Source organism: Bos taurus, chromosome 26, assembly GCF_002263795.3.
Source record: "Bos taurus isolate L1 Dominette 01449 registration number 42190680 breed Hereford chromosome 26, ARS-UCD2.0, whole genome shotgun sequence".
Taxonomy (NCBI): Eukaryota; Metazoa; Chordata; class Mammalia; order Artiodactyla; family Bovidae; genus Bos; species Bos taurus.
In genome coordinates, this window is record NC_037353.1 from 33,907,916 (window position 1) to 34,196,273 (window position 288,358).

General features: G+C 45.5%; 3 protein-coding genes across 9 annotated transcripts; 2 read left to right on the forward strand and 1 right to left on the reverse strand.

Moving 5' to 3' along the window:
* The first annotated feature begins 118,899 nt into the window (after nucleotides 1–118,899).
* On the forward strand, nucleotides 118,900–154,359 carry HABP2 (hyaluronan binding protein 2). The gene is made up of 13 exons (NM_001014868.1): nucleotides 118,900–119,054; nucleotides 133,418–133,454; nucleotides 139,658–139,768; nucleotides 141,233–141,340; nucleotides 142,753–142,869; nucleotides 143,905–144,024; nucleotides 144,532–144,703; nucleotides 145,893–145,990; nucleotides 147,896–148,151; nucleotides 148,546–148,688; nucleotides 149,528–149,662; nucleotides 150,646–150,791; nucleotides 153,046–154,359. The coding sequence occupies exons 1-13, from the start codon at nucleotides 118,986–118,988 to the stop codon at nucleotides 153,208–153,210; spliced, it is 1,677 nt and encodes a 558-aa protein (NP_001014868.1). The 5' UTR covers nucleotides 118,900–118,985; the 3' UTR covers nucleotides 153,211–154,359.
* NRAP (nebulin related anchoring protein) lies at nucleotides 153,638–229,013 on the reverse strand. Of its 7 annotated transcripts, none has more exons than XM_005225745.4 (42): nucleotides 228,779–229,013; nucleotides 228,391–228,485; nucleotides 227,742–227,829; nucleotides 223,418–223,522; nucleotides 221,994–222,098; nucleotides 220,084–220,188; nucleotides 219,281–219,385; nucleotides 218,005–218,112; nucleotides 217,606–217,710; nucleotides 213,099–213,206; nucleotides 211,989–212,105; nucleotides 209,216–209,320; nucleotides 207,656–207,763; nucleotides 205,984–206,088; nucleotides 201,393–201,491; nucleotides 199,729–199,833; nucleotides 198,610–198,717; nucleotides 198,244–198,345; nucleotides 196,638–196,835; nucleotides 195,945–196,049; nucleotides 193,195–193,293; nucleotides 191,787–191,891; nucleotides 190,129–190,236; nucleotides 188,119–188,430; nucleotides 186,908–187,012; nucleotides 183,801–183,899; nucleotides 181,479–181,583; nucleotides 180,274–180,381; nucleotides 179,612–179,725; nucleotides 177,738–177,935; nucleotides 175,689–175,793; nucleotides 174,341–174,439; nucleotides 172,089–172,193; nucleotides 171,637–171,744; nucleotides 170,458–170,769; nucleotides 163,484–163,588; nucleotides 162,597–162,695; nucleotides 161,249–161,353; nucleotides 157,575–157,682; nucleotides 155,500–155,811; nucleotides 154,419–154,550; nucleotides 153,638–153,884 (listed from the first exon to the last, which is right to left on the reverse strand). In XM_005225745.4, exons 1-42 carry the CDS (start codon nucleotides 228,848–228,850, stop codon nucleotides 153,780–153,782), a joined length of 5,196 nt encoding a protein of 1,731 aa, XP_005225802.2. In that variant the 5' UTR covers nucleotides 228,851–229,013; the 3' UTR covers nucleotides 153,638–153,779.
* A 9,922-nt stretch (nucleotides 229,014–238,935) lies between these two features.
* CASP7 (caspase 7) lies at nucleotides 238,936–280,335 on the forward strand. The gene is made up of 7 exons (XM_002698509.6): nucleotides 238,936–239,025; nucleotides 245,855–245,964; nucleotides 271,403–271,539; nucleotides 272,143–272,271; nucleotides 275,037–275,212; nucleotides 275,765–275,894; nucleotides 278,513–280,335. The coding sequence occupies exons 2-7, from the start codon at nucleotides 245,855–245,857 to the stop codon at nucleotides 278,734–278,736; spliced, it is 906 nt and encodes a 301-aa protein (XP_002698555.1). The 5' UTR covers nucleotides 238,936–239,025; the 3' UTR covers nucleotides 278,737–280,335.
* Nucleotides 280,336–288,358: the final 8,023 nt, after the last annotated feature.

Sequence of the window (288,358 nt, forward strand, 5' to 3'; positions counted from 1 at the left end):
GAGTGACTGAGCATGCACACATGCCTGTTCTGTATGGAGAATCTTCCAGACTTGTTTTCTCCTTACAACGATCTGTGAGGCAAGTTTGCTGTTCTCCCCATTTACAGATGGAGAAACTAAGGCATCGGAGAAGTAAACACGTTGCCCACTTGAGAGAGAAGAGATGAGCCACTCACTGAGTACCAGAGCCGACTCAGCTCCACTGTGCTGTCTGCCCCAGAGGGAAAAAGTGTGGATAGACTAACCGACTATCCCAGGGTGCCCAGGATTGCAGGACTTACATTGCTAAAACCAGGAAAGTCTCAGACAAACTGGGCTGAGTTCACCCTGGTATGGGAGTTAGACTCCAACTCTGAGCAACCTCCTTGGGTGTTATGGCCAGAGTATTTTTGTTTTTGTTGTTGTTGTTGTCTTCAGAAAAGCAGGAACTGGTGTCTGTAGCTCTGTCTCTGTAAGGTGAGCCAGCAAGGTGGTCTAGGGAAGGCAAGTCCATTTCTTGCCTGCCCCTCCTCAAAATAGCATCCTGATACATGACCATGAAGAAGGAAAGAGTAATGATGACGCATGCTCCTGTTGTTTAACAAGACACCAATAGTCCCCTGGAACGATCTGGGCAAAGACAGGAGGAAATCATCTTAAATTCCAGTTCCAGAAAGTCTGTAAGTAAATTATGATTTTTGTTGATTATTTATTCGCCATCAGGTCACTTTCAAGGCCCAGAGGAACTCCTTCTGCTTACCATTGGATCTGTGTGAGGCAGAAAAAAGAATTTCTAAGCAGGGGCATCATTCCCTTTTCTGGGACCTATTTTATAAGCGGAGACCTCTTGCTTATGAATAATGCTACATTCAATCTTCTGACTCCTGGAGGAGTAAAGTCAATCTAGGATTCCATCCAATAATAATACTGCCTACAACAAACAAAGCTGTGCATTAGTAAACAGTTTTCACCATGTGTTACTTGACTTGAAGTCCTAGCAACCCCGTGAAACAAGGGAGATAAGATGAATTCCATGTTTCATGGTTCAAGATAGGGGGCAGGTGGTATATGGAAGAGCCTACATTTAAAGACAGAAGAAACTGAGGCACCTTGCTAGTACGGTATCAGAAAGTATAATTATTTTAATACAAAATAAGTCAAGGGATATACAAAAAGTAAATATATCTTTCTATTTCCCAAACTGATCTCAGTGTTTGGCACGCAGTAGGTAATCAATTACACTCCCTGAGACAGAGGTGGCAAGGAGAAGGTTTGATTCCAGTGTTAACCAGACTGAAGTTTGCATCTTAGCTCATTCGCCTACCTGTGAAACTCCAGGTAAGTCACTTAATCTCTCTGGGCCAACAGGAACCTTCCAGGCAGAAGGGCAGGGAAATATACCCTCACAGCTGTTGTGAGAACTTGTGATTGTAGCTGAGGAGGGCTTGGCACACAGGAAGTGCTCCATAAGAGACAGTTTTAGTTGTTTTCAGGCCCCAGGATTCTGGGCCCTTCTTTATGCCCAGGCTGGTGATGGAAATGGATGGGCTCTAATGTCTGGAGGCAGGCACTGGACCAGATGCTTCCTGACCCCCTGCCATATTTAACTCAACTGTCCTACCAAAATGAGAGGGAACGCTCTCAATTCATGCAACACAATTTCAGTGCCGTAGGTGACCCCTTCTGTACATGGCTGGGGCCGAGCTACAGGTGATAATTAGCTCTCAGAAAGCGGAAGGACATTAACTCCAGTGACTTGACTCTGTTCCAATTGCGATAATTAAATAAAGTGCCCACAGGTGGATCCCGTTAATGAGGCATCCACTGGGTTGCGGCGGAGCCATCCAGGCAGCTGGTGTGGAGCTGGGGCGTGGGCTTAGCACAGCTGACTGAGCCGTGGGCATTCACAGAAGCATGAAGCGTCTCCGCTTCTCCCTTCTCAGTTGGTTCCTCCCGTCCCTCCGCCAGGCCATTTGAGTGTCTTTAGGAGTGCTCTTCTGGGGGTCAGTGTGCTTTGGGCTCTTCCACGAGCTTAATCTTAACCTTGAACAAGTATCTTCGGTCTCCCTAGTTCAGTTTCCTGAATTGTAAAAAGAAGGCAATAGTGCAAAAAATGGAAAGAGAAGCTTGGGGACAAGTGAGTTCAGTCTCACCATCACACTCCCCTAGTTTCTGCTACCCTCTGCTTGGCCGCCTTTTCTCCTTCAATAGGCTGTTACCTCTTTCTTCTTCAGCTTTCAGCAACCCCAGATTCGCAGCCTGTCCCTGAAGAGATAGGAGGTAGAGGAGGCTGTTTCCAATTTCCATTGTTGTTTTGTTTTGTTTTGTTTTTTTTCACCCTAGGAAGGACCTGATTGGTCCAGCTTAAGTTACAAATTCACTCTGTGGACCAATCACTGTGGCTGGGAAAAGACAAGCCCTCCCCTTAGTCCAGAGGCAGATTATTGATCTATTACCAGAAGCCTCCTACTTGAATCTTTCACAGGGACAAAAGTGTCACACATGTTGACTCTTCTCTCCACTAAGAAGAAGCAAATTGTGTTCCTGAGGAGTGTGTGTGTGTGTGTGTGTGTGTGTCGGTCCTTTGGAGTGGGAATACAGCTGACCCTTGAAGAACACAGGTTTGAATTGTGTGGGTTCACTTATATGTGGGTTTTTTCAATTAACATATTGGAAAAAATTTTGGAGACTTGTGACAATTTGAAAAAATTCACAGATAAACCATGTAGCCTAGGAATATTGAAAAAAATTAAGAGAAAGCTAGATATTTCATGAACACATAAAATTTATGTAGATATATAAAATATGTGTGAATTGACTGTTTATATTGTTGGAAGGCTTCAGGTCAACAATAGGCTATTAGTTATTAAGTTTTGGGACAGTCAAAGTCATGCATGGATTTTCAATAGCATGAAGAGTGGGGGAAGGTCAGGGTCCATACCCCTTGTGTCATTAAAGAGTCAACTGTATATTTCTTCATAGAATGTTGTGAACAGCAATTGTTCTTCCATATCAGTCTAAGAGGTTAACTGGATGACTAGGCAAGTTGCTTACTCTCTCGAGTTTCCTCATCTGGAAAAATGGGGAATAATAATAGTACTAGCTCCGGGAGTTGGTGATGGACAGGGAGGCCTAGCATGCTGTAGTCCATAGGGTCGCAAAGAGTTGGACACGACTGAGCTGAACTAAACTGAACTGAATTCATGGGTTGTTGAAGTAACTGAATAATTCAGGCAGACTCAGTCCTTAGCACACTGTCTGGGCATCAGTAAGAGTTCAGTGAGCAGAAACCATTGCTATTATAAAGTGAAATACTACATACTTGTTTTTTTTAAACACTGATTTGTAAAAAAAAAAAAAAACTTGTTTATTTATTCATTTGTTTTGGATTTTTTTTTTTTTTGGCTGTTCCATGTGGCATGTGGGATTTTAGTTCCCCAGCCAGGGATTGAATCTGTACCCCACTGCAGTGGGAGCGCAGGGTCTTAACCGTTGGACATCCAGGGAAGTTCCTACATGCATGTGTTTAAAAAAAAAATAGTGGAGAACCTCACTTCTAACAAAAGGGACAAACAACATTCCAGATGAAAATATTTGTTTCCTCTGTCTCAAGAACTGGTGGGTGTGGAAAGGCAGGTTTCATTAAAGAATGGTGAGCAGTGTCTGAAATGAGCATTGGACACTTTCAAGGACCTAACACCATGAATGTGCTCCCTTGGCTGATTCTGCTGGTCACTTCCTTTTTCCTTTTCTGTCACTGCTGCTAAGTCACTTCAGTTGTGTCCGACTCTGTGTGACCCGGTGGGTGGCAGCCCACCAGGCTCCCCCGTCCCTGGGACTCTCCAGGCAAGAACACTGTAGTGGGTTGCCATTTCCTTCTCCAACTAATAAGACTCATTTGCTTTTTAGTGGCGGTTGATAGCTTTACAGGGAAAGAGAGGGCTCAAACTTGGGACTGAGAGAGAAGAGACAAGGAGAGAGAAATAGAAATCAAAGTTATCTTTATGTGCCTGGGAAAGAGTGACACAAGACAGAGAGGAAGAATAGAATAGAATAATTAGGGACTTCCCTGGAGGTCCAGAGGCTAAGGCTCTGAGCTCCCAGTGCAGGGGGCCTGGGTTCAAATCCCTGGTCAGGGAACTAGATCCCATATGCCACAGTGAAAAATCCTACATGCTGCCAGGAAGAACAAAGATCCTGTGTGCTGCACCTAAGACCCAGGGCAGCCAAATAAACAAACAAATCAATCAATAAATATTTTTTAAAAAGAGAATAGAATAACTGTTAGAATAGTTACCTAGTAGTAACTAATAGAATAGTTGCTTCTTGGTCCGGTACAATAGACAAGGAGCTGGCTGAGATGCAGTCAAGAGAGTTCCATGCAGCGGAAAACAGCAGAGCAGGGGCATCGTTTGCTTTGAGAAGATGTGTGGAGGGACACATGTGGGGTTTCTGGTGCTGACTCCCAAACGATGTGAGAGGAAGGGCAGTTTCATTGGCTCTTGAAGATATCAGTGGGAAGCAGTGGCCATGTGTAACTGAGTCTCTGTGCTGTGTGCTAGAGCTCCCTTCTTTGATCTGATGGATGCCCTGTCCTGTAATCTGCTCTGCTGCCGCCTTGTCCACCATAGTGCTTGGTACTATGCTGAGCCCAGTAGGAAATCTATGGACATCAGAGGCAATGGGTATTTGCAAATCAAAGTTGTTCCTAACCCTTCTCTCTGTGGATAAATCAAGGTGCACCTAATACTGATGCTTCAGAACATCGTAGAGGAGAAAAGAAGGGAAAGGGAATTCCCTCTGAGTGCTTTCATTCATTCACTCACTCATTCATTCAGCAAATATTTTCTGAGGGTCTGCAGTCCATAAGGCTGTGGTGAATGCAGGGGACACATCCATGAACAAGACAAGCAAAACCCCTCCTCCTAGAGTCTACATTCTGTTGAAGAAGAGAGAGGAGGGATCACCAACTACATATAATGTGTGGTAAGTGGTACCAATGAAAATATAGGAGCATAGGTGAGAGGGCTGAGAGCGCCTGATGGAACAAGAGGACGTTAACATCTCGGTCCTTGTTTCAAAATTAAGATCCACATTCTTTTCAGAACCTCAATTATTTTTACAAACATAGAGGAATTACAAAAAACCTGGAAAATGTAAAAAGCGTAAAGATACAAAAATCTCCCATAAACCACTGTTAAAACCACACTTATTTTATGCCTCCTTGGGATCAGATTGCATATCGTTTTGGAACCTGCCTTTTCACTTCAAATTACATGTTGAATTTCTCCTCCAGTTGTAAAAATTTAATTTAAAACATCATTTTAAGTAACTGCATCATATGCCATTTATATAGATGTGCCATAAATTATTTAATCATTCCCTATTGTTGAACATTTGGTTTGTTTCCACTCTTACAAATAGGTTTCAATGACTCTCCTTGTTCTTAAATCTTTAAGAGTCTGTTGGTTTCTTAGAATAGTTTCCTAGCCAGTCAGTCTACAAATTTCATGGAGTGATTATTATGTGCCAAGTAGATTTCCTCTTGCTTTCCTAGCTGGATCCTTTGGGTGCTGTTAGGAGTACTTGACTATGCTACCCTTTATTTTGTTCACCTGACAAGGTGGGCCTATTTACCACCGTCTTCTGTTGATCTCAATTGTACCTCTGGGTCCAGGGCATGAGGGAGTCCCTATATTAATTACTGTTTGGTCGCCTCTCAGTATGAAGTCTGGTTTTCCCCTTGATTTTTCCTCTCCTGTGACCCAGACTTTTTGGGACTGTGTGCTGTGCTGTCATACCTTAACTTTATGTATCTCGCCTATCCTTATGTGACTGGGGACTGTGGCAGGAAGTGGCCCCAGAAACTGGACCAGGGTCTGTCCTTGAGTGTGTATGTGAATGGGGGGTGGGAGACAGCAGGCAGTCCCAAAGTGCTATTGTAGGAAGATAGAAGATGGAAGTCCAGGTAGAGACAGCAGAAACTGGCCTGACTGCCTTCTGACCATGTCTTCAGATGGACTGAAATGGGACTTGAGTTTTCAGGGCATGTCATTAACCTGTTTCACTGACTCTTCCTGATCTGTGTACTTGAAAACCTCTGATAAGTGTCACAGATACTGTAGTAGAATGACTGCATGACCTCCCTTTGACTTGTAACTTTGCAGTCCCTTCCTGCTCAGATTCTAGCTTAGCAGTGACACTGGCTTGGCCAGTGGGAAGCCAATGGGACGCAAGTGGGAGTTCGAAAGTGCAGGCTTATTTCCACCAGCTCTCTCGTCACAACTCCGACACTGGCAGAGGAATACAGCCAGGCAAGGCTGTTGGAGGACTGTAAGAGCTATGAGGACCTAAGGCGAACCAAGACCAGCCAGTCCTCTGCCAGTCTATCCACTGATCACAGGCACATGAGCAAGTCCAGCCAAGATAACTGATTGAGGCCTGAGTTGCCTCAAATCAACCAAATTGACACGGAGAATTGTGAGAAAAACAAATAAATAAATAAAGCATATATTTAAGTTTTGGGGATTGTTTGTTAGTCAGCGATAACTGACAAAGACATTAATATTGAAGAGTAGAGGAAAAGAGGGCAGTGGAGTTGAAGAAGACAGGAATAAGGCACAGTAACAGATCAAAACACTCAGAAAAACTGCAGCCCTGAATTCACAGTAAGCACTGCTGTACAGCAGGAATTCCACCCTGTGGTTGCCCTTTGACCTCCAGTGTTTAGCTTGGCTACCCCTTCGCCGTATGCATACTCTCTCCCAGGTCTCCTGTTTTAGCAGTCCTAGGAACCAGAGTTGAGAACTCTTGGGAAGCAGGCGTCTCCAGAGACCAGCTTGTGCAATTCTGAGGAAGGTTCTGGAACTGCACAAACACCAGGAGAGAGCCCTGCAGTCCCTACTTGGGAACATTGGGGGCCTGCCCAGCAAGCAGCCTGGCTTCCTTTTCCCCTCGTCTACACGTCTGTCTTCATCCTGCCCACGTGGCTGACCTCCCGAGCTCAGGCTCCACTGGCCATCTCTCACCTGAAGCAGCCTGCAAGAGCATGTCCCAGTATGATCCCAGTACAGCCCTCCAAAGCCAGCAGCACCAGCTTGGGAGGAGGGGCAGGGGTCATTGAGCTGGACCAATCCTCCTCTAGCACAAACCACCCCCCTTCCTACCCTATTTGCCTCTCATTTCACGGGTGTGCACAGGGTTGCAAGAGGCACTCCTCGTAGAGTTTGTAACACAGAGATACAGCTCATTCGGTGCAAATAAATGACCATCCTCTCTGCTTTCCTTTTCTTTCAAACTAGAGAAATGCAAGTCGCCCTCCACTCTTCCCTCGATATTACATGGTGGTTTCAATCTCATTATTATTGCATTATATGTAGCACATCTGTTACTGGTCAGGAGCCAACTATTTAATTCTATTAGATACATCTATACGGCGAAGTGATAATCTACACCAGGTTTGTGGAACAAGCACTTAATACTTGGCAGCAAGCAGCCAGAGGCTTGATGCGCAAGTAAGAGGGTGTAGGAGGCCCGTTGTAGCCGAGGGTAGCAGGCGGCCAGAAAGCGCTGCGGCATCGTTCCCCAGGCCAGCATTCCAATGTGGGAAAGAAGTCCGTCAGTGGCTTGTTCCAACATCTGCAAGATATTGATGGAGAACGAGGGAGGTGAGGAGGGGAGGGAGAGGGGAAACGTTTACCTAACCAAATGCTAACTCTTCCAAGGGGATTCATGTCAGCGCAGACTAAATGATGTGAGGGTTTCAGCCACATGTGGTTGTATTTACCCCCCAAGAAATGGACACAGATTCGTGTCTTGTTCAGTAACTGCAGCGCCTTAGACGTGCCTTCTGCAGTTGCCCCTGAGTTCCTACTCGGGTTTCCTGGCTTCATCTCTGCACATCAGGGAATGGGCTTGCTCTCAGCACTGGGGCTCACAAACGGGTGCTGTGTGTGGGAATCTGGCTGGGGCTCTGACCTCCTGGAAATGCTGGCTGGATAGCACCCCTCTCTCCCAAATACCCCATCTTGCCCAGGAGCAGTCCACAGCCTGAGTGCTGCCTTGCTCCCAAGCTGGCCACCTTTTGTCAGCAGCGTCTCCTGTGTTTTCACCTAGAGGGCTGGAGGAAAGAAGAAAGAATGATGATAGGATCTATGTCTGATTTCCCCTCCATCCAGGGGGAAGGATCACTTTTAAATCTCAAAAGTGATGAAGGGAAATGGGGAGGGGTGGATCAAGAAGAAAGCAAGTCTCTTATTACATTGATTTTAACTAAGATGTCATCAATTTTAAGAAGCCCCGTTATTTTATATACCACTAAGAAAAATACTGATTCCTCAGCTATGATACACAGTCAATTAAAGACACACCCAAATTTCAGAGATGTTAAATTGTAGGGAGGAAAATGTGCAACTGTGGATGCTCAACCCCAGGGCTCCCCCAATACTGGCCACTAATGAGCTGTGGGACAGCGGGCAAATTATTTAGCCTCTCTGTACCTCAATTTCCTCATCTGTGAAATGGGCATAGTTATAGCTCCTGCCTCATACAGTTGTTGCAAGGATTAAATATTACTGTATGTAAGTGCTTAAAGGAGACGCTGTGTGTTTACTTATTGTGTGACCTTGAACGTCTTGTTTCCTTAGCTACAAAATGCAGGTAGCAATCCAATGATATTTTGCTTCCCCAGTGGCACAGCCATAATCTGCCTGCAATGCAGGAGATCTGAATTTGATCACAAAGATCCCCTGGAACAGGGCATGGCAACCCACTCCAGTATTCTTGCCTGGAGAATCCCATGGACAGAGAAGCCTAGCAGGCTACAGTCCATAGGGTTGCAAAGAGGTGGACACGACTGAAGCAACTTAGCATGCACGCATCCTATTGCATTTACATCCCTTTAATGTGGATCAGTGCTTAGACCTGCACTAACCAGGTCACTGAGAAGGCAATGGCACCCCACTCCAGTACTCCTGCCTGGAAAATCCCATGGACAGAGGAGCCTGGTGGGCTACAGTCTATGGAATCGCTGAGGGTTGGACACGACTCAGTGACTTCACTTTCACTTTTCACTTTCATGCATTGGAGAAGGAAATGGCAACCCACTCTAGTGTTCTTGCCTGGAGAATCCCAGGAACGGGGGAGCCTGGTGGGCTGCCGTCTATGGGGTCACACAGAGTCGGACACGACTGAAGTGACTTAGCAGTAGCAGCAGCAACCAGGTCACCAGGAAGACAGGTGGATAAAAGAGTTGTTTAAAGTAAAAATTCCATTACGGTGAGTAGACTAATGTGCCAGCAAGATGGCCTCTCCCTCCCCAGTCCTCCCAACTATCTAGGGTACACTTATGGGCACTGCCTTATTGAACCCACTCACCTACCAGGCTGCCTTCCTTTCCAACAGCTCAGGGGAAAGACATGATTTGTCACTGGCCACCAGTCTTTGCTTTTGACATAAACTGCAATTTATATCCCAAATATGGTCAATGTATGCCCTTTGTCCCTGGGGTGTTTTAAGAATCATTCATCAAGCAATTTCATATTTAATCGCGTGGTTAATTTTCTCCATGGCCCTGTAAGGAAGAGAGGGTAAGTGTTACAATTCCCATTTACTCAATGAAAAGGCTGAGGGCTAGAGAAATAAAATGACCACCCAAAGTCACATAAAGCTGGTTCTCTCAGAAATATGTTAGAAGCTTATGCTCCCATGGTGGGTTGAACTCATATTCAGTGCCTCTTCGTGCAACGGCCCCTCTCTGCAGGAGGATTACACATTCCTGCCTCAACTTCACACTGGGCCAGGTGACTTCCCTGGGCCAGTGAAAGGTGAGCTCTGTCCAAGAAGAAGCTCTAAGAGCTCTGAGTGACCTGCCATATGTCTCTTCCTTCTGCCATAAAGTTGTCCAAGTTCAGCCACAGGCTGCTTCATCACCTGCCCGGGTCCCCTGGAGCATTCAGCATGGAGCAGAGAGGCAGTGAGCTCAGAGTGGACACACAGCCTGAACGAGAAGCAAACCTTCATGGCTGCAAGCCATAGACATCATGGGGTTGTATGTTCCCCCAAACCTAGCCTCTTTTAACTGATGAAGTGTATTTTCTATTTTTAAAAATGTTTTATTGGAGTGTAGTTGATTTACAGTATTGTGTTAGTTTCTTACTTTTAAAAAATTTTATAATTGGAGTATAGTTGATTTTAAAATGTTGTGCTAGTTTCTGCTGTACAGCGAAGTGAATCAGCTATGCATGTACAGGCATCCACGCTTTCTTAGGTTCTTTTCCAATGTAGGTGATTACACAGTATTGAGTAGAGTTCCCCATGCTATACAGCAGCTCCTTGTTATATACTTTATGTATGGTACTGCATATATGTCAATCCCAATCTCCCAGTTGATTCCTTCTCCCTTTCCCCCCATGACTGTAAGGTTGTTTTCTTCATCTGTGACTCTATTTGTTTTGATTTTTTAGATTCTACATATAAGCAATGTCATCTGATATTTGACTTTCTCTGTCTGACTTATTTCATTCAGTACGACAATCTCTAGGTCCATCCAGTTGCCATAAGTGGCCTTATTTCCTTCTTCTCATGGCTGAGTAATGTGACTTCCATTGCATACATGTACCCTCTGTGCACAAGACCTAAACCTCCTGCCCTGCATGAAACATTTGCTCTCCTAGAAGATAATTGAAGTGGCCTGCTATCGGTGGTCTCTGCTTCCTATTTTAGCACACAGCTCTCTTTTTCATATTAGCCCTGATTAGCCCACTCTGAGTACAAAATCAAATAATTCCAATCATGGACTAGAGCAGTATACTTTTTTCCACCAATTAAAAATAAAAAAAATAATAAAAAAAACGGTTACAGTTTTCCAAGGAAGAATTTTCTGGAGGATTTTGGGTTTACCAATGGTCAAAACGTAATCAGAAATAAGTCCTAGGTGAGCAAAGGAAATCAGAAGTTGAGACACTTAGTAATAAAGTAATGAATGATTTTCTAGAGTGATTGGATTTGCTGAAGTAAATAGAGCTCCTTCTGGCTACACAGTCGAGCATATTGCTTCCTGGGGATGCCACTTTGTTGGTTAAACTTCTGATCCATTTCATCACTTGGCGGTAACACCTCAGTGAGCACCCCAGGAAGTGGCACTTGGGATCTTGGCAGGCCTGGAGGCACTTGGTTGGGTTCATCTCTCCAGATACCAACACCAGTTCTCTTTATGAATCAGTCCACCTAAGTCAGGCAGCATATTCAGTCTTAACTAGCCAGAAGGTGTGGTCTTCTGTGGAACTGTGCTACCCTAGACCTCCCGTGGGGGAGCCCAACCTTAAACCGATCTCGCCATGTCTGGCCCTGGCCATGTCCGGTGCAGGCCGTGCCCATGGGACACATTTCTGTCTGCCTTCCTGGTTTTCTGTTCCGGTTTTCCCACCACTCTGAATTTGTTGCTCTGATTATCAGCCTTGTATCTTGGGCTCTGATGACCCTCCACTCCCAGATTTTGGCTGAGGTCCTCCTTCAGATGGTGTGGACTTTGTGCCTTGGGAACATGTTCCACTCCCCACATGCTCCACCGTGACACTGACTCCTTCGAATCTGGGTTCACTTGGCCAGTTTGTATAATACAGAAAGGGATCCTGGGTTGCCCTTCTGAAAGGCAGTCAGCAACCTCCCAGCCAGGTCAGTTTCCAGGCATCTGGACAGCTAAGGACCCTGAATACCTCACCTAAAACTCTCTCCCCCAAGATTCAACCACGATCTCTCATCTCCTTGGAGAATGGGGCATGCAGGCTCCTTTCTGAAGCTCAAATGCATATGGCAGGCTGAGTGCCTAGTTTTGAAGTGCCTGGGGACCTGCAGATAAATGATGGCACTCGGAAGCTGGGGCTCATGTTACTGCTGAGCTGCCCACAACTGGCTTTCTTCGCTCTGAGCGTCTTGGCAGCAGTGTCTTTTCCAGCTGTACGCCTCTTGCTTAATGGGGAGCTGGTCCAGAGCTCTGGAGCGAAGGCCATGAGATCCAAATCCCATTCCAAGCGAGTGAGTGACAAGCAGCTAATTTCCAAAGCTGTGCAGCGGATATTTTTTTCTTCCTTCAACCCTCTGGGAGAGAAAATGATGCAAATGAAATACCCCAAGGGGAAGTAGCTTGTTGTAACTTATGATTAATCTTGAAAAACCACATGAGTTAAGCATTCCAGTCCTGGAGCTAACCTAAAACCAGGAACATGATCCTTCTTACTCACATGCGCTCACCCTCCCTCCCCTTTCCCTCTGTAGCTCCCAGAAATCTTAGGTGCTTTTGCACAATTCAGATCCCCTGTCACTTGAGCCAGCAGAGGGTACCTTTGCTGGGACCAGCTAAGAAAAAGGCAGCCTTGGAATCTGTTTTAGGGGAAACTCCTCTCATCGGAGCAATAGCCTAGGACATCTTTACAGCATTTGATGGCATTGTTCTTCATGATAGCCCAATGTTGGGGCTATCTTACCTTATCTTTTCTTAAATCCAATACAATGCTTCTGGAAGCATGTTGGGCTGTGACTGGCCCATGATAATGGTGAATGGTGTCTGGGGGCAAAACATGGCTCCCACATGCTGCTCTACAAAAGCAAGGCATCTAGGTGCACTCAAAACGATGCTCTGGTAGGTGTCTGCCTCTCACTGTGAAAAGTCATTTTTACCCCTTAGGCTTCTGTTCTTCATCTCAAAAGTGGGACTAACATTATTTCCCTTCCAAGATTGCTTGGGGAAATAAAGTCATTGTGGCAATAACATGATCTCTTTGTACTTCAGCTTCCTCTCTTAGGGTTGTCATGAAAATTAAAGAAGCTTATGTAGGTAAAGTGCTTAAGATAATGCCTGGCACACAGTAAGTGCTGAATAAATATTAGCTGTTATTTTTATTGGCTTTGAATGAAGCCTCGCTAAGGATGGTGAAAAGGAGAAAGTGTGGCACCAAAAAAACATGAGTTACCTCCCTGCTGTTGACAGCTCTTAAGGTGTTTCTCCTGAGCAATTGGCAAGAGATTCTTTATCCCAAGACAACTAGCACCTGCCCTCACACATTTAGGTTGCCCAAGAGTAAGGTGGCAGTTTGGACAGAGCTGTTTTGAGATGGGACATTTCAATGTGACCTTTTTGCTATTGATCCATCATAATGCAGAAAACATCCTTTTTTCCTTAATATATATATTTTATTGAAGTATAATTGGCTTACAACATTTCAGGTACACAGCAAAGTGATTCAGTTATACATACACACATATATTATCTTTCATATTATTTTCCATTATAAGTTATTATAAGATATTGACTAGAGTTCCCTGTGCTATACACTAAATCTTCATTGCTTATTGTGTATCTATTTTTTAAAATTAGAAATCTAGCATTCTATTTATACTAAGTCAAACAAATGAAATCACATTTCATAATTTTTTTAGCTAAACAAAAATTCACAAGTTTTCTAAAATATATATATTATACATATTATTTTTGTATATATGTGTATACAAAGGCTTTTCTACTACGTTTGATAAAGACTTAAGAAAGAACATCAAAGAAAAAAAAGAGAGGGAGAAATTGGAGAACATAAACTAAGTGAAATGGGAGCACTGAATATAAAATAGAAAATGTGAAACAAAGTAGATAAAAGTAAAAGATCATTATATAGTCCAATTGTTTCTAAACATGGCTGCTCATTAGAAACATACCTGGAGCTTTAGAGAAAAAAAGCAATACCTGGTCATCTGTATTTTTTAAAAAAGTCCAAGATAATTCTGGTATGTATCTGGATTTTAAAAAGTGAGTACACGTTTTTCTATTGATGATATAGAATTCAATTATTTTCTGTTGACCAATCATGATACAATGGTATTAAGTAATAGTTACATAATCACAGTAGTAAGAGATGTTTATCAGTTTTCACAATCAACAGCCAGACAAAATACAAAAGATGCTTACAATTGCAAGCCACAGTGGAAACATGATTAACCTAACTATATAAAATAACTATGTACAGTCTGAGGGGTTAAGTAGAGTGATGTGGTAAGTGGAAATGCATACATGCACATATTTTCATCCGCCCACCCTATGCCTTTTGGTTGGTGCCTTTAATCCATTTACATTTAAGGTAATTATCGCTATGTATGATCCTATGACCATTTTCTTAATTGTTTTGGGAGAAAATGGATTTAAAAAAAAAATTAAAAGTAATGAGGACAACTGACCTTGAGCCTTCCTCTCTCCCTGAACCCAATCTTGTCCTTAAAACTGACCTCTTGGAGTCAAAGAGGAAGTGTTGCTGTGTACACATTCCTTGTTAACTACATCTTTTATTTATTTATTTTTAATTGAAATTTTAAGCATTTATTTTCTAGGCTTCATCAGAATATCCTGGGTCAAAACGTGATGTCAGATGTCTATGTTCTCCCGCAGACTACCTAGTTTTCTTAGTGCGGCTATTCCCACAGGGTCACTGGCCCACCTGGCTCTGTGAGGGGTAAACCAAGGGCAGTCAGCCTTGGACCAGTTTCATCCTGAGGAGAAGGAGGCAGCATCATTGGCCACCGAGTTGGGAGAGGCTGAGTTGGGGTACGGGAGTGTCCAGGATCAGAGGCATTGACATCACCTGGTACCCTTTCCAGCTTCCTTCCCAGCTCTGGTTTTAATTAGCTGCTTCCGGATTTAAGCTCCCAAATGTTCTGCCTCCATCCCGTCTAATCCTGCAATCTGATGGGCCCTTATTTATGCGCATCAATACTGTTTACAAACATGAAAGCCGCCCAGCAGTGTTTGAACTTTAGGCATTGCCATTGGTTATCAATAAGGAAAGGCAACCCTGCAGGGGGTGCGTCGATATCACCAGGTCAATACTGCACGTGCAGGCGAGATCCAGGCCTTGCTGCACTGTCTGGGGGAGGAGGCTTGGGATGGCAGAGGCTCTTCCGGCTTTGCTTTCTTAGTATGACCGTCTCCTTTCCCTTTCTGAGTCACCCGGTGATCTCCTATGGGGCAGATCTGTTTACCTAAGAAGCTTCCTGTTGCAGCAGAGAGAAGAAAGCTAGCATTTTGGAAGAATATTCTTTTCCCAGTGGACACATTGGCCCACTATTCTCTTGGGGTACTGGGACCAGGGGTCAGTTTTCTGGCAGACTCTCCCACAGTTAAAAGCCATATGAGTTGGGACAAATCAGAAGCTCTCTTGACCTCACTTTTTAAATCTAGAAAATATTAGTCTCAAAAGTCAAATGTGATAACCTGCACAGAAGTGTTTTTGTAAGCTGAGATGGGTCAAATGTCTTATAGCCTGGTTTACAGAGGTGGGTTCAAACTCCAGTGCTGCCACTTACTGGCTGGATGTCCCCCAGCAGTTTATAGGAACTCTCTAATCCTCAATTTACTCGTGATAAATGGGCTTAATAGTGATACTGACCTGGAAGGCTGTTTCAGGAGTAAACGGGATTAAACATTAAAAAGTGTGTATAGTCTGGTACCTAGACCTAAGAAACACATAATACATATAAACTGTTGCTCCATTATGTTGGTTATTTTTACTAAATAATAATTATCAATTTAATTAATAATAATTATTATCATTATTACGATTTCCAGGTCTGCCACTTCTTAGCTGAGTGAGCTTATAACACTTACATTCCTTCTTGAGCCCCGGTTTTCTCAGTTATTAAATCTGAATCACAAAACTATTCTCTTTTAATATTTAAGATTCTCTGAAAATATTCTGTAACCCTTAGACCAGCATATTTTAGGTGCTCAGTGCAGATTAGTTCTCCTCCCTGGCGTTTATTTCCCCTTTCCTTCTGTGGAGAGATATAACCCTTATTTCTTTTTGCATCGTCCTTTGCAAATCTGGAAGAGGCATCCTTGGCCATTTAATTTCAAAGCAATCACCCAAGTTGAGAAAGGCAACTCTCCAGAAGCTGGCATCAGGATGTGAGAACGTGGTTGACATCTCTTAAGTCGTGCCTCTGGTGAGCAGTGTCCTCGAGCCCCTGTGGTTTTTTGTTTTATTGGCACCTAAATATCTCGTCGATAAACAACAAGGACTTACTGTATAGCATAAGGAACTAGATTCAATACCTTGTAATAACCTACAATGGAAAATAAACTGAAAAAGAATGTATATACATATATATGCGTTACTGAATCACTTTGCTATATACCTGAAACATTATAAATCAACTGTACTTCAATCTTAAAAATTAATTAAAAGCATTGTTGTTTAGTCATGCCTGACTCTTTGTGACCCCATGGACTGTAGCACATCAGGCTTTCCTGTCCTTCACCACCTCCTGGAGCTTGCTCAGACTCATGTCCACTGAGTCGGTGATGCCGTCAAATCATCTTGTCATCCCCTTCTCCTCCTGCCTTCTATCTTTCCCAGCATCAGGGTCTTTTCTAATGAGTCAGCTCTTCACATCATGTGGCCAAAGTATTGAAGTTTCAGCTTCAGCATCAGTCCTTCCAATGAATAGTCAGGGTTGATTTCCTTTAGGATTGACTGGTTTGATCTCCTTGCAGTCCAAGGGATTCTCAAGAGTCTTCCCCAGCACCACAATTTGAAAGCATCCATTGTTTGGCACTCAGCCTTCTTTCTGGCCCAAATCTCACATCCATACATGACTATTGGAAAAACCATAGCTTTGACTATACACCTTTGTTAGCAGAGTAATGTCTCTGCTTTTTAATATGCTGTCTAGGTTTGTCATAAATTTTCTTCCAAGGAGCAAGCGTCTTTTAATTTATTTAAAATAAGTAAATAAAATATTTCTTGAAACTTCAAGTATCAAAATAAAGGGAAAAAAATCTCCTCCTCTCTCTGTCACTACACACACACACACACCCCTGTGTGTATGTATATATATATATATATATATATATATATATATATATATATATGTTACGTGTCTGACTCTTTGGGATCCCATGGACTATACAGTCTATGGAATTCTCCAGGCCAGAATACTGAAGTGGGTAGCCTTTCCCTTCTCCAGGGGATCTTCCTAACCCAGGGATCGAACCCAGGTCTCCCAAATTGCAGACAGATTCTTTACCAGCTGAGTCAGAAGGGAAGCTCAAGAATAATGGAGTGGGTAGCCTATCCCTTTTCCAGCGGATCTTCCTGACCCAGGAATTGAACCAGGATCTCCTGCATTGTAGGCAGATTCTTTACCAACTGAGCTATCAGGGAAGCCAATATATTATGGAACATATATATTAATATATACATTATAGAGCATGTATATATATGCACATATATATTTGTATGTATGTTCCATAATGTAACCTGTAGGGAGCAGCTTGTTTAACTCCCGACTTCCTTTCTAACAAGTTCCCACATGGGACTTCAACTTTCAAGGGCACGAGTTCTACAGCCTCAGTCCTGTGCGATGAGCAATGCTGTGTTTCTGTGACCTCTGCCATCAGCGTCCGGCCAAGCCACATGTACACACTTAACATCTGTTGATGCACTGAGCAGCCCCAGGTTTTTACTGAGTTTGTTAACTTGCTGGCTGGTTTGGCATCATGACCTCCCCCAACCACAGTGATTCTTCTAAACAAACAATTAAAATTCTCCCTTCTAGTGGGTGACCGACTCATCCTGGTTTGCCTGGGCTGTTCCTCCTCTGAGTCCTGAAAGACCCATGTCCCAGAACCTCCTCTGTCCTGGGCACTCCTCGGCCACATTTTATCACCCTATGTTTTAGGGTAGTCAAATGATCTTCCCTTTCATCTGGTGATAAGACAGAAGAAGAAAGTGAAGTGGAAGTGTTAGATGCTCAGTCATATCTGATTCTTTGCGATCCTCTGGACTTTAGCCCACCAGGCTCCTCTGTCCATGGAATTCTCCAGGCAAGAATTCTGGAATGGGTAGCCATGCCCTTCTCCAGGGGATCTTTCCAAGCCAGGGATAGAACCTGGACCTCCTGCATTGCAGGCATATTCTTTACAATCTAAGTCATGTGAGAAGCTTGTGGTAAGCAAAGCAAATGAAGTGAAAGATACTGATGGTAAGTTCCTGGTGTTGCCATGTTTATGCGGATGTTAGGCTTTGAAAGGATAGAGTGAGAGAGGAAACCAAGTGTGGTTGCTGGTGTTTCCTGGGTGTGCAGTGCTCACAGCTCTCACCCCTTCTCTCCTTTACTCCCCACAGCAGCCCTAGGAGACGGGCACTCTTATTATGTGCATTTCAGAGTTGAAAACATGCGTCTCAAAGATGAAGCGGCTAGGCTAAGGTCGCTCAAGTAGCAAGTATCAAAGTCAGGATGTGGAATTTGATCATCCCTTTCAGCTGATGAAAGTCCTGCACGGCCCTGACCAGGGTGCTCCATGGTCAACTGATCTCCTGTCCTCCCAGCAAAATCAAGCTCACCAAACGTCCCCATAGATTTTTACCATGATTTTCTGAAAACCCTTCAGAGATGCTTTGCTCAGGATGAATGGAGAGAGTCAATGCTGTTGTAATGCTGGCACATACACACACACACACACACACACACACACTCGCGCGCACGCACACACACGCACACATGCACACACAAGCTCTTGCTAGTAAAAATGCAGAAACTCATGTGTAAAACATGCAGCTTTTTTTTCAAATGTTGAACTTTTCTTGCACACGTCTCAGTGATTGTCCACCTGAAGTGGGTGAGGCAGTCTACAATCCCATGACCTTAGAAGGAAGTCGGAGAGGAGTTTAAAAAGGTGCTGGGGCTTTGGAGGGAGAGCCTTGCAGAAGGCAGAGGCTCTGTGTTGGGTGTGGCTCCTCCCTCTCAAGTCTTCAGGTAAGCTAGAGCCTTTCTGATCTGAGGACTTGGGAACATCAAGGGGCCAAAAACTGGCTTGGAGCCATCCTGAGGCATCACCCCCTGGGAGCAGATGCACAGGGCAAAGGCTGGGAACTAGAAGAAACTGGGAGGAGTGCTCTGAACTTAGAGTCAGACGTGACTGGGGTACTGAACACACACACACACTCTGGACTTGGGGCTGAGCCTGGAGGGCAGACTGTGGAATGGGGCAAGCGTTAAGGAGCTTCCCTGGTGGCTCAGTGAAGAATCTGTTGCAACATAGGAGACCCAGGTTCAATCCCTGGGTCAGGAAGATCCCCTAGGGAAGGGAATGACTACCCGCTCCAGTATTCCTGCCTGGAGAATTCCATGAACAGAGGAGCCTGGAAACTGGCTTGGTGCCATCCTGAGGGATCACCCCCAGGAGCAGATGCACAGGATGTAACAGGGCGAAGGCTGGGAACTGGAAGAAACTGGGAGGAGTGCTCTGGACTTGGCAGCTGAAATTGGAGGGCAGATTGTAGGATGGGGAATGTGAGTCAAATGCACCTGAATCCGCCAGGGAAGATGCTCCAAGCAGTGTCTGGGTCAAACACATTCTTCAAGTCCTCAAGCTCCTGGCCACATGCTTTCCCAGGCTCTGCCAATCCAAGAATGAGGCTGAGAGTGCAGTCCTGGGCAGCTTCTCCCCATCCAGATATCTTTGCCAGAACCTCAGGGGCTGGAAGACTCTTATTCTGCCACAAAGGTTCTTTGAGTTCCTCCCCTTTCCCTCCCCAGCTCCCTGTGCCTTCAGCCCTGTTTCTCCTCCTCCCCCCACCAGCCAAAGGATGCTGGACTAGCTTATCAGATATTTGGGGTCTGCCAGCTCCCAGGAGTAGTGTGAACTGGAGTCAGGAAGCCGGAACTTTCAACTTCCTTTAATGTTCTCCCCTAATTGGATGCAAAAAAACAAAGACAATGCCAGGAATTTGTGGGCGAGAGTAGAGAGCTACTTCTCTCGCCTTCAGCGCTAAATTTCTCAGGTCCTCCATGAGTTACAAGGCACTTTATTTACCTTTAAAGATATTCCTGAACGGGACAGGATAGATTGCTCTGCATCTGGAGCCTGTTCTAGAAAATTCTGGGAAAGTTTTCTTAAACATCGACAAGTCTGCTGGGTCTGGTAGACCCTTGCAGTCTCTTTCCCCAAACAGGAGACAACATGTCCCTTCTGCAGACACCATCTTCACAAGGTAATGCGTTAGGCTAGAAATCTGGACTCTTTCTCCCCTTTGCCTGTCTTTTTTTTTTTTTTCTTGCTAATTGGCAGAAAATTAATGAACGAAATACTGATTGAGCAGATGCTCCTCATGGAAAGAGGCAGAATTGGAGTTTTCCTTGCTCTCTTTTAAAATTGTTTTGAGCACATCAAGAAAGTAGTAACATGTGGCAGGTCAAAAATTAAGGGAAGGTAACAGTACAGATTGTAAAGAATACAAAGGAATCGTGTGTGTGTGTGTGTGTGTGTGTGTGTGTATGTGTGTTTTCTCTTTTGTTTTAACTTCCTTGCATCTTTTTTTTCTTAAGTTCATATTCGGCTGTAGCTCATAATTAGCAGCTAGGCCTCTGGGACCTAATTAACCAATTCAATTAACAAAAAAAGCACACAAGTCACCCTGACATTTGTCAGCCATTAGGAGGGATGTCAGACTGACAGTTTCAGCTGAAACATTAATGGTGATTAGCTCATTTGCGACTCATTTTACTCCACTCTTTTCCTAGAGAAGTTGCCTCTAAACTACACTGCCCAGAGCAGTAGGCCAGTGGCTTGACCTTCAAAGGTCACCAGAAGGCTCCCTCTTAGCTCTCCCTCTGAGTCAAGGGGCCCCATCCCAATCAGACTAAGACATGTCTATACTGCCCCCAACTTTTTGTTTAGTCTCTTTGGATGAGCCCAGTATTCTTGGCTCTTTGTTCAGGCGGTGAGAATTCAGCAAAGGCTTCTTTATTAGGGATGAAGCTTTTAAAATCTTATTGCCATTATTATTGGGGACCTACTGGTTCCCATGTTTACTTCCTGTGCTCAGCAGGGTGGCCATGGCAGTTTTTTCATTTAGAAACTGCCTTTTTTCTTGGAGTTGATTAACTCCACTATCTTATGTGATGCAAACAGGTATTTTTATACAGTACCATGACTATCTCTGCTTCTGATCTCCCTTAATTTAGCTCCATTTTCCCAGAAGCCTTGATTTAATAGTAAGCAAGGAAGCTTATGGGGCTCCCTGGTGGTTCAGCCATAAAGAATCTGCCTGCAATGCAGGAGCCTCAGGAGATGTGGGTTTGATCCCTGGGTAGGGAAGATCCCCTGGAGGAGGGCACGGCAACCCACTCTGGTATTCTTGCCTGGAGAATTCCACGGACGGAGGAGCCTGGTGGGCTACAGTCCACATTGCCGCAAAGAGTCAGACACGACTGAAGCAACTTAGCACTCAGCACGCAAGGAAACTTATGTAAATACGAAGCTCGAGTACATGGATGGCAGATACAGGAAACGGTGGTGAGGTCATGATAAAACAGAGACTGGGTGGCTTGTCTGCCAGTGTATTTCTCCTTCCTTTAGTCAGTCTCCTAGAAAGTTTCCAAGGGTTTGTTTTGCCTGCCTAGTGATTGTTCTCAGCTGCATGAAAGAGAAATTTCAAGAAATGGGACTTAAGTGAACAAGGATTTATTGTTCTCACTGGACCAGAAGTCCTGAGCAAGACCCAATACAGCTGCTTCAGTGCCTCCTCAATCCTTCTCTTCACCTCTATTCTTCCGTGTCATTCCCAACTTGTCCTCATGTTTACAAGAAGGCTCCCACACTTCCAGCCATTGTGACTGCTTTCCAGAAAAGAAGGAAAGGATAGGGAAAAAGGGAAAAACTTTGTGAAGTCTGTCTGTTTTTTAATCAAGAAAAAAAATTAGCTTTCCAGGAAGCCCCATCCAACGGACGTCCACTTTTGATTGACCAGAACAATGTAAATTGGCCACTCCAACCTCAAGGGACACTGAGAAATTGAGATTTTCTCAGTTGAATACTGCTGCTCCAAAGAAACTTGAGATTCTGTTTGTAAGGAAGAAAGGGAGGATAGATATACAGAAACTAGCAATATTTGTCTCACCCATTTATTGAATGCCCACCGAAGTTAAGTGAAAGTCACTGAATCATGTCCAACTCTTTGACTCCTGGACTGTAGCCCACCAGGCTCCTCTGTCCATGGAATTCTCCAATCAAGAATACTGGAGTGTGTAGCCTTTTACTTCCCTAGGGGATCGTCCCAATCCAGGGATTGAACCTAGGTCTCCTGCAGTGCAGGCAGATTCTCTACCATCTGAGCCACCAGGCAAGCCCAAATGCCCACTAGGGGAATGTGCTTTTTTTTATGGGAGCCCTGCAGGAAGGTGATGATATACCCCCGTTTGACAGAGGAGACAGAGGATGCTCAGAGAGGTTAAGCAGTTTGCCTAAGTTCACACAGCTGGTAAACAGTAGAGCAATGACTCAGATTCAGATGTGCTGGATCCAAAGTCTGTGAGGGTTTTTCTTTTTCCCACCAGCACCACCATGCAGTAGCCATGAGCCAAAGATTCAGTCTGCAGCCGCATAGCAGGAATCCCTAGTGATTCAGATTTTGCCCAAATTGAAAAATTGGGGCTGGGAAACTCAGAGGATGTTCTTGCCCTTCCAGCCTGCCTCTGTTGTTTGCCTGGTTCCAAGTCACATGCTAATAACCACACATATGGGTTTCATTTCTCCCGGAGCTTGCCCAGGTAAGCCCCCAAAGCCACCTTGCTTTTCACCCTCTGCCCTTTCCTGCCAGCCCCGCTAACCCTGGCTCACACACAAAGTTGACACATTCAAACTGGAGATATCCTAGGCTGTGCAATTAAGCTGGAGGTAAAAACAGACCCTATTTCACAAGGGGACTCCCTACCATTTTGCAATGAGACTTCGTTAATTGCAGGCCCCTATTGATTCATTACCATGGAGCAGCCTGGACTGCTCAAAGGTAGCATAACCTTTCTCAGCCGGGGGAGCTGGACATTCTTTGCGGGTAATCTACAGGGCCAACAACAAATATCTGGAATCGGGACTATTCAGGCATGAACAATATAGCAGCTCCTCATTGTCACATCCATTGTTCCCACACAAAGAGCAGCGGGCAGGTTCAATCTATTTTAGCTGAGGAGGCTACATAGAAATCCTTGCTACCGAGCATTTGATACTGATCACAGTCACATCAGGGAACAGCAGCTGAAAGGAGAAAGTCATTTTTATTGCTGAACTTGGGAGGTGACAATCTCTCCTCTGCTCTGGCTCCCCAGGACTGAGGCCTCTGAGTGGGAGTGAGGATTTTGTTTTGTTTTGTTTTTAAGCCACTCAATGAGAGTGACTTTCTAAAGGAGGGGCGATGCTACCAAAAGAAAAAAAAAAAAAAAAGTCTTACACCATGTCGCATTCAGGCAACAGATGTGAACTCTGGATTCATTCAACATTTAAAAACCTGTTCCCCGAGGAATCAAGTCTGTGGGCGTGAATTATAACCAAGGGTGCAGGAACTCAAAAGTTGGTGGGGCTTAAATGGAACAGCAGGTCGAGTGTAGGAAAACAGGGCCTTGATTCCATCCTGGATTTGCCTCTCTCTGGCCAAGCAGTATAAATGCCACTAGCCTGGTTCACCCTCCTTCTGCAAGGGTAAGCCCACTGGTGATCCTTTTGAGATTTCTATAATGTCCAACCTGTGAGGGCTGTGTGGCAATGGAGAAGAGGTTCAGCTGGATTAGATTCAGTGGGGATCGAAGACATTAATGAGCCCCATCCTCGTATTACAGCAGCAGAGGTAGGACCAGGGAGGGGTGTGGCTTGCCCCGCTGGCCAGTGCTGGGATTAGAAACCAGCCCACTGCAGTTTTCTGAGTAAGAAACACAGTGCTGTATTGAGTCAGGGGCCTCAAGCAATCAGAATGGATGCCAGCCATAAAAAAGCACTCAGGCCCAACCAGTGCATCTTAGAGTCCCCCGTCAGGACTGCTCAAGACCTCGGGAACCCATCATGGCACACCCAGGATGGAGCCTGCAAAGGGACCTCTGGCTGTAAAGCAGAGAGGTGGGAGCACCTGTCAGTTACCCGTTTACCAGCTGGTGCCGCTGGAAACAGATGTGGGGAGAGTAGGTGATACCATTGGTTGCTTGGAATTGTTTATTCCACAAATATTTAGAAAGATGTGTGAAAATAAGCGAAGACTAACCAAATGAGAAAAACAAAGACTATTCAGAGCTTGCTATAGAGAGGGTGTCAGCCACCATCACTTGTGTTTTGACAGAGGCTCCAAAGCTGGCAGAGGGTTGGATGAGCTTTAAAATGGGAAAATAAGGAAGCTTCACATGTGCCCTGGTTGGAGGCTGTTAGCCTGGGGGTGCTGAAGGCAGATAAATAGAAGGCGGGGCATCCTATCCTATGTGATGAGTGAAGCATGCATATTTGGCTTTCTCTGGTTGGTCCTGAGTTGGAAACAGAGTCAAAAATGAGGGAAGCCATCAGTTACTAATCAAATCCTGATTATCTAAGGCAGACTGTCACAGAAGTTATTGTTTAGCTTCCAGGATTATCACTGGAGATAGCAATCTGGCTTCCCGCAAGTCTGATTCATTGCAGGCTGGCTTCCTGGGCTGTTTGTCCTAGACGAACGGGTGCTGCAGATTGTGGGTCAAAGCTCCATTTTCATGTCTGGTCTGGCTGTTGTCTGTCTGTATGTTCAGTCTCCCAGGAGTATAACGCCCTACCTTGGGGACAGACTTCCTAAACTCTCAGGTTGCCTCTGGCTTGGCTCAATCCTCTCTCCCCCACTTTTCTTTTTCCTTGGGAAAATAAAAGTCACTACCAATTCACTTTGGTGTGCCTTCTTTCCAACTGCAAAACACTCCTCATGGATTTCAGTTTGAGTGCCTCTGAAATTTCAAGTTGGAACTGGCTGCTTCCTGTAAGGAATGCCAAGTTGACTCCTCAGCCATCTTACATGACAAGATAACTCTGGGAGTCTCACATTGCCTCCTTCTCCCCACCCCCCACCCCCCTGCTTCCCACCCCATCAAGCAGAATCACAGTCAAGTTCAAGGAATATGCTATTTTGTTTTCCACTTTGTGCTTCCCTTCTTACGGTCTTGGATCTAATGCTATGTGCTAATATTGCCCACTATGTGGTAATGCATGTATATGTGTGTAGTTTTAAAAAATCATTGTGAATTCATGTAACATATATTAACTTGTATGAAATGTACCCTGTGGACTCTAAGAGTAAGAACACACAATGTGCGATTTAAAAAAGGGCACCAGAGAAGGGTATGGAGAAAAGGAAACCCTCCTACACTGTTGATAGGAATGTAAAGTGGTACAGCCATTGTGGAGAACAGTATGGAGGTTCCTTTAAAAATTAGAAATAGACTTACCATGTGATCCAGAAAGCCCACTCCTGGAAACCTATCTGGAGAAAACTCTAATTCAGAAAGACACGTGCACCCCAATGTTTATGGCAGCACTATTTGCAATAGCCAAGGCATGGAAGCAACCTAAATGATGGCCATTGACAGATGAGTGGATAAAGAAGATGTGGTATACATAAATACATATATGTATATATATATACACATGGAGTATTAACGAGCCATAAAAAAGAATGAATAATGCAATTTGCAACAACATGGATGGATCTAGAGATTATCATACTAAATGAAGTCAGATAGGGAAAGACAAATATCTTATAGTATGACGTCTATGTGGAAGTAAAAAAAATGATACAGATGAACTTATTTACAAAACAGATTCACAGACTTTAAAAACAAACTTATGGTTACCAAAGGGGAAAGGTGGGAGGGGAGGGATAAATTAGGATTTTAGGATTAACACACACTTTTATATATAAAATAGATAAATAACTAGGTCCTACTGGGAACTATATTCAATATCTTGTAATAACCTATAATGCAAAAGAATCTGAAAAATAATATATATATGTATACATAACTGAATCATTTTGGTGCACACCAAAAACTAACACAGCATTGTAAATCAACTAGCCTTCAATAAAAAATTAATTTATTTAAAAAAGTACACCAGACACTTATACAAGAGCAAAAATAGCAATGTCCTTAGAAGATGATATAAAAGTTGGTAGAGGTTGTTTAGTTTGAGACAGCAGATTTTTAAAATAAACTTTTTATTTTAATATAATTGTAGACCTACATGCAGTTGTAAAAAAAATATTAATATAGAGAAATTTCATGTATTCTTTACCTGGTTTCCTCCCATGGTAACATCTTGTAAAATTATAGTACAAAGTCACATCTAAGATATTGAGATGGATGTATTTAGAGATCTTATTCAAATTTCTCCAGTTTCACTTATGCTCTAGTATGTGTGTATATTTAGTTCCATGCATTTAAAAATTTTTTTTCATTTAGTAAAATACACATCATATAAAATTTACCAACTTAACAATTTTTAAGTGCACTGCTGCTGCTGCTGCTGCTGCTAAGTCACTTCAGTCGTGTCCGACTCTGTGCGACCCCATGGACTGCAGTGCAGCAGGCTCCTCCATCCATGGGATTTTTCACTCCTACTGGAGTGGGGTGCCATTGCCTTCTCCGTTTTAAGTGCACATCTCAGTGTAAAACGTGTTGATGTTGTCATGCAATCCATCTCCAGAACTCTTCATCCTGCAAAACGGAAACTCTGCACAAGGTTCTATTCAATTTCATCACATGTGTGTTTCCATAACCACAACCACAGTCAAGATACAGAACATTTCTACCGCCCCAAGGATCTCTCTTTTGCCCTTTTATAACCACATCCATTCACCTCCCTCTTGCCCTCTACCCCTCATGCAAATCTCTAGCAACCACTAATGTATTCTCTACTTCTATAATTTTGTCGTTTCAAAAACTTTATATAAATGGAACCATGTAGTATATGACCTTTGGGGATTGACTTTCTTAACTCCACATAATTCCCTGGAGATTCAATCCAAGCTGTTGTGTTTATTAATAGTCCCTTTTTCTTGCTGAGTAGTACTCCATGGTATGAATGTACCACAATTTAAACAAACTGTTCACTCATTCAAAGGCATCTGGTCTGTTTCCAGGTTTGGGGTTTAATAAATAAGCCCCTTTCACATGGAGGTTTTTTTGTGAATGTAGGTTTTCATTTTTTCTGGGACAAATGCCCAAGAGTACAACTGCTGGGTCATGTGGTGATTGCATGAATAGTTGTATAAAAAACTTTCAACTATTTCCCAAAGTGGAGGTACCCTTTTATATTCCAGCAATGGATATATATTATATATATATCCATATATATATATATATATATAATATATCCAGCAATGGATAAATGATCCAGTTTCTCTACATCCTCTCCAGCTTTTGATGTTGTCATTTTTTAAATTTTAGCCATTCTGGTAGGTCTATAGTGATGTCTCATTGTAGTTTTAATTTGCATTTCCCTAATGGAAAATATTAAATATTTTCTTCATGTGTTTTTATTTGCCATCTGGATAACCTCTTTGGTGAAATGTCTGTTCATCTTTTTTGCCCATTTTATAATTGGATTATGTAGTTTTTTGCAGTTGTGATTTGAGATTTTTTAAAATATATTCTAGAAAATAGTCTTTTGTCAGATAAGGCTTTAAGCTTGCTCATATCCTCCATTTTTATCAGATTGACACAATAATAAATGTTCTTTGAATGTACAAATTAACTTGTCTGTTCAAAGTTGTAGAATCAGTTACTTCCGGGATAGTTTTCCTTAACTATGTTTCCAGAAATGACAGATGGCAATAAGTATTTGAGACAAACAGGATCCTGTGACCAAATGTGGTTTGATCCTGAAGATCCTCAGTGCATGTTAGCACTCTGAGCAAAGCAGAGTCAAGGCTCTGAGAAGGTCTGCAAAAGAATAAAAAGCCCACTTCACTTCTGCTAACTCAGTACTTTCCATACATTTCTGACCATGAGATCCTTTATTTCATGGAGCCAAATATTCAGCATCTCACTGAGCCAGTGTTCCTCGGAGGAGGGTTCAGGAATTTGGCCAAGAGCTTGAATCAGTGCAGCAAAGAATGGTAGAAGATTCTGGATGAACAAGGAGACAGAGATGGGAAATCACGGGGCACGTGGCAGCGAGGGCTACAGGCACTTTGGCATTGCCAGAGTGTGAAGTACAAAGTGGAGAGAGAAGAGTGAAGAAGCATCAGTGCAAGGAAGGACCAGTCCTGGAGCCTTGTCTGCCAGGCTGGGGAGCTTGCATTTAACTGAGTGGATGCACAGGAGCTCTGACTCTCGGAACAGTAGGGTGATGTGGTCAGATTTGAGGCCTAGGCGGATTGTGCTGGTGGTAGGGTTGGAAGGGGACAAACAAGATGAGCCTTTAGGAGTCTGCCTTGGTGTTGCCGTAAGAGAGATGTCTTATGAACAGTGTCTGATGAACAAGTGTGCATCAGAGTAGATAAACTGCCATCCAGTACATCCCAGCCACAACCAAAGCCTTGAGAAAATACTACCAAATTGGTCTGAAAACCTTCTCAGCACAGAGCTTGGTGGCATCAAGAGCAAGAGAGACCCACTGAGAAGCAGCAGCAGGGCAAATGGTGTCATGAAGCAGGTGGATGAGACAGAGCAGCTAGGGTGGTCTCATTTCTCTTTGCTTCTCACTACTTTGCAGTTTCTTTTTTTCCCTCTTTTTGGCTGTTCCACGTGGTTTGTGGGGCCTTAGTTCCCCAACCAGGTATTGAACACATATCCCCTACAATGGAAGCACAGAGTCTCAACCACTGGACTGCCAAGTAAGTTCCTACTCTGCAGTTTCTGACACAAACTGGGGGCTCAGTAAATGTTCTTTGACTGAGTAAACAAGTTGACTTGTTTGTTCAAGGTTGTTTACCACCTTCAACAAGTTTACCAGCTGTTCATAGAGACTCTCACAGCAAGAACGGCTAAAATGAGATGCCCTTGGTTCTTCAGGTAACAAAAGTTCCATTAAGTCCCAGGCTCAGATGATCACTTCATTTGTTAAACACTGAGAGTGAGTTAGGGGGCCTGGGACTTTGGGGAGGTGTTGTTAGGAGCAGAGTAGAAGTTCCAAGTTGGACCCTATGCTCTCCACCCCTCCCACCCAAAAAGCCTGTGTTGTCCCAAAGCATTTGTCCTGAATGATCAATCCTGAGTGTATTTCAGGGGAAATTTAATCCATATGGTTTTGATTCATTTACACTTAACTCATCAAGAACACTCTTTTTCCCCCCTGAAAGAGTTTGTTGCCATTTGGGAAGCATTTTCAGATGTGATAAAAAGCCTTTAAAACAATTCCAGTGAAAAGGTTAGGAGTTGATCATGAGTCTGATACGTGAGGAGGCTGAGGGCCTAGTCTGGGCTTTCTTCACTCTAGTGCAGAGAAGGACTATGTTGGTCACATTTTTTTCCTTGATCTTGGAAACACAGTAGATTAGAAAAAGGTGGAAAGCTTGGGAGAGAAGACCCAAGCTGGAAGCAGTGTAGAGCATGGAGACGAAGTCCTGAACCCCAGCCTTTAGACTGACCCACAGGAGATGGGCTCTTCTAATCTAGCCATCTCTCCATATCTAGTTCTTTTAGCCTCACTCACCTTGACTGTGACAAATGGCTCCAAACCCTGGACCAGTAGATGGTTGCTGTGGACAAGCTTTTGGAGGGCGATAATTCTGATCCTCCCATCTACAGATGAGAAGCCAAAGACCAGAGAAGCAAGTGTTATGTGTTGATAAGGTCATGTGTTATGGTTTGCAACAGAGTAGAGTCTAAAACTGGGTATCCTAAATCCTACTCTGCATTTTCTCTTCATTACTGCAGACATGACCCTGCCCTAAAATGTAACCAGCTGCTTAACACTCTCCTCTCTCTGTGTTCTCCTTAACATCTGTTGAGATTTACTACGGATCCGCTCACTTGAAAAGCACTTTGTGTACCACGTTAGGAAATGTGACCTTGGGCAAGTGACTCAACCTCTCTTAGCTCAAGAGTTCATAAACATGGTGGTCAAGGGTGGAAGCCCTGAGCCCTTCTGCCCAGGTCCAAACCCCAGCTCTGCCACTTACTAGTTGGCTGATCTTGAGCTAGTTATTGACCTTGAACAATTTCTGCCCCTGAGTTCCTCTCTCACAGAACTGCTGTAAGGATGGATATTCTTACTATTTCAGATAGTCCTCCATGATGATCCAGTGATGTAGCTACTCTCATTAACACCACATTGCAGGTGAGGGGAGTGAGGCTTATGACAGTTATGACAGTCGCCCAAGATAATTGGCAGAGCTAGAATTCAAACTCAGACCTTTCTGCCTCCAGAGAAGCAGGGATTTATTAGATAATGTTGTAGCGTGTATTTGTTTATTTTGTTTGTTTTCTCTGTGACATAATGTAGGCATATCACATCTTTTACATCTTTAATATCACAAAACAATCACAATTGCTATTAAGTGTCAAACTCCAGTGAAATTTTCATTGTGTTCTCAGCATCCAACTCACTGGTATATTTTGGAAATGTTCCATCAGACAGGATGTTTCAGGTCTCAGAGACGATAACTCAACTCGAACTCGCAAAAGCTCCGAAAGAAGTGTATTAACTCGCTAACTGGAAAAGACCATCGCTGAATCCAGGCACTCAGAAGATGTCACAGGAATCTCAGTCTCATCTCTTCCCTCTGCTTTCCTGAAGGCTGGCTTCATCTCAGGTGGCAGTAACATAGCCACCAGCAGAACCAGGCTGATGGGCAATCAGCCTAACAACTCCTGAGAAAAAGAGTGTGCTGTCCCCAGATTCCAGCGAAACTGGAGGACTGACTCTCTTTTGGTCTGGCTGAAGACACACATCCATCTAGGGAACAATCACTTCTCCAGGGCATAAAGCATGGGGATTGGTCAGCTGTGGTCACGTGCACACCCCCCAGAAGTGGTGAAAGGAGTCAGTCCCATTCAAACCAGAAGACTGGACAGAGGGAAGGGGTGGCCCCCACAGGAAAACCCAGGATGTTATTCTGAGAAGAAGGGGAATGGATGCTGGGCCGGGATAAAGACCTGCTCTTCACTTTTGTTTTTTGTTGTTTGGCTGCTAAGCCGTGACTCTTTCGTGACCCCGTGGACTGGTAGCCTGCCAGGCTCCTCTGTCCATGGGATTTTCCAGGCAACAATACTGGAGTGGGTTGCCGTTTTCTTCTCCAGGAGAATTTCTGATCTAGGGATCGAAGCCGTCTCCTGTATTGGCAGGCGGATTCTTTACTGCTGAGCTACCAGGGAAGCCCCTATAGCTTGACAAAACGAGTGTTGAGAAATGAAAAAGCTGTTGTGTGACAGCGTGTCCGTTGTGACACCTCATCAGACCCAGACCCTCGATCACCAAACATTCTGGTGGCAACACTTGAAATTTCCTGTGTCTGAGAAGCACTTGCATCATTATTCTGCCCGGATGTCCTGAAAACCAAGGTGGCAAGAAGAGTCAGCAGTAGCACCTGTGTGTGGGCTGAGCTGCCATCCGTCCTCTGGCCTGCGTTCACCGTCCCTGGTCCTGCGGGTTGCTCGATGTCACTGCCATCCCAGTTAGGTGGAGGGCAGTATTTAGAGACATTGCTGTTTCCCTTCTCCCATGGGAACCTAAAAAATAGCCTTTTCCTCGGGGGTCTGAACAGGGTTGACTCCACCCGGGGTTGTCTTGAGACCATGAGACCTTCTTCCTGGACGTCAGACGAGACACATACTGTCAGAACAGCTCTGTTCTCAGAACGACCCATCCACAGATAGCAATCTGCCCACCTAAGGCTGCTCACCCAGGGGCATCTGCAGGTGGGCTGGAAGGAAGCTCATAGCATCACACAAGCTGGTGGAGTCACCATTTAATCATTTTCTAGCAGGCCGTGTTTGTCCACATGGGAGCCGATGGATGGCTCATTTGGACCGAATTGGCCCCTTGGCCCAATTCAACTAGCATTTAAGTGGCTCTTGTCAACAAGCTAAGTGGTGACTTTCTAGAGATTCCATTAAAGCTCTCAGACAGCCTTCAGGATCTGCAGTCAGGCTGACCCTGTGTGAGTCCAGCTCCAGTACATGCTTGAAATATGACTTTGGCCTCCATGTCCTAATCTATAAAATAGGGATGCTGAAATAGGTGTCTATCTTCTAGGGCTGCCTGAGCAGGACATGAGGTGACATATCATGGCCAGTAGCTGTCACTCTGGGTCACTCCACAAAGGGCGTGGTCTTTCCTCCTCCCACCTCAGCCAGTTTTGCCAATCTGACTGGCCAGCAGCTTGGACAGATCTTTCTCTGCTGCATACAGATGGGCACCAACCTGATCCTGAAAGCTGGGCATGGGCACACTGCCAGGCCATCAGCATCAGCTTTCTCAACAGCCCCTTCAGGTGGTGTGAAGAGGAGGCAGTTACCAGATGAAAAGGGGCCATTAATTAGCCAAACACACGCCTTAATGGGCACCCTGGGGCTATACATGTGACTCCGAAATGCAGATTTAAATCTTTACATGTAGCTTTGATATCATGCCTTCTACATCTAATAATAATAACAGGTACCAGGTACCAAGCTAAATACTTACCCTGTTTCCACACCTCATTTAATCCTCACAACAGTTGCATGATGATGTCAGCATTATTATTTCTTTTTACAGATGAGGAAACTGAAACTTGGAGAGGTTAAGTCAAAGATGCCACCATCTGCTGCGTGTGTGAAGAGTACGCATGAAAAGCACACCCTGCTGGTGAGGGCTGCACGGCAGAAGTAAGAGCCCTCATTTGGCATTTACCATGTGCCAGACAGTCACATGCATTAATTCTTTAATCCTCACCACCACCTCATGCAAAATCTCAGGAACTATACAGAGCCTTCCAGAGTCCCTGCCAGAATACTCTGCACTTTGCCTGCAGAGCAGCTTTTATAATTGTGATTAATTAACTCCCCCCAGACAGTAAAGAATCTGCCTGCAATGCAGGAGACCTGGGTTCAGTCCCTGGGTTGGGAAGATCCCCTGGAGGAGGGCATGGCAACCCACTCCAGTATTCTTGCCTGGAGAATCCCATATACAGAGTCCATGGGGTCATAAAGAGTTGGACATGACTGAATGACAAATACACACACACACACACACACACACACACACAATCCTCGCCCTGCAACTAGATGCAAGTTCTATGGTGGTAGAACGGTCATTCTTGTATCCTCAGGACACAATAGAACACTTGGCTCATAGTAGGTGCCGAATATATATTTATTGAAAAGTGCCTCATTGAATGAATGAATGAATGAATAAAGAATCAGACAAATACCAGGAAGGATCTTAGTAGCAAAAAGCTGTCCACTCTTTCACCCCAATTGATTGCTGCCAGCATCCAGTCTGGTGGGGGCGGGGTGGGAATCCAAAAGCTGGCACGGATGCCAGGCCGTGCTGAAAAAAATCCCCCAGAGCATATAAACTGAGGCTTAGAAGGAGGGTGAGGGGGATGTATTTTCTCAAGTGCTGCAAAGTTCCTTGACCTCCGCACAACATCTGGCCAAATAAGCATTTAGTTTTTCAGACAAACTAAGACAAACCAGCCAACATCCAAAGTGGCCACTGGCCAACAGGCACTTGGGTTCAACGCTGATTTTGTTGAAACAGCTGAATGCTCACCACGGAGCTCCAGCCCTTCTGCCCTGCCCCTCTTCTCTCCCGTCTCTGGCTGAGGACTGAGCAGCCCAGGCCGGGACTCTTAATCCTCCTGAACACGAGGGAGGTTGCGCTCCTGACCAGGCGCCAAGGCACCCCAGCGCCCTGAGAGGCGGCCCCTGGGTGGGTCTGAAACATTCAGAAATGCTGCCATCTTGTGGCACCTTCAGGCCAGAGCAAGATGCTCTCGGGCCAGCTTCAACAACCAGCTCCTGGAAGGCACCTCAAAGTTCACGTTTCCATCTTGACCTTCCTCCCCCTGCTCCGGGGTGGTGACCAAGTCGTGTTTGCCTATCATTTGGGGATTTGGAGTTTTGCCTTCGGAAATGAGCACAACCAGAATGCACTTTAGAACTCCTAGGAGCTTTTTCAAATTCTTTTCTTAGGAGCGGACACTACCCCTAGAGTTGGTAAGGAGAGACCCCCGTGTGTCCCGCTTTCCCCTGGGCTCGGCTCAGGGTTCAGGTCATGGAGGGTGGCTGTGTCTGAAGCAGCTTCATCTACCAGAGCTGCTTTATGACTCTGTCCAGGATCCTCGTCCATGGTGGGCATGGGTACTTAGGCTCAGCTTCTGAAAGCTGGTTGGAGTTTCCACAGAAAGATTCAGCCTGAATCTGAAAGGTCTTGTTGATCAGCGACCCTGGCAAGAGCCCCCGCGGACTCCAGGTGGAAAAGCTTCTTGCTGATTCCAAGAGGATGCTGTTGAGACAGCGGATCCCACCCCCAACCTTCTGGCCTCCTGAAAGGGAGAAGCACAGCCTTGACTGGGTGCTTTGAGGCTGATTCCTAGAAGATGTTACTCCAAACAAGGGTCACATAGATTGTGCACGTTTGCATCACAAAAAGCATGAAGCAGCTTGTGCCTCCAACTTGCTCTGGGTGGATTATCCGCTTCAGGGCCAGCCTTGGGCAAAGCTGTCAAGGGGAAAATAATGATCTTTGCCACCTCCCCACTCTCCTGGAAGTTTTCAGATCTGTCGAGAGCAAGCCTCTGAGGGAAGCGGGTGGGACACAGGACAGATAAATTTTGATGGAAAGGAGTTCTGGGTGCAAGGTCAAGAATGCTCCCCAAGACGAGTGGGGAGTGGTAATAGAGGCTGCTGAGCGCTGAGTTGAGGGGTTAGCATCAAAGGGCAGTAAGGGGCTGTGAAATTGACAGCAGAGTCCTTTCTGCAGAGCTAAGTTGAAACAGGCAAGTGCATACTAAATCGCTTCAGTCATGTCAGACTCTGCGACGCTATGGGCTATAGCCCACCAGGCTTCTCTGTCTGTGGGATTCCCCAGGCCAGAATACTGGAGTGGGTAGCCACTTCCTCCTCCAGGGGATCTTCCCGACCCAGGGACTGAACCTGCGTCCCTTATATCTTCTGCTTTGCAGGTGGGTTCTTTTCCACTAGTGCCACCTGGTAAGCCTTCAACTGGCATGTTCAGTTCAGTTCAGTCTCTCAGTCGTGTCCAACTCTTTGCGACCCCATGAACTGCACACCAGGCCTCCCTGTCCATCACCGACTCCCGGAGTTCACTCAAACTCACATCCATCGAGTTGGTGATGCCATCCAGCCATCTCATCCTCTGTCGTCCCCTTCTCCTCCTGCCCCCAATCCCTCCCAGCATCAGAGTCTTTTCCAATGAGTCAGCACTTCGCATCAGGTGGCCAAAGTACTGGAGTTTCAGCTTTAGCATCATTCCTTCCAAAGAACACCCAGGGCTGATCTCCTTCAGAATGGACTGGTTGGATCTCCTTGCAGTCCAAGGGACTCTCAAGAGTCCTCTCCAACACCACAGTTCAAAAGCATCAATTCTTCGGCGCTCAGCTTTCTTTACAGTCCAACTCTCACATCCATACATGACCACTGGGAAAACTGGCATGTAGGGCCTGGCTAAAAAGCTACAGGCCACTTCCTGAGTGCAAGGGGATGTGGAATTTGTCTTGCAGAAAGGTGGGTGGGAAGGGGGCTTGCTGGTGCTTGCTGGCTGCTCAGAAACAGGGCAGAGGCACACATTTGTATGTTATAGTTTAGCTGACTTCCCTCTCCCTGTGTGCTGGTCAGGCCTGGACTGTTTTGGATAGTAAAAAGTGACTCTGTCCCCATTTTACTGATGAAAGCATCGAGGCTCATGGAGAGTTCAGTGGTGTGGCCAAACGTTAGGGCAGTAAGAGGCATCTTTGGAGGCAGGCTGTATTCATCTTTTGTGATGCTATAAAAGTACCACTAACTTGGTGACTGAAAACAACACAAATTTAGTATTTTACAAGGGTCAGACATGGGTTTCACTGGGCTCAAATCGAGGTGTCAGCAGGACTTCCTTCCTCCTGGTCGGTCAAGGGTAAAATCCACTTCTTAGCCCATTCCAGCTTCCAGAGGCCACTGCCTGCCTTGGCTCATGGTCCCCTCCTCCACCTTCAAAGGCAGCAGCATTAAATCTTGCTGACCCTTCTGTCGGGCGCACCTCTCTCTGTCCACTGCCAGGAAAGGGTCTTCAGTTTTAAGGACTAGTGGCACCCACCCAGATAATCTAGGCTAACCTCCCCATCTCAAGGTCCTCCACCTTAATCCCATCGGCAGTGTCTCCTTTGCCCTGTCAGGTAAGGTGTTCACAGGCTTGGGGGGATGAGAGGCCATTATTCTGCCCACCTCATGGTGATCTCCATTCTCCGGTGGCTCATTCAGAGCCCTGGGTCAGACACCAGGCTGTGCGTCCCCTCTTTCCCTCCACCCACTTCCTGCCTCCCATTAAACATGGAGAGTGACTTCACCTCGGGCTACATCTGCTTCCAAACTGCTTGCACAGTTCTCACCCAAACCCACCATTTGATTCAGAAATTACATGCAGGACTAATTGTTGCTTGAGGCTACTTGTGAAGTGGGGATAGTTTATAACAAAAAACCCCAGCACAAGGCTTCGAGCTATGACATGAACTGTTTCGGGAGGGGACAAAACACACACACACACACACAAACACACACACACAGACACACACTATTTGAACCCAATCCTGCACCTCTCTCCCAGAACCCACGAAAGCTTGGTGAGGGGACAATGAAGACACATCTTTAAAATATTTTTCTAAATCCAATGACTAAATGGAAGCAAAAGGCAAAGCAAAGAAAGCTACTGACTTGGTCTGGAACATGATTATTTTTTCACTTGTCAAGCAAGTTTGAAGAAAAAAATCAGCCAGAACAAAGAAGTGAGGAAGAAGCTGACCAACTTGTTTAAAGATATGTTGGCTTTGAAAAAGAGGACTTTTTAAATTAGAAATGTTTGCTGTTGATTTTCCAAATGATCCATCCAGGGTTAATCCCCAGTTGAATGTGGCCCAGTGCCTATCTGGTTTACCTTAGTTGCCAGGTAAAGTCAAAGCTTGAATACAAATATCTTTCCTCAAAGAATTCTTTACCTCTCCTTGTGTATGACTTGTAATCTTCCTAATTTTATTTGTAAGTGTTTTGTGTCTACCTTTATATGTTCTTCTTTCACTAGCAGCCACTTGACAGAGTTTGGTCCAGTTCAAGTCGTGTATAATATACAACGATAGGGGAGTCTCAGCTGGAGTTTGAACTGCTTTCCTCCAAAGATGTAAGCATGTGGGAACCAGTCCCAGGGATCTGAGGACCCCCTAGCAGGAATCTATCCATCTGAAAGATAGGGGCCCTCCTGGGAAAGGACTCATCCTAGAGGGTGGGAGAACCGACAGTACTGGAAAAGATGGGGATTGGTACTCCAAGTGCTGGTTGTCACTCAGGTTAACCTCCAACTCACTCATCAAAGTGGACCTGGGTCCTCAGAGAAGCCTGTGACAGAGGAAGTGAGTGGAAGCTCAGCAGCACATGATGGTAAATGGACAGAGGCTGCTGTGCCCTTGCCTGACCCCAGCCCTGCAGGTGCCATGGAGACCAGAGGAAGGTGGATGAAACTGCAAAATGAGAGGGAAGACATGTGGAATCAACCTCTAAGCAGAAAGAAGATGATGGGTCTCCAGGTTGAAGAGCAGGAACCTCCAAAATAAAACAGGGTCAGCTTCCTGGATGTGGGAGAGCCTTTAAGGTTTGCCCTTTTCTCTTTTTCACATGGTCCCAGGCAGACCACAGGTCTTTATCTCCTCTGGGAGGTACAGCAGTGCCCACCAGCAGCTGCTGGAGGAAGCAGGTCAGCATCAAGGCAGACTCCAGACTAGCCAGGGTTGTCTGCCATCCTACTCAGCGGAGGCTCAGCTCCAGCTGAAAATACAGTCTTAGTCCTCTGCCCCTGCCCTGTTCTGTGTTCCTCCTTCTCCTGGGAGCTCTCTGCTAAGACATCTCTTGAAAAAAATCGCTGTTTCAGGCTCTGCTTCTAGAAAACTTGACTTAAGACAGTATGGTAAATGGAAATGGATAAATAAAGTGGCAAAAATTTGCCTTAGTATAATAGTAACTGTGCATGCTTGCATGCCAAGTCACTTCAGTCCTGTCTGACTCTTTGTGACTCTATGGACTGTAGCCCGCCAGGCTCCTCTATCCATGGGATTCTCCAGGCAAGAATACTGGAGTGGGTTGCCATGCCCGCCTCCAGGGGATCTTCCTGACCCAAGGATCGAACCTGAGTCTCTTATGTCTCTTGCACAGGCCGGTAGGTTCTTTACCACTAGCGCCACCTGGGAAACCCAATAGTAACTGTAAATAGGTTAAATTCACTGATTAAAAAAAAACAAAAATGATTCCAGATTGGATCAAAAGTAAAAACCAAAAACATAAATAAATAAGAAACAAGGTCCAGAAATACACACAATTAGTAAACTCACATTAATAGATGTTTGTAGAATAATGTATTTAATACAGAATATACATCATTTTTTGAGTTCACATAGAACATGCACAAAAACTTAGCTATTGACTTAGCCATTAAAGAAACCTCAATAAATGCTAAAGAATTAGCATCAGACAATGTTTTCTTGTTGTCAGGAAAAGAAGAAACCAATACCAAACTATTAGCTTTAAAAATTACATTCACTGTGTAACTAAAAAGTGTACTATTTAATTACTCTTGGGTTGAAGAGAAAATTGTGAGGGAAGTTCTTAAGTACTTAAAGCCAAATGCAAACACTGTATACCATAATTTGTGCAACAGATGAAAGAAGGAACATATGGCTTTAAATACATTTGTCCAGGAAAAAAAAAAGCAAACCTGAAAACAAATCATCTAAGCTTTGAGATCTAAACTTTCATATGTTTTCAACAGCAAAACAGAAACTTCAAAAAGGCATGATGGAAAGAAATAATAAAAATAGGCTAGAAATTAATAAAACAGAGAACAGAAAAGCATTGACAAGACTAACAAGACCAGAAGTTAGCATTTTGAAAAGATTAATGAGATGAGACAAACATCTGGTAAAACTGATTTTTTAACTGAAATTTTGGTTGAGAGAATTGTAAATTTACATACAATCATAAGAAATAATATAGAGAAATTTCATGTACTTTTCCCCCCAAAGGTAACATTTTACAAAACCACAGTGCAAGGCACAACCAGGTTATTGACAATAATACAGTATACTGATTTTATTTAGAATTTTACAGTTTTACTTACTCATATTTGTATGTATGCATGTGTGTGTTCTTCAGATCAGATCAGATCAGTCGCTCAGTCGTGTCTGACTCTTTGCGACCCCACGAGTCGCAGCATGCCAGGCCTCCCTGTCCATCACCAACTCCCGGAGTTCACTCAGACTCACGTCCATCGAGTCAGTGATGCCATCCAGCCATCTCATCCTCTGTTGTCCCCTTCTCCTCCTGCCCCCAATCCCTCCCAGCATCAGAGTCTTTTCCAATGAGTCAACTCTTCGCAAGAGGTGGCCAAAGTACTGGAGTTTCAGCTTCAGCATCATTCCTTCCAAAGAAATCCCAGGGCTGAGCTCCTTCAGAATGGACTGGTTGGATCTCCTTGCAGTCCAAGGGACTCTCAAGAGTCTTCTCCAACACCACAGTTCAAAAGCATCAATTCTTCAGCGCTCAGCCTTCTTCACAGTCCAATTCTCACATCCATACATGACCACAGGAAAAACCATAGCCTTTACTAGGCGGACCTTTGTTGGCAAAGTAATGTCTCTGCTTTTGAATATGCTATCTAGGTTGGTCATAACTTTCCTTCCAAGGAGTAAGTGTCTTTTAATTTCATGGCTGCAGTCACCATCTGCAGTGATTTTGGAGCCCCCCAAAATAAAGTCTGACACTGTTTCCACTGTTTCCCCATCTATTTCCCATGAAGTGGTGGGACCGGATGCCATGATCTTCATTTTCTGAATGTTGAGCTTTAAGCCAACTTTTTCACTCTCCACTTTCACTTTCATCAAGAGGCTTTTTAGTTCCTCTTCACTTTCTGCCATAAGGGTGGTGTCATCTGCATATCTGAGGTTATTGATATTTCTCCCGGCAATCTTGATTCCAGCTTGTGCTTCTTCCAGCCCAGCGTTTCTCATGAGATACCTATGCTGCTGCTGCTGCTAAGTTGCTTCAGTCGTGTCCGACTCTGTGAGACCCCATAGACGGCAGCCTACCAGGCTCCTTCGTCCCTGGGATTCTCCAGGCAAGAGTACTGGAGTGGGTTGCCTTTTCCTTCTCCAATGCATGAAAGTGAAAGGTGAAAGTGAAGTCGCTCAGTCGTGTCCGACTCTTAGCGACCCCATGGGCTGCAGCCCACCAGGCTCCTCCATCCATGGGATTTTCCAGGCAAGAGTACTGGAGTGGGGTGCCATTGCCTTCTCTGGAGATACCTATAGATGCAGTGAAAAATCAGAGGATAACAATAAAATATATGAGAACAGCTATATGCCAAAAGACTGGAAAACTGAGTAAAATGGATAAATTGTCAGGAAAAAAAAAAAGCCAAAACTAGGGTAAGACAAATAGAAATATTGAATAGAAATAGCTCATAAAGGAATACAGTTGATTCTTGAACAACATGGGTTCAAACAGTGCAAGTCCACAAATTGGTGGATTATTTTCACTAAATGTGTACTGTAGTACTACATCACTGACCCACGGTTATGTACATGGATGGAACCACAATATGGATGACCAACTGTAAAGTTATTTGTGGATTTTTGACTCCACAAAGGGTTGGCACCCCTAAACCTTATGTTGCTCAAGTATCAACCGTAGACATGGTGATAAACTATGTTTCCACTGTAAACTGCAATATCAATTTTAGAAGAAAGTTCTATTAAATCATCAAAGTAAGGGATAATCCTACCTCACACAAGGTGTTTCAGAAATCAGGAGGGACAGGTATCTAACACATTTTATGAGAGGAGTATGCTAGAAAAATATCACAATTAGAGCCAAATTCAATAACATAGTTAAAAATAAATAATGACAAAGTATAGCTTAACTCCAGACAATAGAGTAATGAAATTCACCATATTTCATGTACTAAAGAAAGATTACATGGTTATCTCAGTATATTCAGAATATGATTTTCATAAGGTTCAGCATCTAATTATGATTTTTTTAACTCAGAGGAAAGGTACTTTAAAAAAGCTTTCCTTAAATTGATAAATGCTCAATACATACACAGGAGCAAAATCTAAACTCAATGAAAAAAATTCAGGTAAGTTTCCTTAGATTCATAAGATTGTTAATGAGATAAATATATGCTCTATGCTTTTAAACAATATACTATAGGATGTTCTGTCTAATACAACAACAAGAAAATTAGACAGAACGTGGAAATTGAAATTTTTTAAAAAATTATACTTATTTGTAAATGATCATTTTCACAGTGAATCCAACAGAATCAATAGAGGAAAAAAAAAAAAACTCTTAAGACTCATAAGCGCCTGGCAAGATTGCTAGATACAAGAGTATTTATATACCTCAATGAAAAAAATTTATCTCTGACTTCTGCTTGAAAGTCGCTCAGTTGTGTCTGACTCCTTGCGACTCTGGGTAGCCTTTCCCGTCTCCAAGGGGATCTTCCTAACCTAGGGATTGAACCCAGCTCTCCAGCATTGCAGGCAGATTCTTTACCAGCTGAGCCACAAGGGAAGCCCAAGAATACTGAGTGGGTAGCCTATCCCTTCTCTAGCAGATCCTCCCAACCCAGGAATCAAAATGGGTCTCCTGCACTGCAGGTCAGGGAAGCCCCTGACTTCTGTGTATGGTCCACGTATGTTGAAGGCCTGGGACAGGACTTACCATCCTTCCGTAAATAACTAGAAAATAGGTTAAAATATATGAAACAGCTGTTTTCAGGTATTGAACAACAGGCAACACAGGACTGTGAACTTTCAAAAAAGGCAAACAAATGAGGCAAATCTTTCAATCCCTGACCTGCCTGGAAGAATATTCTGGAATACAGGCCAAAGAGGGCACTTCTCAAGTTGACCTGAGTGACAGCCGGCACTTGGAGTACCAACCCCCATCTTGAGGGCACTTCCTCAAGCAGTTCATGGCTGCCTCACTGAGCTGGGAAGAAAGAGGTCAGAGTTTGATGTGGCTGAGGAGACTGGAACTTGTGGCCAGAGAACCAGAGAGGAAGGAGGTCAGAGAAAGAACTCCAATGCATAAAAAGGAATGAAATAATGCCATTCGCAGTGACATGGATGGGCCTAGAAATTGTCATACAGAATGAAGTAAATCAGAAAGAGAAAGATAAATAATCATATATCATCACTTCTATGTGGAATCTAAAAGTAATGGTACGGATGAATTTATTTGCAAAGAGAAACAAGAGTCACAAATGTAGAAAACAAACCTGGTTAAGGGGGGAAGGGGGTGGAATGAATTGAGAGACTGAGACTGACATGTATCCCTATTAAAATAGATAACTAATGAGAACCTACTGTATGTGTGTGCTGAGTGGCTCAGTCATGCCCGACTCTTGCTCCTCTGTCCATGGGATTCTCTAGGCAAGAATACTGGAATGGGTTGCTGTTCCCTTCTCGAGGGGATCTTCCCAACCCAGGGATTGAACCTGGGTCTCCTGCATTGCAGGCAGATTCTTTACTGTTTGAGCCACCAGGGAAGCTCTTAAATCAGTTTTTAAAATAAATTAGTAATTAAAAACTTTCCCACAAGAAAAATCCTGGCTCAGATGTCTTTACTGGTAAAGTCTATCAAACATTTAAGGAAGAAACAACATCAATCTTAATTCTTTTTATTTCAGAAAATAGACCAAGAGGGAACACTTCATAACTCATAAAGTTGGCATTACCTGAATATCAGAACAAGACAAAAAAGTAAAAGAAATTAAAAGAAAAAAGTTACAGAGTTAATAGTTTTCATAAAATACCTGCAAAAATCATTAACAAGGTTTAGTAAATCTAAACCAATAATGTATACAATGGAGAATACATTGTGTCCAAGCAGGGTTTGTCTCAGAGATGCAAAAAAAAGAAAAAAGAAAAAACCAACAAACACAATTCACCTTATTGGTCGAATAGAGGAGAAACCTTAGACGGTCATCTTAGTAGATACAGAAAAGACATTTGATAAAATTCACCTTATTGGTCGAATAGAGGAGAAACCTTAGACGGTCATCTTAGTAGATACAGAAAAGACATTTGATAAAATTCAGTATCCATCTAAGATAATAACTCTCAACTAATTAGGAATAAGGAAGAACTTTCTCAAACTGACAAAATTATCTGTAAGAAATACCTAGAGCTAACATCATACTTTAGGGTGAAAAGCAAAACTTCTTTCTCAAGGTTGGAAACAAGCAAAGATGTCTGTTCTCACCGTGTCTGTTCAGTATTGAACTGGTGGTCCCAGGCAGTGCAATAATATAGGGAAGAAACTTTTAAATTGAAGGGATGAAGATTGGAAAAGAAGAAGTGAAACGATCTTTATTGAGAGAATTTATCTGATTGTCTATGCAGAAAATTCCAAGAGTCTACAAACATGAAACTAGAACTAATATACTAATTTAACAGTATTTCATGATACAAGGTCAATAGACAAAAATTAATTTATTTCCATGTACAACTAAAGAAAACTTAGGAAGTAAAATTCTTAAAAAGCCAATTCTAACCTATAGAGATAGAAAGAGAATCAGTGGTTGCCTTGGGTGACTAGAGAGTATAAGGATTGATTACAAAGGAGCAAGAGGAGACTTTGTCAGGTGACAGAAATGTTCTATATTTTGATTGTGGAGGGGATTACATCAGTGTACACACTAGTTAAAACTCATTAAAGCCTATAGTCAAAGTGGGTATGTCTTATTGTCTGTAAATTTTTGTGCAAGTAAAGTTGAGGATTTAAAAAGTTAAAATAAAAAAATCATTGGGGTTCCATTATATCAGAGATAATCTACTAGAAAAATGTAATAGAACGCATGTCACGATTCATAACAGTCTACTATCACCCTCTATTACCAGGAGTATCTAGAGATCCACCTAAAAATACTCAAGATCTTTACAGAGAAAACAATTTAAATAAAATAATACTGAATAGAGACAAAGAACATATTTATACATAGAGCAACTTAAATGTTAGTCCTCTCCACATCAATTCCTAAAATTCTATTCAATAAAATGTTACCTTTTTTTTTTGACCTTTATAAATCTTCTGAAATTAAGACAAATAAAGCTATACAAATAGCTAAGATAATTTTGAAAAATAAAAAGAAAGAAAATTTTGCTCTTTTAGATATCAAGACATTCCATGAAGACATGGTACTATAGATTATGGGGTATTCGTGTAAGAACAGACAAACGGATGAATAGAATAAAGAAGAAAACTCAGAAAGAGACTGATGATATATGATAAACAGGCACAAGGATTCAGTAGAGGAAAAAAGGTGAATTATTTAATAGATTCTGTTGGGGTAACTGGCTCACTGGATGAACATAAATAAAGTTGGACTCTAATTCAAACCACATTCAAAAATAAACTCAAAAAAGACCTCCATGTGAAAGGAAAATGCTGTGTATTCAATAGAAGAATATATAAAAGAATATCTTTTTGACCTTAGGGTGGTAACGCTTTCTTCAATAAGACAGCAAAAGCATAAACCACATGGCAAAAATCGGTGAACTTGACTACATCAAAATTTAAAATATCTGTTCAAACACGGCCACTGGAGCCATAATTAACTGATGGGTGACAGACCGGGAAGAAATCATGAATACTGTCTAAAACTAACAAAGGAATAGACTCCAGAATACGACACTGGAAACTCACAAGAGAAAGACAGAAAATATAATGGGGTGATATGGGCCGCTCTTAGAAGGTAAAGTTAAATGGCCAACAAATTTATGGAGAACTCTTCAACCTCATCAGTAATAAGACAGATGCAAATTAAAAAGCAGTGAGATGCCAGCTGGCAACAATTAGAAAAGTCAGAAGAAAAGACAAAACCTTAGTGAGGATAAGGGGAAACAGGAACCTTCCAATCAGCTCAATTCTCTACAAATACAAGGACCATAATATCTGCAATGGGGCTTCCCTGGTGGCTCAGTGGTAAAGAATCTGCCTGATAATTCAGGAGACGCAGCTTTAATCCCTGGGTTGGGAAGATTCCCTGGATAGAAGAAAATGGCAACCCACTCCAGTGTTCTTGCATGGGAAATCCACGGACAGAGGAGCTTGGTGTGCTGCAGTCTATGGGGTCACAAAGAGTCGGACACGACTGAGCGACTAAGTAACAATATCTCCAGGGGGTTCTAGGTTGCTAGCGAGGTGCTTGGACAGGGAATGGCACGCAGCCATTTCAAGTTATGCAAGGTGAGCTGTCAGTGAGCTACCAGGGGTGGCTTGGGTGAACATCAACAGAAGAAACCAGGGTGCCGTTCAGGCTCCGACACTTGTCCAGACCAGATGGGAAAATTCAGGAGAGAGCTAGAGAATACAGCATCTTTCTACTCAGAAATGTACAAGATAGGGTGGGAGAAATAGAGGTCAGTTACAGGAGACTGCAACATTAATACCCGCCCCAGCCTCTCATTCTTCCGAGGAGGGAAGGAAGATAGCAGATACGAGTGAGGTCTTTGGGTCTGGCTCCTCTGGTGCTTTGAACATTCTCTGGGACCCTGTGTGGGGACTCTCCCTGCCTCAGAATCCTTATCCACACGGTGGGAGGGCACCCTGCCCCCGCCTACATCACAGGCCAGGTTACATAAATACGAAGGCCTGTAATTTCAAAACGCAAGTGGTGGGCTGAACCACTAGGAAGAGTGTGCTGAGCTGCTTTGAGGTTTGACCTATTTCTTTTTCACCAGGAGCTTTTTTGGAAGCTCTCTTTGTTAAGGTTTTTCCTTCCTTCTTCCTTTCTTCCCTCTGACTTTGACGTCAGCACAGAAGCGAGCGTGGGCAGAAATTGGGCGTTCAAGGACACTGAGGGCAAGGAGTCCATTCCTGACCCCTCCTCCCCCCAGGCCCCGGTCTCTGCAAGAGTCCCCTTAAGTCCCAGGATGAGGGACAACGTTCTTCATCCTCTGTTCCCTGGAGATCCCACTTTCTGGCCCCTCTGTTCAGCAGCTCAGGACTGCATTCCCAAGGTTAGTCTAGCACCATCTAGGCTCAAGGCTTAGCACACTTCTATCACTCCCATCCGCTGTTGTTCAGTCACTAAGTCGTGTCTGACTCTTGGCAACCCCACGGACTGCAGCACGTCAAGCCTTCCTGTCCTTCACCATCTCCTGGAGTTTGCTCAATCTCATGTCCACTGAGTCGGTGATGCCATCCAATCATCTCCTCCTCTCTTGCCCCCTTCTCCTCCTATCTTCAATCTTTCCTAGCATCAGGGTCTTTTCCAATGAGTCAGCTCTTTGCATCAGGTGGCCAAAGTATTGGAAGCAACCCCTAACCCACCAAAAAAAGAAATCTGGGTCTAAAAATTGTGCTTCCAACAGAACATTCAGGAGGCAGGATAGACTTGTCTATGGGATGAGGCTTGGCCGCCAGCTTCACATCTGAAATTTTCCTTACCTGGCCAACATTGAGAGCTTCCTGGTGGCTCAGATGGTAAAGAATCTGCCTGCAACACGGAAAACCCAGGTTTGATCCCTGGATGAGGAAGACTCCCTGGAGAAGGGAATGGCAACCCACTCCAGCATTCTTGCCTGGAGAATTCCATGGACAGAGGAGCCTGGCAGGCTATACTCCAAGGGGTCGAAAAGAGTCGGACACGACCGAGCGACTAACACACACGGGCTGACACTGGTCTGTGTATTTGCCATTAGCACTAAAATCAAGTAAGTAAAACTTTGAACCAGCCAGGAGTATCCTATTAAGCTTTATTGGTCATTTATGCCTCAGTGTGAATCATATACTCAGAGCCTTTCCCGAGGTAGAGTGTGAAAACATTCCAGAAGCCAGACACATAAGACAGAGACCTCCAGTGGGGAAGAAGACATAGGCAGGACAGACGAAGGTGCCACAGATAAACTGATGCACTCCCCCAGCTCTGGTTGTGACTAGCTTGCCAAGGCCTACCCAAGCTCCTGCCCCATCCCACCCTGCCCTTAGGATGCTGGCCTGTGTCCTGGTCCCCTCTCTTCCCAGACTGGTACCAGCTGTCAGACCCACTAGCATCTCCTGACCCTGCCTCTGGCTCACTCCTCTTTCACCTTCTCTCTCTACAGATCTCTCCATCCCTCATCATTTTTTTTTCACTCATTTTTCACCTTCTCGTTTGTGTCTTGCACTTTCTCTCACATTATATCTTATTTATTTTCCTTTTTGCCTTGCTTTTCACCTTCTCTCTTTTACTTTCATTCTTATATTTCCCTTTCATTTTCTCTAATTCCTTTTGCACTGTAGTGCTCAGCCTGCCCTTGCAGAGCATGGTGTCTCCTTCCAAGGCCCTGAGTCCTTTTTTTTTCCTTTAAGTCATATTACATATTGATGGATTGATTGATTTGGCTGTGCCAGGTCCTGGTTGTGGCACATGGGAGCTTCTATCTTCATTGCAGGGTGAGGGATCTTCAGTTGCAGCATGTGGGATCTAGTTGCCTGACTAGGTATCCATCCTGGGCCCACTGCATTGGGAGTGTGGAGTCATGGTCACTGGACCAGTAGAGAAGTCTCCCTTTTTTGATAGACTTCACTAGAACAGAAATTTTTGTTCGTGTACACGCCATACATCTGATGAGAATCCACACCTTTTTTCCTTTTTTCTCTCTCCTTTCTTTATTCCTTTCCCCACGTCCACTCTTTCCCGGTCTCTCATCTGTGCCTGCCCCCTCCTCTTTCTTCCTCTCTCCTCCCTTTCTCTCCTTCTCTTCCCCCATCCTCTTCCTTTCAGCTGCGTGAACATCTCAATTGTACCATGTCGGCAGATCCTTGCCGGTCTGATATTTTATACTAGGTGCATCTGCTTTAACTATTCCACTTAAAAATTAAACCCATCTGCCCCAAACTGAAAACAGCCTCTCCCCCACCAGGGACAATAAATATTGATGACTCGAGGCCTGATTGGCTTTAAGATGTTTGATGACAACTGGTATCAGTTACAGAACTTACATCATTTAATAAAAAAATGAAAAGCCCTAGCAGGGATGCTGCATGTCAACAGACATTATTAAATGTCAAAAGAAATACATTTCCTTCAAGAACCTGAAATCTAAACAATGTGAGGGTGCATTGTTGGGTGGGGGATGTGCAGTTAGGAAATATTGTTTCTTTTTGTGTCCACCCTAATTCGTGCCAGTTGATTTTTTTCTAGAATTCTACTGCAGCCACCACTACAAAGCGTTTCACAAGAAATCCCCCTCTCATTCATGATTTGGAAAGCTAAGTCCATTTGAAGACTCTCTCCTCTGAGATGCTCCAGAGAAAACTGAATATACTGAAGGGCACCAGAGCTGGAAGCTGAGGATGAAGTGAGAACACTTGTGTCTCTCTGTATTTTTATTGTCAGTACAAAATAAGGACTGGCCAGCTCTCAAGTTGAAAACACATAAACCAAGGCCTGGTATGTATGCCTACTGTGCTTCTATTTATACCCTGATAAGTTAAATGTAAATAGCGTTATTAAAGAGTTGACTGCCGACATTTCTATTTGGGGTGCATTCAGTCAGTAGAAAAACAGAAGGGTGGAAACATTTACTGCTATTTTAAATGTCTTTATATGCTTTATGGAGCTGGATTCTGGCTACCTGAGATACTTCCGGAGACTCGTTTGGGTATATTTAGAAAGATCATAAATTCTTGTGGTCTTGAGGGTGGTTTGGTGAATTAAGTCCTTGTAGGCTTTTGTAATTGAAAAGGTTAACACGGCTCCTTCAGATTCCTACCTGACCTCCCTTTCACCTCTGGGAGCTTATGCTATGGGAGAATCAGACTCCCTTTTAATCACCACAGTTGTTGTGGTCTTCCAAAGAAGGTTCTGGAAGAAGAGAACAGAACTGCCATGGGACATGGGACTGCAAGGGTTTATGCCACTCGATCACACATTTGTAAAACAGGATTATTATTCACCTCCATCTGACAGGGTCATCCTGTTTGTGGAAGTGATTTGAAAAAGATAAAGGGATGAGACCGATCTCTTTTGAAGATCACTAGACTTTAGTAGGCTGCAGACCATGGGATCACTAATAGTAGGACACGACTGAGCAACTTCACTTTCACTTTTCACTTTCTTGCATTGGAGAAGGAAATGGCAACCCACTCTAGTGTTCTTGCCTGGAGAATCCCAGAGATACGGGAGCCTGGTGGGCTGCCGTCTATGGGGTCGCACAGAGTCGGACACGATTGAAGCGACTTAGCAGCAGCAACAGCAGACTTTGGACGCTGAATAGTTGGGGAAGTCATGTGCCCTCTCACAGCCTCAGTTTTATCACCTGTGAAATGGATATGCTGATACCTACCTCTTAGGCCTTTAGTGAAAATCAGACACAATATGTGTGAAACTGCCGAGTAAATAATGAAGTACTTTCGTTTATAATTATTTTGCAAAACTGACGGTGCCTAAGATGGGCTGCTGGGAGCTGAGGATGGACATATTAATAGAAGTTGTCTGAGGAGCAGTTTTGACCTTGAGGTCAAAGGTCAGAGCTGCTGACCTTTCGCCTCAGCAGCTCTGGCTTTGGAACCTGTACCCTCCTCCTTCACTGACCTTCCCCTACTCCCACCCTCCCCTGGTTGTGGGAGGAAGTGTCAAGGAAAGATAGGAAAGAGCAACTGGGTCTAAATTGTCCAAGCTAAGGAGGGAGGGCTGCACTCAATATGCCAGCAAATTTGAAAAACTTAAAGTGGCCACAGGACTGTAAAAGGTCCATTTTCATTCCAATCCCAAAGAAAAACAATGCCAAAGAATGCTCAAACTACTGCACAATTTTACTCATCTCACACACTAGTAAAGTAATGCTCAAAATTCTCCAAGCCAGGCTTCAGCGATACATGAACCGTGAACTTCCAGATGTTCAAGCTGGTTTTAGAAAAGGCAGAGGAATCAGAGATCAAATTGCCAACATTCTCTGGATTGTTGAAAAAGCAAGAGAGTTCCAGAAAAAACATCTATTTCTGCTTTATTGACTATGCCAAAGCCTTTGACTGTGTGGATCACAATAAACTGTGGAAAATTCTGAAAGAGATGGGAATACCACAGCACCTGACCTGCCTTTTGAGAAACCTGTATGCAGGTCAGAAAGCAATGGTTAGAACTAGACATGGAACAACAGACTGGTTCCAAATAGGAAAAGGAGTACGTCAAGGCTGTATATTGTCACCCTGCTTATTTAACTTCTATGCAGAGTACATCATGAGAAATGCTGTGCTGGAAGAAGCACAAGCTGGAATCAAGATCGTCAGGAGAAATATCAGTAACCTCAGATATGCAGATGACACCACCCTTATGGCAGAAAGTGAAGAAGAACTAAAAAGCCTCTTGATGAAAGTGAAAGAGGAGAGTGAAAAAGTTGGATTAAAGCTCAACATTCAGAAAACGAAGATCATGGCATCTGGTCCCATCACTTCGTGGCAAATAGATGGGGAAACAGTGGAAACAGTGGCTGACTTTATTTTTGGTGGCTCCAAAATCACTGCAGATGGTGACTGCAGCCATGAAATTAAAAGACGCTTATTCCTTGGAAGGAATGTTATGACCAACCTAGACAGCATATTAAAAAGCAGAGACATTACTTTGTCAACAAAAGTCTGTCTAGTCAAGGCTATGGTTTTTCCAGTAGTCACATATGGATGTGAGAGTTGGACTGTGAAGAAAGCTAAGTGCCGAAGAATTGATGCTTTTGAACTGTGGTATTGGAGAAGACTCTTGAGAGTCCCTTGGACTGGAAGGAGATCCAACCAGTCCATCCTAAAGGAGATCAGTCCTGGGTGTTCATTGGAAGGACTGATGCTGAAGCTGAAACTCCAATACTTGGGCCACCTGATGTGAAGAGCTGACTCATTTGAGAAGACACTGATGCTGAGAAAGATTGAGGGCAGGAGGAGAAGGGGATGACAGAGGGTGAGATGGTTGGATGGCATCACCAACTCAATGGACATGAGTTTGGATAAACTCCGGGAGTTGGGGATGGACAGGGAGGCCTGGCATGCTGTGGTTCATGGGGTCGCAAAGAGTCGGACACAGCTGAGCGACTGAACTGAAGGAGGGTGGGGACTGGGGCCTCTGGTGAGTGGGTGGTTAGCTTTTACTGGCTGAGTCATCCAAAGCCAATGGACAGAAGAGAATGGGACCAAAAGGAGAAAATGATACTGAGTCTGGATAAAACAGGGATATGGAGGCTGGAACGAGTTGCAAGACCTTGGATGAGAATGGCGAGCAAAACACAAGGTATGTCATATTTTTACAGACATTGCCATTGTACTCACATTTACAAGATGTGCTCTGTCTGCTTTTTGTGCAGGTAAGGATAGAGTGCTTTGAAGGTCCCACGTCTAGGTTCAGAAAGGCTTTCTGCCATCCAGCCCATCACCCGTGTGATCTGAGATGGGAGGTGGGGGCGGACACTGACAGGACTGTCTGAGAAATGACTTTCTTGTGATTTGTTCAGCTATTCCTTGCCTCAGCCAAACCAGAAAAACCACTGAGCCTGAGGTATTTGGCCTGGGTTATGGTGTTCTGGATCCTCTAAGGGCAAATGACTATAAAATGAAAATGGTTCCCTTAAAAGTTCACTTAGTACTTGGAGTGTGTGTGTGTGTGTGTTCACTTAGTACTTGGAGTGTGTGTGTGTGTGTGTGTGTGTGTGTAGGGAAGTGTGTCCAACAAGGCTCTCACTTTTTCCAAATGAACTTCCCCAACCTAATTAAGAGCAAGTGCAAACAGATGGGAAGGGTGAATTTCATAACAGAAACGGGCTCTTCACGACTGACCGCCAGCAAATTAAAAAAAAAAAAGTGACTCTCTCCCTACTCTGCTCTCTTTGGAAGTTGTCCCTTTAAATGAGGTAGACAAGCTGGAGTTGTTTTCCTCCAAGGAATTTAAGAAAATCAACATGTTTTCCTTTCCCGGTTGCATCTGTGGTTCAATTGCTTAAAATATTTCACTCCTTAAAGTAACCTCGGTTTGTTACGGTGGTGGATTTGTTTTTTTATCCCCCACCCCCACTTTTTTTTTTTTTTTTTTGCTTTGTTTTGTTTTAAGGTGGAGAAGACCAGCTCCAGGAAAAGAAAAGAAAAAAAAAAAGACAACTTCTAGTTGTCAGAATCGGAATGCATATCAGTTATGCTGGGAGACAATGAAAACATCAAAAAGCACATACAAGCCATAAAAAATTCAGGTCCTCTGAAGCAATGTGGGACACACTTGGTTGCGCGCCTCATTTGCATGTCAGTACCCACAATGCTCTGCGAGCTCCCAGATCTTTCCGAGCAGCCCCAGTGTCTGAGCTCTAGGGAACAAAGTGAAAGGTTCGTGTGTGCTGGTAGGTGAGAGAGGTACTTTGGTGTCTGCGGGGGAAACGCCAGGCGGGTGCGGGGCTGTGGCAATGAGCTGCCAGCCCTTTAGGGCTTAATCATAGGCTAGAGACCCCGTACCTCGCCTTTCTGTGGTTTTGGGTTTTGTTTCTGTTGTTTGTTGTATTTTTGCTTTTTGCCTTCTTCTTCTTCCCTTTCCCCAGATGTGCGGCAGTGGTGAAGGCGTACAGGGCAGGAAGAGGAGGACGTCAACCTTTAGAAGTCCTGGCTGGCTGGGTTGTTACAGCACTTGCCTGGAATTAGAGATTTTTGTGCAGAGTCTGTTTTCTGACTTGAGTCCTTGCCCTAAGATGCATTGGCTGTTTTTTTTTTTTTTTTTTTTTTACATTCGGGTTCTTGTGGACAGTCCTTGCTTGGTCGATGCAAAAGACAGTGGGGCCACTGTGACCTGCGGGGGGGGACAGGGGTTTCCCCTCTGCCCTGCCAACAGGGGACCCTCTGACCTCACTCTTTCCACTTACTCCTGGTGCTCTTCCCTTCAAACTTTGCTCCCCAAGCAATCTACCAGAGCCATTGTCTGGATATTCCAAGTTCCAGGGGGTGGCTTGGGAATACAGGCTTCAAACTAAAAGCTGGACGAGGAGGAGGAAATAGTTTGGCTCCTGTCTAGCACCCCCACCCCCACCCCCAGCCTCCTGGGCGGTCTTGGGTGCCATCACTTAGCATCTTTCATTTCTCCCTTCCTTCTCCAAGCTGTCCGGTCCCCAGGAGCTACAGAGGATCGTGACTCTCATTCCACCTGTGATTTTAAAATGGCCAAGCATTCCGGGACATGACAAAATACATAAAAAAATAAAAGTAAAGCTCAATCTTTGAGGCTTCTACCTGGAAGGTTTTTGTCTGGGTTTCTACTTTGATTTTGTAGCTTTGCTTTTCTCAGTGCTGCAAAGGAGTTCTTAGGCTAGATTAATTTAGCAGTGGGACGATCTGGGCAGAAGAGCCAACGTGGATACATGTGGGCTGTCAACCCAGCCCCCAAAACCCCCGCGCTTCAGAGATGAGATAAAAGTCAGCCCCCACCCAGAATTCAGAAGCCGGCTGCCCTGCAAGCCAGATCCAGCCGACAGATTTGTTTTCTTCAGTCTGTACACAGTGTTGTAAAGTGCGTTGAATCAGTTGCCAAGCATTTGAAAATCAGGATCTTTTATAGCATCTCTTAAAACATCTGAAGATCTGGCCACTCTCGGCCTATATTTCTTCACAGCAACCACCGGGCAGGGCTGCATAGACAGCGCCCCCTGGGAGACACTCTCTTCTCCTGCAGGGCCTGTGGTCTGGTTCACCACAGGGCCCTCCAGCCCTTTGGTCTTAAGCCACCCACTCCACTGACATATGTTCCTGTCTGAATTTTGCAGACTCTTGCCTGCTAGGTCCCAGCCAGAATCCCTGAGTTTTTCTGCTTTATTACCAATAGCCCTGGCATAGGGATGACCCAGCCCTCAGCTTGGACAGTTTCTCACACTGGGAATAAAGGGGAGACGGGACCAAGGGCCTCATCTCACAAACCCTCCCAGCTTTTCCATTCCCAGCCCCCCAGATGTGCTCTCCTTTCACAAATGTGCTTTTCACCTGCACAGTCCCAGGAATCCTCTCTGGCCTCCTGAGCCGCCTCTTGCTATGCATATTTTCCTTCATTTCTGATGCCTGAAGTAGTCTTGGGTGAGGGGTGGGTTGCAAGGTTAGGATTTTTAAAAATTCCTTCTCTGATTTGTTGTGTCTAATTTGGGCTGCAAATGGTTTTTGGTGTCAACGACTAACCACTGTTTGGTCTGCACAGCCATCTCTGTTGAACTTGGATGACGGCAAAAGCCCAGTTTCCCCAAATAAAGTCTAAATACATTTACACATTTATTCCCACATGCGTCTTTATGTTTCTGCCTGTCTCACCACACCTCAGACACGCCATGGATGGGAGCGTCCTGGGAAGAAAATGGGCAGGTAATTTGACCCTTTACTGTAAACTTCACAAAAGGAAAAAAAAAAAAAAATGCAATGGAGAGGGAGAAAGAAAGATGCTTCAGAGCAAGGATGTTAGAATGAGAGCTTAGACTGCAGTGGGGTTGTTTCCTTATGACCTCAGGGACAAAAAATATCCCTAGAGAGAAGAATGGGAAATAAAGAAGAGAGTTGAGAAAAATAAGGGAGGCGGTCACTTTAAAAAATTAGCTAATCCCCCCCAAAAAATCTAATTGAGATTCTTCACCAATATTATAACCTTGGTTGGTTTGGTTTAGTCGCTAAGTCGTGTCTGACTCTTTCAACCCCATGGACTGTAGCCTGCCAGGCTCCTCTGTCTATGGAATTCTCCCGGCAAGAATACTGAAGTGGGTTGCCATTTCCTTCTCCAGGGGATCTTCCCAACCCAGGGATCAAACCTGGGTTTCCTGCACTGCAGGCAGATTCTTTACCAACTGAGCTATGAAGGAAGCCCCATTATAACCTTAATTACATTTAATGTTTTCAGTGTTCAAAAAACGAAGATCATGGCATGAAGTGATCCCATCACTTAATGGCAAATAGATGGGGGAAAAGTGGAAACAGTGACAGACTTTATTTTCTTGGGCTCCAAAATCACTGCGGATGGTGATTGCAGCCATGAAATTAAAAGACCCTTGCTCCTTGAAAGAAAAGTTGTGACAAACCTAGACAGTGTATTAAAAAGCAGAGACATCACTTTGCTGATAAAGGTCCATCTAGTCAGACTATGGTTTTTCCAGTAGTCATGTACACATATGAGAGTTGGACTATAAAGAAGGCTGAGTGCGGAAGAATTGAAGGTTTCAAATTGTGGTACTGGAAAAGATTCTTGAGAGTCCCTTGGACAGCAAGGAGATCAAGCCAGTTAATCCTAAAGGAAATCAACCCTGAATATTCACTGAAAGGTCTGATGCTGAAACTCCAATACTTTGGCCACCTGATGTGAAGAGCCAACTCATTGGAAAAGACCCTGATGCTAGGAAAGATTGAGGGCATGAGAAGAAGGGGTCAACAGAGGATGAGATAGTTGGATGGCATCACTGACTCAATGGACAAGAGTTTGAGCAAACTCCAGGAAATAGTGAAGGAGAGGGAAGCCTGGCGTGCTGCAGTTCATGGGGATCGCCAAGAGTCAGACACAACTGAGTGACTGAACAGCAATAGTGTTTAATGTTTACTAAGTTATGAGACATTTCTAACAACAGGTGATGCCAGGTTTTACTAACACTGATGATGACAGTTATTGTTGATTGAAAGTTCACTCTGTTCTAGGAACAGGGCTTTTGTACGTTGACTTCTTTAATCTTTGTAACAAGTCTGTAAGGTCAATGTGTTGTTCCCGTTTGACAGGTGAGAAAACTGACACTGTGTGATTAAGTAATTTGTCCACAGTCCCAGAGGTGGAAAGGAATGGAGTTGGTATGCAGACCACACTGCCCTCCAACATAATCTGGGCTTGGACAGCAAGAACTGATGCCCCCCTACCCACCCCCACTACCTTACCAGATGACCAGAGTAAGGATCTGAAAGAGGGCCTGCCTCAGTCAAGATGGGCTTGGGAATTGGCACATTGGAGAGCCTGAGAAGGCTGGAGAGAAACAAATGCTGTATTTGCCCCAAAATTCCATTGCTAAAAATGACCCCCAGGGATATATCATGGGGGAGGGCGGGTGCTCACTGGCTCCCCTTCAATGAAACCCTTGATCTTCAGAGATGATCCTACTTTAGACCAGTTGATAGGATGGGGCTACTGCCTGGCAGATTTGATGGTTTCTTCACCCTGAATACATGTGATTGGGTGGAGGACGCAAAGGATATTCCTTGCCTGGTGGGGCTGGGGCCCAGCTGAACTGACAAGGCCATATCCGAAACAAAGTCAGGCTAGAGAGGCAGAGTTGGAATTGAGAGGAAGTCCCATCTTCCTCTGCACTGTATCTGAGGAGAATGGTGAGGATGAAATGGAGATCTGAGCCTCAGGGCACATGGTTGGAGAGAGACGAGCATCGTTAGTGAACCCTGAGTCGGAACAGGGCCACTCTTTATACAGTGACGGTCAGATGCAGGCAGTTGCTGAAACAAGCTGGGCTGGGCTGAAGGCTCAACCTTTATATAGCCCTGCCCCGGACGTTGGGTTCCTAAGGGGAAGGAGTTGGGCCAGAGACTGTGGGAGGAAGATATCAAAATGAACAAAGCAGGTTCTCTGCCTTCCAGCAGCTTACACAATTCCTTTCGTGCAAGGCAACTCTGACAATGACTCAAAGTTCAGTGGGCGAGAACAGCTAATTCTAATGGGGAAGTGGGGAACTGTGCTCCTAGCATCAGGGACCACGCATGCTTACCTTTCCGTTCCCCCATGTGGACCATGGAGTTGGGCTGACAGTGGGCATTAAGTAAATGCCTCAGTCAATGATTGAATTTTTCTAGGGGCTCTTGAAAAAACTTGTGGAAAAGGTAGAAATTGAATGTATGTTGTATGTGTTAAAATTAGAATTCTTCCTAGAAACTGATAACTGAATTAATAGTTGTCATACATAACTATGGCTTCCCTGGCAGCTCAGATGGTAAACAATCTGCCTGCAATGCTGGAGAACTGGGTTTGATCCCTGGGTTGGGAAGATCCCCTGGAGAAGGGAATGGCATCCCACTCCAGTATTCTTGCCTGGAGAATCCCATGGACAGAGGAGCATGACAGGCTACAGTCCACAGGGTTGCAAAGAGTCAGGCATGACTGAGTGATTAACACACTCAATAAATAATTAGATTTATTTTTCTGTCATGCAACATGAAGTGTAGAGCCTGCGAATCCCATGGGAGCTTCATGGTCATCAGGCAGCCAATTTCCTTCAGTCTTTCTACTCTTCCATCTTAAGATGATGAATTCCATTTCCAATTGCCTCATGGTATCAAGATGACTGCTGAAACTCCACTTTTTACATCCATATTCCAGGTAGAAAGAGAAAAAGGAAAAGGACAGCTTTCTCAGAAGACTCGTTTGACTTCCACTAACATTTCATTGACCATTTATAATTGCAAAGGAGATGAGGAAGCGTGTTCTTTAATCTGGGTACATTGCCAATCTGGGTAAAATCTTGTTTCTGATAGAAAGGAAGAAGGGGTGAATGATAGTGGGTAAACAAGAGCAGACTCTGTCTTGCAAGATTCAGCCTTCTTTATGGGGAAGGAAAGGAATTCACCAAGGTAACTTTTGTCTCACTCTGGCGCTGTGAGATGCACAGCTTTGAGACATTCTTTGTTGTGGCCTGATGATGTGGCGAGTACAACGTGTGGGTGCCCGGGGCACATAATTAGTTCCTTTGCTATTCAAATCCCACTGCCAAGGGCTTGGCTAATTGCATTGACTTCTCCATTATTTTCAGTGGTTTAAAGTGCCTCTAAGAATGCTCAGCTTCTATTTCTTAATGAAGCTTCTGGTGAAAAATGGAATCTGACAGGTATGTGGACAGAAATGCTCTGCAGTGGCTGGCAGAGCCAGATGTGTTCACCAGGCAGGTAGATGGACAGATAGGCAGGTAAAGGCTTCTGTAAACACTGTTACCCAACAGCAAGCTGACCGCCTCTCACTGACTTACAACAGCCTCTTACAGCATGTTTAATGACAGAACACTTGAGTTTCTCACTTTTTTAAGGCTATGAAAATTATAGCTACTGTATAAGACAAGCGCCAAATTTCCACTTACGTGTTTGTTCAGCTTTCTTTGCTTATCCCCCAAACTCAAACCAAAGAGATGTTCTTGGTTTTCCCAAGATGGCAACCCAATAGCCAACCCTGTGTTCTCAGATAAGGAGGGCTCCCTTGACACAGAGAGTGTAATGAGGCTGGGATACATTCCAGTTTTCTTTAGCCCAGGGCTGGAGAAGCTGGATGGAGCTTTCTCAAGAGGAGCGGCAGGAATGTGAATGGAAACCCTTGAATTCTCCTGCCCATCATTAGCCTTGAAGGATTCCTGGAGGGGTGGGCCACCTCCCAGAGAAAGCTCAACTTCTATAGGCATTAGGCAGGGATTAGTCCTTGAAGGAGAGGCTGAGGTTATCCAAAACCCCACATCTCACCAATATTCCCATTCCCATGAAGAAAGACTCATAGAAAGGAAAGAATAAATTCTTCATATCATTCAAGATGGTAATTATGTACTAATTATATACCTTCCTTTCTAGTTTTACCCTAAATTTTATACAGAGAATATATCTGATATATATTTATACAGAGAATATATCTTTCTTGCTGTCTGTTCTAGTTCCCTGCCTGAAACATAAGTCCTGCTCAATGAGTATTAGTTTAATGACTGTAGAGATGTGTGCTAAGTCGCTTCAGTCGTGTCCAACTCTTTGTGAGTCTCTGGCCTGTAGTCTGCCAGGCTCCACTGTCCATGGAATTCTCCAGGCAAGAATGCTGGAGTGGGTTGCTATGCCCTTTTCCAGGGACATGCCCTCCTCCCAACCCAGGGATCACACCTGCATCTCCTGTGACTACTGCACTGAGGGAGATTCTTAACTAGTGAGTCACCGGGGAAGCCCCAGTTATAGAGCTGAAAGTGGAGAAAAAAGTGGCTTAGTTGTGTCTGACTCTTTGTGACCCCATGGACTATACAGCCCAAGGAATTCTCCAGGCCAGAATACTGGAGTGAGTAGCCTTTTCTTCTCCAGGGAATCTTCCCAACCCAAGGATCGAACTCAGGTCTCCCACATTGCAGGTGGATTCTTTACAAGCTGAGCCACAGGGAAGCCCAATTATAGAGATAACATTACCTAGTTCTTTCTGAAATAATGTCTGGTTTGGCTTCTTTCATCTCTCTCTCTCTTTTTTTTTTTTTTTTTGCCAGGCTTTTGACATATTTTCTCCCAGGCATTTTATTTGTGTGTTTTTTAGCGATTGAGATTATATTATGTATACAGTCAGCCCTCTGTATCTATTGGTTATGCATCTATGCATGATTCAACCAACTGCAAGTCTAAAATATATATATTTTCAATCCAGAAAGTTCCAAAAAGCAAAACTTGAATTTGCTGCATGCTGCCAACATTTACATAGCATTTATATTGTGGTTTATGACCACTTATATAGTATTTATATTAGGTGTTATAAGTAATCTAGGGATGATTTAAAGTATACAGGAAGATTTGTGTAAGTTGTATGCAAATGCCAGGGCATTTTATAAAAGGGACTTGAGCATCTGCAGATTTTTGTATCCATGGGGCATTCTGGAACTACATACACAATTATGTATAATATAATACATAGAATAGTGTTATTGTTGTTCAGTTGCTAAGATGTGTCCAACTCTTTGCAGCTCCAGTGTGATATAATAAATATACAATTGTGTGTGATGCTTTGTCAAGTAGTTTGCAGCATAAGCTTATATGCTTATGCTTTCCACCTGTAAAGAATCCACCTGCAATGCAGGAGACCCAGGTTCAATCTCTGGATCTGGAAGATCTCCTGGAGGAATAAATGGCAACCCATTCCAGTATTCTTGCCTGGGAAATTCCCTGGACAAAGGAACCTGGTGGGCTATGGTCCATGGGGTCGCAAAGAGTCCGAAACAACTAAAGCAACTTAGCGCGCACACACGTGTTTGTATGAGCTAAACTGCTATAAAAAAAAGAGACTTTCATATACAGACTTTAATATATATGTAAATATATTTTTAATATATTTACATATATATATATTTACACTTTAAAACAAGATTTATTCATCTCTCATTTAACAATCTAAAGATAGGGTATCATGGGTAGATAGTTCTGTTCTACAAGGTCATCCGTGGAACAAACTGGATGGGCAGCTCTTTCTTCTTGAACACACAGTCTCCATATCCCAGTCCCAGGTGGCTTCTCCAGTTTTCATCATTTCCAGGCCAGGGAGAAGAGGAAAGAGAGAATGGAGGGCAAGCAACTTCCTCACAAAAACTTGATCCAGCAGATGCACCCTTCATATGGGCTTACATTTCATTGGCCAAAACAGAACATAACTATAACTAGCTGCAAAGGAAGCTGGAAATTGTAGTCTCTAGTTGAACGGTTATGTATAGAAGCGATGTTTTCCACTACCCAAAGGACATGAATCTTTAGGGTTTACAAATGAGAAGCTGGAATGCCTGGAAGCTCCTGAAATTATATTATTCTTAAAGGTCTTCCAACTTTCTTCATAGTTTTTACTCATTACTGTGGATATCTAAAAATAGTAGCTTGCTAAATAAGAAATACTGATTCAGTGAATTTACAAACAACTGTGTGTGCATGCCTGCTCAGTTCCTTCAGTTGTGTCCAGCTCTTTGTGACCCTGTGGGCTGTAGCCCGCCAGGCTCCTCTGTCCTTGGGGATTCTCCAGGCAAGAATACTCGGGGGTTGCATGCACTCCTCCAGAGGATCTTCCCAACCCAGAGACTGAACCCGCATCTTTACATCTTCTGCATTGGCAGGCGTGTTCTTTACCACTAGCACCACGTGGGAAGCCCTACAAGCAATTATAGCCTGTCATAAAAAATTAAACATTGGAAAATACCAGTGAACTCTATCGGGTAATATTTAAATAATGTAGCAATTAAATTTCCAGCAGTTAAAGCCCTATATAGAATCATATGTCAATACTGCCCCTTTAAGGGCTTATTTTGCCCCCCAAACTTGTTATTTCTGAGAGCATCACTAACAAGATATGTATATAAAGTGCATATGCACATAAAATAATATTTATTTATTATATAATAACCTTTAGTATATATTATACTTTGCAAGAATGACTTGCCATTAGTAGCAGTCATGGCCATGTATACATTTAAAATGTCTTAGGGTGTTCTATTATTTTTTTAGTTTATTTATTTTTTGGCTGTGCTGAGTCTTTGGTGCTGTGCAGGGTCTTCTCTAGCTGCAGTGAGCGAGGGCTCCTCACTAGTTGCGATGCCCGGGCTTCTCACTGTGGCGGCTTCTCTTGCTGCAGAGCATGGGCTCTAAGGCACACAGGCTTCAGTAGCTGTGGCACATGGGCTCAGTACTCGTGATTCCCAGGCTCTAGAGCACAGGCTCAAAAATTGTGGTCACAGGTTTGGTTGCTCCATGACATGTTGGACCTTCCGCAATCATGGATTGAACCCAAGTCTCCTGCATTGGCAGGTGAACTCTTTACCACTGAGCCACCAGGGACACCCCATATATACATTTAAAACAGAACAAGAACTGCCAGTGTGACTGACTGATTACATCATAGGCAGTTCTCTCCTACGTGTTCCCGTTCTGGTTCCCAGAAATGTCAGTCCTAACTTGTTCGAGTTTCTGCTCTTGCTTTTGTCATAACACAGGAGGATTCAGACAAATGTCTCTTTGTTGATTATTAAGCTTCAGTTCTTGCAGGAGGATTACTGTATTTTTTCACGTTATCCCAATTTCTTTACTAATTTTTTTTTTCAGAATTTGGAAAAACATAAAAAATTCCCAAGAAATACTGGAAAGTCATTCTCACGTGAAACATTAGTCAGAGTGATGTGATTTGGATTGGGGAAGTTCTATTACTAAGAGATAGGTGACACTAAATTCTGGGAGATATGTCTACTTAGGATCAACTGCATAACTTCTAGGCTCAGTGCAAAGTGAAAATGTGGGCCCTCTTTGTCCAAAATTTATGAAGAATTTCAAGATGGTGGCCATGGAAAATTAAACAAGTGTGGGGCCCTTATAAACATAGGTCCCTGTTTAACTGCATATGTCCCACACCAGTGAGGCTGGTTCTGTCTCTGCTGCATAATGTTATTTTAAAATCTTTGTTGATATCATTTTAAATGGCTGCATAATATTCCATTGTATAGATTTGCCATTAATTGATATAACCATTTCTACGTGTTTGGAAATTCTGGTGGCTTTTGACTGAGCAATCTTTTCCACTGGTTTCACTTTTCATTCTATTCTTGGAATTGGTTTGGTTTCAAAATATGTATGGAAACACTGGGTTTTCTCCCCAAGATACAGAGCTTCAGCTTTGACATCCCTTAGGAGCTGTAGACCACTATTGAGGCATGGCCTGTTTACCTACAGGGTCAAGTGTGAGCCAAGGTCAGACAGGCAGAAACCAGGACCGGATGGGAACTCTGGACAGCGAGGCAGTGTGACTATGAGCAATACCAGCAGGCAAGTCAAGCCAAGGCTAAGCAGAAAGACATCAGCAGGGGCAGAATGGCAGATAAGACGAACATGCGCCTGTCTCCAGAGATAGGGCTAGGGTTCAGCTCCCCTGGCGGTGTCACTCAGGCAAGGGCAGCTGTTGTTCTTGGCTTGAGGTTACCTGGTTCTGGGGCCTTCCCTGGTGGCTCAGATGATAAAGAATCTGCCTGCAATGTGGGAGACCTGGGTTCGATCCCTGGGTTGGGAAGATCTGCTGGAGAAGGAAATGACAACCTACTCCAGTGGTCTTGCCTGGAGACTCCCATGGACAGAGGAGCCTGGTGGGCTACGGTCCATGGGATTGCAAACAGTTGGACATTCCTGAGCAACTAACACACATACCTGGTTCCTCCCTAGTTCTATTTATTTATTTATTTATTTTTGGCTGCACATGCAGCATGCAGGATCTTAGTTCCAGACGCAGGATAGAATTCGTACCCCCTGCAGTGAATGCACAGAATCTTAAGCACTGGACCACAGTGAAGTCCTCTTTTCTCTAGTTCTTTAATCAGCAAATCCTTGAGCCAATCTCCTGAACTTGAAAAACCTCTCTCTATATTGGATGATGATCCCTCTGATAAACCCTGGGCAGGTTGGACCCTGATGTTAGGGGCTGGGAGAGGAGTGGGTGGGCTGGATGACCACCTCTATGGGACTCCAGAATTTTCTGCAGGCCTCTCTGTGTGATCGTCAGCAGAAGACATTTTGTTAGAGCAAATAAACATGTCCCTGTTGCCTGACACATTTAGCAGGAATCCATCAACATGATAGAGTAAGAAGAGTGTAGAGTGGGGAGAAGCACAGGTATAGTTTCTCTGGGGCCAGAGACATCTCTGACACTTATTTATAACCTAAATGATTTTAGGCAACACACTGAGCCTTTTGTGCCTCTGTTTCCCCATCTGTAAAGTGGTACCAATGACCCATTTTAGAGGTCAACCCACATTTTCTGTAGAGGGCAACACAGCAAATATTTTAGACTTTTTAAGGCATAGGGTTTTTGTCACAACTGCTGTCCTCTGTCCTTGTAGAGCAAAAGCAGCCACAGATGATACATTAATGAATGGCGCTGGCTATAGTCCAATATGGGCTTCCCTGGTGGCTCAGTTGGCAAAGAATCTGCCTGTAATGCAGGAGACCTCGGTTCAATCCCTGGGTCAGGGAGATCTCCTGGAGAAGGAAATGGGAACTCCCTCCAGTATTCTTGCCTGGGAAATCCCATGGACAGAGGAGCCTGGCAGGCTACACTCCATGGGGTCACAGAGTCAGACACGACTGAGCATATGACCCATAGTACAATATGTTTGTATTTACAAAAACAGGTGACTGAGGGACTTCCCTGGTGGTTCCGTGACTGGGACTTGAACTCCCAATGCAGGGGGCCTGGGTTCAATCCCTGGTCGGAGAACTGGATCCCACATGCCACAGATAAGACTCAGTGCAGCCAAATAAATAAGTAAAAGTAAATATTAAGGAAAAAAAAATAGGTGACTGACCATTGTTTGCCAACCCTTGACCCATTTTGTAAGGTAGTCAGGGGAAGTAAATGAGACATTTTGTATAAAATCCTTACTATAGGAGCCCCCATATTGAGAGTTATTCTCACTCAGAGCAGGCACGGCCAGAGAGGAGAGGGCTGGACAGCCATGCACTGTCCCTCAAGCTACAAGGACCGACTGGCCCTTCATTTGTTAACAAGACACCCAAAGGGTCCACTTTTTCTTCATAGGAGCTGAAGTGCTGAAAGGAAGAATCTTGACATGCTTTTAAACAGACAGAAGGGCACACTTCTCTCCACTCTTTGTAATGATTTTTGAAAGGGAATGCTTTCCAAGATGAACTGACAGACACGTGGCTGCAACCACGAGAAGAGTCTTTGAGAATTCTCTAGCTCTTCTTTTTCACACTCTATGTCCTAAAAATGCCATGTGTCCTCCCCAATGCTACGAGCTTGCTCCTCCAAGAGGACTGCTTGGGGAGAATTCTCTGGAGCCTGAGACCCCTGGGTGAGCTGCAAAAGGTTGGAGATCGCTCAGAACAATCAAGTCTCTGAGACTGAAACATAAATTGACTGCTGCAAGGTTTTTTCATCATGGAATCTCCAGACGAGGATGTTAAGATGAAGACTGTGAATCTACTCTAGGGTGGGACCTAGGAACCTGTCATTAAACAATAATTTAAATACTACTAATCATTTTAATAAAAGGTCCCCAGGTGATGCTGCTGCTCAGCCAAGCATCTGCTTAGCTCTTGGCCAGCCTCCCGGCTTGTTGAACTCCCCTGTGATTTTCCCAAACCTGCTCTCCAAAACCCCAAGCCCCACAGCTGCCCGACTTGCCTCCTCTTTCCTTTATCCACTCACTACTAGCCAGGAGGCAGAGGGCTCATAAGGCACGTTAATACCTGCAGCGATGGCCCCGCGCTCCAAGAAGGAAATGATTTCACACTGGCTCGGCCGCTCGGGATGCTGGAGCCTGCGTGCTCAGCCCCTGGACTCGGGAGACCCTCCGGCCGGCAGGATTTCAGGGTTTCCAAGTCAACGCCGAAGGCTCAGACACTGGGAAAGTTATTGATTTTTCTTGTGTTAAGAACTCAAGTGTATTTGTTCAGTGTCTTTCAGAACACAACCTTGTCTGATTTTCTTTTTTGCTTTGTTTTGGTTTTTGTTCATTTGCTCTGAGAAGAACAAACTAAACTAACTAAAGCAAAGTCTCGGTGTGTTATTGTTCGGTCGCTCCTGGAATCAAGTTGGTCACATCCCTCTAGCAAATACAGTGATTATGCAACAGATATGAATGAGCACCTACTGTGTGAGTGGGTGGGCACTGGAGGGCTTTGAGAGAACCACAAGATCTGGCAGGCTGACTGTCTTTCTCCTAGGGTCCATAGTCCTCCTCTGAGCGGCCTTTCAGTCCTGATCTCAGTTCTATACTAAGAAACCAGTCCCAGAAAAAAGTATTTTCAGGGAACTTGGACTAAATGCTCTGTAAATCAGGTTTGTTATCTGGCCTTGATGCTTTACTTCCTGTACCCAATTCTTGCCTTATTCCCAGTGAGCAGATCTTTTATATACATACATACATACATATATATATAATTTTACCTATGTATTTAACTTTTGGCTGTGCTGGGTCTTCACTGCTGCATGCAGGCGTTCTCTAGTTGCAGCGAGCAGGGGCTATCTCTGGTTGCACTTCGAGGGCTTCTCATCGTGCTGGCTTCTCTTATTGCAGAGCACAGGTTCTAGGACACTCAGCCTTCAGTAGCTGAGGCACATGGGCTTAGTAGTTGAGCCTCCTGGAGATTCATAAAGATACATGATGCACTTCAAGACCAGGAAGTAAAAAGGCCTAGAGTAAAAAATCCTGTTGAACACCACTGAACTGGCCTTTCCTAAACTTATTTTAAAGATAGTAACGATAACCCTGTATGCGAGACAGCAAAAGAGACACAGATGTGTAGAACAGTCTTTTGGACTCTGTGGGAGAGGGCGAGGGTGGGATGATTTGGGAGAATGGCATTGAAACATGTATATTATCATATGTGAAATGAGTCACCAGTCCAGGTTCAATGCAGGATACAGGATGCTTGGGGCTGGTGCACTGGGATGACCCAGAGGGATGGTATGGGGAGGGAGGTGGGAGGGAGGTTCAGGATGGGGGACGCATGTACACCCGTGGTGGATTCATGTCAAAGCATGGCAAAACCAATACAATATTGTAAAGTAAAAAAAAAAAAAAAAAAATCATCTTTTGGGGCAAAAATAAATAACTAAATACAAAAAAATTTAAAAATAAATAAATAAATTTTACTTTATTTGTTTTTAAAATAAATATGTTTTAATTTGGGTAAACAAAGCCCCAAGGGACAGTCCTGTTGGAATAGAGTTCCCTGGATTTGCGCATCACTGCAGCCTGGATTTGAAGCCAAATCCAGCATTAATGAGAAGCTTAAGAACTAAAATATTTCCATCTCCTAGAAATAACTTAGAGTTAAAGGGTTTGGGGGAGTCTAGGGAGGGGATTTCCAAGATATTTAACTCTTTTAAATTGCATGGAAAATATTTCAAGATGAACTTTGCCAATTGCAACTATTCCAATACATGAAATTACATTGAATATACTCATATGTCTGCTCCTTTAAGCCTAGCTTACTGTACATTTTCAAAGCATTTGACGAGAACACTTTGTATTTAGGTCATATCTTTCAGCTCCAAGTCTCACGAATCTATCAGAGAGATGATTGGCAAGAAAATTCCCCACCATGGAGGTCCCCTCCCTCTAGCGAGATGGTGAGTTTCTAACAGTAGCAGGAAATTTGGCAATGCTGAAGTCCCCAGCAAACTGTTGAAGACGGCGTCAAAGCTAATCAGTGTTCAGAGGAACCCGTGTGGACAGTGTGGCTGTGGACTTCGTATTTCCATGAGTTAATTGAAGAAAAGTAAAAGGAGTAGACAACGGCACCCCACCTCAGTACTCTTGCCAGGAAAATCCCATGGATGGAGGGGCCTGGTGGGCTGCAGTCCATGGGGTCACTAGGAGTCGGACACGACTGAACGACTTCACTTTATTTTTTCACTTTCATGTGTTGGAGAAGGAAATGGCAACCCACTCCAGTGTTCTTGCCTGGAGAATCCCAGGGACGGGGGAGCCTGGTGGGCTGCCGTCTATGGGGTCGCACAGAGTCGGACATGACTGAAGCGACTTAGCAGCAGCAAAAGGAGCAGATATCCTTGTTCTCTTTGCGATGCCCTTGAACTTCTCATTTTATCAGGAAATGCTTGCTACCTTCAAGCCCCAGTCATGCCTGAGAAGGCACCCCAAATTACAAATTACTGCGTATTAGATGCTGGTTCCAGCTGCAGCAGGAAACCAGAAATGTTAGACACACACAAAAGTTGGGCATAGGGAGAAGGTGAGAAGGGCCAGCTTTGAGTTCTCTTCTGCTTGGCAGGTCAATTTTTTCCCTCTTCTTTTCAAATAAAGTTTATTATTTTCTCCCTTATGAGAAGAAGACATTCTTATTATAGAAAATTTGGTGAAAAGAGAAATGCAAGAAGCAAAGAAACCCTCATCACTCGAAGAAAATCACTATTAACAATCAGGTGTATTTGCCTCCAGTCTTTTTTCTATGCATTTTAAAAAACAGAATTAAGGTCAAGCTGTATATACAATCCTGATTCCAGAATATTAGTGTATAACTCAGACATGCACTCATGTTTTTTCCAAATCCTATTTAAACAAATGAGACCATACCCTTCTGAAGAGTAAGGACAGGGTCTGTCTTTCTCATCGTAGTGACCCTAGGACCTAGTGCAGAGCCTGGCAGACAGTAATATTCCTGAACAAAACAACAGTGAGGAGTATTTCATGGAGTGGGTATACCAGAACTCATTGAACCCTCCCACTAATGCTCTAACGTAAACATTAAAGTCTCCTTTACTGTTTCACCACTATAGATAATGCTGCAATTCTGGTATGTTTATTTTTTTCTATACGAAGATTATTATCCATAGCAGATACTGTCAGCATTCCACCCTTAGGGCTTTCCCAGAGGTACCTGAAGACTCTCCCAGGTCCATCTGCTGGCTTCCTGTATCACTTACCTGAACTTATTCTCTGACCATGGGAGTATGCTTATCCTAGCCTTGATGTCCCTAAGTGACTGTCAACCAGTGGGGTTGGGAATTTCAGCTTCCTTGCTCATCCAGGTGACCAAAGAAGGGTGTGTTATACACAGTCTGTCAGATGATTCCCATAGGGTTGAGCCCCAGCTACCCACAGTGGCCAGCTTATTAACATTATCTTTCCTCCTGTGAAAATAGAGTCAGGAAGCCAGAAGGTGGAGCTCTCATGTGGTACCACTCAATGTCAATTACAGGAATTGTCAATTACAGATCCCAACAGGAAAAGATGTGCGTTGCATCTCTTCCAAGACGTTGGCTACCCCAACAACTCAGTCAATGAGAAACCATCATCACCTTGAACTCCTGCTTTTCTCCAACAGACTTTCCCTCAAAACACCCCCCCCCAACTTCCTATTTTTTCTCTATAAAACAGCATTCTTCTCCTTTGTTCGTTGGACTTGCCTATGGCTTTTGGGTTAGCTTGTGTGGGTGTGTGCTTAGTCACTCAGTCATATCCGCCAGGCTCCTCTGTCCATGGGATAGCTTTTCTTGTCTCATATTGCAATTGCTCTGCTATTCCTGAACAGACCCTCTTTTACTGGTAAAACAACATTTTAAGGTAAACCTTTTCATACCTGTTTCCCACAATCCTCACTCCTTTACCATGCTTCCTGGGGTCACCTCCCAAGGAAACCACCCACTTGCACCAAATCCTTGTCTCAGGCTCTGCTGCTAGAAGACACCAAGCTAAGTCATAGCTTTGGATGGAATCTCGGCAGCAGAATTACTGAGTCAAACCAGATAACTTCTTTAAAGATCCAGGATACATATTGATGGGCAAGTCATTTCCATGTAGGGATTTTCAATCACTTTTAACCATCCTTGATTTTATTTTAAGAATTTTGACCCCAAACTGGATGTTAAAGAAAAAGAGGAAAAGAAGTTAAAGCACACTCCTGCCAGGCTGGCACTATACGATCATCAAGCAGCTTCATTTCAGCTTGTTCTTCTGTTCACTTTTCTCTGTTGCTTGCCTTGCTTCATTTTCTTCTGTATTCCTGGACCGAGGCCAGTGGTTACAGAATTTTCTCTTTTGTCTCTACAGATAGAAAGGGAAAGGGAATTGAAGGCAGCAGGAGAAAGGATGAGTGAGATATTTCTTTGGAATATTTTCACCTTGGTTTTCTGGGACAACCAGAGGTTGGTATTTTCAGGGGAAATGAAAAGAAACAGACGGTGTTCTAAGAGGTTTTTGCTGTTATTAAACTCCTGCAATGTATGAGAAGTGTGCACAGTTGTGTTCCAAAATAAAACTGCATGTTTAAGGATTGTCATAGTGACCCAGAAAGCATAGCTTCTCCAGGGAATCAGAGGAATGAAGCTTCCTACCAGCTTTACTGCTGAGGCCATGACTGTACACGGAAGGAGAACGGAGGCTGTTCTCTGAAAATGAAGGACAAATCATTCTCTTTTGCCTAAGATTGACTGATGTTCCAAGAAAGCACAGTCAACCTTGGCTGGATGGACTCTGGAGATAGAAAACTGGAGTGTTAGCACTTGTCAGCACTCACCGTTGGTGTCCAGGTGATCAGCTCCTTTCTGCCAGGTTTTTGCACATGATGTGCAGTGGAGTTTTTTGTTTTCCTGTTTTTTCTTTTTTACAGAATAAAGAGAAGGATGTCTTGGTCAATGTCAGTTTAAAGGCATTTATTAAATCGGACATGTCTTCCCTTCAACCAGAAAATATCAGACACCTTCTGATTGTCCTCATCCATTTTCAAAATTCCCCAAACAAGCTTTGCTGCCCTCTGGAGAATTCTAGCTTACTCATAAATCTATGTGGGGGAAAAGAGAATCACATGGTACCTGCAAACTTGATGCCCGACTGCCCGCAAGAGCATCTCTAGCAAAGCTCCAAGTTTGACTGATGAGGGAATACCTGGTGTTGAGGTGGAGGACCCTGAGTGGCAGAGACTTTCCTGTGTGTGTGCATGTATGCATGCTAACTTGCTTCAGTCATGTCTCTTTCAATCTTATGGACTACAATCTGCCAGGCTCCTCTGTCCATAGGATTCTTCAGGCATGAATACTGGAGTGGGTTGCCATGCTCTCCTCCAGGGAATCTTCCTGACCCAGGGATCGAACCCACGTGTCTTATGTCTCTTACACTGGCAAATGGGTTCTTTACCACCAGTGCCACCTGGGAAGCCTGGAGACACTTCTATGCTTATTAAACCAAATTTCCTTTTCCTTCTGGACACACAGCTAGACAACATGTCTCGACCTCCCTGACATTTCGGCAGGACCATATGATTGGCAGAGTGATATATATATGACACTTTCAGGTCTGACTCGGGCCCTTGTACCCTTCTTCACCCTCCATTTTTCTGCCATTCTTGCAACTGGATGTGCAGGGCTCCACAGCCCCCAGAGGATGGGGGAATATCAGAACTGTAGAAGCTTACCCCCAGAGTCTTGCTTGGAGGTGACCTGCCCAGGAGAACAGTTGATCAGGGACAACAACAGGGGACATAATGTGAGTGGGAAATCATCTTTCATTATGTCAACCTAACGACCAACTCGATGGACATGAGTTTGAGTGAACTCTGGGAGTTGGTGATAGACAGGGAGGCCTGGCATGCTGTGATTCATGGGGTCGCAAAGAGTCGGACACAACCGAGCAACCGAACTGAACTGAACTGAATGGAGCTGTTTGTTATGACAGTTAATCTACCCTGACTAATACATCTTGCACATATTGATTGCCTCTTGGCATGCGTGCTAGATCACTTAGATGGTAGAATCAGTTATGCCTCTTGTTCTGCCAAGCCTCACCCCGGCTCATCACAGGAAGCAGTGTTTATCACGAAACAGTTACAAGAAGGGATGAATAGCATGTGGTCAACACCCGTTTTGAATACCATCGGAGCACAAAAGCTCAGCAGAGGTGGGAGGGATGCCAGGTGATGAGGCATGAAAAGAGCAGAGATGTGCAACTGACGAATGTATAACTCACAGCACCAAACTGAGCATCAGCTGGCTTCTGCCTAGCATTGCACTTAGGGAGCATCAGTCTGGCACCCAAAAGCGACTGAGAAGTAGTTCAAATCTACATTATAGTTCCTTAATAAACAACATCACATTTGCAAAGCAAAACTTCTTAAAATTCTTTTTATGCATCTCTCCATAATTAGTTCACACATGTACAGCAGCTGCTTCCCATCCTCAATGCCAAGCATCCTATATGCCAAGCTCATTCCCCTAAAATCTCTCTCTAAACCCATACCAAGCTGTCCCTCTCACCTTCCCCATCTCCCTCTCCCTCTTCAGAGCCACTCTTTGTCTCCCCACTCTCTAGCTCTCTAAACTGAGCCAGGCTTTTGCCATTACTGGCCTGAACATTTCCTGTTACAGCTCAGAGGCTCAATTGATGAGTGGATCATAGACCCAGGAAGGCTCATAAACAAAAACAAAGTTCTTAGAGGTGGCCTCGGGAAAGTGACTGTGAATATCTATGCTGTTGTTCAGTCGCTAAGTTGTGTCCGACTCTTTGCAACCCCATGGCTTCCCTGTCCTTCACCATCTCCTGGAGTTTGCTCAAACTCATGTCCATTGAGTCAGTGACACCATCCAACCATTTCATCCTGTCATCCCCTTCTCCTCCTGCCCTCAATCTTTCCCAGCTTCAGGGTCTTTTCAATGAGTCGGCTCTTCGCATCAGGTGGCCAAAGTATCAGAGCTTCAACTTCAGCATCAGTCCTTCCAGTGAATATTCAGGGTTGATTTCCTTTAGGAATGACTGGCTTGATCTCCTCGAAGTTCAAGGGACTCTCAAGATTCCTCTCAAGTGAATATCTATGTATTATTATTACTACTACAAACAGATGGTCACTCTACTACTTATGAGTTAGGTGACCTTGAGTGAATTCTTTGCATCTCTGAGCCACAATTTTCTCCCCTGGGAAACAGGGCTTGTAGAACTTCACAGGATCCTCTAGGAAATGAATGCGACGTAGCATGTGAAAACAGCTAATGCCCAGCCGGCAGCGAGCCGTGCGGTTTGTCCTGTCCTCCCTGAAGCTGTTGTTCCTCTATTCTCTATGAGGAGCATCAGAGGTGTGGGTCCAGCCCAATGGCACAAAGGAGGGTAAACTGAGGCTCCAGCATCCTTGGTATTGGGTGCTGATGCCAGCTGCTCTGGATCTCACTCCGGAGTTTCCTGGTCAACTTTCAAGTGACCTTGAAGGAAAAACTGCTTTTCTCCATGCCTCCAGCTGAGTGTTCCCACCACAAGGGAAATGTGCCCACCCTCTGTCCCCCAGGGCAGGTTGTGAAGGTTAATGAATTGGTATTTGTGAAGTGCTTTGAGATCCGTGGATGAAAGGCCCTATGAAGTCAAAAGCACTTGGATGATTATTAAATTGCCTTGCCTGAGGTCAGACAGCAGAGGACTAGGGGAGCCGGGAAGGAAAGCCTGTTCCCTTTCTTCCACTCCCCTGCTAGAACAACGAAGACCGCAACCCGTTCTTATTAAGATGGGCCTGTCCCTCTGTGGGTGGATGTCCTCGGGCCTTCACATCCTGTCTCCTTTCTTCCCGGCACCCTGGTTAGGACCAGACACAGGCCCTTTACCAGCCCCAGCCCCGCTCATCGGAATGCTGCCCAGCTCCCCAGCTCGTGGGGAGAGCTCTGGGTTGCAGGGTTTTAAAATATCAGGGAAGTTGTTGTGTGAGGGCCCAAGAGTTGACCCCTTGAGAAAGAAGGGACAGCCTTTCCCTGCCAGCTGGGTACCCAAACTCAGGAGGATCTCTTCCTTGGCTGAAGTGAGGGGCCACATTCCACACCTCCAGCAATTTCCTATGCCCCATTTTCTTTTCTTTTTTCCCCCCTTTTCCATCCACCTGCTAGCAGTTGCAGTTATTTGTTTTACAAACATCCCCTCCATTCCTTTGTCTTTTCCGTCCCGGTGCTGGCAGCTGTGTAGACACCTCATTGCAATTCAGACACCTGTCACTTCTGGATGTCATTGTGGCTGTTGCCATGCTGATTAGTTAAGATGAAGAAAAAAAATACAGCGCCATATAAATAAAAAATTAGAGACTGTCACGTTGTGTAAAAAGGGCCCACCTTCCAACACTAGATCTCAGCAAAGCCTCATTTCTTTTTGTCCTGGGTAACCCAGCTAAAGGGAATGCTTATCATGTCTTGTTTTAGTGATTAAGTGGTTAATGATTTAATGAACTAAGAAAAAAAAAATCTCATTTGTTGCTTCCCTCGGACTTGGAAAAAATTTCAAAGAGCTGATTTTCTGTGTACCTCAGTCCGATATTGCTACCTGCTGGGATACGAACACAGTCTCTAAATAAATTGCTAGTGGCCTTAGGCGGGTGGAAGAGTCTCTCTTTGATCCTGCTCGAGCGGATGAAGTCAAATGTTCAATCAATCAATCACATTCATAACTTGCAGCTACAATCGGGCTGACAACAGCCTATTATTTATTTTTAAAATCATATATTTCATTATTGCAAAACACACAGGCTCTCACGAGGGGGAAGAGACTAAATTATTGATAAGCCCTATAGATGACGGAGTTTGTTGCTTCTGACATGCTTGTCACTAACTATTGTCAGGAAGAATTTACTAAGATGTAGAGTCGAGAAAGTTGGCCAGGAATATATGTCGCGCCAAAGCGGAGACGGGGAAGGAAACTCTAATGGCTTCTCTCTCTCTTATTGAATTCTTGTAGGTAAAAGGCAGCTGAAGGCAGAACAGGTTTCTATTGTAAAGCAAGACTTGAAAAGCCCCCAATTTGATTGCTACAGAGCAGGAGATTTGGTTCTCAAAATAGCCATGCGTCTGGGAAATGAATTTTTGCTGGTGTCTGTGCATTCCTGGAAATAACAATCGTAACTCTCCAGAATTCCCACATGGACCCGGGCCAGGCATATTTATTCAGTATTGTGTGTCAGGGACCAGGGATGGGGGTTGATGTGCAGATGCAGACTGGAAAAGAAGGCATGATGGAGGATGGCTTTGGGCTCCGATGGTGGAAGAAGAGGGGGCGGCCTCCCCACTGCCTCCCTGTCCTGCTCCCTGAGTGGCGGGGCATTAGCGGTGGAGGTGCCCTGTCTACGGACCTGCGGTCGGACTTCTCTAACGGGCTTGAAGAAGGAAGGGCAGTCAGCAAAACGCTGACCGCTCCTTTCTGTGCGCGTCCTTTTCTGTTGTCACTGGATGTGGAGGCCGTGGCAAGCCGGGATCCCTGGTGAGGTTTGGAGTCACCACCGACCCCCTCCTCTGAAGGTGTCCCAGTGTTGTCACCTGGCAGTCATCTCCACAATAAGTCAGTCCTGGATTTGCTGGAAGAAAGAGCCCCTGGACTGTGGGAACAGAAGATGTTTATTAAGGAAAGCTCAGTGTTCACGTGTATAGATCAAATCCTATTAGAACGAGTACCATTACATTTGAACAAAAACAGCTGTGGAACTGAAGCCTTCTCATACACACCCACCTTGGTTTGATACCCCCTGGAACACAAGTACACTGTAAGTGAAATGCAAGTTCCTGCAGAGGTCCAGTTGAGATCAGACATGTCCTTCTAATTTATTCACTAATTCCAAGATGATCTTCCCCTGGCAGGATGGGGAGAGACGTACTACGTATGTGCCCTAAAACCAACATTTTTCTCAAGGCAGAAGTGCCCTTCCTGACCAACTCATCCAATGTATCCCTTCCCTCTTACACAGATGAGAAAATGGAGAGAAATTGGAATCAGAGAGCCAGTTAGTGGCAGATGGGGAACAAGACCTCCAACCCCTTCCCTAAGTGAATTATTAACAGAACTTAAGTCAGAAAAGATGTGTCTCTTCCGAGTAGAGTGCCCAGCCCACTACATTATGCCACTTTCTAGTGTTCGTTTGGTTTTACGATACTGAACTCCATTTACAACCCAAATAGCTCGAAAACTCACTGGACCACCTGTTTCCACAATGCTAACCCCTGACAATGAGTAGAAAGGCAATATAGGAGAAAGACTTGGAAGTAATTTCTGAATCCGTCAGAAGATGCTGGATCGGTCTTCTACCAGTTGGGAGCCCCTCTCCCAGGCTGGAACTGCCCCTTCCTTGCGAGTCACTTGGCTGACACGGCCCCCTCTGGGGCACAGATTCCTGCCCATGATGTGAGAAGTGGTCTCCATGTGCTTTAAGTCAACTTCTAGCTCCAAAATTCAGCATAAAATTCTACATAAAATCCTCTGCAGTAGCATTTTCCTTTCTTTTTTGGAACATTTTGGAGCCTAAGTTAGCACACATGGAAACTGAGTTGAGCAAAGCAATCACTGCACCAGAACAAACCATTCCTTATCATCTTCCCAATATGGGCCAAATAACTCCACTCGAAACAGGAACACCTGGCTTCACTGAACTTAGATGAGTCATGGGATCCCTCTCTACTACAGTTTTCCTATCTGTAAAAGGGGGATATTGGCTCTTTTTCTACCCACCCAGTGGGGGCAGATTGCAATGAGGATCTCAATCCATCACCCGAGTGAAAGGATGGAAAAAAGAAGCTTAAAGTGCACTCCAGTGTTGGCTGCTGCTGCTGCTGCTGCTGCTAAGTCGCTTCAGTTGTGTCCGACTCTGTGCGACTCCAGATGTTGGGCAGTAGTATAATTTGCATGCGTGCTCATTCGCTCAGTGATGTCCAAGTCTTTGCAATCCCATGGACTGTAAGCTGTCAGGCTCCTCTGTCCATGGATTTTCCAGGCAAGAATACTGGAGTGGGTTGCCATTTCCTACTCCAAGGGGTCTTCCTGACCCAGGGATCAAACCCACATCTCTTGTGTCTCCTGCATGGGGAGGCAAATTCTTTACCACCACGCCACCTAGTATGATTCGGCAATGGGAATTTACTAGAGATGAGAGAGCTTGCTGCAAATATAAGATTACATTTTTAATTACCTTCAGATGCTGACCTATGTAAATAAGCCTGTTTGCTTCTTTGGGAGGGAATAGGAGAGGAGGATGGGGTGGGACTCATTAACTTTCCTGGCAATGCTTTTTTGCAGCAGTTTCAAGGAAAGTCTTTAGGAGGGGGAGAAACCAGCTTTATGCAAGGCTGGCATGGGTGAGTGATGCAGAGGAGCCTGCCTCTTCTTTTCTATTTTCATTCTTTCCTGTTTTCTGAGTTGTGAGGTGCATTTGTCCACTAACAGCACCCTGGCAACTGTCCTTTGACAAAGTCCCTAAGCATTCTGGTCACTTCCTGTGTGTGACTCTTTTTAAGCCCATTGGCTGCACACTTTGGTGAGAGTTGTCACTGCAAGGAGAGCTGGAGAACCTGCATGGTGCTGGGTTGTGGGATGCCACACAGATGGCTTTTTTTCCCTGGCAAGATAAGACTATATTAAGTATGATTTTATGAATAGTCTCCCTTCTAGCCTTGGCCCCCTTGAGGGCGCCCATGATTGGTCAGTTGTATGATTACAATGGGCACTAATTATACCCGGAAGCTAAGGAATAGCAGGCATAATTTACAAAGCCCTTGGTGATAAGGGTTTGGGATAAACACAATGAGATAAAAAACGACTTTATCCTTCCTAAAGGACAAAGGAATTACTTCTTGAAAAATGAGTGGCTTAGAAAAACCATTAAGTAGAGGAACAGAAATAAAACAGAAATGCTTCCAACTTTTCACGGGTTAGGGAAACACAGGCAAATTTGAATTAACCCTGTGTGGACCATGGTGGAATCAGTAGATGGCAGTCACTAACTCATCTGGATGGATGCTGGGAGAACTAGGATTTCAGGGTGATTGATTCAAAGTGAAGGGAATCTTTCAAGTGTGGAAGTTGAATGAGGTCCTCTTTCTAGACCCCAAATATCTTCTAGCCCTCAAGAAAGAGCCCCCACCTATGCCCTGATACAAAGGCTTGTTAAAAGCCTGTTTTGTTTTGTTTTTAAGTGACTCAGCAGCTGTGCCCCAAGACTTTGAATGTGTCTTCAGCCTTCTCTCTCATACTGCTGTACCAGGAACATTCAACAGAGTCAGGAAGGCTGTATAATATGTGCCACACATGGGCACACAGAGACAACACAAACCCAGAAGGAACCTTCTGGAAGGAGGGAGATGGGAGCAGGAGGAAGACACATCAGGGAGGGAGAGTTGCTTGTTTTCAATGGACAGCTCGCTCTAGAATCTGCTCTCAAGATTGGCTTGCTTCCTCATGATTTCAGAATGACCAGGGAATCAGGCAATGGCACCCCACTCCAGTACTCTTGCCTGGAAAATCCCATGGACGGAGGAGCCTGGTAGGCTGCAGTCCATGGGGTCGCTGGGAGTCGGACACAACTGAATGACTTCACTTTCACTTTTCACTTTTATGCTTTGGAGAAGGAAATGGCAACCCACTCCAGTGTTCTTGCTTGGAGAATCCCAGGGACGGTGAAGCCTGGTGGGCTGCCGTCTATGGGGTCTCACAGAGTCGGACACAACTGAAGCAACTTAGCAGCAGCAGCAGCAGGGAATCAGGTGAATCTGGGGTAGCCCAGCTGCTGCTCTGCTCTTTCTCTTTGGAGCATCTGGCACATAGACCAGGACCTGCCCGGCCTTAGTCTATGATAGACCCTCCATGCACCCAAGGGGTTTCATGTCCAGGTGGTAAATGATTTTGTGGCAGCCAGGTTCATTGAGTCTGGTCCTGTTTCTAGACCCCAAATATCTTCTAGCCTCATGAAAGAGACCCCACCTACACCATGATACAAGTTCAAGTTAATGATCTTAGACTTGTCCGCAAGACTCTCTGTGGTCCAGTCTTCATTGATCTCACCTTCTACCACTCTACCTCTTGCTCACTCTGATCCATACACACGGCTTTCCTGTCATTCCTCAAACAGGACTAGCTCCTACCCCAAGACCTTCCCACTCATTCTTCCCTCTACCTGAAGCAATCTCCCCCCAGATATCTCCGTGGCTCCCACTCACTTGTGTCACAAGTCTCTACTCAGAGGTACTTACTGGGTCCCTGAATACCCTGTATAAAGTAGCGACAAGTTCCTCTCCCCCAGCCTCACTCCCTTCCCTTAAGAGATTTGTCTACAAAGCATACATTGCCATGTGACTCATATATTCTTGTTTCCTTGTTTACTGTCTATCCCTTCACCCTACCTTAACAAAGAAGCTCCATGAGACAGGAGATGTGGATTCATTCACACTGCAGCCTCAAAACTTAGCATAATGATAGGTGCTAAAAAAAAAAATGTTGAATAAAATTTCAGTTCAAACCCTCATATAGACCAGGTGGCCCAAATCTCCTCTCAAGCCACATTGTAAGGTAGATCCTCTTGGGACATGTATAAGAGTACCAGCCCCTTCTTTGCTACTAAAAGGCCACACATATGGCCCATGGATATTACTGAAGGACATGATTAAGTATTAAAAGTAGAAGATGCAGGTGATATAGTCATTGCCCACTATCAACTGGCTGAGAGTAACCTTCAGAGTTTCCATTTATGTGTTATTTTCATTTTTGATCTAGCCTAGCAGAAAGTGGTTTCTAGGTTTTTGGCAGAATATCAATAATTTCCCTGGATTCCACTCTCCCAAGTTGTCAGAGAAGAAGGGATATTGTTTGACAGAAAGAGACTTGAATAGGCAGCCTCAGTCACTGTCTTCCCCTTGAAATTTAAACCACAGCAGCACCTACAGTGAGTCTCTTGTAGATGGTATATAGTTGGACCATGTTCTTTTTAATCCATTCCACCTATTCCTGCCATTTGAATAGAGTTTAATTCATTTTCTTTTAATGTAATTACTTATAAGGAAGGGCTTACTCATTTCATTTTGCTTTTCTACACGTCATATCTTTTTTTCCTTTTTTTGGCTTCAATTTCACCATTACTACTTTCTTTTGTGTTAAATAGATATTTTATAGGGTACTACTTTAATTCCCTTATTGCTTTTGTCATATATTTTTATTTTCTTAGTGGTTGATCTGGATGTTATAATTAACATCTTAATTTATAACAATCTAGTTCAGATTGATACCAACTTAGTTTCAATAGTGTTCAAAAACTGCTCCTATAAGACTGTCCCCTCTTCATGTGGTTATTGTCACAAATTACACCTTTATACTTTGTGTGCCCATGAACTTAGATTTATAATTACTGTTTTAGGAAGATGTCTTTTAAAGCATGTAGGAAAAAGGAAACAAACCAAAAAGAGACTAATGCTGTGTTTAATATTTATCTATGTAGTTACCTTTAACAATGTCCTTTATTTCTTTAGGTGAATTTGAGTTATTTCTGAAAGACATTTAAGCCTGAAAGACTCCCTTCAGCATTTCTTGTAAGGAAGATCAACCAGCTACTAATTCTCTCCATTTTTGTTCCTCTGGGAATGTCTTAATTTCTCCTTTATATTTGAAGAATAGTTTTGTAAGATATAGAAGTCTTGGTTGGTGTTTTTATCATTTCAACATTTTGAATATGTCATCCCACTGCTTTCTGGCCTCCATGGTTTCTGAAGAGAAATTAGCTATTAATCTAATTGAGGATCACTGACAGCATATTAAAAAGCAGAGACATTACTTGTCAACATAGGTCCATCTAGTCAAGGCTGTGGTTTTTCCAGTAGTCATGTATGGATGTGAGAGTTGGACTATAAAGAAAGCTGAGCACTGAAGAATTGATACTTTTGAACTGTGGTGTTGGAGAAGATTCTTGAGAGTCCCTTGGACTGCAAGGAGATCCAGCCAGTCCATCCTAAAGGAGATCAGTCCTGGGTGTTCATTGGAAGGACTGATGTTGAAGCTGAAACTCCAATACTTTGGTACCTGATGTAAAGAGCTGACTCATTTGAAAAGACCCTGATGCTGGGAGGGATTGAGGGCAGGAGGAGAAGGGGATGACAGAGGATGAGATGGTTGGATGGCATCACCAAATCAATGGAAGTGGGTTTGGGTGAACTCTGGGAGTTGGTGATGGACAGGGAGGCCTGGTGTGCTGCGGTTCATGGGGTCGCAAAGAGTTGGACACGACTGAGCGACTGAACTGAACTGTACAGGGCAAGTCACATCTCTTTTGCCACTTTCAAGAAAGCTTTTTTGGTCTTAAATTATACAGAGTTTGATTTTACTTTATGTCTGTGTGAATCTTTTTTATATTTATCCTTCTTGGAGTTTATTGAGCTTCTTGGGTGAGTAGATTAAAGTTTTCATCAACATTTTGAGTTTTGTTATTTCTTCAAATATTCCACATACCTCCCTTTCTCTCTCTTCATTCCTGAAACTCCCATTATACATATGTTGGTATTCTTCATGGTGTCCTGTAGGTCTCTTCAGTTCAGTTCAGTCACTCAGTCGTGTCCTCTTAGGCTGTTAATTTTCCTTCCTTATTTTTTCTTTCTGCACCTCATATTGGATAGTTAATCCATTTTCAAATTTGCTGATTCTTTCTTCTGTCTGCTTAACTGTGCTAGTGAGCCCACCTAGTGAATTTTTTTTTTTTTTTAGCCCATCAGATAAAGACACACACACACATCTTCCAGAATCCTTCTGATATAAATATAACACAATGATAACACATGACTCACTTCCCCGGTGGCTCAGCAGTAAAGAGCCTGCCTGCCAATGCAGGAAGTGTGGGTTCGATTCCTGGGTCAGGAAGATCCCCTGGAGAAGGAAATGGTAGCCCACTCCAGTATTCTTGCCTGGGAGATCCCATGGAGAGAGGAGCCTGCCTGGCTACAGTCCAAGAGTTCACAAAGAGTTGGACACGTCTTAGCAACTAAAACAAGTGAATTATTAATTTCTAATATTGTAATTTTCAACTTGAGAATTTCCACTTGATTCCCTTTTATAATTTCGATCTCTTAATTGATATTCTCTATTTGGTGATGCATCATTCTCATGATTTTCTTTAGCTTTCTTAACATATTTAAAATATTTGATATGGAGTCTTGGTCTAGTAAACCAAACATCTAGGTTTTCCCAGGGAGTTTCTATTGATTGTTTTTCTTTCTGTGCATGAACCATACATTTTGTTTCTTTGCATGCCTCATAATTTTTTTTGTTGAAAACCGGACATTGAACATTTTAACATGGCAATTCTGGAAATTAGATTATCTTCCTTCCCACAGTTTATGGATTTCTACATGTTGTAGTTGTTTAATGACTTTTCTTAACTAATTTTGTAAAGTCTGTATTCTTTGTCAACTGTGATCACTGAAGTCTCTATTTCATTGGCTTAGTAATCAGCCAGAGGGTAGAAAGAGATGTCTTCAGATGTCTAGAACAACAAAACAACTCTCAGTCTTTGTAGATGAGTTCTGATATCCACTGGGGGAAGCCTTCAACACTCAGGTAAGCAGCTGACAACTCTGCCTTAACCTTTTCTTCCTATTTGTGCAACAACTTAAGGTCAGCCAACTATAAGACCTTAGTGACTTCTCGGTTCTTTCCTGAGCATGCGTCCACCACTTGGTATGCCTGCGGCCTGCAACATGCTCAAGAAAACGCCAGAGCTTTTCAAAGCCCTTATTTCTCAAAGTATCTTACCCTCCAGCTTTTTCTCTCCAATTTTTGGTTAGTGTGTTGTTTGCCCCAGCTGTTGTACACTGTCCAGCCAGTAGGAACTAGCACGTGTCCTTAAATATCTTTCACAAATGCCCTTTGGATAACCATCTCAGCACTGGGAGAGTTCTGAGTTAGGCAAGATAATGGCAATACTCCTCCAGGAAGCTTGACAGATCAAAACAACCAACCACAATTCTATTTATTGTTTCATGCTTTTGATTAATTTCCAGAATTCAAAAAAAAAGTTGACTCTGAGGAAGTTTTTGCCAGTTTATTCATCCCTTCTAAGGAGGAATGAACTATTGGAGTTCTTAACTTATGTCAGTCTGACAAATATTTTTTAAGTACCAACTTTGTGCTCCACATTGTGCCAGGTCCTGGGGATGCAGAAATGCTTAATTTCAGAGGTCATGAATTGCATCCCCAAGGAAAAGACATTTAATGTGGGATGAAGAAGGAAAATTAGAGTGATCTAGGAAAAGAAGTAAGGGAGGTATTCAGGAAGAAGGATCAGGAGGGGTGCAAAGGCCCTGAAACAGGATGAAATCTGGGAGTGGGGGATGGGAAGCAGGCCAGTGCACTGGGCATGCAGAAGGAGGGCAGGCGAAGGTACCAGATGTGATTGGAAAGGGACAAAGCAGGGACGATGTCATCCAGCATCTGTGATAGAGATCTGGACCTTATCTTAAAAGTAACAGAAGTTGTCATAATGATCAAGCCAGTGGGGGAGGGGCTTCCACACTTATTCTCTAAGACTCAAGAATGTAACCTTTCCCCTCTAAATAATGTCAACTTGATCTAGCACAGAGATCTTTCTCACCACCAAGAAATAAAAACCTCATACTGGATATTCTTAATGTCTGTGATTTAAAACAGTCTGAGATGAACTCTTTGGGATGAATTTTTGCCTTTTCAGAACGTAACCTCAATTTTGTTCTAGACTTTCCTTACCCATTCTTCAGCCCTCCTCTGGGAGGCAGAGTCATCATTCATTGTTGTCATTTGTTTTTGTTGTTGTTGTTGTTTGTTTGTGGTGGGAGAACTTCTGTTCCCTCCTGGCATTGTGGGAGAGGTGTGTCCTGTGGGCTTCTCCTCCCTGTGACACCCCAGGTCTTCACCAAGCTCTCCAGAGATGTGTCCCATCCCATGGCCCCTCGTGGCTGGTATCTGTTGGGATGAGACTGGGCTGGGCCCTGCTCTTGCACAACTCACAGTAGCTTTCTGCCAAAGTCCTTTTACCCTGAAGCTTCCATTGCCTTCCATCCCCTGCTTGTGTGACCAGGTGTTCGTGCACCTCTTCAGAAATAAAGACAGCACAGGCATTCCAAGCCAGTGGAAGAGGTAGCTTACTTTGACACACCCATCCTCTCACCCATACCCAGGAAACCACTTGGTCCCTGTTTATCCAGAATTTGTTCAGTTTTACAGCTGAAAGTTCCATACCTAGAAAACCTTTCAGTCTCAGACAAGTGAAGTCCATTGGTCACCCAATGCCCATTCCCCCTGGTGGCCAGTGGCTAGAAGTCAGGGGACCAAGGCAATGAAGACAGAAAAGAACCTATATTGATTCAGATAATAAGTGAAGTGGCCCCACCCCTAGACAGCCACAAAGCTCCAGTGTTCATTCCACTCTGGTAAGACTACAAAACAACCTCTTTGCTTGTATATTTGAAGAGGTTATTCGCCACATAAATGGATTTGATAAAACAAGTAAATAAGTAGGACATGTGCTTTAAAGTGCAAGGATTAAGTAGCTAAGCCTTATGCTAAAGTCAGAAGAGAAACAAGAATCTTAGGTCATGTATCGGAGTTTACGCAAACATCATCTAATTCTTATTTATTTGGTTAACACTTTGGGGCAGGAGAAGAAAGTCAAATGTTATAGTTTCAGCATCAAAAACATATGTAAAACAGTTCTTACTCTTGATGGAAACTGCCCCTTTAGAAGGAGCGTGGAAGAATGTCTTTGTGTTTCTGAGTTTTCACGTTCTTGACTTACCAGATCAAGGACAGATGTGAATGTATTTTTCAACTTCATAACCAACAGGGAGTATTGCAACTTAAAGCAGCTGGGGGAGAAAGCCATGTATAATACAATGTTCTTTCTGGAAACTGACTTAGTCAGGTAGTTACCTTGATTCACTGGGAGAAATATGATTTGGGGGATCAAGGGGGATCCTGGTGTTAAGGGAAGTCCCTATTGCTCCCTCAGGGAAAAGGTCCCTTTTCAAAAGGATGTCCAGCTCTCTTTCTGTCCAAGCTCCAAACATGTTAGGGATACCATTTGGGGCCAGGGGCCAGTGACCTTCATACTAGATGCCAAATTCTACAGTAAGTGCTTTACCTGTGTTATCTTATTTGATTTCTAGAATAATCTTTTGCGGAAGATGTTGCAGGTCCTCAGGCCCTTAGCCAAAAATTCTCGGGGTCTGTTGTGTTCAAAATTAAGCCTTTTCCTCTCAGATTTTAGAAAAAGAATAATACGGTATACGGTCCATGATGCCCCCATAGGATCAGCAGTACCACACTTTGATCAAACACATGCCTATTTTCACCTTTGGTGGGACAAGTAAGTTACACATTACTTCTTATTAATGCAGGTCAGACTTCACCACTCACTGAGTTTTTGTGCCAAAAATTTAGGGGAAAAAGGTGAGGCTTTCTGTTTTCAGAGGTTTGGGGATTTCAGAAAGACAAGAAGGCAATTTGACCTGTACGCTAAGACCCACGTGACAGATAAGGAAAAGTTCATTCTCTGTATCTCAGTCTCTTCTAATTTTAAGCTACCGTTTCTCCATTGACTCCTTCTCAGTCTTCAGAATTTGAGGTCAGCCAGTTCTTGCCTTTCCAGCCCCCTTGGCAGGACTTCCCTTGTGGCTCAGCTGGTAAGGAATCTGCCTGCAATGTGGGAGACCTGGGTTCGATCCCTGGGTTGGGAAGCTCCCCTGGAGAAAAGAAAGGTTACCCACTCCGTGTTCTGGCCTGGAGAATTCCATGAACTGTATAGTCCATGGGGTTGCAAAGAGTTGGACAAAACTGAGCAACTTTCACTTTCACAGCCAGGCCTGCTTCCAGGACCATAGGCTGGCTGCTCTAGCTGAGTGTTGAGCACCCTGCTGGGTTCCTCAACTGCTCGGGGACTTGGCATCAGCCTTCTTTCATATAAACCCACTTCTTCCTCCTTGTATCCTAAAGAAGGAACATCAGTGGGCAAACAAAAAGCAAAAATACAGCTCTTTTTTTGTTTTTAAATAAGACAACTAGGACTCCCCTCTCTGGGATCCTCATGGCTTGGGAGCTGTTAATGTGGCTCTAGAACATTCCATGTCTCTTGAACAGTGTTTCCAGGGCAGTAGGGAAGGGTCTCTGTCCACCCACACACGGGGAGCATAGCTCAACATGTGGTAATCCCTTGCCCACGGTGGTCTCAGGAGAAAGAAACCAAAGGCTCTCAGAGAGGCAGGCGGGCATCTCCCGACTCTGAGGTGTGCGTGGTACCCACAGGGGAGATGCACGTGTGGGCAAGGCCCAGATGAACACTATTGGCAAAGCTCAGGTGACAAGACTGAGCTGAGTCCACCCACCTGTGTGGGGAGTGGGTGTCCCTCCTTTGCAGGAGCATCCCTGCGGATCTCTGCCCCTCCCTCCTGCCTGATTTCTGGCCAAGGGGAAGCAAGGGGTCCAAAGCCAACAGACCAAAGCCAGGAGGAGTTGGGCTTGTGATGGACCAATGGACGGACGACCAGCTCCTGTGCAAGCCCCGAGGATAGAGTATAGGCTTGGTGGGTCCTCAATTGCAGCTCTGTGGGCTGCAAAAAGCTGGATAACTGCCAAACTTGACTTCCGCCCCTTCAGGCAGACTGTGAATGCCTCTCAAGACAGGAATCAGCCCCACTATCCAGAGAGCCAGCGGAGGAGAGCAGGGGACGGAACCAAGGATTGCGGTCTCGCCACAGCAGGAAGCAAAGTTTTGCCCAAGAGCAGAAGCTCTGCAGTGCACTGGGCTCCCCTGCCGACCCAGCTAATGTTCTAACTTTCAAAGAACAGGTAGGAGTCTGACAGGCTCACCAAAAATAGAGAAAAAGAAAGCTTCTCCGAGAACTTTTAAAATCGTATTTTTTTTTCCCTCTCCATTTCTGAAGGGACTTGAGCCCACGTTCTTGCCTGGGGAGAAGCTGTTCCTGGGAGGGGAGGAAGCGGGGAGGGAGAAGCAGGGAGTGAAGCGGGAAGGTGTCCAGGGGCGCTCACCGGGGCGGGGCACTGGGGAGATACCCCTAAGGGTGGAGGGAGTTCTGGCGGGGACACTATAAACAAGAGACAATACAGCAAATGCAGCCCCATCTGGCTTCCATTCACAGGATGATGGCTTCGCGCCAGGCACTGTGCTGAGAGTTGGATGTGGGGACCATCGCCCTCTGTCATCAATTCTAAAACAAACATCCATTGCATATTTTTGTATCACCACAATTTGGATGTGTCTGAGTGTTCATGCCATCTCAGTATTGACTCAGAGTTTAATTGGCAACACTTTTAGAAATCTTTCTGCAGTGGTACATAAGATCATGGAGCATTTTATAACTGAGGGCATCTTACACGTGCACAAGTCAGGTATTAGCCCATCTCACAGACAAGACAACTGAGGCCCGGAGAAATTAGGAGACATGCCAAGGAGGCCACACAGCCACTCTTTGGACTTGAAACAGGCTCTGCCTGGCTTTCAGTTGCTGACTTCCAGTGGGGCAGGAGCTGAAGTCCCAGCCCTGCAGAGAGCAGAATGTTCCCTCCCCAGGCAAGTCTGAGGATGGGGAAGGGTCATTGCAAAATCTGGCCCACTCTGTTGGGTGCTAGGATGGGAGTGGGTGAGAGAACAGAAAGGCACAGGACTGGCTGGTCTCAGGTCTGTGGGGTACCTCCCACAGCTTTTTTTTTTTTTTTTTGCACCCAGGGTTCTGTTTTTTTCCCTCCTCATCCCTTAAACATCAGCTGATTTTCCCAATCTGCCTTTGAGTTCCCTGCATTTTAACTCAGAGTAACCAAATTGTTGAAGGATATTTGCATGGGGTCTTTGTCCTTTGAATCAAGAGTGACTCATTCTTTCAGAGAAGCAGTGGGGAAGTGGAAAGAGGCTGAACTTTGAAGTCAGGTGCACCGGGATTGGAATCCTGGCTTTTGCTGCTTTTTTTAGCAAGTTGGAAAGTTCCTTAGACTCTCTGAGCCTCAGTCTTCATCTGCAAATGTGAGTAATAATGACAAATACGTGGAAATACTGTTGTGAGGATTTCATGTATGGAAAGTACCTGAAGTGTGGTAGGAGCTCAGTAAATTCAAGTTACTCCTTTATTATTATTAGTTATAATATTGTTATGGTGATGATGGTGATGAGGAAAGACACACAGGACCTTTCTCTCCATTGCCTCACAACTTTTACATTCTCCCCAGGCCCTGGCACCCTCTGTACCTGGCACCCAGGCTTTCTAGTTTCTAGGTTGCTAAGTCACTTCAGTCATGTCCAACTCTGTGTGACCCCATAGATGGCAGCCCACCAGGCTCCCCCATCCCTGGGATTCTCCAGGCAAGAACACTGGAGTGGGTTGCTATTTCCTCCTCCAATGCATGAAAGTGAAAAGTGAAAGTGAAGTCGCTCAGTTGTGTTCGACTCCTAGCAACCCCATGGACTGCAGCCTACCAGGCTCCTCCGCCCATGGGATTTTCCGGGCAAGAGTACTGGAGTGGGGTGGCATTGCATAGTTTCTGGGCTGAGGTCCCCTTTTCTTGACATAGGTACAGCCCTGACACTGTGATTGACACAATCCCTGCTCTCACCCAGCCCTGCCCTCTCTTGGGATCCCCTTGAGAAGGAACAACTCTGGGTTGTGGGGGCCATGACTGCCCCCTGGCATCAGCTCCCCCATCACCCTCCCTCCAGCATCCATTTTAGCCCCTCTGCTCCCAGCTTCCCTGGACTAAGGGTCAGCACTGGTGGAGACAACTGTTCAGCCTCCCCCGACAGTCTCTGGGCGTGCTTTCCTCACTGCGGCGCCCCATGCTGGGAGGGAAGGCACCCATCTTCCCCAGGAGAATCCCTGAGCAGATTAAGCTATGGCCCTTGCCCAGGTGTTCCCGACACCCTGACATGCCCAGTCACTGCCTTCACGATGCTCAGGCATCCTGGGGTCCAGAGCCCAGACCCTCACTTGGGACTGCAGCTCACATTTACCTCTGCGACTGCTCAGCATAAGCCTGTGAGCAAAGGACTCTGATTCTCATTTCTCAGATAAAGAAATGGAGTCCCAGAAAGGCTGAGCCTCAAGTCCAAGCTCACATAGCCATGGTGTGGACATGACCTAGATTTGAGCTCAGGGCTAACCTCAGAGACCTCATGACCTCCTACCCCACCTTATACCCAGAGGCTCAGATCAACTGCCAGGGCAGCTGTTATTTGACACAGAATCTGCCTAAAGCAGGAGAAAAGGGGGAGGGGTTGAAACACCATTTTGGAAAAAGAGCTCATGAAGGAAGAGCAGATTGGGAAATCCAGCTGCTCGGGGCCTGGACTGTGGCCGCTTCTCCATGCTGAGACCCGGGCCCTCAGCCGTCTCTAAGTGTGGGTGGGAAGTGCACCAAGGGGTCCCCACCTTGTCCCTGTGGGTTTGTTCCAGAGGAAGATCCGTGAAGCCTTTGCTAGGAGCTCCCACAACCGTGCTCAGGAAGAATATAAGCATCGGAACTTTCTAGAAAAGATGGCTCCCACTGCTACCCTTTAGCTGGGGCTTGTAGCTCCACTCCTGTCTGTGTTTACAAACCTGACCAAAAGAGACGGGAAAATCTCAGGAATCTTCATATAAAGATAACCATCAAATTCCAACCCCTGGAAAGTAGTAAAAAAAATTCACTTCCAGGCCAGGGACTTGAGCAGGTCCCATTCTCCTGTTCCCTTTGCCTGAGATGCCCTCTCCCCAGGCTTCTCTATATGGGGGAATCCTAGACTTCCTTTAAGGCCCAACGCCCATGTCACCTCCTGAGATGCCATTCACCCCAGGCCCTTCCAGGAAGACGTGAGTGTCTCCTCTGAGGTTGCAGGTGCCTTTTAGGAGCCTGCAGGAGAATTCTCAGTTTACTTCTCTGTCATCCTCAGCAGCACCACAGTACTTGGAATACAGTAGGTGCTCAATAAATGCAGGTGGCACGAATACATTCATGAATACAAACCCATTTAGCTTAGTTTCTGTTGGAAACTGCAGAGAACCCGTAAGTTAGCTCTTCTCATCAGCTGTGCAGTACATCTCAGCTGAAGATTTATGACAGTGGCCGTAATATCAGCAGAAGAAACAATTGCGACCACGGTCTCCACTTGCTTCTGAGGCCTGGATGGAATCTGGTGCGATTTGGTCCTGGTAGCCTTGTCTTTACTGCCCTCTTGTGGCCAAAATGTTGCTGTCACATCTGAAAAAGATTGCACTGCAGCCACACAGAGGGAGATATTTTTGTTTCCTCTAACACTGTGTTTTTTGGATTCCAAGAAGGCAATGGCACCCGACTCCAGTACTGTTGCCTGAAAATCCCATGGATGGAGGAGCCTGGTAGGCTGCAGTCCATGGGGTCGCTAAGAGTCGGACACGACTGAGCGGCTTCACTTTCACTTTCCACTTTCATGCATTGGAGAAGGAAATGGCAACCCACTCCAGTGTTCTTGCCTGGAGAATCCCATGGACGGAGAAGCCTGGTAGGCTGCAGTCCATGGGTTCACAAAGAGTCGGACACGACTGAAGTGACGCAGCAGCAGCAGCAGAGCCTTTTTGATCCAGTCACACATACCCTGTATGTGTCTGTGATCCTCCTTCCAATGGCTTGAAAATGTGTTAAGATAATGCTAGATAGATAACTAACAGGGCTTGTGAAAGTGAAAAGTGAAAGTCGCTCAGTCGTGTCCAACTCTTTGGGACCCTATGGGGTATACAGTCCATGGCATTCTCCAGGCCAGAATACTGGAGTGGGTAGCCTTTCCCTTCTCCAGGGGATCTTCCCAACCCAGGGACTGAACCAAGGTCTCCTGCATTGCAGGTGGATTTTTTACCAGCTGAGCCACAAGGGAAGCCCAAGAATACTGGAGTGGGTAGCCTATAATACCTTCTCCAGCGGATTTTCCCGACCTAGGAATTGAACCAGGGTCTCCTGCATTGCAGAGGATTCTTTACCAACTGAGCTATCAGGGAAGCACTTCCAATGGGCTTGATTGGCCTTAAAGTGAGCATCAGAGACTCCAAGTGTCCACCAGCTCTGGTTTAGCACTGTGTCAAGTAACTGGCTGTTGAAGGAAAGGAAATGACACAGCGTGTGTGGCAGATTTCTGCCCTCAAAGACCTGGCAGTCTATTCATAATACCTTCACCAAAGGTGAGTAGTTCAGGGTGACACTATGGAACACTGTACACTCATAAAAAATCATAAAAATACCTGTCAACCTACCAGTCAAGCTTCGAGACCAGACAGCCCTGGGTGTATATGCTGGTCCCACCACTTACTGCCTAGGTGACCTGGAACAAGTTACTTCACCACTTTAGACATTTCCTAGTCTACAAAATGGGCCAATAAGAGTTCCTCCTTCACAGAGTCAAGATGATTAATTGAGACGATGTGCGGCAAGACCTCAGCATGGGGCCTGGCACAGAGTGATCCCCGTAAGTGTTAGCCATTATTGTTATAGATAAGATTTGTAATTGTCTCGTGCAGATAGAGAACAGGGTGGGATGTAATAAAGAGTCGGATAAATATACTCCTAATCATAGCCTTCTCAAGGGCACATCTCCTTACTGTTTTTAATTCCCAGAGCCCTTTGTAATAAGGTGTTTATTAATACGATAGTGCATTGATTGCAAGATGACGAATAGGGTTGCCTTGACACAAGGCTGCATGGAATCGGCAGGGTATCATCTGGCTCTAGCCAGAGTCTGTGTGTGCCAAGTTGCTTCAGTCGTGTCCGACTCTTTGGGACCCCATGGACTACAGCCTACCAGGCTCCTCTGTCCATAGGATTCTCCACGCAAGAATACTGGAGTAATGGTTTGTCATGCCCTCCTCCAGGGGATCTTCCCAACCCAGGGATCAAACCTGTGTCTCCTGTGTCTCCTGCATTGTAGGTAGATTCTTTACTGCTGGTCCACCATGAAAGCCTAGCCAGAGTCCACTGGTTTCCATTTCTCCCTTCTTTCCTGTGGCAGACATCACTAATCGATCATTTGGGCTTTCACACTCATGGCAGACAGTGCTAATCAATCATAGTGCATGCAGGCACGCGTGTGCGCGCGCACACACACACATATACCCACTCTCGCTCTCTCTCTCACACACACACACATAGAACATCTATATGACCTCAGAGTTCTCATTACAGAGCTCTAGGCAGTTACAACAATTAAGCTGAGTGGGAAATGGAGTCTAACGGACTTTTCCAGGACTTGACAGACGTAGAGAGGGAGGGGAAGGGCATCTTCGCCAGAGAGCGTGAAGTGAGCTAAATTATGAGTGAGAAGATAGATCTGATAGGAAAGAGGGGCACAGAGGGTCTGCTCCCTGGGACTCTGAGCAGACTGCCACAGTTGGCAAAGGGACTCTCAGAAGGTTGCTGGGCAAGTGTATGTGATCACGTCCCTTGGAGGCAAGGCCTCTCTGGCAGCTCATGCCAGGCAGATTGTGAATGGGCCTGGGTCCTGAGAGGAGGTGAGGAAGTCTGGAACTCAGGACAAGGTGCTGATGGAGACAAAGGCCCGGGATGCTGGGAAGGCAGCCTTTGTGGGCTTGGTGACTTCTGCTACATCAGGAATGAAGGAAGTGGTGCCAGCAAAGCTGCTTCACTGACCTTGAATTCTGCAGGCTGGGAGAACAATGACACCTCCAGCAGGAGTAGGGGTGGGCACAGAGGAGAGGATGTGCTTTGTTTGGGGTGAGGGGTGGAGTTGGAGGGGCCTTCAGGACTGCCAGTGGCAATTTCCTGTGGGCAACTGGAAATGAGAGATGGGAACCAGAGCGGCAGATATTAGAAAGGAAGAGAGGAAAAGGTTAATGCTTTACAGGTCCAGCCTCGTTTTTACTCAAAGCAGTTTGGGCAGAAAATGAAAGCATTCATTCAGGAAGAAGATAAACTGGGTAAAGGTCATGGCTTAATTAAGAGGGATTTGTAGCAATCCGGTTTATTCCAAAAGATACTGCGTATCTGGGTCAAGTGTCCTTTTCACAATATCACCTAAAATGAGGAGGAATAAAGTGTTCTTTGGTAATACGGAACAGTAAGTCTCATACACAGGACCCTGAATGTCCCCGTTGCTAAGAAAGAAAGTATATATTTAACTGAAATACTCCAGTAATCAGAAGAGAGGTCAGAGGGACAATTCCTTTATTAGGAGACTCCGTTTCCTAATGTGAAATAAAGTCACTTGGGCTCAAAGGTCAAACAGACCTGGAATTGAACCTCAGCCTCACCACTTCCTAGCTGTGTGACCTTGGACAAGATACTTAACCTCTCTGAACCTTGGCTCCCTCCTCTATAAGATGGAGATGATAATAGAGGACCTAGTTCATAGTGCTGTTGTGATAATCAAATGAAATGATGTGTATGAAGATTTGGTCCAGTGCTTGACATGTAATAAGCACGGAATGTACGAGAATTATCTTTTTAGCTTATCACCTAACTTTTCTCAGGAACTGATTTTAAACAAGCAGCTATTCTTTTTGCTTCTGATATGATTCCCGGGAAGTCCTCCAAGGGGACAAAGACACCCCACGCTAATAGGAACCAGGAGGGTGTATTTCTTCATCCATTGCATTGTCCAGGAAGTGACACAGTGGGAGAGGCTTCGGGAAGTCTGTAGGAGTTCCACAGTTCACAAGTCATGTTCCCTGGGCTTGTGCCCCAGTGGGGTCCTGAGGGCTCTTCTATCTGCTCTCATTTCCACCCATGTCTGCACAGCACAGGTGTTCCTGAGGGGTCAGCTGGACTTGTGCTATGGCCCCTGACCCATGGGTGGGGATGCCCTACCAACCCCAAAGGAATGTCCTTGACCCTAGGCCAGTAAGCGAAGACAGAGTCCTTACTTGACCCCGGGCCTGTCCCTGAGGAGACCTTGGAGAATTCCTACCACTGATGGCCAGCAGCAGACTAAAACTCTGTGAGGTTCTGAAAAGTCCTAGTTCACAGGTGGGAATGTAAGGTAGAAAGGCAATTTGTTGTTGGAGGGTTAAATTCACAGTAAAATAATGCTACCTGACATTTACTGAGCAACTAATGTTACTGGAAGCTGAACCACGTGCTAGTAATAACTCGCTCCATGCTCACTATGGCATCTCCGTTGTAGAGATGGATCACTGAGGCCCAGACACATTAACAAACTCCTCTGAGGGCTTGCAGTTACTGAGTGGCAGAAGAATGATTTGAACCCAGGAATCCCGACTTCAGAGCCTGTACTCGTAACCACTGTGTTATATCAAAAGCTGTGTCCCAGGCGGGGCTTCACACTGGATGGAGGGGAAGGGCCCAGTCTTCTGCGGAAAGACTCTGCCGGCGTAGAAATTGCCCAGAAGTGCAGCTTGCCCAGGCCTGAGCCCACCTCGGTGGAATGTTCTGCCCGGTGCCAGTCTGCAGGACAAAGAGTCTTTCCATCAGATGTTCCCGATAGTGAGTCACCCTCAGGAAGCTGCTGGACTCCTCTCAGGCTCCTTTCCCTTTTTTTTCTTTGTTCCTTTCCCAGGCCTAAATAGGACACATTTTCTCCACCTCCTATATTTACTCATATGATCGTCTCAATTTTTAAAGCATGCTCAGTCCCTTCAGTCATGTCCGACTCCTCACGACTCCCTAGACTGTAGCCGCCAGGCTCCTCTGTCATGGGATTCTCCAGGCAAGAATGCTGTAGTGGGTTGCCAGGCCCTCCTCCAGGGAAACTTCCCAACTCTCCTGTGTCTCCTGCGTTGCAGGCAGTTTCTTTACCCACTGAGCCACCTGGGAAGCCCAATTTTTAATAGGAAAGCTTAAAGTTCCCTGTGATATCATCCTCCTCCCAACTCATGGGCATCTGGGAAGGCAGCAGGGAGTGTGGTAGCCAAAGGGTATGGTAAATGACTCCTTGTTGAAAGTGTAACCCGGGGGCTTTACCTGTGTTCCCATCTCTGCATCTGCTCTCAGGAAGCATGGAGGAGGGGAGGCAAGGCTGGAGTGAGGGGAAGGGAATGATGCTCTCAGACTCTCAGCTTCAGTAGGAACAAAAGGGTTCCTTCCTGGCTAGGGGACACCCTAAGAATAGTATTTGTAACAATATTCTCTTGCAGCCACTGGTATAAAGGTATGATTGTGATTTAGGGTCTTGGGTCAAACTGCAGGGGGAAATGCTAGACACAGAAATGTGGAAAGGTGTCTCAGGTCACATCCTGCTGTGAACTACGCATACAAAGCCCAAATGGACACAGCTCCCAGGGAAGCTCTGGAAGACAGCAGAGGTCAGGTCCTGGGCTCGAGGCCCATACAGCTCTGGACTGCTGTTTGGAAGCTCACAGAACCACGGGATCTCTCCCTGCTGCCCACACTGGGATGACATTGGCCAGGTGACCCCCCTGAGGGCTTGGGAGGAGGAAAGTGGCAGCAGGCACCACTCAGGTCCCCCCACCAAGGGAACTGCTGATGACCCTGAACCCCGAGTTCAACCAGCCCCCCTTCTCTGCTCATCCCTGGGAAGTTCTGGGCTGATGTGCTGGGTGGGACTTGCCTAGGCTGAAAGTGTAGCTCCATCGCTTCTTAGCACCTCATTCCCACCATCAGCCAACGTACGCAAACCACACTGGATCATGGAAGCGGGGCACCAGGCCCTGCCTGCATCTGCTTTGAGTGGGCAGGCAGCACCTCATGGAGGCCCAGATTGGAGGCAGATCCGTCTCAGTAGGGTGGACCAATCATTTGTCAGCATCCGCTCATGTTCTCCTCCAAACAACCTGGCCAGGGGGGGATACCCATATCCCCACTGTCCAACTGATGCCTGGAGGAGTGAAGAGTTACCAAAGGTCCCAAAGCCAGTGTGTGGCTTTTTCATGAAATCCCACAGCAGATATTTGAATCCAGGTCGGTCTAATCCCAAGCCAAGCTCTTAGCCCCATGCAGAGTTGAGCCCAGGCGGACACTTGGTATATGCATCTTGCTTGATTATTTCTGATTTCCATTTATCCCCATGTCACACCTGTAAGAGAGGACACCATCTGAGAAGTCATTAATCATAGCTCAACAGCCTTCTTTAACATCATGTGGGCTCTGAGTTCACGTTGGTGACCAATATGGGCACAGACTCTGTCCTCTTTCAGTTAATGGGTTTCTGAGCATCTGGGGTGGCCAGGCCCTATTGGAGAAGCCGGGACTTCAGCAGTTGATCTAGCGGATAAGGTCCCGTCCTCAAGAAGCATGAGTTCTGATGAGGAAGATGGGCAGCACGTACAGAATGGGGAGGGGTACCATGGGGAGAATAAGTCAGAATGAGGAATAAGAACTCAGAGTGTGATGGGAGTGGGATGCTCTTCAAGGTGAAAGGTCAGGGAGAAGGTGTCTCCAAGTGAGTGACATTTGAGCAGAGACCCAAATAGGGGAGGAAATGAGCCATGTGGATACTGGGGAGGGGGAGGTGCAAAGAGCATTTCAGGCAGGAGAAAGGGCAAACATACAGTCCCTAACAAGGGAACAGCTGGGGCACACGAGGACCAGCAAGCGTGGGGTGAGCAGGGGAAGAAATGTTGGGTGAGGCAGGATAGGTGGATGAGGAAGGAGCTGGGGTCCCAGTGGACTCTGAGTGAGATTGGAAGCCATTCTCTGTTCTGGTGACATAGCAGCCACTCCATCCCTCCTAGAATAGACCAGTGGTTCTCAACTGGGGGCAATTTGTCCTCCATCCTGGGATGTTTTGTCTAGAGACGTTTTTTGTGCTAATGGAATCTAGTGGGCAGAGGGCAGGGAGAATGCCGAACATCCTAAACTACACAAGACAGCCCCCTCCGTCCCAGCCTAGGATGATCTGACCTATGACATCAACAGTGCTGAGGCTGGGAAAGCCAGGTAGACCCAGGAATGGGCAATATTATCTTAGGAAGAGGACAGGGACCCACAAATGCGGCATCTGAGTGCCCCCTCCTGCACAACCCCCACACACAGTCACTCCCCTGCATCACTGTCGGTATTTCCTTCTCAGCTCCAAGAACCACTTCTGGGTGGGGGACACACTCCAGGCTACTTCCTGTTGCTTGGTGCCTGCTGTGTGTCTGCCCCCAGGAAGATGAATTTTCTGTGCTCAGGGTCATCTGCCCAAGGACGCAGCCCTGCCGTTTTGTGTGCATCCTGCATTCTGAAGTGCAATTTATTAGACCTAATCCTCGTCTCTTTGGGTAAATTCCGGGAGCTGGTGATGGACAGGGAGGCCTGGCATGCTGCAATTCATGGGGTCACAAAGAGTCAGATACGACTGAGTGACTGAACTGAACTGAACTGAATCCCCATCTGGGATGACAGTATATCTTCCCGGTAGAAAATGCTGGGGAGAAGGATATGCCCCATTATTATTTCATTAGGACACCACTGGGTCTTCCAGGAGTCCCTGAGTAAATATCATGCTTCTCAGGTGAATTAGACAAGACAGCCAGGGACCCTGAGAACTCAGGACAATAACCAGAGATTTCCATGCATGCATCTCTTCTTATGACTAAATTCCTCCTTTCCACCTCTTGCCAATTTTGTCCTTCCACAGCGAGGGAATAGAAAAAGATTTTAAAGGAAGCATCAAACATGAACTGTTCTCTCAACAATGTGAGTAGAAGATTCAAACGCTAGTGTCAGCAGCAAAGGTTTCTACCTCAAAACTGGCGATTGCGGTTTGCCTCTAAAATCAGCACTGATGGAGCAGCTAAGGCAGACAATCTCTTTGCTCCTTCAGCTCAGCCGGTCTACTCACATAGGGTGAGGAGAAAGGCATGGAATTAGCAAGACAGTTCAGCCTCTGCTCCCCCCAGGAACAGTCAGCACGCTCTCAATCACTTGACTTTGCCCTTAATTTTCTGCTCCCCCTTCCCATGGGTGGGTCAGCTCTAACATGCTCTAGATGGTAGATTTTAAGGTCGAGTGCTGTGTGTATTCAGTCACTCAGTCATTTCTGACTATCTGCAACTTCATGGACTGTAACTCGCCAGGCTACTGCCCATGGAATTCTCCAAGCAAGAATACTGGAGCGGGTTGCCATTTCGTTCTCCAGGGGATCTTCCTGACCCAGGGATTGAAACTGCGTCTCTTGTGTTTCCCACATTGGCAGGTGGATTCTTACCACTGCACTAGGTGGGAAGCCCAGGTTTTAGGATCGTTTTAAGGTCACTGGATTCTAATTCCCCAACTTGATAAGGTAAATTCTGTGTTCATTTTGAGTGTTTGTTTCAGCTCAGAGATACCTTCTTCTGGGACGTTTCTTTCCTGTCATATTGCATGAAGTCTCCAACTGACTTGATTTAGGAATGACCCATGGACCTTTTGGAGAAGGCAATGGCAACCCACTCCAGTACTCTTACCTGGAAAATTCCATGGATGGAGGAGTCTGGTAGGCTGCGGTCCATGGGGTCGTGAAGAGTCGGACACAACTGAGCAACTTCACCTTCAGTTTTCACTTTCGAGTTTCTCCACTTCTCACTGGAGAAGGAAATGGCAACCCACTCCAGTGTTCTTGCCTGGAGAATCCCAGGGACGGGGAAGCCTGGTGGGCTGCCGTCTATGGGGCCACACAGAGTTGGACACGACTGACGCGACTTAGCAGCAGCAGCAGCAGCAGCACAAACCTTTCTTCTTCTATTAGTAATACCATGAAGGACTCACACCTTGCTCAAATCACCAATCATCATCCATTTTGCAGCTTCACTCATGGCTATGGGAAGCAGCTGGACCGGGAATGCACAGCAAAAGGACTGTGGTTTCAGAACTGTGGGTTTGATCCTAACACTACAGCTTAGTAACTGAGATACTCTGGGTAAGTCATTTCCCTTCTCCAAGCCTCAGTCTTCTCATCTGTCAAATGGGAATCATTGTGCTTATACCATTGCATTGTGGTGAGTGACAAAACGATCCATGTGAAAGCAGTTTTCACACAGCAAGGGGCCACTTGGATGTTAGGGTTCTACTCTGATATGCCGTTTTGCTGTGAACTGATAAAACAAGAAGCAGAAGGATGATATGAAGGGAACTAACTCCTCCTCCCACGTAAAGGGCCAAGGGGGGGCCCTCTGCATCGCTGCCTCCATAGCAGGTTCAAGGTTCCATGTTTGAACTTTTCCTATGGCCAGTCTTTCCCCAGAAAGAAGATATCCCACAGCATAAGACAATAGGAGGGAGAGCCCATGCCTTCCCTTTTCACTCCACATCCGGCCACATAGTCACGGAGGAAAGTTCACACAATAAGTTTCGAAGTCAGTTCTGTTTAGCTCATCAATAGTTGCTTCCCAAGAATGATTCCAAGCCTGAGAAGCACTTTAAGCCTTTTTAAGCTCCAAAGATTAGGATGAAACAGGGAGGGGGGTGGGAGGGGGACAGATAAACAACAGCGTGGAGAGCATTCTCCATGCAGAGAAGGAGATTCCGTACTTGGGTGAGATTAATCCCCAAACTGAAACCTGCCCTGCAATTCTTTGTGAGAAAGGAGAGCAGAGATAAGAGAGAGCCCCCCTGGCAAAGCCCAGCATTGAGCCGTTTGTGGAAACAAGACCGTCCTTTCCCGCAGCCAGAGGACAGTGAGATGCGCCCACAGGGGACAAATAGAGGATGGCGTTTCCTTTGGACCGTTGGGGCAGCGCAGGAGGAAGAGGAAAAAGAGCAGCCTCCCTGAGTGTGGTGCTTGAATGCTCTGTTGCACTAACAAGGTGTCTTTCCTTCCCAGCCTGGGGGCCACCGACCTGCCTGATTGCACACCATTCAAAGCACAAGCACTGGGTTCTGCCAAGACCCGGGGGCAGGGCGGGCTGGCTTTGAGCAGAAGGACACTCACAGAGGATCTTAACACGCGCACGAGCAAGCCGCCTCTTGCAGTGTGCCTGGCTTCCGATCCCAAGACCCTGGCCATTTCAGTTCCAAAGAAATCCAAGCCCTGCTTGAAGGCTGAAGGTTGCCATCAGAGGGGCTAACAGGATGAAGCGTCTGAAGGGGAGTCCCAACAGCGTGGATGGCATCTGACCCGAAAGGAAGGAGTGGTGCCCTGGGACCTGCAAGAGAAAGCTGAGTGCTTCCAAGGGAACAGCACACATTTGGAGGCATGGCTGACTTAAAATAACAGTCACAAGAGTTCACAGTCATTCCCAGATAGGCTGAACTGTCACGTCTGCAGGTAGGAGCCTGCCAACCCCGGTTCTCAGGAGCATGAATGGGACATGACCAGCTCACAGACGGCCCTGCAGAGCGAGGCTGAGGGGGAGAAGGGTTCCAAGTATGGCACAGGTGACCTGGCCCCAAATCAAGAAAGAATAGGAGGAGAATCACAGTCAGAGCGGAGGGAGATGGCTCTTGGCTACAAGAAAAACAGCAGTTTTCCCCTTACCCCTTTCTGTGTGAGGCTTTGAGGACTGCCAAGTGGGATTCAGACCCACCCAGGAGCCCCACACAGACGCTGGGAGATGGGAACCTGGTCTGCAGGTCTGGGCAGGGCTGTAGGAAGGAGAGAACCAGTGTCACCTCAAGGGCCATTCGGGGAAGGTACCCTGAGATGTTCCCCTGTCCTTTCTCCTCCAGGAACCGGGCACACAAGGAAGGACGTCTGCTGATGGGGGTTTAGGAGTCTCAGGGCAGGTCCATTCAGACCCGGTTCAGGGTCCTGGGCTTCTTGTAATTAACTCCCTTCCCAGAGCCTTATGGTGAGGAAGGGCTTGCACCCCTGTCCCCGATCTGAGATTTGCCCAGGAGTACTAGGAGAGAGTGGGATGGGAGGAGGTGTGGAACACACATAAGAGGCAATGATCTGTGCAGCTAGCCTGGGAACCGGGAGAAGTACACTGATGGAGAGTTATACAGGCTTAACTCGGTTTCCAGCACATTCCATCTGACCTAGTTCCCCTTCCCCTCTGCAATTTTACCTGTCTTTATCTTTTGAAAAACTAAATATATGAATATTTTAGAAAGTATAAAATATTTTTAAATGTTTATCAAAGCCACTGAAACACACACAAACGTTTTTTAATTTTAAAAAAGTGTATCATGTCATGTATCAGACTGACTTGGATACAACTAAAAAAAAATAGCACTCAATGGCTTATGAAATACAACCTTCCTCTCTCAAGCTCAGAGGCAACTTCTTTTTAATTTTAAAAATTTTCTTCTGCTTTTAGTTCTTCTGATGACCTTCTCCAGATGCTCTGCTTCCACCACCACCACTTCTTGTTTTATGGATTATGAATCTGTTGATCTCCTACTCAGATAGATGAGGGTTGGGTTTTTTTCTCTCAGGACACACTCATCCCTCCCTCTTCCTTTTCTCCAAACTAAATGAAAATTCTTGTTTCCTGTATTTGTCACATTTATCTAAATAATACATTGGTTTAAACTGTCTAAATGTACATTGTTTAAAAATATGTACTATTTACATGGAGCTTCTCTGGTGGATCAGTGGTAAAGAAACTGCCTGCCAAGCAGGAGACCTGGGTTCAGTCTCGGGGTCAGGAAGATCCCCAGGAGAAGGAAATGGCAACCTACTCTAGTGTTTTGCCTGGAAAATCCCATGGACAGAGGAATCTGGTGGGATACAGTCCATGGGATAACAAACGTTTTGGACACGACTTAGGGACTAAATAACAGCAACTATTAATATTTAGACACACATGTCTATGTCTGTATTTGCTTCAGGGTCTTTCTTTTCTGTTTCATTGATTCCTTTGCTGTGTCTTCATCTACATGATCTCAAAATAGTTGGTTGGCTGGGTGGAATTGTCACAGTTTTGTTGGGTTTACTTCCACAGGGAAGTTAAAAAGAGAGAGTGACGTGTGTGGGGAGCTGGTGGACCCAGGTCTAAAAACTGGCCCAGATAAAATGAAAGGATCAAGGTCTACCTCTGCTTTTGCTGACACACATCTGCCAGAGGAAGCCAGGGAGGCACAGTAGTGCAGACCTCTTCTTGCCCATGTGGACCCTCTTTCAGGATCTTCCCTCTTCGACAGCCAGCTCCTAAGAGTCGGCCTTTCATCCCCATTCCCTCCGGGAATAGTCACCTACAGGCTAGTCGGGAAGTCCCCCTTCGCTTCAGGAAGCAGCTCTCTGCTTCCTGCCCTCTTCAGTCATGGATTCAACCAGTATTCACTGAGCAACCACCTCTGCTTGGACACTCTGGACAAAGATGCGTAAAAGACACACAATGCCCCTGGACTTTGGGACAGGGGCTTAAGAGGCCAATAAATAGACAAACCGCATACTGTGAAAGTACCGTAAAGCGGGCATCCCCACCCTCCAGGATAAAATGCCTGAGGATCTGAGGTGAAGCTGATGCAGTACTAATAGAAATAAAGTGCAAAATAAATGTAATGGGTTTGAATCACTCTGAAATCATTCCCCTCACCACCACCCCTCCCAGTCCGTGGAAAAATTATCTTCCACAAAACTGGTCCCTGGTGCTAAAAATGCTGAGGACTGCTGCCCTAAAGGATGTTGAGATTGAAACTCATGGACCTTTTCTTCTCTAAAGAGAAATGCCACCAGGCATCTAAGCTGAGCCAGAGCATACAAAGGAGCCAGGTTCATAAACAGCAGCCTGAAGGGGGGCCCCAAGAAAAGGAAAGTGAATATGCAAAGGCCCTGTGGCAGTGATGAGGAGCAGGGTGTGATCAAGGAACTGAGAGGAGGCCCTTCCGCTGGAGCTTTGTGAGCAAAGAGGAGAATGGTCTGAGATGGGGTTTCCAGAAGGCTCAGGCTGGCCATGTAGGACCTGGTTAGACAAGTGAGGACTGGATTGTAATCTAAGTGCATGAGGAAGGCGTGAAGATTTCAGCAGAGAAGCAATGTGGTCCCATTTTTGTACCTTGCAATATCCTTTCTGGAGAGTGGACTGGAGGTATCAATGGGTTTCTCTTCATCAACCATTGGCACGGACACCCCGTCTTTCTTGGGGCAAGGAGTCCATATGGCCTTCAAATGTTTTCATCTGTGGCCAGCAAGTGATTCAAGGATATAGGAGGAAGGAGGATGCTTGACAGAAGAGCCATTCAAACCAAGGTGTCTGCTTGGCCACATTTACTATGGCGGCTCTCACATCACAGATCAACAAAAGGTGTGCCAGTCTTGAGTGGCATTGCCCCAGAGGGAGTGGAGTCCTCTGGGTGGGAGGGGCAGCAGCCTGACTGCCTTCTTTCCCCAGGATTTCAAACTGGGAATCGGAAGACTTGAATTGCAGCCAAATGCATTTCAGTCCTCTATTAACATTTTTTTTTTTTTTATCACCTGAACTTTCCCGGGCTCCCTGGCTCCACAGCAGGGGTCCCCATGTGATTTCTGCCAGGATCCACCCCCACTTTCAGGGAACGGGGTTTGAGGCGCTGCCCCTCCACTTTTCAAAGCCTTTCCCCTGGTCATCAGAGAGTGTCTGGTCGGGGCTGGGCTCTGTGAAATCGGGGACTTTCTCCCCCGCCCCCTCTCCCTGCCTCTCTCCCTCCCTCCACCCCTCCACTTTTTCCTCTCCTTTATATTGAGTTATCTGTTCAGAGCAAAGCCATCTCCGGGAGCTGCCTGGATGGGATCTTGTCACCCATCAAAGCTGCAGAGCCTTTCTTGGGCCCAGCTAGTGGTGTCTGTCAAAACTTTAACAGCTGCAGCTTTTCGAGGCCGCTCTCCCCTCCTTGGAGTTATAGTGCAGGAAGTGTTTCTTGTCAAGGCCCAGTGTGGGCTGCTGTCAGCCTGCTGGCCTGGCAGTTAGGGTCATGGTTTGCTAATGAAGTAAGACTTGAGCCAGCCCTCAGTTGGCTCATTCCTTGGTGAGCAAAGGCTCTAAAGTCAAACTATGTTAGTTTACATCCTGGTGACACTGGTGACCAGTGGTGAGATGGATGGCAGGCAGTTTAACCTGAAACTCAGTATTCTCATCTGTAAAATGGGACTAATGATGGTAGCCTCCTCTTCGCAGGGGCCCTGAGAGGATGAAATAAGATTAAAATATATGTAAAGCACTTAGCATGGCAAATAGATGGGGAAAAAATGGAAACAGTGGCAGATTTCATTTTCTTGGGCTCCAAAATCAGTGTGGATGGTGACTGCAGCTGTGAAATGCTCCTTGGAAGAAAAGCTATGACAAACCTAGATGTATTAGCATATTAAAAGCAGAGACATGACTGCCGACAAAGGTCTGCAAAGTCAAAGCTATGGTTTTTCCAGTAGTCAAGTACGGATGTGAGAGTTGGACCATAAAGAAGGCTGAGCTCCAAAGAATTAATGCTTTTGAACTGTAGTGTTAGAGAAAACTCTTGAGAGTCCCTTGGACTGCAAGGAGATCGAACCGGTGAATTCTACAGGAAATCAGTCCTGAATATCCATTGGAAGGACTGATGCTGAAGCTGAAACTCCAATACCTTGGCCACCTGATGTGAAGAGCTCACTCAGTGGAAAAGATCCCAATGCTGGGAAAGATTGAGGGCAGGAGGAGAAGCGGGTGACAGAGGATGAGATGGTTGGATGGCATCACCAACTCAATGGACATGAATTTGAGCAAACCCCAGGAGATAGTGAAGGACAGGGAAGCCTGATGTGCTGCAGTCCATGGGGTCACAAAAAGTCATACACGACTTGGAGACTGAACAATAACAACAACCCACCTTTACCTCCCCACCTCCAACCACCACCCTGTGGCCAAACCTGCCCAGAAGCCAGAGGGCAAGAGAGCTATCAATGTAGTCACCTTCCTGGACACTGAAGCAGGGGAGCCCCAAGGAACGGGCGTGAGAACAGGCGCATCCGCAGGCAGTGTGCACTGGGCGTGTCTCCACACTTGGGGTGCGTGCAGTCTGGGCTGCAAGCTTGTAAATATAACACCTCAAGGAGTCACAGCAAGACCCTTTATATAACCTACCCTAGTTCATCTTCCCCAAACCCTGTAAGGTAAGAAGCTGAGGCTCCTAGGGCTTGATGAATTTAACATCATTCAAGTCCTAACAAGTGAATTCAGAACGGCAGGTGGGTCAGTCTCACCCAGAACCAGAGCACCCAACCACCGCACCATCCAGCCCTGAAAAAGTCAGCTTGAGCTCCCCCTTCCATCAAGAGCAGGGTTGCATTGAGAAGTGGTTGAAGGGGCCCATGTCAGGAACAAAGGTCTGTTCCTTCAGGAAATGCCCCAGGGCAGCCTCTCCCCCATGCCTGGTTTCATTATTTCATCTCTGTGTACTTTACCACTTAAAACTGCTTCCTCAGCAGCACTCCATCAGGTAGCACAAGAAAAGTATGAAGAATCAATTACCCCCCCAAATAAATAAATAAATGGTGGCTCTGGGGAAGACAAAATATTGAATCCTGTTCAGATAAATGCAGCATAAATTGGTTTCTGACAACAAATCCAAATAATTGCCCTCCTTCTCCCCCACCCCTCCCCAAGGCTCCAGGCAAGTCTGAGCAGGTCCTGGGCAAAACAGTGAGTGAGTGGGAAGGACCGCAGCCATTCCATCAACCCGAAGAGAAGACCCCCAGCTGGGCCTGTTCTTCCTCAGCATCAAAGACCAGGGTCTGAGATGGAGTCAGCAAGCTTTGAGCAAGCCAGCCATCGAGACAGCAAAACATGTTCACTTTTGTTTTCCGTTTTTGTGGACAGAAAGGGGATGGGAGGGGAAGGATGAGCTCTTGTGATTTTTATAATGAAACAGCTGGGCCAGTACTAGCAGGAAGTCCAGACTCTGCCCACCTTGAGCCCTCCCACTACAGAATTGTGTAATCTTCCCGGAAGCTTACTCAATCCAAATTAGGAATCAGCACAGGATCCAAAAACCAGGAGGAGAAGAAGCTGGGAGCGGGAGACAAAGGTCAAGAGCTGGCCTGTAGGTGTGCTTTAATGGGACACAGACAACCAGGACCAACACAGGTTTAAAAAAATTACTGAAATGTCAATGCATGGCAAAAACCACTACAACATTGTAAAGTAATTAGCCTCCAATTAAAATAAATAAATAAATTTTAAAAAATCATTGAAATGGTTGTCAACATTTAGAAATCAGAAGAACTCAGGATTTCTGGCTTCTCTTGAAACTCTCTGGCCACACCAGGCCCACAGTCCTGCTGCCCTAGGATGCTGACCCTGGGTGGGGCTCCCCCTGTTCCCCTAGTCTCCACCAACCATTTTGCTTCCCACCTTGAAACTAATATCCATCGCCATCCTCAGGCTGTTTTCCTTACACACCCTCCATTCCATTCATTTCCGATTTCCTGCCTGGCCTCTGCAGGCATCTACATTAGTAGCCCCAGACTCGTCCTGTTACTGCCGTTCCTTGCCTCTGTCCTTGCCACTTGCCAGCTGTTCCTGAAGGGCCACACAGAGCCCTGGACCTGCCAAAGTCTCTTCCCACTCTGATTCTCCTGGAAGCCTCCATGCAGACAAGTCATCTACTCTCATTCCTTGAAAACGTGTTGCCCTCCTGCCTCCTTACCTTGGGTATCCATACTTCCCTACTTTTCCTTTAGCAACTAAATGTTAGCCTCACTATCAGTTTTCTATTGCTGCCATAACAGTTTGTGGCTTAAACACACAAATTTATTCCTTGGTTCTTCTGTAGGCCAGATACCCAACATGGGTCGCCAAGGGCTACCTTTAAGCTATCCGCAGGGCTATGTTCCTTGCTGATTACTACTTTCTTTGCTAGCTGTCAGCTGAGGGTCATTTCTCAGCTTCTAGAGGCCACCCGTATTCTTGACACATGGCCTTTCTCTCCCTCCTCCCCTTTTTTAAAAAGATTTTTTTTATGTGGACCATTTTAAAACTTTTTGATTTTGCTATAGTATTGCTTCTGTTTCATGTTTTGGTTTTCTGGCCACAAGGCATATGAGATCTTAGCTCCCTGACCAGGAATCTGTCAACCTATACCCCCTGCACTGGAAGGCAAAGTCTTAACCACTGGACCACGAAGGAAGTCCCTACTTTCTCCATCTTAGACATCTGATCTCTCTTACAACTTTGGGCATTTTTTTTTCTTTTTTGGCCCATCCCTGCAGCGTGCAGGATTTTAGTTTCCCAACCAGGGATTGAACCTGGGTCACAGCAGTTAGAGCCCGACTCATAACCACTAGGCAACCACGGGACTCTTCACACTTTGAATCTCTCCTTTTTCTTCTGCTTCATCCCTCTGACCTAGCAAAGAAATGTTCTCTGCTTTTTAGGACTCATGTCTTTAAGAAATTGGGTAAACCCAGATAATCCAAAATAATCTCAGCACCTCAAGGTCCAAACCCTTACACATATCTGCAAAGAGCCTTTTGACATACAAGGTAACATATTCACAAATTCTGTGGGATTAGGGCATGGACATCTTTGGGGGGGGGGGCATTATTTTGTCTATCTTTCTATTCTATTCTATTTATTTATCTTAGAAGCCAAATTTAAGTCTTACATGCTCTAAAAAGTCCTTCTTAACAATTTCTCTTCTAAACTACTGTGCTGTGTGACTTTGAGGGAGTCACTTTATCTTTCTATTTCTCATTTCCATTGGATCCATGATATGCTGGTAAATTTTTACTAGCTGACTCTTGAGTGTGGGGGAGAAGCCCTGACTTATAGCATTTGCCAACTTCTGTGATCTATTTCTACATGGCTGATTTTAAGCTACCAATGTGATGTTACTGAATGCAGAATTGGAAAGAGATGTTGACAGCCGACTCTTGAGAGCCAGTGTGAGTCAGCTTCCAGGATTCCACTGCTTGAGTGTAAAATGAAGAATTGACTAGTTGATCAAAATGTCATTGACGAGTCAATAATTTCTTAGAATAGGGAAAACTTTTGATAGCTTTGTGCAAGTATTTCCCTCCGTGGGGCCGGTGCCATTTCCAGTGTAAATGTTTTAAAGATAGAAGAACATATCAGAGAAGTGATTTTATTAGAAAGGGCTGGGGAAAAACCACCTAGAAGGAGGCCCAGAGACCTCTGGTATCTGTTGGCCTCAATGTGATCACAAAACCCCAAATCCAATCAGAAAATGAATTTGTTTTTAGAAAATGTATGATTTTTTTCTATAAACAAATTCATATTTATTATTATTGTTTTGTGATTTCTGTGAGCACATATTGCCAAGTGAAGGATTCAGCTGACCAGCCTCAGAAAAGAACCATTAGAATGTTATACAAATAACTTTAATAATTTTCTCTTGTAATATGTGCATTCATTTATGATTGTTAAATTTCTTGCTCTAAGGTAGCCTGAGAAATAATAGCTGCATTTATCGAGCACTTACTGTACAAAGAGCTTCCGTATATTATCTAACCCCTTATTGGTCCCAACTGGTTGAATAACCAAACAATATCAGATCACTGGGTGATAAAAAGAAGTTATTGGGATCCAAAACCCAACCCCCAGCTCCACTGTTCATGCAGGGGAATATCAGCCCTCTAGAGGGACTCAGCAGAGATCTCCGTGGGAGCCAGTGGGAGGGTTCAGGCTGGAGCCAAAACCAGCAGGAGCACGCGTACTGACAGTGGAGCCCGGTTTCCATGGGCCTGTTGACACAAGGTTCTTGTATTCACTTGCTGTTGCTTCCGATTACTCAGGGATGTAACAGACTCAGACTGGATCTGGGGCCCTAGCATCTCCAAGAGCACCACTGCCTCTTTCTAAGCCTGCCTTCATCTCTCTTTTCCCTTTCTTGTCCCTGTTCCTAAATCCTTGTGAGCTCCCATGCCCTTAAAGTGACAAAAACACATTAACTTAATTCAGAAAACAATTATTGAGCAACTGCTGTATGCCATACACTGGAAATGCAAAAGTGAGAGAATCACAGGCTCAGCTCCAGTGTCCCCAAGAGTAACGTGTGCTCATGCTCAGTCGCATCTGACTCTGCGACCCCAAGGACTGCCATCCTCCAGACTGTGTCCATGGACTCCCAGGCAAGGATACTGGAGTGGGTTGCCATTTCCTCCTCTGGGGGGGATCTTCCTGATTCAGGAATGGAACTGTGTCTCCTGCGTCTCCTGCATTGGGATTCTTTAACACTGACCCACCTGGGAAGCCCTAAGAGTAACACACCAGGGTCTTAAGGTCATAAACTTCAAGATGCCACAGGAATCCTCAGGGTAGCAGCGGATTCCAATTTATAGGGGAAGACAGCTTCCCCTAGGAGGTCTGTCAAGCCGAGATTTAAAAGAGAAAAGGGTACAGTTTTCCAGGCACCAGAGGTGTGGATACTCTTCTGGCCAGGGAATCACAATTGTAAATAAATGAAGACACGGGCGCTTCTGAGGCTGGAGCTTAGGATGCGTGTTTAGGATGGATATGAGGGAAGGGGGATGGTAGTTGGGAATAGAACCAGTAAGGCCAGGAGAAAGCCAGTCGCCAGAGGTCAGTTTAGCAGGGCGTCCTGTGTCACGTGACTCATCCTGGACTTTGTCCTGCAGCCAGTTAGGCACCATTGATGAGTTCTAAGCAGGTTAGTGACACAACCAGATCAGCATTTTAGAAGATGGCTCTCTGGCTCCATGAAGTGTGGATTTGAGGGTTGGGCTGAGAAATCCAGTTCGGCTCAGCTGGTAAAGGATCCGCCCACAATGTGGGAGACCGACATTCAATCCCTGGGTTGGGAAGATCCCCTGGAGAAGGGAAAGGCTACCCACTCCAGCATCCTGGCCTGGAGAATTCCATGGACTGTATAGTTCATGTGGTCGCAAAGAGTCAGACACAACTGAGTGACTTTCACTTTCACACTGAATTAAAAAAAAAGAAAGAAAATGTGCTTCGGAAAGATGTCAATGTCAGGCAGGGTCTAGAAGATATACATTTTGGAGAAGTGTTCAGAGATCTGCCTTCCCCTAAAGAGAAAAGGATTTTCAAAATATAACTGCACCCTCTATTCAGAATACTGGCAAGTCTATACAGAAAAGAACACCCATATATCAAGATCCCACCTCTCTTTCAGGTTGTCTGTTATGTTGAAGGGTAGAGAAACCTTCCAACATACAAAATGTATGCAGAATTTTATTCAAAAATGTCTAATAAATCAAAGATGCACTTAGAGTAAGAAGCATTACACAGCCCAGGTGACAGCTCTTTGTGAGGCTGGAGAGTCAAGGGGCATACTGTTTCTGTAGAACTGGTTGATGGAATGGGAGAGATTGGGGGAAAAAACACACTCTCTGCCATAGATAACCACTGAGCAGAGGAGATTTAAAATGAAAGAGGATACATCGAAGCCTCACTGAAAGACTAAAGAAAGGAAAGAAGCACAAATAGATCAGTTGTTGTGTGAAGACCTTGAGGTGTTTAATACATAATGGGTTGCATTGTGTTTGGAGGTTATACAGTTGTACTGCATCTCAGTGGTTTTGCATTTTTCCAAACCTTATAGATCACAGGAGCCAGAACTACCAACAGCCAAAGACCAGGGATCCCTCTGGCAAGAGGGAAGGAGCTCTGGATTTGGAGTCCATGGTGAGCCCTTGCTGAAAGAGAGGCTTCTGGCACCTGATCTAGCATGGCTGCCCACTGTCTCTTCATTCATCCATTCAGCCAACGAATAAATATTAACACTCCATACCAGACTGTGGGCCAGAGGATAAATTAGGGCAGTAAACACAACAGATGCATGGTCTTCTGGAGAATACTGTGTGTCTGAGATGAATGGAGAATACTGTGTGTCTGAGAAGAACCCACAATGAGGCCAGATCAAACAGTATCTATCTCAATAAGAATGTTGGCTTTCATTCTAAGTGCAAAAAGAAAATATCCAAGAGTTTTAAGCAGGGGCATGATGTAATCTGGATTAGGCTTTTCTACAACGGTGGTGCATATGTGCTCAGTCGGGTCCAACTTTTATGACCCCATGGACTGTATCCCACCAGGCTCTTCTGTCCGCTGAATTTTCCAGGCAAGAATGCTTGAGTGGGTTGCCATTTCCTACTCCAGGCGATCTTCCCAACCCAGGAATCAAACCCTAGTCTAGCATCTCCTGCAGTGGTGGCAGATTCTTTACCACTGTGCCGCCTGGGAATCCGTTTTCTACAAGACATACTATTATATGGTGGAAAATGAATTTAAGAGGAAGCAGGAGTGAAAACAGAGAAAGCAGTAAAGGGGCTTTTGCAAGAGATTAGGCAGGAGATTACACATGCTTAGACTAGGGTGGGTGGTGCTAGAAGGCTTTGAGATGCATTCTGGAGGTAGAAACATGCTGACCTTTTGGGATTGAGGAAGGAGAGGAAGAGACAAATGTTGATTTCCAACTTGAAAAGTCATGTGTACACTGATGCCATTTTCTAAAATGGAGAGGATTGGAAAAAGCTGTTGATTCTTCCTGTCCTCCAACTGGCATTTCTTGGGCACCTACTATCTGCTAGAGACTCAACACCTGCTTCTGAGAAAAAGAAGCAAATCTATGTCATGGGTTCATCCAGACTCTTGGTTTGGCCTGATAGACAGAGGCCCTTCATGGGTGATGCTGACGGACCACGTGGAATTCGAATCATCAGAGAGACCATGAGTTTCCCCATCCCATTTACTTAACTCCCACTTGTGTTCATCAGATCATAAGGTTTATAAAAGACAAAAAATTTGACCTGGAATTGGTCTTGGGAATTTTTAAAAATTTTTCTTATAAAATTGATTTAAGTATCATGAAAATCATGCCAAATGATCAGGGCTTTCAATTTCCTTTGGCCAACGGGGAGCTTAGCTATAAATTTGTAACTTGGCTTGCTTAATAACTATGTAGAGTTTATGGTTCCTATAATAGCATTCTGGTTTTCTCCTTGATATTGATTAGCTCAACTAAACATCTGTCACTGTCTATCCCACGGATCTGGATCAGTCTGCCCATGTTTGTGGCTCCAGCCATCTCTGACTAGACCAAGTGTTGACTAGGGAACTTCATTCAGAACTTGACTGGGCCATTCAGGTTTCCTGAATTGGATATTTGGATTAAGGGATGTGAGGTAAATTCCCATTTAGTGGTTGAAGTGGGTGTTCTAGAGGGTACCACCAGATCCCCAGTTCCCAAATGAAGCCCCCTTTCTCTCAGAGGCCAGATATTGGCTGCCAGGGGCTCTCAGCTGAGTTCTTCTCCGAGAGTTACTCTTAACCAGGGTTGCCTTGCCCAAGCTCAGCCCTATCTCCCAGGGTTAGCCCCCATTCCATGACAAGATGGTCCCAGTACAAAGTCCCAGTCCCCTTGGCTCATGGCAGGACAACACTGGAGACCATCTCAGCTCTAGAACATTTCATGAAATGGGTCTCTGTTGTGAGTGCCTTACAGCCCAACCTTTCCCTCTGCCTCCCTCCCTCCTCATGGGTGTTGGTCGTAAGAGTACTTCCCAACAAATTCCCTGCCCACAAATCTCAACATCTCTGTTTCCCAGGAAACTCAACCTAAAACAAATGGCTGATATTGCTGGTGGCAACAGTGACATCCCTAAGAATAAGTAATTGTAAGGAAGACGTGGACATGGAAATTGGTGAGGCAATGGGCAACCTTTACTTTTAGACTTGCTGTTTTCGTCAGTAAGTTCCAATGTGGCTCGGGGTTAAGGGCAAAACCACCACCCCGAGAGTCTCCAGTCCATGCAGTAGAGCAGGAAGAGCTTCAGACCTGGCTCTGCCTCAAGCTCTGTGACCTTGGGCAATGTGTTTAACCTCTCTGAATCTCTCAAGTTTCTTTATTTGCAAAATGGACCAAATCACCTTGCAGGGTAGTTACACAGACTGTATGAGCTCAAGATAGTAAAAGTACCTGTAACCCAGAAACTGCTCCATAAATGCTGGTTTCTTTTCACAAACAAGGTGGGCGGCACCCTAGTATCTTTCAGGCCAGAGAATGGAGTGTGTATGTGGTATCAACAAGTTTACAATGATCTGAACATACTAGACCATGCTAGGGGGCGTGAGGCAGACTAGGGGAAGGTTACTGCCCCATGACAAGTTAACAAGCCATCCCCCTTCCCCCCAAAAGAGAGTGCCCCTGGAAGTGAATGAGTCAGGCAGATGTCTTTGGGAACAACGAGAAGGAGCAGTGACATGTCCCTGCAGGATGTTGTCTATGATTAGAGATGACCTGAAGAATTTAGCCAAAGATCAGCCATGTGACTCTGAGTGGGGATAGTCCTGGGAATGTAACTCCATAAAGCTGGCACCTGGTCTGTCACCTGGCACATAGTAGGTGCTCAATAAATTCTTATAGAAGGAATGACAAATGATCTTTAGTCCTCCCATCCCACAAAGAAGTTCTGATGATTCCGGGATTTGGGAAGAATAATTTCTGAGTAAACACTGACTTCCCTTGTAGTCCAGTTGGTAAAAATTCTGCCTTCGATGAAGGAGACCCGGGTTCAATTCCTGGGTTGGAAAGATTCCCTGGAGAAGGAAATGGCAACCCACTCCAGTATTCTTGCCTGGAGAATCCCATGGACAGAGGAGCCTGGCAGGCTACAGTCAATGGGGTTGCAAGAGTTGAACATGACTTAGTGACTAAACCACCACCACCAAACACTGAGAACAGCAGTGTCATCAGCCCGGGGTCCCCTCCCACATTTACCAAAGTGTCTCCATTGTTTGCCGGGGCCCCTCCAGTTGTGCAGTGCTCTGGCTACATCTTCAGGACTCTCTCCTAGAGTTGTAGTCCACAAACTATGGTGCTGTTTTTTGTAAATACAGTTTTATTGAAACATAGTCTTGCTGTTGGTATTAGTACTGTCATCCCTCAGTGTCTGGGGAGGATTGGTTTTAGGACCCTCTGTGGATAACAAAATCCATAGATGGTCAGTTCAGTTCAGTTCAGTCACTCAGTCGTGTCCGACTCTTTGCAACCCCATGAATCACACCATGCCAGGCCTCCCTGTCCATCACCAACTCCCAGAGTTCACTCAGACTCACGTCCATCGAGTCAGTGATGCCATCCAGCCATCTCATCCTCTGTCATCCCTTTCTCCTCCTGCCCCCAATCCCTCCCAGCATCAGAGTCTTTTCCAATGAGTCAACTCTTCGCATGAGGTGGCCAAAGTACTGGAGTTTCAGCTTTAGCATCATTCCTTCCAAAGAAATCCCAGGGCTGATCTCCTTCAGAATGGACTGGTTGGATCTCCTTGCAGTCCAAGGGACTCTCAAGAGTCTTCTCCAACACCACAGTTCAAAAGCATCAATTCTTCAGCGCTCAGCCTTCTTCACAGTCCAATTCTCACATCCATACACGACCACAGGAAAACCCATAGCCTTGACTAGACGGACCTTTGTTGGCAAAGTAATGTCTCTGCTTTTGAATATACTATCTAGGTTGGTCATAACTTTCCTTCCAAGGAGTAAGCATCTTTTAATTTCATAGCTGCAATCACCATCTGCAGTGATTTTGGAGCCCCCCAAAATAAAGTCTGACACTGTTTCCCCATCTATTTCCCATGAAGTGATGGGACCAGATGCCATGATCTTCGTTTTCTGAATGTTGAGCTTTAATCCAACTTTTTCACTCTCCTCTTTCACTTTCATCAAGAGGCTTTTTAGTTCCTCTTCACTTTCTGCCATAAGGGTGGTGTCATCTGCATATCTGAGGTTATTGAGATTTCTCCTGGCAATCTTGATTCCAGCTTGTGCTTCTTCCATCCCAGCGTTTCTCATGATGTACTCTGCATATAAGTTAAATAAGCAGCGTGACAATATACAGCCTTGACGTACTCTTTTTCCCATTTGGAACCAATCTGTTGTTCCATGTCCAGTTCTAACTATTGCTTCCTGACCTGCATACAAATTTCTCAAGAGGCAGGTCAGGTGGTCTGGTATTCCCATCTCTTGAAGAATTTTCCACAGTTTATTGTGATCCACACAGTCAAAGGCTTTGACATAGTCAATAAAGCAGAAATAGATGTTTTTCTGGAACTCTCTTGCTTTTTCCATGATCCAGCGGATGTTGGCAATTTGGTCTCTGGTTCCTCTGCCTTTTCTAAAACCAGCTTGCACATCTGGAAGTTCACGGTTCACGTATTGCTGAAGCCTGGCTTGGAGAATTTTGAGCATGACTTTACTAGTGTGTGAGATGAGTGCAATTGAGTATCCTATAAAAAATGGTGTAGTACTTACATAAAACCTACACGTATCCTCCTGTATACTCTAAATCATCTCTAGATTGTTTATAATATCTAATATAAATGTTGTTATTCAGTTTGACTTTTCATGACCTGTGGACTGCAGCACACCAGGCTTCCCTGTCCTTCACCGTCTCCTAGAGTTTTCCCAAATTCATATTCATTGAATCAGTAATGCCATCCAACCATTTCAGTGGTTAATACAAAGAATATGCTATATAATTAGTTGTCAGTCAGTCAGTTCAGTCGCTTAGTCGTGTCCAGCTATTTGCAACCCCACGGACTGCAGCATGCCAGGCTTACCTGTCCATCACCAACTCTCGGAACTTGTGCAAACTAAATAATTGTAGATGCTATGTAAATATTGATCATTGCTAGCAAGCAGCAAATTCAAATTTTGCTTTTTGGAATTGTCTAGAATATTTTTTAAAAATATTTTTGATCTGTGGTTGGTGGAATCTGTGGATATGGAACTGTGGATGTGGAGTGCTGGATGTGTTAGCTGCAGCTGCTTCTGTGTAAAAATGGCAGAACTGAAGATTCACAACATAAACTGGAAGTCTAGAAAAACACTAAGATTTTTACTATCTAGCACTTTTAGAAGTTTTTTGACCCCTGTTCTAGAGAGAACAGTAAGACAAGAGTCACCCCAAGGATACAGTCATTCTGTCCCTGGGTTGGGGATTAGATTCCCTGAACACAGGTCCTTTCATCTCTGAGGGTCTGGGGGCTCAGCAAGTAGCATCCTATGAAAAGACTTCTGATACTAAAGCCAGTGTGTTTTGCAAAGTCTGCTCTATGCCAGGTGCTGCTGCTACTGCTGCTAAGTCGCTTCAGTCGTGTCCGACTCTGTGCGACCCCATAGACGTCAGCCCACCAGGCTCCCCCATCCCTGGGATTCTCCAGGCAAGAATTCTGGAGTGGGTTGCCATTTCCTCCTCCAATGCATGAAAGTGAAAAGTCAAAGTGAAGTCTCTCAATCGTGTCCAACTCTTAGTGACCCCATGGACTGCAGCCCACCAGGCTCCTCTGTCCATGGGATTTTCCAGGCAAGAGCACTGGAGTGGGGTGCCATTGCCTTCTCTGGCTCTATGCCAGACACTGCATTTAATGCCTTACCTTTATTCTCTCATGTATATTTCATGGTGATCCCATGAGGGAGGAACCACGGCATCTCTATTTCACAGATGAGGAAACTGAGACTCGGAGAGAGTAAATGATTGGCCCACTGTCCAAAGCAGAGACGTGGCTGAGCCAGAGCTCACGTCAATTTCAAGTCTGGGCTGCTGCTCTTTACCCCCGATGCCCACTACCTCCCCATACTGAAGGCCTAGCCGGAAGAGCTGTTACTTGTAAATAATAAAGATGAAGCAGGTTAGTCCAGGCCCAACAGATGTCATGTAACCCAGTCCATCAAAGGCTGGGTCTCCAGCAAGGGCATTTTATGAGGGATACTTCCCTTAGGGTGGAAGAATCAGCCTGCTAGAGAACCAGAGTCCCAAGGCCTCCCGGGGCAGGACAGACATTCTCACCAGCAACACGTAACCCTACACGTGAGAAAACAGCACCCAGAGCGCTAGAGAATAGATTGACTTGATCACATCTGAAACCTCCGCCGGGATGAGACGTGAAGTCTCATGTGTTTGGACTTAAAAAACAGAGATCCCAGATAGGTTTGATTCAACTCCCCCGATAAAGCCATATCACATGATAAACTAGTCCTTTTGTCCCACCAAATTAAAAGGATTAAGCATCTTTTAGAGAATTCTCTCTTTCAGGGCTACAAGCAGAAGTTTATTCGGTTTCACACTGTTGTGATAACAAAACTTTAGGGAACTGAGACAATATGTGGGAGGCCTGCGGTTATTACACAAAGAGCACAATTGTTCACTTTTTGCTTGAGATAAAAGGAAGAGTACATGTCAGGGAAATGAATCCAGATTCTGTTTATAAAGGTGAACAACAGACTCACCAGGTCACTTCCTGTTGACACAGGAAGAGAAGCTTCTGGTTTGTTTTCTGGGAATCTCTCCACAAAGTCAGAAGGTCGCTAGTTCACATGAGGCTGTGGAGGTTAAAAGAAAAGCGTATGTCACGTGGGTGATTCAGTGATTTGACTTGTCTGAAATTTCCATTTCTGCCTTTCACAGTCTGAGCTGATACTACAAAGGCTCCAGCTCTGAGTCTGGAAAGCAGCAACCTCTTTGTGCACACTGCCTCTTTGACCCTTGCTCCATGACCAGATAACCAGTAACGCTGTCTACACCCCACTTAGCCACTGTCTCTACCATCGCCACCTCACAGTCTATGGAAGACTCCCACTCACAAAGATTTCTGTCTGATCACCTTGTTTCATTCTTTTCTAGACTTATTCTTTTCTTCCACTTATTAAAATTAACTTGCTTACCCTTTCACGGTCTGCCTAACTCTCCCTTAACCAGCAAGAAACTTCCTTAAGAGCAAAGTTCATGTCCGACTCTTCTGTCCCAGTGTGGCCAACCGCTTGCTCACAGCAGATCATCACTAGGTAACCAATGAATATTCATGTAGTGTCCATGAATAAACTGAAGGATGTTTACAAGTGTACCAATGCTTTGGCTTTTTTTTTCATACCCAGTTTTCCTTTTCACATTGAGTTGGCTATGCTATCTATGGTGCCTGGGTTAAAAAGTGTCCAGCTGTCACTTAACCACTGTAAGAAAGTGGTTATTCCTTTCCTCATTCATTCATGGTGTATCTACTGAATGCCTATCACGAGCCAGGCAAGTGCCAGGCATCCCCACCAAGAATCCAATAATGAATAAAACAGAGTGCCTACCACACGAGTTTTCAGTCCAGTGGGGGCCGTAGGGAAACAAATATTAATGGAAGAGTAATATAAGTATGTAATTGCAGCTTTGATAAGTGTTGTGAAAGAAAAACTCATGTAGGGCTTTTGAGGAAATAATGTTTGGGACAGCCCTGGTGGCACAGTAGATAAGAATCCTCCTGGCAGTGCAGGGGACACAGGTTTGATCCCTGATTCAGGAGGATTCCACTGCAGAGCAACAAAGCCCGTGTGCCACTGAGCTTTGAGTGACTGAGCCCCCATGCTGCAAATACTGAAGCCCTAAGTGTCTAGAATCTGTGCTCCGCAACAAGAGAAGCCACCACAATAGAAGCCGGCACACCATTACAAAGAGTAGCCCCTGCTCACTGCAACTAGAGAAAACTCGCGTAAATCAATGAAGACCCAGGACAGCCAAAAATAAATAAGTAAAATGAGGTAGAAAAAAATAATAAAAATTTTTTAAAAGAAGAAATGTTTGGGCTGAAATTGGAAAGTTGGATTAACTAGATGGGTACCTAAATGAATCTGCTAAAGAGTGATCAGCATTAGAGTCAGGATGAGAGTTAGGAGTGGAATAAGGCTGGGGCTTCTCCAGTGGCTTAGCAGTAAAGAATCTGCCTGCAATGCAGCAGACTCAGGAGACACGGTTCAATCCGTGGGTCAGGAAGATCACCTGGAATAGGAAACGGCAGCCCACTCCAGTATTCTTGCCTGGAAATTTCATGGGCAAAGGAGCCTAGCGGGCTACAGCCCGTAGGATCAAAGAGTCGGACACAACTGAGTAAGCAAGGGAGATTGGGGACTAATAAGGGAAGATTAAAGATCTTTCCCAGGAAACTGTGCTTATCTTATAGGGATTCGATGAATGTTGACCAGGAATGAATTGCTGTCTGCCTAAAACAGAGTGGAGAAAAAATAAGTGAACAGAAGACAAATTATGGTTTGTCTTTTTTTTGTAATTTGCTCTTTTTTGATGGTTTACTCTTCAAGGACCGTCTTTCTGTTGGTTTGCTCTTTTTCGATGGTTTGTTCTTCAAGGACCACCTCTCTGGCGACTGGGGCACTGACTTTGGTCTTCTCCTGGGCTACTACGTGTGGGGCCCTCCATGACCAGCAACCCAGCTTCTGAAGGTGGAAGCAGCCACACAGGTGTCTAAGTGCATGTCCAAGTAGGGATGGCACATGGGCGAACAGGTGAGCCAGCTGAGCACCTGCCTTGGTCATCAGCAGGATTTTAGACCCTGGATTTAGGGCTCAGATGAGAGGATTCCTGGAGCCCTTGCAGAGGTTATTGTGGGCAGCTAGGTGTTTGTAGAAGCTCACAACGATCCTACTAAAGAGATCAATTGTATCCATGAGCACCCACGCTTCATAGGCAACTGTTGCTTTTATAGCGCTACCTGCAATCAGTGTAGGTAAAAAAGACTGTAAGAAACAATTGGCCCCAGATATGAGCACCGTGGGCACTTTTCCCCCTCTCTTGATCAAAGAAAGACTCTAATGAAAGGGAAAAAAAATAATTAAAAAGTTAAAGCCTTATGTAATGAAATTTAAAAGAAAACTTTGAAGCCAACAAGCAATCGTGGGCAATGCTTCAAAGGGCCTAGAATCAATGTTTGTCAATAGCAGTTTTGCATCCTTTAATTTATCTTTCATGAATATAAAGCGTGATGTTATTAGGAGCCTATCCATGCCTTAATTCTGTTAGCGATTTGATGAATCAGATCTCTATTAACATTCTGATCGAGTCAGCAATGTCAGAGGCCTGTGGCAGGAGCCTCACTCTGGCCAGGCTTTTATCCTGCAACCGAGATGCTAGTGAACTGTGGGGCCTTCTGCACTGAACTCTTGGCAATCCCGCCCCCACCCCCAGGAGCCAGGGGCACTTTATCTCTGCTGCTTTCTTTGGAGACTTTCTCTCCAGAAAAGAAACCAACCCCATGACTCAGCCCAGCCCCAAAGTTACCATTTGTTTAATCAAGATAGTTGGTTTGCAAAACATTAAACATTAAACAGTATTTGATGCCTAGTTAATAATTTGCATCCTCTTCATTTGTTCCTGAATCCTGGGAGACTGACATTCCCCCCTCCCCCCAAAAGGCAGAGACAACAAAAGAAATTGTATTTAGAGCAAAACAAGAGTTCTTAAACTACAAAGATGTTTGCCAGAATGTCTGATCTCCATGTTCTGCTGTTAATGGTTCTGGCGGGAAAGACAGCCTTCGGGGTAAGTGTTCTTTTCAAATATCTGGTGTTGAGAGGCTCTGAGGTTATTAGGAAGACCAAACCCACTGGGCCAGGAGCAATGAGAAACTTTAGTTGTGAAAGACTGGTGTTGCCAGGTCGAATATGTCCTGATTTCGAGCTCTAAAGCAGGTCTTTCATGTTGGTTGCTGTTAAGTGGCCAGTTCCATGAAGCCATGCAATTGACTTGAGTCATCTTGGAGCAGTCTCCATGAACAACTTCCAACTAAGGGAATCAGAGCCAAAAAATCCACTAAGGCAGCATGTTTTGTCTGATATGAACCCAGAGATCCCTTTGGGAAGCCACTGAAAGCTACCAACTCTTTCTCTGTACATGCTGACACGCATACCCAGTTCTCCAGCTTCTTTGGGGACAATAGGGTAAGAATCCCCCTACTTTGACCCTAGAGGAGAATCTTGCTGGCAACAGCTTTACTTAGGTGGATCGAATTTGGAGAGAAGCTTCGCAAGCAGGACTTTTTCTTGCATCAACCTGTGATTGTGGCTGTAGTTAACGGGGCACAGAGGTGAGCAGGGGCCCAGGAGGTCGTGGTAAGTGGAGAAGGAAAGTTACATCAGGGGCTCTCACATGGGGAACTCAAGACATTAGGGAGCAGATGAGGTGTGGTGGTGTCTGCTCCTGTTTCGTGCCCTTGTAGTCCAAGACTGTTAGCTGGGTCTCTGTGGGCATATAAGGGGGGTCCTCACCAGACCTCACACCTCTCAAGCTCCATGCTGGAGGTGGTCTGAGGTGGGAGTGTGGGCTTGGAAGCCAGGGTTTGAATCTCAGCTTCGCCACATTCTGGGTGTGGATCCTTGTGCAAATAACATCATCTCTGTGAACCTCAGTTTCCTCTACTGCAAATCAACTGATAATCTCCCCCAGATTTGGGAAGGGTCGTGACTGATTAAGCAGGGCAATGCATGCTCACATTCAATAAATGTGAGCTCTTTTCCCTTGAAATTTCCAAAGTGAACACGAGTTCTTTATAAAAATCAAAGAAGGCTCACCTTTGTTAGGGTGGAGGGGGGTGGTGAGTAACGTACAAGAAACAAATGAGAACTGAAATAACAGTCATCATATTAAATACCTTCGCATTTTATTTCCAGTTTCACTCCATAGAGCTAATCTGCAGGAAGCAGATTAGATTCTAGGCTTTCTGATTAGCATGCCTTAAAAACAGCAGCTTCTCCTCCCCTTTTCGTAAACTGTACACAGACACCTACCTTAGTACCATATTAAGCTGCCAATGACTCATCTTGGAAAGAATTTTCTTTCCCAATGATAACTTGTGTATGTGTGTGTGTGTGTGTGGTGTGGCTGCAATGATCAGTCGTTATCAAACCCTCTACATCACTGATTGCTGTTGAATGTCTGAGGCTAAGACCCTACAGAAATAGCACAGGTCTAGAAAAAAGCGATGGAAATTATTAGACTCACAAAGAGTCCAGGGAAAGTACCACTCAGAAGAAATTAAATCCTAAAATTTGCAGACAAGGAAGAGAGTGGATGCAGTCTGTTTGAAGTTCAGCAAAAGATAACAGTCTCCCCAAATTCTTATTTTGCAAGCCCTAGTGAATTTTTAGGGTTAGCAATGAAATTGTAAGTCAATAATGGATAAAAGAGAAAATATGAGAACTAGCCTTTAGGCAACGAGCTTAGTCAATTCCAAAGAGAGGATTCAGGGCTTTGGAATGTTTTCTTACTCCAGATGCATGCCAGACAGGTGACTGGGAGAGTGGCTTGCATTCCATAGGTCAATACACAGAGACACAGGGGAAAGTGGCCAACTCACTCAGATGTTTAGAGAGCTTGAGACATCACCAGGAAGGAAGGAACCACATAGCCAGATGGACAGGGTGGCTTCTCCTGCCCCAACGTAGGTAGTAATAACAAACTGCCATTTAATGAGAAATCCTGTGTGCTGTGCGCTGTGCTCTTGAGGCATTGGCTTTTGAGTTCTCCAAAGAAAGAACAAAATAATGCCATTTGCAGCAACATGGACAGACCTAGAGATTGTCATATTGAGTGAAATAAGCCAAACAGAGAAGGCTAAATAGCATGTCACAGCTTTTATAAACGGAATCTAAAAAGAAATGATACAAATAAACTTTTTTACCAAACAGCAATAGGCTCACAGACTTAGAATATGAATTTATGGTTGCCAGGGGGAAGAATGGGGAGAAGGGATAGTTACGGAGTTTGGGATGGACATGTACACACCGCTATATTTAAAATGGATAACCAAGTCCCTGCTGTATAGCACAGGGAACTCTGCTCAATGATATGTGGCAGACTGGACGGGAGGGGAATGTGGGGGGGATGGGTACATGTACATGCTTGGCTGAGTCTCTTGGCTGTCCACCTGAAACTATCACAGCATTGTTAATCAGCTATACTCCAACACAAAGTAAAAAGTTTAAAAAGAAAAGAAAGAAGTACCGTTATTGCTTCCACTTTGCCGAGCAGGAAATTGAGGAACGTGTTCTCAAACTAGGAGGTGGCAGAGCTGAGTCTCAGAGTATGGCTGGTTTCCATCTGTCTGGATAAGGTCTCTTGCCTGGGGCCCTGGCTGAGGATGAGATTTCTTTGGTCCATACAGCCTCCAGTATTCTTGCCTGGAGAATTCCTTGGACAGAGGAGCCTGGTGGGCTACAGTCCAAGAGGTCACAAAGAGTCAGACACAACTGAGTAACTAATTTTAGGGGGGCTTCCCTGGTGATTCGGATGGTAAAGAATCTGCCTGCAATGCAGGAGACCTGGGTTCATCCCCTGGGTCAGGAAGATCCCCTGGAGAAGGGAATGGCAATCCACTCCGGTATTCTTGCATGGGAAATCCCATAGACAGAGGAACATGGCGAGGCTACAGTCCATGAGGTCGCAAAAGAGTCAGACACAAAACACACACACACACACACACACACACACACACACACAAAGAGCCAGACACGACTTGGCGACTAAACAACAACATATGGCCTTAGGGGTATGATCCTTCCTATAGGGGTAGGGGGCTTTTAGACCAGGGGCCCGTTGCTGGGTCAAGCATCAGGCACAGATTCCTTGTGCCTCTGAAAGTTTAAACAAAAGCAGTCACAGGTCTCCCATTGCTGCCCACTGGAGAGATGCCCGGAAATCTGCCTATGCATTCAGATTATACCACAAACATTATGATGACTTCTCTGTGGGCTCATCTGTAACTTAGGTTTATATTCAGGTATCATGATCCCAAAAAAGCGTGGTCAAATATTGCCATAGATTCCAGGGAATCCTTCATAGTGCCTTCCTGGTCTGGTCTAGATTTGTTTTTTCCTTACCTGTCAGTGTTGAACACCTGTCCCCAGCACAGGGGCTTCCCTGGTGGCTCAGTGGTGCAGAATGCCTGCCAATGCAGGACAATCAAGTTCGATCCCTGGGTCGGGAAGATTGCCTGGAGTAGGAAATGGCAACCCACTCCAGTATTCTTGCCTGGGAAATTCCGTGGACAGAGGAGCCTGGCGGGCTACAGTCCACGGGGGTGCAAAAGAGTTGGACACAACTTAGCGACTAAACAACAAAATCCCCAGGACACCTCATATTGTTATTCCCATTTTCTGAAGGAGAAGCCAGCCCAGAGATGGTGACCTAACTTCCCAGCCAGAATTGAGGCGCAGCTCTGTGACTCCTCACCCATCACGGGAGGTTTGCTTGACTATGTGCCCTGTCCCTAGGGCTTTGACGTCTTTTCCTGCTGCGGTTCTGAGGGTGACTTGGGGTGCTCCTGGGCTCAGCTGTAATGCACTTTGACTTCTTCCAGGGTCAGAAGCTAGAGGACGAGGCTTGTCAGGCTTGCCCTGTTTATCTCAGCTCATCCTCAGCAGGGGGCCTTGCAATTAAAATGCGTGTTTGCTCCCATTTCTTAGCTTTTTAAACCCTATAGAATTTAAACTCAAGAACTCTAGGGCTCCAGAATCCTCCTAGGTGGAGAGTCACAAAAATATCTGCACAGACAAGAGGTTGCAAATCTGTGGCTTGGGATGCATGTTGCTCACAGCCCGTGTTTTGTTTGTCAGGTAAAAGTTCAACCTGAAGACTGTTTTCATTTCCTTTCAATTGCTGGTGACATTTGAGAATCAGAACACCTCATATAATAATACAGACCCCAGCTTTTCCTGAAAATCAGACATTCTAGTAACACAGGCTTCCATTCTTATATAACACCGAGGGGACAAGGAACTACTGCTTCTGGTATTAGAAACTGAAGACCCCAGGCCCCCCAGGTCCCAGCATGCTCTACTTTTGACACTGTCTCTGTTCGATGGGTGTACATTACCTGTCCAGTTCCACCTTGGAAAGAGAGAGACAAACAAGGAAAGAAACACAGAGAGCATGCTTGTCTGATTATTGTTCAGAAACACTGTGGATGCCGAAATATTAGAGTCAGTTTCGGGTGGTCAAGTTACAGGGCTCCTTGTCTGATTAATTCAAGAATCCATAACCGCATGGCCCCCAGGACCAAACAAGGGCTTTGACGAGAAGACACAAACCGCCCTTTTCAAAGCCTCAGTGCTCCAGAATGTCAGGGTCTCTTTCAGGCATAGGAGACATCCCTCCTTCATGCTGTGTAACCTATTCAAAGTCTTATGGAAAAGATAAGTACTGATTTGCACTGCATGTACCTATAGATATTAAAAAAACCTGATCCTAAGCACAAGTCCAACTCATTAGCTTTGGTAGTGTATGCTGTTATTTAGGGAAATCAGGTTGCAGGAAATCGTATGTGTGTGTAGGCACAGATATATTTATATTTTCAATTCATTAGAGTTTCCTAAATGCAAAAGCAATTCTGCTGTCACAGAGAAAGAAACAGCATGGCAGAATATTCGGCAGCCGGGATTTTAAATAAAACATGCTTTTTCTTCATAATTAATATAACAAGGTTTCCTGGCTTAGGACTTGGCAAAGATCCCAGGAAAAATGGGGGGAGGGGGTTGGTGTGACGTGCTTGTGACCCAACGAACAAATTCCAGGAAGAGTTTGTGCTGCTGAGTGAGCTCTCCTCAATCACTTCATAATTTGAAAATAAAAAAAATTTTTAACATATTGACAACAATGGCTAATAATCACTGTAGCAAGTATTTATTAAGCTTATTAAGTCTTTGCTATATGTCAGAGATTGTGTGCTTTATATTTTATATATAAATATATTTATATTTATTACCTCATGTATAGCTTCCCCACAGCTCCATGAGGTAAGGACTGCTGTCATCCTCATTTAACAGATAACAAACTAAGCTTTAAAGAAATTAAATAATCTGCACAGATGGCTGCCCCGTGAGGTTACAGAGCTGGGATTCAAACCCAGGATGGCTTGATGCTGGTCCCAAATTCATAACCTCTGTGTTAGAGGTTGCTGTGACAGGCACTACCCTGAAACGACTGAGACCTTCAATGTGGAATGGAACGTGTCCAGAGGGACAGTGGCCTCAGATTCCAGCTTCAGGCAGGAGGAAAAGTCAGTCCCACCTGGAAGCTTCTCCAACAATCCCTGAAGCTTTTCTTTCCAACACGAGAGGGATCAAGTCTTGCTAGATGGCTAGCCCGTTAGCTCAGGGCTTTCAAAACTTTAGTCATGAATGAATCCATCTTCAGAAATTTTGCCAAAGCCCAGACTAGTTTCTTAATACTTTCTGTCAACCTAAATAGATTTATTTTGAAAGGAAACTGTCACTACTATAAATTGGAAAATCAAAGAAAAGGAAACAATGATATTGAATTCCAACTGGCTGCAGCTGTCATTCTAAAACTCCACGTGGAACTCTGCTTTCTTCTTGGTAGGAGGGAAGATTAGGAAGAGTGGCTCAGATGGTAAAGAATCTACCTGCAATGAGATAGACCTGGGTTTGATCCCTGGGTTGGGAAGATCCCCTGGAGAAGGAAATGGCAACCCACTCCAGTATTCTTGCCTGGAGAATTCCATGGACAGAGGAGCCTGGTGGGCTACAGTCCAGGATCTCACAAAGAGGCAGACATGACTGAGCAACTAATACTTCACTTTGGAGGAGAAGGACTTACCAGCACCACCCCAGTCTGTCTTTGTTATGGGATTGGGAGAGCTTACAGTAAAACTGAGAAGGAAATGGCTTTCTCACGCTGTGTTTTGACGTGATGTCTCCCCTGGCCAGGCACCACCCGAATCAACTTGGATACCAGCAGCAGTTCACATGCCACACCAGGGAAAACACAGACGTAAAGACAGCTTTGGGGATGGAACTGGTTCCCATTTGTGGGAAGTTAGTTTCCTGGGAAAGTGAAAAAAGTGAGAGAGACAGTTGCTCAGTTGCGACTGACTCTTTATGACCCGGTGGACTATAACCTGCCCGCCAAGTTCTTCTGTCCATGGAATTCTCCAGGCAAGATTACTGGAGTGGGTTGCCATTCCCTTCCCAGGGGATCTTCCCAACCCAGGGATCAAAAACAGTTCTGCATTGCAGGTGGATTCTTTATCATCTGAGTCACCAGGGAAGTCCACCTCCCTGGGAAGCCCCGGGCTTTTCCTGAGAACTGACTGGCGGAGGAGGGGAATATTGGGGCTTGTGCCCATGTGGTGGGCCTCAGACACAAGGCCAACCCACTCTTTTGTTCATTCATTTGCCATTTCAGTGGGCTCCCAAGAGCATGATCGCATCCAGAAATGTGTTTTTCTCCAACCTCCTCATACTGGATGGTCTCATGCCTGATCCTTTGGCTCCCTCCCTGCAAGCTCCTGCGATAACCCATTTGCACCAGTATCTCTCACCAAGTGCTTATGTGAAGAGCAACCGATTGCAAATGCTGTGCAGTCCAGTCCGCAGCTAACTGAGCAGAGGTGGTGTAGGTGGCCCTGGGTCGGGCACAGGTGACTGCCTCAGAGTGAAGGGATCCAGCCTTGACTTCCTCCCCAGCCCAATCCCCTCATGTCCTTACAGGAGTGCGTCATCCCACTGGGCCTGAGCTTCCTCCTTTGCATGTAAAGGGTCTGGGCCAGCTCCCCTTCACCTCCTGGCTCATCACTGTGGTCCTATAAACAGCTTTGCCCAGTGTCCCAAGAAGGAGACCACCCAGAGGGACCACTGGATGCTGCTTCTCCTTTGGCCTCGAATTTTCCCATTAGAACCTTCCCTCCTTCCCTCCAGCTCCAGATGAAAGCAAAGCCACAGTGAAGCCACTGCTAGGATAGCAGTGCGCATGTGCAATGGATGGATAGTTCATGTGCTAAAGCAAGGATGAGATTTCCTTTGACCACAAAGGATGGAGCGGCACCACTTCACACCTATCAGGATGCCTAGAACCCTTTGAAAATGAAAAATAACAAGTATTGGTGAGGATGTGAAAAAATCAGAGCTCTCATTTATTGCTGGTGGAAATAAATGGTGCAGCCACTGTGGAAGAGCATGGTGGTTTCTTAAAAAGTTAAACATAGAATTACAACGTGATCTAGCAACTCCACTTCTAATATCAACCCCAAAGAATGGAAATTAGGGACTCAAACAGCTACGTGTACACCAATGTTCGTAGCAGCCTTATTCATATAGGCAAAGGATATCACAACCCAACTGTCCATCAGCAGATGAATGGATAAACCATGATATGCCATGGAATACTATTTAGCTATAAAAAGGAAAAAATTTTGATATATGCTACAACATGGATGAACCTTGAAAACATGAATAGTGGTGACATAAAGCCAGTCATAGAAAGACACGTATTGTATGATTCTACTTACATGCTGCTGCTAAGTCGCTTCAGTCATGTCTGACTCTGTGCGACCCCATAGACAGCAGCCGACCAAGCTCCCCCGTCCCTGGGATTCTCCAGGCAAGAACACTGGAGTGGGTTGCCATTTCCTTCTCCAATGCATGAAAGTGAAAAGTGAAAGTGAAGTCGCTGAGTTGTGTCCGAATCCTAGCAACCCCATGGACTGCAGCCTACCAGGGTCCTCCATCCATGGGATTTTCCAGGCAAGAGTACTGGAGTGGGGTGCCATTGCCTACTTATAGGAGGTGCCTAGACTAGGTAAATTCATAATGACGAAGTACAATAAAGGTTACTGAGGGCTTGGAGGAGGAAGGAAGAGAGTTATTTTTAAATTTTTTATTTATTCACTTATTTTTTGGCTGTGCTGGGTCTTCGTTGCTGTGCACGGGGTTTCTCTAGTCGTGGCGACTGGGGGCTTCTCTGGCTGTAGTACTTGGGCTTCTCGTTGTGGTGGCTTCTCTTGCTGCAGAACACAGACTATAGCTGCAAAGGCTTCAATAGTTGTGGCTCCTGGGCCCATTTATGCCAAAGCATGTGGAATCTTTCCAGACCAGGGCTGGAACCGGTGTCCCATGTATTTCAAGGTGGATTCTTCAGCACTGGACCATCAGGGGAGCCCGAGAGTTATTATTTAATGGATACAGAGTTTATATGTTAGGAATGATGAAAAAGTTTTGGCTATAGATAGTGGTGATGGTTACATAATACTGTGAATGTAATTAATGCCACTTAATGGTATACTTAAAAATGGTTAAAATGAAACAATGGTATGGTGCATATATTTTACAATTTTTTAAAAATGGCTGAGGCTTTGCATAATTGTTCATCTCAGGACATAGCTTATGTTTGCGGCAGGGGCCAGAGCAGATGGATGGTATGAAGGAAGCAGCAGCTGGAATGGTGACTGGAATACTGGCAACCCCTGTCCTCTGTCACCTCCACCTCTTACCCCAACACTGAGCGCTTGGTCCAGCAGTGGGGACAGGCCCTGCTGAGTTGTGCACTCCTGCTCGTGGCTCGCTTTCCAGCCCTGCAGCTTCACATGGCCACAATGCAGTTCTCTCCAGCTGCCTTTAGGAGCAATGCAAATCCTTCCCTGGTGTGTAGTGACATCTGGTCTACCACCAGGGCTTGGAAGAACATCCAAAGAGAAAGAGATGGCTGGGGTATGAGCTCCAATCTTACCTACCAGGTGAAAGGTTGTTCTGCTATTGGCTCATTCTAAGCCAAGGTTCTAGCCCCAGAGGTCAGGTCTAGCCCCAGCTCTTTGCTCTACTGCTTCCCAGTCCTTTGAGAACATATTGTGTTGTTCTTGCTGTTCAGTCGTTCAGTTGAGTCTGACTTTGCGACACCATGGAGCAGCACACCAGGCCTCCTGTCCCTCCCCATCTCCCGGAGTTTGCCCTAGTTCATGTTCACTGCACCAGTGATGCTGTCCAGCCATCTCATCCTCTGACACCCTCTTCTCCTTCTGCCCCTGATCTTTCCCAGCATAGGGTCTTCTCAGTGAGTTGGCTCTTTGCATCAGATGACCAAAATACTGGAGCTTCAGCTTCAGCATCAGTCCTTCCAGTGAATGTTCAGGGTTGATCTCCCTTAAGATTGACTGGTTTGATCTCCTTGCTATCTAAGGGACTCTCAGGAGTCTTCTCCAGCAGCACAGTTCAAAAACATCAATTCTTTAGCATTCTGCCTTCTGAGAAAATGTCCTAATAGTTAATTCCTAGAGACCATCAACACAGACTTTTAGTCTCTGCTTTTTTGTTTTGTTTTCTAGAAGGTTTAGAATTGTCAAAAGTAGAGGAAGAGCCTGTGTTGAAATAATCACTAGATTAAAGATAGGACAGAAGAGATTAGACCACAATGCCCTCCACCCCCAAGAAGATTATGCTGTAAGTCACAGGATCCCTCTCTCTGTGCCCCCCTCCCCCCAGCCGCCTTCCCCCCAAAACTATCCTTAGCCTAGAAGACACCATATTATGCTCACTGGTGACTGGGTAAGGGGGTGAGATGTTAACATTGCTAGTAATTTGCTTCTAACTCAGTTTAGCTCAGTTCAGTTCAGTCGCTCAGTCGTATCTCTTTGTGACCCCGTGGACTGCAGCACACCAGGCTTCCCTGTCCATCACCAACACCCGGAGCTTGCTCAAATTCATGTCCATTGAGTCAGTGATGCCATTCAACCATCTCATCCTCTGTCATCCCCTTCTCCTCCTGCCTTCAATCTTTCCCAGCATCTGGGTCTTTTCCAATGACTCAGTTCTTCACATTAGGTGGCCAAAATATTGGAGTTTAAGCTTCAGCATCAGTCCTTCCAACTGGGGAAGGCCAAAGTCCTGAGGCATGGATCCATCGTGAAAGCCTGATTAGAGATGGACCAGCAGTTGGATCTCAAGGGGTCTCACTGAATCTACTGCAAAACGTCTACCTTCCCACGTGCCAGAAGTAGCTATTCCTAGCCCTCTCAGAGGAGCTGGGCAGTTTGTGAGCACTCAGCCATGGTGAAACTGGGGATACACATGACGGAAGAAGCAGGCAGTAGCTTGTGCGCCTTTCGATCTGGGTGGAGATGTTTGCTGAAACATGTTTGTCACAGTGAACTGGCTGAGGCTCCAGCTGACTTTTGTCCCTACCCTGGATGCCCCTGGAGCCTAGCGGCCCTTTCTGTGTCTGCCAGGCCTGAGCTAGTCTGGGTAGGACCTGCAAAAACTTTCCAAAGACAGGGGCCCAATCTCTTCACCAGAGAGTGCCCTGCCTCTCTTAGGATTGGGTGGCTCTCCTACTTCCTTCATTATCATGCTTGCATGCGGTGGGTCCCTCATCCCTCACACAATGGTTCTGGCATAAGACTGGCTCCATTCTACTCTGGCTCCAGCATTTACTAGCTGAGTTACTTTCGGTAATTTAACGTCTGCAATGGACATAATTATAGTACTCCAATTATCAAAGATTATGTGCAATAAAAGGGACAAAATGCACATAAAACATTTAGCACAGTCCTTGGCAACTGTCAGGTATTAATAAATGTGAACTGAGATCATAGTTGTCCCCCTCCTTCTCCCCATTCTCCTTGTTTTGCACTAGTGATCTTCCTCTTTGGATTTACAAGCCCCAGGAATAAGAATTCTTATCCTTTCCCTGTCTCTCTCTGTAGGAACAGAATGGATTATAGGGATGAAAGTAGGTAGATGCTGTCTATTCACAATCCCCATGCCCTGCCATCACCCAGGTGAGCCACAGGATCCAGGTGTATGGCGCAAACAACTGGCGATTCTTGTGGCCTTTCTGGTTTGGTCCAGCCTGGTGGTGTGACTGCCAGTATCCACGTTTCCACCACAGCCTCTTTTCTGTGGGTGGATCCAGTGATTCACGAAATAAGTGGGCCTGCTTCGGACCCCTGGGACCCCTTGACATCAGCCCAGGGTGCACAGCTGGGAGGCAGCTGTTTCAGACTCCCAGAGCCCGAGGGATCTGAAGGGCCCCCAGCTTGGGAAGGTCCTGCTTTCTTTTTGTTTAGTTTCCATTTGAGCTCCAGCTCCGGTTCCAACCCCTGCGAAGGGCACGTCTGCCACCTGCTGGCCACGAGCAGTGCAGCACCCAGCTGTCCCTCAGGCTCCAGTTTCCAGTTAAAATGTGGGGCTCTGGCCTGGCATAAGTCCTGCAGGCCTGGATGAAGGCCGGTAGAGAGGGACAGGCCCTGGCCTCCAGACAGCTTCATGGAGGGATGAAGAGACAGACAAAGGACTGGATCAAGGCTGAGCTGACTGGCTGTGACGAGGATAAGATTGAAGGAGGGGGTAACATTTGTTCCAGGGTCCCCTCATTCCTCTTCTCTGGCACCTACCTGGCACCCAAGCCCGGAGGTATCAACGTCAGACACTCTCCAGGGCCAGAAACACCCTGAGCCCTGAGCCTGCCATTCCTCTGCCGACCTGCCCTCACCTCTCCAAAACAGGCGCACTCCGGGCAGCAAATGACCTCTGTTTCTGCATCCTTTCTCCTCCCCAGCTTTTTATTTTATAATTTGTCAAACCTCTAGAAAAGTGGAAAGAATAATACAGTGAATATTTTTCACCCAGACAGATGCAACACTGATCATTTGCCATGTTGCTTTCTGCCCTGATTTTATGTACACACGTTTGCTTTGGCTGGTTGGTTGGTTAGTTGTTTGCTTTGCTGGATCCTTCGCAACTAAATTGCAGCCATCCCACTCCCTGCTTCAGGACCTTCTTAGAACAAAGGCATTTTCTATAAAACCACACTTCCATTATCACACTCAAGAAACTCAACATTGACACAATAATACTGTCTAACCTAGGTCTATATTCAAATTTCCAGATAGTCCCAATGATATTCTTCAGGGCTTTTTTTTTTTTTAAATCTAGGATCCAATCAAGGATCCTTCGCTGCATTTGGTTGTCAGGTCTCTCTAGTCTCATTAACAGGGAACAATCTTCCCATCTTTTTCATCTTTTATGACACTGACAGGCTTGCAGAGTTGAGGCTAGCTGTTTTGCAGAAAGCCCACGCTTTCTGTCTGTCATGTTCTTCATGAGCAGATTCAGGATAAGCATTTTTGTCTAGACTGTTGTGCCCTTCGTACACCATGTCGAATGCATTCTTTCTTCTTACCATTTTACCCAAAAATGACTGAAGGCGCTACAGTGAAACAGAAAACTGAAGCTTCTGCTGGAGGTGGAGGAAGCAAATATACGAAACTGCCTAGACTGGGTACCAGGAAAATACATCATACTGACAGCAGCTTCCTGGCCACTGAGAACCAAAGGGAAGCCTGTCAGAAGACGGAGCTCCTGTTTCCTAAGACAGAGGTCAGCAAACCTTCCTTGTAAAGTTCCAGACAGGAAATATTTGGGACAATACTGTTTCTGTCACAACTGTCCTACCATTATAGCATGGAAAGAGTTAAAGTCAGTATACAAGCAGGTGGGAGGGGCCATGTTCCAATAAAACTTTATTGGCAAAAACACAATCTGGCTTCAGCTTCAGAGCTTTTTTTTTTTTTTTTTTTGCTGATCTCTGATTTAACTGAAAGGAAATATTCCACCTATTAAATAAATAACACTTTCTCTTTTTTTTGATGTACTGCATTTTAAAAACAAAGGGGACAACAGAGGATGAGATGGTTGGATGGCATCACGGACTTGATGGACATGAGTTTGAGCAAGCTCTGGGAGCTGGTGATGGACAGGGAAGCCTGGCGTGTTGCAGCCCATGGGGTCACAAAGAGTCGGACATGACTGAGCGACTGAACTGACTGACTGACATCATTTTAAAAACAACGCAAACACTATTCCTACCATTATCTATTTTTTCAGCAAACCTATGTTGAGGCACGCCATATGCCAAACACTGCTGGATAATGGCTAAATACATCAGTGGTGAAACAGAAGGAGCCTTGATTTTCTAGAGAATCAGAGTTTGATGTGAGCAACAGATAACATGCAAATAAACACATATAAAATTATAAGCAGTAATGGGCACCATGGAGGAAATGAATGGGTGCAGAGACAAAACCACTGGGGTGTGTCATACTGATGGGGGAGGCAGGAAAGATGCAGAGAGGATGACATTCAAGCTGACATGGAGGCAAGGGAGGAATGGTGGGGCAAGCTATCTAGGCGGAAGGAACAAGTGCAAAAGCCCCAAGGAGGGAAGAGCTCGGCTGGTGCCATTTTGAACCCAGGTCTAGTTGGAGCATCAGGAGAGAAACAACATTTGGAGAAAAGGGTCTGGGATGAGGTTCATAGGTCATGGCAGGTGTTCCTATTTTGTTCCAAGAACAATGAGGAGCAACTGGAGAGTTTAAACATCTGTCCATCTCCAACCTTAAAGAGCTGTTGTGTGACAGTCGCTCAGTTGTGTCCAACTCTTTACAACCCCATGGACTGTAGCCCACCAGGCTCCTCTGTCCTTGGGGTTTCCCAGGCAGGAATACTGGAGTGGGTCGCCATTCCCTTCTACAGGGAATCTTTCCAACCCAGGGACTGAATCTAGGTCTGCTGCATTGCAGGCAGATTCTTTACCCTCTGAGCCACCAGAGAAGTCTAAGGCAATCACCTAGACATGGGCATAAATGTGAATCCTCTCACAGCTGTGTGACCTCTGAAACTCAATTTCCTCACCTGTGAAGGTGCTAATGCAACCTCTTCATAGGGTTGTTGTAAGAGTTAAATGCAGCAGTGTATAGTCAGGCAGAGGAGACACACAATACATGGTGATCGCTGTAACTAAGAAAACGGTCAGTACCTGGGCAGCCAGGTTTCACCCTGGGAACAGGTAAGTGCAAGCACTCTGCATCCATACTGAGGAGAAGAGGGATGTTTCGGGTGCTCAACCAGCACAGGAAGAGTGGGGAGCGTGGTCAAATAGGCCCTACCACTCTCTCCAGTCCACACTCCCATGCCCCCAGCCATCAGAAAGTACCTAGTGCTGCTATGCCCTGGCTATGACCCCAAAACAGCCCCTTTCAGCTCACGGGAGCTCAGGAAAGAGCCCAACCAGCTCAGAGAACTCAACCTTGCTCCTCTCTCTGTCATTTTCTCTTTCAGCTCTCCCTGCTGTCTTTTCTCACAGAGCCGGACCCAGGTGAGTGTGCAGACTGCCCTGGGGCTGCTCACCCCACAGGCTGGTTCTGGGATGGAGAAAAGGGATGTGAGTGTGCGTGTGCCCCCAGGGGTCCAATGTTTCGGAAGTGGCTTGGACCCCTTTGAGGATTTCCCCAAAGAAATATACTCCTGGGTGTTTATGTGTCCACAAACAGTGTTTCACACAATTTTGAGTTGACTGATGTTGCCTCAGGACTCCAAGAGAAAAACTGCTGAAGTGGTTAAACCCCTTCATTTCTCAGAGAAGGAAACAGGCTCAGAGAGGGGAAGTAACCTGCCCCAGGTCACACAGCCTACTAATGCTGAGATGAGACACTTTGCCTTGGCAAAGGGAGGATGTCTTGAGCAATGGCTCCAGGGATGCAGCCCTGGGCTACCCTACTCTCTCCACTCCATCAGTGGCAGGCCGGCATCTCTCTGTGGAAAGGGTGGTGCCATGTAGGCAGGCTCCAGGCTGGCCCATCCCTGCTGATGGCCTCCCACCAGCAGCCCCACTGGGATGCTCCTCCACCGGCTTTGTTTCCTCAGTGTTCTTTCACACAAGCTCTTCTCTCACAGACACACCTGCCACCTCTCACCTTCTCCCCATCCTGTTTCCTCTGTCTGGTACCCTGGGCTGAGCACAGCTGCTCCTTCCTGCATCTGGTCCCCTGTGGGTCTCTGTCTCCAGGTCCGAGTCTCTTTTTGCTGCTCTGAGACCCAAGGGAGTTAACTCCACTCACTACTTCACTTGGGGGGTAGAACGCATCCCCCACTGGTAGTGCCCCATGTTGGTCACCTGCAGAGGACACGAGCCAGGCACAAGGAGACTACAGTCATGTCTCAGCTTTGGATCAAGGGTCTCTTTGGAGCAAAGATGGCACTGGGTCAAATTCAGCTTGACAGTCAATATTCTCTGGCAGCAAAGCCCTACATGGGCAGACAGACTTGTGCCAGCTCAAGGCAAGCGACCTTATCCCACCCCATGTGCTTAGGGAACATTTGTGAAACTGGTAAGAAATATACATGAGTGTGGCATGCTGGGGTTTGAAAGGATCGGGGTCTTTGCTCAAAGCACAAGAGAGTGTTGAATTCAACAACATGTAATTCCTTGGAAGGATCGTATTTCAGGGAGGGCTCCCTTGGATGGCCAGACCAGCAGTGTCCACATGTGGAATCCAGGGAAGGTCCAAAGTCCAGAGATGGGACAAGCTGCCCCCACCCCAGCCTTCTGCACAAAACTTCTCAGGCACCACTGAATGGGCTGCTGTAGTCTGGGTGTCCAGGAGACACAGCTGCAGAACTGTGTGGTCACACAGAAGAAGAAACAGGACGTTGAAGTCTCAAGGGACCTCACTCTCCATGTATTTGAAGAGCAGCCCCACCCTTAGTCCATGAGGTAGCCTTTGTGGGAATTAAGAGGGATATCTACCTCAACACACTTTACTGCCACCTGCCAGAAAGTTGCAAAAGACATCTACAATGACTCTAAGTTTACGATGCCCTGGATTGTGCAGTGAACAGCGTAAAGAACGTGGACTATATGCAGTGGTTCTGCTGAACAGACGTCACAGAAAAGGGACTTTGCGTCCACAAAGCTCTCAGTTTTAATTAAACAGATTGGAAACTATAGTGTCAGATTTAATCTGCAAATAGTAGATCATCAGAGTTCTCAAAAAAAATCTCAGTGGGCTTTGGGGCTCTTGGAAAATAGTGTGTTCTCCATCCCTGGTGGTATTCAAGCACAGGCTGAAAAACCACTTAATGGACATGAGTTTGAGCAAACTCCAGGAGACAGGGAAGGAAAGGGAAGCCTGGCGTGCTGCAGTCCACGGGCTCTCAAAGAGTCGGCCACGACTTAGCAACTAAACAACAGCAATAGGGAGTGGAAAGAGTGGAATTTAACATGCTGAGCTTCTGGACTTTATAAGAACTCTGCCAATGGCTTCTGAGAGTTCAGTGAGTAGAAGAAGGGACCTTGGAGCAGGCCACCCACAGTTTTCCGAGTCCCTCTCAAGGTGTTCGGTCAGCCTGTGGCTGTGGAATGAGGTGAGATGTCGTGACTGGGTCTGTCTGCAAAGAACAGGTTAGGTTCTAAAGACTCCTCTGTTTGTGTCTGATTTAATTTCATCTGAGGGTTATACTTTGATGGAATTTTGTCAGATTCCCCGCCGTCTTTAGACAATGGTGGGGCCAGAGATACACTGTGCTCATGTCCACGGGCAAGCTGCTGCTGTGGTTGATCCTGCTGGAGTCAGTGCGTGGTGACGGCCTGGCTGGCACAGATGGGGCCAGGACACAGTCCCCAACGGGTGGCAGAGGAGGTGGCCATCAAACAACACAGACTCTGCTCATCTCCCCAAAGCAGGTGACACAACAGCCCACAAGCCTATGGAAATGCCTCTTCAAAGCCGGCTAGACTGGGCCCAGCAACACAGGCTGAGCGCATCCATCAGCTGTCCTGCCGCCTGCCAGCAAGGGTCTCTGCTGGGCTTGCCCTGTCAGCCGATTGGAAGCGTCAAATGCAGGCTGACAGGGCTGGGGTTTGGGGGCGGCCCTCGGAGGAATGGTTTGTGCCGCAGTGATGGATGGTGCCAACAGGGACAGCGTTCCAGGGATTTCTACTCCGTTCCACACATCTGGCGAGCTCTTTAACCCAAACAGCTGCAGAGCCCCATCCCAGGAACTCTGGAGTTTTTCTGTAGGGACCACGATAATCCCAGTCCAGGGACCTGGAGCACGTGCCAAAGGAGATTTCCCAATGCATGTTACTTCCTAGAAGCTAAAACCCATGGACTTTTAGGAAACACAAACCCACAAGAGGCTCCCGGGCTCATAAAAAGCAAACTAGACTGGAGTCAGGTAGACTGGGGTTCTGATATCATCTCCTTCTGCCCTAACTTTTCCTTTTCTGTGAAATAGAAATAAGAAGACCTATGCCATTAGGGTTTTGTTTTGTTAAGGTTAAACAGATTGTGTGAAATCACATTTATTTAGTATAGTCACCAATACATAGAAAATAGTGAGTGTGTAATAACCTCTTATTTGGATTATTGGAGTTAAGATACTCTTACCATTCTTCCTGATAAATTCTAAAAGCAGACTCTGATAATTAGACAAATCCACAAGGGTTTCTTTTTATACCTGATATGAAATACTTCTGACAGCTGCCCCATTCTTCCCTCAAAGCTTTCTCCTTTTCTGTAGACTAGAGAAAGTTTCTGATAATCTGTATTTGAACCTGGAGTGATTTTTTAAAATCTGCCAATGGAACCAAATTTCATGTCGGGCTGCATGCAATCCCTCTCTCCCCAGGTAAGCCCTTGGACAAATGTCTATACTGCTGTCAAGCTCATCAGGCACTGTCTTCACCAAATATCTATGACCCAAGTCTCACAGTTTCTCTCCTGAATTCTCTGTTTACTCTAAACCAGACAGACACCATCTTTGCTGGCAGAGCCGTGTGCCCACCGTGTGTCGGCTGATCAGAAGGAAGGGAGGCTTGGCCCCCGAGGGAAAGCTTGATCTATCAAATACATATGTCAGGGGCTAATAGGGCTCTGTGTTGGGCACTGTGGAGCGAAAGAGAAGAACCGACATGGCTCTTACTCTTAAGAAGCCAACTATGCAGTTGGAGGAAACAAATCAGATAGACCATGTTAAATACGAAGTACAAGAGCTATGCCCTCTGAGATTGAGCCATGCAACCTAAAATTCTGCAATCAGCTGAGCCATTGAGGAGTTCTAGTATCTAGAATTTGTATCCCACCAGCAACTGAATATTAATCAAGCTATGTGGGTCTGTTTGTTATTACTACATGATATAGTCGGCCCTTGAACAATGTGAGGGTCAGGGATGCTGACCCCAATATAGTAAAAAATCTACTTTGTGTCCCCCAACCCCTGCCCCCAGCTTAACTTCCCTGGTGGCTCAGCAGTAAAGAATCTGCCTGCAATACTGGAGACGTGGGCTTGATCCCTGGGTCATAAAGACCCCCTGGAGAAGGAAATGGCAACCCACTCCAGTATTCTTGCTTGGGAAATCCCATGGACAGAGGAGCCTGGCTGCTACAGTCCCTGGGGTCACAAAGAGTCGGATCCGAGTGAGCACACACACACACACTGCCTTGCTTAGCAGGACGATAATCAATATCTACGTGTTTCATTCCCTCCTTAGCTTCACTGAGGGGTGAGGAGGCCTTGTAAATAGAGCTGGATTCAAGTCAAAGCCCTCCAGCACACATTTCATCCATCCCTCATCATCTGGAAAAATGATACCATTCCATCTATCTATAAAAACCTCCCCTCATTTCCAAATATCTGCAATGGTCTAACCAAGATCAGCCAGTCTGACCCTCAACTTGTGGGAGTGATGGGAGAAATTACAGGAACAATTCGAAGGCGCTGATCTCTAAACACCTGTTGGAAAACAAAAATCAATTCTCCAAAGAAAAAAGAAAGAAAGAAATGGGGCCATCATCTCATTACCAAACCCATTGTCTCTGAAAAATGTCAGTTTGAAATCTTTCATGTCAAATTCAGAAAAACATTTTTTTCCCTTCACACTCTCCCTCTCTTTCTCTACTTTATCAAGCTAGCTGGAAAGAAACTTGATTTGCCCCAGGAAGACAATGGCCTTATCTTCAACCTAGATCCTCTTGCCTGGGAAGGTGGCCTCCTCTGGGAGCATTTTCATAGTGGGGAAAAGCGGCTCGAGCGAAATAATGAGGAAGCAAAGGGAGTCTTGACTTGACAGTGTGATAAATGAGGTGAAACTTTGGCAAGGAACCAGAGTTGGCGTATTCAAAAAGGAAATAAAAAGATAGTTCCATTTTAATGGGAAATATAAAACAGCCATTGTGCAAAAGTCGATTTTTCAAAGGCTAGAGCGATAAAGACTATCAGGGAATGACTGAGAGACCAGTAAGATAATGTGATTGATAATCAGGCTTAGGTAAAGTGGCATCCTCCGAGCCATCAGCTGGCTCTGTGGGAGTGCCCTTTCAAGTCGGCTATCTGCATTTGCCCCTACGTCATTATCATATGCATCTCCGGAGGGCTTTCTTGCGGCTTCAGCTTGCCGGCTTGCCACACTCCTGCCAGCTGGCGAGAGCAAAGTCAACCCTACTTCTCCTAAATCCCAAACTTCTCTCTGTCAGTCGCAGAGCTACCAACATCTTCCAAAGCCCCGGACAACAAAGAGCTTGGGTCCAGCCTTACACACACCTGTTTTCCCCAGTGGACTGGTCTAGTGTGAGATTTACCACCATGGCCAAGGCCACACACGGCCCTTTCTCTCAGTGGGCAGGATCTGTGAACCTTCTCAAGGTTGTTCTTGGGTGATTCCTAATTAACAGGCTGGATGTGCAGTGGGAATGACTGGACCCCTTTGACAAGGGTAAGTGTGAATTCTCTGAGGCAGTGTGAGAGGCCTGCTGAAGAAGTGGAGAGTGTGCACTTTAGGGGTTGTGCGGAGATAAGCTGCCTTTGTTCATAAGCTACATCTATTAGTGTGTGGTTTAAAGTAGAGATAATAACACACTTCCTAGATTTTCAGGAGAATGAAATGGGATGGTTCATGTAAAATGCTTAGTACCGAGCCTGGTACATAGTAAAGACTCAGTAAATATTAACGGTTATGATGACTCTATAGAAATAACTTGGGAGCAGTTTGATGCTGTGACCGAAAGGGAGGTGACAAATTTCTTTGACTTGATTGAGCTGAAGTGACTGGTAAAGTCCCACTGAGAAATTTCATTCATAGAACCACCCAACAAGGCATCCAAGTGCCCCTGGATCTGACCCTGGGCAGATCTGTATAGCAACTTGGAGGATTCCTAGACCCCAGTCATCTTCCTGTTACAGGTGAGGAAACTGAGGCACCGAGAACACAGTTGGCTTGTGTCCCAGGTCATGGTTAGCGAAAAGCCAGAACTTGACATCTTCTTCCCATTTCCAATCACGTACTCTTGACCTTGCCAAGTGCCAGTACTGGATCACTGGGTCATAACAACCCCCTCAAATGAAAATTCACAATGCTTGACCCCTTCTATACACCCTATTAGTGTCAGGAGCTGAAAAGACACAGGAAGCCTCTTTTAGGACCTAGAAATCTTCAGAAAATGGGGTTTTCAGTGAAATAAAATGGTGGCTTCTGTAAGTCTAACAATTAGGGTTTCTTCTGTCCTGTTCCCATGTCTGTAGATTGGACTCCTGACCAGTATGAGTACAGCCAAGAGTATAATAACCAGGAAGAGAACGCCAGCAGTACCACTGCCTATTCTGACAACCCTGACTGGTACTACGAAGAGGATGGTGGGTACCAAAGCTGTTTGGGGGCCCTCCCGAAAGGAGAGCAGCCCACCCAGCAGGGAGTTTACATATGACCACATGCAAGGGCTCACCACCTCCTCGCTGAATGGGATCATAAAATAGGTTTTGGAAAAAGTTATTTAGAGTGGCTTTTTGGTTTTGTTTTTTTTTTTTTCAGTTAGAATCATATACTGTGAAAACTGGAGAGGTTGTTTGAGACCATCTCTTCCATCCTCAAATGACAGGGGAAGCAAGTGAGGCCGAGGGGAGCTGACTTAGCCAAGATCACACAGCAAGTTAGTGCATCGTCATTCAGGTCTCCCGACCCTGTGGGTTAGTCATGTTCAAAGTCATTCCCAGAGCTTTCATGACATGCGGGTCCTAATTATGCAGAAGAATTTCGGTTAGCGTCAGGCAGCAGACTGTAGCTAATGCACAGCTGGCATTGGGACTTCCCCTTCAGCTGCGCTGTGTCTTCCTTTCTCTTTCCGCTCTTTGGAAGCTTTGCACGGTTGTTAGGTTGTGCGTGTGCATGCGTGTATTCACACGTGTGCTTCGGCCACCTTTGTTTTTGTTTCCGTGGCTTCCTAACCCACGCAAAGGGACAGAAAGGAAAATGAGAAGCGGGGCCTAAGCACAGGCACGTGACTAAACCAGGAGAAGGAATGGAAAGCACTTAGCAGCTGGAATAAAAGCTGTGTAACTGCGAAGTGGCCTGGAAGGCAGGGCCAAGATCCGGGGCATCAGGGGAACATCAGAAGGGATCATCAAAACAAGAGCCAGGCCCAGGGATCCTAGTTCCTGAACCAAAGAACAATGTGTGTGAACAGAAGGATAAAGAATTCCCCAAGGGAAGATCCATTCAGACAGCCATGAAAAGCCAAAGGCACAGATGAAATATGACAAAATCTAACTGAACAAGTAGTTGAAGAAAGACGAAGGCCACTGGGTCGTTTCCTCCTCGCCGTCAATTCTTCTGTCCCCCTCTTGCTTTGGTCTTCTTTCCTGATGTTCAGAAGGCTGGTGTTTCATTAGGGGTGGGTTTTCGTTCCCCACTCCTGACCTCCACCCCTGGGCACTGGGAGTAGGGGAGGTCTTCAGGCTTGTGAAATGCCTTCAGCATCAGAGACAGACCCCGTGGCACTCCCAGCGAGACTGGGAGGAGAGAGACAGTGATGATGGGAAAGGGGAGTTACTCCAGGAGAAAGGCCCCATCCAAAGCCAGGCCGAGGGAGACAGGCACGATTCCTTCTCGCCTCTCCTCTTACTAACCCGAATCCCTCCCTCTGCCCTTGTGATGGCAGTGTTCCTGGATCTTTAAGGGCAAAGCATGTTTCCCCCTTTCCCTGATAACTGGCTCTGTAGTTCCTCTTTTATTTGGGGGCAGGAGGCAGAAATCCCATGAGCGAAGGGGGGTGTCTCGCCTGCTTTTCATTGCAAACCTTGACTTCTGCTCATGTGCTTTAGACCCATGCCTGTCCAACCCCTGTACACATGGTGGGGACTGCCTCGTCAGTGGGGCCACCTTCACGTGCCGCTGTCCGGACCCTTTCTCTGGAAACAGGTGTCAGAATGGTGAGTGTACCTTCACCAGATCCACTCTTTCCTCCAAGTTGAATAACAGGCACTTTCTAGGGGGTTAATGAAGGCTCTCAGAAATCCCATGGAAAGGCTGAAAACCACACATATTATATTATGCATAAAGGATTCCTCAGCCCGGTCAAGGCAACATCTTCCTGAGTCCTCATCCCCATGTGTTAGATTGGACTAATATGTCCATTCCACAGATGAGAACACTGAGGAGATAAAAACTGGATCCTGATCAGGGCTTGTTATTACTGTTGTTGAGAGTGTTTAGACCAACTTCAACAGAACAGTGTTCTCAAATAGGGGAGCAGGAAGGTGCTCAGGGCACATAAGGCCCAATCCTGTTAGAGAAAGGGAGACCAGAGTACACAGAGGACTTGTACATGGTCACACATCCTAGTTGGGAGAAGAGCAGGAATTAGAGATCTGGGGCCTGATTCCAGCAGGGGCCTGATTCTCTCTTCCTGCCATCCTCACTCATGAAGACTCTGATAAAAGCTGTGTCTGCCTTTAGTGACCTCTTGTGGGCATAGCATGAGGTGATAAGGTATTGGGAATAGAATTCTTTTGGGCCAATTATACCCTTAGAGAAAACCTGGATTCTGTCCTATCTAGTGACCATATAACTGGGGTGGGGGAGACAGTGAGGGTTTTGAGGTTGACTTCTTTCCTCTGTGCCCTTTTCAATTATTCCTACCATTTTCTTAAAAAAATATTCATTTATTTATTTGGTTGTGCTGGGTCTTAGTTGGGGCACGTGAGATCTTTGGTTGTGGCATTCAAACTCTTAACTGTAGCATGTGGGATCTAGTTCCCCACCCAGGAATCAAACCCAGGCCCCCTGTACTGGAAGCATGGAATCTTAGCCCCTAGGCCACCAGGGAAGTCCGTCCTATCATTTTCAACACTACAAAGTCTAAATAAATGCTTCAGGATGGTTTGGGAAATCAGGCACAAGCACAGTATCTGAGCTTATCCTCCACTTCTTGGAAGAGTGACAAAATTGTAAATGGAACATAAAATCAGCTATAAAGTGGAGAAGCTCAAATTGCAGATCCATTTGGATTTTTTGAAGTTTTAAAATTATCAAAGTGCTCATAAAGATAGAATAATAAAGGCTATGAGCACTAGGAACTCTTAAGGAACTGGGAAGCAATCATCCATGACCCAAGGATGAGGGAAATTTTCTTGGGGTAGGGGGGAGTGTGAGGGACGGGGAGGGGGGGGTGGTGGCATGGTGTTTCAGAACCATGGACAAGGGCACATGCTCTACCAGTCACCATCACCACCTCTCCCAGGACCACCTCCTAAATATTGTACTGTGCAAGTACCTTTCAATGTAAAATGTGCCCCAAATAACATCCTGTACTTGGCAAAACTTCTCTATTGGTCTCCCACAGTGCAAAACAAGTGCAAAAACAACCCCTGTGGCCGGGGAGACTGTCTCATTACTCAGAGTCCTCCTTACCACCGCTGTGCCTGCAAACACCCTTACAGGGGTTCAGACTGCTCCAGAGGTAAGTTCTGGAAGCCTATTCTATGCTAAGCTCTCTCTACCCTGACTTATGCCTAGGATGTCAGTATCCTACTGTGTGAAGTCCAGATACCAACCCAAAGTTTTGATGGCCCTTTTAACTAAGACTTTTTAATATTCACTATCCCTGGAGAGTCCAGTGGGAATTGACCAGTCTGTGTGCCTTCCCATAAAAAAAATCATCTTGAAACCCGCTGCTAGGAAGTAAGCCCCAGTCTATTCCTGCTGCTGCTGCTAAGTCACTTCAGTTGTGTCTGACTCTGTGCGACCCCATAGACGACAGCCCACCAGGCTCCCCCATCCCTGGGATTCTCTAGGCAAGAACACTGGAGTGGGTTGCCATTTCCTCCTCCAATGCATGGAAGTGAAAAGTGAAAGTGAAGTCGCTCAGTTCGTGTCTGACTCGTAGTTCGTGTCCGACTCGTAGTGATCCCATCGACTGCAACCTACCAGGCTCCTCCATCCATGGGATTTTCCGGGCAAGAGTACTGGAGTGGGGTGCCATTGCCTTCTCCGAGTCTGTTCCTAGAATGGGTCATGTATATTTATCCACTGCTGCGAGTCAGGCATTGTCCCAGGAGACTTACATTCTCTCTCACATTCTCCCAAAAACACTACAAGAAAGAGTTTTACAGATGAAGAAATTGAAGTTCAGAGAGGTTAGCTAACTTGCTCATGGTTACACAGCTATCAAGGGGCAGAGCTAAGTTTCAGTCTAGCTCAGACTGGCCCCAAATTCCTGCTCAGTCCATGCATCTTGCTGTTCTTCACTGAATGACGTGTCTACTTATATACTCACTTTTGCTGGCCTCTGTCATACTGTCTCACCCACGTTTGTTTACATCCTTAGGGTGTGTGTGTATGTTTACTAGCATGCCAGTGGGTCTCTTTCCCCTTTGGTGACCCACCTTCTGTGAAAGGATGGACACCAGAAAGGTGCCACCAACATCTCATCAGCTCAGATGTAGCTGCAACTCCTCCTAAAGAGTCTTCCTGGACCCACTCCCTGTGTTCACAGTGGTTCCTGTGTGCAGGCCAAATCCCTGCCAAAACGGTGGCACCTGCTCCCGGCAGAGGCGGAGGTCCAAGTTCACCTGTGCCTGTCCTGACCAGTTCAAGGGGAAGCTCTGTGAAATAGGTATGGGTCTCTACCACCACTTCTCCAGAATCTCAGAGCCACACAGGAGGCCTCTGGAATCCTTTATCTGTTGGGGACTTGGCAGAACAGGATTCAAGTCAAGATTCCCAAGCACTGCTATTGCCTCAGCCTTCCAACCAAAGGGCATAGGGTGTGTCCTGCTCCATGTAAAGGATGTAATCAACGGGGATATATGTAGGCAAGTCAAATACATCTGGGCATCCTCGGTCCTCAATGCACCTACCTCAATGCCCCTCGGTGCACCAGTTCTTGTTTGAGCCAAAATTAAAGAATTCAGTTCCCATCCCCAAGCCCCATGAGATTGTGTTTTTAAACTGGGTTGAAGGTGGAACATTTGCAAGCCACCTTCTTTCTGGGACCTGTGGTGGAATCTCAGGGTGATCTGTATCTAGGCCAGTCCTCTCACACCTGATACAGCTGACAAGTCCTTTCCGGGTGCGGCACGCGTTGGCCTCAGCTCTCACATCCTTGCCTGCTCTCTCCGAGGTCCTGATGACTGCTACGTTGACGACGGCTACTCTTACCGAGGGAGAGTGAGTAAGACCATCCACCAGCACACATGCCTTTACTGGAACTCCCACCTCCTCTTGCAGGAGAAGTACAACATGTTTATGGAGGACGCTGAGGCCCACGGGATTGGGGAGCACAATTTCTGCAGGTAAAACTCACCTACGTCTCTGCTCAGCCTTGGCTACTTGTCAGGGTGAGGATTTGCTTGTCCCTTCACCTTGCTCCTAGTTTTCCCGAGTCAGCTTAGAGATTTTGAAATGGAATACTGAAACTCATCAGCTTACTATCAATAGGAAGATTTTCCAACTCAGTATAGGTTAGGTTATGCTGCTGTAACGAACAACCCCAAGCCCCAGTGGCTTGAAAACATCAGTGTTTATTTCTCACTCACACTGCATGTGTCATGTAGATTGGGTAACTCCACAAAGTTACTCAAATATCCAGGGAGGGCAAGGAGAGCCTGGAATATGGAGGATGAGATTTTTACCTCCTCAACCTAGAAGTGACACATCATTTCAGCACACGTATTTCATTGACCAGAAATAGTCACATGGTCCCACACAAACTTCAAGGGAGAAACGGAACATCAGAGGAGGAAACGAAAGGTTTGGTGAGCCTTACAGTCTCTGCCACAAGGATGTGCAGGCTTTCCCAGAAAAGAATAATGTTATTTCCATCCCTGGTGATGACTAGTTACCTTCTTCCCCATCTGCTGCCTCCAGACCATTCTGTTGCCTTCCTCCCTCTGCTCATTGTCTGACCAAGGCCAAGGACATTCTATACGGTCTCCATATAGAAACGGGGATTTTGTGTATGGCTTTCAACTGGTTCCATTAAGCAGAAGGATTTCCCTTGTACAACACACAAGTTCCCTTCCACTTTCGTTGATCTTGAGCTGTTCCTTCCATGGGATTGTCTGCAGGGTAGCCTCTCTCAGAGAATTCTCAGGCTCAAAATTTGAAACTTTGGGCAAAGGAGCCCTTCTCTTGCCCTGTTTCTGTATTTATTTCATGTTCCTAACAAAGAAGGGTCTTTAATAGGGATCTCATTTATTTTCCTGCAAAACAATTTGTGTCTTGTGGATCTGGCATAAAGTTTGTGAACTACTTTCTGGTTATTGAGATTCCCCTCCAGAAGTTAACTTGGTCCCAGAGCTATAACCACGCTTATATGCCAAGATTTGCTAACCTGTTGGAGGAATGGAATGGAAGTTAGCTCTGGGTATGGGGGGGCAGAGGGTGTAAGAACTTGATATTCTTTTACCCAAAGGTCCTTTAATGAAGTCCAGTGGGTTCACCAAGCCTCAACCCCGGCTTACTTTGTTGTTTGTTTTTTAGAAACCCAGATGGAGACAAAAAGCCCTGGTGTTTCATTAAAGTAAACAATGTGAAGGTGAAATGGGAGTACTGTGATGTCCCTGCCTGCTCTGCCCTAGGTAAGACTGTGGCTATCTGGAGGTCTGGGAGTGGGGAGGTTGTAGATCCACAGAAGTTCCTGGAACTCTCTCTCTCCCCGACCCTTACTCTCCCTCCACACCTGCTTCACCATTTGCCAACCTGGTGGCAACCCAGCTCCCCGACCCTCTGCTCCCAGGTCGAGCAGACCTGGACAGCTTTGCAAACTCAGGCCTCCTGGCTCCCAGTCAGTGCACTCAGCAAATACTGGCTGCTTGCGTGCCGTATGCCAGGCCTTCAGCGTACAGTGGGGATCAAACATTGGCTGAGCCTCCACAGCCTCTCAGGATACAACATGGACTGAGTTCCAGCTTCACGGTCTTTCTAAAAGTCTGCCTTGGTCCACTTCTCTACCCACATCTGAAGCTATGCACCCTCCTGCCCTGATCAGTGGAATTGCTTCCCTGAACAGTTTCATTTTTGTGCCTTTGCTCTGTCCCACGTTCGCTCTTGTCCATATCTAACCATTCTTTGAGAATCACCCCAAGTAATCACTCCTCCTGGCTCAAATGGTAAAGAATCCACCTGCAGTGCAGGAGAGCTGCATTCAGTCCCTTGGTCAGGAAGATCCCCTGGAGAAGGGAGTGGCTACCCACTCTAGAATTCTTGCCTGGAGAATTCCATGAACCGAGGATCTTGGTTGGCTATAGTCTGTGGGGTCACAAAGAGTCAGACATGACTGAGCAACTGTGACTTTCAATCACTCCTCCAGAAAGTCCTCCATGACTTACCAAGTGAAGCGCTACCTTTCACTCCTTACAAACCTCATGAAATGGACTGGGCACCACCCTACAACTCTTATTGCTCTTTCCTTTGATTGACAATAATCTGTGCAAATGTCTCATCTACCCAACTCTGTCATCTGGGTATCTTCCCCTAGGCACCAAAAAAGCCTTCAAAAATCTATGTGTGCATTAACATAGTTAAATACATAACTGGAGGTCAGTAAAGAATCTGCCTGCAATGCATGAGACCTGTGTTTGATTCCTGGGTCTGGAAGATCCCCTGGAGAAGGAAATGGCAACCCACTCCAGTATTCTTGCCTGGAAAATCCCATGGACAGGGGAACTTGGTGGGCTACAGTCCAAGGAGTTGGACACAACTTAGCAACTAAACTACCAGAGATGGATTTCTAACTGATACTTATTTGCATGTTTTGTTGAAATCCTCTTGCTATACAGTGTTAATGTAAGTTACAGGTATGTACTAGAAGGATTCACAATTTCTAAATGTTGAACTATATTTATAGTTATTTTAAATATGGACTATATTCCACCCGTTGTACAACAAAATAACCCCCTGTAGTTTATTGTATAGCTAATAGTTTGTCCCTTTTAATCCCTGTCTTGCCTCTCCTTCCTGTCTCCCCACTGCTAAGCACTAGTTCATACTCTATATCCGAGTCTGCTTCTTTTTTGTTATATTCTCTAATTCGTTGTATTTTTTAGATTCCATATATAAATCATACACATTTCTATGTGTTTGTATGCACATCAAAATAAGAAGGAAAAAGCAGTATCTTCATCATTAATTCTATAGACTTGCTTTGTGTTAATCAATGTGCTCAACAAATTTTTAAGGGTATGTATAAGCATGCAGGTGTTCTTTTTTTTTCACTATACCGAGTGGACTTGTGGGATCTTCCGTCCTCGACCAGGGATTGAATCTGGGCCTTTAGCAGTGAGAGCACGGAGTCTTAACCACTGGACCATCAGGGAATTCTGCCAACAAATGTTAATTGCACGTGCTCATCCTGTATGCACCAGTACGGTCTCTTAGCTCTGGACAGTAGCTCGGCTTCTAAGGCAGAGCCATATCTCTGATAAGGTCCTTCTGAGACCCCAGAGGGAGGGTGGAAGTGTGATTTATTTCTCTGTGTTTTACAGACGTTGCCAACCCAGAGGGAAGACCCACTGAGCCCTTGACCAAGTTTCCTGAGTTTGGGTCCTGCGGGAGGACGGAGATAGCAGAGAAGAAGGTCAAGAGGATCTTTGGAGGCTTTAAGAGCACGGCCGGCAAGCACCCGTGGCAGGCATCCCTGCAGACCTCCCTACGACTGACCGTCTCCACGCCCCAGGGCCACTACTGTGGGGGGGCGCTGATCCACCCGTGCTGGGTGCTGACTGCTGCCCACTGCACTGAGTAAGCGCCTGCTGCGAGCAGAGGCCAGGGTGGCCAGAATCCCCAGGGGGTGCTGTCCCCTTCCCATCTGATCAGCATCTTGACAACTCTGGCAGGACTAGGGGGTCTGACCTAGCTCCAAGGGCAAAAGTGTGTCTCCTTAAAACCAGACAACAGAAGAAAGCTCCCGTGTGTAGAATGCTTACCACATGCATTACATGTGTTATGACAGTCAAGCCTCAAAACTGACTGCTGAATGACCGGCAGGAGAGCTCTGTGAGCAAGACCATGATTACAGATGAGGATGCCACCGGGCGAGAAGTCAGGTCATCTGTGAAGGTCACAGCTCACGGGTGTGGCTCCAGCCTCTCAAATTCCAGGACTAGTTCCTGATCATTATACTTTCCTCTTACAGGATAAAAACCAAATATCTGAAAGTGGTACTTGGAGACCAGGACCTGACGAAGACGGAATTCCATGAGCAGAGCTTTGGGGTGCAGAAGATTTTCAAGTACAGCCACTATATTGAAATAGACGACATTCCCTACAACGATATTGGCAAGTCTCTTCTCTTCTATTGTGGCTTTCCCGCTTCTCTTGTCCTGGGTGGATTTCTCTACTGACAGAAAGTTGAGGCTTGGTTTTGGAAGGTGCTCTGCGCAGGTCTTTCATAGACCCTGTAAGGTAGAGCATTTCTTCCAGGGCGTTTTAGTTCTGAAAGGTCTATGTTAGTGTTGCAGATAAATGTGCACAAACTTTTAAACTGAGGGGAAGGAACATCCGATGCAAAGAACGGTGTGCTGTGCAGAGCTCAGTCTTGAATCCCTACTCCCCCACTTCCTAACAGGTTTCACCCTTCTAAGTCTCAATTCCCTCTTCTGTGAAACAGGGACACTGATGTCCAGCTGTTCACTTCCCTGTGTGCTAAGTGACATGATGTACATATGTCCCATGTACATCTGGCACCTGGTAGGCAATGATGTACTTATGCTTCTTGCTCCTTAGTTCTGTATTTCTTCATTCACACACTTCTCACTCTCCCTTCTCAACACTGTGCACGCATGCTAAGTTGCTTCAGTCGTGTCCGACTCTGTGCGACCCTTTGGACGGGAGCCGACTAGGCTCTTCTGTCCTCAACATCTTTCCCCCCACTTAAAGCCTGTTTTTCCAAAATGGTATTCAAAATGATTTCAAACTCAGTTATTGTTCCTTAGCATTACTCTCAGCCTGAAGTGTTATGACTCCTCCCCAGGTGAAGGTTAAAAGCATGAAATGATGACAGAAGAATTTGGGGTATTGGGAGTAGGGTTTTCCTACAACCACCTTCCAATCGAGCTGAAGCTGATGCTTCTTTGACAGAGAGATTTTCATCACCCATTTCCCCTCTCTCTACCTAGCCTTGCTCAAGCTAAAGCCAGTGGATGGTCATTGTGCCCTGGAATCCAAATATGTGAAAACTGTCTGTTTGCCCGATGGTCCCTTTCTCTCTGGGACTGAGTGCTATATCTCCGGCTGGGGTGTCACAGAAACAGGTGAGTCTGGTCATGCATTCTCCTGCCACTCAGGTGACTTACATCCACCAGACAAGAAAGGGTCACATTCAACTGCCCTCCAGGACTAGAAATCAGAGTTACATTCAAAATGACTTATCAAAAGAAAGAGATTGCCCCAGCTTTCTGTGTATGTGCTCAGTCATGTCAGACTCTTTGCAACCCCACGGACAGTAGCCTACCAGGCTTCAATGTCTGTGGGATTTTCCAGGCAAGAACACTGGAGTGGGTTGCCATTTCCCACTCCAGGGTATCTTCCTGACCATCTTTCTAGCTCTAGTTAAATCTCATCACCTTCACAGTCTCCTCTGATCTCCATATCTGTCCTTGGCCCTAGCCCCTAGCTCCTTGACTTTCACCAGGTATTGATCTTGCATCCATGGAGAATTTCCTCCTTTCCTAAGTAGATATAGTACTGACAAGATTATATTGTTATTGTTCAGTAACTAAGTCGTGTCCAGCTCTTTGCGACCCCATGGACTGCAGCATGTCAGGCTTCCCTGTCCTTCACTATCTCCCAGAGTTTGTTCAAATTCATGTCCATTGAGCAGATGATGCTATCCAACCGTCTCATCCTCTGCTGCCCTCTTTTCCTTTTGCCTTCCTCCTTTCCCAGCATCAGAGTCTTTTCCAATGAGTTGGCTGTTCCCATCAGGTGGCCAAAGTACTGGAATTTCAGCTTCAGCATCAGTCCTTCCAATGCATGTGCCCTGTAATATGGAAATTCAGGAGTAGTATCTTAAGTGTCTCTCAAATACTCAAAATAGATTTCCCTCCCTTCCAATCTTGTTCTTAATAATGGAAGGCAAAGATCATTTCAAGTAGGCTTCTCTCCCCATCTCCTAGAAAAACCCCTACTACCTGAACTTGGGGCAGGTGGGCCCTCTTCTGACCACTGCTGATTTCTGGTGGGGCAGATTCCACCCTGGTCTCTACAGTGGCAACATCTTTTCTCTGCCCCTCAGGAGAAGGGTCCCGCCACCTCCTGGATGCCAAGGTCAAGCTGATCAGTAACACAATATGCAACTCCCGCCAACTCTATGACCACTCGATCGATGACAACATGATTTGTGCAGGAAACCTCCAGAAGCCTGGACAAGACTCCTGCCAGGTCAGAGACTCCACGTGGCATTTGGAGAAAGCAGGGCCTCATACAGGGGCACAGAGGGCACTTAGAGCCCCGGGCAGGGAGGAGGGGCAGAGACCCACTTGCCATTCGGTCAAGGTGGGCACATCTGTCCTCTGAGGGCTCAGCATCAATACCTAGCAGTCACTCTGCTCGCTGTTGTTGAATTTGATTCTGACCAGTCTGGTGAAGGATGTCACTGTCACCATTGTACAGATGCTTAGAGAAATTATCTTGGTCCACAGCTCCTGGGTGGAAAGTGCAGAGCAAGAACTTGCTCCTCTGTGTTAAAATGTGAAGAGGGTGTTTCTGCCCTCAGTGCTGGGCAGCTTGTCTGCAAATCCCAATAAGCAGGGGACATTTGCAAAGACCAGTGGTTAGAAAGAGAAAGATGAGGGGCCAGAGAATTCACAATATTGAGTCACCATTAGGATTTAAATGTGTGTGTGTGAAGGGGGAAGGAGATTTACCCCTAATACACTAACTGGCTGAGTGGCTCCCCTGTGGCCAGAGCCAATTTAGATCCTGCCTGACACCCACCCCCAGACAGGACTTTGGGGGGCAAGCATGGGCACCCTCAAACCTGAGCTCCTCCCTACAAAGAAACTCAACAGTGATCTGCAGCCTCGAGCCTACTTTGGGATGGGAAATCATGGTCACTCTCAGGGTCTGTGGCTCTCCTGTGACCCTCTGTCCTTTTCCAAGGAGCCGCAGGTATCTACCTACTTAAAGGAAGGGTATGAGCAGATGGGAGTGATTTTCCCTGAGTCCCTAGAAGATGGATAAGGAAACATATTGCAGGATTTTAAAAAGACAGTCAAAGGTTTGAAACCTGCTTCTGTCCTTTACTTTGTGACCTGTCAGTCACTGAATGGCTTAGTCAGCCTGGGCTTCTATATAAGTGACCTAGACTGGGTGGCTAAACAACAGACGTTTCTCACAGTCCTGGAGGCTGGAAGACTGAGATCAGGGTGCCAGCATGGTTCCAGTGGGACCCTCTCTGACTGCCAACTTCTCATCGTGTCCTCATGTGGCAGAAAGAGAGAGAGCTCTCTAGGTCCCTTCTGCATGCGTGCTTGGTCACTCAGTTGTGTCTGACTCTTTGCAACCCCAAGGACTGTAGCCCATCAGGCTTTTCTGTCCATGGGATGTCTCAAGCAAGAATACTGGAGTCGGTTGCCATTTCCTTCTCCAGGGGATCTTCCTGACCCAGGGATCAAATCTGGGCTTCCTGCGTTGCAAGTGGACTCTATACCAACTGAGCCACAAGGTTTCGACAAGGGCACTAATCCTGTGCATGGTCCCCACCCTCCCAACCTAATTACCTCCCCAAAGCCCTATCTTCTGATAAAACATTAGGCTTTAACACAGGAATTTGAGCAGGGCAGGGAGGACACATTCAATCTGCTGCCCTCAAATAATTAGCCAACATTAAGTGTCTAATCTATAAAATGGAACTAGGGTATCCATAAAATTGGGAGATTGTGGCTAAGATTGAAAGAAATAATTCATTAAATATCCTACCAGGTGTGTAAGTGGGAGCACATACGTGTGTGTGTATGTGTGTGTGTGAGCTGTCCTTCTCATTCCTGCCCTCCTCACCATCTTCCTCCTCTCCACTCTAATTGGGGGTTTAATGTGAACCATGCACTGTCCCATAAGCCTTACAAACCTTAGTCCTCACAAGAACCCTCGGGTGGGTTCTGTGGCCACCTATGGTTTACAGTGTGAGAATGGAGGCTCCACAGGCCAGCAGATGGACAGCCTGGCTTGGAGACTGGTAAATCTAAGCCCATAGACCATGCTGAACATCATGGCCATGCTGCCTCTGAACCCCATCCTTCCTGACCAGTGTGTGCCCTGCAGGCCCTGGAAGGTGCTCTATCCAAACAGGGCATCCCTCCAGCCCCTGCTAGATCCCAGGATGGAATGAGAAGTCGAGAGCCCCTTAGTAATACCTGCATCACTGAGTCACGGTGGGTTAGGAAGTCAGGGTATGACCTGGGCCTGGCCGCATGGCTTCTCTGCCAAGCCCTCTCTGACTTAGGACACAGGTTGGTATCTGCTTCTCTCCCTTCGGAGCACTGCATCATATGAGGCATAGGAAGAACCTTGTTGCCACTTTCCCCAGGGCTGGCCAACAATCCCACCCCTCACCCCCCAGCATCCCCTCACGGAAGGCAGGGGTGTCTGAGTGTATACTGAACCACAGAGTGGACCCTTGCATCTTTTCCCATAGGGCGACTCCGGAGGCCCTCTGACCTGTGAGAAGGACGGCACCTCCTACATCTATGGGATCGTGAGCTGGGGCCTGGAGTGTGGGAAGAGGCCAGGCGTCTACACCCAAGTGACCAAATTCCTAACGTGGATCAAAGCCACCATGGAGAAGGAGGCTAGCTTCTGAGGTGTCTTGTGAGGCTCACAGCCCGTCCTGTGAACACCCAGACAAGGCGAGGCCCTGTGGGCAGCAATGGACGCCCCCGGAGCCTCTGAGTACACAGGCTCTCAGCAGAGACCACTGCTGCCCAGCCCAGGGTACCAGGGACCGGCATGGCCCCCGCTTCCTCAGGCTCCCTCCTGGGAAACCCAGAAATGAGAGAATCAAGCTGAAGTGCATGACGTTTGCTTCCCTTCCAACAACCGTAGCTTCTAGAAAATCAGTGTTCACAGCCTGCCTTCACTTGGGACACTGGCAAGTGAGAGCCTTCAGACGGCTCAGCATCGGTGGGGGTCACCTTTACGTCTTTGCTCCTCAGACACTCGAGGTGCACGACAGGGCGCGCCACCCACTGCTAGGTGCTAGAGGACCAAACACAACATTCTCCACCCACTTTCAGGGAGCTGTTATTTTAATAAGGGAGGGCTAGGGCAGGGGCGCCGTTTTCACAGCTGGCTCCGACTGAAGCCATGTCTCTGGCGTGCAGATCTCCTCTCCAGCTTCTCTCCCAAGAACCAAGGGTGGACGCTGCCCACTCAGAACAGTGGGGCCTTCCTCCTTTTGACGTGCAGAATCTCGGTGGCATCTGGGTTTACAAACCCGCTCTGATCATCTCTGGGCTCCACAGCCTCCGGCCCCCCCTGCAGAAACCAAACACACCTCCCTGAGTGAAGCGGAAGCTCCCACAAGACAAGCTGTCTAAAAAGCTCGCCCTCTCCTTCCTTTCTCCCTCTTCCATCCTCCCCAAGAAAAAGGAACCTCACGGCAAGAAAAAGAAAGCAGCAGAGCCCATCTCTCATTTAGACGGGGCGCCTTTCTTCTGAACAAAGTAGGGTTCAAAACCCAGACTGTGGTAGACAGTGCAGCTCTGACCCCTTCCGCGCATGTAACGAGCAAGCAGTCAGCACAGCCTGGCCTGTGTGGCCAGGATTGATGTAGCCCTGGCACGCTCGCCTCCGAAGAACTAATGGCTGTGACTTCAGAGAAAACCCCGCAGGAAGTTAACCCAGGTGTCATCCGCCTGGTCATCTCAGACCCATGAAATTAGGCACCTTGCCTGAGCTGCATTGCACGCATCTTTAGAGCCAGCTAACCTTTGGCCAAAAATAAAGTTTGAAAAGAAACAATTGAGTTCGCCTTTCCCCCGTGGCCTTGCCTGCCAGCCCGCTACTTACGTAAGCCCCTTGGAGACCCAGGCCCCTCGCGTTGGCCAATTCTGCAGCCCGCCGAGCCATTTCCACTTTGTAGGAGCCAGGAGGTGTCCAGCCAATACCTCTGGTCAGGTTCAAGTCTGATTTGTACTTGACCTTGGGGGAACGAGGGAGGCAAGAGGAATAGGTCAGCAGGGCCTAGAGTGGAGAGGCTTAGAAAGGCTGCCCTGGGGACTATGTTGTTAGTGAAAGCAGGACGTGGGAGCCAAGCCGCCTTACGCAGGAGCTCCTTGGCACTGCGGATGCGCTGTGCTGGGGGTCAGGCCAGCATAGCGCTGTCCTCTGCACTGCTCTACTCAAGGGGGCTGCAGTGAGGGTTCAAGGCCGAGCTCCTATCTAGACCTGCTCTGTAACCTTAAGGAAGTCATTTCCCATTTAGGGGCTTCAGTCGCCTCTCAGAGATAAAGGGCCCAGGCTGCTGACTACTAAGATCCCTTGGAAAGAGCGTGTACGTGCTAAGTCGCTTCAGTTATGTCTGACTCTTTGCCGGACTGTAGCCCATCAGGCTTCTCTGTCCATGGGATTTCCCAGGCAAGAATACTAGAGTGGGTTGCCATGCCCTTCTCCAGGGAATCTTCCTGACCCAGTGATCGAACCTGTGTCTCTCACATCTCCTGTACAGGCAAGCAGGTTCTTTACCACTGGCGCCACCTGGAAAGCCCTGGGAAGACTAAGGCACAACAATCAATACCTTGGGCTCTCACATTAAGCCATATGGGGCTCAGATTCCAGACCTGCTACTGATTGCCATGGGATCCTGAGTAAGTGACTTCATGGCTCTAAGCCTCCGGTTCCCATCTGTAAACCAGCTGGCTGTGAGAGCCACGAGGCACGGCATGGAAAGCATTTGGCACGGAGCCTGGCCCACAGGAAGGACTCGATACACTGGGATTCTTGTGATTTCTTCTGGCACTATCATCTCAGGTCTCCTAGGTTCTATCGCAGCCCAGCTCCTCCCTGAGGGTAACACGGGACGTGGGATTATGGACACCTCTGATGAAGAGAACCAGAGGCAGGGCCTAGGCCTGAGGGGAGGGCAGCTCACATCGCTCTGCAGCCGGTGGGCCTTCTGCGCGTGTTTCAGGCCCAGCTGCTCCGGGTCGCAGGTGGGCTGGGGCAGGGGCTGCCTGTAGTGCACGTCGCTGGCCAGCTGCTGGCTCCTCTTGGCCTGGAGGAAGCCGGGCTGGTCTGGGCGGCTGTGGAACTGGGACCGACTCTTGGCGAAGTCCTTCTTGTACTCGTTGTCACTCTGGAGTCTGCCGACGCTGAGGAAATGCTTCGTCCTCGGGTCGTCGTTGATGCTGCGGTACCCTATCTGCAGGCCCCGGTCCCGTAGGAAGGCCTCTTTGTACCGGAACTGCAGGGCAGAGGAGCAGAGAGGTGGTCATGGGCGCCCCCCTTCCCTCCAGGGCCGGCCCTCGGGATTCTCAGCAGGAAGTTCAGCAGTGGGTCAAGGGCACCGCTTTGGATTCAAGTAGGCCTGGGATCCGGGTTTCCCTCTGTTTCCTTTAGCTGTGTGGCCTCGGGTCAGTTACTGAGTCTCTCTGAGCTTTGGTCTCCCCACTTGGTAAAATGGGTGTGAAAATGGGTGCGGGAACCTCCACCCCACGGGATCTTGAGAGGATTCAGCGAGAGGGGCTGAGCTTCATGTCCTGCACAGGCTCACGTCCACCCAGCGGCAGGTGACGGTATTGCTGTGGTAACAGTTAATCCAACAGTTAAGGAGTGCACCCATTCTATCAGCAGCCACTCATCCTTTGATTCTTTCCAGCTTTCAGGGACCCAACTCAGTGCTCCTCAAACCATATATAGTGAAAAACGGGACTGAGTCACTTTCTTTTTTAAAATTTCCAATCCATCGAAGTCCAATATGTAGTCCTTCTGCCTGTGATTGCATGTGTGTGAAATCACTTCAGTCGTGTCTGACTCTGTGTGACCCCATGGACTGTAGCCGCCAGGCTCCTCTGTCCATGGGATTCCCCAGGCAAAAATACTGGAGTGGGTTGCCGTGCCCTCCTCCAGAGGATCTTCCCCACCCAGGGATCAAACCGCATCTCTTATGTCTCCTGCATTGGCACTCGGGTTCTTTACCGCTAGCGCCACCTGGGAAGCCTGTGATTAGTATGTAAAAAGTACCAGGTGCATTTGATAAACCCAAACTGGCCTCTATTCTGCTCAGCCAGAGGAGTCCACCCATCTCAGGCTTGGAGGCCAGAATATCTCATTGCTAAGTGTTGCTAAATGCTTGGTTTCTATACTTGTTTCACTTTGAACCAGTGACAAGTTGTTCATGAATGATCATATATCTAGTTAGTAATGTCTTCCTATCTAGTTAGTGATGTCTTCCTCTTCGATAATAACAGCTGCCATGCTTTGTCCCCTTGCTCTGTACATGACACTGAACCATTTTGGTTACATTCCTACATCAATCCCGGGCTTCCCTGCTGGCTCAGCTGGTAGAGAATCCGCCTGCAATGCATGAGACCGCGGTTCTATCCCTGGGTTGGGAAGACCCCTGGAAAAGGGAAAAGCTATCCACTCCAGTATTCTGGCCTGGAGAATTCCATGGACTGTATAGTTCATGGAGTGGCAAAGAGTTGGATACGACTGAGCAACTTTCACTCTCTCTACATCAATCCTGTCACCAATAGAGACAAATATTAGATCTCTATTTCATAGGAGAAATTTTAGTTCAGAGGATTTAAGCAACTTGCTCAAGACCACAGAGCCAACTCCTAAGCAACTGAGGCAGGATCTGAACTCAAGTCAATCTAGGCGGGAAACCCAATCTCTTTCTATTCCATAGTGCACTTCAGCTTTGAAAAAAAAGGTCCCTTTATTGAAGGTCAACAAATCAGTCCTCTGCTAACTGATTTCTAGTTTCTGTCCACATGCATCAACATTTAAGAACGCCTCTCTTGAAGGAGAGGAAATAGGAATAAAACCTTCCCTAATTCCAAATTTCTGGCTGAGATGCTAGAAATTGAGGCCAACTTTTATTCCTTTCACTTGAAATACTTTCTCAGCTTTGGTTCCCAGTGGTCTGCCTTTCAACAGAACTGGGGAAACCAGAGTGACACCTATCAGAGACAGAGGCAGGGAGGGAACGTGAGGTCTTACATCACTGGCGATTTCCCTCGATGCCCGTGCCGTCTGGAATGGGATGGCATCCAGCCTGAAGTCGTAGCCGCCAGCCCGGGTCTGCTCCCAGGAGTGTCTGTAGACTTTCTAGTTGGGGAAACAAAGAAATGAGCGAGAGGCGAATGGGCAACTCCATGCCTCCATGTCTGCTAGTTCTCAGAGGGAGTGATTCCTATACAGGTACCCTCTGTCTTGCTGGCGCCCAGATGGCAGAGCCCATGGCCCCACGGCCACCCTGAGGACCTCCTCAGCTCTGGCCATGAAGGGCTTTGGCTCTAAACGCCCAGCCAAAGCCTGAGCATCAGGCCCTGCTCTTGTGGGTCTCGGGGTCTCGCTGATTTGCTACACCCTGTGGGTACCAGATGCCCCTGTCCTCCTCCTTCCTGTCTTTGCTTTCACTCCAGCACCTCAAGTTTGCAGCTTCCAGCTGCCAGAATGCAAAGTTAAAGAACCCTGTTTCTCCCCACATGCTGTTGGTCCTATTCCTTGGGTCCTGGTACCCTCATGTTCACGGGCTCCCCTCAATTCCTGGGGGCCCCTGGGCCACCTTGATGCCACGTCACATTATCCCTGTGAAGCGTGCTGCAGCCCCCATGCCCTCCTGGAGTCTGCACCGAGAGGAGAGCCTTCACCTGAATTAAATTGATCGTCAGGAACCTGACCGAGTTCCTGACCCCTGCATTTCACATCGTCCTCTTTTATTTCTCCGCCTTTCAAGTTGTTCTTGCACACCCTCCGGGAGTCTGTAATCACATCCTCTTAGTCCTCAGGTAGACCCACATCACCTACGGAGGCATCAAAACCGCCCGTGCCTTCATGTAGCTCATATTATTTTTTTTTTCAAGATAAGGGAATGGCTCCATGAAAGGAGTCATCTGGAGATCCCAGCGGAAGGCTGTCCTTTATTCTGTCGCAGAGAAGGGAGACAGCAGGTGAGGCGCATCGCCAGCAGATGACAAAGTGACAGCCCCAGACCGTTTCGGTCGCTCACGCATCTCAGAGCCACGGCAGGTCAGGGGGCCCTTAAGAACCTTACTTTTGTCACTTGGGAATAGAGGTCAAGGCTGAGACTCTGTTCTACAGGGGATTGGGGGGATTAAGCGGAGGAAGAGTGGCAGAGAAAAAAGCAGAGTGCCCTCATGCCACCCCACAACCGAGCCTGGAACTAGAGGGGACCACAGAAAGCTTGAGCCAAGCGTGGTGGAGCTCATTGTTTGTTAAGTCCTGCTGCTCATCATCACCTTTACCTTCATCACTTCTTCCAGTCCCAACATTACAAACCAGAAGCCAAATGCCTACTCTGTTGATGTACCTAGAAATAGAGAACTAATCATCGCTAAGGTCATCACCTCATTAGCAGATCACAAACAGGATCAGATTTCCTGGGTCGTCGTTGAGTTTAGCGGGGAAGGACTGAGAGGTATGTAGAAGGTGCGGCGGAATTCAGATCATGACAGACAACCAGCCCCTCTAGCACTGCGTTTCCTTGTTTTGATGGTCGTACAAATTAATTAGACTAGGAAGCAGAGTCAAAACCCTTATCATTCCTTGGAAAGGGGTCTGTCAGCGCCTTCCTAGTGAGATTCTCCACCAGATCTGGGCTAGGAAACAACACCAATCTTTTCACAGCATCGAACTCCAAGGTCACCCTGCTTTGGTGTCAAGGCACCCCAGCCTCCGAGTCTCTGTAACTGGGGGTCAACTCAAGTGTAAGTATGGTGCAGGCGCTCAGTCCTGGCCACCTCTTTGCCACCCAATGGACTGTTGCCCCCCAGGCTCCTCTGTCCATGGGATTCTCCAGGCAAGAATACTGGAGCGGTTGCCATTTCCTCCTCCAGGAGATCGTCCCAACCCAGGGATTGAACCCTCCCGGTCTCTTACGTCTCCTGCATTGGCAGGCGGATTCTTTACCACCGCACCGCATGGGAGTCAACTCAAGGGCAGGCCCAGATTGGGGTTCTGCCCGAGGCGCTGGCTCCCTGTCTCCCCACCCCGCTTCTCTCTGTATACTATTTGCTTGATTGTCATTGCTTCCTCCCTGAGTTTTTTTTTTTTTTTTTTTTTAATTCTGTTGAGGTTTTTGCCTTGCCACTGGGAGTCTTTAGATTCCGCAGGCTCTTTGATTTGGAACCCTGGGCGTTCCTCTTCTTTATCACAGTGGGCACAGCTTTGCCCTCATCCTCACACATTAGAGTCATTTGATTTTTAGTTATTTCGGCTGCCTTACACATCTCAATGGCTTTCTTTGCCCAGGAAGGTCACTTTCCCTCCACATCTTCCTCACAGAGCACTTGATCCAATTGTGCGTATCCTACACGCCCCCGAAGAAGTGCTCTTTCAAAAGAGGTTCATGAGTCCTCCATACCCGCGTGCCCTGGCGGCTAATTTCAGCTCCGGGACTCTGCAGACGGGCACCCCTTGTGGAAGGAAGGATGCCTCTGCCACCAGCCCGGGGTGGCTGTCCTCCTTAAGTCGGGCCCCCGAAGGACTGGCACTTCTATCCCAGTGTCCAGGGCAATGGGCCTCCAGGAGCTCCTCACATGGAGGCCTGGCCTTCCCCTATCCTTGAAGCATTAATGAGATGGATGTTTTGTCCGAGCTCCGCTGAGGGGGAGGTCCCGCTTCCCCAGATGGAGGTCAGCCCACCAGAGCCGCTGTTCTAAAATTATCACCTGCGCATCCCTCAAAAGCATCAAATGGTCATAATAACTCATATTTACAAAGCAGCAGCACATTCACCGTGTGGGATCCCACAGGGCTTTACAAACGCAACAAACTAACACACACGCTAACTAGAAGGCGCCTCTTGCCAACCCCTGTGAGGCGGCTACCTCTGGGGTGAGCAGCAGCAGCTGTTGATCTGCACGGAGCCCCAGGACACAATGGCCGGGCCAGGGCGGGAAGAATGGCCGGACTCTGGGAGGCCCCGCGCGGCCCCAGGCCGACACACTCAGCCTGTGTTATTCTGATCTGACAGCGTCTTTTGATTCTGCCGCCTCGGTACCTGTTATCCCAGGATCACAGCTTTGCCGGCAGAGCAGCCGCCTATTCTATTACGACCAGGGGCCTCCGACCCCTGCCAACAACAAGCCCGGGCTGAGGAAACAGCATCTTGGAGATGCATGCAAAGGGCACACATCCAAGGGAACAGACGTGTCGGGGGCCACAGCCTCAGGCACAAAGGAGCGGACTGTGTTTGGATCCCATGGACTACAATTGCAGCGTCTTTCTAACCTGCAGAAAGCAGAGAAAGCGCCACTCGGTCTCCAAACTTACAAGGCTCTGAATGGCTAAGGAGAGGAGTCTGGGGAACAAGCAGAGCAGGCAGAGCCAGGGCACCGCTCCTCTGACTGGAGCCCAGCACCTGACTGAGGTCTTTGGAGTCATGCCCAGCACTGAGATGCTAGAGCTGACAGAACCACAGGAGTCGGCTAGCACAGCTCCATCCCCATTTTGCAGCTGGGGAGACTGAGGCCCAGCGAGAAAAGTGGCTCAAAGTTATACATGCCATTTATCCTACTCTCAGTCTAGGGTGCTTTCTGTTCCCAGCTCCCTTCCTAGGAATTCTTTCTAAAAAAAAAAAAAAATCCCATTTGGGCACAGATCACATTACAGAAGCGGGCACACACCACATGAGCGGCCGGTTCACTTACGTCGCTCAGATTCAGGGCGTTGAGGCGGGCTCTGGTGAAATCGGGGTGGTCGGGCACCAGGGTGTACCTGTGTCGGGATTCCGCATCCCCCGACCTGTACAGGCGCTGCAGGGAAGAAGGCTCACGGTAAATGGGAAACCGCATTTGCTGCAGTCAAGGTGAAGAGGAGCTGATGCCCTTTCCTGCCCCTCCCACCCCAGGGTGCAGAAGCTATCCTGCACTCGGAGAGCATCCCTCCAGACGCCACCCAGGAAGGGAGGTGCCCGAGTGGCCAGGGTCAGGTGGTGAGGAGCTGGTTTTAAGTATTTAAAAATATTCATCAGGTTTTGCTCCAAAAGGGTCACAAACCATCATCCTGGGTTGCTGTACCTGTGTTTCACAAACAGTAAAAGATGGGTGGATATTTCAGAGAATCTTTGCAATCAGGCATTTGCTCAAGCTTTTTACTAGTAACAAGACGCCTCAATGCCTTTGTTACTAAACATTAATAAAAATAATAAAAAGACATAGCAGCTAAAAAACCTTAAGCACCTTAATATCTCTTAAGAAATTTAAAGTTTTCATAGTCTACTCTGTGTCCCAAGAAGACACAATTTTAGAAATCAAGCTTTCTCTTAATGGCTATTTTTAGGGCAGTGATCTAAAAACTGCAAATAATTTTAGGAGGTGGTTGAGTCTCATCCAGTTTTAGAGAGGAAATAAAATATTTAACATTCCAACCCTTTCCCAAATTCAGTTTGTGTTTTCAAACATGAACTGGTCAGTACCGCACTTGGACTCTGTGAGCAGGGGGCAGCTTTGTCAGTGTGCAAAAATCCAATCCCTGGAGGATTTCAGAGAAGAAAATATGTAATTTCCTATTCTTCAAAATTAATACAGGAGAGAGGAAATGGGGCTAAATTATACAGTAGAAAGAAGTTCTTTATATAGCTGCTTTTTTTCCTAATTGGCTTATGTTAAGATTTAATTCCATTATCATCTATGGACAATTAAGATATATATGACCTAGTGTTTGGTAAGGGTCCATCAACAATACTTAGTATTACTATTGTGATGATTATGAGTCAAACTAGGGACATTTACTGAGGACTTACTATATTCTAAATACTTGCTAAAAGCTTCATGAAGTTTTATTTACTTCATCCTCATTTAATTCACTCCATCTTATGAAATGGTTGCTATCATTATCTTTATTTCCAGTAAGGGAACCATGGCTAGAAGACATTAGAAAACTGACCCAAGATCGCCTAGGTAAGGGACAGAAGGTTTGCACTTACATCTTAAGCACTGGCCACTGTGCAGCCCTACCCCCTATTAAGCCTGGGATGAGTGAGCAGAAAACACCCACCTCATTGCAATGCATGTAGCTGTTCTTGGCATGAACTAGGTCCGGGGAGTCAACCACTGTGGTAAACTTGATGGTGTCTGGTTTTTCACGGTATTTGGTCTGTAAGAGAAAGACCAAGACTCTCAAGAAACAATCAAACACCAGGCATTTTTCCGGGTGCCGCTTTACCTTAGTACCAGATGTACCAATGACATGCTTGGGAAAGAAATCTCTCTTCTTTGTGGCCACCTCACCAGCATACAGAAGAGATTCAAGCTGCCTCTGTGATAAGGACCATTTTACAGGTATTTACATTCTTGAAAAGAGAGGCTGCAAAATGCCAAAGCTCATCACAAGAAAAGGAATTCAGTAGATGGAAGGATTCAGCCTTAGGTCGGCCCTGCCCAGACCCTATTCAAGTAGATTCTGTTATTAAGGAACTAAAGAAGGCAGTGCCATGCTCGCAAGGAGTTCCCAGGGCAAGAAACTCTGGGTCATCAACAGGGGGTGGGGGGGGAGTTCAGTTAATGTAACCATCTCTGGGCAACTTTTAACACCCTCTGAAGTCAGGTAACCCTAGGACATTGAACTGAGTAAACTCAGGAGACGGGTGGCAAATCCTCTCCTTATCTCCATGAAAATAATGGGTCAGGTTAGATCATAATTGTACATAAAACATTTGTTGGTCATCCTCTAATGATTGGAACAAGCCTTTAACTCGCCAGCAAGTGAATTCACTGGGAGCCAAATCTTGTTCTGTTTTGGGATTTGATCGCAAATAGCCCCAGAAAGAAATCGGGAGTCCAGCGCCATGGGCCCTCCCAGGCTCTCCAATCCATCTGCAAGTTCCCTCGTCAGGAGGAGATAAACGCCAGGGTGTGTTTGTGGTAGAGTCAGGTTAATGATACCTCACTGATGAGTTCTCCGGCCTTCTTTGCACTTTCTATCTGTGGGGAACTCAGCGCCAGCCATCCTGTCCCCTTCATGCCCATCAGGTCCGACTTGTAGCGCAGCTGTGGGAAGAAAAAAACACTGGCTTTTATCAGGAAAGGGTTGCAAACCATTGTGGCATCCATAAAAATGCTTCATCACAACATTTCAATATCTTCATTTGGGTGAGTTCTGCATGTTACCAAGGCAAACTATTTGAGTTTGTGCATTCTGCCCAGAATTTAGTAATGGATCACATGTAAGATACAAGCAGGTCCCACATGTAAACTGGCTGGATTCCAAGCAGAAGGTTGTGACCTATGGGAATGATCCCTTAAGAAAGATCTGAGATAGATACCCCAGCCCACACGTCAGCCTTGATTATTTGGTTTCATTCTGGCAGTGAGGCGATTGACCACCTGCCTAAACAGAAACGTTTTACACACTTTCAGCAGATCAAAGGGCTTTGAGCTCTGGATCAAACCTGCTGTGATTCAGGGCAAATCACTGCACCAAAATGTGACTCAGTTTCTCTCTGTGATACCCGAAGGTCATGACAATCCTCTGTTCTCATGAAAACACCTGAGAGTCCTGACGGGTAAAAGATATTCTGTGTGTTAGATTTGTTTTTTTCTTTGCAGTGGTGGGGAAGGGGCAGTTCTTTGCAGGACTCTCAAAACCGCAACAAACCTGGCTACAACTGGGGAATGGTGTGTAAACCGCCTTAACATTTCCATGCCTCAGTTTACCCCTCCTCATCTGGTTACTCAGGATTTGCCTACATTGCACAATAGGCTTAAACTTTATCCATTTTCCTCCTCTTAAGGACTTGGAAGATCAGAACTACAGCATCAATTCCAGGAAGAAAAGAGTAAGTGGGGTTTTAAGACAATGGGCCTGATTAGGAATCTCCTGAAATGTTTAATCTTATTACCATTCCTTGATCTGCCCACCATTACCTACATCGAGAGTCTCTGAAAAAGCTTTTCTTCCTCTCCATATGGAAATTAGGCATTTTTAAAGGAAGAAAAAGGACTCTCTAAGGAAATGTGAAATTTGGAACTAAACGAAGTTGCTGGCATTTCTCTAATTTAGATACGAGCTCTGCGGTAACGCAAAATACCCGCTCCTGAAATCAGCCTTTCGGCCTTTTTAGCTTTCTTTCATTTCAGGAATCACAGTGCTCCTCACAGCTGGCCTCAAAGAGGGTCCGTTTCTGATCTACTGTCTGCTGGCTAAGGCCCCTGTGCAAATCCCACTCTGCTTTCCAACTGCTGAAGGGGGACATCACTCGGGTTTGGGAGCACGTTTCAAAACCCCATGTCAGTGAAATTGCTTTTTATACCGCGATCTTTCAGTCTACACCAGCAAAGCTTTTGCCTTCCACTCTGATAAAGAACAGAGAAAATTGGATAAATTTCTAAGTTAGAGAGAATAATCCTACAGGGCCTCTTCACAGCCGGGCCTTGCTCCTTTCATAAGTGAGATGAAGTGGGGGCGCACGCTTTCAACTTGCCTTTTGTTGAGCTGAACAGTGCGAGCGCAGGTGAGTCAGAAGGCAAGACGCAGGTTCCCCAAAGATCTGACTGCGCCTCCGACTCGCTTATAAATGGATTGTCTATTGATATTTCTGCTCCCAGCCCCGCTTTGACTATTCACGCAGACCCTAAAAACAACACGCCTGCCCGAGACCTCACCATAAAAGAGGGGAGGAGGAGCAAGGAGGGTAGTCAAGGAGAATCGGCCCAAAGATGGTTTCCAAGAAGGATTCTAAGATAATAAGAGATCTTCTCAGGCTGCCCAGCTGTACCTTGCTTCCCCAAGTGGCAGCCTCACTACTTGCCCTTGTACATATGAAGGCCTGGATGCCACCTTCAGAGTCACACGTGAGATTCCTGTCGCCCCCCATTCTGGAGACCCAAAAGCTGTAGCTTATAACCTTTGAGCTCTAACAGGAATTACATAACCAGGAGGTGAACCCAGGAGGTGGCCAGGGGAAGGGGTATATTTGTCATATTAATAATAAGAATCACTATAACAACTATCTTGCAAAGGATGTGGTTTGCTTCAGACTCATTTGGGGCTTCCCTGGTGGCTCAGACGGTAAAACGTCTGCCTGCAATGTGGGAGACCTGGGTTCGATTCCTGGGTGGGGAAGATCCCCTGGAGAAGGAAATGGCAACCCACTCCAGTACTCTTGCCTGGAATATTCCATGGACAGAGGAGCCTGGTAGGCTACAGTCCATGGGTCAGACACGACTGAGCAACTTTCATTTTCACTTTCATTACTTCATTCAGTCCTTGTGCCATTCTCAAAATTCCCAACTATAGAACAATCTGGGGGGTTAAATGCTCAGATTCTCAGATAAGTCACCAGCTGCTGTCCTTTGGGACCCTGTGCAGGTGGTTCTTAAGAGAACCCTCAAGAGCCAGAGCGCCTGGGTTCCTAATCTAGCCACCAGGGGGAGCCAGATAGCGCTAACTCCAGAGTCAGGAGCCCAGAGCTGGGCTTTGCCTCTTAACAAGACATATGGTCTTGAGCAAGTCATTTCCCTGGCAGCTTATGACCCTGAGCAAGTTCCTGAAAATTTATAGATGTGTTAGTTACCACAGCTGTAAAAATGGAAGTACTTACAGTACCTACCTAGATACTACATGAGATCGTTCATGCAAAATATTTAAATAAATGCCTAGCCTGAGATAAACACTCCGTACTTCTTAGGTATTGTTACTGTCATTGCTGTTATTTCTGATGGGGAAACGGAAGCCGGGGAAGCTTAAGGAGTCTCCTGAGGCCTTGCAGCCATAAAGGCTGGGGCCAAGACTGTCCCCTTGACGGTCCCTTCATGTGCTTTGCAGGATGCCTGCAGCCCTTATGTGAGCTCACAGAGAGGAGCATGGAGTGGCAGATTTGGAAAGGACCAAGAAATGCTGGGCTGGAAGAGGCAGAAGCTGGAATCAAGATTGCCGGGAGAAATATCAATCACCTCAGATACGCAGATGACACCACCCTTATGGCACAAAGTAAAGAGGAACTAAAAAGCCTCTTGATGAAAGTGAAAGTGGAGAATGAAAAGGTTGGCTTAAAGCTCAACATTCAGAAAACAAAGATCATGGCATCTGGTCCCATCACTTCATGGGAAATAGATGGGGAAACAGTGGAAACAGTGTCAGACTTTATTTTTGGGGGCTCCAAAATCACTGCAGATGGTGACTGCAGCCATGAAATTAAAAGATGCTTTCTCCTTGGAAGGAAAGTTATGACCAACCTAGATAGCATATTGAAAAGCAGAGATATTACTTTGCCAACAAAGGTCCATCTAGTCAAGGCTATGGTTTTCCCAGTGGTCATGTATGGATGTGAGAGCTGGACTGTGAAGAAAGCTGAGTGCTGAGGAATTGATGCTTTTGAACTGTGGTGTTGGAGAGGACTCTTGAGAGTCCCTTGGACTGCAAGGAGATCCAACCAGTCCATTCTAAAGGAGATCAGTCCTGGGTGTCCTTTGGAAGGAATGATGCTAAAGCTGAAACTCCAGTACTTTGGCCACCTCATGCGAAGAGCTGACTCACTGGAAAAGACTCTGATGCTGGGAGCGATTGGGGACAGGAGGAGAAGGGGATGACAGAGGATGAGATGGCTGGATGGCATCACCGACTCAATGGACGTGAGTCTGAGTGAACTCCGGGAGTTGGTGATGGACAGGGAGGCCTGGCGTGCTGCAATTCACGGGGTCGCAAAGAGTCAGACACGACTGAGCGACTGAACTGACTGACTGAAGAGGTGACTGAACTAGCACCCCCTGGTGGTGGAGCACAGCCTGGGCGGAGCACGTGTCTCAGACGCATCCCTGAGGTAAGCACGACTTTTCCAAGACTTCAGCAGTCACAGCCTTGAGGACCCTCCTGCCAAGGGTGAGCACCGAGACCCACAGCTTGCTTTCCGGCCTGGATGGGAGAGGTAAGGAGAACGACTGATGGCTACCGGAGCTGCTGTTCCTGCCCGGAACTCTGCTGAATTGCATGAGCTCACAAGAAGCCTTTGTTTCCTTTTCACTGGAACATAACCACGTGGAATTGGATTTTCAGTGATGACTGCAAGAGAACAAGCCTCCAGACCAGATGGACATTCTGGGGGTCTGCTGTTCACAGGATCTTGGAGCCCAAGACCACCCAGTTTAACAAACCTGAAGTTTCAAAACAACGCATGAAGCCCAACATGGTCATTCTTAAATCAGGCAATAAATTCTCAGCACAAAACATATTGCATTTGGTAAAGTGTAAGTCTATGATTGCCAACAAGTGTTTCTTGGGAAGGACTCTCTTTTTTTCTTGTTGTTCTTATTTGTGTGTGTGTGTGTGTTAAAATATCCTTTCTTTTCAGAAGTAACAGTGATATAAATGGTAGCTTGAGGTAAGAGTTGGTTTTTGGTCTTTTTCCTTACATAGTAAAATAGTCTGATACTATGATGATGTCAGCATTTAAAAAAACATTTATCTATGAATCCTGAAATCTGAGATCACCAATAAACCAAACATCTTTGCTTTTCTAGAAACATCAAGGCCTAGAAAGCCAAGTGGCTGCTGACGGACGAAGCTGGGCTTCTAGCCGAGCCCCTAATCTTCCCACAGTGGCCTGTCCTGTCCCAGGAGGTTTATTTTCTCCCCGGAAGAGGCCACCGACAGAAGGGTCCTGGGCTGTACTCTGAGTCAAACTAAGAACCTCTTCTTAGGGACCTCAGGGTGGGTCCTGGGCTGTGCTTCAGCATATGCATGCCCTGCTCCACGCTCCCCTGGCTGGTACCCACTCAGTACTACAGTCCCAGCAAATCTTGATTCATAATTAGACGATCGCGGCATTCATTAAATCATTGCATCATTGTTGTCATAATTAATCATCAACTGGGTGTTTTCAACACTCTGCCTGTGCCACATAACTAAACTCGGAGCAGTCACTGCCCTAAGGCCCCCAGAATCAGGAGGCTTGGTGGAAAACAATCCTAACAGCTCACAGCCTCTGGCATGTTCCTATGGACCATGCACTGTGTGTGCTCAGCGCAGTGCATCATATAGACAGTCCTCAACTGAGAACAGAGTTCTCAGTACAGTTTTATCCCCCAGGTGCATTGGGCAATATATGGAGACATTTCTGATTGTCACATCGAGGGGTGCTGATGGCATCTTGAGGGTAGAGGCCAGGGATGCTGCAATGCACAAGACTGGCCCACACAGCAAAGCATCCAGCCCCAAGTGTCAAAGGTGCCCAAGTTTGGAAACCCCGATATGGACGACAAGGGTTCATGTGACTACAGTCTCATGAGACCTGCTCTGAAACCTCACCTTCTTCCTGGGGGAGCTGTGGGGCTGGGGGAGATGATACACATAAGCAAGCATGGTGCAGAGCCTGCCATGGGCACGTGGCCTGGAAGTGCTGACCGCGACCACATTTTCATCACCACCCTGGCCCTTCTGAAGGAGCCGAAACTTGGAGTGGCCTGGAACTGACCTCAGAGGAACTGAGTCTGGAGACGTCCACTAAGGGCGGGACTTAATGCCCCCGCATGGGACGTCCCCTCTCTGGGCCTAAGCATTCACACCTGCATCATAGGAAGCGTGACTCCCCTGCTCCAGGAGGGTGGCATGGTTGAGAGCATGGGTTCTGGAGCCAGGCCTGCCTCAGCCCCTCCCACGTGACCTCATCTGTGCAACAGGAGGAGCAAGCAAGGCTCTCACCCCTAAGTGTTGGAGCAAGGGTGCCATACTGGTGAGCAGTCAGCTCTGGTGAACGGCAGCTCTGGGCACAACTCTCCACCTCGCCTCAGGGACATCCCCAGTGCACACAGTCGGGCCCTGGGTCTTTCTCTGACCCCCATCCCATCCCCTGGGGCATCCTCCTCACTCACACACTCAGGCACTCGCTTCAGTCCAGTCCCAGATATGCTGAGGCTGCTGCCACCCAGGGTCTTTGCTCAAATGTCACCTCTGCAGCGAGAGTGACCCTGTCTTTGTCACTGTTCAGTCACGAGTCGTGTCCGACTCTTTGCGATCCCATGGACTGCAGCATGCCAGTGCTGTCCTTGTCCCTGTCCCTGTATGTCTCTATCCCCCAGAGTTTGCTCAAAATTCATATCCACTGAATCGGCGATGCCACTAACCATCTCATCCTCCTTGGACTGCAAGGAGATCAAGTCAGTCAGTCCTAAAGGAAAACAACCCTGAATATTCATCAGAAGGACTGATGCTGGAGGTGAAGCTCCAATACTTAGGCCACCTGATAGGAAGAGCTGACTCATTGGAAGAGACCCTGCTGCTGGGAAAGATTGAAGGCAGGAGGAGAAGGGGGTGACAGAGGATGAGAGTGACCCTGTCCATCATTTTTTTACGTTGCACACATATGCTTACCTGGCCATCCCTGCTGGCTCAGATGGTAAAGAATCTGCCTGCAACAGGGGAGACCCAGGTTTGATCCCTGGGTCAGGAAGATGCCCTGGAGAACGGCATGGCAACCCACTCCAGTATTCTTGCTTGGTGACTTCCCATGGACAGAGGAGCCTGGTGGGCCACAGTCCATGGGGTCGCAAAGAGTCAGACGTGACCGAGCTAACACTTTCACACTTTGACACACACCCCACTTCCCTGCTCTGTCTCCATCTGACACACCACACAGCTGCATCTTCCCACAGACCGGAAGCTCCCTGACACCAGGAACTTTTGAGCTTTTTTGCTGACTGCTATATTCCCAGGGCCTTGAGGGATGCCTGTGGCATGGCAGGTGCTCAGTAAATATCTGTTGGCTGAATAATCCCAACCTAGATGATACAGACCAAGCAAGTCATTGATGAGGGGTGGGGGCTGATGAAGGGACCTGAAGGGCTAAGGAAGAGGCAGAGATGTGCACCCAGGCCTGGTGGGAGGAAGAAGTCAGGGACTGATGTGTGATCCACAGACCCCCTACCTCACTCTGCAGAGCATGAGCCTTCTTGGCCCAGGCCATCCTCAGGTCCTCGGGCAGCGCTGTGAACGCATGGCACTGTGTCCTGTAGTCAAGGTCGCTGGCCAGGGCCTGGGCCTTCCGGGCGTGGACCAGTGGCACCATGTCCATGGGCAGGTGGCACTGCGCTCTGCTGCCCGCCGCCTGCCTCCTGTACTGAAGCTCGCTCTGCAGCTGGCCCACCCGCTGACAGTGCTGGAGCCGGGGGTCGTCACTCACGCTCTGGGCCCCGATCAGCCGTCCTCGCTCCTTCACAAAGTCATGTCTGTAGAGAAACTGGAAGGAGAACCAGGCGGTCAGGGGCCGGCGTTTGGCCCACTGATGTTCTGGCTGTGCCTCTTCCTCGCGGTCACTAAGAAAATCACCTATTCTTACACGAGACGGGGATGATTATAAGAAATGGCACAGTGAGGCTGGCCGGAGAGCCTGCTTCCCCCGCCCTGGGGGAGGAACAATTAAAACAGTGCTCCCTTCCTCCCATCTAATTAAAACTAGATTCTTAGAACCAAAGCAAGGGCCCGCTCCCCTTACGAGTTCTATGGCCAAAAGGAATTTATCAAAAAGGGTGAAAGAGAAAGTTGTGCTTTATCCCTTCACACTTGGCAAAACATCAAACCCAAAAGACAGGATACATTTATTTGAAGTCTACATTTTCTGCGATTTGTTTGTGGGAAAGAGAAAGTCACCTTCATGTCCCAAAGCTATGGACGCTATGAGTCAAGTGGCTGAAACACAGCTGCAAACCCTACCGCCGATGCGGGAAGCTACAGAGAGTCAAGAGGGGACTGAGCTACGGCCACATTACAATTTCTACTGCAAATTCTCTTTCTAAATCTGGGTGGAGTTAGAAAACAGACAGTTCACACATTACAGGGGGATGGTTGCCTAGATGCTACAATTAGAAATAAATTGTAATCTCCTTTCTGCTGGAGATCTTTGCCTGCATTTTGCTTCTGATTACCAGGGCCTTTCTTTCCCTCTCTCCATCAAAGAATCTCATTCATAACTAATATATTCCGCAGATGACATCCTGTTTCACATGGTGAAAGATCTGCTTTAATTCAGGGAAACCAGCCGTAGACATTGTTTTACATGAAGTTAACAGAAATCAGGCAGAATGGAAGGTCGTATCATTCAACTCACATCACTGGCTATGTCTCCAGAGACTCGAGCCGCCTGGAAGGGCAGAGCATCTATTGTTAGCTTGTAGCCTTGAGCATGGAGATTCCTCCAAGACTCCTTGTATTTTGCCTACGGTAAGGAACACATGTAGATCTTAAGAAAACAAACAAAAAAATTACACGACTTCATGAACAAAGGCTACCCACTTCATTTGTCATGTAGTGTCGCAGAACAGATTTCTGACAAGCAAAAGCTTTCGACTTGGCAAAGAAAATCTCATTAGCACCCTCCCGGAAGTGGGCTCTGACACATACATATCAACACATCTGGGAAAAGGTATGTTTAACATGCATGTCGACCAGATACATGGTTGAAAGTTTCTGCGAATGCCAGTAGGGTCACTGTTAAGTCCCATCACAGACAGAGACTTGGCCTTGGAGATCATCTCAACCTCAGCGATGGGAAAGGCTTACGTCACTCAGATTGGCCGCGTTTGTTTTCGCTCGGACAAACTCGGGCAGGCCCAGGGTCATTGTGTACTGGTGTCTCGCATCTTCCCCCGCTGCTTTATAGAGGCGCTGGGCAGAAGGGGGAAAAAAAAAACAAGAAGGTAAATGCTGTGCATTTCTGCAGGACTGGAGGTCCCTCCTTTGCAACTGGGAAATAAATACATTTGTAAAAGGCCATTCACTATGTCATGGACACACCCTCAGCTTGGGGAAGATATTTCTTTCAATAAAGGTAATCTTTCATGGGATTTCCCTGGAGGGCCAGTGTTTAAGACTTTGCCTTCCAATGCAGAGGGTGTGGGTTCAGTCCTTGGTTGGAGAGCTAGGATCCCACGTGCCTCATGGCCAAAAAACCAAAAATATAAAATTTTTAAAAAAGCAAGCAATACTGTAAGAAATTCAATAAAGATTTAAAATGATCCACATCAAAATTTTTTAAAAACTTGAAGGAAAGATAGTCCTTCATGAGTCAAATTGAGTGCTATGAAAGGAATGCGTAAAAAAATTGCAAGTTGCTTGTGACGGGGTTCAGGACATGTTACCTCCAAATAGGGTACCTTAGCGTAATGCATATTTTAAGCAAAAGGAATCTGGAAGTAGCAGGAGATGGAAGCCCTCTCTCTGACCTTCCCCCCGAAGCAGGTCACATGCCTCCTGGGGGAGCTGCCCTCCCTCTGGTGGAGGGAGAAAGGGGCATCTGATCTCTGAACCCCGAGGAAGCTGAGAGGCATCTGAACAAGCAGACCTCGCTCAGTGTCCCCCAATTTCCTAGCCTCAGCTCATCCCTTTTTGTTCTACGACACCTGCCCACGATCTTACATTCCTCATCAAACCTGGAATAAAAACGCTCAGGTTTAACAGTTCCTCCTGATCTCCATTTCCTTACGAAGACTCCTGCATCCCCTAAAGCTCGTCCTAAATAAATGTGAATGCTTTTCCCTTGTTCATCTGTCTTTTGTTACAGAGCCCCAGCCGAGAACCCAAGGTAAGTCAAAGAAAAGGTATTTTCCCCTGCCCTCTACTTTGCTCAATAATTGGGGGGGAGGGCAACACCTTTAGGAATACTGTTACAGTTCTTTCCATTGTGTGTATATATATATATATATATATATTTTTTTTTTTTTTTGCTGAGGACACGGTATAAAGACAATGTTAATATCTGGGAAATTTAGGAGCCGTTCTGCTGGTTGGAAAGGAGGTTCCCAAACCCCGTCTGCATCCTTCACTAAAGTCCCAGGATCCTCCCACGGGCAAACACACCAGTGCTCCCGTGCAGGGCCTCAGCCGGCATGAAAACACATGCTCTTGTAATTAGACATGGCCTGCGGTTGCCGAGTTCTCTGAGGCCAGACCGATCACAAAGCAGGCAAGATAGGTTCGGTGGGAATCTTAAATTGATAACGTTGCACACAGCCCTTTGGGTCTTCTTAACCCAATCTTGGGGTAAGAGTGGAAACTAATATATAAATACCCAAATCTCAACTGACTTTCAAAAGCTAGGGTCAGAAGGGAGAATCTGAAAAACTCATTTCATTCTCTGCCAAGCTCACTTGCTATTTCAAACATGTCAGAGAACCACTCCGAAGAGGTAGAGCTGGAACGATGATTTGAGGGAATTAAGAGTCTCTCCCCTGGGCCCCCTCTGCTCGAATATTACAGTGAGAATTGGGTAAGTGGTGAGCAAGAAGATGGGAAGGCAGAGAACCAAGAAAGCTGGCAGACTTCACACTGTATCAATCACCGTCCCTGGACAACCACAAATCCTCCCCATCACATCGTCGGAATGATGATGGAAGAAGGGTTAGCCAATATCTTCCCAGCTAGGACAGAAAATGACAGACCAGCACTTCTCAAACTTTCATGTGCAAAGCAAACCTGTGAGGGTCTTAAATGACCTCGTGGATTCGATGGCTCTTGGGTGGGGCCTGAGGTTCGGCATTTCTAACAAGCTCCCAGGGGATACTGATGCTGTCAGTCTGTAAATGCATTTGGGGTTGGGGTGGGGGGTGGCAAGGCCACAGGCTTTCTACTGGGCCTTTTTTCCTTCTGGAAACTATTTCAGTTTCATCTAATGATATTCCTTTCTTTCCATGCAAACATGCATGCTTTCCCCTGCTCCCCATCTCCCTCGTCCCACAAATATTCATACTTTTTTTTTTTTAAACAATCTAGCAGTTTTTTAAAAAGCCCATCCCGAAGTCATCTGAAGGTTTTACCTCGTTTGTAATCTGGTTGCTGAGTTTTACATGAGTGAGGCTGGGTGTGTCTGTCACGGCTGTGTACTTGAGCGACTGGGGATGCTGACGATATTTACTCTGAAGTCACACACAGGAGGGAATAAGAGGACAAGGTGAGGTGCAAAACCAGAGGAAGAATCAGCTCTTTAAGCACTAGTAATAAACCCTCATTTTGCGAAGCTTGCCAGTCTATGACCCAGAATCCAGTCCACCACCTGCTCTTGTGACCTCAGAACTCAGTGAGACGAACAAACAGAGAGGAGGAGGACAGACGGAATCGGATGCTTATTAACAAGACAGGGAGAGCTAGTCCTTTGCCATGAATATGAACATGACTATTGAAATTCATGTTTTGCTCTCAAATTTCCTTTGCTCACTGAAGACCCTGGATTCCTCAGCTTTGAGGGTACACGGGAAACAATCGTTCAGCTTAAAATAACCCACATGCCTGCACACCACCCTAGGAAATGGGATTCAATAAATCGGCAGTAGCCTCAGGCCTCTGTAATTTTTTTTTTAAGTTTCCAAAGGGGATTCTGATGCACCAAGAAGTTTAGAAACCACCTGCTTTAGAGATTTCATTGGAAAAGCAAAGCACAAAGTTAAATCTCGACTCCCACAGTGAGGCCCATTCTGCTTGCTCAGAGCTTCTAATCAATCAACGCATAAGCCATTCTGAGGCACCCAGGCTGGACGCTGACCGCCTTTCACTTCCAATGCCTTCCATTATGCCAGTCTACTGGGAACGAAAGTCCCAGAGCCCTCCTAGAGGCGGGCAAGATTCCTCAGGAGTTCAAAAAGCTTAGAATTCTAGACTTCTATCTTTTTACCAAGAAATTATCACCAGGCTCACAGCAACGATTTCATACACAGCCAACAAAGAAGCACAGTGCTTAGATGACTATTGATCCTCTCAAAAACTAAATGAGACAGGTCTCAGTATTCCCATTTGACTGATTAAGATATTGAGGCTCAGAGAGGGCAGGTGACTGGCTTGAGGTCACACAGCAAATGAATCACCATCTGTGTCTCCAAAGCCTGCTCTCTTTTCACAAGCCACTCTTCAAATGGATTCTGGGAAAGTACATCTTACGAACCAGTGAATAATTCTCGTATGGTATTAATACAGGACCTGACCCGGAATCTGCAAAGTTATCTTACGTACCACCCTGTCTGAATGGAGAAGAGAGTAAGGGGAGAGGCCGGGTGAGTCACCACGGCTAACAGTGTAGCATCTAATTGGCTTTAATAAGACACACTGATAGTAGTTTAATCTCTACTGTGGAATATACTTGACACCCCCACCCCATCCTGGGCCCCCAGTTACCTCACTGATGAGTTCAGATGCTCTCTTTCTCCCTTCAATCTCTAACGTGCCTGGAATGACGCAGGCAACACCCCGCATAAAGTTCAGGTCCGACCGGTACAAATTCTACAAGGAATCAGAAAAACCAAACTTGTGGAACAAGGAAGGACCCACAACAGACAGCATCGTAATTAGAACTCAAGGCCAAACCAGCCTCTCCAGACACATAATACTCAGCGAACGCACACAGGCTTCTGAGTAAATGCTCATTAGGGAAACAAAAATGTAGGTCAGAAGAAAATAATTCTGCTGTCACTCGTCTCTGTAGCTGTTAGAGGGGTGCTCAGCAGATTTTTATTTTCATGTGGGCTATCAAAAAATAATCACTGGAGCGGATTGTGGTTAGAAAGTCAGCTGTCTTGGGGCAAATGTGGAAATGATTTAATTGGTCTTCAAAACAAACCCCAGCAGCAGAGGGTGGCATGAATTAATCATGGGTTAAGAAAGAACTAATAAATGAATCCAGAATAATCTGACAAAGCCCTGAGTCTGTTGGGGTGGGGGCAGGGGTGTGTACCTGAAGGGTCTGGGCTGACAGTTTAAAGACGGCCTCAAATTCACTCCCCTTCAGCCACCAAGGCACCCCCTGGGCATGCCTCCTTCCAATTGCTAAGGCAATGGGAGGCAGGGACAGTCAGGGCTCTGCGCAAGTGACAAACGGGCCCCTTAGCTGAGCGTGGCGGCTTGCTAGTTCCTCCAGCTGCTCCTGGGTTCCTGACAGTTTATGTCACTCAGTAAACGCCGCACACGGGCAGAAAATTCCAACAGACGACAGCAACCCAGATCTGAGCACCACTCAGCTCTCAGGCTCTGCCAAACCAGAAAGCAGGGTTTTTTTTGGGGGGTGGGGTGGGGGGGGTGGGGGAGAGCTTGTTTTATTTCCAACTCAGGCCCCTTACTTGCAAATCTCCCAGCAATGGAAATGCAGCAAGCTGGGGGATAAGATGAGCACCAAAAAGGATGTTGCTGCCTGTTGGGGAGATACCTCCGGTAAGTGAGGAAGTTCTTCAACACTTCCCGATGCTCCCAGGCCTGTCTGCTTAAGAAAATGGGCAGGATGAGCTAGAAACACACTTGTAGGGAGTGTGAAGGCCTCTGGAGATCCCTTGGGAGGGCCCAGGGATGGTCTCTGGGGCCCCGATTTCCCTGCCCTCTGTCTCACTGGCTCAATGGACATGAGTTTGAGCAAACTCCGGGAGATGGTGAAGACAGGGAAGGCTGGCGTGCTGCAGTCCATGGGGTCACAGAGTCCGACATGACTGAGCGACTGAACAACAACCACCCAACACTCTCCTCTGCCTGAATTGGGTTAGTTCCAAAGGGGCTCTGAGCACCTCTCCTGGCAGACCTCAGGCCTCTTCAGAAGACGGGTGACCCACATACGAGGCTCCTAGAGGAACCCCCAGCCCAGCCCAAACTGGACCAGAGACAACACCACCGACAAGTCCTGAACATGCTAACCGTGAGCCTCGAATCTCAGCACCCCTTTCTCAGTTATAGTTCTGTGATCTCGCATGAGCTATTTCACTTCTTTGAGACTCACTATAGTTTCTCTGTAAAATGGGGATAAAAACTATTGAGTTATTTTGAGTATTAAAAGAGACAGTGCTTGTAAATGCAACGCCTAGAATTCAGCAGAAATACTCAATAAGTTGGAGAAGGAAATGGCAACCCACTCCGTATCCTTGCCTGGAGAACTCCAAGGATAGAGGAGCCTGGCGGACTCCATAGGGGAAAGTTAAGTCCATGGGGTGGCAAAGTCGGACACGACTGAGTGACTAAACACACACTTAACACACTCAATAAATTGATACCATTACTAATAGATTTATGTGACTGTGCTTCTGAAGAGCAAGGCAGGAACAACGGCAGCAATGCTTCAAAAGAAACCCCAGATATAGGATTCTTCATCTCTGGAGCCCCCACCGAGCCAACAGGAGCTTGTGGGTCACTACCTCACGGTCAAATTTAAGAGGAAAAGAGCTCGACGAGAGAGGCAGGTCCCCTTACCTCACTCTGCAACTTGTGAGCTCTCTTGGCGCAGCTGAGCCTCAGGTCCTCAGCCAAGGACGTGTACTGGGGGAGTGGGTGTCTGTAGTCCTGGTCGCTGGCCAGGGTCTGAGCCTTCTTGGCATGCACCAGGGTTACCATGTCCAACGGCAGATGGAACTGCGCCTTTGAGTGTTCAAAGTCTTTCTTGTAATTCACCTAGATGGGCAGACAGATCGACAGTTATTTCAAAGCCGCCGTTTGCATCAGGGCCATGAGGGAGAGCAATGTGCTGGGACTGTCCCAGGTGAGCCCCGAGGGGTGTTCTTAGAAGGGCCGGTCCTCCATTCTTATGGGCACTGGCTTAATAAGCAGGACTCATCTCTAGGTCCTGCCACTCGCCACTCTCAGCTCTTGGGGGTCATTGATTGGGATGACCCAGGCTCAGGGTTCCCCGACTTGGGGAAAATACAGAAGTTCAAGGGACAGATAAAATGTCAGTGGTTCCCTAGTTCAAGTCGAGATTGTCTCTCTTTCGAAAAGCAAGAGGAGGCATAGCTGAGCTGCCTCCTGCTCCCCAGCAATTCTTATCATCCTCTCAAGTTCAGACTGAGACACCAGGGTTTCTCCTCATATGCTAGCCGATGGAGAGCGTCTTCAAGCATTAAACAATGACATCCTAGTAAATCTGGGAACCGAGAGCAGTGGGCGGACGCTTGAAAAGCCAGTTTTGAGGGATGAGTTCCCAAGAGCCCAACATGCATCCTGCAACGGGAAGGGGGAGGCCTGTTTGTAGACCTCAAGCTCCACCCCAGTCCTCAGAGGAGCTGTTTGAAGATCCTCGAAGCTCATTCTGGGCTTTCTGGGGAGTCAGATGCATAATCGCCATCTCTTCTTCCTCCAGCCTTCCCACTGCCCTCCAAGCTCTGCCCACTCCTCCCTAACCACCCACCTGCACTTCTGCTCATCCTCCCCCAACCCCTAGAATAAAGTCACGGACAATTCAGGTCCAATCCCACCCCGGTATGGAAAGTGGAAAGAAATGTTAGAAACAGGGAAACTGAGCCAGAGAACATGTGAAGCTGTGGAGAGAGCATGCGATGGACAGCTGGCTCCATGTGCAGCTCTGCCCCTTTGCAGCCGACCTTGAGCAAGGGACTGAGACACTCAGGGCCTAGGTTTCCATATCAGTAACCAGGATGAACAAATGATGTTCCTAGAAATAAATTTATGATTAAATGAGACACTGCGTGTTATAGTGTTTAGTCCTCTACTACATGTCGGACAGTATTAGATTTCATCCCACCCATTAGCCAACTCACATATGTGCAAGGGGATACCACACACGCGTGTGCCAGCACTCAGAGGATCAAAGTCAAGGGGTGCAAACTCAGATGTCACCAGGAGCCAGTCAGGTAGCATAACTGAGTGAAGGAGGAAGTGGGTGAGCAGGGCTGGGCTGCATGACCAGGAGGGCACAGATCCCTTCTAAACGGGGCTCTCAGTAATCAACTTCAACGGTAGCCTTGAGGAATCCAGGCCTGGCTTCTGCACAGAACTTTAAAACTTTCATGCCAAGTTTCCCATTTTGAAAAGTCTGCAATTAATCTTCTCTGCAGACCCAACAAAATACCTCTGCAGTCCAAAATCCAACCCACAGGCCTCCATTTGTGGCTGCTGGTCAAAATCATAGAATGAAAGAATCAAAGAATGCTCAATCTCTCACTTGACAGAGGAAGAAGCTGAAGCCCAGAGGGGCCAAGGGTCCTGACCATGCCACCCAGCTAGCCGGGACAGAGCCAAAATCCACAACCAGAAGGACGAAGGACATCTGTGGGCTGTGCGTCATCATTAGGTTTGGGGGTCCAGGCTCCACTGAGTTCTCTCCCACTTACTTGGCTCTGCAGAGAGCTCGCGTACACTGAATGCGCAAGGCTGATATCATCTTCCAAGCTCCGGGAGCCGAGCATCTGCCCTTTCATTTTCTCAAATGCCTCTTTGTATTTGTACTAAAGGGAAAGAGAGCGGGAGAGAGTAACAGCTCAGGGACAAGGGACACGGAATGGAAGAGGTGGGTATTGGGCAAAAAAATGTTTTGTTCTTTTGACAGTAACTGGGTGAGTTAAAAGAAAAGGCGCGGGAGTCGTCAAAAGGCCGGTTCTTTCATATGCAAGCCTCCCAATGACTAAAGGGCTGGGATATGAAATGGCAGGACATGAGAGTGCTTGGGCGGCCCAGGCTGGGAGGAAGGTGGGTGCATTGTCACCAGTCTCTTCACATGGACTGGCTTTAGGAAAGCGCTTGGCGGAGGGTGCGTTTCATCTGCCCGGGGTCCATAGTTACAGGCCAGCATCAGCTTTGTACCCGGCTAGGGGATTTTTGTTGTTGTTGTAAGGCATGTTCTTTCTCACCGGTCGTTATCTGATTGCCCTGACACAGTCAGTTGGGGATAGGAAAGGGTATTAGCCACAGGCAAAAGAAGGCAGGGGTTAGGGGCAAAAGGAATACAAATGGGGGAGTATTAAACGTTGTCACAGGACTGTGGGTGGAAGCTCACATCACTTATGATTTCGCCAGAAGCCTTTGCTGCCTGGAATGGAATGGCATCCAGTCTCAGCTTATAGCCACCGTCTCGAAGTTTGCTCCAGGATTCCTTATAACGTGTCTGTTGAGAAGATGGGCACCAATAAAGACCTTTCCTAAATTCCCACGATCAAAATGAGAATCTGGTTTCTTGTGGAGTGCTGCCCCCAATTAGGAGACGCAATGGCACCCTACTCCAGTACTCTTGCCTGGAAAATCCCATGGACGGAGGAGCCTGGTGGGCTATAGTCCATGGGGTCGCTAAGATGACTGAATCGACTTAGCAGCAGCAGCAGCAGCCCCCAATTAAGAGATCACTGTGGTCCAGCAAAAACCAACCGAGAGCTGGAACCTGTCTCGTGTCCAGCCTTGGAGGGGGTGCCGTGGGGCTGGGGGTGGGGTTTAAAAGGCAAGAGCTCTGGAGTCAGAACCAGATTGTTCTGAACAGCAAGCTGATTGGAAGGAGGCATGAGGCTGTAGGTGCACAGCTCCTGATGGAGAATCAAGGGGATTCGACTATCTCCACTGAAGAAGAGGCAAGGGGTTGCTGACAGGATGAGGGAAGGAAAGAGCTCAGTCTCCCAAGTCTCTCTTTGGCTGGATGTCTTCACCTATATTCTGAGGCTACAGAATACAGCTTCGTATAGAAAATAGGGCTTCACCTATATTCCAGCCCCTCAGTATAAATGCCCTTTGTACGAAGGAAGTTTTCCCAGTCTCATCCTTATCAATGTGCTTGGCTCTTCTGCACGACCAGCCACAGTGTGCAGGGTCCAGTGGAAAGGAAAACATGGGGCCCCTTGTTCAGGAAACTCGCATATTCGGTGACAGCAGTGCATTAAACCGAGAGCTGGAGCGCAGGATGCTTCCAAGCACAGGTGCGGTGCCACTGTGCAAGTCCGGGATCTCCCGTAATTAAAACCAATGCCCCCTCCATCAGGGCTCCCCTGGTGGCTCACATGGTAAAGAATCTGCCTGTAATGCAGGAGACCCAAGTTCGATCCCTGGGTTGGAAAGATCTCTTGGAGAAGGGAATGGTTACCCACTCCAGTATTCTTGCCTGGAGAATCCCATGCACTGAGAAGCCTCGTGCATTACAGTCCGTGGGGTCGCAAAGAGTCGGACACAACAGAAAGACAAACACTTTCCCTTTCCCCTCCTGATATTCCCCAGCCTCACCTCGCTGATATTCATGGCATTCAGCTTGGCCAGCAGGACTTCAGGGAGGTCAGTGGTCTGCGTGTAGTGATGCTTTAGGTTTTCTCCTTGCTCTCGGTACAACCTCTGTGGATGCAGAGAGATTTTGCATTAAACCCAGAAGCCTCCCCCACGCAACCATCGGCCAGGTTACCCTCCAGGAGACAAAGGCGCTGCTGCTGTTCCCTCCCTGTGGAGACAGGATCTTGGGTGTCCTGCCTCCTCCTGGACGGCACAGTGATCCTCACCTGTGCGGATGACATGCACGTCACTCCCTCCCAAGTTCTTCCCATCCCAGAACATGACAGGCTGAAACTTGCCCTCTCAGTGAACACTCCCCTTGGAGCACACTGCTGAGATGGGTGTCAAATGAGAGAACGAGGTCTGGTTAATCTCTAGGAATTTTGTTATTAACTATGAGCTAGCTTTTGAACTGTGGTATTGGAGAAGACTCTTGAGAGTCCCTTGGACTGCAAGGAGATCCAACCAGTCCATTCTGAAGGAGATCAGCCCTGGGATTTCTTTGGAAGGAATGATGCTAAAGCTGAAACTCCAGTACTTTGGCCACCTCATGTGAAGAGTTGACTCATTGGAAAAGACTCTGGGAGGGATTGGGGGCAGGAGGAGAAGGGGACGACAGAGGATGAGATGGCTGGATGGCATCACTGACTCAATGGACGTGAGTCTGAGTGAACTCCGGGAGTTGGTGATGGACAGGGAGGTCTGGCATGCTGCGATTCATGGGGTCGCAAACAGTCGGACACGACTGAGCGACTGAACTGAACTGAACTGAACTGAGAAGAGGACATGCGGCTGAGGATGAGATGGTTGGATGGCATCACAGACTCAACGGACATGACTTTGAGCAAACTCAATGGACATGACTTTGAGCAAACTCCAGAAGATAGGGCAAGACAGGGAAGCCTGGTGTGTGGAGTCCATGGGGTGGCAAAGAGCTGACACGACTGAGTGGCTGAACAATAACAACAAGGAGAGGACCTCAAAATACAGCAGGCACAAGAGAGAATGGTTCTTCCACAGCTGAGATTTTCCCTGGGCTTACCTCCATCCTCCCCTCATCCCTGCCACCTCAAGGATTCTTATGCTAATTAATAAACCTCTTCCCAGTGGGTTGGGTGGGTCTGGGGCTCTGTCCATCCAGATTTCTGATCTGGGCTTATGATAATTCTAGCAGTTAGCAGTGACACATGGAGTTGGCATCCACCACCGGAGAAAGTTTCTAAACCAGGCTTTTCCATCCCAAATCTTATTAGACGTGTCCAAGTTTCTACGTATCACAGCACTGCCCCCTAGAGTTGGTTAGGATAAGGAAATGCAGGTATCTTTTTTCTCTTCCTACACAAGTTCTTGTTTGACCATCTATGTTTCTCAGAATTAAATTCGCTTCTGACGGGCTGATTGTCAAGACATAATAAATTTCTAAACCCATAAGTCTGTAAACCATCCCATAACATATTCAGATAGGCACTCGAGCCACCTCAGAATGTCTTTCGAATACGGCACAACAGGAGTAATTTCTTCAATTGGGAAGCAACGGAGACATTTGGCAACTCCTCCCTACCAAGGTTTGTCAATTTCCCTCGTGGCAAGTTAAGAGGTCTGAAGATATTTTAAAGGCCTGTCTGTCCTGCGCAATGACCCAGGGGCCCCTCTCAGGAGAATCAGCCAAACAGGGCTAATCCTGCCTTAACGTGAATTTTTAGAGGACCTCGTCATTCTTCCCAGTCTCCAAGGAACTCTGCGCTGAGAGGGCAAAAGGCCAGATTTTGGTTTCACTTTATAAAGGGAAGATGGGAAATGGCTTGAAAGTTAGTCTAATGTACATAAATCAGATCCAAATCACTTTCGAAGTCTTTAGGGGAATTCAGAAAGCCAGAATTCCTGCCCTGGGTCCCAAGAAACCCTAAGCATTCCAATTCCTAAGTATTCCAATAATCAAGAATTTTGCCCCAAAGTCCCATTTCTGAAAACAGTGTTTCAAAACAAAAGGAAGGGGAAAAGGCCTTAACCACAGACAAATCCTGGAGACATGCAAATGGGAAGGAATGAAAGCTGGGGGCATTGGGGTGGTGGAGCCCCACTTGGCAGCTAAGAGCAGTGGTAACACCCCATTTGCATCCTGATGAAGAAGCACCCCTGCTAAGGTGAGTCTCAGCAAAGGATAAGAAGCTCCTTCATCCTTAGAGCAACAGAAGGAGCAAGCCAAGAACCCCTCAGCTTCAATCGCAGGGTTGAAAGAAGAGCCCACTCTTAGAGTCATAATGTATATACATTATCACTTACATCCACTGCTTGGGTATAACTAATTCTGGCCTGGACCATCTCCGGAGTGTCTTTAATACTGGTAAACTTCAAAGCATCTGGATGCTGCCGGTACTTCTTCTGTTGAGCAGAAAAAGATCAAAGCTGTGAATTTTGTGCTGCTCTTTCATGCCATTTGAAAGAGAAAATCATAGGTTGCTTGAGATTAGAGTGAATTTGTGAACATAATTATTATTCGGCTTCCTCCATCTTTATAGCCTAGGTGCCTTCAGGTTAATATTTGTTTCAATTTAAGAATAACCTCATGTCAATTAACATTAAAGTATTTCTACCTGGTGCAAAGAAAACATCTCAAAATTAGATTATATGGGTAAAATACTGTAGGACACACACTTAGGAAAGGATTCTTTATGTAGCCTTCAGATACTGTCTTGCAGTTGTTTACATACCTTAGTTTGGGTCTCCCAAGCAGGAAAGAACATTCATAGCTACATTTATCGTTGAAGCTTTCTAAGTTCCTTCCACAAAAGAACTTGGAAGAGGTTATCACAGTCAAAACCCTTACTTTAACAGTCAGTGACCGCACAAACCGGTTAACACATGCAATAATTCTATAAATGTTATAATAACAAGAAAAAGAGTGCTCTTATTGAAAGGAATCATCAGACAATTTGAAAGAGACTGAAACAAACAATAAGGGTTACAAGAAATACAAGTGCTAACAAAGTCTGAGATACCCAAGTTTGAAATATTCTGACAATCATGCTTAAATTAATTCCTGTTTTTTTTTTTTTTTCAATCAAAGTACAGTTCCAGGAGAGTAAAACAGTTGCTTTCTTAATGGAATTATGAAGTATATCCTTTATCCAATCAAACAATTATTTTAGAAACACTTCCTTTAGGTTGGATATTTGTATACTGGGTTATCTTAAGAAGACAGTTAAATGTTCAGCTGAATTTGGTCCATCATTTGTTTTGTAAATAAAGTTTTATTAGAACACACTTGTGCTCATTCATTTACATGTTTATCTATGGCTGTATCTGGCTACAATGGTAGAGGTGAGTAGTTATAACAGAAGCGGGGTGGCCCACAAAACCAAAAATATCTACCATCAGGTCCTTTATTAAAAAGTTTGCTAACTCCTGGTTTAAATGACACATGTGTGTGCATCTGTGGCTCTTTCACAGAGACTGGCATTCCATCTGAAAACTAAGAAATCAATTCAATTTGACACTAAACTGGAAACATGCCAAACTGGAATGAGATGGTTGGGAAAAGTTGCTGAAAGATGTCCTTCCTAAAGTCTGAAGACCTGTATAAAGCATGGAGAGTCCCCTGGAATAGGAAACGGCAACATGCTCCATTTCCTACGCCATGGACAGAGGAGCCTGGTGGGTTACAGTCCATGGGGTCACAAAGAGTTGGACACAACTGAGTGACTGAGCACACACAAAGCACGGAAGACAAGCAAGTTTGTTAAATAAGTTTGCAAAATGGGTTGGAAAATTAAGACCACTATAGGAAGGATGGTTCCAAAAAGGATCCCTTGTCTTCCAGACCTAAATACACGAAGGAATCATCTCAAAGTCTAAATCATGTGTACAACGGCCTTTATTTTTATGAGTGGGTCCAATATGGAGAGTTTGGGAGCATGAATCTTCTATTCTAAATCTGTTAAGTTTCTCATGTTCACCCTCCTAAGGGAGCTTCTCCTTAATAAGACTGAATTATTTAATACTCAGGGCAGTACAATCTCTACAGAAGTCCCAAGGTCTTCTGAGCCTTGAATGTCCACTAACATTTCTAAAACTTAGGTCAATCAGAGCAAGGCCATTTTTGAAATCAGCTCTGTGACACATTGGGCTTCCCAGGTGGTGCTGGGAGACACAAGAGATGCTGGTTTGATTCCTGGGTGGGAAAGATCCCCTGGAGGAGGGCACACTCGCGTGAAGAGTTGACTCATTGGAAAAGACTCTGATGCTGGGAGGGACTGGGGGCAGGAGTAGAAGGGGACGACAGAGGATGAGATGGCTGGACGGCATCACTGACTCGATGGACGTGAGTCTGAGTGAACTCCGGGAGTTGGTGATGGACAGGGAGGCCTGGCGTGCTGCGATTCATGGGGTCGCAAAGAGTCGGACACGACTGAACTGAACTGAACTGGGACCAAAACACTGTCAAGGTTGAAGTCTCCAGGGCCTATAGTCATTATGTCTCCTCCTCACAAAGGAACATCCAGAAAGACCAGGCTGCTGAGCAAGTGCCTCCCGAAGCAGACATTACAGAGTGGATTTGGCTCATCGAGGGTGTGCAGCCTCTCTGTGAATGTGAGACAAAGATGACTCTGATGTGTCCAGCCGGGGCAGTCACTCCACCTTGCAACAGTGTCTGGAGGCATATTTGGTTGTCACGACTGGGAAAGAGTGCCGTGAGCATCTAATGCTTAGAGGCCAGCGATGCCACCAAAAGCCCTGCCAGGCCCAGGAGAGCCCCACAACAACGAATCAAAATGTCCACAGGGCCAACGTCAAGAAACGCTGACCTAGTCTTTAAAAGATCTGCTCAGGGATACTGTCCTAAAAAGGGAGGAAAGGGTTCCTTTCAGAAGCCTGTGAGTCCAGCCAGGGTGGCTGCAAGTAGACAGCAGTGAAATTCAAACAGAAATGAGACCCTCCAACAAAAAAAGAACCGTGTCACATGTTCGACACCACGTGAATATTCAAAAACTGTTTACACTGCCTGCCTCGGAAAGAAAGAGGAAGAAAATGTGCATGAAGTCACCAAAGGGCTTTCTGGGTGTGATAAATGTGTCTTTTTATCATCTCTCCCGTGTTGCTTCATTAAAAAGGTAAGTTGGTGGGTAGCAATCGAGCTCTGTTTGATTGTCATTATTATTCATAATATCATTTGTCACCCACTTTGTTTTTGCCAGGGCTCTCTGGGCCCCTACTGGGGTGTGTTTGGTATGTGGTTTTCCTCTAATTACCGGCCCTAGTCTGGGTTTGGAGGCCTTTCATGTAGCTTTGCCTTTTTCTTTGCCTTTTGAGTGGAAATTATTTTAATTTTATACAGAAATGCCGCACGCCTAATGCAGCCAGGCCCGCTGCACGCTGTCAGGGAATCTCACCTCGCTAATGAGTTCTCCTGCCTTCTTCGCCTGCTCCACATTTAATGACCCGGTGGCGACCCAGCCCGTCCCTTTCATCCACTTCACATCTGCCCTGTATTGGTTCTGACAAAGGAGAAAGGGGGAAAAAAAAAGGCAGGCCATTGTTGGTGTGCAGACATTTAAAGGGCTATTAATGGCTCCCCGATGCCACCTTGGTGCCAGCTGAGTCAAATTAGATGCCACTTTTGTCTTATCCATTTCTGCACAGTCACAGGTAGGGCTCCAAAATGTAAATTAATTTCTCCCTTAATTGGAGCCGACCCGCGGATGGTGGCTTTAGCCCCACCCGACACTGCTGGGGGTGAAGCTGGACGGAGGGGGGCCCCCATCAGTCGCATCCCTCATTACAGGTCCACGGCAACCTCAGGAAGAAGCACGGCCTTATTGTCTGCTTTCCCCGGTTTCTTGTTTAAAATGACACGCAGGGGAGAAGAAAATGAGAATCCACAACGGAACCCGGGTGGGGAGCTATCTGAGGGAATTTCACAAGACATGCGAGACTTCCCACGGTGCCAATTCCTTCTTAAGAACCTCAGCACAGGGCAGCAGGGGAGGGATTTCTCATTTCTTTCTTTGCCATGGAAGGAGTAATAGTTTTAATGGAAAATCATTTATATGGACACATCTCTGAAACTAGCAGATCACCTCTCCATCCTAAAAGAGCTCTACCTGGAAGGGTGTGTCTGCACTCCCCCCAGCCCACCTCCAGGGGTGACAGTCTGACTGTCGCTGACCTGTCTTTTCAGTTCGCCAGTCAACCGAAGACGAAAGAACACGACGGGGAAGGGGAGAAGGGTTGCTGAGGACTAGCAAGCTGCCCTTTCTAAACATGGGACGACTGACCTGGGCCTGAGTACCAGGAATGCTCTCTCCACGGGCAGGTCACAGTTAAGAATGTCACATATACATCCCCTCGCCAACCCAGCAATTAGGAGAAACATAGATAACCTATGTCCATCAGAATGCCAAGAAGAAAAATGAAGCTGTATAATTTTCTGTTTGGTAGTACCGAATTTAAAATGGACATAGTTTTGAGTAAAATATAGGCATTAGGAAGCTTAAATGTTTCCCCTGAGGGATCCAGAAACAGGTATCTCAAAGTATAGACTATGTCCTGGAGGGTTTGGGAGACACTAGTGCACATGCGCACACACACACAAGGAGCTTACATCACTCTGTAAACCGTAAGCCTTCTTGGCCCATTCCACCTTCATGTCTGTGGGCAAAGCTGTAAAGTGATGGGATGCTGTCTTGTAGCCTATGTCTGTGGCTAAGTGCTGAGCCTTGCGGGCATGCACGAGGTGGATCATGTCCAGGGGGACGTGGCACTGAGACTTGGTGTCCTCGAAGCCCTTTTTGTATTCCAGTTCACTCTGGAGCTTGGACATTTGCAGCGAGTGGCTCATTTGCGAATCCCCCTGGGCACCCTGAGCTCCAATGAGCTTCCCTCTGGATTTTTCATAATCTTCTTTGTACTTCACCTAAACAAAAGAAAGAGAGCAGGGGTTCCTTAGCAGATATCTCCTAAAGGAATTAAGCATCAAGTCACACAAGAAAGTTAAAGTTATACAACAGGACCTATCAGAATTAGTGTCATAGAAATTGTGCCTCCTTTGAACAACTGATATATTTCCTTTCATCAAATATTGAAAAAAAAAATTACAACCCATTATTTCCCTTTACACCTGTACTGCCAGAACCTCAGAACTAAACTGAAAGTTCAGCTATCAAACAGTCTTCTCCCCATTTCCTGGGGAAAGTCCACCTTGTCTCTATATTATTTGAGATTACTCTTCCTGGGTTTGTTTTTAAGTGGCCTGTTGCTTTCATGAAAGCCATTTTGTAATCTTTTTTGATAACAGCAAGAATAGTATGGAAAGTCATCATGAAATGAAAAAGACACAGAATACCTAAAACACAACTGCTATTTCAGAAAGATGTTCAAACGAAAGACAACTGAGGTACGTGTAAATATTTAGGAGTTACGGGGAGCAAAAGGAACACACTGGCCTGAAAAAGAAACACTAGATCTAGATTTATGAGGATCTGAAGAAAGAATAAATATGGAAATGCTTTGAAAACTGTAGCAGGATGCTGGTGTGTGGCATCATTTCAACATCGTCATTACTGAGGTCATCAGGAGACGTGGGCTCTACTCTCAAATCTGCCAAGAAGAACAACAGGATCACTATCCGCCACAATTTATTGGCAGATAGTGATCCTTGGCTCATTGAACACTTGCAATGAGCCCGGGATGGTATAAATCTGTGCCACTCAAAAGTGCATCTATAGACAAGTGCTGGTTTGTGATGAGACAAAGGGCTTGTGTCATAATGTACATCAACCACATTGCCAAGCCATTGTTTAGTTCAGCTGATATCTATACACATTTATGGGTATATTTTTGTGTGTATATATATATATATTATTACATATACATACACAATAGATACAGAATGTACACACACACACACACACACACACACATATATATATATATTTGGGGGTTTTTTTGGAAGCAAGACTTTCTTGATGAAGGAAGCAGTGAAAGTGAAAGCTGCTCCCCAGGTCTCCTGCATTGCAAGCAGATTCTTTACCGTCTGAGCCGCCAATGTCAGGCAATCTGGCCTAAGCTCCTTATCTCACATCGGACTCGTAGTAGACAGCACTGGACTACAGAACACTTAACCCACGTCAGTGCATCCCCTTTCCTCATAACCGTTTTGCAATTATCAATTTACCCGTGCGTTCACTGAGATTTTGAAAGGTGGGACAGCCTACCCCAAGTCACAAGCTATTTGGTGATGGAGCGGGGATTTTACCCCGAGTCATTCCAACACCTGAGTCTGTACTTTAACCTCAGCAGGCCTCCACATCCCTAGAAAGTCATGGAATGTCTCTGGGCATCAGTTTACCTGTAAAAGGAGTGGTTTGGATTACTACTCACGCTACTACTAGTGATAACACCAGTTACCACTTACCAAAAACAAGTGTGCGGCAGGCAGTGTGCTTGACACTTACACGATTATCTCACTTCAAGATGATCATACTTATCTCCATTTTACAGATTAGAATCCTGAGGCTCAGAGAGACTAAAAACCTGCCAGAACACTTTCAGAATCTCCCAGGTATAGATGTCAGGATTCATGATGCCGAGTGCAAACTGGGGACTGACTTACCTCACTGGCCAGGTCCCTCTTGGCTTTGGCTGCCAGGAAGGCCAAGGAGTCAAGACGCAGATCAAACGCTTTCGCCTTCTGGTTTTCCCAGCTGCTCTTATACAGTTTCTAAGGGTAGGAGAAAAGAGATCATCCTGAAGTGAGAGGACTTCCCTTAGACTCTATAACAACTTCTCCAGGAGGCAAACACCCATTACATCCTTCCATAGAAATCCTGAGACCCAGAGAAATTTATAGCCTGAATATAACCAGGCCTTCTTGTTCCACCTTTTGGCCTCTTGCCTTACAGGAATTTGGCTAAAAGAAGCAGACACTGAACTCCAGAAGCCCTAGAAAATACTAAGCGTCTTCACGGAAGTCTAGTGACAGGTCATAGGTGGAATGACACCGCGCAACACACGGCAGCACTTCTGAAGAGTCTGCTCCCTGCCTCTGTCTGCACACCCCACCAGCCCAGCAGCTGCTCCTGGTGCACCCCTTTCTCTTTCTGAGCCCAGCCTCTAGTGCATGTGGGTCTTTCCTTTGCTCCTCCCACTTCCTGTCCTGCCCCCACCTCCAGATTTCAAGTTCTTTCTTCTGGAAAGTGAAAGTCGCTCAGTGGTGTCCGATTCTTTGCAACCCCAGGGACTGTAGCCCACTAGGCTCCTCTGTCCATGAGGTTCTCCAGGCAAGAATACTGGAGTGGGTAGACATTTCCTTCTCCAAGACATCTTCCCAAACCAGGGATTGAACCCAGGTCTCCTGCATTGCAGGCAGATTCTTTACCATCTAAGGCTCCCTCTATTTCTGTGTGTGAATCAATTTAGCTTCTGTTTCTCCTTCCCGTTCTCCCCCCTCTCCCAAATACCTGCATCAGGACCCCCAAAGACCTGGGAGACCAGCAGAAGAGCCAAGAAAGGCCCTTCCTTAGAAGAAAGAGAAGAAAAGTTGGAACTCCGCAAGCTTTCGTGCCTAAGGAATAACCGCTCTGAGCATGCTCCTCCCTGTGCTTGCCGTATATCAGCTCACTGAGACTTCGGGGCAACCCAGTGTAGAGGGAAATAAGCGTGCCCTCATTTGCCAGTGGGACCGCTGAGAGCAAAGAAATTGCCCACGGTTGCATACCTAGTAAGTGCTAAAAACCCAGAGAGTTTGGAGCCAATTTCTGAGCTCTTTTTCACTCCCTTCTCTATCACTATTCTTACGTTGTTCAACTCCAACCCCAGAATAACCACTGCCTCCTACTCCACCGTATAGCTGGTGCTCATTCCTACCAAAGGTTGTCTGCATGCGTGCATGTGTGCATGCTCCATCGCTCAATGGCGTCCGACTCTTTTGTAACCTCGAAGACTGTAACCCACCAGGCTTCTCTGTCCCTGGGATTTTCCAGGCAAGAATACTAGAGTGGGTTGCCATTTCTTCCTCCAGGGAATCTTCCTGACCCAGGGACTGAACCAGCATCTCCTGTTTGGCAGGTAGATTCTTTACCACTGAGCCACCAGGGAAGCCCCTCCCGCCCATTAATACTGGTGAGGAGTTTACAACGACCAGATGTACACAGGCAGCCTCATTGGACACAGACACACTGATACAGCTGGTGGGCTTTACAGATCAGGTGCCTACATACAGGAAAGTAGAGCCCTCAGCACGCCTCCCCTCCCTGCCGCCCCCGACTGTACCTCGCTGAGATTGGCAGCGTTGGCTCGGGCCTGTAGGAAGAGAGGCTCGTCTTTGCTAATGCTGTACTGATGGACGGACTGCTCGTGCTCTGCCTTGTAGGCCACCTGTTGGGAGAGAACACTGGGTCAGGAGCAGAAGGCAAAGGAGGAGGTGGCTGGCTGCTCGGTTCTTCTGGTCTTACATGGAAAATCCATTACAAGATCAATAAGGCCAGATGCTGGCTGGCAGCATGCAGGAAATGAGGCTTAAGGCAGAATAGATGACTAGGGAATGAGCAGCAGCAGTGAGCTGCTGGGAGGAAAACGTGGCCAGGGGACCAATCTGAGAACCCCTCTAAGGTTCTCATTTTCCCTTAAAGAAAGTGAAAATGTTGGTCGCTCAGTCGTGTCTGACTCTTTGTGACCCCATGGACTATAGCCTGCCAGACTCCTCCATCCATGGGATTCTCCAGGCAAGCATACTGGATTGGATTGCCATTCCCTTCTCCAGGGGATCTTTCTGACCCTCGAACCTGAGTTTCCTGTATTGCAGGCAGATTCTTCACCATCTGAGCCATCAGGGAAGCCCCATTTTCCCAGGAGGCATCAACTTCCCCAAGCTGTTCCCATCCACAGTGTCTATGGCCACACAAATGACCCACTAGAGGGCTAAGATGAACATGGATTCCCCAAGTGGGAAAAATAAGAAGTATCTCCTGCCTCCTGCACCTCAAGATCAAACCTAGCACATCCACAGGTAGTGACACCTGGAAAGCGAACAGTGACCAAAAAGGCAGCATGAGTGAACATCTTCTCCATGGAAACTGAATCACTCCTGCTCTTTTTCTCTTCCCTTCTCTCCCACTTCCCAGCCTGTTTCCATGCAGTGGATTTCTGCTGACTCCGAATTATGTTTATTGCATCCTTCCTGGCAGATGTATCTGAACCTTTAGAAAGGAGAGCGAGGGACGTCCTGGCCAGATGGTAGCACTACGCCTGCTCAGCTGTTGATCCCTAACGTGTAAATAACATATGTGGTGTTTCAGTGTTCTACCTTCCACATTTGAGTGCAAGTGGGCATGAAGTGCACCATCTCACAAGCAAATGCTATCCTCCTCTAAGATAACTCTCTACAGGCTCCAGAATTCTGGAGTCCTTGATGAGGGAGAGAAGGAGAAAGAAAGAAGAAGGAACTAGCGTAAAAACTGAAAAAGAACAATGTCAGCTGACGTCTGTCCTTAACAAACAGAGGAGAAATACGGTGAGTACGGTAGGGAGGCCTGGAAGCCCGTGGAAAGCAGGCTCCAGCCTATTTAAAGGGAAGGCTCTTTGGCTCCTGGCTTGTGCCTGGGCAGCACCTGCTGTGGTCCTGGAGGTGTCCAGGCCCGTGACACAGCAGGTCGCAGGAGAAAGGCAGCCCAGGACTCACCCCGCTCTGCAGTTCCTGGCTCTTCTTGGCATGCTCCATCTGGGAGCTGTCGGCCACACTGGTGAACTTCAGCTCATCCACCCTCTGCCTGTAGTTTTTCTGTTTCCAAAGAAAAGAGACTCAGTAGCATTAGATCGGGCTGTCCCCACCATCACATACATGCAAACACCCACATACTTTCTGTGACCCAAGAATTTTCCCAAGGGGGATGGTCCAGCTATTCCTTTAGCTTAAAGAGGACCACTCAGACCTGAGACTTTCAGCCTGGTGAGCTTGTTTTAGCCGCTTCTATTGAATGGGGACTTGAATCTTCCCTTCAGTGAACCCTGTGTGTCACCGTGGGCCCTGGGATGGATCCATTTTGTAAACCTAGATCTGACATAGGAGAGCTGAGTGGAGGGAACTTGGACTTGATAGCCATGAAACCTGAGGTCCAAATCTCCCCCGACCTCTTTCTGGCTTCATGGCCTTGGGCAGACCCTTGGATCCCCTGGGCTGCTCAGGCTTGGACTGTACAATGTGGGAAACAATAGAAGCTGCTTTACTGCGGGTGGTGCAGAGGCTTCAAAGCCTCCCTTCCCACGAGGGGTGTCCTTGGACAGAGTAAGTGATCACTGTGCTCGCAGTCACTGTTATTCACAGTGCTGTCAGGATGTTCCAGGAAGTATTGTGAAAGCAAAGGCCAGGAGCCACATCCAGAAGGCAGGTGGCCAGGTGGGTTCTGCCCTCACAGCTCTCCGTGTTCCAGATTACTGAGGGCTTGTCTTCCTCGTGTCCCCATCTCACACCCGCAAAGCCACTGGCAAAAATTACATGTGCTAATTCTGTTCCCCCACGGGGCCTTCTTGTCCTTCCTGGAGGTTTACTTCCTCTGGCTTTTCCATTGGAGTTGCCAAAGCTGATGGGAAGGGAAGCCCTGAGAATGGCCTATTGAACAAAAACTTGTGGGGAGATCACAGGTGAGCAGAGCCCCCAGTGCCATCAGCAAGAGGATTGCTGATACCAATTGAAGCACAAATAAGGATTGGAATATTGAAAGTTTTGAACTTCCTCCCATGAGGAAGAAAAGAAATTCTACAAAAAATATTCCAAAGAGACTTGTACTTTCCCTTTCTCATTGGAGCATGTTGAATGGGAAAACCCCTTCACCACATAATTAAAGGAAGTCACATTGCCTTTCCATGGTTGGAAATCCCTGGGTGTCCCAGTCTCTGCATTGGTCAAATCAGAAGTGCCAAGTGAGGAGCCAAGAACCCACCCTGCCCAGGGCAGAGCAAGGCTATGAGAAAGGCAAAGGAAAAGGTCTTCTTGGCCCTTGAGGAGCTTAACAATGAATCAGTACATGAGTGAGATGGGATCAGGCATGCCTAAGGCATAAGGTCCCCTTACCACACACCTGTCCAAGACAAATGGGGCTCGGCTTGTTCCACTCGGATTTCAATTGGTCTCAAAGAAGTTAAGTGATGGGAACCCTCAAGGTATTCTCTTCTCTCTACCTTCCTTATTCAAACACCCTAACCTTGAATGTGTCTGTCTGAGAGAAGGATGAGTGCAGTGGATAAATAAGGATAAATTAGAAAAGGTGCTTCGGGAATCCAATATTGCTTAATTGTCCAGAGCTGATGCATTGGACCAAAACACTAAGTACAGACCCCAGCTCTGCCACTTCTGGAAATGTAACTCTGTCTTACCTTCCACCTACGTAAAATGGGGATGTGAATATACTACTACTAGTGTCTACTCACAGAGGAGTAATAAATCTGAGTGATAAATGAACCATGGGTGTGTAATACACTCACAGTCATCAATGAAGGACAGCACTGGCTGCATAATTATTATCAGCCTATAAACGGCAGCTGTTACCAGCACTACGATTACCATATGCAAGAGAAATGCCGACTCAGCCTTCCTGGCACCAAAATAAGAACCCCCTTTGAAGATCCCAAACGGGGTTCCTGAAATAGTCACATTTGCAAATGAAATGTCCTTCAAAAGTCCTCCTCTGCCTGCTGCCGACACCAGCTGTACACGGAGTAAAGAGAAGCACAGGCTTGGAGCCACAGGGATTTGGGGAGGATCCTAGCCAACCTTCTCATTTTTATAAGAGAGAAGGAGGATTGGAAAGGTTGAATGACTTGCCTAAAGTCTACAGTGAGTTTACGGCACGACATGGTGAGAACTGTTGTTCAGTCGCTTAGTCCGACTCTGCGAACCCATGGACTGAACGCAGTACGCCAGGCTTCCCTGTCCTTCACCGTCTCCTGGAATTTGTTCAAACTCATGTCCATCGAATTGGTGATGCCATCCAACCATCTCATCCTCTGTTGTTCCCTTCTCCTCCTACCTTCAATCTTTACCAGCATCAGGTGGTTTTTGTTTTTTGTTTTTTTCCCAAAAAGCATGATGAGAATACTGACCTCTAAATACCAGATCCTCTGATTCAGAAGTAATCACACACTCCTTACACAACAAACACATTTCCTATGTCCTAACTGTATATCACAACCATTCTGACTCATCGATGCAAGTACTACTTAAATCGGTCGGCTTCCTACAAATACCTCCCAGGAAGCGTAAGGGTGTAGAAAGCTAATTCAGGGTGAGCTACACTTGCAAAATGAAGAAGTACTCCCCTGAGTCTCACTCAAAAACTAAGCCTGGGGGTTGAGGAGAATTCAGAGGGAAAGATGGCTCTCTGGGGTCACTTGGGCTGAGAAGGACAAGAAGCCAGGGGCTTGGGCTCAGGTTACCTCGCTGACCAGCTGTCCAGCCTTCTTGGCCTGTTCCAAGTTGAGACTGCCCTCAGTCAGCCACCTGACCCCTTTCATCCACGCCAGGTCAGCCTTGTACTGCAGCTGCAAGAGGAAGACCAAGCTTAATCAGACACATGGATGCAGGCTGGGAGAAGTTAACGGAGACTTAGGAAAGTGCTCACTCTTGCGTTTTCTCAGCCCTTCATCATAGTCAGGCAGAACTCTGCTCGGGGGTGAAGCCACTGCCCACCCTGTAACCAGACGAGGCTATTCTTCCTTAGTTCTGAACCACCAGCACCTTCACCAAAAAGGAGGGCTTTTCAGACTTTTGGCCTAAGGACTTTATCTGCCAACCTGCTATACTTCCTAGATGTACTTTACAACGTTTATCAGCTTTACCACTTTCGCACTTGCTTTCCTCTTTGCTCATCCCATTACCAACACACCTTGACTTTCACAATAGCTCTGAGTCCCAACCCTCCACCCTCTGGTCTTCACTGTCTTGATTCTAACTCCATCTCCATCTCTACCTCCCCATCCATCCCCCCTGGGCCTGGCACACCTCCAGCAGTTCTTCCTGGTCCTGAGTCACCTAACAGACTCATGGACAAGTTCTAAATCACTCTGAAGATGTCACCATATCAGCTGCAAGAGCTGCATGGGGAGAGCAGGCAAGGAGTCAAAGCTCACCTCGCTCTGGAGCCCGTAGGCTTTCTTGGCCCAGAGAGTCTTCATATCTTCGGGCAGCACAGTGTATTCGTGCAGTCTTTTCCTGTAGTCCAGGTCACTGGCCAGAGCTTGGGCCTTCTTAGCATGCCTGATGTTGACCATGTCCATGGGCAGGTGAAAGTGGGTCTTACTCTTTTCAAAGCCTTTCTTGTATTCAACCTTGAAGGCACCAAAACACACTCTATTACTGGAAGCCTGCCTTGGCGGGACTGACGTGGAAACAAATGCAGGAAAGAAGCCCAGGCTTCCATGAGGAACTGGCACTCTGGGCAATGCCACCTGTCTGTCCAGAGGGTGAGACCCAAGTCCTGGCTCTGCCAGGTGGTGGCACCTGGGAACTGAGGTTTCACACTACTTTGCCTCTGTGAGAAATGCCTCCTAACTCTTTTCACTCAGCTGCTCTAGGAAGAAAACACTCGATCCATGGTTTCTGTGGAAGCTTTGAGAGGCAAATATAGCAAAGTTTGGGCTCCAGGGTCAGCCAAGCTTGAGTTCAAATCTGATCTGAACTTTGCCAGCTAGATGGCCTCTGGGAAGTCACATCACCTCTCTAAAGGCTCATTTTCCTTGGAAGCCTATTGTGAAAAGTAAACAAAACAGTAGCCAAAACCCACTTAGTGCAGGGATGCTATACAGCAAACACCTGATAAATGTTGGCAATGAGGGGGTCAATGAGGCTGGATGGTGGTGATGATGGTGGTGATGATGGTGGTGATAGTGTGATGGTGGTGATGATGGTGGTGATGATGGTGGTGATAGTGTGATGGTGGTGATGATGGTGTGATGGTGAGGAAGTGTGGTACAGCAGAAAAAGTCTAGGAGTAAGTTTGGAGTAAGGTAAGAGTTCTTAACTTCTGGGTCTAATTCTCTATTCCTCAGCCACTACCACTGACGACAATATGACTTAGGGCAAGGCCATCTTTTTTGGCCCCATTTGCTCCGAGTATGCAAAACCAGTGTTGTTCTCTGTCTAAACTGAAGCCAAATGCTCAGCGTCTCTGTATACTTCATGACTGAGGACATTAGAGGGCTTGTTCCATAGGGCACATCCAAAATGGTTATAAGATGCAATTCTCTTATTCTGTTCAAGCCCTGGTTCCTCCATGACTCAACAGGTAATCATAACTGACTGCACTCCCAAAGCATCATAAGCCAGCCTCACCACCTCAATAAACAGAATGCTTCCTGTCTAATGCTCCCAATGTACTTAAACTCCATTAGAGAGACACCAGTTATGTGCTGTTTACTCTTACAGCCCCTGTGTCTCACACAATATCTCACGCAGAGTAGTTGTTTAGTAAACATTTCAGAGTGAATAGATGTGGACGAACATCCTGTACCACGAACAGCAGATGCCGGTCACCCTTAGAGACCACACACTTCTCATCTCCTTTAAAAGAATAGTAGTCTTTGCCAAGATAAAGGAAGAAAACATTTCCCACATAAGCCAGGAAAGAAATTACAAGCGGAAGTGGAAAAATGACAGTTTCAGGTGAAGCAGGCTGGGAAAAACTTTCACAGCAACACAGCCCTAAATGAGGGGGTTGAGGAGTAGAAAAGATTTTACCTCACTGCTCATCTTGGCAACCTGAAGGGAGTGCAGCAGCCTCGAGTCTGTGGTTCCTAGGACTTTGCCTTTTGCTTTTTCATACTCCTCTTTGTATTTAATCTGGAGAGAAAGAGGAAAGTCAACTGTGAGAGATAAACTTTGCCATGGGAGGGACTGTGGTTAGTGCAAGGGGGACCCTGTCCAAGTGACAAGTGCAAGGAGAACTATTCTGAAAAAACACCTCCCAACACCTCTCAAACCCAGTAGAAGATTAATGCGTAGCAATGTTTACAATGTTAACAGTCATTATTCTTTTCTGTGGGACCATTGATGTTTTACTGGAACTGTTTTTTATGCATTTCTGAGTTAATGAGAGAAACCTACATTGCTTGCAAGCTCTCCGGAAGCTTTGGCAGCCAGCAGAGACATGGCATCCAGCTTCATCTCAAATCCTTTCCCCTTTGTCTTCTCCCAGCCTTCTCTGTACTTAACCTGACAAACAGAATCACAGGTGAATGGGAATCACTGTCCAGTCTTGCCAAAAGTTGAACAGAAGTTTTTTAAATTACAAAGTTGGCACCTTCATCTGTTTACAGAGCAGAATCTTGGCTGTTACTATCGAAGTGATAACAACAATTGTTAACACTGTGGATTCCCTCGCTGTAGGGCCGTGTGGGGCAATGATGGGACAGGGCAATGAGAAGACCCACGGGTTCATCCCAGCACTGTCGCTGCCTGATCGTGTGACCTTGGACAAACTACTTCACTTTTTTGGTCCTCAGTTTACCATTTGCAAAAATAATATCATATATCTGTCTAAGGGGCTTTCCTCGTGGCGCTAGTGGTAAAGAACCAGCCTACCAATGCAGGAGACATAAGAGATGTGGGTTCAATTCCTGGGTGGGAAAGATCCCCTGGAGAAGGGGCATAGCAACCTACTCCAGTATTCCCGCTTGGGGAATTCCATGGACAGAAGAGCCCGGTGGGCTACAGTCCACAGGGTCCCAAGAGTGGGACATGACTTAGCGACTAAACCACCACCTCCCAGGTTAGTTCCTCTTTCCTTTCTCCTGCCCTACAGTTCCCATCTAGAATAAGAAGCCTAGTCATAGCCTCATTGTGACTCCTGGGAGAATCTGGTGATTAAGTTTTGTCTTCTTCAAACTTAAACTTTACTCACACAGCAAAGCACCAGCTAGGAGTCATCAGGATGATGATGGGGATGATGATGAGTGTGTATGAGTGTGTGTATGTGTGTGTTCCAGCATACACCATACGCAGGCACAAACACTGGGAATTCAATTGCTGTGATCCGTTTATTCTCATGAACTACCACATGCCATGAGGCAGCAACATTCAAAATTACAACCTGATGGGCGCCTCTGATGAACCTCTCCATGAACAGAGGAGTCCCTGGGCCCTGTTTGCTGGACCACCCTTGTCCCTTCATTTTCACATCTGTTTATAGCCCCCACCGCGTTCTCACCCATGCTCCTTGCTCACCTCACTAAACAATTCCGCGTTGGTTCTGGCCTTCACCAGCTGAGGGACATCCTGGGGCAACGTATAATTCAACTTGTTCTTCTCATAGTCAGCACGGTAATTCACCTGTTGGATTTCAAATAAACCCGCAGGGTAAGCACACAGTTTTGACATGACAGAAGGAGAACTTTGGAGAGAATGCGCTCTTTCTCAGTCTCTTTTTGTAGGCCCGTAGCCGAGAAGGAATTTCTGGAAAAGGCATTTCACAAGGAAGCCTGTAATTTTACGAATGTTTTAAATTAACAGACGGAAGATGCCAAATGAAAAGTCAAACAACTCAAAGGCATGCTCACAGTTACAAGTTTGCAAAAGACTTCCCTGTGGCTACCTCACCCGCTGGCCTCTGAAGCACTTGAGGGTATGAAACTTGTTTTTTTTAAACTTACTGCAATGCCAAACCTCTCGCTATGTGCAGTTAGATACTCAAAGAGTAATTATCAAATGTCTGCCCACATTGGAAACAGACCATCTTAAACCACACACAGAAACAGCCAACCAGACATTTTATGATTCCCAACGGAAGAACACGGCATCATGTGAGAAGCAGTCTTGCCCCCAAATTAAACCTGAGCCTGACCAAACCTAGAGATCCAACTATTATTTTGTAGGCACTGGAGGCCAGAAGAACACATGTGCAATCACACTGGGATACAGTCAGCAAAGCTCAGATGTGGGAAACTTTATAGGATAACCAGTTCAGTTTCTTCAACAAACAACTTGCAAGAAAAGAGATAAAGAGGAAAACGTAAAGATGAAAAGAGTCTTGAAGACATATCAACCAATCACAAAGTGTGGACCTTATCTGGAGCTTGATTCAGACAAACTGCGAAAAAAAAAAATAACCCTATGAGACAACTGGAATGCTGAATCCCACCTGGACATTGGTGATGTTAAGAATTTTTGTTGGTTTTTTTGGTGTGCTATATCAAAATTGTATAAACATGTTTAAAATTATTTTTACATTTTAGAGATTCATACTAAAATATCTGTAGATTAAATTATACAATACCTAGGATTTCCTTCAAAATAATATGGAGGTGGGCAGTGGATGTGCATACTGAAGCAAGACTGGCTACGAGTTAATTCACTGAAGCTGAGTGACGGCTGCCTGGGGGTTCATTATGCTGTTCTTTATACTTCTGAATGTATTTGAAATTTATAAAATAAAGTTTAAATCAAAGAGAGTGATTTCTGGACTCTCCTAGAGGTCCAGTGATTAAGAATCCGCCTGTCAAAGCAACGGACATGGGTTTGATCCCTGGTCTGGGCGGATCCCACATGCTGGCACATGACCAACTAAGCTGGCACATCAAAACTACTCTAGGGTCCATGCTCCGAAACTAGAAAAGCTACCGCAATGAGAAGCCCAAGCATCACAGCTAGAGAGGAGCCCCTGACTGCCGCAGCTATAGAAAGGCTGCACGCACAGCGCAAGGAAGACCCAGCGCAGCCAAACATAAACAAATATTAAAAATAGTAACTTTTAAAAAGAACCATCTCATGCTTGTAACAGGACATATGACACCATCAATGGAAGTCAAATCTTTGGGGAACCAGATATCCAGAACCCTGCAAAGTAACTGCAAGTCCCCCACATCTAGCCGGGTGGAGAGGGTGTCACTTACATGACTCAGTTGCTGGGCATTGATTTTGGCTTGAACAATCTGAGGCGTGTTGGTCACAGAGCTGTACTTCAGCTTGTCGATGCTTTGCCTGTAGTTGACCTGGATGCAGAGAGGTACAAGGTGTCACCTGTACTTTGCTTTAAGATTTCCTTAGCTCCCTCCCCCCAGGCGTATAGAGCCATGATTCTCAAATGACCAAAGCAAAACCCAAAGATTCCAGTTGGAGACCAACAGAGACTCCAAGCCCACAGATGGACAAACAGTCCCCTGAAGAGTGAGTGACTGAACAAGCGGCTCATAAAAAGAGTTCAACTGAATGGCCAGGGAATGGAAGAAAGGGTGATCATCCACATTGCTAATCAGAGAAAGGAATTTTAAAACCTACCATCTCCAAGCTAGGCCCTTTAGTCAATTAGGTTTTGGATCTGTTAGTAGCAGTCGGATTACCATCAAACATCTCACACATGGTCTTCATGCCTCTGTTTAATTGCCCAAAGCCCAGGGCCCCACCCAGGATCCTGTACAGTATGGCAGCTTCTTTAGGCCTCCACACCCCACTTTCTAGCCTCCCACTAGCTCTTACGTCTCTGTCCACACTCCACCTACTGCCTCGACCATGATCCCACAGCAGGGGGCTCTGCCCTCACAGGGGGCAGCCTTGCACTGTTCTACTATATCCTGTCTGTCTAAACCAGAGTCTGATGTCTTTGTCATCCTACCCACCTGCCGTCACCTCCTGTTGACACCTCCCTGGGTGACAGCTCACCCCTGTGAGTCACAGACCACTAGCTGGATGGCACTTGTCTTGGCTCAGTGTTTGGCCTCATTGTGGGGGAGTAATGAGGAGTGGTGGGGGCTGTGGCAAAGGGCAGAGCTACCGCTCAGCTCTGAGAGATGGTGATCTTGATCAAATGGGACTCAGAGTAGCCAGACAGTCCAGTTATCCCAAAGAAACCAGAAACCCATATTATTATATAAATTCTTACAATTTTAAATGCTGAGAAACAGTTCAGTATTTTAAAACCCACTGACCCAAGGGAAACAGACCCAGTGAAAAGCTTGAGATGGCATCTCTTGCTTGGACTCACTCCATTCTTGCCTGTTCCAACAGGAGCTAAACAACAATTACGACTGAAAAATAGCACTTACTATGTGCCTGCCACTACTGCAAGTGCTTTACGTTTATTTACACATTGAATCTTCCCAACCACCCTGTGGGGAGCACTGTTATCCCCACCTCACAACATGTGAACTGAGGCACAGAGCCCTGAAGTGACTTGCTCAAGGTCACCAGCCGGTGTCAGAAAGTAAGTGTTAGTCACTCAGTCATGTTTGACTCTTTGAGATGCCATGAACCGTAGCCCATCAGGCTCCTCTGTTCATGGAATTCTCCAGGCAAAAATACTACAGCGGATAGCTATTCCCTTCTCCTCGGGTATCTTCCCCACCAGGGGTTGAATCCCGGTCTCCCGCATTGCAGGAAGATTCTTTACTGTCTGAGCCACCAGGAAAGTCCCTGGTATCAGAGCTAGAGTTCAAATCCCAGCAGTCGGCCTCCCAAAGTGGCTCCCAGACTGCATACTATAACTGTGGTTTTGCCAATGCTGGTGTGCTTGGAACTGTTACCTGTTATCTTATAGATGAGTCAGGGGTTCCCTATAACCAGAGCTATCTCTGCTTACAGAAGGAGATGTATTATGACAAATTAGAAAACAAACAAAACAAAAATCAAAAAGACTTATAAATTAGCTTCTAGAACAAGATCTAAGAACAGAGTGTTCCAAGTACTAGACTACAGAATCTTTTGTTGGGATTTGGAGAAAAGGGACAGCATTGCTTCATTCTATTTAGTTAACAATTCAAGGAGAAAAGTTTTTTTACATTCTGAGTTTTGGACCTGGGGTATGTAGAAAAACTAGGAAATATGAAGTCATTTCAATGTCAAGTATTAATGAGATTACACTATAGTAGCTTCCTAACGCACTAAGTCAGAGGGAAAATTATCATCTCATAATAGAGTCTAATAGAATTCAGAATTATGCATGATAAAATGTCACAAAACTCTGTTTTTTAAATGGCACATTTCTTCCTGATAATTCTGCATTAAGTATGTAGCAGAGCACAATTACTTTCCTCTGCAGGACATAATTAACACTTTCCATGATTAATTATATCTTTGCAACATCACAGATGCTTGGTCAATGATTCAGTCTACTTTCTGAAAGGTCCCTTTGCTGAGGGTAGAGTCTCATTTTAATGCTATTAGTGTTTTTAAAATCCATCTGAAAGGAATGCTCTCTAATTAAGGGCCCATGCTTGTTTATTTGATTTCAGGGATACCTGACCAACTTTAAGACTACCAGACAGAAAGAGAGACCTCAAATATAAATGGATTCCCAAACTTCCTGAAAACTAAAGTCCTACATTAAGGGCGGTAAAAATTTTCACACAGGAGCCAGGAAAATAAAAAAAGTAAAAAGGTGAAGGTGATAGAAGAAGTGGGCACTGAGTCCCCATCAACTGCTGCGACGCAGGAACTAGGGCCACAGTTCCTGTGTGAACTCACAATTTCTACATATCGTTTCAAAAACAAGTTTTCTTAACACTGTGTGGCCACACCAAATACCTCTGCAACCTGGATCTGGCTCACGGGCTGCCAGTGCAGAATCTACCTCTGCTTCCAATTAATGTTTCTAATCCAGTCTAGTTTAATTCATCTCTCAGACTTCTCCAGGTTGAGCTGACTCTATTGCAGATGCCTGGTTTGATCCACTGTCTTATATAGGCAAATGTAATAGCAAGTCATGTTGTAACATATAACATGTTATAACATATAACATGACCCTATATAATAGTTGTAGGACCCTCTCTCATTTCATTTGTGTTACTAAGCATTGTTTCTAGAATTCTACTGTCAAAGTGAAAGTGTTAGTTCCTCAGTCATGTCCGACTCTATGCAACCCCATGGACTGCAGCCCGCCAGGCTCCTCTGTCCATGGGATTTCCCAAGCAAGAATACTGGAGTGGGTTGCCACTTCCTTCTCCAGGGGATCTTCCTGACCCAGGGATTGAACCCCGGCCTCCTGCATTGCAGGCGGATTCTTTATTGACTGAGCTACTATGGAAGCCCACTCAAAGAAAGAACTCACTCAGAAGCCCACTGTGAAAGAACTCACTCAGATTTTATGAGATGCTCTTGATTTCTCAAGTTACTCAGGTAATGTATGCAGCCAAAAAAAGAAACCTGGCTTTGGTAGCCAAGTTTAAACTTGAATTTCATTAAGGTGAAATGAGTAAGTCAATGCAACCAAACTTTCTGGGAAAGGGAGAAGCAAAATGGGGGCTCTTTATATTCTACTTCCCATCCCCTGCTTTTTCACACATCTGAAAAGTCCCTTTCATCCATCAAGCTGTCATTTGCCACTGACTGGCCTTTGTTGTCCTGTATCTATGTTAGATGCTGGAGATGCCCAGCTGAACTTGCCACTGCTCCTACTCGGAGCAAAAGGGAAACAGCTGCAAAGACCTATCTACCAACAGCACAGACCAAGTCAACTGCTGGAGCTGTGCTGACTCCAGAAGAATGTGAAGGAAAGTAGCCCTGAGCACTCAATGGGCACAAGTTGAATAACATACTAAATTATTTTTTTAAGATTTTTTTTTTGATGTGGACCCTTTTTAAAGTCTTTATTGAATTTGTTACAATATAGTTTCTGTTTTATGTTTTGGTTTTTCAGCCATGAGGCATGTAGGATCTTAGCTTCCTGACCAGGGATCCAAACCTTATCTCCTGCATTGGAAGGTGAAGTCTTAAACATTGGACCACCAGGGAAGTCCATGATTGACTGAAGAGTCCATGACTCTCACTGACAAATGTGAACTGACAACTCAGTTCTAAACCACCTTATATACTTTTTAAAACAGCAGATAACTTCTACTGTTTCCCTTGTACATTTCTGTATTTTCTAAATTTTCTGTAATCAACATGTAGTAAAATTCTTGCAATTAGAAAACAATGAAATTAATTAATTATACATATTTCATTGGAGATAAACCAAACTATAAATAAATCAAATCACTGCTATAATATTACATAATAAAATTAAGTTATTTTACTTAATCTTAAATTATTTTATTTAATATTATATAAAATTAAATTTAAAAATTACACACATATTTCTCCTGGGGAAAATAATTAAGTGCTCCTGGAGAAAATAATTAAGCCAATGCTGCCATTTCCTCTCAACTTATAGCTATTTCAGTTTACTTCCTCTGGTCCTCAAACATAAAACTTAAAAAAAAAAATAAACCTCATCACTGCTAGCAAATAATTACTTTAAATGTGCCCAGCAGCAGATATAGTTCCCAAATTCTAAGAGGTTTGCAAGATGAAACCAGGGTTGTCTTTGCCTTATGTTGGAAATCCAAGAGTTTCCAGACATGAATATATGAATGTCGTGTTAGAAAAGAGTTACTGTTTCTCAGTCCCTTGTATCTCCTAAGAACTGCTGTATCCTGTTTCTGTCTCGCTAAGAATCACTCCATTGGAGGGAAGTGATGAGGAATACAGGTCTACTGGGGAAGGACTCACGTCTTTCAAGGGAGCCAGTTTCACTGTTGTTTGATAGGAAGGGGTAAGAGTGGCCGGGTAGTTGTAGTCGACAACATCGTGTTTGTAATCAGCCTTGTAGGCGATCTGAAACACAAAGAAAAGACCAAAAAAAGAGCAATTAGCCCCCACTTTCTTGTGACCTTGTTTGAATGTCATAAAAATATTCTTTAAATAACCAGAAACAAAATTAATTCAGTTTCATCACCTCCAAGGAAAATTAAATTACATTCACACTTTTGCCTTTAATTAATTTGAATTTTTCTTCTTAATTAACCCAAAATTAGCTAACTTTATCTGTAGCACATTTATTTTATCTTTCTTATTAACCATGGAGTCCCTTGTAGATTTTTTTGTTAAAGAAGAAGCATTTGCATACAAGTATACAATAAAAGAGCTTCTTGGCTAATGCCCAGAAAATAAATGAAAATTCAAGAGTCTTCAGAGTACTTGAAATTTTTTTCTAAAGGTCAAATTTGACTTTCTCAGGCAGATGAAATTTGACATGTGTATGTTTTAATAATGAGATCAGCTTCTTCTTAGTGTCCTTTACTTCCAAGATGTACACTCTGGCATTTGCAAACGTGTAAACTGAATGAAGGAAAGTTATGACCAACCTAGACAGCATATTAAAAAGCAGAGATATTACTTTGCCAACAAAGGTCCGTCTAGTCAAGGCTATGATTTTTCCAGTGGTCATGCATGGATGTGAGAGTTGGACTGTGAAGAAAGCTGAGTGCCGAAGAATTGATGCTTTTGAACTGTGGTGTTGGAGAAGACTCTTGAGAGTCCCTTGGACTGCAAGGAGATCCAACCAGTCCATTCTAAAGGAGATCAGTCCTGGGTGTTCATTGGAAGGAATGATGCTAAAGCTGAAACTCCAGTACTTTGGCCACCTCATGCAAAGAGTTGACTCATTGGAAAAGACCCTGATGCTGGGAGGGATTGGGGGCAGGAAGAGAAGGGGATGAAAGAGGATGAGATGGCTGGATGGCATCACCGACTCGATGCACATGAGTCTGAGTGAACTCCGGGAGTTGGTGATGGACAGGGAGGCCTGGTGTGCTGTGATTCATGGGGTCGAAAAGAGTCGGATACGACTGAGTGACTGAACTGAAACTAAATGGACAAAGACAGAGATAATAGATCACACGCTTTAGCAAAAAGAGGGACCTAATCTATCTTGTTATCCCACTACATTGAGCAGTGCCTGGACACAGGAAATCTACAATGAACATTAAGATGGAACAAATGAATAAATCAGTCAACCAACCAACCAGTTTCAAATAAATCATAAACACTTTGGAAATCTGAAGCATTTCAAATGAGAATCACGCTCATCCATTTCTCTTTATCTCTCAGAAACTGAAAGTTTTTGTTACACTGGATCAATTACAATAGATCTAAGTACTCTTCAAAGCAGAGAAAGCTGAGATTAATACATGGAAGCTTTTGAAAATTTTCAAGGATTTTTTACCTAGCGTTGGTTGTATTGATTAACATTTAGAAACTCTTTGAGGTCAGTCTTTACACAACAAAACACTGACTTTTTAAAAGGGGAGGTTGGGAAAGAATTGGCTGAATTCCTCGTGGCCTTTCTCCCTCCACCCCAATAGACCCCAAGGACATGCAGGCCCTTCACAACAGGACTCACATTGCTTGCCAGGCTTCCAACTTTCAGAGCATGGAGCATCCGTTTGTCCATCCCGACTCCTTCATAGCGGCCTCTCATGCGGTTCTGGTAGTTTTCTTTATATTTATTCTACATGGGAACACAAAACCTTCAATAAAAGCATTCTCTCCCCAACTCGTGGAAGACAAACGACTCATCTTAATGCACTAAATCCAACATATAAATGATTAAATAGAGCCTATTTATGTATTCAGTGGGTCAGCGAATTAAAAATAAGACAAACCTAAAAAAAAATTAGAATTCAAGAAGTTGGGATAAAACAAGCATACAAGCAAACACAGGATCTGATGCATAGACAGCACATAACAGACCTGATTTTTTTTTTAACATTTTCAGTTGTAAACATACCAGATTTTTCCAATGTGAAAACCTATCACATGAATGTGGAGCTTTCCAAGGACAAGCACTGATCACACAGGGGCTGCATGCAACCCCATGCCCCAAGCCCTGCACTGCATGCTATTACCACTCCTTCTAGATACATGAAGAATAAAACCCAGGCTTTGCCAAATTCTGCACCTTTTACATGACACATTGGTTATTGCCGCGACCATGTTAAGTAACTATATTATGTCCCAAATGCAGCTTACAAAGAACAAAACAAGAAGACAAGAAGTCAGAAAAATCTGAGTACTTTCTAATAAAGCTACATTAAAATCACCTACCTTGGGAGGCCATTGAGTTTCCAGGCACTGAGAGTATTTTAACAGAATACTATGACTCTACATCAGATATAGTTCTATTTATCTCAGTTAATCTTCACAAACACTCTATGAGCAGGAAGGATTTATTATCATCCCCATTTTACAGACAGGCAAATGGCTCCATGAACTTAAGCAACTTGCCCAAAGTCAGCCACTTAGCCAATTATGGAACCAGGCCCGTCAGCTCCAAAGCTGGTGCGCTCAACTATGGCATGTATGCAAAAAAAAAAAAAAAAAAAATTCCTTACTAAGCCTTACGAAGTCCCATGTGATTTCAGATTTTACTACGATAAGCAACTAAGTAGAAGTACAATCATATAAACCAGTCTTTGTTCTCAAGGATACATCCCCAGACTTTGAGAATTTCCAAATTTGCAAATGCCACGCCAGCATACATCTGCTCAGCTGTAAGATGGGGAAATAACACCTGGCCCCCCAGGTGACCGTGCAGGATAACTGAAATTATGTACTAATTTAAGAAGCACAAAGTCAAGTTGAGAGGGAACGCTGCATGCTCAGCTAGGCTTCCTCACCAGCATTTGCCCTAGGATCTGGATACTGTTTTACATGAAGGAGGCAAGAGGGCAGACGCAGCCCTGAGGATTCAGGGTCAAGTACATGCTGGAGATTTAACACTCCATGGACCAGCCCCAGCAGGCAATCTCTATCAACACTCATAGTATCTGTGCCTAAGAAGCCATGCTTCTCCAAGACATCCAGATGCATTCACATACATGGTCTCTTAAGAGACCAAGAAATTCAGGTCATTAAAAAAAAAAAAAAAGGCCAAACAAAGGCTTAGGCATTAAAAACTCACATCGCTGGTGAATTTTGAAATCTTGCACACATTCCTGAATTGAGGCGTTTCACAGTAGTTGATACTATGACCTTTACTACTTTCCAGATCCTTCTTATACTCCACCTTGGAAACCAAAACACCAGATGCACAGGAGAACCAAACCCAAAGTCACTCTTGAAAATGTCACCAGGGCTCAACTTAGGATATTTTTAGAAAACTTTCAACTGAAGATTTTGAAATACCAGGCATAGGCTACTGTAGGTCAACAATACATGTTTTCCTTTCAAATAGTTAATAAGCAAACAATCAGTTTGGTTCTGAATATTAAAAAATATATAGTCCCTTTCAAGAGTAAATACTTTTTAAGATTCTTACATAGCTCAAAAAAAAAAGGCAAAACAGTCTTAGAAATCAGGACAGTGGTTACTTCTGAAGACAGGTGTCTGGGGGGATGTCAGGACTCTGGTCATGTTCTGTTTTTTGATCTGATTGCTTATTACAAAGATGAGTCCACTTGTGGAAATTCTTCCTATTGAACACTTAAGATATATGCACTTCTCTGTATATATACTTCAGTAGAATTTAACCAAAAAAGTTACTTTACCAAAGAACATAATAAATGAGACCACACATAAACACAGGAGTGCGTTCTAATTTTAAATGGCTAGCTGAGCTCCTCTGGGTCGTTGTATGTAAGATGTGAGGTCATTATTAAATAGACTCCAAGTCATTCCAGGTAATTGGAGAAGGCAGCTGAAGGCTAGTTACCATTAATAGAGGCAGGGCTGGTTTGTCTTACCAGAGAAGCATAATGGCAAAAAGAAATGGAAGGTTCCCTTGTGATGTTTACCAAAGGAAATACAATTTATTATCATACCTTATAAAACATTTGGTGGGAATATGCCTCTTAAAGTTTGCAAGATGCATCATAATGCTTATAATATGATATAAAATGAAGAAAAGCACATAAAACTGTACACACAGTTGAATTCTAACTCTATAAAAAATGTTTTTATATTCGTATATTTGTTTATAGTACATTCACATAGAAAAGGGCTTCCCTGGTGGCTCAGATCGTAAAGAGTCTGCCTGTAATGCAAAAGACCTGGGTTCAACCCCTGGGTTGAAAAGATTCCTGGAGAAGGAAATGGCAACCCACTCCAATATTCTTGCCTGGAAAATCCCATGAATGGGGGAGCCTGGTGAGCTACAGCCCATAGGGTCCGAAAAGAGTTGGACACAAATGAGCAATTAACACTTTCACTTTCATGTAGAAAAAGGCCAAAATGGTAACAGTGTTATTCCTGGGTCTGGTTCTAGTTCTGCCCCTAGAAGTCTATCAGAACCACAATAAGACACTTGACTTTTCCAGGTCTATGACAAAGCCAGAGACAAAAGACTGCAAAGACCCCACCTAGATCTAATGTTCCATGAGTCAAAACGCAAGATTCAGCAAACTTTTTCTGTAAATGAGCAGATAGTAAACATTTGAGTCTTGGTAGGACGTGTGTGTGTGTGTGTGTGTGTGTGTGTGTGTGTGTATGTGTGTGTGCACTGAGTCACTTCAGTCATGTCCAACTCTTTGCGACCCTGTGTGCCACCTGGGAAGCCCTGCACGATGTACCATCTATCTATTCTGCCCGTATCGTTCAAAAGCAGATACACGATGTATTTCAATAAGACTTCATTTCTAAAAATAGGCTGTGGGCCAGATTTGTTACTCAGATCATAGTTTGCTGAACTCTGGCCTGGAGCATAAGAATCATATGGACAATTTGTTTAAAATGCAGGTTCTGGACTTCCATGGTGGTCCCATGGCTAAGCCTCCCCATTCCAGGCAAGGGGCTTGGGTTCGATCCCTGGTCAGGGAACCACCCATATGCAGCAACTAAGACCTGGCACAGCCAAATATACAATTTTTTTTAAATGCAGGTTCCGTGGGCTTGGCACCTATCCACTATTTTTAAGTATCTGAAGTTTCTGATGATGCCCAGGAAATGTACACTCTTGTGATTCTGAGCAGCATCACAGGCTAAGGCACTTTTTGGGATAAAGGACTGACAGGGAAGAGAAGAAAAATCTTTTAGGATATTTGCACATCCTTTTTTGAGTTGCAGACAACTTGTTAGATGAGTCCTATGCATAGCCTGGCAAGAGGCTGACAACTCAAATGCCTTCAGGGTCCTGATAGGTGATGCAAACAGGGAAGAAGCTGCTTTAAGAAACTCAAGAACAATAAAAAGGATATGGGGAACTAGAGGGGATATTCCCTTGCAAATTGCCCTGGCAATTCTAAAAATCCTAACCCCTTGGCAGGCCAAACAAAACACAGTCTCTGGCCGTCAGGTCTGCCTCTAAGGCAAGAGGAATTCATACAGCACACAGAGCTTCTTGGAAACTTGACTACAAAAATAAAAGAATGAGGGAGGTTCCATGTTCAAAACACCCCTCATCTTTGATGTCCACTCTGTAAGAATGATATATGGTTATAAAAGTTGGTTCATCCAAATTCTGGCAACTAGAAATCTACTACTGGGAACTCTGGACTATCCACAGCCCTGTGAGAATTTCAGGAGGAAACTTCTGAACCATCAGAGAAAGATTTAATTAGTTTGGTTCTATGCTCTGTTATGAATTGCTTTTGACTACCTATTCATTCTTTGGAAACTGGTAACACGTGTGTAGTTCATGTGGCGTTAAGACAGAATTTTTCATTCTGGGGTCACCCCTTCACTGTCTGTCGGAACCAAAGGAAGTGACAGCACACAGATGGGACCGTCCCCGTACATACCTCACTCACGAGCTTGTTCACGCTCTGAGCCCGCTTCAGAACCAAGTTGTCCTGGGCTGGGAGGGAATGATAATGTGCAGCGCCCTTCATCTTATTGAAGTCCTGCCTGTATTTTATCTGAAAGAAGCACACGAAGAACAACCAGAGTTGTTGTTTCATTCTCCAGGAGAGAAGTTACTCCACATCTACTCCACATTTCATGTCAACATTTATTTAATACAATTTTCTGGAGGAAAAAAAAAAAAAATCACATGGGTTTTTCCTCCACTAAGTCCCTAAACCACTCACTCCCTTTTAGATTAAAATATTACTGCCCCCTTTCACATTTTTTACACTTTACATTCCAGTTCTACATAAAGAAAGGTCTCACAATGATCATACCTAGAAGTATCATCCAAAAACCCATTCTGCCTTTGCTTTTAACGACCATTTCTCATCCAGTCTCGAGTGCTGAATGTGTCCTTTATTTCCCCTTTCAGGCCAAAGTGCACTTTTCTAGGGAAATGGGTGATAACTGAGTAGGAACAAAGTAAAGGAGAAGGGCAAAGGGGGTATGAGATGAATGCTGGGCCTCTGATGATTGATCAAGTTCAAGTTGGTGAAAGATCTGCAGTGTGCCTGTTGCTTTACCAAGTGTAATGACTTTACCAAGGGTAACAATAGCTTATCTTTCAAGGATGGCCAACTGGCTAACATTCTGCAAATAAAAATTATTTTATCAACTGGGTTACAGCCAATTTGATAATCATACTATTTATTTTAATCAGCTATTCCTCTTGAGTGCTCAATTTCTAAAGTGGGTTATTTTGCAAAGACTCTCCTAACTCCACCTGATCTGGCTACACTGGTATCAGCGCTTGCTTCAGCTGACCTCAAGCAAGTTATGTGGTTTGTCCATGTCAATCTCCTTTAAAGCAGACAAATGTGACCTAACAGTATGAACCCAAAAAGCAGACGTCAGAAATTTGGATAGGAATTGAAGGTTAACATTGTGCTTTGACTCAGCTCTGAAAAATTAAACTGGGTGTAGGTTTCAGGAAGCACAGTCTCCAGAGTCTAATTTTTCCTCTGCTTTTGTGGCTCTGTGGGTTGTCCCAATGAGGTACTTACATCACTAGCGAGTTCGTTGGCTTTCTTGGCGTTCTGATAAGCTGGGGTGATCATGGCCGGGAAGCTGCCCTTTCCTCTGTGCTCGCCATACTCTTCTGAGTAACCCTGCTGGGGCAATCGAAAATTTTAATCAGGGGACTTCCCTGGTGGTCTAGCAATTAAGAATCTGGAGACACGGGTTCTCTTCCTGGCCTGGGACGTAGGCTCCCACATGTTGCGGGGGCAACTAAGCCTGTGTGTCACAACTCCTGAGGCTGAGTGCAGCAACTCCCGAAGCCCAAGTGCACCAGAGACTGTGCTCTGCAACGAGAGAAGCCACCACGATGAGGAGCTCACGCACAACAGCTAGAGAGCAGCCCCTGCCGCTCACTGCCAACACAGAAAGCCCTTGAGCAGCAACAAAGACTCAGTGCAGCCAAATAATTAGTGAATTTTAAAAAACTTTAATCAGTAATGCTCTACCCCTGGAATGGGGAGGGGATTAGCAATGATCTCTCCTACATCTTGTTCTTACATTTCCTGTTCCCATGGAGGCTGGTCCACACTGAACCCTCCTGTGTTCAGCCCTAAGAGCAGCACATGTGGTTACTGAGCTGGTGGACTCTGGAGGCAGACCCACCTACTATTGTCCAGCACACTTACTGGGGTCAGCACTAAGTAAACGGAAGTGATTATCATTGGCATCGTCGTTTCCATCAGATAAGTTAAGACACTGTATGAGTCTCCTAGGCCCGTGGAGTAATCATTTCTTAAAAGACACCAGGAAAGTCCCTCTGTCTTCCAGGGGTCTTGAATGCTACTGTTCTCTGACCTGTTGGCAGATCTATGCAGAGAGGCACTGATATCCCACAAACTGCCTCCCCCAGTAATGGATTCATTTCATTTACTAATAAAGGAAGGTTATATAACGATTTAAATTTTTGATATTGGGAGGAAAAGATTTCAGATTTCCATAAGATGATCTCAACTGGGACCAAATGTTTATTTCAAACTAAGTATTACAACCTGAGTCTTGATTTCTTCCTTCCTCCCCACCACATCACCCAGCCACTCCCATAATGGAGTACCTTCCTTCTCATGGAACTGTCCTCATGTGCTAAGTCGCTTCAGTCATGTCCAGCTCTTTTCGACCCTACGGACTTAGCCCACCAGGCTCCTCTGTCCATGGGATTCTCCAGGCAAGAGTATTGGAGTGGGTTGCCAGCCTGCCTCGATGGGATCTTCCCGACCCAGGATCAAATCCAAGGCTCTTAGGTCTCCTTCACTAGCAGGCAGGATCTTTACCACTAGCGCCACCTGGGAAGCCCCACGTCACTGGTGTACACCTTCCCTGGCAATCAGGAACCGGATGTACTTCAAAAGTCCATCAGATGCTACCTTCTCTCCGGGGAGCTCCTCCCTCATTCCCGGGCCTGCCCCAGGCAGAAGCGGCTGCTTCCTAATCTGTGCTCCCACAGATCTGAAACAACCCTTAGTGTGTCCCCTCGGGCTCATGACTCCATCTCACTCTGGCCTCCTCCGCGGTGGGGCTGCCTGGTTCCAGCAACACGGTTCAGAGTCTGGCACACTACTGTCTTATATGAAACAGTTGGGTAAAATCAGAATGCACAGGGTTCCTTTCTACCCAGTAATGACAACTGCTTAGCCTAAGAGCTCCTTTTTGGTTGGTTGCCAGAAGGTTCTGGGCCACATGAACTAAGTGAAAAAAGTTAAGCTAAAAAAATAATAATAACAAAGACTCAAATTCTTTGGTAGCCTCCTTTTGCCCTTTCTGCTTTATGATTTGGAGTTGGTTTGCAGCTTTATTTTAACGTCTCTGTTTATATGAATATATGTTGTGCATGTAAACCTTTTTTTTTTTAGTATGTAAATCTTTTTGAGACCCTTAATCCTATTGGGAAGATGACAAATAATAGATTACATGGTAAAGTCCATTAACCTAAAAAATATGCATTAAAAAGAATGAATTGCTTTGTCATTTAGGCATTACAGATATTTATAGTTCCTCTGACTGCCTGTTTCTCTCTCACTCCCCCCTGATCTCACCCTGATGTGTCACGTATATCAGTGAAATGCCACAGGGGATGGAGTCCTCTTGACCGACAGCTGCTGGTGGTGCTATCAAACCAGACCCACTTTGATTCTTTTATCTGTTATTGTCACGATTCCGTATGCCGTGTGCTCAGTCGCTCAGTCATATCCGACACTTTGCAGCCCCAATGACTATAGCCCACCAGGCTCCCCTGCCCATGGAATTTTCCAGGCAAGTTCACTGGACTGGGGTGCCATTTCCTATTCCAAGGGATCTTCCCAACCCAGGCATTGAACCCACGTCTCTTATATCTCCTGCATTGGCAGATGAATTCTTTACCAGTAGCGCCACCTGGGAAGCCCATTATCATGATTGGAACTTCAAGCAAAATGCCCTAATAATCAAGGCTCCACTCTGGCACTAGGAATTTCATCACTGTGTATAGAAAGGCCTAGATACATATAAGAAATTATATGTGTGTGGTAACAGTGGTAGATAGGACGGCCCAAATATAGAACAAAATATTTTCTGCTGAATATGGAAGCCAAGTATTTTTAAAACTGACTTTGAAAAGTTGTCCAGACCATCTGAGCAACATATTTACAACATTAAACCAATAAAAACATATTTTGGGGTTTCCCTGGGGGCTCAGTGGTAAGGAATCTCCCTGTCAATGCAGGAGACATGAGTTCAATCCCTGATTCAGGAAGATCCCACATGCCGCAAAGCAAGTAAGCCCATGCATCACGACTACTGAACCTTTGCTCTAGAGTCCACATGCCGCATGGAGAAGGCAGTGGCACCCCACTCCAGTACTCTTGCCTGGGAAATCCCATGGACGGAGGAGCCTGGTAGGCTGCAGTCCATGGGGTCGCTAAGAGTCAGACACCACTGAGCGACTTCACTTTCGCTTTTCACTTTCATGCATTGGAGAAGGAAATGGCAACCCACTCCAGTGTTCTTGCCTGGAGAATCCCAGGGACAGGGGAGCCTGGTGGGCTGCCGTCTATGGGGTCGCACAGAGTCGGACACGACTGACGCGACTTAGCAGCAGCCACATGCCGCAACGACCGGAGCTGCACGCGCTAGAGCCTGCTCTCCACAACCAGGGAGACTAATGCAAGGAGAAACCTCACGCTGCAACTAGAGAGCAGCTCCCGCTCGCCGCAGCTAGAGAAGAGCCTGCACCACAACAAAGATGCAGCACAGCCAAAAATAAATAAATAAATACAATTATAACAAATATCTTCACTGAGCTTTAAGCACTAGAAACCATTTGACTAACAATTATTGTGGAATTTAATAAAATTGCCTTATAAACTCAAAATCAGACATTTGTGTTCAGATAGACATTTTGCAAAGGGACCAAAACCTATCTTATATTCATTCAAAGTTTCACATGAATATACCCCACAATGGTCAGGAAAGATTGAGGGCAGGAGGAGAAGGGGACAACAGAGGATGACATGGTTGGATGGCATCACCGACTCAGTGAACATGAGTTTGAGTAAACTCCGGGAGTTGGTGATGGACAGGGAGGCCTGGCGTGCTGCAGTTCATGGGGTCGCAAAGAGTTGGACACGACTGAACTGAACTGAACTGATAAGCATCTCAGTTTTCTGAAGAAGAGAAATCAGTTATTTGCTTCCTTTTATAAATTATATATGTCAAATAAGTCACATGTGTTGTAAAGTCTACTCAGTGCCAGAAAATTTAAACAACTGTCAAATTAAGAAAAAAAATATCAACTAAGGCCAATTGAATGTACTCTTCCAGAACACATATTTGGTCTTCCAACATTCTTTACTTACAACCATGAAAACATAATGTTCCATTTCCCCCTTACAATAGCTGTCTAGTACCAGAAAATACAGAGGGATGTGCAAATGAAATTAGCTTGTAATTGTCACTCAATCTTTTTACATCTTGTCAAGATGTAGTTCATTGAAGAATGAAATTGAGAAAAAAAGGCATAAAGCAATATGCCTTTTTTTCCCTCTGGCATATTGCTTTATCTGGCAACCTAGATAAGAAATTCACTTTCTAAGAAAAAGAATCCTGCTACTCAGCGAAATATTTTCCAAGACATGCATTGATCCCTTTGGTGCTCTTACGCAGTGACAGGCTAAACACAGCCTGAGTCCTCAGGATTGTTCTTCAATGAATAGATGAGGATGCTTTACTCCTAGCAAACACACCATGCTGATATAGGTCCTTTAGTTTGTTTTTTTTTTAAAAAAAGAAAGATAAAGTACTTAGAATTTGTTTTCCTAAGTGAGTCAAGTTGAAACCTGTGTAATCGTTTGCCTGCTATTTTCTGGCTTTGAAATCCACTTTCCATAAATAGAGCAAATATAGACGACAGCCCAACTCCTGATTAAACTGTCACAGGGTGTGTCATGGGCTAGAGGGTTGCCAAACTGAGACCTGACCATCCAAAAGGGTAGTCTCCCAGGAAGTCACTTTATCACATACCTGGCCATACTGGTCCATGTATTCCTTTGGCAACGGACCCTCAGCTCCAGCAGCAGGGCCAGCCATTCCCTTCATTTCTCTTTGATATTGTTGATGGTATCTCACCTATTTGGAGGGGAGAGAAGGATACACCTGGTAAATTTAGCCTCTTATGCACACGGGTTAGAAGAGTCAAAATGAATGTCTACGGAATGCTCTTTTTCTGCTCGAGTCTAGGGAGTGTGTCTTAGACATAAAACTGCCTGATCATTGTTCTAGTAAAACTGACTGAAAACTCTGAAGGAAAGTTCCTTCTTGGATCCACAGTGCACACAAAAGAAGGCAGGAAGCTGGACTTGCCAGGTCTGGGTAACTTCCTGACTCCTCCCCTCCTGTGACAACATAGCCTGGGACACTTACATCACTTGCCAGCTCGTTGGCTCTTTTGGCTATCTGATAAGCAGGTGTGATCATAGCAGGAAAACTGCCTTTCCCTCTCTGCTGTTCATAGGCCTCTGTGTATCTCACCTGAAAAAAGAAATATTTTGAATCACATACCACATTCCCACCATCTACCGGGCAATCTGAGTGAGAAGCCCCTCTAAGGGCTCCCATGACACCTGCACATCTCCCATCAGATCTCTTAAGCAATGCAGTAGGTTTAGCGCTTGATAGACTCTTGTTTACCATTTTATTCCCAACACCCAGCTCAGTGTCTGATACATGGAGATGCTCAGGCCAGAATTCAACACATACTTGTGAGTACCTGCTGCAGGCCAACCAAGGCAAGCAGAAGCCACTCGTTAAGCTGAACCTGGATTTGTGCTTAAGCTTCCCAATCAGAACAACACTAAGTTTTCAGTCTTATTATGCTGTGGAGCAACTGGAACTGAAAAGGCAAATGGTACAAATTCTTCAGAAATTCTATTCTGTAATTTGCAGTGACAAGGAGAGAATTCTTTCAGGTTAATCAGAAATATCTGGTTTGTTACTGAAGTGAAGTGAAGGGAGTGAAGTCGCTCAGTCGTGTCCAACTCTTTGCGGCCCCATGAACTGTAGCCTACCGGGCTTCTCCGTCCACGGGATTTTCCAGGCAAGAGTACTGGAGCGGGTTGCCATTTCCTTCTCCAGAGGATCTGCCTGACCCAGGGATCGAACCTGTGTCTCCTGCATCGTAGGCAGACACTTTACCGTCTGAGTTTTCTAAGGAAGAGTTTTCACGTGGCCTGTGCTAGCTGCTGAATCTGACCTGACCACCCTTCTCCACGTTAGGAAAGAGTGGGGAACCTTAAAGAAGAATCACAGCATCTGGCCACCATCATTGCTTTCTTTTCTTTTTGGCCACTCCACATGGCATGGGACTCCATAGACTTCCCTGGTGGCTCAGACAGTAAAGAATCTGCCTGCAATGTGGGAGACCCAGGTTTGATCCCTGGCTCAGGAAGATCCTCTGGAGAAAGGAATGGCAACCCACCCCAGGATTCTTGCCTGGGGAAATTCCATGGACAGAGGAGCCTGGCGGGCAGCAACCTGTGGGGTTGCAAAGAGTCAGATGTGACTGAGCGACTAACACACAAATGGTATGGGAGATCCTAGTTCCCAGACCAGGGATTGAACCCAGGCCCCCCTGCAGTGGAAGCATGGAGTCCCATCCACTAGACCACCAGGGAAATCCCTGGCTTCTATCATTTCTTACATCACTTTGAAGCTGTCCACCAGCCTTGGCCCGGAGCAGCTCGGGGGTATCCGCCACCGTGCTGAACCTGGAGATGCGCTCATCATGCCCTCTCTTGTACTCCACCTGGCGAAGAGACAGCACGAAGTCAAGGTAACACCCAGCAGCTTTTGTAGGACCTCTCCCTGCAGCTGTCCTAAAGCTACACCACTGGGCAACACTCAAGGCAAACCTATGGCAAGTCTTTCTGGCCTGCTTTATGGGCTCCTCTCCAAAAACACGCACATGTGTTCAGTCCAAGAGAGTGCCAGGAACTGCTAAACTTGAACAAATATTCATTTGTCTCCGTAACAATCACATGAGGCAGGACTATGATTTGCCCCATTTTACAGATGAGCAGCTGGGGAACACAGAGGTTAAGTAATTCGTGCAGGGTCCCACAGATATGAAGCAAGAGAGCCAGGATTCGAATCCCAATACACCTGGCTCCAGAATCTGAGCTCTAAATCAACCAGCTATGCTGTTCTTCAGTAGGATCTGCCATCCTCTTAATAAAGATCAGTGTCCTTGATGCTTAACCTCGAAATATTATTTGGTTCAGTTTCGGGGTGAGTGACATGGTCTTCTCTCCATTGATAGAGGAGGCACAGGCATAGAGAATGACTGATATACAAAAGATAAGAACACAGTATTCTTCATAATATTGTACTCAGGGTACCTACTGCCCCCAAAGAACTCTCCTGTTGGATTTTACCTGAATCCCAGGGATTCACTAATGACAAAAATTAGTGTAATCAATGGTGAGTTAGCAGTAAGACACTCACTTGGCTGGCCAGCTGGTTGGCGATCTTGGCCCTTTGATAAGCAGGTGTGATCATGGCTGGAAAACTCCCTTTTCCTCTCTGTTGCTCATAGTCTTCTGGATACTCCTGTTGGTGAGACCAATGTCAGCATGAGAACCAACAGGATCTCCAATGGGAATGAATAAACTGCAACAGCAAGCATCATCAGAACCGATGCAACTGGATGTACATGGTACTAGGAAAATATTTTGGTCTCCTGGAATAAATTTGAAAATTATTCACTTGGTGATTTAAATTAACACCTTCAAGGCTAAAGAAATCATATTTCCTAGGTCAAAGAGTTTCCCTTTCATTGTTTATATTAAACTCTGTGGAACCTGGCACAACCCAAGGGAGGCCCCTTGACTCAAAGGCTTGTAAGATAATGCAGCAATTATTCCACAGGAGACCTTTCAGCAACTCATCCGCTAGACACAGTTCTGGGCTTCCCTGGTAGCTCAGTCGGTAAAGAATCTGCCTGCAGTGCAGGGCATCTACGTTAGATCCCTGGGTCAGGAAGATCCCCTGGAGAAGGAAATGGCAACCCACTCCACTATTCTTGCCTGGAAAGTCCTTATGGACTGAGAAGCCTGGCAGGCTCCTCAGTCCATGGGCCCGCAGTCCATGGTGGGCTCTCCAGTTCATAGGGTCACAGAGTTGGACACAACTTAACGACTCAACCACCACCAGACACATTTCTACAGCACTGGGAGTGAAATATCTGTTCTTTTCTCCTCCTTACTTTTGAATATCTTTGCTAGTCTGCTTTCCTAACAAAACACAGCACCTTAGCAACTATGCTTCAGTTGCTTTCTTTCCATGTGCTAAAGAAAACTTACTCAAGACTAACAATATTTTCCAAAGTGGTTTCTTCAAAAGACAGGTGCCCTGGGTTTAGGGAGAGGACTAGAGGATACAGCATGCAAATCATTAAGGAATTCCAGAGCCTGGGGTAAAATTGTCTTTCCTACAATGAAAACCTACTAAGATCTCTCTTATGGTGCGACAGGTCCAAAATCTAAAATAGGGCATCAGGGCTGATTCTGAAGGCTCTGGTAGGAAATCCATTTCTTTGCCCTTTCCAGCTTCAAGAGGCTGTCCACAGTTCTTGGTTTACAGCCCTAAACAGTTTTGACCTCTGTTTCTGTTGTCACATCATCTTTTCTCTGACTCTGACTCTCCTGCCTCCCTCCTTATAAGCACCCTTATGACCACGTTTGGTCCATGTTAATCATCCAGGATAATCTTCCTATCTCAAGATCCTTACCTTAATTAGGAGCTTGAGTTTAGCAGATACAAACTACTATATATAAAATAAACAGCAAGGTCCCACTGGCTAGCACAGAGAACTATATTCATTATCTTGTAATTAATTATAATGGAAAAGAACATGAAAAAGAATATACACGCCTATGTATGTATACACCTAACTGAATCACTCTGCTGTACGTCAGAAACTAACACAACGCTGTAAATCACATATATGTACATTTGTTCTGTTGCTCAGTCGTGTCCAACTCTTCGCAACCCGATGGACTGTAGCCCATCAGGCTCCTCTGTCCATGGGATTTTCCAGGCCAGAATACTGCAGTGGGCTGCCATTTCCTCCTCCAGGGGATCTTCCCAACCCAAGGATCAAATCCGTGTCTCCCTTGTCTCCAGCCTCTCCTGCATTGACAGGTGGATTCTTTACCACTGAGCTACCTGGGAAGCAAAGCAGCTATATTCTGTTAAAAAATCCCTACCTTCATCATACCTTTGGCCATGCATAGTAGCATATTCACAGGTTCCAGGGACTAGGACATGGGAATGTTTGGGCGAGGGCCAGTATTCTATCACAATCTTAATGAACATTCAAGCTAACTGCTAAAGTAATCTTCTAGGCCCCTTACCTCACCCAGTGACTTTCGTGCCTCCACCATCCTTACGATTTCAGGGTCTGGAAGAGCTCCTGGGCACCAGGCGTCCCCTTCCCTGTATCCACTCCAATAGGCTCTCTGGAGAGGAGAAACACAAGTGCATACAAACACACAGCCCACACACTTGCTTGGCAAGATCACCCTACCTACCCGACCCTTCCAGCAACACCCACCCACACCGTCATCATAAGATAGAAAAGACAGAAATTCTCTTAAAATTATAAACTCCTCCTGATACATGGCAGGTCTCAGCTAGCCAAAATGTTCATTTTTTCCAAACTAGAAAATAACCTCATCTCCTAAATAACCAAAACTTTCAGAGATTGACTGATATCACAGCAGAGTTCCAAACGTAACTTAACTTTTTTTTGCACGTTATTGCACCAAGATGGGGCAGCGGGGAGTTGCTGTGGACAAGCCACCTATCTGAGCTTAATCAGCATTATTCAGCCAAGCTTCAAAAATCTGCTACCTGTTGTGTGCCAAGCGCTAGATTAAGCAATTAGCACTAGGAAAAGACAATCAAAAAAAAAAAAAAAAAAGAAAAAATTCTTCTTTTAAGATATGTGTGGTTTTTCTAGTGAGATAAAACTAATATATGAAACAATTAGCAATTAGAAAACGCTTGGTGCTTAAAGGTACTGTATTGAAGATAAACACAGTGAGAGTTTTGAGAAAGCAATCTCCATGTGAGGGCCCTGATTTGGACAGGAATTTGAGCTGGACCTCCAGGGGTGAGGTCAGTTACCAGATGATGCAAAGAGACAAGAAAAAGCATCTGCTCAAGGAGGTCTGTTCCATGAAAGCAGAGATTTTTGTCTGTTTTGTGCACTGATGTATTCCAGCAGCCTGGAATAGTGCCTGGCATATAATACTCAATAACGGCATGCTGATTTTAAAAAGGCAAAAAATAAAAACACACATGTTGAATAAATTCTAAGAGTGGGGACTACCATGAATAAAAGCATGAGGGCAATGATAGACTTTGTGTGAAAGACCATGAGGAAATAGGTTTGACTGGAACTGGGGGGAAGAGATAGGGAGCCAAGGGGGCTGAAGGTACAGCAAGCTGGACAGGTTGGGTAGAACCATGCTTTGGCGATCTGGAAAGTCAGATCATTCATATGTGAAAATACGCTCAACTATACTCACAATCAGGAAAGTTTAAACAGAAAAAAACAAGATACAGGTTGTCAAAACTTTTGTCTGGTAATACCAAGTATTGTGAAAACGTGGGAAACAGACCATGGAGATCTTCTGTAGACCGCTGGAAGGACAAGATGGATAAAAGAAAGCTTAACCAATTCCCTCTCGAAGTAATGCTGACTACACATGTCACCTGCACAATGTGTCATTCCTTTCTCTGCTTCCAAACCTGTTTATAACTCTCGCCTCACCTCATCCACCTGTGGTTGCCTGTTAGGTGCGGCGGCCTCATCCTTGGATTTCATGTCCCAGTGAAAAACCGACTTAAACCGTTCACCATCCTCCTGGCCACCGATCTGCACAGTGAAGATGTCGTCAGTAATGTTTCCATCAGAAATGAGAAAGGTAACAAACAACACAGAACGAAATTGGGGGCGGGGGGAGCGGGTCCTACGTCTCAACTACAGAGCATCCTAACTGTACGACAAAGCCACACTGTACTGTCAAGAGTCACCACTGGCTTCATCTGTACCACCAGCCAAGTGGCACATGGATAGCACCTACTGTGTGCAAAGCTCTATTTTGCAGCGCAAATAAAAAGACAATGTCTCTACAAGCTTATCACACAGTACCAAGTATTCAGCTTAGAAAACACCAGACATGAGAGCAGTGGTTCCTAACTAGCCTGTGCAACACTCAGGGAGCTTGTTCAATGCTGGCTCCTCAAATTCATGTAGGTGTTCTCCTATGCTTTATGATTCCACCTTTCACATCTTGATCCATAACACACCCTGTATTAATGTTTATGTATAGGTATGAGGTAGGTATCAAGTCCATTTCTTCTACGTAAGTGTCCAGTCACTCGGGTACCATTTATTTAAAGATGATTCCTGCTACTCTGAATTGCAGTGGTGCTCTTGTTGTAACTCCAGTAACCACATATGTGCACCTCTATTTCTTAACCTTGTATTGTTCTCCACTGAGCTGTCAATTCTACAGTACTGCCAATACTACACTGAGTTAACAACTAGAAGAGGCACCCTGGTGGCTCAGATGGTAAAGAATCCGCCTGCCATGTAGGAGACCTGGATTCGATCCTTGGATGGGGAAGATCCTCTGCAGAAGGGAACTTCAATATTCTTGCCTGGAGAATTTCATGGACAGAGGAGCCTAGAAACCTGGTAACCTAAGTCCTTTGATTTTGTTCTTCAAGATTTCTTGGCCATTCTAGAATCACTGTATGCTCATATCAATTTTAGAATCAGTTTGTCTATTTTTATGAAAAACACCAGAATCTTGGCTGGGACTGCATTGACTGCGTCAATCAATTTGAAGAGAACTGACATCTAACCATATCTTCATGATTTCAGAATAGGCAAAGATTTCTTAAGGGCAGCATAAGAAGAACTAACCACAAAAGAAAATATCAGGGCTCAGGTTCAAACCCAGATATCATAATGTTTGAGATCCAAGATGGAACCCAGAAATCTGCAACTTAAACAAGTTGAAATTTAAATCATTGATTTTACAGATGAGGAAAGAAGCTCAGAGAAGAGAAGTGAACTTATTGAAATCATTCAGCAGGTTAGCAAAGCCAGATTTAGAACCCGGGAATTTTAGTTCCCTGTCAAGGGCACTTTGTCTGGGCTTGCTTAATGCAGCACTAACATGTATATTTTTAAGTACATAAATTGAGAAATCTTTACATGCCTTTTCCCTTGGCTATTGAGAAATTACCTAAACACTACATAAACTCATGGCAAAGTTTCATGTAAGCAGCTCCACTGACATTTGGGGCCAGTTCATTTCTTGTTGGGGGCACCCTGTCTAGCTCATGGCAGGATGCTGAGCAAGATGGGTGGTCTCTATCCACCAGATGTCACCAGTATTCTTACCGTCCCAGTTTTGACCAGAAAAAGTCCCTCAGACGTCACCAAATATCCCCTAGGAGGCAAAATCGCCCTCCTTTACAGCCACTGACTAAAGGAATCAGAATCACGTGACCAAAGTACACAGGAATCTGTATTTTCTGCCCTTCTCCCACAGTATAGGCAGTGAGGGGAAGGCGGGGGTGCCTGCCTCCCTAGAGACCTTTCACAGGGCTCATGACTATTTGGAGGAAATAGGAAGAGGAAAAAAGCCATAAATGTTATTTGTGGAATAAGAAAGCATTAAGGGTTAAAGTTCATTCTCTGAATAGGAGAGAATCTAGATGTCCTGTTCTGCTAAAAGTTCCATTCACACCTACCAAACAGGAAATTTTGTCTTACTGAATATTTATTTATGCATTTATTTTTCGAAGAGTGATATTTAAAAAAACAGAAAAATGTTGACCAGCTTCAAATGCCATTTCACCTTTATCGCCGTAACTGAAGAATCCCTTTCTTTCCTTTTTTAATTTTAGCACATGCACTATGAATCTGTTTTTTATTCAGTTGGCAAAGTCTCCCAGAGAAGAAAAGGGAGTAAGAATGCAACCCACAACATTCCCCAGTGGGGTTGTAAGATCTGGGGCCTAGAAGGGACATGAGTGTCCACTTGATTTTTCCCCTGGTGGGAAAGGAGGAGAAAGGGGTCTCAGCAGTCAGTTGTTCTGTACACATGCACACGCACACACGCACACGTATACACATATATGCATACACACACAGACACACACGTGTGTGTACACGCATGCACGCATATGCATGTACACACATATGCGAGTATATACACATGCACGTAAACACACATCCACCATATACACACAGAGATAACACACATATACACATATACACATACCACACACATACACAAATGTGCACACAGGCATGTATATACACATTCATGTATATACGCACATGTATACACACCATGTATACACACATGTATACACGTGCACACATATTTACACCTACATACACACATATATACACTCCCCATATGCAAACACACATATTTACACACATACACACATATTCACATAGATGTGAACTAACACACACACACAGACTTCCTGGGAAGCTCATGTCACTGCCTGTGGCTGGAAATAGAACCAGCCATAATCTCGCTCCAGGTCCGGCCTGTCATACAAGTTACAAAAAAGTGAATTCGCCACCACTTCAAAGGAAGGAAGTACTGCCTGATCTGTTGTAAGATTTTGCCACACCCTAGGTACGTGGGAGTAGGCTGACTGAGCAGTTTAGGATGTGGGTCCTAGAGTAATAGAGATCTGGGTTTGTATACATTCAACTGGCCGGGAAAAACTGGGCAAGTTCCTTAACTTCTGTGAGCCTCAGCCTCTCCAGCTATAATGTAATACTGCAGAGGGTTTTGTGAAGAACAAGTGAGATTATACAGACAAAGGGCCTTGCAACATGCCTGGCACTCTGTCGAACTGAGAGTTAAGTTCAGTACAGTCAATTTTGAGTTAGACATTAAGAGACAAACACAAACAACAAAACCCACACAAACAAGCAAAAACAGATGAAAGCAAAATCGTAAAAGAATCCGCCTTCTCAGTAATGGATGGCTTGAGAACTCTTCAGGCTTCTCAGTTGTTAGAAGTCAATGCTAGATATAGGAACAACTCTCCAAGCCTCAGTTTCCGCACCAGTAGAATGGGATAATAATAGTATTTACTTTATTGGATTGTAATGTATTAAGTTAGTTAAGCAATTACACAGTAAATGTTACCTAAACTTGTTAAAAAAATAAATAAATAAACTCACAACTGGAGCAAAGCACTTAGTGAAATAAGCTAGTTGGCAACTATGTGTAGAAAGCCATGATCAGGATAAGCTCAAGCTAAACCGTCTTCTTGAGGAGGACGTGGCCTGGGCAGGCAGGAGAGTCAGGATAGGGTGAGGTAACATGAGGAAGGCAGATTACTAGAGAGCCTTCCACCTCCTGTGTCATTCTCTAATTTTAGAAAGCTGCTAGTTCCATCCCCTAAGCAACTTGCTATGGGGCCCGGGGGAGGCGAGTGAAATGATTCATCATTTTAATAAATGCAAGCGTCTGGTCAATAGTTACCTGACAAAACTCTACTGTTAGTTTTTCAAAACAGGTTGGTTAATCAATATGGCCTCCTGGCCTACCCAAACATTAGCTCCAGATCAAAATATCTCGGACCTACCCCTACCCACAGGGTAAGAGATCTTAAACACTACCGAATGCAGAGAGATTTAAGAGTGTGGAACTAGAGGTTTCCATGTCTGTACCCAAATACAATGGGCAAAGAAAAGGGCTTTGTGATATTTTCCAACTATATATGATTTGTTTTATGTATTAAGCACCTGGTGTACGTATGGCCTGCTGTATCAATGTGTACAGAGCGGACAGACACAAGGAGATTAAAATGGATACAAGATCTCAGATATTCAAGCTGGATTATCCTGGATGGGCGTCTATGTTGTGGTAGGACAAATAGCAATATTTGTTACTTAAACATGCCTGGGTGTAAACCTGCCCATTTTCTGCCTAGATGTAAATCTGCCCATTTTCTCCATATTTACAGAGACAAAAACTAAGAAACGCCTGAGCTAAGCAATTTTCTTTAAATACTATTTTGAAATTCAAAATTAAGTAACTTACCCCACAAATGGCCTCTGGAGGTTTCCGCACATTTAGATTTAATGGAGTGTAATAGACACTTGTAAAAGTGTTGTTCTTGGGGTTATGGCTACAAAAAGTAGATATAAATCAGAATTAGAAATGTACTTTATCCAAGACGACTGAGTGACTATTCTTAAAGGAAGAGTCACTTTTTACATCAAAAAAATATAAGACGTAATAATTAAATTCAAGAGTTTCCAGGCAATAAGTCGTAAAGAAAGAAAAGCAAATCAAATAAATTCAACCTATTTAACGTAAACACCAAATTTAACTGAAATTATTTACCTGAAATTATTTAAAAGAAAACATTTTAAAGCTTTCTGCATAGTCACATCAATTATACTGTTCTGCATAATCTTTAATAATTTGACATGGGGTTACAGAGGATAGATTTTGTTTTTCACTTGTAAGAAATCTGAAATTTTCAACTTTCTGTCCATTGCATAAAATCCTGTGTCAGATCTCTTTAATGACTGTATGTAAGTAAAAACTTTTGAGAAGACATTTCTTGGGTTCTTGGATTTAACCCTGGAGTGCGCAATTTGAACCTCTGGTTGGTTACTTATTTAAAAAAAAAACAAAACACATATAATTCAAGAGGTGGTGGGGAAGGACATCAAACACTTACGCGTGACAGTATGGCTTTTTCTGGTAACTCACAAAGTTATTCACTGATAGCATCATCTTGCAAACTTCACAGTGAAAACAAGCTTTGTGCCATATCTAGAAACCAAATAGAAAAGATTGAGCAAAATTACCTTTTCTTTCATTCTCAGGAATCATATATTTCAGGGCAAAAAAAAAATGAGCTTTAGGGATAAAATGATGATAAAACTCATACTCGGCTACAAATTTTTGAGACAATACAGGAGATGTAGCTAGAAATTGGTAGAACTGAAGAAAAGTGGGGAAAACATTATATCTTGGTGGCTCAGAAAAACCCACATGTCCATATGTGACAAGATATATTTCCCAAGTTTGTGACAATTTGCAAAGGCCAAAAAATGTCTACTGACCTGGTCTAGACAGTTGATCTTCTCAGCAGGGTACACCCCGTACCCACACCTAGAACAAGCCTGCACATTCATCGTGAAGTCTGAAGAGAGAAGACCAAGATCGGTAACAGGCAAGAAATCCAAAGAGAAGCCACCGTCTGGTTGTTCAAGCCTCCAAAGTCCTGACTCCTATTAAATTCCTGTGGGCACCTTGACCGTTCAGTATCCAACTTCCACTCTCCTCTGCCGACGTTCTGGTTTGAAGTAGGTGGCTGGATGGTTTTTAAAGCTGCCACTTACTCAAAGGGCTATTTTGGAGACTTGCTCGGCACGCATGCGTCTGGGTAATAAGGTGGAGGTATTTCTAGCTGACATGTTTCTCTAAATAGAAAAGTGAACTCACAACAGCATCATGTTTATGTGGATGACCAAATCCTTGTGTATGATCAGGCAGCATGCAGTAGTTTAACACTAGCTGTGATCATAACCCAAGAAAAGAAGCCAAAGGCATACCCCACACCCTCATACGACGACAAAATGAGAAAAGCTCTCTCTGTGAGGCCTGTGACTAAAGCAGAAGGTCCAACTCACCCCTCCGAGGAAAATGAAAAAAGATTTACTCACTCCATAGAGGGTAAATACCATATCTGAAATTTAGCCTTATCTCTTAAAAATGTTTAATATCATCCAACCATAAAAAAGAATGAAATAAGGCTATTTTTTTTTTCCTTCCACATAGATGACCATTTATTCCAAATTTTTTTCAACAATCCAGCCTTTTCCAATCAAATTGAAGTACAAAAAAAAAATATTGGAGTACAATCTTCCCATACACTAGTGTTCATATCTAAGGGGATCTAATTCCTAATCATTCAACAAATATTAACAATACACATGCTATTTGCTAGAAATTCCTGGGTAGATTATATATTAGATTCTCTTGAGTCAAGGTATTTTCTAAATTAGTTATTAATTCATTATTAATTATTGTTTTTTTTCCCTCTAATTTTATTTTTAAACTTTACATAATTGTATTAGTTTTGCCAAATATCAAAATGAATCCGCCACAGGTATACATGTGTTCCCCATCCCGAACCCTCCTCCCTCCTCCCTCCCCATACCATCCCTCTGGGCCGTCCCAGTGCACCAGCCCCAAGCATCCAGCATCATGCATCGAACCTGGACTGGCAACTCGTTTCCTACATGATATTTTACATGTTTCATTGCCATTCTCCCAAATCAGCAACATGCATAGATCTAGAGATGACTGAAAGTAAGTCAGACAGAGAAAGACAAATACCATATGATATATCACTTATATGGGGAATCTAAAACAGGACACAAATGAATGTACCTGAAACAAAAACGACTCAGACATAGAAAACAGACTTGCGGTTGCCAAGGGAGAGCTGGATGGGGGTGGGAAGGCTTGGGAGTTTGGGATTAGCAGAGGCAAACTGTTATAGATAGGATGGATAAACAACAGGATCCTACGGTATGGCACAGGGAACTGTATTCAAAACCCTGTGACAAACCATAATGGAAAAGAATACGAACAAGAATATACATATGTATAACTGAGTCACTCTGCTGTACAGCAGAAATTAACACAATATTGTAAACCAACAGTACTTCAATGAAATGTTTTTAAATAGATAAAAATCTTTATAAGAGTAGGACAGAAAATTTATTAAGATATCAATTCAGGTTTAGCTTCTGCAAGGATGCAAAAATAAGGGCAGATGAGAACTCTCTGAGTGCTGACCTCTGTTATCTTAGGCGGGTCCCAAAAGTTCTTGCCTTCCAGGTCTTGCTTAGTCCCTTGATTCCCAGGGAGCAGCGTGAAGACAGTTTCTTTTCTTGGCTTTGTGAAGCCCCTCTTTGCCTAAATGTCACTGAATACAGACCTTTCAGAAACAGCTTACAAAAAATGGCAACACATTTGTCCCCACCCCTCAGCTCACTGTCTTTCTTCTACAACCCTCTTCCTGCTTTATGTTCTTCACAGCAGTTACCACCACCTGACACCTTAAATATTAGTATATCTGCTTTTAAAAATTATCTGTCTCCTCCATCAAGATATTTCATCAAAATAGGGTCCTTGGTCCATGTTGTCCTTTCTGTATTCCTAATGCAGAGAACAAGGTCTGATACAGAAAACGTGCTCAACAAATATTTATCAAATCAAAGAAATCAACACTGATGCCAACATGCCTGCTGGGACCGAGGTGAAGCCACAGGTCACAGGCCCCATCTGAACCACCTCTCCACCCCAGCCAGCTTGTGATGAGGGAATCAGTAGCCAGCAGGGACAAATATTCTGACTCTTCCAGAAAAGCCAGCTATCTGCATCTGCACCTGAAATTCCCTCTTTTGAAAAACACTGGGAATAAAACAATAAAACAGGGTCATGGGCAGTAGTTAATCAGCAGGGTACCAATTAGTGACTTTCCACCTCGAGAAAAGGCTCTGAGGAAACTGCTGGGGGGACCTCGGGGAAGACAGAGAGAACCCAGTAGTGTTTCTGTGTTGTTACAGGAGAACCACGGGGAGGAGAGGCCACAGAGCAGGTGAAGAAGAACAGCGTCCCCATGACGCTTAGGAGAGGGTGCCGTGAGGTCCCCCACAGAGAGAGAGCGGGCGCAGAGCTGCCCTCTCAGCACCAGAAGGAGACTTTGAGTAGGGGCCCCGGACTCAGGAAGACTCAGGCTGAAATGTGATACAACACGGCCTGAACAAAAGGGAACAGTAAAGGCAAAGATCTAAGACCTACAGGTTAGGGACTTCCCCGGTGGTCCAGGGGCTACCACTCTGCGCTCCCAATGCAGGGGGTCTGGGTTCGACCCCTGGTCGAGGAACTAGATCTCACATCTCACAACTAAGTGTCCACATGCCACAAGTAAAGATGCTGCAATACAGATTTCGTGTGCCACAACCAAGACCCGGCCAAATAATACCTTTTACAAAAAGACCTACACTTTCCCCAGATATTTTGCTCTGTGTGGGATTTCTCCAGCTATACCTGGACATGGGCTGGAAGTCTCAATAATCACTGAGAAAGAACTCTGCCCCAATCCAGAGGGATGCGGAATCGCAGCCAGATTTCCTTTAAAGAAAAATGACCTAACGCTTCTCTAAGGCTGTGATTGCATCACTGCTATAAGTTGTGAAAACAAGGATGACCCAAACGCAAGATGCTAAATCTGACTTGTACCATCACTTCTGCTTTTGAAAGGTGCTTATTATGTATCAGAAATTGTGAGAAGAAACAACCCCATAGAACTGTAAGTGGGACAGTTTAAAGACCGAAATGAACATGCATTGCTGGTGCCAGAGACACACAGCCCTCATCTGCTTTACAGACCTCGTGGATGGGCTTCCCTGTGTGCATTCTAACCCTCTCACATCAGGCAGAGCCCCTCCCCTTTCTGACAGCGATTACATCAGACCCTCCACATCTTAGCCAATGAACAAGGGTGCTCCTCTGGCCCCTGGGATCCGTTCAGACAACATGTGTTAGTCTGGATTTCCCACAAAATAGAACCTGGGGCAAAGGCTTCCATGCGAGCACTTTATTCAGAAGTGTGATCCAGAGGGCAGAAGTAAGAAGGCAGGAAGTGGAGGGGGAGAGTCAACATCCTTTCCCACAGAAGCTTTGGACGTTGGATCTCTTGGTCTCTACTTTCCAAGAAGCCACATAAGCCACTGCTACTCAGGAATGTCTGCTAAAGGAAGGAAGTGGGAAGGAAGTACCTACTGGCCCTGCCCACCACTGACTAATGTCTGGTCCCACTGGGTGTTAACTCCCTTAGACATCCATGCTGTGCATGTGCCCAGGGAATCCCACAGCATCCTATGTCTCAATAGCAACAGGGAAAAACGCAAGGGCAACAGCAGATCAAAGACACTGTTGGCTAAACCGACATAGAGCTAGCGGCCACTGCCAAGGCTGGACTGGCATAAGTCTTAAGACAGGTGAGGCTAAGTGGATGGAAAGAGGCACCTGAGAGGTGTGTGGTGTTGGCCTATCAGCAGAAAGTCCAGGACTTGGGCTTGGTGGTGGTGAGCCAGAGTCAGCTCAAGTAGAGGCCTGTTAAGCTCTGATTTAGATGCTTCTGTCAACAGTGTCCCATATTGCTTCTTTTTTTTAAGTCTTGACTCACAGGGAGATTGTGATCAATGAAAAACCCCACATTTCATTTCACATTAGTGACTATCATGTTCAGTACATGAACAATCGATTCTTTTCAACTTTACCATAGCACTTGTTTCTTTTAAATTGTATCCTATTGATGGCAGCCCCATTGCTTCAGCCAGTCAAGATCTTTTTGAACCCTGGTTCTGTCATTGAGATTATGAGGTAATTCCTCCTAGCTCTGAACCATTTCCAATGCCCTGCAGGGCCATGGATGTAAAATGGTTTTGAGATTATGAAGAGATGACCAAAGAGAAGTAAAAAGAAAGTATCAAGCCTCTGTCTGTCATCGCCAGTCTAGTTAGACTGGGCTTGTTCCTCCCATGGTGGGGTGTGTGCGTGCCTACCTTAGTTTAGCTTCTCCCACAAGCAGAGCATGAGGTGAGGATTTGGCTGTAGGTGGTATATTTGGGAGATGATCTTACAAGGTAAGAATGAGGGTCTGAGGTGAGTGAGCAGAGAAAGAAGAGTCAATAAAGGGCGCATCCTGAGCTAATTACCACTGGGCAACTGAGGCTCAATATTGTTAGGGATCCTCTGAGGCATTGTGTAGAATATTTCCCCAAACCATCCCACTGAAGGACAGAGGCTGGGATACTTATCCACCCAACTCTCATCTCCCATTGGCTACATCTCAGGGGCATTAACTCCCTCCACCTCTAGAGTACACCTGTCTGCACAAGCTGAACAGACTTCTACAGATTCAGAGAAAGCCCAGAGGCATAGAAGCAGGGGGCTGATGCTGCAGAAACTTAAGGGGGTCCTGGTGCCACACAAGGAGCTATTGATGAGCCGAAGGGATGCGCACAGGGTACCGCAAGGTCAGTCACTCAAGGCAACTTGAGAAGGAGGAAGGAAAGCGTTTACATGAAATACACCATGAACTCCCACGGTCTTCTTTTCTGGCTGCTGGTGTCAATTCTGTTCCCTCCTTCCTCTTCTCTGCACCGTGCAACATGTGACCAACACTTGGGGTGGAGAATTCAAGAAGCAAGGGCTTGCCTCTAGCTGTCAGGCTTTCCCAGGTCAGAACTCCAACCCCACTCTCACCCTCATCCCTTGGTGTTTTCAGGTGCCTGGGGGTGATCACATGGGGTTAGACAGAGGCAGAGTTGATTTCAAAGTATGAAGTTGGAGGCAAAAAAAACAATTCATTCCATATAGCCTGTCAGGCTCCTCTGTCCATGGAATTTTCTAGGCAAGAATACTGGAGTGGGTTGTAATGCCCTTCTCCAGGGGATCTTCCAGACCCAGGGATTGAACCGGGGTCTGAACTGCAGGCAGATTCTTTACCCCCCGAGCCACTAGGGAAGCCCAACAATATAATACAACTTAACTTGCCATTAAGTCCCTTGGACTGCAAGGAGGTCAAATCAGTCAATCCTAAAGGAAATCAATCCTGAATATTCATTGGAAGACTGAGGTTAAAGCTGAAGCTCCAATACTTTGGCCACCTGATGTGAAGAGCCAATTCATTAGAAAAGACCCTGATGCTGGGAAATATTGAAGGCAGGAGAAGGGGACAACAGAGGACAAGATGGTTGGATGGCATCACCGACTCAACGGACATGAGTTTGAGCAAACACGAGTTTGACTCAAACTCATGAGTTTGAGATGATGAAGGACAGGGAAGCCTGGCATGCTGCAATCCATGGGGTTGCAAAGAGTCGGACACAACTGAGCGACTTTGAACAACAACTTGCCATTACCCTTAGAAGGCCTAAGGAAGAGACCCACCCCAGAAGGTGGGTGCCTTCTTCCCACCCCAGAGCTGTGATCCAAACTTAATTGGAGAGAGCACGTTAATGGCTTACTAGATACAGAGAAGTTATGGGGACTATGCCAGTGGAACTTGCTAGTGATCTGTCCTCTAGTGCCAGAGAGAGCTGCTCATGGGAAAGTATCTCAATGGAAGGATGCCTGAAGGGGGTGCCAGGGAAGTTGCTAATTGCCGGGTACTGGTGCCCAGCAGGCCCAGCCGGGCGCTGGGGAGGCCAGGTGTGTGATAGGAACCTAGAAGGCGTGCATCCCTGCTGTAGGAGCCCGATTCCTCCAAAGTATGCCAGACACACCAGAGCCAGGGAACAAAACCTTTAACTCCTGCAGTCTCTCACTTTTTGCCTTTTTATACAGTTCATGGGGTTCTCACGGCAAGTGTACTGGGGTGGTTTGCATTCCCTCCTCCAAGGGGTCACGTTTTGTCAGAACTTCCCACTAAGACCCGTCTGTCCTGGATGGCCCTGCACATCACAACTCATAGCTTCACCGAGTTACACAAGCCATGACAAGGCAGTGATCCATGAAGGGATGGCATCACTGGTTGGATGGCATTACCAACTCAACAGACATGAACTTGGGCAAATTCTGGGAGAGGTGAGGGACAGGGAAGCCTGGTGTTCTGCAGTCCATGGGCTTGCAAACAGTCGGACATGACTTGACGACTTAATAACAACAATCTTTCTCTACTGTCCCCAACTGGCAAAGTTGAACCTAGGACCACAGGCAAAGGAAAATTATTTAAAAACCCAGTTCCATTTTCACAGAACAGAGAGCTTACAGGCAGTGGTTAATAGCATCAATTATTCTTGTCAGGGAATTCAGCCTGAACCCTGACCCACACCTCTGTCCCTTTGCAGAAGCCTGCTGGTGCCTCAGCCAGAGTCTGGGCTTGGGCCTGTGAGTCCTAAGATGGGCATTTCTGTTACTCAAGGGATTATCCTTCAGTGGCGAAGTCATGTATCCATGTACGAAGTCATGGCCTGGCCTGAGCTGTTCTGTGAACAGCAAGAGAAGCAGTCGCTGATTGTATCCCATGGAGGTGTGGTACCCAGCAGGATGAAGGTGGGACTGTTGGGCTCAGCAGGATTAGCAGCCACATCCTGGTGACTAGAGCAGACGGCCAGAGGCAAAGTCCAGAGGGATCAACTCAGGAGCACCCATGAGGTCAGCTCTTGTAAAGACTTCTGAATAATGGAGTTGGGGATTTTTCTGGGGTGAAGAGAAAGACTTAGCTCTAATCATGTGAGTTTGGAAAGGAAGCAGAAAACAGTGACATGGGCCAAAGCTAGAGAAACACAGGAAATACAGTTAGAAGAAAATAGCATTTGGATCTAACAGGTCAGTACGATTATCAGAGAGGGAAATTTTTTTTTTTTTAGTTTTTTGAATGTTGATTTTTTAAATTAATTAATTAATTTTAATTGGAGGCTAATTACTTTACAATATTGTAGTGGTTTTTGCTGTACATTGACATGTCAGCCATGGGTATACATGTGTTCCCCATCCTGAACCCCACTCCCACCTCCCTCCCCATCCCGTCCCTCAGGGTCATCCCAGTGCACCAGCCTTGAGCACCCTGTCTCACGCATCAAACCTGGACTGGAGATCTATTTCACATATGGTAATATACATGTTTCAACACTATTCTCTCAAATCATCCCACCCTTGCCTTCTCCCACAGAGTCTAAAAGACTGTTCTTTACATCTGTGTCTCTTTTGCTGCCTCGCCAGGGAGGGAAAAAATTTAAACTGTTTCTTCCCTTTTACATATCTGTAGTTTTATTTGTCGGTGTTGTGATAATCTATCCTTGGAGCAATACTTTCAGAGTTGCCATATCAGACCACACTACAGAACTTAAAAAGGGAAGTTTTGCTTCAAATCATCTTTCTATCTGAGTCAGCAGTGAATTCCTGTGTGCAACACGTTTTAATGATATAATTATGACATAATTCTTGTGGATGGAAAATTTATTATTTTTATAAGCATCCTGATCCTGGTTCTGTCACTAGCAAGCTTGTGTTGTGGGCAACCTCTCTGCACCTCAGATTCTTTATCTATAACATGAGCAGAGGGATTAGTTGTGAAGCATCCTCCACATCTATCACTGTTTTATGGTATTTCAGGTATTTTATGGTATTATAACTTGAAAAAATTTAATTGTATAAATCAGATTAATTAAAGAGTGATGTATTTGCCTTACTAAAGGATTTTTCATTTCTCAAGTGATTCACAATTGAATTCCTTCAAAAAGTATTTTATCTTTGGGTCTACAATGACTTAGTTGGCCCTGACATTTCAGAAATATGGGTATTAAAGAAAGAATAGGACAGCCTGTCTTAGTCTCAGTTGCTGTAACAAAATACCACAGGCTGAATAGCTTACGAACAACAGAAATTTATTCCTCACAGTACTGGAGGCTAGAAGACCAAGAATAGAGTGCCATTATGGTTGGGTTCTAGTCAAAGCCTTCTTTGGGTTACAGACTGCAATTTCTCTCTGTGTCCTCACTTGGTGGCAAAGGCCAGGAAGCTCTGTCAGGCCAGCTTTACAAGGGCAAGAACCCCAGAGCTCCACTTTCAAGATTTAAGCACTTCCCAACGGCCCCACCTCCTAACGTCATCACTCTGGGGATTAAGTTTCAACACATGAATTGGCGGACCAGTGCACAGACGTTCAGTATAGCACAGCCATAGTATAAATAGTATAATGGCCTGTTTAAAATATTCATGAATTCAGGATTCTGGCAGAACTTATTAAATTATAATTATTCACTTACACTTGCCTGGGGCCAGTGTTTCTTAAACCAATAAAGTGTCCTTACCTGGTGAGATTTTATGGAGCATATTGAAGTCTCAGGCCCAGAGGAGAGCAAAGAGGAGATGCCCGTTCTTGCCTGACGTCACATCCTGAAGGTTCACTCCTTTCACTCAAGGCGTTTATAGTTTCATAGCAAATGTCTCTGGTGTGAAGAAAACTGTAATTTCTCCTCAGCTATTTACACCTCAGCGCGCCTGTGTTCATTAGCCAGTCCTGTGAGAAGTCTCGGAGAGCGAGGCCTTGGAGACCTCCGCTGGTCTCCAGGTTGAAGAAAGACAAATGTGGGGGCACGCGTGGGTGAGGGGTGAAGTGGTATTGGGGCAACTACAATGTCTCTCCCGTATTAGACTAACTTACGGCCACACACCCGGTGGCTGGGCTTCCCAGGTGGCACTAGCGGTAAACAACATGGCTACCAATGCCGAAGACCAAAGACACGGGGGTTAGATCCCTGGGTCGGGAAGATCCCCCCCTAGAGGAGGAAACGGGAACCCGAACCAGGATCTTTGCCTGCAGAATACCATAGACACAGGAGCCTGGCAGGTTACAGTTCATGCGGTCGCAAAGAGTCGGACACAACTGAGCGACTCAGCAGGCACGCACGCACCCAGTGGCTGACACGTGGTGGCGCTCAATAGACAGTCCAGGAATTCTGGAGCTACATCCAGGCCAGCAGGAGGTGTTGGGCTGTGGGAACGCGCTCTGCAGAAAGGCGCGCCGCGGAGTGTAACCAAGTTATGGCAGCTGGAGACCACGGCGGCTCCCACCGCCTGCCCTTGGTAAACTCGTGCAGATGCGGGCGCCCAGCCCCCCAAGGGGCCCGACTCGCACACAGTGGGGTCAGGATCTGGCTGGGCAGCAGCCTTCGGGCTTTGGGAACTGGGTCCCGGAGCTGATGCGGAGGCCGAAGTCGAGCTGTAAACCGAGGGCAGCAGCGAAAGGGCAGGAGCGGGGACTCTGACGAGCGCCCCATGATCTGGCGCCCCTGGAAAGTCGGCCGGGCGTGCTCTCAGTTCAGCACAGCTGGGGACACTGCGTGCGGCGGATTTGCAGAGCGCGCTCTTCGGGTCACTGGGAGCGCGATCGATTCTGCAAAAATTTCTCGGAGGAACTGCGCGCGCGGCGGCGGGATCCCTTTAGAGCTCTGCAAACTTTGCCCCGCATGCTCGCCAGCTTTGCCCCGGGCGCTCTCCGGGGACTGCGCGCGCGACGCTGGGCCAGCGCGGCTGGGTGCGCTCTCCGGGATAGGGCGCGCGGAGGCGCGGGGTTCCTGCGCGCGGCCGACGGTACGGACCGCAGGGTCCGGAGTCGGAGGCGGCGCACGCAGCCCCGCCCGGTCCGGGTCCAGCCCCGGGCGACTCCTCCCCCGGTTACGCTGGAGCTTTTAGTTTCGATTTCGTTCAAGCCGCCGCAGACCCTTGCAGAGGAGCGACGGAGACGTACGCCATCTCCAGCCGTCCGGTCGCCGTGGGAAAGGTAACTTCGGCCCCCGTCTCCGCCGGGCGTATCTCCCGTGGGCCGCCGCCCTTCCTTCTCCCGCTTTCCTCCCTTCCCGCCCGGCTGCCCTCTCGGTGTCGTTCCGAGCGCGGTCGTCGGGGGTTGGGTCCCTTCGGGCACAGCAGTAAAACTGGGGAAAGAAGGCTCTCCCCACCCCCAGCATCACCTACTTTGCTCAGTTAGTCCTCTCTTTCCTTCTAGCCCCCGGGCTCGGGACACTCGGTGCTATTCGGGCTTCGGAAAAGAAGGAGGGATGGACCTGGGAGGGCGAGAAGTGGGGTGGTGGTACCTGGGAGGGCGGGAGGGGTTTGTTCTCTCGTCTGGCTAACACAGGGGGCTTCCCGTGTCTGACAGCCCAGGGTTCCAGTCCCAGCGTCCCGCCTGTCAGCTGTGGGGCCTTGACCCTCTCTGTGCCTGTCTGTGAAATGGGTATGGTGGTGGGCCGAGAGGCTGAATGAGGTGATTGCAGTGCACAGCAGTGCCTCTGTCTGGGCTTAGCACACTACAGGTAAACTTAAGCCGCTGTCATCCTGCGGAGCTCTCTTGATTCCTTGAGGAAGTGGAGAAAGGCAGGACTCTCCGTCTGCAACCTTTAACCCTTGTATGCAAGTTTGCCTTTTATGGGGCAGTAAAATTACTTGCGAGTGATTTTGAGTAATCGCTGGGCCTTTTCCCTTGAACTCCTGGGCTGGCCAAGGACGTGGCCCTAACCTTTGTTTACTTACAGGCCATTTTATTCCTTCAGGGTCTTGGAGCCTGATGGCCGTCCAGGTCGCCAGCCACTGCCTGGTTTCATAGTCGACTTCCGCCTCCTGTTAGCTGTGTGGCTTTGGGCAGGTTATTTAACCTCTCTGAAAAAACCGAAGTTTCTTCTGTAATAGGCTCCAGCTTCCTGGCAGTGCTGTGAGCATCAGGGGACAGTAGAGTACTTCAGGGCCCAGCAGAAACCACCACCCTCTCCCCGCACAGGTGCTGGAGGTGAGCGGTGGAGGTACTCTGGGTGCCTTCTCTTTGAGCCTTTTAGAAAAATTGTCTTCACTGGGGCTAGGGTGAGGCACAAGTTGTATTATGTCACTTTTCAGGGGAAACAGCTGCAATAAAATTCAGATAATAGCTGGGAATTCTTACCAGCTATTCCCAGATAATAGCTGGAAATTCTTACCATATGTGGATTTCTTACTACATATGTATGAGTCACTTAAACCTGTGTAGAAATAATCACTAGGGTAACTTTTTTTTCAGTCTTCACAAAAGCTGTTTAAAATATTAATGTGATTTTTTTTCATGCTTTGTAGCATTCTTTCTTTTTTAATTAAAAAAAATTTTTTTTAACACCAAAACATTTTGTATTGGGGTATAGCCAATTAACAATGTTGTGATAGATTTAGGTGAACAGTAAACAGACTCAGCCATGCATATACATGTTTCTATTCTTTTTATATACCAGTGAGAGTTGACAGGAGAGTGTTGTCTTAGTCTTGAGTTCTCCAGACAGTGGTGATAATAGGGAGTATTTATCGAACGTTTAGACACCATGAAATTAGAACATTTAGCATCTTACATGCATTGTTCCATTCATCCTCACAGCCATGTGTGACTTAGGCATCACTGTTTTCCCATTTTACAGATGAGGAAACTGAGGCTTGGAGACATTGAGTACTTTGTTCAAGCGCGTGCATGTGTGCTAAGTGGCTTCAGTCGTGTCTGACTCTTTGCAATCCTATGGACCATAGCCCACCAGGCTTTTCTGTCCATGGGATTCTCTAGGCAAGAATACTGGAGTGGGTTGCCATGCCCTCCTCCAGGACTTTGTTCAAGGTCCCGTGGCTAATATAGGTGGAAGTGCTGATTTACACCCCTGGCCTGCAGTTCACCGTGACTAGGCTCTCAGCCACCTTCCTGAGTCCCTTTGATTCCGTTGTCTGTCCCATGTCAACAATTTAGTCAGGGCCCTGAAGGATTTAAAATGTTTAAGTACATTTCAGTTGTGATGTTAATAAAGAAATATTTATTGAGTGCCTGTTGTATACCTGGCACTTTTCTATGACCGAGACAAAAAAAAAAAAGAAAAAAAAATGATTAAGATAACTTCTCAAATGACAAATAAGAGTCCTAGTGGATAATAGTAAGAATAATAATAATAACTGAGTGCCTGGCATTGCTAATGCTGTATGTGTATTAAATATTAATTTATTAAAAAGAAGATAGATATGTTTGACAATTGAATAAGCTATATATTCCCCCAAATGACTGACTAGTCTTTGCAGCCTTAGCCTTACAGCAGGAATGAATACAAGAAAACGACGCCAGACATGCTCTCTCCAGTTAGCGGACCGAGATAGGCCTGGATTATCTTGGGCTTCAAAGAGAAGTGTAAATAAAAGGTCAACACCAAGCCTTGGCTTAACTGAAATGATGGGACCAAGAGCAGGCACCCCACTCGGTCACCCAGTTCACTCTGGGTGAACTTTGCATCCACCAGAAATTAAGGCCAGCCTCGGAGGAATAAGACAGTCACTGAATGTTTAGCCTTACAGATACAAGAATGAAGCTCCAGCTCACTGCCTCATTTTAGACACATGTTCTAAACGTTTAGAAGGGTCTCTCAGTGCCCCCCTAGACAGTGTTCAGCCTCAGGCCAGAAAAATGCTATAGGTGTCAAACAGAAGACCCTTCTGGCTTAGTGTTTGCAAAGAAAGCTCTGGAGATCTTCCTCCCTCTGAGCTGTGGAAATCAGCCTGTCACTTACGTCCAAAGCCCCTTTCAAGTGTCAGGGAGGGATGAGGGGTTTACGTTGCTCCCCTCTGTCGATGGAGCGTGTTGGATGCTTGATGGGCATGCATTTCGCTGCCTCCCTCACTTCCACCCTCTCTGCTTCCGCTTTTCAGACCGCAGGTCAAGAGTAAAAGTGTGAAAGTGTTATTCGTTCAGTCGTGTCCAACTCTTGGCGACCCCATGAGCTATAGTCCGCCAGGCTCTTCTGTCCATGGGATTGTTCAGGCGAGAATACTGCGGTGGGTTGCCATTTCCTTCTCCAGGGGATCTCCCCGACCCAGGGAATGAACCCGGGTCTCCTGCACTGCAGGCCGACTCTTCACCATCTGAACCACCAGGAATACCAGGTCAAGAGAAGCTTCCCTAATTCCTTTGGGGCTTGGTCAGGTCCTTGCTCTGACCACAAGTGGCCCTGATCATGGTTGTCAACGTTCATGCAATGCGTCGATGCCTGTCTCTCAGCAAGGCAGGGCCAGGTCAGATGTCTCCCGGACTCCTAGTACGCACCTGGTGCATTGAACTTCCGGGAACTTGTATCCGTATATTGATATATAGATATAATGGTCTATATAATGGTCGCATTGTTTTATCATCAATCATATATCCTAGGTTCATTCTTTAAGAGTAGCCTTAGCATTAATATGTGATTCTTTCTGACTTACTTCACTCTGTTTGACAATCTCTAGGACAAAAGACTTAAGGCTTCAACACCACATGTCAAAGTTATCTTTTTCTGGTGGATTTTGTATAACATTAACTTGTTAATTTTGAAAATATCTCCTTGCTTTACTAATAATGATCCACAAGTAACTAAGTCTGTGTGAAGGAGATGAAATAAAAATGATTGTGTTTTCTACATGTCTATACTTAACATCGGAGAAGGCAATGACACCCCACTCCAGTACTGTTGCCTGGAAAATCCCATGGATGGAGGAGTCTGGTAGGCTGCAGTCCATGGGGTCACACAGAGTCAGACACGACTGAAGCGACTTAGCAGCAGCAGCAGCAGCATACTTAACATGCTTTTGAATTGTGGTGTTGGAGAAGACTCTTGAGAGTCCCTTGGACTGCAAGGAGATCCAACCAGTCCATTCTGAAGGAGATCAGCCCTGGGATTTCTTTGGAAGGAATGATGCTAAAGCTGAAACTCCAGTACTTTGGCCACCTCATGCGAAGAGTTGACTCATTGGAAAAGACTCTGATGCTGGGAGGGATTGGGGGCATTAGGAGAAGGGGACAACAAAGGATGAGATGGTTGGATGGCATCACCAACTCGATGGACATGAGTCTGAGTGAACTCCGGGAGTTGGTGATGGACAGGGAGGCCTGGCCTGGTGCGATTCATGGGGTCACAAAGAGTCGGACACAACTGAGCGACTGAACTGAACTGAACTGAGCTGATACTTAACATCCATTTCCTCTTGATATGGGTTATCTCTGTTTTTGAGAAACGGTTTGGGTCCTAATCTGAAAAATCTTAACTGCCTCCCAATCGGAAACAGCTTGCTGTCTATGGTTGGGTGTTCATTATGTGTTGAGAAACAAGATGGCCATCAGACTTCTCACTGTCCTTGTAGAGATCTGGTCACGGAACTCACTCTCCCTGTCACTTCTCACTGTCCAGCTGACCCCTAAATAAGCTGCAAGGTGAAAGGATAATACCACTCAGGGCTACAGGGTCAGCGCTTTGCCATCTTGGACGCCTCCCCCCATCTAGATTCCTTCTGCCCCCTCCAAAAGTCATTGCTTGTGCTCTGGGGCACAGTCAGATAGATACCTTCTTATTTTCCAACTGGGTGAAAATTTCTGGGGGTGAGGCTGATAGGAGTACAGACCTGCAGCTGCCACCTGTGACCCCACGATCGCTGAGACTGAAACCAGAGTCTGGGGAGGTTTCGCTTTGTTACAAAAGGCCACGCCCTTTACAGGAAAGGACCCAGGATTTGGTTTAGGAGAAAGAACTCTAGTACAGGCTCTGTTTCTGACCAGCTGTGTCACTTTTAGCTAATTCTCTTCCTTTGGGGTGTTTGTTTCTTCCAACTTCCCATTCAATGAATATTTGTTTAGCAAATAGTTTATGAGTGCCAGCTGCCTCTGTCAGGATGAACTTACATTGTCATGTTTGACAATGTCAAGCAATAAGTAGAATGCTGATAATCAAGACAAATACAAGGACTGTAAAGGGACTGGGGAAGGGAAGGAGCTGGGGAGGTAGATGTAATCAGGGAGGACCTCCCAGCAGAGGTACCATTGAACCGAATTCTGAAGATGGAGAACTAGCCATCTGGCCAAAGATGGCTTGTCCAGCAAAGGTTTGGGTGATGACTTCCAGACTGAAAGAACCATAAGCCCTGATGGAACATGATGGGCCCAGGGATGCTCAGACCCTGGGAGGCTGAATGATATGTTGGTGAGGGCTGGGCTCTGAGTGTTGTTGCTGGCTTCAGTTCTGAGTTTGGTTCACTAGTTACTTAGCCTGGGGCCAGTTACAGCTTTTTCTAACCTCTTGTTCCTCACGTGTCAAAGGCAGTGATCCTAGGGCTGATCTAATAGTATTTGTATGCACGTGTGCTAAGTTGCTTCAGTCGTATCTGACACTTTATGACCCTGTGGACTGTAGCCCCACCAGGCTCCTCTGTCCTTGGAATTTTCCAGGCAGGAGTACTGGGGTAGGTTGCCATGCCCTCCTCCAGGGGATCTTCTCAATCCAGGGATCCAACCCCCATCTCTTATGTCTCCTGCACTGGTAGGCAGGTTCTTTACCACTGGCATCACCAGGGAGATCCCGACATCATTTGGGAGAGTATTAAATAAGATAATACTTAGAAAGCGATTAGCTCGGCAAATAATAAATGTGAGTTTTAATTTTTATTATTGTTAATTTTGCTACTTAAAGTAAGGGAAGTAGTAGGTGAGTAGGAGATTCTGTTGTTGTTTGGTTGCTTAGTTGTGTCCGACTCTATGCCAGTCCAGGGACTATAGCTCACCAGGCTCCTCGGTCCCTGGGATTTCCCAGCAAGGATACTGGAATGGGTTTCCATTTTCTCCTCCAGGGAATCTTCCCAACCCAGGGATCAAGCCCCTTGTCTCCTGCTTTGGCAGGTGGATTATTTACCTCTTGAGCCACCTAGGAAGTCCCAGGGGATCCTGTTGGCTAGTAATTATCCTACATCAGGGGTTAGTGAATCTTTTTTAAAGGGCCAGGTGGTAAATATTTTAGGCACTTCAGGCCACATGATGTCTGTCACAGTCATTCAGTTGTGGTTGTGGTGGGAAAGTAGCCATCGACAATATGTAAATGAATGGATGTGACTGTGTTCCAATTAAACTTTATTAACGAAAACAGATGGTGAGTATGTAGTGTGAGATTTTTAGCACTGAACACGTGTATGTAGGAAAGAAGGTCACAAATCAGTAACTTTAGCTTCAACCTTACAAAATTAGAAAAAGGAAGAACAAATAAAACTTAGAGAATCCCCAAAGGAGGAAAACAGATGGTAGGCCATAGTTTGTCATCTACTCTAGTAAGAGATGAGCTTCCCAGGTGGCTCAGTGGTAGAGTCTGCCTGCCCGTGCAGGAGACACAATAGGCTTGGGTTTGATTCCTGGGTCAGGAAAATCCCCTGGAGAAGGAAATGGCAAGCCACTCCAGTATTCTTGCCTGGAAAATTCCATGGACAGAGGAGTCTGGCGGGCTACAGTCCATATGATCCCAAGGAGTGAGACATGACTGAGCAACTAGTAAACCAGTACTAGAAAATCATGGATGCTGGATTAGAAGCTCCCAGAGGGACAAGGACTTTGCTTTCTTTGCAGCTGTGTATCCAGACTCTGGAGGGAAGCCTGAAGTAGAGCTGGCACTCGAGCACTTGAATGAGTTATTGGTATGGCAGCCCTGGAGCCCAGATAGGCAATACTGATCATCTCTAGGCTTAAATAAAAACTGTGTCACTGAATGAGTGTTATTTAAAACATCATGAGGCCAGTGATGCCACTGGGTACCAATTTTCTGGTTGTTTTTTTTTCCTTCCAGATGGCAGACGATCAAGGCCATATTGTGGAGCAGGGGGCTGAGGATCCCGCAAACAATGATACAGTTGATGCAAAGCCAGACCGGTCCTCTTTTGTCTCATCGATCTTCAGGTAAGTTTCCTTTCTCGCTGAGTTAAAGAGGAACCCTGGGTCACTTCAGCCTGTCACGCCTCTGTCATCTCCACTCACCCATGCAGAAGGGGGGCCTTCGGGGAGGAAGCCTGTGCTGTGCATGGGAGATTTGTGCGGAATCCTGCTGCTGTGTATGACAACACTGGGGTCCCCCTGTGCACTCCCCTATCTCCAGGGTAGGCCCAGGTGTGGGGGAGCCCAGCTCCCCATCAGAGGTAAATTGCAGCCAGCCTCCTTTGAGAAAAAGCATGGATTATTACTGCTGCCAGTTGGGACCAGGCTTGGCTGAAAGGCCGAACTGGGGACCATGGGATAGGAGATTTTAGGGTAGCACCCTGCTGATTCCTACCGTTTCCTTTTCCTTTTTTCACTTCTTAAATCCTGAGCTTTACATTTAATAATAACAGCTTCCTTTATTAAGCTTTTGTATGCCAGCTTAGTATTGCATGTAATCCTCACAACCCCAGGAGATGGTTTTGTTGTTACCATCACTTAGCAGGTAAGTAAACTGAGACATTATGAGGTTTAGTAGCCTGCCTTTGCGATGGCAGTGAATAACTGGTAGAGCTGAGATTAGAATCCAAGTAGCACCAGCACTGCTCACTTAGCACCTCTGCTGTGCTTTCTACTTAAAAGTAGGGCTGCAGGGAAGTGGAGGAGCCCCTTACCTGCCCTCCTTAACATTGGTCATGGAAGGGCAGTGAGTGGGGCTCCCTGGCAAGAGGCAGGGATGGTCTGTGGTCAGAAGCATCAGCCTTCTTGCTAGCTCCTAAACCAAGCCCCACGTTGGAGAGACAGTGAGGGGGATAAAGTCTGAGGTTAGGGAGTGCTCCCCAGCAGTGCTCCGGAAGGGAATTGCTGGTGACAAGGGGCATTCTAGCTCCCTGCAACATCCCACAGAGAGCCTTGGGTCACATCATCCCAAACAAGGCTCAGAAAAGTGGGAAGACCTCAGCATCCTAGATCTGCATTCCATTGGCACTGGTTGCCATTTAGGGCCAAAGATATCCCATGAGACGACCAGAAAATACAGCTCCAATTGCTAAAAACTTTTCAAAGTCATGAGGTCAGGTGGTCCAGGCTGAACCATTCCCCAATGCAGTGGCCTTCAAATGTTTCTGCTCACATACCCCCCCCCCAAATAATGTAAAACTAAGACACACACCTCCCCATACACTTTAAGGTGACATATAAATTTCTTGTCAAAATATTTGCAAAGGATGTAATAGTATTTCTGTTTTCCCGTCTCTCTCGAGTATTCAGGTTAAGTAGATTGCCTCTAAGTAAAAGAGAAACTGGAATCATGTAATAGTCATTTCAGAAGTCTTAGTAAAGCCTTTTGTTATACTTCCCAGAAATTATGAAAATGAAAAGGGTGTTCTCAAGACTAACATTTAAAAATCATCCCTTTGAGTGTATGGAGTCTAATTCTTTAGTAATTTAACCCATTAGAAAGGTTCGTGAACAAGCTGTCCTGTAACATCTAGAATTTTTATATTTCTTTTTTTTCCCCTCGAACCCTTTTTTTTATTGTCTCTGTCCACAGTATTTTATTCTGATGTAATAGATTTAGTTGCTTGAAAGTCTTTTATTGATCACCTCATCATACATTTCTTTAACATATATATTTTTTCAGGTTTTATGAGTATTGAGTATGTTTTATGAGTATTTATGAGTTTTATGAGTATTTGAGTATTTTTATGATTTTATGATTTATGATTTATGATTTTATGATTTATGATTTTATGATTTATGATTTTATGATTTATGATTTTATGAGTATCACCTCATCATACATTTCTTTAACATATATATTTTTTCAGGTTTTATGAGTATTGAGTATGTTTTATGAGTATTTATGAGTTTTATGAGTATTTATGAGTATGAGACATTTTTCCAGGTTTTATGAGTATTGAAAGAAATTTCTCCTAAACTAAGTTATTGTTTTTTATTGACAGTTGATCAGAACAAATAAATGTTGATAAATTGTTAGTGCTGTTAAATAATTTTTCATAGAAATAATGATCAAATATGGGAGGGGAGGGCATTTGAAAAGCTAGTTTGTGATTAAATGGACAAATAATACTTTTTGCTAGAATAAGAAAGAGTTTCGTATCATCATTTTTTCCTGTTTTTCATTTTTAGAGATAGACATGCTGAGAAACTGTGAATAAGTACATGGGATGGCAGCAGTTTTGTGATAATGTCACTTAATTCTTTCAGTTCTTTCTGAGTTCTGTGCCGAACACGACAGCTCAATTAGCTCTTTCTTCAGTTGTATTGAAAATAAAGAATTGGAAAGTATCTGACTTACAAAATAAATTGTTATTCAACCCTTGAGACCTTTAATTTTTTTCAGTTTCTGGGAAGTACACCAAAAAGACTTGATCAAAACTCCTCAAATAACTATTAATTCAACCTGTTTCTTTTTTACTTAAAGGCAACTTGTTTAACCCAAAATGCTCCAATAGATAGAAGATAATTAAAATTGCATTAATAAATATTAGTCAGTATCGTTTTGGTGAGATGCTTTTACCCTGGATGCTGTTTGTTTATTTTTGAAAACTGGTCCTTTCTCCTCATGAACTGCTCTCCTTCTCTCTTCTCCACCTGAGTTGTTGACATTGTTCTCCAACAGTCACCCAAAACCAAATGGAAATAAGGAAGGAAGGAAAAGGCACAAAGCCCGGTGCTGGGCTTTATTTATTCACTTATTTGTGATTAAGTGTTTACTTTGCTCTCCCAGGACTCTAGCTCAGAAGTGATAGCGTCTTTGGGAATAATCAGGGTGTTAAAATCCTTAAATGAGAGTCACCCACTCTCATTTCATCTTATCATGTGTATTTTTAAATATTTTTTGATATATAATTGGATCTAAACAGTCCAGTGTGGCCCCAAACAGCCCTATTTCTAATGCCATCCTTCACCCTGATCAGACTCTTGTATAAGTATTAATAACGAGCCCCTGCCTCCTACTTCAGCACACCTCAATGCGAGCCAGGGAGACACATGGACACTGATGTTTGGCCCTTTGTCAGATCATGTGGCAGTTTCTAGGTCATCTAAGATTCAGGGTAGGTGAGAAGTCCACCCTTTTCTTCTGTTGGCAAGATGGGAGTTCATAGAGGGGAGGTGGTAGCATACTCAAGCAGACCAGTTTTAGGAAAAATACAAATGGAAACTGAGGATCTGGCAATTCATTCACTTAAAAATGTCTTGTTTGCATCCCTCGGAAAGTCTTCGAGCACCCTGGTTGGAGACCACTGCCTAGAAGACCCATCATCTGGCACAAAATAGGTGTGGTCTTTGATGCCGGGGTTTTTTACCCCCCTAAATTCTTTGGAAAGGTAAATAAGCCTGGATATAACCTATATTCTGGCCCACTACACCTTTTTTATGTATTAGTTTCTCAGTCGTGGTCAGACTTTTTGCAACCCCATGGACTGTAGCCCACCAGGCTCCTCTATCCATGGAGTTCTCCAGGCAAGAATACTGGAGTGGGTAGCCATTCCCTTACTCCAGGGGATCTTACCTTTTTTATAGTGTGGCTGATATTAACATCAGCCTTCATATTATCAAAATAAACAGTAAGTACCCTTGAAAAATATTTAAATTAAATTCCATCTTCTGAACTGCCTATTTTAGTTATATGAATTGCATCCATAATTGTTGACTTACTAAACAGTATTCAAGCTACATTAAATGTCAATTTAATGTTGTCTTCATCCAGGTTGTGAAATATTGTTTATTTTCTCTGCCTTCAGTCAGATCTGACCTGTACCCATGTTAGATAAACACCAGCCACCTACCAAAGAGTCAGTTAAAATTCAAGTAAAATGTGTGACAAACGCTTAAAATTTAGATTTTTCCTCCCTTTTTTTGTTTGATTTTTTTTTGTTATTTAACTTTAATAGGATAGAAGTTTCTTTCATCTAGTAAAGTATCTTTAAAATTAACCACTTGAGATATCATTTCGGTCAGTAATTGATTATTTCATTTGTTCATTCATTTTTTAAAATGTATTCCTTACTTTTGGCTGTGCTGGGTCTCCATTGGGAGGTAGTTCTGGTTGCAGTGTGTGGGTTTCTCATTGCAGTGGCTTCTGCTGTTGTGGAGCGCAGACTCTAGGCACGTGGGCTCCAGTAGTTGTGGCACTTGAGCTCTGTTACTCCACCACATGTGGAATCTTCCTGGACCAGGGATCGAACCAGTGTCCCCTGCATTGGCAGACAGATTCTTATCCACCGAGCCACCAGGGAAGTCCCATTCAGTAAATATTTGCAGAGTGACTGAGAGAACATAAGTCCTTTGCAGCAAGTCCCATAGTTGACTAGTGGCAGAGCCAGGATTTGAACCTTTACTCACCTGCCTCTCAACCTTTACTCATGAGCTCTCAACCACCACTCTCAGTTGCCACCTGTTTGTGCCAGGTCCTGTGTTTGGCCCTGGGTTTGCAGCGGGCAAGCAGACCCACATGCTAGTGTGGTCTCTGCCTCAGACATTCACACTCTGACCACCACTCTCAGTCGCCGCCTTTACGTGCCAGGTCCTGTGTTTGGCCCTGGGTTTGCAGCCGGCAAGCAGACCAACATGATCAGTGTGGTCTCTGCCTCAGACACTCACACTCTGGTAGGGAAACCACACATGGAACCAGTAACTGAAGTGTGATGGTGTCAGGAGTGGGCAGAGCAGAGATGGGGAGAGATTGGCCGAGCCGGATTTTAGAAGGACTTGTCTACAGGTCACAGAAAGGATCTGGAATTGGTTCTAAGGATGGGGAGGTCACTAAAGGGTTTAAGCCGTAGAGTGACTTGATCGATAATACCTACAGAAACCCACAAGATCACCCAAGCTGCAGCACGGAGGGGGATGCTCTGAAGAGGGGTTTGTGGGGAGAGGAAGCAGGTTAGGAGTTCCCCAGGCAGAGTGGATGGTGTAGATGGAGCGGGACGGAGGCCTCCAGAGCTTCTGAGAGATAGAAGTTGTCAAACTTTGACCGAATGGAAGGAGAAGCCAGAGAAGAGATTGACAAGAGGAAAGTGAACCTGGATCCCAGGGAGTGTTGAAGGTGGCTCGTGCCACCTAGCTGAGCCCTCTAGCTCAGCAAAGGGGTAAAGCCCTTTCTATCTCCAATGTCACGGTGATAGCACCGAGGCAGCATTTGCTGCCTTTCAGTGCTTCCTGCTTCAGACCGTGCCTGCTGCCTGTGGCTTTGCTGACCAAAACCTCGTGAGAAACTTGGATGGTGTCAGAGACCTCGTATATGATGGGGTGAAACTCCAAGTGTGATTAAGACAGGATAATATGAAGCAAAGAGGGAGTGTCCCTTATCACACCTGGCCCATGGACACCCACACTTACCGTCTGTGCTTTATGGATTCTGACTGGGGTTGTAATTCGGTAACTGGGGTGAACACAGCCCTAGATACTGGTTGTTTCCTGCAAGTCTGGCAGGTGTGTGGCAGCCCCTCCGTGGTTCCCTCTGCAGAGTGTGGGGAACTTTGCATCCCTCACGCCAGAGGGGTGGGTGCAGCCTGTGGTGTGGGAGTGTTGCTGCTGCCCTGGGTGCTCCCTGCAGCTGATGGCAGGCATCTTCCCTCCTGGCCCATCCCCAGGTCCCTTCTCTAGGTGTCAGAATTGCAGGAAGGTAAAGCAGTGGACTGGATGGACATGAGTTTGAGCAAGCTCCGGGAGTTGGTGATGGACAGGGAAGACTGGCGTTCTGCAGTCCATGGAGTCACAAAGAGTCGGACACGACTGAGTGACTGAACTGAACTGAAGGCAGTGGCGGGGGCAGTAGCACCCCATCTGTCTCTAATTGAGGACCCTCACCCTCCACTGGAAACCCCAAGGACTCCAGGAAACAAAAAGACCTCTCTTTTCTCCCCAGAAGTCTGGGTGGGATGGACGCAGTGACCTAGGTAGTCCCAGGCCCTTAGACTTGTCTTGGTTTTTTGTCTCACTGCCACTAGATGGCATGACAGCATCGTTTTATTTCCATTTCATTGCATTCATGCTCTGTCATGTCTGACTCTTTGCAACCCTATGGACTACAGCCTGCCAGGCTCCTCTGTCCATGGGATTTTCCAGGCAAGAGCACGGGAGTGGGTTGCCATTTCCTTCTCCAGGGGAATCTTCCCGACCCAGGGATCGAACCCAGGTCTCTTGAACCATCAGGGAAGCCCATTTCTTTGGGCCCTGAGTAAGTGAAGTCCCTCAATCGTATTCGATTCTTTGCAGCCCCATGGACGGTAGCCTACCAGGTTCCTCTGTCCATGGGATTTTCCAGGCAAGAGTACTGGAGTAGGTTGCCATTTCTTTTTCCAGAGTAAACCAGACTGTTCCTTAATTCGTATTTCTTAAAACACAAAACTTTATTAAAATGTCTTCTACTTATCTGATTACTGAAATACACTTGGAAAAGACAGAGAACCTCAAAGTAAAAATATTTAGAATGTAAAATTTAAATTAGTAAAATGCTTGGACTTAGTAACTATATTCCAATAATTTTTTTTAATAAAATAGAAAAAGTTCCATTAAAAATTGTTTTAAATGAGTTAGAAGAAGTAAGTGCTGTGTGCTGTCTGTTCTGCACCTGTGAATCTAACCAACTGTGGATTAAAAATTTGGGAAAGGGGGTTTCAGAAAGGTTCAAAAAGCAAAATGGATTTGCAGAGTACCAGCAACTATTCACACAGCATTTACATTGTTTTAAGTATTATGTAAGTAATCTAAGGATAATTTAAAGTATAAGGGAGGATATGCCTATATTATATGCACACGGTGCTAAGTCGCTTCAGTCATGTTGGACTCTTTGCAACCTCCTGGACTGTAGCCCATCAGGTTCCTCTGTCCATAGGATTCTCCAGGCAAGAATACTGGAGTGGGTTGCTATTCCCTTCTCCAGGGGATCTTCCCAACCGGGGACTGAATCCCCATCTCTTAGGTCTCTTGCTTTGGCAGGCAGGTTCTTTACCACTGTTGCCACCTGGGAAGCCCTATATGCAAATACTACCCCATTTTAAACACCGTACTTGAGCATCCAAGGACTTTGGTATCCTCAGGGATTCCAGAACCAATCGCCCTCAGATACGAAGGGACAACTGTGTGTGTGCCATCTATGTTCATTATGAGCCATCATTTTTGAACAAGACTTCGTGTCATCTGAGCACTGGAAGAAGGATCTCTCTTGATATTAACAGTAACCCTAGGTCCTAGCCCAGGTTACCTGCCATCCGTGTTAATGATGTGGTCCCTGCTCTGGGTATAAACTCAAGCTCTTAATGAATATCTAGGCACAGCTAAAATAGTTGGTAACCAGGAATAGCTGTTCACAGAATTGTAGAGTATTGGGAGCTGCATGAGGCTGGGAGAGGAAGGATGGGGGCAAGCTGGAGGAGGATGGACTTGTCAGAATAGACAGTGGGTTATCAGGGGACGGGAAGAGCCTGCCTGGTGGGGAGTGGGGGTAGGGCACAAAGCCACAGGGGAGTGATGGTCAGGCCAGGCCACGCAGCACAGGTCTCAGTGGAGGCCCTTGAACAGGGTGAGTTTTGTCCCAGTGGCACCACTGGAAGCCATGGCAGATACAAAACCAAGCCCTGTCCAGTAGCCTGGAAGATACCCCCTCCCAGCAACACTGCAGCTGAGAAATCAGAGACTCCTTTCTGAGCTCTGCCCAAGGTCACTATTAAAGGAAATAAAAAACGCAGAAAACAGATTGCACAGGCTCTCAAATTTCCCCGGGGCCTTGGTGGAGCCAGGGGTGTCCCTGCCAAGGGGTGTGTTTATCCTTCCAGTTCCTGAGTGAGGAGGGCAGGAGAAAAGGCTTGTTTTCGAAGCTTGATAAATTCCCTACTTTGAGGCTCTGGCTCAGATCCCATGGGCTTTCCCCTCTGTGTCATCTCTGTGGTCCAACTTTTGTCCTTCCTGGAGTGTGTTTCATAAATAGCACTTGGTTGTAATTCTTCTTTCTCCTGGGCTGCAGCTTGAGTTGCTCCACCAGTAAGTGTTATATGTAAACAGGTCCCTATTTTGTTTTAAAAAAGTGTTATTTGTGTGGTTATAAGAAAGATCCAGGTGGCCTGCCTGTTCATTTGGAGGAGGGGTGTGCGAATTGGAGAAAAGAAGGGACAAAGCAGACATTAACTCATTCCAAAGACTGTGTCCCTAATTAAGCAAAAGTCATTCAGTCATACTCATTGATTGAAAGAGACCAGGTCCAAGCACCCTAAGAGAAAAAGAACTTTAAAATATAGCCAGGCAGTTTACATTTTCAGTAAAGGTAGCCTTCAAGTTCAGACACTGGAATCCTGGAGGCCTGTCTCCCCATTTTTTATATAAAGAGTAATCATGGTTTAATGATGTAGTTGAAGCAGTGATGGTATTGCTTAAAATGACAGCCGTGGTGGTGTAGAGTTGGACAACTCAGGTTCAGATCCTGGCCCTGAGTCCCACTCTAGTTGAGCAACTAGAGCAAATGTTTTGGCTTTCTTGAGCCTCAGTTTCCTCATCTGTGTGGGAGAAATATCAATACCACCCACTGGGTTGTTTGTGAGAATTAAAGGACATGATGAGGGAAAAATCTTAGAACCGTAATTTCAAACCAGAGAACTCCTTGAAAGGTAATTTATCCAGGTCCCCTTCTGTAATGATCAAAGAAAGTGAAGACCAGAGAGGTTAAGTCCTCTGTTCACAGTCACCCAGCAAGACCAAGACCCGGGTCTGACTTGGGGGCACTGCATCAAGTACCGTCCACAAGTGCAGTGACATCGAGCTATTCAACCATATTAATCCACCAGCGGGGCGGTTTTTTTCTTCCACCCAAGTGGGTCAGCAAATTTAATTCTTCATTGAAACTGCTCCCTTTCTGCTTCACTTCAGCTGAGGGATGGTATACAGACAGCATTTCAACAGGGCTAGCGATGGGCTTTCTGATAAAGGGGGCCACGTGACCGTTTCAGGAGCAGCGAGCCACACCTCTGAAACATGATCAGGCAGTCTAAAACTCTGAAGCCATAACTTCTACATGTATAGATGATTGCTCTTCTAGAAGAGAAATAATGAAGCTATAAAGTTAACAGAGAAAGTGAGAAAGGAGTTTGGGAGAGAATGGATACATGTATATGTGTGGCCAAGCCCCTTCGCTGGTCACCTGAACAGCGTTGTTCATTGGCTATACCCCAATACAAAATAAAAGGTTTTTTAAAAGGTGAGAAAGGCAGGTAAATAGTAATAGAACTTTTCAAACGCCGTTAGCATAGAAGTCCAGTAATAGAAAAGTACTATGAGAATAAGACCCATTGTTTCTCAAGGGAGCTTGTAGTCACAGTAAGAAATGTGCATTATGGCCTAGCATGATCAAACCCCAGCTCGCTGGTGCTTAGGGCTTTCTGTCTGGCCTACAGCTGTTAAGATGACTCTGTAAACTCCGCGGCTGAAAGTGGAAGAGGTAGATGAAGTGCTTGTAAGAGAATCAAAACGAAGTGTCTGAGCTGTTCTCAGTTCTGGAGCCTGCAGCCACAATACAGATACCATTGTGTCTCCCACTTTGTTCTAGGCTATTTAAAGAGAATTCGGTCCTTTATTTCCCCTGAATGATTAAGTCATTTATCAGTTTGTATTGCCAGAGGTCTCTATTCTTTTTTCAAGGAGGAAGTTGGAAATATGGAGGCTGGTAATTCTTCTCCTTAGCCTGACTTTAAACTGACTTTGTTTCCCAATGGAAGTGTATTTTTGCAAATGTAGTTTCAGAGAAGGAATGGAGCCAGTTTCCTCTCCTTCACAAACCTGAGGATGGGAAGTGATTAGGAGGTTTGCCCAGGAGAGCAGATGTTGTAACTCGACTTCATCAGCTTCACACCTTTCATTGACTGTGACCTTGAACCAGGAAATTGAGAACAGCACTGCTGAGCTGTTTGCTTAATAATCTGGGTTTTTATGTGTTCGCCTCTTCCTCATTGCATTTGGAGGAGTGAAAGGGGAAAATTATAGTCATTTCCTGAACCATTTGCTTTTTTCAGGACCCTTGAAAAATGATTATATGCCTTACTTGAAAATTAAGGTGCCTGGTATACATCTGTGGTCTTTAGTTTTATTACTTACAGTACTATCTTGAGTATCTTGATAAGGAAAAAAAATAACCTTAATGAATTTGAACTCTGATTGAACACACACTCACTTCCTACTTTCATTCACTTACATAAAATTTTACACCTTTTCGCAGTTCCTGTGTGTGCTGTTTTGCCACCTTTTTGTGCATTTGACACTTCGGTGGGTTGCCTGCATCTGCATGCTCATCACTTTAAATAGCTGTGTAGTATTTTATTCTGCCTATCCTCTGTCCCCTGCTCGGCCATTGTCCCATCGTTTCTAGTTTTTCACGCTTAAAAATGGTGCTGCTGGCTGCATCTTCGTGGAAGTGTGTGGGTTTTCCCTTGGGACCCCAAGTTCCTAGAAAGTCACTTTTTCTCTAGGGAGCCGTCCGGGAATGGGGAGGAGGCAGCCACGTGGAGCCTGGGCATTTCTGCCGGTCAGCAGAGAAGGGGGAGGCCAGTGTGATGTTCCCAGCCCCAGTGTGAATGGTCCTATGGAAAAGTCCAGCGTGCAGTTCACTGCTGATTCAGTCACAGGCCTTCAGGGCCGGGCGGACTGTGCCAGTCTCCTGCCCCTGCTGAGCTCCGAGCATGTTGAGTTTTTATTATTTCAGGGAAGAAGGAAACTCGCTGCCGGTCATCGCAGGGCGAAGTGTAGTTCTGATGCAGAGGGGGGTGCTTTCGGATGGAGACATGAGGTACCACCTTCACTCTTTTCCTTCCTGTTGGTCTTGTTCTGTGCCTTGGTGTGTCCCAACCTGGGGATGCCCTCTCCTTAAATCTTGAAACCATGAATGAATCATCGCAAAAATATTTAGACAAAGCAGCTATGAAAACCAGAGCTCTGGTTCCGATTGAAGCAGCCCTTGGGAATTGTGTGCCTGGTGGTGTGTTTACTTTGGTGCTGATGAATGTCTGCAAACAGAGCTACTGGGAATCCTATTCATGGAGACACTTTAGAAAATAAATAGGAGCGGGTTTGGGTGCTTATATATTCCCTTCCAAATATAGAAAGGTATAATTCACATTTTGAGCAGCCTAGGGGATCTGTAAGAAGATAAAACCTGTATTTATTCACTCTGGTGATGGGGAAAATAATACTTGTGCCGAGTGTATTATAAAAATTTATTGTGCGCCTTCTGAGGTTTTTTACTTCTTTGTAAAGTAGGCACAGTATTTTTATCCTATAATGTTTTCTGGTACGAGTGACTGTGGATTCTTCAAGGAAGTCTTTTTGTATAAATAACCATCGGAGCTTGGTTGTAATTCTTTGCCTCTTGATGTTGCTGAAATGACTGAGTTGGCTGTGCACTGTGAAATTTGAGGTTCTGAAAAACGGCTCTCAATCTAAGAGGTTAGAATTATCTAGTTCCTTCCTGATAATCAGTGCTGGCATTAGCTGTGTTCCTAGCAGAGATTTGAGCTTACCGGAATGCATCTGGGAGTTGAAGATAGTGGTCCTTCCCCACATGAGCGAGGAACTACAACAGCAGGCAACATGAAGGATGGTGGGGAAGCACCATAGTCAGCCAGCCAGCTTCTGTAAATTAGCTGCTCATTGTATCTGAGTGCACACTTGAACGCACTTCCTAAGTCAGTCCTTCTGCTAGGCCTTCGTGGCTCTTGTGATCTTGCTTGTCTGGCCACAATTAAGCATGGTGATTTTGTGGTCAGATTTGTTTTTTTTTTAAATCTGCAGCCAATTGTGTAACACATGAGCTTTTAAGAGGATTTTGGAACTTTTAATTCAATGGTTTATCAGAGCCTTGAACTTAACAGCAGGGTTCAAAACCAGAATCCGGTGTTTCTCCTCAGCGCAGTAATCTTGGCCAGTGTGTTCAGAATGTAGAAAGGTCAAGTTAGAGACTAAGTTTATCAGCACAAAATCAGCAAAGGGAGGGGACAGAATGGGGCCTGGGGAGGGTAGAATGGGAAGGCATAGAATCTGGCTTTAAAAGTACCATGGCTGGTCTTTATTTGTTAGATCCTTCCATACCTCTCATTGTACTTTGTAGAACAAATGTTGGTAATGATTATTAACAGACTTCGTTAAAGCATTAAACACTATTAAAAAATATTAATGGAACAACAAGGCCCTACTGTAGAGCACAGGGGACTGTATTCAGTATCGTGTGGTAAACCATAATGGAAGAACATGTGAAAAAAATATATATATATTCAGATATGTGTATCTGAATCACTTTGCTGCACAACATTGTAAATCGACTATAGTTCAAAAAAATAAAATTTAAAAATATATCAGTGATCCTTGTTCCTGGTGACTTGGGGGATATCTGAAGTGGTTCCTCCACCATTTATGCCATTTGTCAGATTCAAGAGAAGGGCTGGTTTCCATTGACCTGGACTGGAACAAAGTGCGCGTCGTGTCCACCTCTTGGGGTCTCTGTAATAGCAGTTTTCACATATGGTAGCACCTCCTGCAGAAAAGCTAGATAAACCTGAGAGGACAAGAACAGCCACTTTTAGAAAATCTTATCTTCGGGGGAGGATCATCAGCTGAAGTTTTTAATCTGGATCCTTGAAAGCTTCTTATCACCCTGTTTGTTCCCTCCCCGGCCCCTCAGCTTTGGAGACCCTGCAGTGCTGAGGTGTGGACCAGACCACCTTCATCTCTGTGCACTTGGCTGATGGATTAGTACCATCTCTTTGGAGCTTTTGAGGGTCTTATGATTCTGTCCAACAGCAGTTGTTTATCTAACAATCTGCTTGGCTCTGGCCATTGATCTCCAGACAGTAACTTTATGAGCTGCTAATGCTGGGATGGCAGAGCTCCCCTCCCTACACTGTGCTGATATGAGTTATGGGGCCACCAAAGCAGTGCTGGAGACTCGCTCAAACGTTGTGCAAACAAGGGCACATCAGGATGACCTTGCTTGCAAAGAGGTGTTTCCTGAAAGTGTCTTGGTTGTTGCTGTTAATTTCGGTTTAATGTTCAGCTCAGCTGTCACCTCTGTTACCTTGCAGATTTCGTAGAGAGCCATAAATCCCACACGTGACCCTAAATATAGCCATGCTGCTGACCCAGGGTGCCTTCCACAAGGCCGTGCTCCCCAAGGCATATCTCGTGTGATCTGGCCCAGAGCTAAGGGGCCCAAAGGCTGCAGCCCTGTGAAGAGTGGCATTTGATAGGGTGGACGAGCTGGTGCTTCCTACCTTGTTTAGGAGGGAGAGGGACTGGTCTACCCCTCAGGACTGGGACATCTGCTTGCACTGGCTCTGGAAGTAACCAGGTGTCTTAAAGCAAGAGCAGAGACAGGAGTGAAAGGTCAGGGTCAAAAGGGCCCAGACTAGTGCTGAGGCCCTCAGGCTTCTGAGGGTGTGAGTGTCTCCAAGAAAACACCCAGGCCTGGGGATCAGAGCCTGGATCTAGGGCGAAGCCTGGGAATCTGTTTTAACAGAGAAACGCTGGAATAAGGTGTTAGACCGCAGAATAAATATGGGCACTGCCACTGTCTAGCTTTGTGATCTTGGACAAGTTAATGCAATCTGTCCTGTGAGTTATGGGATTAATGCCTCAAAGAGTTATTGTAAAGATTACATGAGATATAATATGTAAAGCAGCAAGTGTTCAGAAAGTGGTACTTAGTAGAACTGTATTTATTATTGTTGTTACTATTGACACATAGAGGAGGAAGAAGTTTTAAAAGTTAGGGAAGGAGGTGAAATTGCAGTAGAAAACAGAAAAATGGGGTATTCAGGGACATCTCTCAACAATTGCACAAAAAAAGTATGAATCCAAAAGTTTCAAAAAAGTAATGTTCAAAACAGACCCAATCTTGAAATTCATTTGCAGCAAGTGATTTTTAACTATTAAGTAATAACTTTTAAAAATCTTTGAATAGGTAACTTATTCATAGATACAAAAAGAGATATACAGTCAAAATTCTTCCTCCTTCCTACTATCTTACCCTTGGCCTCTAGAACACAGGTAATCACTTTTGATGCTACTTAATAAATAACATGGACTTCCCAGGTGGCACTAGTGGTAAAGAGCCCACCTGCCATTGCAGGAGACGGAGAGGTAAGAGACTCAGTTTGCATCCCTGGATCGGGAAGATCCCCTGGAGGAGGGCGTGGCAACCGACTCCATACTTCTGCTTGGAGAATCCCATTGACAGAGGAGCCTGGCAGGCTCTGGTCCATAGGGTCACAAAGAGTCAGATATGACTAAAGAGACTTGACAGGCATGCATGTGATAAATAACATGAGTAATCAGTTCAGTTCAGTTCAGTTGCTCAGTCGTGTCTGACTCTTTGTGACCCCATGAATCGCAGCACGCCAGGCCTCTCTCTCCATCACCAACTCCTGGAGTTCACTCAAACTCATGTCCATTGAGTTGGTAATGCCATCCAGCCATCTCATCCTCTGTCATCCCCTTCTCCTCCTGCCCCCAATCCCTCCCAGCATCAGGGTCTTTTCCAATGAGTCAACTCTTCGCATGAGGTGACCAAAGTACTGGAGCTTCAGCTTTAGCATCATTCCTTCCAGTGAACACCCAGAACTAATCTCCTTTAGGATGGACTGGTTGGACCTCCTTGCAGTCCAAGAGACTCTCAAGAGTCTTCTCCAACACCACAGTTCAAAAGCATCAGTTCTTTGGCACTCAGCTTTCTTCACAGTCCAACTCTCACATCCATACATGACCACTGGAAAACCCATAGCTTTGACTAGATGGACATTTGTTGGCAAAGTAATCTCTCTGCTTTTTAATATGCTATCTAGGTTGATCATAACTTTCCTTCCAAGGAGTAAGCATCTTTTAATTTCATGGCTGCAGTCACCATCTGCAGGGATTTTGGAGCCCCAAAAAATAAAGTCTGACACTGTTTCCACTGTTTCTCCATCCAAAAAGTTGGCTTAAAGCTCAACATTCAGAAAACTAAGATCATGGCATATGGTCCCATCACTTCATGGGAAATAGATGGGGAAACATGAGTAATAATAATGACATTTATTTACAGCTTACTACATGCCAAACACAGTTCTAAGTGCTTTGTGGGTATTAACTTGTTTACTAGCTTTGGGGCAGAGGCTGTTATTGTTCTTTTTACAAATGAGGAAACTGAAGCACAGAGAGGTTAGGTTAAGTAACTTGCCCACTATCATTCAGCAATGTGCTGGAGCAGAGTTTCAAACCCAAGCAGTCCAGTCCCAGAATTTGTGGATTTATCCTTTGTATCATCCTGCAGGAGTCTCTTTATGCAAATCCAAGCGAGGTACTCATTTTTCCTGGCAGGTGGCACAGTGTTCCCACTGCTCTACTGCTTTGTTTTGCTCTTCGCTTAATGCTACTTATTGGCAATTATGCCACAGCAAGACAGGGAGAGCCTCCCCATTATTTTTTAACAATACTGTTTGATTTGGATTCAAGACCCTCTCTTTTAGAGTCCATCCAGGAAGTAGAGACCGAATTGGATCTTGATACTTGCCCTCCTGGTTATTATAAGAGGGAGTGGCTAATTGAATAAACTTAGGTCTGCCAGCCAGGTCTTTGCAAGGCGGCTTGTTAGTATTAAGTTTCAAAATTGGAAATGGGAACAGTGGAGGGGAAAAAAAAATGGAAGAGAACTTGTCCAAAAGTATTTCCAAACAATGTTAGGTGTAAGACACAAAAGAAAGACTTAAGCACAATGATTGTCCTGTGTCCTGCGGAATCAGCGACTGGGGCTTCCGAACATAAGCCCCTCTTAGGAATCAGTCCCCTTCCTCCGTGTGAGGCTGTGCTCAATTCATGTCTCTGCCGCAGCCTGGCAGCAGTAACTGACAGAGTGGGAGAGATGGCACAAGAAGGACAATGGGGTGGAAGGGAGCTAGATAATCCCCAGGAAGAGGGAGCCTGAAGCCTCACAACCAGTTGGTGGCAGACTCTATAGTCTCTTGGAGTCTTTCTTGCAGAATACATCCCCAGGCAACAGTCTTCAGTCCACTTGGGTTTTGTTTTTTACTTTTTTGGTTTTTGCTTTTTGTTGCTTTTGGCTGGGCTGGGTCTTCATTGCTATATGAAGACTTTCTCTGATTGTGTCAAGTGAGGGCTTCTCTCTAGTTGCAGGGCAAGGGCTTCTCACTGCATGGCTTCTCTTGTTGCAGAGCACAGGCTCTAGGTGTGTAGGCTCAGCAGTCATGGCACACGGGCTTAGTTTCTCCAAGGAGGCATGTGAAATCTTCCCCGAGGAGGGATCGAACCCATGTCCTTTGCATTGGCAGGTGGATTCTTAGCCACTGGACCACCAGGAAAGTCCGGTCCAATTAGTTTCTTCCTGGCTCTTTTCCCCTGGTGACTTCTCGACTATCGGTTCTTCCTCTTACTTGTCTCTTGTTACATAGTCTAATCATCAGGGTTTGCTTCCCCAGACTTAAGCTACAGGTGGAGTTTTCTCAAAGCCTGTGCCTCTTAGTGGGACTTCCCTGGTGCCTCTTAGCAAGATGAACTCGATGGGATTAAGTTGATTATCATTCTTTGATCCACATCTTTGGTAGAGAAAGACCTGGGTTTCAAAATAGGTTTTTTAACAAAAACCTATTTAGGTTAGAAGGAAAAATGAATACGGACTGACTCAAATCCAGAAGGAGGAAGCAGATATGAAGTTCATTTTGAAAATGAGATTTCAGTTTAGGGGAAGAATGTTGTTGTTCTTGTTCAGTCGCTAAGTCGTCTCTGACTCTTTGTGACCCCGTGGACTGCAGCACTCCCTGTCCCTCACTGTCTCCTGGAGTTTGCCCAAGTTCATGTCCATTGAATCAGTGATGCTATCCAATCATTTCATCCTCTGCTTCCCTCTTCTCCTTTTGCCTTCAATATTTCCCAGCATCAGGGTCTTTTCCCATGAGTCAGCTGTTTGCATTAGGTAGCCAGATTATTGGAACTTCAGCCTCAGCATCAGTCCTTCCAATGAGTATTCAGGGTTATTTCCTTTAGGATTGACTGGTTTGATCTCCTTGCAGTCCAAGGGACTCTCCAAGTCCAAGAGTCTTCTCTAGCACCACAATTGGAAAGCAACAATTCTTGGGCGCTCAGCCTTCTTTTTGGGGAAAGAGTAAGAAAGGAAGTTGTCCTTACCTCCCTTAAGATATTTAATCAGGATCAGAATCACATTCATATTCATTTTTAAGGTACTTTTTAGAACCATGGAAAGTATTTTCTTTAAATTGTGTATCTTTACATGCATACTTTTGTGTTCCTATTTTTAAAGCAGTTTATTTTCCAAATTCTGTTCTGATAGAAACTGAGTCCTTTTCTTTATGTAACTTTTAGCTGAGCCTGTTTTTCTTTTCTTTTTTTTTTTTTCTCTTTGGCTGTGCTGTGGCTTACAGATCTCAGTTCTCTGACCAGGGATCAAACCCCTCACCTTCAGCATGGATAGTGCAGAGTCCTAACCCCTGGATGGCCAGGGAATCCCCAGAGCCTGTTTTTCTTATAAAAGATACTTGCTGGTGTAGTTTGATTTATCACCCCTGAGGTTGGGTTAATGGCAGCCTAAAGATATCACAGCTTGTTTATTATTTGGATATCATTGTACAGATTGCTTGAAAATAATCTATATTTTAGAAAACAAAAGTAAAATTTTATCTCTTAAAGGACTTAAACTTGACCTCCAGCATGTCAGACTTAATGCTCCTCTTGTTAGGGTCTTTGTTGTTTAGTTGCTAGGTTGTGTCCAACTCTTTTGCGACCCCATGGACTGTGGCCATAAATTAGCTAAAGACCTGTCAGGAGTCAGTGAGAAAATGCAGATATGAGAATTTTATCAAGATAGTAGCCCACGAGAAATACTGACAGACTCTAATTATTGTTATTATTATGTATAAAATGGGTGTGATTATACCCCATCCTTCTACCTCAGAGGTGTCAGTTGAAGACCAGAGATTCTGTAAACGTGTGAAATACGGTGTAGATATTTTAACTTGCACAGAGAACACCATCCGTGGAGGTCACTGACACAGTGGCAATAAGGAAACCGGTGCTGCTCCTCCCCAAACGGGGTGTCCTTGACCAGGACAGAAACACTTTTGCTGACACTCATCTCTGAGCTTTTATGGAGGCCTTAGAGCGGGAGAAGACGCCACGGGAAGACCTGCTGTCACCGAAACTCCCCACTGTTTTGTGACAGTCACAGAGGCCCCAGGGAATTCAAGAGAGGAAGCTGATGCTCTGTGAAAGCAGAGACTCACCGACCCAGGGCACACGGGACAGTGCAGACCTCTGTCTGACCCCAAGTCCAGGGCTCTTTTGTGCTGCCTTTCTGGGGGAAATTGTTTAGTCGCTCAGTCGTGTCCGACTCTTTGCGACCCTATGGACTCTAGCCCACCACGCCCCTCTGTTCATGGGATTCTCCAGGCAAGATTACTGGAGTGGATTGCCATTTCCTTCTCCAGAGAATCTTCCCGACCGAGGTATTGAAGCCATGTCTCCTGCATTGAAGACAGATTCTTTACCACTGAGCCACCAGGAAAGCCCCGGGGGAAGTAGGATGAAGGAAGATTGGCATCACGCCTGTAAACAGACAGGAAACAAAGGAGAAGGGGAGTCTTAGAAGGTAGGAGACCAGACCGAGGACATTTCTCTTTTAGAAATAAAATGATATGACAGAAGAAATTTGACCTTATAAAAGTAGAAGATAAAGTCACGCTGAAGCTGAAAACAGCAATAAGGAATCTGAATGTTGAACTTACACAGCTCATCTGTAATGTGGGCCAAGGTAGGAGGGGAAAGGCCACCTCCTTTCAGATTCTGATAAACTCAGGTAACATTGAGTGAAGACCCAGAGTAAAGGACCCTTGGACCAGGAAACAAGCTCAGCTTTCACTTTCATTTTTCTTATCCCAACTTTTTAAAAAAAAATTGGTTTTAATATGAACCATTTTTGAAGTCTTTATTGCATTTGCTACAGCATTGCTTCTGTTTTATGTCTGGGGTTTTGGCTGCAAGGCATGTGGGAGCTTAGATCCCTGACCAGGAATCGAAACCTCACCCCCTGCATTAAAGGTGATGTCTTAACCACTTAACCACCAAAGAAGCTCCTTCTTCCAACTTTTGATCAGAGCTTTGGGAGGGTGGTGGATACATCACTCTAACAAATACTCAAGGGCATAGGGCTCTGGAACTCTGACATGAAGGAGGAGACCTGGGATGGTCCCACTCTGCCGATCACTAACTGGGCGACCTTGGACAACTCCCTTCCTCTCTGTGGACCTAAGTTTCTGTGTCTGCCAAATGAGCAAACAAAACCTGATTCATTCATTCATATGACACTTTTTTAATCCTGACTGTCCCAGCTAAAACCTTTCTTGCCATATTTAGTAGAAGTGGCAGGAGTGGATATATTTGACTTTTTCCTGATCTCAAGCGGGAAGCTTTCAGCCTTTTATCATTAAGTATGTCATGAAAATTCAGTTAACTATCAAGTCAGAAAAAACAGGAGTTTTGAAACTTGAGAATTGTGCTCTAGGAAGCAGATTCACAGAAAGCTCTGAGAACTGCTCCACCTGTTAGAAGTGAAAGGCATAATTATAAACATTTTTGAGACATAGGATCATACATCGAAATTGCATACTGGGGATTTTGGTGGTCCAGCGGTGAAGAATTCACCTTGCGATTCAGAGGACACGAGTTCAATCCCTAGTTGAGGAACTAAAATCCCGTATGCCATGGAGCACCTAAGCCCTTACCCTACAAATACTGAGCCCACCTGCCTCAACAAAGATTCCATGTGCCACAACTAAAACCCAAAGCAGCCACATAAATAACTTAATTAAAAAAAAAAATGACACACTGGTATTTCACATGAAGTTCACCAAAGACACACAGTCCCAGGTAAGCACAAAGCAAGCCAGCAGCAAGTCACCATGACCCCCTGCAGAATCAGGAGAGAATATTATATACATTGCTAGCATCAGAAGAAAAAAGAAGTACTGATCTTTGCAGCTGAGCAGGCAGCCCCATCCTAGAAGCTGCCGCTGCTGCTGCTAAGTCGCTTCAGTCGTGTCCAACTCTGTGCGACCCCATAGACGGCAGCCCACCAGGCTCCATCGCCCCTGGGATTCTCCAGGCAAGAACACTGGAGTGGGTTGCCATTTCCTTCTCCAATGCGTAAAAGCGAAGTCACTCAGTCGTGTTCTACTCTTACCGACCCTATGGACTGCAGCCTACCAAGCTCCTCCGTCCATGGGATTTTCCAGGCAGGAGTACTGGAGTACAGGGTGCCATTGCCTTCTCCGCATCCTAGAAGAGCTCTGGTTAATGTATAATGCAGAGGCTTACTGCACATTAGGAAGGGAGGGGAAGCCCAAACAAACAGAGTTTGTGTTTAATTTTTTCTTGCCCTGCCTAAAAATATAAATTTTATTTCATCAAATATGATATTAGCAGTGGGTTTTTCATAGATGCCCTTTGCAGGCTAAGTTAGTTCCATTGTAATCCTAGTCTATTTATGATTTTTCTCATAGCAGGGTGTTCGGTTTAGTTTAGTCGCTCAGTCATGTCCAACTCTTTTGAGACCCCATGGACTGCAGCAAGCCAGGCTTCCCTGTCCATCACCATCTACCAGAGCTTACTCAAACTCATGTCCATTGAGTCGGTGATGCCATCCAACCATCTCATCCTCTGTCATCCCCTTCTCCTCCCGCCTTCAATCTTTCCAGCATCAGGGTCTTTTCCAGTGAGTCAGCTCTTCACATCAGGTGGCAAAAGTATTGGAGTTTCAGCTTCAGTATCAGTCCTTCCAATGAACATTCAGGACTAATTTCCTTTGGGATTGACTGGTTAGAAGTCTGTCACTGTTTGCATTGTTTCCGCATCTATTTACTGTGAAGTGATGGGGCCAGATGCCATGATCTTAGTTTTCTGAATGTTGAGTTTTAAGCCAACATTTTCACTCTCCTCTTTCACTTTCATTGAGAGGCTCTTTAGTTCTTCTTTGTTTTCTGCCATAAGGTGATGTCATCTGCGTATCTGAGGTTATTGATATTTCTTCCGGCAATCTTGATTCCAGCTTGTGCTTCATCCAGCCTGGCATTTCTCATGATGTACTCTGCATATAAATTAAATAAGCAGGGTGACAACATACAGCCTTGACATACCAGTCTCTTGTTCCATGTCCAGTTCTAACTGTTGCTTCTTGACCTGCATACAGATTTCTTAGGAGGCAGGTAGGGTGATCTGGTATTCCCATATCTTTAAGAGTTTTCCAGTTTGTTGTGATCCACAGAGGCAAAGACTTTTATGTAGTCAATAAAGCAGAAGTAGATGTTTTTCTGTAACTCTTTGGCTTTTTTGATGATCCAGAGGATGTTGGCAATTTGATCTCTGGTTCCTCTGCCTTTTCTAAATCCAACTTGAACATCTGGAATTTCACAGTTCACATACTGTTGAAGCCTGGCTTGGAGAATTTTAAGCATTACTTTGCTAGCATGTGAGATGAGTGCAGTTGTACAGTAGTTTGAGCATTCTTTGTTGCCTTTCTTTGGGATTGGAAAGAAAACTGACCTTTTCCAGTCCTGTGGTCACTGCTGAGTTTTCCAGATTTGCTGGCATATTGAGTGCAGCAATTTCACAGCATCATCTTTTAGGATTTGAAATAGCTCAATTGGAATTCCATCACCTTCAGCTTTGTTCGTAGTGATGCTTCCTAAGGCCCATTTGACTTCTCATTCCAGGATGTCTGGTTCTAGGTGAGTGATCACACCATCGTGGTTATCTGGTTCATGAACATCTTTTTTGTACAGTTCTTCTGTGTATTCTTGCCACCTCACCTTAATGTCTTCTGTTTCTGTTAAGTTCATACCATTTCTGTCCTTTATCTAGCCCATCTTTGCATGAAATGTTCCCTTAGTATCTCTAATTATCTTGAAGAGATCTCTAGTCTTTCCCACTCTGTTGTTTTCCTCTATTTCTTTGCATTGATCACTGAGGAAGACTTTCTTATCTCTCCTTGCTCTTCTTTGGAACTGTGCATTCAAATGGGTGTATCTTTCCTTTTCTCCTTTGCCTTTCACTTCTCTTCTTTTCTCAGCTATTTGTAAGGCCTCCTCAAACAACCATTTTGCCTTTTTGCATTTCTTTTTCTTGGGGATGGTCTTGATCACTGTCTCCTGTACAGTGTCACAAACTTCCATCCATAGTTCTTCTGGCACTCTGTCTATCAGATCTAGGCCCTTAAATCTATTTCTCACTTCCACTGTATAATCATAAGGGATTTGATTTAGATCATACCTGAATGGTCTAGTGGTTTTCCCTACTTTATTCAATATAAGTCTAAATTTGGAAATAAGGAGTTCATGATCTGAGCCACAGTCGGCTTCCAGTCTTATTTTTGCTGACTATATAGAGCTTCTCCATCTTTGGCTGCAAAGAATATAATCAATCTGATTTGTTTATTGACTACCTGGTGATGTCCATGTGTAAAGTCTTCTCTTGTGTTGTTGGAAGAGGGTGTTTGCTATGACCAGTGTGTTCTCTTGGCAAAACTCTATTAGCTTTGCCCTGCTTCATTTTGTACTCCAAGGCCAAATTTGCCTGTTACTCCAGGTGTTTCTTGACTTCCTACTTTTGTGTTCCAGTCCCCTACAATGAAAAGGACATCTTCTTTGGGTATTAGCCCTAGAAGGTCTTGTAGGTCTTCATAGAACTGTTTAACTTCAGCTTCTTCAGCATTACTGGTCGGGGCATAGACTTGGATTACTGTGATATTGAATGGTTTGCCTTAGAAAGGAACAGAGATCATTCTGTCATTTTTGAGATTGCATCCAAGTACTGCATTTTGTACTCTTTTGTTGATTATGAGGGCTACTCCATTTCTTCTAAAGGATTCTTACCTAACACAGCTCCACCCATCAACAGAAAATTGGATTAAAGATTTGCTGTGCATGACCCTGCATCAAAATAAGACCCAGTTTCCCCCTCAGTTAGTCTCTCCCATTACGAAGCTTCCATAAGCCTCTTATCCTTCTCCATCAGAGGGCAGACAGAATGAAAACCACAGTCACAGAAAACTAATCAAACTGATCACATGGACCACAGCCTTGTCTAACTCAATGAAACTATGAGCCATGCCATTTAGGGCCACCCAAGATAGACAGGTCATGGTGGAGAGTTCTGACAAAACATGGTCCACTGGAGAAGGGAATGGCAAACCACTTCAGTATTCTTGCCTTGAGAACTCCATGAACAGTATGAAAAGGCAAAAAGATAGGACACTGAAAGATGAACTCCCCAGGTTGGCAGGTGCCCAATATGCTACTTGAGATCAGTGGAGAAATAACTCCAGAATGAAGAGACGGAGCCAAAGCAAAAACAATACCCAGTTGTAGATGTGCCTGATGATGGAAGTAAAGTCCGATGCTGTAAAGAGCAATATTGCATAGGAACCTAGAATGTTCAGGATATGAATCAAGGTCAATTGGAAGTGGCCAAACAGGAAATGGCAAGAGTGAACACTGACATTTTAAGAATCAGTGAACTAAAATGGACTGGAGTGGGTGAATTTAACTCAGCAGGTATTGGGTCTTGTCAAATGCTTTTTTGCACCAACTGAGTTTATCACATAGGTTTTGTCCTTTATTCTGTTAATATGATGGATTATATAGATTGATTTTTGGATGTTAAATTGGATCCCATGAACCTTGTGTTCGTGGGATCAATCATACTTGGTCATGGTGTATAATCCTATTTATAGATTTGCAGAATTGGCTTCTAAGATTTCATCAAGGATTTTTGCATCTGTATTCATGAAGGATATTGATCTGTAGCTTACAGCAAAATATTTATTGAGCAACTTACAAGCCAAGCATTGTTCTAGGTATTGGGAATTCTGCAATTTTTCAGAAGAGATTTTATTTTCAGAATATATATATATATATTTTTTTTTTTTCTCTCTCTCATGGAATTTACATTCAGGTGGGTGACTAGCAATGCAGCTCCCCACTCAATCTGATGTTTTTTCCCTCTACCCTCTCAACAATGCCCCAGGTTCCAGCTTCAGTGCCTGTGTGCCTGACTCTTAGAAAACTGGACGGTCAGGGTCTAGAGATTGGAAGGGGCCTACTTTCCATTTTAAGTTACTATTCCTTTTTCCCCCTTTCATGGAAATGTTGATTGAATGATAAGATCCATATGGAGAAGTGCACACACTTACGTACCCTTTTGTGTCTAGGTTCTTTCACTCAGTGTTATCTGAGATGCATCCGCATGGCTCTGTGTTGTCATAGTTTATTCATCTCGTTATTGTAGGCATGTGTTTTAATGCATTCTATTCATCATGCATCACAGATCATGAATTTTTTTTTTTACATATTGAAGGCTTGTGACAAACCCTATGTTGTCAGATGATGGTTAGAATTTTTTAGCAGTTTTTTAAATTATGTATTAGTTTATTTGGCGGTGCCAAGTGTTAGCTGCAGCATGTGGCGTCTTCAGTCTTCATGGTGGCATGCAGGATCTTCTGTTGTGGCATGTGGGATCTACTTCCCTGACCAGGGATCAGACCCAGGCCCCCAGCATTTGGGAGAGTCTTAGCCATTAGACCACCAGGGAAGTCAGCAATAAAGTATTTTTAATAAAGGTACACCTACATTTTTTTTTAAGAAATAATGCTGTTGCACACAGTAGACTACAGTGTAGTGTAAACATAACTTTTATATACACTGGGAAACCAAAAAAAGAAAAATCTGACTCACTTTATTGTAATATTTGCTTGATTGCAGTGGTCTGAGCCCACATCTCCATATCTGTAGTGTTGCGCTGTACGAATATTCCACAGTTAATCCATTCTACTGTAAATGGACATTTGGATTACTCCCTGTTTGGGGCTGTTACTAAACAGTACTGCTGTGCACACGCGTGGCTCTGTCCTTAGGTAAACATCTGCTCTCCTTTGGGCTGGATACCCAGCAGTGGACTGGGTCTCTTAAAGGATATGTTTAAGTTCAGTTTTGGTAGATTCTGCCAGTTTCCACAGAGGGATGTACAAAGTGGGCTCCCCCAGCATCGAATAGTAACTCCAGGTGCTGAACACCCTGTCGTACTCTAAGGCATAGTCACCGACACCCTGTAGCACTTGTAAGGAGCGTACTGGTATCACATTATGATTTTAGTTGGCATTTCTGTAGCATCTAATGAAATTAAGCAGGAGATCCTGCTCACTTTAAATACGACAGTTAAACAGAACAATCTGTCCACCCCAGGTCTTTTTTTTCCCCACAGACATTGCAGCGTTCTTAGGCATGCCTTTTATGCTAGTAGTAAAATCAAGAGGTCATTACTGTCTTGACATCTTCGATAGCCCCTGACTGGCTTTATATTTTCCCAGTAAGAAGAAGAAAAATGACTCAGGGAAATCAGTCAACATCCCCCGGGACCGAGTGCCTACGTATCAGTATAACATGAATTTTGAGAAGGTGGGCAAGTGCATCATCATAAACAACAAGAACTTTGACAGAATAACAGGTGGGTGCTGGGGGCATGGGCTCAGCTCTCCTGTTCCCTTCCAGTTCCTTCAGCTTCATTCAGACTGGTATCAGACATTCGTCAGAAGGCCTCTGTGTCTACCTGCTATGGCCGACAGCCCCTGCACAGGCGGTGGCATGTGTCCAGGAGAGAGGGATGAGGGGAAACTGGGAACTTTCAGTCTGAGATTTCCATCATGTGGGTTAGCAGATGTGGGGCTTGGACCAAAGAACTCAGAGGATGAAGGTGGGGGCGGGCTGCTTGGCGTCGGCTGAGCCAGGTGATGGGCTTCCCAGGTGGTGCTAGCGCTAAAGAATCTGCCTGCCAGTGCAGGAGCCACAGGAGACGCAGGTTTGATCCCTGGGTGGGGAAGATCCCCTGGAGGAGGAAACGGCAATCCACTCCAGTATTCTTGCCTGGAGAGTCCCCATGGACAGAGGAGCCTGGTGGGCTGCAGACCACGGGGTAGCAAAGAGTCGGACATGACTGAGCACGAGTACAAGCCGCATGAAGGGGCTTACCTTTTGGTGGGGAGGGGGGTGGCGGTACTCACCTTCTGTGCATGTGGCGCCCTTTGGTGAACTCGGTGCTCGATTCCCACAGGAATGGGTGTCCGCAACGGCACAGACAAAGATGCAGAGGCTCTTTTCAAGTGCTTCCGGAGCCTGGGTTTCGATGTGAGTGTCTATAACGACTGCTCTTGTGCCAAGATGCAAGATCTGCTGAAAAAAGGTACACTCCTGCCCCTGCTCCTTCATTCATCTTCCTGCTCCCCAGTGGAGCCAGCCCCACCTGGTCTGAGAAGCTGCCTTCACGTGACGGGGGGAGGGATCTCAGCATGGGAGGCCTTTCCTTCCTCCAGGCGACTGCATACCTGTCTCCAGGACACCTGTCTCTCTTGGTAAACTTAGATTTCCCCCTCAAAGGAGGAAAGCAGCTTACCTCCCAGCAATAGGTTCTGTAGCTACAGAACAGTCTCAATTTCAAAAGGCTAATAAAGTAGCAAATCTTACCTTTCTGTCCAGAACAGAGTTTAAGTATAAATTTTCACTGGTGGCAGATAGAGAATAATAATCCCCATACACTTCAGAACTACCTTAATTCTTACACAACATGTTCACAGAATTGTTTCTTTAGATCTTTAATGGAACCCCTGCCGTGTTGGCCAACAACATCATCGTGCCCATTTCATAAATGTAGGGACAGAGATTTAGAGAGAGAATAAGGGTCATACTGAAGGCACAGTTAGGAGGAGCAGGACCAAAACTCAAGCATTAACTAATTCCAGAACAATTATGTTTTCTATTATCCCACACCTATCTAGTGGAAGCTACCTATGATATTCTCACATTTAGGGCAAATAATTGAAAGTAACACCCTCCCAACCTGTTAGACAGTGACCCATGGGCAGAGGGTAGAAAGTTTCAACTACTGATGCTTTTCTCAGATGCGCAGCTAAACAAGAAAAAGGTCCCTCTCCCCACTTTATAACACTCTCTCTTAAGTACCCATCTCTTACATTTTTAAAAACCAGGCATCTTTTCCTTACTTCTTCAAACAAGGATCTTACGAGCCGACCTTCGGTACCCTAGTAGGCCACGTGGTAGAGCAGACTGGAAATCACGAGTACACTTTTGGGGTCTAGTCCAAGTTTGAGCAGTCCAAGGGTGAGCAAGGCAGGGTGTCTGTGCCCTCCTGGTTTTTTGCTTTCCTGAAATGTGGATCATGATACAGTAAGTCCTGCTTCTTGGGGTTGCAATTAGCATTAGCTGAGGGAAAGCTTGTGAGCATGATTTGAGAAGGGTAATGCCCTATACAGATGTAAGGACTTTTCCCAATGGTGGTTTCTGTTCTTATGAAAAGTGAGTTATACTGGGACTTCCCTGGAGGCCAGGTGGCTAAGACCGCATGCTCCCAATGCAGGGGGCCTAGGTTCGATCCCTGGTCAGAGAATTTACATGGCACAACTAAGACTTCTTATGCCACAACTAGAAAGCTTCCACATTCCACAAGGAAGATCGAAGCTCCCATATGCTGCTACTAGGATTCCACTCAGCCAAATAAGCAAATAAAAATAAATATTTTTTAAAAAGCAGATTATTCCACCTGAGCCCAGGTCACATCAGGATCACAGAATTCTCGTTTATCGTCCTATCAAAATAGCAATGTGGTGATTTTTCTTGACAGGGCAAAGTTCTAGGATGTCTCTGAGATGCCATTTTTTATCAGTGAAATAAAAATGAATGAGGCCTACTTTAAGGGGCTCTTGTAGAGATTAAGTAAGGTAACTCGGGCAGAGTACCTAGATCACTGCTGCAGTAGGTGTTCAGGAAATTCTTTTACTACTATTATTTTTTTGGCCACATCGCAGCTTGTGGAATTTTAGCTCCCCAACCAGGAATCAAACTCAGGCCCTCAGCAGTGAGAGCATGGAGTCCTAACCACTTGACTGCCATGGAATTAAGAAATTCTGAATCTTACTCTTCTCTCATCACGGATGAAGAGCAGAAGAAAGGTTATAGTGCATAGTTTCTAGCTAGCTAGCTAGTTAGAACCATAGAACCGTAGATGAGATCAAGCTAAGCCAACTTACTGGGCCTTCCCAGGTGGCGCTAGTTGTAAAGAACCCGCCTGCCAATGCAGGAGAGATGTAAGAGATCCACATTTGATCCCGGTCGGGAAGATCCCCTGGAGGAGGGCATGGCAACCCACTCCAATATTCTTGCCTGGAGAATACCATGGACAGAGGAACCTGGTGGGCTACAGTTCATGGGATCTCAAAGAGTCGGGCACGACTGAGCGACTAACTCTTTTCTTTTCAGTAAAAGTAATACATTCACCTTGTTTGGCAACCACCACCACCTACCTCCAGAAGAACTCTTTTCATCTTGCACAACTGAAACTCTGTCCCTATTAAACCCTAAGGCCCCGTTTCCCCTCCCCTCAGCCCCTGGTAACCACCATTCTGCTTTCTGCCTTGTGAACCTGATTACCCTAGGAACCTCATATACGTGAAATCATAGGGCCTCTTTTCTTTAGTCAGAGTCTTGTTTCACTTAGTGTGTTTTATTTTCTTTAACAAATACTTGCTTGATACTCATGTGGTCTGCTTTGCAAATATCAACCCATTTAATGGGTAGCTCCATTTTACAGACAAGAAAACCAAGACACAAAATGGTTAAGCAGCTTGCCCAGTGTCACAGACCTAACCAAGGCCCCAGCCTTCAGCAGCCCAATATGCTGTCCCAGAAGCTGCCTGAAGCCCGCTTGCCTGTGGGATTCTCTTCCACATGAGGCAGCCTTGTTCTGGTTTCAGACTCAGTGGGAATTCTAGAATTCTCCCTCTAACCTCTCCTCAGTGTCATACAGGGTGCTCCTCCACCCTCTGCATGTCCCTCTTCGTCAGTGGCAGCCGCCAGACTGGAAGGGAATAGAACGTCTGAGGTCCCACACCCAGGAGTCATATTTTAACTTTTCAATGTATCAATGGCTTGCAGCTTCTGAAGAAGACCACAGAAATTCAGCCTGCTTCGCCTGCATCTTATTAAGCCATGGAGAAGAAAATTTAATTTATGGAACAGATGGCAAGACAGCAATAAAGGACTTGACAGCCCATTTTAGGGGGGATCGATGCAAAACCCTGTTAGAGAAACCCAAACTCTTCTTCATTCAGGTAATCCCTTTTCAGAGTCTATAGAGAGACTTCCCTGGTAGTCCAGTGGCTAAGACTCTGCTCTCCCAGTGCCGGGGGCCCAGGTTCAATCCCTGGTCGGGGAACTGGATCCCATGTGTCATAATTAAGTTCAACTAAGCTGCAATTAAGACCCAGCACAGACAAATAAATTAATTTTCTTTAAGTATTAAAATAATTTAAAAAAACGAAGTCAATAGAAATGAAAAAAGATTACAGAGTGACTTGGCTTGTATCATTTTTTACAAATCTACATGCTGTTTCCATTGGGGTATGCAAATTTAGGTTGTATTTTTCTACCTCTAATGCTTGGCATCTGTATTTGCATTAGATCACAAATTATCTTAGTTTAAGACATTATAGTCTTTTTAGTTGCTCTGCTTACTAATTCAACACATCTTCAGATTATCTTGGACATGGTTGTGTTGCTGGTACATGCCAAGCACAGTTCTAAGACTGCAGTGGGATACAGCTGTGAATAGCACACATGTTCCTATTTTCAGCTTCATGCAGCCATCTCTGCTTTGATTTTAGGCTTGCCGGGGAACAGAGCTCGATGACGGGATCCAGGCCGACTCGGGACCTATCAATGACACTGATGCTAATCCCCGTTATAAGATCCCAGTTGAAGCCGACTTTCTCTTTGCCTATTCCACAGTTCCAGGTATCAAGTCCCTCGTCTGCTAACCACACCATGCATCCCACCTTTGAAATGGAGACTTGGAGCTGTGTTAGTTTCCTATTGCTGCAGTGATAAATTGCGGCAAACATGGTGGCTGAACACACACAAATGTATTACCTTACAGTTCCACTGGTCAGAATTCCAGAATGGACAGCAGTTCCTTCTAGAGACTGTAGGGGGCGCAAATCCACAGCCTTGCTTTCCCAGCATGTTTAGAACTGCCTGCATCCCTTGGCCTGTGGCCCCCTTCCTCCAGCTTCAAAGCCGGCAGCCTCATACCTGACTCTCCTTCCATCCTTAACGTTCTTTCTGACCCTCTTATAAGGGCTCCTGTGGTTAGATTAGTCCTGTCTGGATAATCCCAGGGTAATTTCTCTATCTTGTTTCCTTGACCTCAGCCCCATCTGTGAAGTGCTCTAGGGCAGCAGTTCCCAGCCTTTTCAGCACCAGGGACATGATTCATGGAAAATAGGTTTTCCATGGACCAGGGTGGGGGTGGACGGTTTCCAGATGATTCAAGCACATTGCATGTATTGTGCACTTTATTTCTATTATTATTACATCAGCTCCACCTCAGGTCATCAGGCATTAGATCCTGAGGACCCCTGCTTTATGCCATGAGCATTTCTGAGGGCCACTGTTCTGCTTACCATGGGGATATAGTCACTTTTCTCTCCAAAAGAAAGCTGAATTCTCTCATTTATGATTGTTATTATTATTGGTAATTGTAAGAACAAGCATGTCTATGGCACCTATTTACTGAGTGTTTTTCATGTCTTTTACCCTGAAATAATTCTGTAGTAGTTAGGAGGGGTGTTACTTCTGTCCTCATTTTACAGATAGAAAAAAAAAAAAAATGAGCTTGAGTAAGTTTAAGTCACCTGCCCAGGGTCATATAGAGATTTTCATACATAATAGAGTCATTTAGCTCAGACCAGGATTCCTTTATACAGTAGCCTGTAAACAAGCACCAGAAATGCCAGCAGCAACCAAGCCTCCCTCTTGCTTGGGTTTGCCTGAGCAAGTTCAGTGAAGTTCCATTGTTTGGGGTTAAAAACCATCACTCAGAATTCTCTCAGCTGCGGTAGTAGTTTGTCAAGTGCTTGGTATAGAAGTACTGGTTACAGTAAGTTGGCTGTTGTGTTTGGAAAACCAGCTCTGGAAAGATGTACAGATGGGATTTTGTGAGAATGGAAACTTCACAAGTTTTAAGAATCCTGTAAAAAAGAAATGTGGTTCCTGCCCTTGAGAGGAAGGCAGAGTCATGGGAGCATGCCGTTGTGCAATCCAACCTGTCAGTCGAGTTGGAGGGGCCCTAAGCCGGGTCCTGGCAGAACTGAAGGAAGAAGGGTGGATCTAAGGGTGAATTCTAGGGAGGCAGGTGAGAGAGGCTTCCGAAGAAAGAATTTCTGTAACCGAGTCTTAAAAAATCAAATAACAGGAGGAAGGTTGAAATGGCTTATCAGACAGAGTGCCCAGGGGCAGGTGGCTCAGTGCATTGGTAAAACTCAAGAGCCGGACCACGGGGTGTGTTAGTCTTTTCAGGCAGCTCTAATGTAAGTCCACAGGCTGGGGAGCAGAAGTTCATTTTTCACAGTTCTGGAGGTTGAGATCAAGGTGCCAGGCATTGTGGCTTCTGATGAGAGCTGCTACCCTAGCTTGTAGACCACTGCCTCTTCACTGACGTGGCCCAGGGAGGGGAGAGAGGCCATAGCACAGGATATGACTGGCATGCTGTTGTTGTTGTTCATTAGCCAAGTTGTGTCCAACTGTTCACGACCCCATGGACTGCAGGACTGGGCATGAACAAGGTTCAAACCTAGATAGGGCTAAGCAGCCTAAATTTCACCCTTATATAGAAGGAGCTGTTTTAGGTAAGAGAGGGATGTTGACTTAAAAAATATTCACAACCTAAAACTTGAGAGTTATGTTTTATTACATGGAAATTTTTAGGACTTAAGCCCAGGAGATAGCATCTCAAGTAATCTTGGGAGAACTCCAAGGAGACAAGGGAAGGAGCCAGGTTATATAGAAGTTTTGCAACAAAAGGGCAGGTAGTTTGAACATCAAAAGGTTATTGTTAATTAAAGAAAACCAGATAACCCAAATTAATGTAGTGCTTCTCTATGTATGGGAAGAGGCAAGAGTCTGAACTGCCTGAAATCACTGCTTTCATATGCATCAACTACTGGGGCCAGTATCCTGTGTTTTTCACAACCTGAGCTCCCTTGAGGCTCACCATCGGGAGTGGCTGCAGTCTGCCGGCTGCCGGATCACAGGTATTCTTCTCCTTCCTGAGTGCCCTTTGGGCTCACCAGCTCACATTGGAGAGCTGCAGTCACTGATGGCTGTGACATCCTCGTTTACTGATATGGCAGGAAATATTCCATTTCTCAGGGACAACATGAGATTTGTGTTTTAGAATGATTCCCTGGAGTACAGAGTTTGGAGAACACATATCCAGTATGGGTAAGTGGGCACTGATGTTATTTCAGAAGAGCGCATGTGAAGGCCCCAATCACAGACAGCTCCTTCTGGGTAGTGAGCAAAGCAGCAGCCAGGTCAGCTGACTTCATCTCCTTTCTCTTCTCCCATTGAAGGCTATTATTCATGGAGGAACCCAGGGAGTGGCTCCTGGTTTGTGCAGGCCCTCTGCTCCATCCTGAATGAGCATGGGAAGAGCCTGGAGATCTTGCAGATCCTCACCCGGGTGAATGACAGGGTGGCCAGGCACTTTGAATCCCAGTCTGATGACCCACGCTTCCACGAGAAGAAGCAGATTCCATGTGTGGTCTCCATGCTCACCAAGGAACTCTACTTCTGAAGATAATTCATTCCAGGGGTGCATTCCAGCTGAGAAACTATGGATCATTTGTTGATGAATCAGAAATTTTTTTTGTAATGCTCTTAAAAGATCCAGAAATTCTAAAAGATTTTAATTTCAGGAAAATTATTGATTCAATGGGAAAGAAACTCTCTGGTGCTGTCTTACGGTCTCTGAATTTTCAGAGACTTTTTTTTTTTTACATTGTTATCCATTTGATGACTTTTTCTCTTAAGATTCATTTTGTCTGTCTTTCTCCTTGTTGTCGCACTTAGTACATACAACAAAAATGACCTCTGCAAGTGACTTTTGACTGTGTCCACCATAACTGGTGGTGACTTTGGAAGACTGTCAGAGTCATATTCGTAGTGGCAAAGAGAGTCTTGACAAAAAACAGCCAAAGGGATATTCATTCGCCTATATTGCAGAAAGTGGAATATCAAATGCAGTTTGAGTGAATTTTTCATTGACTTAGGGAAGATTCTTGTGCAAAAATTCCCAGATATGTTAAGAGGCAGGAAAAAATAAAATGATTCTAATATGTAGCAGTCGGGATCCAGTCAAGAAAACGGAAACCATTCTAGGTATTTCAGTAGAGAGAATTTAATAGAGGAAATTGACATACGTAGATGATGAAAGAGAAGATAAATGAAAGGAAGCTGTAACCCAGGTGGCACTAGTGATGAAGAATGCACCTGCCAACGCAGGAAAGGTAAGAGACTCGGGTTCAATCCCTGAGTCAGGAAGATCCCCTGGAGGAGGGCATGGCAACCCACTCCAGTACTCTTGCCTGGAGAATCCCATGAACAGAGGAGCCTGGTGGGCTATAGGCCATAGAGTCACAGAGTCAGACACGACAGAGGTGACCTAACATGCACGTGCGTTGTCACATAGGCTTATGAGGAGGTGCGGTTCCTTAAGTCCAGAAACTGGGATCCTGCACAGGAGCTGGAACCATGGTGGGGCTGCCTGGTGGGAGCTAGACCGCCCAGGAGTTGCAGGAAAGGAAGCAATGGCAGGGACAAAGCCACTGCCCACCATGAAACAACACCAGATGAGTCAGACCTGGAAGAATTCCTCATTTTTTCCACCTCTCCTCCTGCCCTGTAATCTTCCTTCAACACCTTACCCTTCCAGCTCTACCTGGAAGCCATCTGGCAAGGGTCCTTGGAAATGTGATTTCCTGCAATACAGAGCATAGCCAGGCATAGTGAGGCAGAGAAGGAACGAGAAATGGTTATGGGCCTGGTTCACAATGTGAACAGAAGGAATTCTATTCCCTGTGTTCAGCGATTCATCCATTCAGTCATTTATTCATTGAGTTGTCAGACAATCTGTGCATTACCTACTATGTGCAAAATCATCTGTTTTAGCTTTATAATCTACCTGGAACTTTTTAGGTTATTCCAAGCTTTATTCAGAGTAAATTTTTGTGACCTCTAATTCTCTAAATGGAGAAAGGTTTATGGTGAAAATGTTTGCCCTGTGTTTACAAGGTGGTGTTCTCTTTTGAATTCTTGATAAATTACTGTTTTATTTTGCCTAGTAACTTGTTAACAAGTGTTTATATTTATTGATTAAAATGTGGTTAATTCCTAATCTGCTCATTTGCTTTCCTTTTGAAGTTTTGTTTTGTTTTTTATGGCAGTTGGAAAATGAGAAAACAGGATAAGAACTGACTCTATGACTTGACCTCAACACAGAACGTAATTCATGATTTCTTTTGAAGCTAGGACACTAATAAAACAACAAGTAAATCATCACTTAGGAAGCTGAAAATTTTCACATAAACGGTTAATGAACCTGTAAAGCTATTTGTGATGGACCGGCATTTATTACTTTGGCAACAAAATCAGATCGTGTAAACGTATCTTCTTTCAATGAAAGAACTAATTTAAGGCCAGTTTCTTAGACTTGCCCCTGGTTTCCTGCCATCTAAAATATACCAAATGTTCAAAACATAAGTGGTGATCATGAATCAAGAAAATCAACAAGCATCTACCCCACTGTTCTCAGAATTCACTGGCTGTTCTTTGGGAAATAGGCCATCCTATTAAAGTTCCCTATCTTAGAATATGCCCAAGTGCATTGTAATTTGAAGTAAAAATCATGGCACTCTAGTTATTTGCCTTGTAATCTTCATTAAATAGGCAGACGTGATCAGCATTAATGTCAGCATTAATTTTTTGTTTTTTAGTTCTCTGAGCAGTCATAGGTATTAAGTTTATAAATTATGAATATTACCTCATGCTCCTTAGTCCCAAGATATAAATCACTGTTAGAAAATAGCCTTTGTCTTGGAGTACATCATGGGGCAGATGCTCTCATTTACCAAGATCAGATATCCTATCCCAAGTTGTTTATGTGTTCATACCCATCTCCGTTCTTAAACTTTTTGATCTTTTTATAATCTGAAATTCTGATGAAAAATTACTCTAAAGGAGAACTCAATCCTGGTGAATACACATTCCTGGTTATTGTTACTTAGAGTCCAAGCTTCCTCCTTGCAAAAATACCAAGCAGAGTGCTGACGTCTATGAGGAAGATGCTTCCCTTGGCATCATGGGCTCAAGTCTGGGTTTCTGTTTGCTTTTTCTCAAGATGCCACTGGCCTATTTTAAGTACCAGCTTTAGGCTCTGCCCTGAGCTTTTTCCTCTGAGCAAACTTCCATAAACCATCATAAGCTGATTATATTTGTAAATTGCCCAAAATAGGTCTCTCTACTAGGATGCAGTGTATTCAGCACGGTTTAAGACCTCAAGGAAACCGAGAAAGAAGATAATGTTCACTGAAAGGACATGGACACTGGTTGACAAATCCTTTCTCTTGTCCAGCCTTGCAGTGCATCACCCGAAATCTTTGGACTAGATACTCTGGGCACCACGGATTGCCTCTTGACTTCCTAGGAACACACCCTTCTGTCTGGCTTTCCATCTGGCAGGTTCTTTTCCATCAGATGTCTGGACAGGTGAGAAGCTGTGGTGGTCACCAAATTAAAGCAGCAGCAATGCATCTGTGTCTTTAGGCAGGGACACAAAGGGGCTACCAGTAGCCCCAGGTAGCACGCATTTCCGAAGGAAAGTTATCCTTCAGAGCTCTGCAAAGAACTTCAGAGCTCTTTGCAAAAATATGCAAAGTCAAAAGGTTCTTTTACACTGTTTTGCCTTATAAATGTTTTTGCCTTGTAAATACAAGGTCTGTGCCTCGCAACATCCACATGCCCTGGGGGCTTGTCAGAAATGCAGAATCCCAGGCCCTGCTTCAGACATGTTCAGCAAGAACCTGCATTTTAACCAGAGCCCCAGGGGATCCACATGCATGTGGCAGTTTGAGAAACTCAGGTTTGACGGCAAGGACCACTTGTTTACACGTTTTGCTTCCCCTGTGCACTGAAGCTGGAGCTTCATAATACTTTTCTGTTGTTCAGTCACTAAGTCGTGTCTGGCTCTTTGTGACCCCATGGACTGCAGCACACCAGGCTACTCTGTCCTCCACTGTCTCCCAGAGGTTGCTCATATTCACATCCAATGAGTCAGTGATGCTATCTAACCGCCTCATCCTCTGCTGCCCACTTCTCCTTTTGCCTTCAGTCTTTCCCAGCATCAGGGACTTTTCCAATGAGTTGGCTCTTTGCATCAGGTGGCCAAAGTATTGGAACTTCAGCTTCAGCATCAGTCTTTCCAATGAATATTAAGGGTTGATTTCAGGGAACGGCTACTCTCTCCAGTATTGTGGCCTGGAGAACCCCATGGGGTCACAAAGAGTCAGACATGACTGAGCCACTTTCACTTTCACTTTCCTTTAGGATTGACTGATTTGATCTCCTTGCTGTCTAAGCGACTCTCAAGAGTCTTCTCCAGCACCACAATTTGAAAGCATCAATTCTGTGGCGCTCAGCATTCTTCATAGTCCAGCTCTTACATCCATACATGACTATTGGAAAAACCATAGCTTTGAGTATACAGACATTTGTCAGGAAAGTGATGTCTTTACTTTTTAATATGCTGTCTAGGTTTGTCATAGCTTTCCTTCCAAGGAGCAAGCGTATTTTAATGTCATGGCTCACAGATGATTTCTTTTAGGATTGACTGGTTTGGTCTCCTTGTAGTCCAAGGGACTCCCAAGAGTCTTCTCGAGCACCATATGCCTAAAAAGAATTCATGAAAGAACATAACATGTTTTGGAGCTTTCACAGAAGACATGTTTCAAGCATGTTTTAATCTTCAGCAAAATCTTCTTGTAAAATTATATGATGCCATTAATCTCCATGGTATACTTTCTATGCCCATCTCCATTTTAAGTGAGCCTTCTGCTGAATGATACAATAAGATTGTTTACACGTTCTCAAAATGTTTGAGAATGTGAATTGCAGGCTTTAAAATGTCTTTCATAGACTGAATGGGATTAAGGGAGCCATTCTTTGCATGGTTTTGTCACAGGCACAGATTGTTGTGCACTGAAACCACAGATCCTTTCTCTTCCCACCTGTCCTCCCAGTTGAGAGAATAATTGCCTCTCCCTGCCAGTGTGCCCTCAGGCCATAGATCACCCTTGATATATTTCAGTACTTTGTTTTGGGTCAGATGGTAAATAATTCTGATTCATAAATCATTAGCACAGACACACCAAGCACACATTTGGAAGGTCCCAGCCAGCGCCACAGTATTGGTGTGGACATGGAAACACCATTAGCTTGCAAGTTCATGCTTGTCTAACCGTCTAAAAGTACATGATCAACACCTGAAAAGCCAAAAGCCAGATATGATGAGTTGACTTTAGTGTGAAGTTTGGTTTATATAAATATTAATGACAGTACAATTTTCTAATAAATTTGTTTTAAGCATTTAAAGCCAACCTGTGTCAAAGGATTTACATTTGGAAGGCACTTGGGCTTATAAAAGCAGGAATACAAGCCAGGCATTTCTTGAGCTTTGATGGCCAGATCCAGGTAGATGGCATGAGGTTCAGAAGGAATTTGGTAGAAAGGGAGGTAGAAACAGTCTGATAGGTTTGGCCTAAACTGCTAGTTCCAGGGAGTTGCCAGCTGGCCTAGTGGTTTGCAACTCCATGCTTTCACTGCTGTGGCCTTAAGTTCAGTCCCTGGCAGGGGAACTGAGATCCCACAAGCTGTGCGGCACAGCCAAAGAATAAAAACAAAATAAAATAAGCTGCTAGTTGCAGCTTCAGTTGTTTGAGGCATATCAGTGCTCACAGCATCAAATTCTTTCTTATGAGCCAGCATTAGCAGAGGTGCTTTTAACCATCAGTATTTAGAAACTTGGCTCTGGATGCTTCCCTGGTAGTCCAGTGGTTGAGAATTTGCCTTGCAATGCAAGGGACACCAGATCCATCCCTGGTCCAGGAGTACCCCACGTGCCACAGAGCAACTAAGCCTGTGTGCCACAACTACCAAGCCCACATGCTCCAACTACTGAACCCCACATGCCTAGAGTCCATGCTCTGAAACAAGAGAAGCCACCACAGTGAGAAGTCCGTGCCCCCGCAACTAGAGTTGCATTCCAGAGAAAACTTGTGTGCTGCAACAAAGACCTACCACAGCAAAAAAAAAAAGGTGGTAAATAAATAATAAATAGATCTTTGAAATAAAGAAAGAAACTTGGCTCTGAGTCCCATTAAAAGATAAACTGAGGCAAACTAAAATTTTAGGAATTTATTTAAGCCAAAGGGGAAGTGGTTAGAAGTGCTCCCTAAAGGGAGCTGGGGAAAATCTTTTACAGGGAAAAAGTGGAAGCAAAGTAAGGAAATTATTGATTGGCTGTAGCTTAAACCCAGGTTGGCTGTGATTGGTTGCCCTTAGCTTTCTCTTTCCTGAACTTGAGATGTTTATAGGCTTAGATTTTGATTTGCTTATGTCGGTGCAGCAGCAGTCACTCAGTTGCTCAGTCGTATCTGACTCTGCGTGACCCCATGGACTGCAGCACTCCAGGCTTTCCTGTCCTTCAATATCTCCTGGAGTTTGCTCAAACACTTGTCCATTGAATTGGTGATACCATCCAACCATCTCATTCTCTGTCGCCCCCTTCTCCTCCTGCCCTCAGTCTTTCCCAGCATCAGAATCTTTTCCAATGAGTCTGCTCTTTGTATCAGGTGGCCAGTGTATTGGAGCTTCAGCTTCAGCATTAGTTTTTCCAATGAATATTCAGGGTTGATTTCCTTTAGGATTGACTGGTTTGATCTCCTTGCTGTCCAACAGACTCTCAAGAGTCTTCTCCAGCACCACGGTTCAAAAGCATCAATTCTTCGGTGCTCAGCCTTCTTTATGGTCCAACTCTCATATCCATACATGACTACTGGAAAAACCATAGCTTTGATTTTATGAACCATTATTGGCAAAGTGATATCTCTGATTTTTAATGTGCTCTCTAGGTTTGTCTGAGGTCTCCCAAGTACAGGCATTACACCAAACATTGATTTATACAGCAAACATTTAAAGAGCACTGCTAAATCCCAGCGGAGAAGGCAATGGCACCCCACTCCCATCTATGGGTCGCACAGAGTCAGACACAACTGAAGCAACTTAGCAGCAGCAGCAGCTAAATCCCAGATGTTTTATTAGGGGTGCAGCTAAAAAGATGGCCAAGAAATGATACCCCAGAGGAGGCCAAGAAATCACTCCAGTAAAATAGTGACTTATTTTTGTTTATTAGCTGAGCTGTGCATTCATTACTCTAGAGTATAGGTGAAGAGGTGTCCCTCTGCCTAGGGATTCAGAGGGGTTCCCGGAGGATATATGTAACTCTCTTCCACTTTATCCTCCCAACAAGGCTGAGAGGAGGCAGCAGACACAGGAAACAAAGGTCAGCAGGTAGAAAATGTTTACTTTCACTTCAGTTCAGTTCAGTCGCTCAGTCGTGTCCGATTCTTTGCGACAACATGGACTGCAGCACCCTAGGCTTCCCTGTCCATTACCAACTCCCAGAGTTCACTCAAACTCATGTTTATTGAGTCAGTGATGCCATCCAACCTTCTCATCCTCTGCCTTCCCCTTCTCCTCCCGCCTTCAATCTTTGCAGCATCAGGGTCTTTTCCAATGAGTTGTTTCTTCCCATCAGGTGGCATAAGTATTGGAGTTTCAGCTTCAGTATCAGTCCTTCCAATGAATATTCAGGACTGATTTCCTTTAGGATGGACTGGTTGGATCTCCTTGCAGTCCAAGAGACTCTCAAGAGTCTTCTCCAACACCACAGTTCAAAAGCATCAATTCTTCAGTGCTCAGCTTTCTTTACTGTAGCGATTCTCAAGTGTTAGGTGCCTGAGAACCCTGGAGGATCTGTGTTTGAAGCAGTTTCTTACACCCCACTTCACTTCCATTGTAATTCAGTATTTCTGGGTTGGAGACCAAGAATGTGCACATTTAACAAAAGTGCCTGGAGATTCTGATGTAGGTGGTCCGAGGACAGTGTACTTTATACTGATATTAAAAGATTCCCTTGCAGATCAGCATGAGTGGCAGTAAAACCTCAATTAAACATCTAGGAAAAACCATGAAAGGTTCAGCCATTCATGGGCTATAATCATATCTGGTGACTTAGTCACTTGGGACTGCTGACAAATTTCTATAGAATGAGAGGCTTAAACAGCATTTATTTCTCACAAATCTGGGGTCTATAAAGTCCAAGATCAAGGCACCAGTAGATTTGATGTCTGGTGTAAACCTGCTTTCTAGTTCAAAGATGGCTATCTTCTCACTGTATCCTCACATGGCAGAATGGGCAAGAGAATTCTCTGGGAGTCTCTCTTATAAGGGCACTAATCCTATTCATGAGGGCTTCACCCTCATTACCTAATCACCTCCCTCAAAGCCCCCTTCCTAGAGAAGGATCAAATCAACAAAATTAGAAATGAAAAATGAGAGGTTACAACAGACAATGCAGAAATACGAAGAATTCAGTTCAGTCACTCAGTTGTGTCCGACTCTTTGTGACCCCATGGACTGCAGCACACCAGGCTTTCCTGTCCATCACCAACTCCTGGAGTTTACTCAAACTCATGTCCATTGAGTCAGTGATGCCATCCAGCCGTTGCATCCTCTATTGTCCCCTTCCTCTCCTGCCTTCAATCTTTCCCAGCATCAAGGTCTTTTCAAATGAGTCAGTTTTTCACATCAGGTGGCCAAAGTATTGGAGTTTCAGCTTCAGGATCAGTCCTTCCAATGAATATTCAGGACTGATTTCCTTTAGGATGGACTGTTCAAGGGACTTTCAAGAGTCTTCTCCAACACCAGATTTCAAAAGCATCAATTCTTTGGCTCTCAGCTTTCTTTATAGCCCAACTGTCACATCCATCCATGACTATTGGAAAAACCATAGCTTTGAGTAGACAGACCTTTGTTCACAAAGTAATGTCTCTGCTTTTGAATATGCTATCTAGGTTGGTCATAACTTTTCTTCCAAGGAGCAAGCATCTTTTAATTTCATGGCTGCAGTCATCATCTGCAGTGATTTTGGAGCCGAGAAACATAAAGTCTGTCACTATTTCCACTGTTTCCCCATCTATTTGCCATGAAGGGATGGGACCAAATGCTATGGTCTTAGTTTTCTGAATGTTGAGTTTTAAGACAACTTTTTCATTCTCCTCTTTCACTTTCATCAAGAGGCTTTTTAGTTCTTCTCCACTTTCTGCCATAAGGGTGATGTCATCTGCATACTTGAGATTATTGATATTTCTCCCAGCAATCTTGATTCCAGCTTGTGCTTCATCCAGCCCAGCATTTCGCATGATGTACTCTGCGTATAAGTTAAATAAGTAAGGTGACAAAATACAGCCTTGACATACTCCTTTCCCAATTTGGAACCAGTCTGTTGTTCCATGTCTAGTTCTAACTGTTGCTTCTTGACCTGCATACAGATTTCTCAGGAGGCAGGTAAGGTGGTCTGGCATTCCAATTTCTTTAAATTTTTCCACATTTTCTTGTGATCCACAGAGTCAAAGACTTTAGTGTAGTCAATAAAGCAGAAGTAGATGTTTTTCTGGAACTCTCTTGCTTTTTCAGTGATCCAGTAGATGTTGGCAATTTGATCTCTGGTTCCTCTGCTTTTTCTAAATACAGCTTGAACATCTGGACGTTCACAGTTCACATACTGTTCAAGCCTGGCTTGGAGAATTTTGAGCATTACTTTGCTAGCATGTGAGATGAGTGTAATTGTGCGGTAGTTTGAGCATTCTTTGGCATTGCCTTTCTTTGGGGTTGGAATGAAAACTGACCTTTCCCAGTCCTGTGGCCACTGGTGAGTTTTCCAAATTTGCTGGCATATTGAGTGCAGCACTTTCACAGCATTATCTTCCAGGATTTGAAATAGCTCCACTGGAATTCCATCGCTTCCACTGGCTTTGTTCATAGTGATGCTTTCTAAGGCCCACTTGAATTCACATTCCAGGATGTGGAATGTGAGTGATCTAGGTGAGTGATCACACCATCATGGTTATCTTGGTCATGAAGATCTTTTTTGTACAGTTCTTCTGTCTAGTCTTGCCACCTCTTCTTAATATCTTCTGCTTCTGTAAGGTCCATACCATTTCTGTCCTTTATCGAGCCCATCTTTGCATGAAATGTTCCCTTGGTATCTCTAATTTTCTTGAAGAGATCTCTAGTCTTTCCCA

Excerpts from the sequence above, each read along its gene's own strand:
- NRAP (XM_005225745.4), bottom strand. The coding sequence starts at position 228,850 with ATGAATGTGCAGGCTTGTTCTAGGTGTGGGTACGGGGTGTACCCTGCT. Across the intron at positions 223,523-227,741 it reads CTCCAGAGGCCATTTGTGGG|ATCGGTGGCCAGGAGGATGG; the intron begins GTAAGTTACTTA and ends TTCACTGTGCAG. Across the intron at positions 181,584-183,800 it reads GTTATACCCAAGCAGTGGAT|AGGTTGTACCGAGAGCAAGG; the intron begins GTAAGTGATAAT and ends CTGCATCCACAG.
- HABP2 (NM_001014868.1), top strand. The coding sequence starts at position 118,986 with ATGTTTGCCAGAATGTCTGATCTCCATGTTCTGCTGTTAATGGTTCTG. Across the intron at positions 148,689-149,527 it reads CATTCCCTACAACGATATTG|CCTTGCTCAAGCTAAAGCCA; the intron begins GCAAGTCTCTTC and ends CTCTCTACCTAG. Across the intron at positions 150,792-153,045 it reads CTGGACAAGACTCCTGCCAG|GGCGACTCCGGAGGCCCTCT; the intron begins GTCAGAGACTCC and ends CTTTTCCCATAG.
- CASP7 (XM_002698509.6), top strand. The coding sequence starts at position 245,855 with ATGGCAGACGATCAAGGCCATATTGTGGAGCAGGGGGCTGAGGATCCC. Across the intron at positions 271,540-272,142 it reads GAACTTTGACAGAATAACAG|GAATGGGTGTCCGCAACGGC; the intron begins GTGGGTGCTGGG and ends CGATTCCCACAG. Across the intron at positions 275,895-278,512 it reads TGCCTATTCCACAGTTCCAG|GCTATTATTCATGGAGGAAC; the intron begins GTATCAAGTCCC and ends CTCCCATTGAAG.